The sequence below is a fragment of the Phoxinus phoxinus genome (assembly GCF_949152265.1).
Source record: "Phoxinus phoxinus genome assembly, chromosome: 1".
Lineage (NCBI taxonomy): Eukaryota > Metazoa > Chordata > Actinopteri > Cypriniformes > Leuciscidae > Phoxinus > Phoxinus phoxinus.
In genome coordinates, this window is record NC_136876.1 from 42,807,191 (window position 1) to 43,044,086 (window position 236,896).

General features: G+C 39.1%; 7 protein-coding genes and 1 long non-coding RNA gene across 18 annotated transcripts; 5 read left to right on the top strand and 3 right to left on the bottom strand.

Annotated features, from left to right (window-relative positions):
* Nucleotides 1-19,027: 19,027 nt before the first annotated feature.
* LOC306995375 lies at nucleotides 19,028-28,384 on the bottom strand. 3 transcript variants are annotated; one of them, XR_013796836.1, is made up of 5 exons: nucleotides 28,202-28,384; nucleotides 24,832-24,941; nucleotides 23,595-23,614; nucleotides 22,963-23,090; nucleotides 19,028-19,163 (listed from the first exon to the last, which is right to left on the bottom strand). It is a non-coding gene; the product is annotated as an uncharacterized lncRNA (long non-coding RNA). The 3 variants fall into 3 exon arrangements; XR_013796837.1 differs by lacking the exon at nucleotides 23,595-23,614 and having other exon boundaries at nucleotides 28,202-28,381; XR_013796838.1 differs by lacking the exons at nucleotides 23,595-23,614; nucleotides 28,202-28,384 and adding an exon at nucleotides 26,348-27,052.
* LOC306995357 (uncharacterized protein) lies at nucleotides 22,970-28,189 on the top strand. 3 transcript variants are annotated; one of them, XM_079606909.1, is made up of 9 exons: nucleotides 22,970-23,081; nucleotides 23,201-23,230; nucleotides 23,602-23,652; nucleotides 24,525-24,715; nucleotides 24,843-25,002; nucleotides 27,065-27,174; nucleotides 27,445-27,477; nucleotides 27,753-27,767; nucleotides 27,896-28,189. In XM_079606909.1, the coding sequence occupies exons 1-9, from the start codon at nucleotides 23,003-23,005 to the stop codon at nucleotides 27,938-27,940; spliced, it is 714 nt and encodes a 237-aa protein (XP_079463035.1). In that variant the 5' UTR covers nucleotides 22,970-23,002; the 3' UTR covers nucleotides 27,941-28,189. The 3 variants fall into 3 exon arrangements, with proteins under 3 accessions (XP_079463035.1, XP_079463037.1, XP_079463036.1); XM_079606911.1 differs by having other exon boundaries at nucleotides 24,567-24,715; XM_079606910.1 differs by lacking the exon at nucleotides 23,201-23,230 and having other exon boundaries at nucleotides 22,976-23,081.
* A 4,321-nt stretch (nucleotides 28,385-32,705) lies between the features above and the next one.
* rai1 (retinoic acid induced 1) lies at nucleotides 32,706-91,616 on the top strand. The gene is made up of 5 exons (XM_079620499.1): nucleotides 32,706-32,880; nucleotides 76,836-82,562; nucleotides 83,095-83,188; nucleotides 85,598-85,647; nucleotides 89,985-91,616. The coding sequence occupies exons 2-5, from the start codon at nucleotides 76,854-76,856 to the stop codon at nucleotides 89,991-89,993; spliced, it is 5,862 nt and encodes a 1,953-aa protein (XP_079476625.1). The 5' UTR covers nucleotides 32,706-32,880; nucleotides 76,836-76,853; the 3' UTR covers nucleotides 89,994-91,616.
* Nucleotides 91,617-94,032: 2,416 nt separating this feature from the next.
* Nucleotides 94,033-125,354, bottom strand: srebf1 (sterol regulatory element binding transcription factor 1). Of its 2 annotated transcripts, none has more exons than XM_079620620.1 (19): nucleotides 124,898-125,354; nucleotides 119,495-119,968; nucleotides 113,447-113,628; nucleotides 113,190-113,336; nucleotides 111,082-111,300; nucleotides 110,779-110,896; nucleotides 108,564-108,718; nucleotides 108,211-108,388; nucleotides 105,409-105,593; nucleotides 105,040-105,301; nucleotides 103,331-103,497; nucleotides 101,409-101,577; nucleotides 101,218-101,326; nucleotides 100,255-100,364; nucleotides 99,173-99,305; nucleotides 98,734-98,899; nucleotides 97,191-97,373; nucleotides 96,564-96,672; nucleotides 94,033-95,582 (listed from the first exon to the last, which is right to left on the bottom strand). In XM_079620620.1, exons 1-19 carry the CDS (start codon nucleotides 124,998-125,000, stop codon nucleotides 95,365-95,367), a joined length of 3,387 nt encoding a protein of 1,128 aa, XP_079476746.1. In that variant the 5' UTR covers nucleotides 125,001-125,354; the 3' UTR covers nucleotides 94,033-95,364. The 2 variants fall into 2 exon arrangements, with proteins under 2 accessions (XP_079476746.1, XP_079476747.1); XM_079620621.1 differs by having other exon boundaries at nucleotides 94,039-95,582; nucleotides 110,779-110,893; nucleotides 124,898-125,325.
* Nucleotides 125,355-127,446: 2,092 nt separating this feature from the next.
* tom1l2a (target of myb1 like 2 membrane trafficking protein a) lies at nucleotides 127,447-178,202 on the bottom strand. Of its 2 annotated transcripts, XM_079625669.1 has the most exons (16): nucleotides 178,081-178,188; nucleotides 156,792-156,876; nucleotides 150,958-151,036; nucleotides 150,531-150,680; nucleotides 149,591-149,725; nucleotides 149,343-149,504; nucleotides 147,162-147,278; nucleotides 146,632-146,765; nucleotides 146,407-146,449; nucleotides 145,193-145,367; nucleotides 144,570-144,687; nucleotides 144,103-144,178; nucleotides 142,191-142,256; nucleotides 135,683-135,742; nucleotides 134,254-134,293; nucleotides 127,447-132,981 (listed from the first exon to the last, which is right to left on the bottom strand). In XM_079625669.1, exons 1-16 carry the CDS (start codon nucleotides 178,130-178,132, stop codon nucleotides 132,833-132,835), a joined length of 1,641 nt encoding a protein of 546 aa, XP_079481795.1. In that variant the 5' UTR covers nucleotides 178,133-178,188; the 3' UTR covers nucleotides 127,447-132,832. The 2 variants fall into 2 exon arrangements, with proteins under 2 accessions (XP_079481795.1, XP_079481796.1); XM_079625670.1 differs by lacking the exons at nucleotides 135,683-135,742; nucleotides 142,191-142,256 and having other exon boundaries at nucleotides 178,081-178,202.
* On the top strand, nucleotides 178,141-188,030 carry drc3 (dynein regulatory complex subunit 3). Of its 3 annotated transcripts, XM_079625691.1 has the most exons (14): nucleotides 178,141-178,159; nucleotides 178,547-178,659; nucleotides 178,772-178,999; nucleotides 180,025-180,141; nucleotides 180,212-180,378; nucleotides 180,555-180,701; nucleotides 182,469-182,588; nucleotides 183,302-183,412; nucleotides 184,910-185,086; nucleotides 185,180-185,311; nucleotides 185,398-185,468; nucleotides 185,543-185,666; nucleotides 187,515-187,646; nucleotides 187,814-188,030. In XM_079625691.1, the coding sequence occupies exons 3-14, from the start codon at nucleotides 178,846-178,848 to the stop codon at nucleotides 187,922-187,924; spliced, it is 1,563 nt and encodes a 520-aa protein (XP_079481817.1). In that variant the 5' UTR covers nucleotides 178,141-178,159; nucleotides 178,547-178,659; nucleotides 178,772-178,845; the 3' UTR covers nucleotides 187,925-188,030. The 3 variants fall into 3 exon arrangements, with proteins under 3 accessions (XP_079481817.1, XP_079481819.1, XP_079481818.1); XM_079625692.1 differs by lacking the exon at nucleotides 178,141-178,159 and having other exon boundaries at nucleotides 178,355-178,659; nucleotides 178,810-178,999; XM_079625693.1 differs by lacking the exons at nucleotides 178,141-178,159; nucleotides 187,515-187,646; nucleotides 187,814-188,030 and adding an exon at nucleotides 187,449-187,510 and having other exon boundaries at nucleotides 178,302-178,659; nucleotides 185,543-185,722.
* Nucleotides 188,031-188,777: 747 nt separating this feature from the next.
* Nucleotides 188,778-198,788, top strand: gid4 (GID complex subunit 4 homolog). 2 transcript variants are annotated; one of them, XM_079623549.1, is made up of 6 exons: nucleotides 188,778-189,249; nucleotides 191,319-191,378; nucleotides 193,112-193,219; nucleotides 193,332-193,433; nucleotides 194,810-194,940; nucleotides 197,122-198,788. In XM_079623549.1, the coding sequence occupies exons 1-6, from the start codon at nucleotides 189,061-189,063 to the stop codon at nucleotides 197,183-197,185; spliced, it is 654 nt and encodes a 217-aa protein (XP_079479675.1). In that variant the 5' UTR covers nucleotides 188,778-189,060; the 3' UTR covers nucleotides 197,186-198,788. The 2 variants fall into 2 exon arrangements, with proteins under 2 accessions (XP_079479675.1, XP_079479676.1); XM_079623550.1 differs by lacking the exon at nucleotides 191,319-191,378 and having other exon boundaries at nucleotides 188,912-189,249; nucleotides 197,122-198,456.
* Nucleotides 198,789-222,181: 23,393 nt separating this feature from the next.
* LOC307003134 (tripartite motif-containing protein 16-like) lies at nucleotides 222,182-229,038 on the top strand. 2 transcript variants are annotated; one of them, XM_079621258.1, is made up of 6 exons: nucleotides 222,182-222,867; nucleotides 223,882-223,977; nucleotides 224,063-224,296; nucleotides 226,675-226,834; nucleotides 228,032-228,079; nucleotides 228,307-229,038. In XM_079621258.1, exons 1-6 carry the CDS (start codon nucleotides 222,295-222,297, stop codon nucleotides 228,876-228,878), a joined length of 1,683 nt encoding a protein of 560 aa, XP_079477384.1. In that variant the 5' UTR covers nucleotides 222,182-222,294; the 3' UTR covers nucleotides 228,879-229,038. The 2 variants fall into 2 exon arrangements, with proteins under 2 accessions (XP_079477384.1, XP_079477385.1); XM_079621259.1 differs by lacking the exon at nucleotides 228,032-228,079.
* The last annotated feature ends 7,858 nt before the right edge of the window (nucleotides 229,039-236,896 follow it).

A 236,896-nucleotide genomic window follows, 5' to 3' on the forward strand; every position in this document is an offset into this window, starting at 1 on the left:
CCGTCAAGTGAACTGCAGCAACTTATTGCTCATGCTCGCACTCGTGCACAAGTAACGTACAAGAGACTGAATGTGATTAAAGGCCCCGATATTCTCTCGGCAAAATAATTTTTAAAAAACATTTCATGTTGAAACGGTCATTGAACGGTAGAGGCTCTCGGGCGCATGCAAACATCACATCCTTTGGATTTTCCCGGGAAAATCTACCCAAGTCCGAAGGCTTTCATACACAGGGAAGGTCTCTTTTTTACATTTCGTTACAAGCTGTTCACACAGTGGCAATAAGAAAGAGATTAAAACATGAAAATGCTTACATATAGCCCCTTTAAGAAGTTTTTATAGGAGCACAAAATTGTCTTAACTTTTATTCTGAAGAATGTTTTGTGAATCTGGCCCCTGAATAGCAAATTACTTGCTGCTGGAAAGTGGTTAGGACATGGTGTAATGGTGATAGATCATTTTATTTTTCAGCATTAGTCACATGTTTTCAGCAGAAAAGCTACTATTGCATTGCTCTGTATAAAACAAGTTTTCAGTGCTCACTTCATTTTGTATCGTGTAAACTACAGCCAAAAAGGCAATAGAGTGCCTTTTAATGTTTCTAGCAGTGGTAATCGCCACTTCCAGTCTCATTCATTCACTCATATTCATGCCATAACATTGTAAAGACATTTTTAGTTAGTCTCCAAATGAAACCTTTTTAGTCAGTCATGTGTGTTGTGTGTTAAAAGCTCACATTGCTATTTATTAAGAGAGAGTGCATTTGTGAGGAAATCTTGTGGGGTTTTAGGTCATATTTTGCATTTGAGATTATTTTCGTGCTTTAAATGAAGTCCCTGTTCTCCTGACAGACATTATAAAGATGATTTGATAATCTGACTGCTGACAATACGGCTGAATCTTTTAAGAGGGGCCACGTGTGTTTTGTGTTTAACCCCAGTGCCTGTGCAATGCTCAAGAAACTTGAATGTTTTGGGATTATTCACAAACTGACCTTTTAGTGGCCCATGGCCTGGTCTCAGAGTTTTTTTTTGTTTTGTTTTTTTGTGGGCAGTGAGGAATTATGGGATGGTCAAGGCTTCTATTAGCCAAACAGAATCAAAAGCGTTCCCAATACTCTCAGTGTTTCTGTAAATATCTGTACGATAAATACGATACGTTGATCCAAGAGGCTGTTTTTTGGAGCAAAAAAAAAAAAATGCTTCAGTTTTCTTTTCATCTCTTAAGCATTGTTACTGTGAAGATCTGTTTGCAAAATGATAAAAGTGTGCAATAAATCAAGCTATGTTGTTGAACTCTTTTATGTGTGAAACGCAAAGCAAATACAGATTGTGAAAGATCAAAAAGTTTAATAAATGTTTCGGGTTCAATACAGGTTAAGCTAGGTCACATGCTGCGACTTATCAATATTCTATTGGTCACACACCGTCTCGTGATGCGAATTCACAGGTCATAGTTCACCTAATTCATTCGTATGCGTGTGAATAGATGTCAATGGAACGAAAAGTGTAGTGTGACTGTCCCTTTAAAGGGCAAGACAGGTATTAAAAGCAGACGTGAAGTATGAATATTTTTGTTGAAGTGCATCTAATAATCTGTAATTATGTCTTAAAAGTATATTTTTTTAAAGTTTTTTTTTGTTTCTTAACACACTTAAGTATACTTTTAAAAAGTGCACTTAATAATGTCAAATTAAAAGTTTTACTTCAAAGTACATTTTGAATCATTATGTTTTAATCTTTTGCCATATGCTTTTAAAGAAGCGCACTTATTTTGATGTGTTGACTAACATACTTGTAAAGTACTTGAGTATAATTGTGTTATACATTTCAAGTTAATATACTGTAAATGTATTAAAGTGCAACTTCATCATTGCAAATGTGTAATTACAAATGGATTTAAATACATGTTTCAGTAGAAATTACATTAAAATTGAATTTACTATAAATGTGTACATTCAGCGGTAACTTTAACCATATTTCATTCCAAGACAATAGAAGTAATTCAATTACATATAAAGATGTATACTTAAGTCGGTCAAAAAGCACTCAACTCATTGCATTTAATATAAATGTAACCTAAAGTGCATTTACATTTCATTCTAAACAACAATATGCAGTTAAGTGTCTAAAAAAAAAATAATAATAATTTAATTCAGGTCACACTTATATTATTTTGAAAGTATATTATTTTAGTACTCTTTTTGAAAGTATGCTAAAGTGTACTTCTTTTTCACAAAAGGTTGAATACAAAACTGTTATATTTAATATTTTCTCTGTTTCTCTTTCTCTAGAGCTTAACCTGTATCCAGCCTGTACACTCAAAAAAATAAATTGTTGAATGAACATGATTTAATCGTATCACCCATTATGCATCTAAGCAAGATTTGAATATTTTATTTGAACACAATATTGGTTTGTAAATTGAACATGATTGTAATATGTCAATGCAACTTCTTTGCAACTAATTGAATCAACATGTTTGTATTGTGTTAGACTAATCAAATGTATTCTCATTCACTCAAAGCACAGGAAAGCAGAATCACCAAAGGAGAAAATCTAATTTGTAAGTCACCATTATGGAGATCAGTGTGTGTTTTAGTTGGGCTCTTCACCCTTAAATTATTAACTTTAAGTTTTGTTTGGCTGCTGTACATAAGTTACAACAGCCAGATGAACAAATAGGAACGGTGATCTGATGGTGTTGGTTGTGTATTAACATAACCATTATTTCACAATCATATAACCTGAATCACTGAACTCATATAGAATCCAATTTATGATTTAGGTTTATTTTATTAATTTTAGCTGCATAACATGTTTAGCCTTATCAATAAAATTAAACGATCATATCAATAAAAAAAAATAATATATATATATACATATTTATATACACATTTATTTTTTAGGCACACACAGACATCAATATTTAACATATGAATCTCAGCAATGGTGAGAAACAGATCATCTCTGATCATAAGCTCATTATTTATTCATGCAGCAATGCATGATGGGAGCTATGAATGAGTTTTGATTGGTGCAACACAGAATGCACTGCAACATGCTTTATAAATGTCACCATTGCTGAGATTCATACGTTAAATATTGATGTCTGTGTGTGCCTAAAAAATAAATGTGTATATAAATATGTATATATATATATTTTTTTTTTATTGATATGATAGTTTAATTTTATTGATAAGGCTAAACATGTTATGCAGCTAAAATTTATAAAATAAACCTAAATCATAAATTGGATTATATATGAGTTCAGTGATTCAGGTTATATGATTGTGAAATAATGATTATGTTAATACACAACCAACACCATCAGATCACCGTTCCTATTTGTTCATCTGGCTGTTATAACTTATGTACAGCAGCCAAACAAAACTTAAAGTTAATAATTTAAGGGTGAAGAGCCCAACTAAAACACACACTGATCTCCATAATGGTGACTTAAAAATGTGATTTTCTCCTTTGGTGATTCTGCTTTCCTGTGCTTTGAGTGAATGAGAATACATTTGATTAGTCTAACACAATACAAACATGTTGATTCAATTAGTTGCAAAGAAGTTGCATTGACATATTACAATCATGTTCAATTTACAAACCAATATTGTGTTCAAATAAAATATTCAAATCTTGCTTAGATGCATAATGGGTGATACGATTAAATCATGTTCATTCAACAATTTATTTTTTTGAGTGTATGATTTCATATACATATAATATCTCAAGTGAAGTCTATGAAGAAGATATTGTGGCTGCATTTGAACGTCTTAAACTCACAAGCACTGGACTATCTGTAGAAGAGCCCTGAAAGCAGGCAGATACATATATCAGCTCTGCGCTTCTTCAGATATGTGCGGCTGCTCTCTTTCTCTGACATTCTGCCAGGTCATTTACAGACATACATTTAGAGCCAATACATAATACCCCTCTAATCCGTAAACCCTCTATCTCTCGCACCCATATCCTGCGCTTTTCACTTCTATTACGTTATAATCGTTCACATGCTGAGGCAGATACAGGACACGCAGGAATGTCACTGTGACCTTAAAGTTAAAACCTTCCTGACGGCACCAGGGATGAAGTTCAAGTCTGCAATTACATCAGTTGGAGTCTGTCACCATTTGATAAAGAGCGAAATGTACTTTTTTTTAAATGTCACCAAAAAAAAAGCGTTAAATATCTCCAGCACATTACATATATGCTACCCCATTGACTTCCAAAGTATTTATTATTATTTTTTCAACTGTTTGGTTACCGGCATTCTTAAAAAATATCTTCTTTTGTGTTCAGCAGAAGAAAGAAATTCATACAGGTTTGAAACAACTTCAGGGTGAGTAAATGATGCCAGAATTGTAAATTTTAGGTGAACTATCCCTTTAAATGTTACGTTTACACAACAGCGATGCACCAAAAAAAAAGAGGTGTTTTTCGCGTGCAGACGACAACGTTGTCAAAGCGATCCCTGTTCCCACGGATCCGCGAAAACAAGTAAAAACACTGTATTATCAGAGAATGTCTAATATGGGGAGAACTGCCACTCTCGCTACACTTCCGGCTTCTGAACTGGTTGCAGTTCCACTCTGGTTCCATATGAGGGCGCTCACAGGACGAGTGCAGAATGAATGGAGGTCTATGGAGCTATACCCCTCAAAACCCACTTTTCTCAGGATATCATTTTTTGTTTAGTAATTTGAATGTTGTTTTCGAAAGGAGATTACACATTGCTGGGTGTTAGTGTTAACTTTTTTAGAGTCACTTATTTGCTTTAAAAAGTATTTTAAAATGTCAATGACGTCATACACCTCGTACGACCAGAGATACTGCTTTACGGCAATCCTTCAGTCACTGTGGTGCTTTTGCGCTCTGCAATTTATTTTCTCTCGAGGCATCGACAACACAGCTGACACAGGTAAACACACAACACAGCTGACACAGGTAAACACACAACACAGCTGACACAGGTAAACACACAACACAGCTGACACAGGTAAACACACAACACAGCGGACACAGGTAAACACACAACACAGCGGACACAGGTAAACACACAACACAGCGGACACAGGTAAACACACAACACAGCTGACACAGGTAAACACACAACACAGTGGACACAGGTAAATACACAACACAGCTGACACAGGTAAACACACAACACAGCGGACACAGGTAAACACACAACACAGCTGACACAGGTAAACACACAACACAGCGGACACAGGTAAACACACAACACAGCTGACACAGGTAAACACACAACACAGCTGACACAGGTAAACACACAACACAGCTGACACAGGTAAATACACAACACAGCTGACACAGGTAAACACACAACACAGCGGACACAGGTAAACACACAACACAGCTGACACAGGTAAATACACAACACAGCTGACACAGGTAAACACACAACACAGCTGACACAGGTAAACACACAACACAGCTGACACAGGTAAACACACAACACAGCTGACACAGGTAAACACACAACACAGCTGACACAGGTAAACACACAACACAGCGGACACAGGTAAACACACAACACAGCGGACACAGGTAAACACACAACACAGCGGACACAGGTAAACACACAACACAGCTGACACAGGTAAACACACAACACAGTGGACACAGGTAAATACACAACACAGCTGACACAGGTAAACACACAACACAGCGGACACAGGTAAACACACAACACAGCTGACACAGGTAAACACACAACACAGCTGACACAGGTAAATACACAACACAGCTGACACAGGTAAACACACAACACAGCGGACACAGGTAAACACACAACACAGCTGACACAGGTAAATACACAACACAGCTGACACAGGTAAACACACAACACAGCTGACACAGGTAAATACACAACACAGCTGACACAGGTAAACACACAACACAGCTGACACAGGTAAACACACAACACAGCGGACACAGGTAAACACACAACACAGCGGACACAGGTAAACACACAACACAGCGGACACAGGTAAACACACGACACAGCTGACACAGGTAAATACACAACACAGCTGACACAGGTAAACACACAACACAGCTGACACAGGTAAACACACAACACATCGGACACAGGTAAACACACAACACAGCGGACACAGGTAAACACACAACACAGCGGACACAGGTAAACACACAACACAGCGGACACAGGTAAACACACAACACAGCGGACACAGGTAAACACACAACACAGCTGACACAGGTAAACACACAACACAGTGGACACAGGTAAATACACAACACAGCTGACACAGGTAAACACACAACACAGCGGACACAGGTAAATACACAACACAGCTGACACAGGTAAATACACAACACAGCTGACACAGGTAAACACACAACACAGCGGACACAGGTAAACACACAACACAGCTGACACAGGTAAATACACAACACAGCTGACACAGGTAAACACACAACACAGCTGACACAGGTAAATACACAACACAGCTGACACAGGTAAACACACAACACAGCTGACACAGGTAAACACACAACACAGCTGACACAGGTAAACACACAACACAGCGGACACAGGTAAACACACAACACAGCTGACACAGGTAAATACACAACACAGCTGACACAGGTAAACACACAACACAGCTGACACAGGTAAATACACAACACAGCTGACACAGGTAAACACACAACACAGCTGACACAGGTAAATACACAACACAGCTGACACAGGTAAACACACAACACAGCTGACACAGGTAAACACACAACACATCGGACACAGGTAAACACACAACACAGCGGACACAGGTAAACACACAACACAGCGGACACAGGTAAACACACAACACAGCGGACACAGGTAAACACACAACACAGCGGACACAGGTAAACACACAACACAGCGGACACAGGTAAACACACAACACAGCTGACACAGGTAAACACACAACACAGTGGACACAGGTAAATACACAACACAGCTGACACAGGTAAACACACAACACAGCGGACACAGGTAAATACACAACACAGCTGACACAGGTAAATACACAACACAGCTGACACAGGTAAACACACAACACAGCGGACACAGGTAAACACACAACACAGCTGACACAGGTAAATACACAACACAGCTGACACAGGTAAACACACAACACAGCTGACACAGGTAAATACACAACACAGCTGACACAGGTAAACACACAACACAGCTGACACAGGTAAACACACAACACAGCTGACACAGGTAAACACACAACACAGCGGACACAGGTAAACACACAACACAGCTGACACAGGTAAATACACAACACAGCTGACACAGGTAAACACACAACACAGCTGACACAGGTAAATACACAACACAGCTGACACAGGTAAACACACAACACAGCTGACACAGGTAAATACACAACACAGCTGACACAGGTAAACACACAACACAGCTGACACAGGTAAACACACAACACATCGGACACAGGTAAACACACAACACAGCGGACACAGGTAAACACACAACACAGCGGACACAGGTAAACACACAACACAGCGGACACAGGTAAACACACAACACAGCGGACACAGGTAAACTCACAACACATCGGACACAGGTAAACACACAACACAGCGGACACAGGTAAACACACAACACAGCGGACACAGGTAAACACACAACACAGCGGACACAGGTAAACACACAACACAGCGGACACAGGTAAACACACAACACAGCGGACACAGGTAAACACACAACACAGCTGACACAGGTAAACACACAACACAGTGGACACAGGTAAATACACAACACAGCTGACACAGGTAAACACACAACACAGCGGACACAGGTAAATACACAACACAGCTGACACAGGTAAATACACAACACAGCTGACACAGGTAAACACACAACACAGCGGACACAGGTAAACACACAACACAGCTGACACAGGTAAATACACAACACAGCTGACACAGGTAAACACACAACACAGCTGACACAGGTAAACACACAACACAGCTGACACAGGTAAACACACAACACAGCTGACACAGGTAAACACACAACACAGCTGACACAGGTAAACACACAACACAGCTGACACAGGTAAACACACAACACATCGGACACAGGTAAACACACAACACAGCGGACACAGGTAAACACACAACACAGCGGACACAGGTAAACACACAACACAGCGGACACAGGTAAACACACAACACAGCGGACACAGGTAAACACACAACACAGCTGACACAGGTAAACACACAACACAGTGGACACAGGTAAATACACAACACAGCTGACACAGGTAAACACACAACACAGCTGACACAGGTAAACACACAACACAGCGGACACAGGTAAACACACAACACAGCTGACACAGGTAAATACACAACACAGCTGACACAGGTAAACACACAACACAGCGGACACAGGTAAACACACAACACAGCTGACACAGGTAAATACACAACACAGCTGACACAGGTAAACACACAACACAGCTGACACAGGTAAATACACAACACAGCTGACACAGGTAAACACACAACACAGCTGACACAGGTAAATACACAACACAGCTGACACAGGTAAACACACAACACAGCTGACACAGGTAAACACACAACACAGCGGACACAGGTAAACACACAACACAGCTGACACAGGTAAACACACGTGCTAGAAGAGTTTCTGCTAGAAGACATTCTGTTCCCGCTTCGGATGCCACGATGCCATCAAGCGGTATCTCTGGTCATAATCAGTCCTTCACTGACCAATCAGCATTTATTAGCAGAACGCTAGCGTGTTATGGGCAACAACAACTCAACCTGTAAGAAATCGAAAGGACATAAGTACTCGTTCATTCAACTTTTGACCTATAACCCATGTTGAACTTGCAAAACCTACAATCAAATCTGAGATTTCTCAACGGCAATCGGGTGAAAGACACAAATTTAGCTGTCTAGCTCCATAGACTTAATTTTGCACTCATGGGCGATCGCCCCCAGTGGAACTCTGGTGGAACTACAACCAAAATGCGGTACAATAGGACTTAATAGGGAGTGGCCAGGCTCTCCGTAGACGGGCTCTGGTATTATTCATGCCAGGGCACTAGATGGCGATGTCACTTTGTTTATATGGAGACAATAACAGTATCATTTTCAAAAACTGCAAACTTTGAAACCCGTTTGCATTTTCAGGTCCCCCAAAACACCATTGTCGTGTAATTGAACGACATACGATAATATATTAGAATTGTATTGAATTTCCATCTATTTAGATAGTTTTAACACAAACTAATTGCATAGTGTATTTGTCAGTCATACATAAATGAATAGTGTTGGGGAAAGATACTTTTTTAATGCATTTAATATTGCGTTACTCTTAAATACTTAAGTTACTTAATACTTAGTTACTCTTACTTAAATATCCTGTCTGTAAAACCCAAAACCAGGCCTATATGTAAGTGTATCAGAAGCAGCAGGACATGCAGTTTACTACTTGACCACTGGATGGCAGCAACTACCAAGTAATGTCCCTGAAATGCCGTAGTATCGTAGGCCTACTTGACGCACAAATTCCAGGCTTTCCTCTCACTGCTTTACATGTTCAAAGTTTAGTTATTCCTTCACAAAGCCAAATCATCCTCAGCCTTTCGTGTGGGGAGAACAAGTAGGAGGTGTTTGATGTCCTGAAACGGACCCCTGTAAACCCGCGTCCCGCCGAACGGATTAGACGACAAGATGACGGAAGAGAAAACGGCTGTCTCCAGGCAACAGCTTGTGGCGCACACCGAGGCAATATATCTCATGTAAACAAAACTGAGATGTCGATGTCGCATTCATCCCCTATTGCCTCACAGCAGGTTGCGTTTCAAAGGGGAAAAGCCTTTTTCACCTTTGGATAAATGCAATATCCAAACTCTCAAAGCTGATATTTCGCACAATGGCGTAGGCTACTGAAAGAGGCTTGCATTAAATTTCGACTTAGCCATTTAGGATTGAAATTGAAATGTCTCAATCTATAGGCTACGTCATTCATAAAAGGTCATTAGCAATATGCGGCCCTACTCACCCTATAATTGCATTTTCCAATATAAGATCTAAATTACTTTTGCAGAGCAGCGAAATGTCCCTGTCTAGTAGCCTACAGATTAAATTTCACAAGGAGTGTTATTTTGAAGAGTTTAGTGAATTTAGTATGAATGGGATTTGAGGAATTGTCTGATTTGGAGCGCGCGTGACAGTGAGAGATTAATACACATTATGTAAACAGGTCATGCATATTCATCTGACAGACAGGTGGCTTGATTCTGTAGTGTTTGATTAATATTACTTATGAGCTACATTTATGTGTCATCAGCCCCGAGGGTGAATTTGCAAGCAATTGAAAAATTATAGGCTAGTTCTATTTATTCAAATATAAGAACTGCATTTATTCTTTCTTTGGTAAAATTCACACTTTTAGTCAAGGATTTACAGTGTAATGCCTAAATGAGTCATTAAGTCACCATGAAATCAAAATTGACAATTATTTTCTTTTTTTTACGGAATATTGCAGTTTTTATAAACGATTTATCCGTGCACAACATTATTTTTTTATATTAATTAATGTGCCCTCACAATCTTTAATCAAAATAAATCCCCGTCCATCTTTCAGATCTCTCTTCTCTGGCATGACGGCGGGGCAACCTGTCACACATGAGATCAACCAATAGCAAACCACAACCAATTCCACAATACTGACAGCAAGTCTGGTCTGATGTGAAGTGTGATTTTTAGAGCATGAGTGAGTAAATGTGTTTTCATCTGACCTCCTAATGATGCGAACAAGACACTCACTGGGTCAGAGATTACCAAGGAATTATATTCAATAACGTAGCAGCCTAACATAAAAAAAAGTGATATCATCAATACGTTATGGCAACTTGTGTTTTTTCCATTGCTTTAACTCATCAAAATAAGTTAAGCAATTTTCAGCTGTTATACAAGATGCAGCTTTTTTTTTAAGTCTTGTGACTCTGACTGGTATGTGGATTCAACGCGTATGTGAGCCGGATCTGGGCGGACACTATGTTGCTGTCCTGATACCTTAAAAATGTAAGGCAGCAACTCTCTTTTAGTAGCCTATTCTCTTTATACCCATCATCAGTAGCCTATACCCATTTTCTCACTGCACAGTGCATAGCCTACTGAATGTTTTTTCTTGACATTCGGAGAAGGTAATAATACATCATGATAAATAATTAAAAAGCAGATCCGTGTTGACAAGAAAAAGTTCAATGTGAGGTGATTGACACTGCAAAGAGCCCTTCAGACACTATTTTTAATTTGTTGTAAATAGGAAACATATAATGTAAACAGACTGCTGTGATAATGAATATGAGCCGTAACATTTTTACTTTTATTTATTTGTTTTAGTTTCACATCTTTACAGAACCTGGAGTAAACAGAGATGAAAATGAAAAATCATAGCAGAGGTGTTTGTGTTACTTTTGCTCAAGTAACACAATTGCTTTTATTTGGCTAAAAGTAATAATAATTATAAAATACAGTAGCCTATCCATACTCTAACGTACGTGTTGTGTAGGCTACTATCTGTGTCACTAAAGAACCCAATATAGCCTCGGTGGTTCTCTTGTGATTTGAAGCACTTGCCGTGTATCTCCACTAGATGGCGACAGAAATCAATAAAAGACAACTGAAGTCAACAGGCTTCGTCTGACGTGCAACGCAGCTATTTTCTGTGATTGTGCATCACTTCCGATTCATTATAGCCGCTACGGTAAATACCCAGCAAACACAAAACGTTTTTACAACGTTTCACAACGTTGTTTTTTGGTTGCAATTAGGTAATGTTGCAGTGCAACGTTTTAAAAACGTTTAAGAAACCACATCTAAAAAAAAAAAAAAATGTAACCAAAATAAAACGTTTTAGAAACGTTGTGAAAATACCAACCAGGTATGTTTTCTTTAGGTGGTCAAAAAAACGTAAATATCACGTTTGTCTACTACGAAAACAAAACCAGACCAAAATGCAACTTTGGCGAGACGTTTTATTTAGGTGTTAAAATAACGTTATCTGCACGTTTGAATATGACGTTGTAAAAACGTCATTACAGTACCAAAATACAACCAAATCTTTTGACACGTTTGTTTGTTTACCCTTTCATGCATGAATTATAACCTCATTCATTGTTTTTTTTTAACTTTTAATTTTCAAATGTGCACTTTAGTGGACAGCATGCATTTATAGTTTAAACTGAAGAGATACTGTATTAGATATAATACAGCAATAAAAGGAATATTGTGTGTATTTAACAAACCAATCAATATAATTATATAAAATCATGTGAAATACACAAAAAATATAAATGCACAATATTGCAAAAGGTAGGCTAATTTAACTTCATACTCCCTCCAGTGTACCAAAAGTATGGCAATTTACCCTTATTATATGATGATTCTGATCACATTTCTAACATAGCTCGAAAAGCGATCAGGTGTTTTCAATATCATCTGAAATGAGCAGTGTTTGGGTGATAATTCTTTCTGATTATGTTCAAGATGGAATGTTTGGGACCAATCTGAACCAATCTCCATCTCGTTAAATTGGATAACTTTTCTAAATAAGTTTTATGATTTAGTTTATGCATTTTCTTATCTTCTCTTAGAATCTTAAACTTTCTTCCTCTTTTCTTTTTTTTTCCTTTCCCCACAGATATTAATAAAATAACTGTTATATATATTCACAAGTGTTAGTCTCTTTTTTTTTCATGCTCCTTACGTCAACAGAATCTCCTAAGTGACCTGGGTTACACTATTAATCGCTAGGGGTGGGTAGATCGAGGCTTTCGTGAAAAGCAAATGTGCCGTATTGTGTCGAGGCTTCGAAACACTCTGACACCGTCTTCATGATGATCTCTAGCGGTCAGAACAGTGTAATGCAACAAAAACTCGGGCCAAACATGCATAACATGAAAACCAAAACACCTTTTAAAAAAATAAATCGCATTTTTTTTATTGAAAGTAAAAACTTCAATTGGAATTATATAATCATCTAATAAGATTATCAAGTGTGTATATGGCCTATGTTATTTTATCAATTGTCAGGATTTGTTTTGTTTGTTCTCAGCTAAACAGGCCAATAGGCCTACTCTAATTACCATTCATTTTAATTATACTAATGTCTAATTAAAACGTCTACAAATGTATACAACTGATCAGAGATCAGGTAAAACCCACAGACACTTGTTCATTGGTTCTCAGTGACTCCTCATGATTCATGGGTTGACAGCATGGTTGACAGAGATCATCACCCCAGTGGTGAATCGTTGAAATATCGAAGTGTTTTTGAAACAGTTATGACGTAATGAAGCCACGACACGTCTCCCAAATCCTTCCCCGGCCCTCGATTTGAGGCCGCTACAGACTGATTCACGCAGTTAACACCCACCGACACACTAATACACGTTCATTCAGGGGCGCCGCTAGAAATTTTAGGCCCTATGAAAGAATATGAGGTTGGGCCCCCCACCACACCCATTCCATTAATAAAATCAATCTCTGGGGGCCCCAAAAGTGCCTGGGCCCTTAGAATCGTCCTAACTTTTCCCCCCTTAGCGGCGCCCCTGCGTTCATTACACAAGCACACACCAAGCGCTTGTTTGAGTATTTTTTTTTTTACATTTCTTTCTTTTGGTTGAAATCGAACACGAACTAAACTTTTGAGTTTGAGAAGAAAAAACGAAGACATTTGGGAATCAAGGACTCTAATACTTTTGTTGTTGTTGGGTGTAGCCTATACTGAACTGAACTTGAACAGCATCCTAACTGTTTGTTCATATTTCATTATTTTGTAATTTGTCATGTAAGGCAAAAAAAAAAAAACTGTCTGAAAAGTGACCTTTGTGTTACTGTTTTTTTTTTTGCAAAATGTTTTCTTAAAATATATATATATTGCCCTGAAACCCTTTAATCTCTGAATGTGTCATTTGAGCCTGATTCTATATTGTGGGTATTGAAAGGAATTTATTTTGTGTAGCCTAACAGTGGTTTGAGTTATTTTCTGGGAAACTGAATTTCAATCTATATTTTTTTACTTGACAAGTTTGGCCCATAGACAGTATATAAGAGGTTTTGCCTTGAGGCAGCCACCGTTACAAGTGGACAGACAGTGCCGTCGCAGGTGGGGTGCGAGGCCCTGTGCGAACTTGAAATGCGAGGCCCTGCTCTTTGATGTGGAACAGTCACGCATAACTGTTCTAGTTCTATTGCACGCATAATCTCGCTCGACTCGCTGCAATACGTTTTTATCAAGTAGAATAATACTACATAATCATGAACATAGTCTGAGGCGCCGCAATAGGGCAGGCAAGACGGGCTATTGCCTGGGGCCCCGCATTTTAAGGGGGCTACCGAGGGCTGATAATTTAAACAATCAGAAATGTTAATATAAAGACGCAGCAACATCTCTCCATCCCCCTCAGTTGGGCCCCTCTCTCGCTACGCTCGTTATGCTTTTACCTTTTTCAAACTGGTGCAGCGCTTACTCGCTGTAGGTAGAAAATGCATGATTTTATTTGTTAAACATGAAAAGGAATTATCCGTCTGGCATGGCAGCTCGCTCTAACTTTAACCTAGATAGGCCTTAATGTTCGCTAGTATAGGTGCATATCCAAGTGATTGTGCGGAGACGTGGAGCGCGCACTGCGGCAGGCGTCGGCGCGAACACTTTCATTTTCCTATCAACAGTGGAAACAACTTTAAATAGGCTACTCAATCTTTTGGTCATACAGAAAAGAATAATGCATCAGTCAAATAAGTACAACAATGCAAATAAGTACTTTTATTTGTGTAAACTCTCAACAACAAGAAAACGTTGTGCTTTTGTAAAATAAAATAAAACAAACAGGGCGGAGCGCGTCTCAAAAATGCGCAAACTGGAGCGCGTCTCAAAAATGAACTGAAACACAGTGTAGCCTCAAAAACATGATGAATATTTCTATATAAAGCTTGAAATGTCCGCTTATAAACGAAAAAATTCGAATCGAAAGCAAATACCGGCTGATTAGGCTGTAATCCATAAGGTGCATTTCTCTCTAAAGGCATATCCACTTTACAGCGGAGATGTATATAGATATGTTTGCAGCCGACACTGATTTAAAAATATATATTTTTTATTAATAAACAATAAAAATGCCTCGTTATTTTTTCAGACATATTATCATTAGCCTGCTTTGGGGCAAGATTTATGCATGCGCTTGAGCGCGGAATAGGCTATTCCTCCATGCACTCAGTATTTAAGCAGAAATTAATATAAACGTGAGATTAGTTGACTAATTGCTTAAATGAATGACTACTAGTCGACTATAAAAATCTTTATTCTATGGAAATTCTAATCAATGCATTTAGGCTAGTTGACATTTATTTAATTAGTATCCAGCTCTTTACGTTAAATTAGTTGAGTTAACAATTAGTTAATGAACTAATAAAATAATAAAACAAAGATAAAACAAAGATTAAATTAAGATGCAAACTATATATTTCTATATAGCATTACATTGCGTGTTCCACCACAAAAGACAAAATGAAAAATAATAATAGTAATAATAAAAAACGCAAGATTGCGAGGCCCCCTAGTGGCGCGAGGCCCTGTGCGGTTGCACAGTTCGCACAGCCTATGCGACGGCTCTGTGGACAGATGATAAATCCGAATTTTCTCCCAATCCATACTCAATACTTGGAAAATGTAACTGTGATATATGACTCATTAGATATTGCTTGATGCTACAATATTTTTTTTGTAACTACAAGAGTCTCGAGAGTAGCCTAAGCAAAAAACAAAAAAACAACAAAAAAAAGTATACGAGACATCGTAATTCACACAAGGAAAACCACAAAGAACACCGGACCAGAGGTTGTTTGATCACACAACAGAGAATTGAATAAAGGCCTGGTAGAGCACTAATGCAATGTGGAATGAACACACACACACAGTGGTATTTAACATTGTGCTTGTAGTGTGTTCGTTGTAACAATTTCTGTGATTTTCATGAAGTTATCGGTTTTATGGTCTAGTGGGGCATTATGGATCCTATATGTGGTAAAAAAAATAAAAAAATCCTGAGTGTGACTTTAACAACATACAGTCAGATATTGTATTTACTTATTTATTCATTCATTTTCATTTCCTTGATTGGAATAATAGCGGGGTAGCCTAAACTTACTGGCATGGGAGGCCAGAGCAAATTAATTTACCATTTTATCTAATAGTGAAAGAAATCCACTACTGAATTCCCACGATTTTTCAATATAAAATAAAAATAGAGAAATGGATTAAGGCAGCCAGAATAGAGAAACGTCACATTTACTGTCACTCCATCAGCAGCTCTATTCGAAACACCCGTTACTTTATTTATTTATTTAGTCATTTTATGTCAGGGCAGAATAACGCAAGGTATATTAAATGTATACATTACATTTTTCAAAAAATAAGAAAATATATAAACTTCATAAAGTTTTATAGTTTTTAAATTATCACTCACGTGCAAAGCCCGCGAACGAACCTGGCAGAGGGCATATAAGCTGTGGTCAGTGCCCAGAACGCGCATAGCGGACGTCTCCGGGATCGCCACAGAGGACTGCGATTAAAGGTAAGTAGCCTTCCTAGTATACTTACTTACTTATAAGTTTATTTTATTTACATTTAGAACAACTAACATCAAACTATAAATATGACATTTCAAAATATGACCAAAGTAAATAATTTATATTACTAGGAGGACATGTAGTATGAAAAGTTTGTTTTCCTTGGCAATTATAACGAAATGAATAAAATAATCTCATATAAAACTAATTAGGCCTAAATGGTGAAAAAGTCTCAGTTGTTGGAAAAGACTGCCTTTTCCACACACAAACAATGACTTTCCGTCTCGCCAGTAACTGTTAGGTCTAAGTTACCATAGACTGTAAATAAATACCGTTAAATACCGTTACATATGTGTGACGTAATTTGGCCCAGCAAATGCGCTCAGACTAAGAGACGCTCTTTTGTTTCAGTCACCTTTGCCAACATTACCTATAAAGAAATGTATTATTATTATTATTCTTAATAATAATAATAATAATCTTCACTTTGTAATAAAAGTATCGCGTAAGCAACGTTGTCTCGCTTGGCCGCAATCGCCTCACACTAAACAAACCCCAACCCTCCTCTCCCTCTCTCTCATCCAGAGTGACGTTAGAAGGAGAAAGAAAACACTAATAAGGATACCGATGAGAACTCTAATGAAATCCACCACCCGTACTACACATAACAACACGTGTTATTTTAATAATAATGATAATTCATGATGAAATAAATAATGAAATTAAAACATTTAGAGTAGGTTAACTGGCTATTCATCATGAAATGTCGTTTAAGTTACTGTCACTGACTGGTATTTCACAATACTGCATGCCTAACTTATTGCTTACTTAAAATAACTTGGCTTCTTATTTGTTAGGGTTGAAAAGTCTCATCAAATGCATTTCTCTATATTGGTCATGAAAATAATTATTCTCTTCTCTTTTTTCAGCTTCATTTACCATCTGTTTGTTGGCAAGTCATCCTGCATTTGTAATTTTAATCTTTTAAAGGTAAGTACTATTCTGCATTTCACTTAAAGGTGTTCTTAGTAATGTTGATTTTATTATTTAATATTCTGCATTTCACTTAAAGGTGCTCTTAGTAATGTTGATTTTATTATTTATGTAGTTATAATCTTATTGAATTATTTTCCACTTATACAAATTAGCTTGTTTGCCTGGAATCTGAATGTTTCCAAGATTGTTTCCTAAAGTAGAGTCTCAATTTTTCCTGTCAGCTTTGTTGTTTGGAGTACTTCAATCATCAGCTCATCTGTTGTTCTCTGATAGTAAGTAAATTTTACACTTAATAAAACACAATAACTCCAGTCAAACCCAATTTAATCTACTTAAAGTAGTCACCCCTCAAACCTAGAATACTCTATTTACACGCCAAATCAGTGTGACTTCTTCAAGAAAATTAGCAGTAGTAAAGCATCCAAAAGTGAAATACATTTAGTCCATGACAATTTCATGTGCGAATGAAATAACCCTTTAAGTTAATTTAATTGCTACCCTTTCCTTCTCTTTAATTTAAGCCATGGACAGGAAGAGTAGGAAGAGAGAGTATGACAGGGAGTGGGTCACTTTGAAAAGACTAAGCAAACTACAAAGAAAAAGGGAACAAACAGAGAATTCAGAACTTCTAATAACAGCCAAATGTGAAACTGCTGACACAAATACGCTGGAAATAATAGAAAACCAAGAGATGCATGACATAAACATGGACAATGATGAAAATGAAACACTGAACTTAGAAACAGAACACATTTCTGAAGATTCAGATGTTTTGATGGATGATGAAAATCAGAATTCTGGAAAAATCCTTTACATGTAAGAGAAAATGTTTTGATTTCAAATTCTGACTGCATACTATGGGTCTGTTAGCTACCTAGCTAAATAGATATTTTTTGGATACTTTAATGCTAAAGTATAAATATACTTTAAATATACAGTACTTAGCTTCATGTTTATGGAGATGTGGGGTGGTACCATGGTGGGCAACTGATTTAACCGGTGTTGCAGCTGAACAACGGTAACCTGTAACAAATATATAGCCCTGCGACAAGCAAAAATTTTAGACCTAACTTTGTATCTGTGTTTTATACATACCGTATTTATACATTTTTAATGTTTAATTAAGATTGTTAGTGTTGTAAAAATAAAGTGGCAACATCATTAGAGCAAGTACACCAACAATATTGGCTTCCATATATTTAATAATTTAATCATAATTTTGTTTTTTAGCAAACTATCAGAAAGCTCTGGTTTACTTGAAGCGTGCTGAGGAGCTTTCCAATGTTGAAACGGATGGAGACTCCCAAATTAAGAAAAGAACACACAGGCGACCAAGTCGTTTCGAAAGTGATACGGAGGATGGTAAATAATTTAAATACACTGTTATTGTATCTACATATCAATCAATCAATCCTCTTTACGCCGTCTGGTGCTTGAGGCGACTGCAAGGGAACTCCATTTTGTTCTGTCGGCTGCTGTTGTGGGAGCAGTCTGTATGAAAGTAAAAGAGTAGTAAAACTCGAGAGCACGTAGATGTGAATTTGAGAACTTGTACAATAAATATTTGTACTTGTATGCTAAAATGTACACTCACAGCTCTGATGTGAAAACGGCACTTCTATTGTACTTGATGATGTCACGAAACCCGCCTCCTCAGGGACGATCTGAAACGCTAACATTAATGCATTAGACTGATTTTCACAAGCAAGTCTTTTTGACTTGGTTTTGGTTTTTAAACATAAATTCTCTCCTCACTCGTTTTTTATTTGGAACTTTATTTTTTTTAGGCATTGGTTTGAGTCTGATATAGCCTACTATTAGTTGGTCAGTTGTTGAATTCTGATGGTGAGTTTTGGGGTATTACTGAACTATGTCTGAAATGTAAGTGTCATATTTCTGTTATTATAATGTAATCAATTCTATTTCTGCCAAAATTGTATCTCTATTCAGCAATCAGGGCACTTGGTGTAAAGCAGTAGGAAGTAAAGTCTCCAAACATTTGTTTTTAGATAAACTTGATTTAATTAAAGGGGTCATATAATTAGAATATAATATAATTAATAACATATAATTAGAGATGTTCCGATACCATTTTTTCCCTCCCGATTCCGATACTCGTTCTGTGGGTATCGGCCGATACCGAGTACCGATACCAGTGTGTAAAAAAAAATAAAAAATCATACTACGCCTGCAGTACACTCCTACACTACTCCTACACTCCTCTGTGACAGTAGCCCTTCATGCACTACCAGCTGGAGAGTGTGGGCGAAGCATCCCAAACTTGGTACATTCATCTCGTCCATGGCTTTCTTCATGTTGCTAGCGTTGTCGCGCAAAACAATATGAACGTTGGACTTGGGGATTTTCCACTTTACTAGCATCCCCTCAATTGCTTCGGCAATTAATGTGCCAGTATGTGACCCTCGGAACTCGTTTGCGTGCAGCACCGCACTTCGAGGGGTAAATGTTGACTCTCTGTCCACTAGTGATGGGTCGTTCGCGAATGAGCCGGATCTAAGAGCCGGCTCTTTTAGGTGAACGACGGGAGCTGGCTCGCATATCTGAAGAGCCGACTCTATTTAAAAATATATAGCCTATAGAAATTAAATCATTATGTAATAAAGAAATAATGAATTATTTTAATTTTATTTAAAATAATTGACTAATTCAAAGAAACACAACAAAATAATTAGGCTATCGGCCTAAAGGCGCACACACATTCGTTTCGACTGTCTGATCAGCCTCACACTCTGTTCCTGTCAATCAAACACGCGATGTCAACCAATTATACTGCATGAGGGAGGGCCGAGCACGCACGCACACACACACACACACACACTATATGCGGATAAACCGCTGATCGGGCGGATGGCGTGACAAAAAATAATATTTTAATTCAATTTGGGCGGGTGGCGGTTAAACCAATCAAATGAAGAAAGTTTGCCACTAAGCAAACTTGCAAGCTATGAGCCGAGCTGTCAGGAGGCCTAAACGTCTCGTAGATGAGACTGACTGGGTTATTTTGTTTCGATATTAGTTATATTTTAAAACAACCAGTCATTGTAGCTTACCACTTGTGGAACATTTAAAAGAGAGGCAGATTATGGATATGACTCAGAAATGACATCGGGCAATGGCAGCGCAAGATGTTCAGAAGAACGTAAGAGATAACTTCTACAAGCTCAAAAACATCCACATAAAAAAAGAAGGTAGGCCTAGGCCTAAGAAAAATTGTCGGAAAACTTTGCACATTAATTAGATGTGCAAGGCAAGCAGGCAATTTTTCGGGTTGTTATGGACAATAAAAAATGTGAATATTCACGTTGCACTGTTGTGCGGTGGACTTTCAGGGAGTTAAAACGTTTATTTTTTAAAGAGCCGTTTGTGAGTCAAAAGAGCCGGCTCATTTCAGTGAGCTGAGTCAAATGAGCCGGCTCACGAAAAAGAGCCGGATTGCCCATCACTACTGTCCACCCAGTGTGACGTTAAACTTAACAAAGACATGGGGCACACGTCGGAGCTCCAAATGTCCGTGGTAAAGCTAATTGCATGCACGTCTTTCAGCATACACGAAACGTGTTCCCTAACAGTCTCGTATAATGTGGGTAGCGCAGTTTCTGATATATATTTTCGACCTGGCAAACAGTACCTTGGCTCCAAATGCTCCATTAAGCGGCGAAATCCTACATTTTCGACGACAGACAGGGGTTGGTCATCCAGGACAATAAACTCCAAAATTTTGTCGGTTATCCGTGTTGCTTTTTGGCTGTCTTTGGGGAATTTATCTCGTCGCTGGAAGGCAGTTTCCAGAGTTTGCTGCTGCAGTTCGTCCTTCTTTTTCCCCTTAGCTTTGGTAAATTCGTCGTGCTCTTTAGCGTGACGCGTCTTCAAATGTTTGATTAAGTTGCTAGTGTTGAAATTTGCAACACTCGTGCCACCCCTCGAAATTGCTTCTTTGCATACGTTGCATGTTGCCGTCTTACTGGTGGGAACATCCACTGTAAAGTACTGCCAAACCGCCGACATGATGCACTAATGTTAGCTTGTTTTACGGAGGCGTCAGGTGATCAATTCTTCTTCGCCCCTCTAACAGCAGCTGCCGATGGCAGCACAGCGCAACTGTTTTAAGAGCGCCGAAGAAGAACTGCGTCAGAGCTAACGGAGCTAACCAGTAAATAGATTCCTATTTCTAGTAAATTACGTGGTATCGGATCGGTGCCTGGACTCCAGTACTCGCCGATACCGATGCCAGCATTTTCGGCAGTATCGGAGGCATTTCCGATACTGGTATCGGAATCGGAACAACTCTACATATAATGCCATTTTTGTACAAGCTAATATGATTATTTAGGGTCTGAATTAAAAGTTTGTAATATACTTTAATTAAAAATTCTCATTAGTATTGTAAGAAAACACTAATTTTACCTGGTCAAAAACAGCTCTGTTTTCAGCACGCCGTTTTAGTGCATTTGTCTTTAAATGATAATAATCTTTGCTCACCCCGCCCCTCTGTTCTGTGGTGCGTTTTTTACACAACACACGTGGAGTGTTGCCTTGACAACAGTTAAGGCTATATTTTGAAGAATGGCAACGGGAGTCTCTGAGGATAACATAATAACTATAACGCATTGTTCAGTATAAACGTGGAATTAGTAATTATATTGAGAACGTCGTAAAAACATGCCGTAATGTAACGTTACCCTGAGTGTAAACATTAAGTTAGCCGCATTCATCATGAAGCGTGCTAGCGATTTGCAAAGATTAATATAAGGATTAATATAAGGTTAATAAAATGTTAAAAATTTGTTTGGGTTAATATGTTTCCCTCATTTTAGTGGGAAAAATATATGTTATCGATTTGATTTTGTTATTAGGATAATTTTATAATCATCAAACTAAATGGAGTAACTCAAACCCCAATTTTGCTAATTTTAAAGCAGCCTTAAAAAATAAAAAACACAATTCATTATTATTAATAAAACAGGCAGCAGGTTTATTTGCACTGAACACAAATTTGCTTTCTTATGTCATATTCTGGGCTCGTCTGCTTTACTGTACATAGTAGGCTATGCTTAACTTGTTTGGTGTTTACTGAGTTTGATAATATCATTTATTTCTTTTAATATCAGTCTAATGCATTAATGTTAGCGTTTCAGATCGTCCACGAGGAGGCAGGTTTCGTGACATCATCACAAAATGAATGTCCAACTGTCTGTCAACTAATTATAATCAGGCATTTAGCAAAATTTGGCATGATATAACCGTTTCAATATATGTGGTTTTCACTCACAGAATTGGCCACACCAGCAAAGCATCCTAGGTCCACATGTATGGCTGGAAACCTCAAGAGACCTCAAGCTCCTGTTTTCATAAATAACAGGCAGCATGATGAGCCATTGCCACAAGACAGTAAGTAACCTGCAAGAACAATTTGTTTAAAGTTGTTTACATCAAACTAACCAATAATATCAGATCAAAAATAAATAAGGAGCTAATACAAAATGTTTATTACCATTTAAAATTAACAGACAGGAATGCTACAACACCTTGCCCATCAAGTAAGTGTTAAAAATATTCTGCATATATATATATACACATACACACACATTAATAATTTTTTTTATTACTTAAAAAACATTTAGAAGGAATGTTTTGGGATCAATATAAGTTAAGCTCTATTACCAACACTTAAGCAGAAACAGGTACAATAGGACCTTCAGTGCTTGGTCTCTAGTACTATGCAAAATGGCAATGAATATATAAGCTATGCACCTCACTCCAAATAAATTTTTTTTTTTTAATTGAATTTTTTTTTTAAAGGTATAATTTCAAAGATATAGCCACAAAATGTAAGCATTTTATGCTCTGTCAATAAACTAAATCTTAACTTTCCTTTGTTAAATGTGTGTTGTTGGTTTTTACCTCATAGCATCAGCAGTGGCCTGTCAAAAAAGATGTCAGAGGACAGATGAAGAGCAAAGTAATTACTTTTATGCTACACTGAGTTGTGTTTACATGTTATATGGTATCTGGAAGGGGTGGAACGGTACATGTATTCGTATTGAACCGAATCGGTACGGGCGTCACGGTTCGGTGCATGAATTTACACTGAGAATACACGGTATAAAAATAAATAAAACTCACGTGCAAATTAATTAATGTAATGCGGAACTACTGTTACTACTGTTTAGTTGTAGGTTATGTTCTCATACTACTGTATGAGAACATAACCTACAACTAAATTAACATTATCTTACATAATTTCTAAACATTTTTATTTAGCTTTGTGAACCTTTTTATAAAACATGGCCATTTATTTTTATTTAAAGGGCTTATGTCTGCTATTGTAGGCTCATTTAGTTAATGTAAGCAACTAATTTAGACGCAAGAACTGGGTGCCGGTGCTGTGAGATGTACATGCTCGGCCAGATTCGGCTTGAAGTCGTGCATCTTCGGATGCGGAGCCGCACGCACTGTCACAAAAAAAAGCCGTGCACTGCACACCGCCACGCGAAATGGGGCGCGCATGACCGCCCACACCGCAATGACATTTTTGCCGAGATGCTGTATTTTCAGTTTTATAGCTGGTTGTCTTATTTTGTTTACATCTTACTTTACACACTTCAGGGCAGGCTGTTGCAGCTAGCTCGGGAGAGACTGTATAGGTGGTACAGCCTGAGACACGCACAATAAAAATAATTGCCTTCTGCATTTTTGTTTTGATTTTCCCTCCATGTACCGAACTCACACCAAACCATGATGTATGAACCGAACAATGACTTCGGTGTACCGTTCCACCCCTAGTATCTGGTATGCAGAATTTTAATGCATGTGTTGTATTTTTATGGTCAGACTACCTAACGCTAAATCGAAAGGTTGATGCAATCATGACAGAGCTGCGTCAGCTGCGAGAATTAATTATGCAGCAGCAGCAAGATGTCACTGAAGAACAGGCAACATCTGTGGAACAGATGCAGACAGAGGAAGAGCTGTCTGCATTCTGTTTAAAGCTTAATCAAGAAAGGCCATTTAGAAAATCCATGGTGATTACCTTTCTGTATAAAAATCTAAGTATACATATTTACATTAAATTATAGATACTATATATATATATTATATATATATATATATATATATTATCGATAAAACTGTTACTTACATGTTTTTTAGATTGCATTCAGTGTGCGACTGTGCTCTGGGACAGTTGGCCAGTCGATACGAAGGATGATGCGGGCATTTGGGACAAACATGCTATGGTCCAAATTCAGCCTAAAGGGAAGAAAAGGAAAAAAAGTTTTTCAGGACCTTCACATCATGAGTCTTATAAAAAGTAAGGTCCAGGACACACTAGACAATTTTCAAATCTTAACCAATTTTAAAACTAACCGAAAAACCAAAACCCGGTACCGATATGGAACCAGGACCTAACCGGTATGTAACCGGACCGAATCAATTCATTCTGACCGTGTTAAGGTGATAAATGTTTATTTAAAGTCTAAAAAAGCAAACTATTTAAAGCACAAATGGAGATATGAGTTCTGCTATGATGACCCTAGTTTGTTTGTGCCGTTTAACTTCTGTCTCTGTGTTGTTTACAGGAACATCATATTGGATGCTGCAGGCTGACGAGTGCTATAATGAAATTACTACATTATATTTAGCATTGACATTAACGCTTGTCCAGGACAAGTACCATTTTTTAAACTGAAACTGTACTGAGGGTACAGAAGCCTAGCTTTTGCAGCCTCCATTTGGGGAGGTGCGCGCGCAGGCAAATGCCAGCTCGCAGTGCGTACATAGCTAAAATAAAAAATAAAATTAAAATTAAAACAATTGCAATATCATCAAAGACAATACATTGATCGCACATCCCTAAGCACATAAAGAATGAACTTACAATTTTACTGACATTTGCCAACTTCTCCTTCTCTCCTCCTGTTTCGCGTGCAGGAAACAGACGTATGCTGCCGTAAATGATGCGGATTGTCACGTGAACAAGCAAATCCACAAAGATATAATAATAATAAAATAATACGTACACTAATTAGATAGTTTTAATTTGAAAAGCATTTAGACACGTCTAATTCAAAGTGTCATCTAAAATGTAAGACCTTTCATGAGTAAAAATAAGACAAGACTTTTTATGGCCTTACATTTTAAGAATCTAACAAGACTTTAAGAATCCACGGGAACCCTGTTTGAGGTGAACGTGTGAAACGTGAATAACAAGAAAATAACAATGGAATCACCAAAAGCCGAGAATTTTTATTTATTTATTTTTTGCACGTTAAATTATTGTAAATAATGATATGTATAATGAATGAAGCACATGAACCTCCTCTCTCACTCGTCAAACACACAGACCCAAAGCGCTGCACCTTCACAAAGCTGTTCAACCATAAATTATGTGCATGGTCAGCCATGCACATAACACTACTGATAATTGATATTTTAAATATCAGTCAATGTCGATTTTTTTACTCGCAGTTGTAGTTGCCAGTATTGGACCCTGTAACGTTATTCCGCTATCAAAGCTAAATCGACCAACCTCCAATTCTAACCTGCCTGTGGCGCCTACAAGATAACAGAAGCGAGCACATTACAAATCTTACCATTAAATAAGTTAATATCTGCATTAAGAATGACGTTATAAAAAAGCAACAACAACAACTTACCAGTATTTTCACGCATAACCTCAAGATTTCACTAGCTCACTGGAAGAACCCGCGAATCGATTCCCGCCTGGTCGACGTTGACGCATGTGCAATTTGCAATTATAGGCCTACAGAAAAACCAATGTGTAGGCCACCTACTGGCAGTTTAGTGTCATGTTTAAAACTAAGTATAATTTTATTAAAAAATGTCCTCAACATTTCTTAATTGTAGTTTCAAAACAAAAACATTCTCATAACATAATTTAATGCCGTTGTTATTAATTAATTTTCCAATTAATTAATGTAAAATGAAAGATGAAGCACACAAGATGGTGTGGGGGTATATCATTTGTATAAAGGTAAAAGAAAATGCCCTATAGGGGTGAATATCACAAATATGAAAATTTTTATATTTCATATAATTTAATAAAAAATATTTTTTCCCCAGATAAGCTACTTTTTACTCCGACAAGTGAATGACTGATTTACTTGTCCAAAGGACAAGCATGACAAGGCTTAATGTCGAGCCCTTGTAGTAATATGAAACATGCACAACTTTTGCATTACTGTAGCTATAATAAAGTAGTTATTTTATATCAAGGATTATAAAATGGCCTGCTTTGACAGAATTTACATAATCAGAGACAATTTCTGACTTAGAAAGTAGCCCCATTCAGATTGAATATTTTTCCTATTTTTTCTTTGGTTTCATGTTTTGTCTGTTAATGTTATTTTCAGGAGCATGCCTTCAAACCTTTAAGGCTGCAAAGATGCCAGAGATAGAGGGAGAAGTGGCAGAGTTTTTAAAGCATGCCCCAAACAAACGCGGAGGACCAAAAAAACTCAGGGTACTTATCTACATGCAATAGCCTATGTCTATAATTACAAGGACAGTAAAACCTGATTTTTTTAAAACCTAGAATATACAGTGTGCAAACAGTGCATACACTTGCGTGTGTGACAGAGATAAAGAGATTTGTCTGATTAAATTGCCTTATATGAGGGTTTTCAAAATTGTATATTTATTTAAGATGAGGCTATTTACATGTTAGCAATGACAAAGCAATTAGAAAGAAACACTTGTTGTGTCTTGTGTCTTATGTGTTTCTTTTTTTAAGACTGATGAGCCCACAGCTGAAGATGATGACGAGGTAATATATTCTTCATCTAATTTTTTTCTATATTCTACTGTTAGGCCAGGGATCGGGGAACATATTGGGCATGAGCCATATAGCCTACTTGTTTCACTGATTACTAAAATAAAGCAAACAATCTCACAATTGTTATTTTTTTATTAATTTTTAAGTAATTAGTCAAACAAGTGTGTTGATAGCTTGTATGGCTCTACCAGTGTAGGGAATGATAATAATCAATAATTGATAATACTCATGAGTTATGACATTATTTTTTCATTCTTCTTTGACAGACCCAAATTGGACAGGTACACTTTCATGTTACTTCACAAATTAATTGTTTCACTGAGGTGATGAACTGATACAAATTTGTATTTTTTAAATAGACCTCTCTAAACACAAACAATTGATTTTATTACAATGATTTGAATTTCAGTCTCCCCCCCTCTTCCACTCTGACAGTGAAGACCTTGGAGTTTAAAGTGTTTCTTTGCCATTTTGTTTTTATTAAATCTATTACTAACTTGTATATAATTCTTTAAAATTTCCATGTGTTTTATTGATGATTTATCTTGTTGTTTTGTTTCTTATAATAATATATTATATATAGATTGTTATTTATTAAAAATGTTGTAATATACAGAAATGTAATCATTAATTAAAATAATTCATTACAATCATTAATCATATCATATCAACCATATTGTGTTATTAATCAATAAATTATAAAGAATTTGCTTACCTTTTATGTTTTGTGTCCAGTGATTTCTCAATGTTTTGAACGGGTCCCAGAAAGAATTGTGTTTAAGATGAGTAGCCCACTGATCGATCACTCTTCACACTGGAATCTTGGAAGACGGACGTGGCAGCAGTTGCAAAACATAGGCTGCTGCTACAAACGCTGCTACATCCAAGGATGGAAACATCTCAGGTTTTAGTGAGAACACGTTCTTTCCGTGAAGTTTTCGGGTGAACGTGGTGAAAACCAATAGGAAAAAAAGTAGCCTACCACATAAGACGTGATATTGACGTTTTTAAAACGTTACAGGATGACGCATGTTTGAAGCAACATTAAAAAACTATTTCTTCAATGTTGTGAAAATACGTATCTATAACGTTAAAAAATGTTTCAACCACGTCGTGAAAATACGTATTTATAACGTTAAAAAATGTTTCAACCACGTTGTGAAAATACGTATTTATAACGTTAAAAAAATGTTTCAGCCACGTTGTGAAAATACGTATTTATAACGTTTAAAAAACCCGACATCTGTCGTATTAAATACGTCGGATAAAAACGTTGTGACAACTTTTTCAGGACGTGAAAAAAACGTTTTCGCAACGTTTTTGTGTTTGCTGGGTAATAACAAAATGCAGTAAATGGACAAATAATTTGCGATATCAACCTTGTGTTTAATAAATTAAATGATATGATATGAACAGTTTGCAATAGCACAACGGACCGTTTTTATACAGCTAAAATAACCGGAAGCCTCACGTGAAGTTACGCTCGCTTTTACATTATTTTGTTTTACAAATTTATATATACGATAACTTCATATAAATTTCGTCCAAAGCAGTCTTTTTGATTTGTTGTTCTGTCTGCTAAAGGAGGGATCCAGAGTTTTGCCCTGGTTAGATAAGAGTTTGACTTTGGGGAGTTGTATCACTGTGTCACCGCTAGATGGCAGCGCTTCTGTTATTGTTGTATCATTTCAGCTGTGTTTACTTGAGCTGGCGGTGTAGTAGGCCTGAACATATTCTCATACATCTGCCGATGAATGACAATATCATGAACGGATAAACATGTCAGAAATTAAATGTTACGTTAATTTAACTCTATGAACATGACATTGAGCCTTTTCGTGTTATAGCCTACTGTAGTACAAGGCAACACAAATTCGGATGTTCTATGTCAAGAGGTTGAATAGTTTAGATTAGCCTACTAGCTATTGCACTAATAGCTCAGATTTAGCTCAGTACAACCGTGTCTTCTGGCTTGTCTGAAGCCCATCTCTTATTTTCATGCACACCAACACCAGCATTTATAACCTTTCCCACCGCTTGTATGAGCATCCCTCCTGCCCAATAGTGATGTTCAAGACCACTGTCCTCTCGTCTCTATGGTAACAGTGAGACACCTTCTCCCCCAACACACACACACACAAACAGATTGATCATGTGCTCATGAGAGCATCTGACCCAAAGATCCTCTCTCTCTCTCTCTCTCTCTCTCTCTCTCTCTCTCTCTCTCTCTCTCTCTCAGCGCTCATTAGCATGATTCCTCTGTCAGGCATCAATTCACTGTTAAAGTAAAGTAAATGGAGGAGAAGAAAGCGACAGACATTCATTAATTGCGGGGTGGGGCTTCATTAGTGCGTCCCAAAAAGAGGCATGTGACACAATCTCCCCTTCAACAAACCATTAATGAACCTGTGTCTACCTGCAACCTTACTATCTATCTATCTATATCTATCTATCTATCTATCTATCTATCTATCTATCTATCTATCTATCTATCTATCTATCTATCTATCTATCTATCTATCTATCTATCTATCTATCTATCTATCTACTGTATCTATCTATCTATCTATCTATCTATCTATCTGTTATATCTATCTGTCTATATGTCTGTCTGTCTATCTTTATATCTATCTGTCTGTCTGTCGATATGTCTATATATCTATCTGTCTATCTACCTACCTGTCTGTCTGTCTGTCTGTCTGTGTGTGTGTGTGTGTGTGTGTGTGTGTGTGTGTGTGTGTGTGTGTGTGTGTGTGTGTGTGTGTGTGTGTGTGTGTGTGTGTGTGTGTGTGTGTGTGTGTGTGTGTGTTTTATGTCTGTCTGTCTGTCTGTCTGTCCATCTGTGTCTGTATCTGTCTGTCCATCTGTGTCTGTATCTGTCTGTCTGTGTTTTATGTCTGTCTGTCTGTCTGTCTGTCTGTCTGTCTGTCTGTCTGTCTGTCTGTCTGTCTGTCTGTCTATTTATCCATCTATCTATCTGTGTCTGTATCTATCTATTTATCTATCTACGGTTTAGAATGCATAGAGAATATAGAATGTAGTGTCGTAATGGAATGTATTGATGTATTTGATTATTTGTTGTAGGAGAGTGATAGCCCCATCACCGTTGAATTTCCCTGTATGTAAAAGAGGAGGCAGGAAATTCTGCTATAAATTGCGAATTTTCTTTTCTGGTGAACTATTCCTTTAATCATTTAAAATGACAACACGGTCAATAACAAACGAGAAGGATTTTGCATTCTAAAATCAGGAATGATTGTCCTCTAAATCAGATTTGTTTATTTTTTTTACTCAAATTAAAAAATATTTTCAGTCCACTATAGAATATTTAAGGCTGCATCCTCATCTAGTATTTACCCCAGTGCCTGAATGGATTTCATTTGTTTACTGTGAATTTTATTTTATTTTATTGTATCTCATTCTTTTTTTTTTTAAGTGTGTCGACAAAAAAAAAAAAATCTAAAGCAAAACAAGAGTAGATTCATTCAAAGAACTGTATGACTTGATATTCGAGACAGGAAATCTGCATGTAAAATATCAGTCTAGTCTTGCGTGTTCAAGGTCGCACAGTGGCGCGTTTCTGGAGAGAAATCAAATCCCAAATCAATCGGAGAGAAATACTGTCAGACTCAGTGTCAGAGCACGGTCAGGAATGCAGCGATCTAGTCCTTTAATATAGACTGGTTGTTGCACTTCCGACTGAGATGAATGAGATATGACGGTTGTTGTGCAGTGATATTGATGACTGCATTCTGGATTCTGATTTGATGGTTGGTAGAGAGAGTATAAAGAAGTGGACTTGCAATTACAGGCAGAAAGGTATTAGTATGCTCGGCTTATTTTTATTCATGACACAATCTGTGAAACACACACACACACACACACTTTCATAGTCACTGGCACTCTGCGTCATAAAAATCTCTCCAGCCTCAGTGTTTCTCCCCGGAGGAAAACACCTCAGGAGATCTCAGTTATGTCTTTTAAGTATTTACTTGATCTCAGATGTTTATCCTTAAATGCCTTATTAGTAAAAAATAGACCCAAATGAGATTGGTTAAGAATATAAAGGGCTTTTAACTATAGCTTTTAACATAACATACCTCTGATAATTTGGTCTTTCATGTTCATTTCTTTTTGAGAATTTTGAAATATTTAACTTCCCTTCTGAAAAATAAGAACACTTTAAGTACACTTTAACTCTTTTAAAACCAAATGCAATGACACTTCATGATAAGTGTCTGATGATAAGTGACATTAAATGAAAATATATTATAGTTTCAATTATGATTAAATGCAATTAGCTTTAGCAATTAGCATTAGCAAAAGTTTAACTTAATAGAGTTTTTCTTGCCCACTTAAGTACATCTTTGTATGTAATTTCATAATTACTTGTATTTTTTGTAGGCCTACAACAATAAAGTTGGGGCAGCTTTCTTGTGTTGGTGTATTTCCTTTTGAAACCGGAAGTTTATCAAGATCCCTTTTTTTGTAAACATGTTTGTTCACATTACAGCCTTGAAACAAGTTTTGCTACTGGCTTTTGCTAATCAGTTGCAGGTGACAAAAGGGGGAGGTACCTTCTCCCCATAGAGATCACCTGATTGGGCAAAAATTTGCATACGCCTGTGAGTGCAGTATGAGTCATCGGCCGAGTACGCTAGACTATAAATGACCTCAAAACTCCCATTTAGATTTCACATGGTCTCCATTTGTCCTCTGTTCAATTCTCAGTGCTGTCGAGGAATAAATAATTGAAATATTAGAGATCTCGTTTGTGATCTTTCTCATCTATGGCTCTCTCCTCATCTAAGCGAACTCTCTCGCATGTTTCAACTCCCGGCTCGTCCACACCACACTCTTGACGCGCACACACACACACGCGCGCGCACGGTGCGTTTCGCCGCTCCGATGAGAGATCGCCAACCTGTGAGACAGCCTTTGAAGCTGACATCTTTCCCCTCCATCTCTGTCCTCTCTATCTCCCCGCTAGAGCAGGTGGTCTCCCCCCTTCACAAATCAGCATTCACACACACATTCGCTGGCTTGCGAGCCCCCCTGAGCTAATTCCATTATACATTCCGTCTGGAAGTAAGAGAGGACTGCCCTCTAATTGCTTTCTTATTCCCCTGAGCCCCCTTTCTCTCCTTTACGCTCGTCTCTTCTCCTCCAAACAGAACCCCCAACCCCGTTCGGTCCACCCCCAGCCCCCGCCCCGCTCCGCTCCGAACATGGCAGCGAAGGGAAGGAGGAAAGTGAAATAGAGCGAGAGAGACTAGGAGAGAGAGAGACAGGGAGAGAGACGAGTCTGCCACTGACAGGGAATATCTGCCATTTTCCGCGTTGCAGGAGGACCTGATCCAGAGGACCGGGATCCAGGCACAGGCACCGCCGCAGGTAGAGACGCATGTTTCACCGCGTTTAACGCGCTTAGTGTCAGAGCGAGCGGGTGGATGGATGAGTGCCTGGGACTGAGCGCTGCTGTGCGTCTCCAGAGCCGCATGCATGGGGACAGGGGGGCGTGTTGGATAACAGGCTGCACATGTGTTTGCCGTCGCGCTCAGAGTCTGATCTGAGTTCAGTTTAGTCCTGCACTAATCGCGTTCAGAATTAGTGCAAGGTAAACTACGGCACTGATCTCAAATCTGGAGACTCGTACTATAGCAACAGATGCTGTACGAGAGGGATACCTTGTAGCTATGTTTGTATGTTGTGTTGGCGTCGAAACTGTATTTGGTGTGTGTTACGAGCTCATACAATCTTGCAAATCAAGGTTCCAAAAGAACGGAATATTTCTAAAGAACCTTTTTCACAATAAAGTGCAATGGAATGATTCCACGGACGTTAGGCTAAAGGTTCTTCGTGGAACCGTCGATGCCAAGAAGAAACCTTTATTTTCAAGAGTATTTAAATATTAAAAACCTCAATTTTAATATTCAATCTAAACGTGAATGAAACACGTGCACTTTGTCCATGGATCCGCTGAAACGTGAGCTATATGTTTGGAGCCGAAATTAAAAGCAACGCAAAACTATATGACGTGCTCTTGTGTTTATATACGAAGACGCATTATGCAAATGAAGAGCGTGTTGCGCTTTACATGAGAATGTGTTTGTGTGATTCTGTGAGGAAGATTTAGTGATGAAAGCATCGTATCACTCATGGATCCGCAGACGAAATGTGTGAGGCAAAAATCCAAAACAACACAAAACTTCAGCGATAATTTCAGTCTTGACATGCTCTTGTGTTTATGTTGAAGAGAGACGCATTGTGCATATGCAGTGTGTGTGTTGCGCTTTATATGAAAACCTGCGTTTATGTGATGATTTTGTGATTGGGGTTTTCCGGAAAGCATCGTATCGCTCGTATTGGTTTGTTTACATGCGTTTCGAGGGAATTCGTCGTGTTTTCTGTGTGTGTTGTTTTGCATGCATCATGCCCTTGATCAGGGAAACTCAGGGGTATAAGACAGCTCTAACCTATTAAACGCTGCACTGAGACTGCAGTGTCACAGCTGACTGATATTGATGCTCTGGACGGCCCCTCTCCGCAAGAATCCATTTAGAGACGCGCGCGCGTGTGTGTGTGCGCGCGCGCAGAGGGAGTGTGACTGACAGGCGGAGAGCTGTGTGTGTGTGTGTGTGTGTGTGTGTGTGTGTGTGTGTGTGTGTGTGTGTGTGTGTGTGTGTGTGTGTGTGTGTGTGTGTGTGTGAGATGGACAGATACGGAGTGGAGAGAGGTGAGATGAATATGAAGGCGGGGAGAAAAATGGAGGGATAGCATGAATATGTGAGTGAATTACAAAAGAGGAAAAATTGATACCAACATCTGCAATAACACGCTAGACGCATCTACTGAAGAAGAAGAAAAGGTCGCAACTGTATTCCCAAGGTTAAGAGCGTCACTCTTGCATGTAAAACAACCCAAGACATCAGCAGACTAGATCATGTGCCAAACGCTTGCTGGGGGAGGCGGTATGATCACAGTCTTCTATCACAGTATGAGTCATATTATATTATAAATTCCAGTAAAAATATGAGATAGAATACCATATCAAATATGTAACATCTAATGTTGTTATTTAATGTTATATTACTATTTAATATTATTACACACCACCATATCATATTATATCACTGACTATTTTTTGGATGATCCAGTAAATTAAATATTTCACAAAAGAAAGGTATCTTATTTGATTATTTTCTTTTTGCATTTAGAACGTGATGAATGCAAACCAAAATATAATTGTAAGCTGCCTTAATCGATTTTTATTTTCCATTAAAATATTTAAACATCATGCCTAAATGTTTGATATCTAAACAATATATATTTAACAATGTTACAAAACTGTACTCTATTACCTTATGAGTTATGCTTAAAATGAAATAAAATCAATAAATATAGTTGAAATAAATAATAAATATATTTTTTAAGGATTAAGTTTTACTAAATTTTTACAAAAGTTTTTTTACTCCAATGACATTCTTATTTTAAACACAAACCTTACCCTATTTTTACCTTATGATCTATGCTTATAATGAAAATAATTAAATAAATATAGTTGAAATAAATTATAAACAAACAAATAAATTAATTAATAAATAAACTTATTGTTTTAATGATTAAGTTTTACTACAATTTTACAACATTTCTTACTCTAATGACATTCTTATTTTAAACACAAACCTTACTCTATTTTTACCTTATGATTTATGCTTAAAATTATATTAAATAAATAAATATAGTCGAAATAAATAAATAAATAAATAAATATAGTCAAAATAAATAAATTGTTTTATGGATTAAGTTTTACTACATTTTTACCAAAAAAAATTTCACTCCAATTACATTCTTATTTTAAACACAAACCTTACTCCATTTTACCTGATGATTTATAGTTTAAATAATAAATGAATAAATTGTTCTAAGGATTAAGTTTTACTACATTTTTTACTGCATTTCCTTACTCCAATGACATTCTTATTTTAAACTCAAACCTTTCTCTATTTTTACTTTCTCATAATTATTTATGCTTATAGTGAAATTAAATAAATATAGTTGAAATAAGTTATAAACAAACAAATAAATAAACACATTGTTTTAATAATTAAGTTTCACTCATATTTTCTTTCTCCGATGACATTCTTATTTTAAACACAAACCTTACTCTATTTTTTCTTTATGATTTATGCTTTAAAAAATAAATAAATACTGGAAAACAAGAAAAAAATAACGATTAAGAAAAAGATTTTGCACTGCAATGCCTATTTTTTTAGAAAATCAAATGAACAATATCCAGCAAATAAAAACTTGATGATGCAAATCAAAAGATCAGATTATCATAAATGAATAATACTTGTGGGTTCAGAGCAAACCCAGCTTCACAAATAAACAGGACACAGAGCTGACATTATAATGACTCTGAATTCTGATTGGATGAGCCACATCAAAGCTGTTCCAAAATAGCTAAACACTTCCAGAGAATTCTATATTAATGCGGCAAGTTGTGACGTTGCCCTGCAACCATAAACAGCTAAACCCTGCTCCACGTTTCTGCCCTTAAAAACAAGTTCTTGGTCATCTTGACTGACTCTGTATTTGTGCAGTTTTCCATATTTTCTCATGTGTAAATAACATAACGCAGTCCTGCCCGTGTAAATACAGCCTCGCCGCTCATGCAAAAATCTAGAAGCTGATAAATGTCTACCAGCGCACTGTAGGCCTATACCATCACATCGCCCAGCCCTACATGGTGCTATATCGTATTTTGTCAGTGACTAAAGCGTGGAGGCTGATGCAATCCACTGAAACTGTCACACACCTGAGGGTCAGTCAGAGAACAACCATGAAAAAGAGAACGAGAGAGAGAGAGAGAGAGAGAGAGAGAGAGAGAGAGGGGGGGGGGGGGTATCGGAGACCGTCGGCTCTTTCAAGAATAGAAGGTGATGGGAAAGAAATTAGATAGAGGCAGTGGGAAAGAGTAGACCGAGAGAGAGACGGATATGAGGTGAAGAGAGGAAAGACAGCACCCCTCCCCCTTCCGCTGTTTTCTAGGTGCGAGAGTCCTGAGCAACAATCATAGACAGTATATAAACTGGACACAGCGACCCCATAGGTTTCAACGGAGAGCAGTGAAGTCAATTAGAAGCACTCACTTCCTGATCGCAAGGCGAACTGCGCAGGCTCAAACTGACCTTGACGACGTAGATGTGACGTGAGCAACCTGTAGGTCTTCTAGTAGCTGTGCCGAGAGAAATCTGAATCATTCCCTTCCGAATCTCGCAGAGACGGAGAGTGTGGGTATTTGCTGTCCATGAGCTAGCAACGGGAGCAACTTTATCACTCTCTATGGGCTTCTCCCTTGACTTTATGCCTCCACGTCCTCCCGATTGCTTGCGAGCTTCTCTGCCTGTCCATACGGTAATTTTTCGACTTGTGCGACAGAGTCGCGCAGGTATGACGCAATCGTTAGCCTATTTTTACAAAAACTGCTTCTACGGGGCCATAACGTAAGATACAAGGTAATGGAGCCTTTTATACATTTTCGTGTTTCTTTAGAAATAAACAATGGACAAACGGTGTCTTTAAACGCCTCAGATGTAAAGTTATTCGCTGTCAAAGTGACGCCAAAATGAATGGGAGTCAATGGAATGCTAACAGCAGGTGGGGGTCCGCTAGCCAATGGCGGCGCCCAGGTCGGCTTCAATGTCTTTCGGAACACTGCCCCCCTGGCAACAATCTGGCACGGCTCAAAACAGATCCATAAGGTCAGGACGGGGCAGGGCGAGCGAGGGAGGAAGAGAGGAGAGGAGCGATGGAGGAATTATTTATCTCCAGATGCCGGTGTCTATGCAGCACTGGGCTCAGCAGTCTTCGCTCCGAATGAGCGGGGAACGGGAAATTAATGGATGGAGAGAAGAAATAAACAACAAACTCGACGGTCATGGGGTCAGATGTGTGTGTGTGTGTGTGTGTGTGACACCGTAATGAATCGACGCCACAGGAACGTTTCACGAATGCGCCAGTCTCAGCGTTCACGTGCAAGCGAGATGTCTTATAACCGCGATGTCATATTTACAGACGAGTGATCTGTTTGAAGTTGAAGTGTGTGATTTCTGCTCTAGTAGTGGCAGTGTAAAAAAATTATAATTGTTTCCTAACACGTTTCCTGGACACTCCCCCCATCTGCCATTGGCCAATCAAACAGACGCCAAACTCCCGCCGGAAACTCAAGGCATTGGTTGCATGGGTCAATGTGCACCACTTAGGCTACATGATTTTATATAATATAATATTATGTAATATACATTTTTCAATTGAAAAAGGCATCTGAAATAATAAACTAAGTGCAATAGTGTTGTCAGAAATACAGATTTTTGTACATCGATTCTGAAATATCTGAAATGCCTCCAATACTCATTTTCCGCAGAATAGATATACGATACCAGCTGCACTCTCTCATCTCTCCGACTCACAAACCCGCCTCTCCTCACTCACTCGCTTCATTTGCTCCGGATGAATATTGCTGCTGTTACAGGGCTTGAATTCCGGCATGGGATTGCGTGTATTGCGCATCATTTTACTCATTCCCACAGATCTTGTGCTCACAGTGTGGCACACAAAGCCGCTTCTCAGTATTAAATTGAGTTCTTTCTCGCTGCTTATTGCGCTTAAACAGTCAAATACACACAAAATAATGTCAAAATGCCGATCTTGGCGAGTATTTATGTAAACACAGTCAGTTGTTTTAAGTGAATGTAAAGAGTTCAGAAAGAATACGTGTAACGGTATAACGGATCTGTGTGTCGGCTCTTAAAGTGACAGCAGCCTAAAATACCTGCTAAAATACCATTAAAAATATCTATGGCAGCTTTTCCCCATGGTATCGATGTCAGAATTGTGGCCAGTAAAAATGCTGAGTGGCTTGTAACTTTGGAAAACAACAGTGACTGGTGACCAATAAAGTTAGTCAAGCCCTATGTTTGTACGGGTAATTAAGTAAAAATGATTCTTTCTCGGCACATATTGTTGGCTAAAGCCTGTTCACACCAAGGACGATAACTATGATAAAGATATAGTTCTAAAAAAACATTCTCAATATAAAAGAACAGCAGAGTTCATGCCACAACTGTAACAACAACGGCACAGAGAAACAATGTTGCTGATATCACTTTCAGAAGAACGCTTTTTTCCAGCGGATTAACGGTAAAAAATATTGACAGCCAATCAGAATCCATGCTGCTTCAAAGACCTCGAGCATTTAATGCGACAGACGACAAAACTGCAGCACGAGCTTATAATAAACAGTACGATGCCATCCACTGCTGTTGACGCTAATATAGTTATCTTTATTGATATCTTTATAGTTTTCGCTCTGAGTGTGAACGGGCCTTAATGTGTGATCTGGCTTGATCTCTCGTTTTCTGGGCCATTAATTTTTGGATGTGCATGTTTGTGCAACTGTCTGTGTGTGGCTGTGCGTTATGGACTCATGCCCTGTTGTTTCTGTTTGTGTGCGTGTTTACGCCCCTCATTTCCACGTGTGTCTGAACATACACATCTGTGTGTGATTGTGAGCGTGTGACGCATGGCGTTGGTGGTATGCTGCACGGTGAAATCGCTTAGATGTCATCCAGCTCAGTGGAAGGTCATCTAGCGTTTCTCCAAATAGATCCAGCCTTCATTTCCACTCCACAGCCGCTGTATTTACCAGTCCACTGGCCCAGAACGCTAGTGCACACACACATGCGCACACAAACACTCCTGCTTCCTGCCACGCCTCACTTCTGACAAACCGATTGCTGAGAAAACGAGGCCTTAATAAATAAATAAAAGAGGCATTCATTTTGAGCTTCGCTTAATTTGTTATGTAGTAAGTAACGTTTGCTTTCCGTGGTTTTAGGGTTTAGCGCAATTGTAACTGCATCACCCACATGGGCAATACGTGTTTGAGTGGTTTCTAGGGTGTTTAGGAAGTGTTATTATCACTGATGAATTGAAAATATTGAATAATACAATAAAATTTTATAATAAAAATAAATAATTGTTTAAAAAAAATGTAAACTAATTGTACTGTGAAAACTGAAACAGAAATAAATTAAATTATGACTTCAGAGCTAAGTAAAATAAAACTAGTATTTTTTACATTTTACAGTTTTTTTTTTTTTTTGAAAATATGAATGTGTATTGTAAAACTTTCCATTAAACATGATAATGCCACTAGATAGCAATAACACAAGACTTTGACGATCAATTTAAATGTTGTAAAACATTTTTAAATGATACCAGTTAACTTTGGCAGCCCTGAATTAATAAAACAATAGTACAATAATATTAACAAATAAACATGACTTAACAAACATGATATTATCATTTGTTTTTTAAATTAAAAAAAGTGTGTGTGGGGGGGGGGGGGATGCAAAAAAAACGTATTAAAACGAAATCTAAACAAAACTGAAAATTAAAAAAAAATCTAAAATCAAGCATAGCGTTAGTTGTGGCAGGTCACGTTAGCTATTGACCCTCAGCTATTGCCTATCACTGTATAGGCCTACATATATAAGCTCCTTCAGTATTATCAGCAGCTATGGTGTTTCTCAGGAGCAAATTACCCTCCTCCTTCCCCAGCTCCTCCTCTCGTCAGTCGGGATTTGGCATTCTGATTCCCCTTTGAATCAGACTAAATTCTCGAATTATGTTGTACATTAAAATCTTAACTGAATAATATCTGCAATACATTCATGTTGGTTCTGTTCTGTTTACCCTACGGGAGGTTATTGCAGCTTTCCCTGCTCTTATCGATGCTAGGCTGCATGGATGCGCAGGGAATTCTAACCCAGAACAGAACCATACCGCCAATCCAAACTGTATGCTAATTGTCAATCGTATTTGATGATAGTGGTCCTGACAGAACTAACTGGATCAATCTGGTTACTAGAGTGTTCTGGTAGCTAACCCCTCCGGTTCTACTCGCACAGCTCAGAGCGAGATTCGAACCGCAGTTTCCATGCTAACAAGGGCGCTAATGACCGCAGTCCAGCAGTAACTAGCTTTTAAAGTGTATTTACTTAATGTAAAGTTAACGAAAGTTATCATGAGGATTGTAATGTTTGAAGCAGAGTAGACCGGGAAGATTTTAAAACGAGCCGTTCATTCATAAATACGCAAGATCGCTGTGAAAATACAGACCCGGAAGTCAAAAGACAACGAGCGCAGCGCTGAAAAGGGGCGGGGCTACATAAGGTCCATATTCCAATACATGATTAAAGTCCTTCCTTCAATGCAAGTCTTAGAGAGTTCAAATAACAGCACACCTTCCTCAACAAGCCACGCGATGTGAGGTTCATTCAAGACAATGGGACAAACAATAAGCCGTTAGGGTTTAATATTTAGGGTTAATGGTTTAGAACAAACCCCTAACCCCAAGTATGAGCAACAATTATAGCCATGCATTACCAAGGACAGTAATAAGTGAAAAAAAAGGGCATAGAAATCTTTGCATATATGGCAAAGCTCAAATCTACTGGTTCAGGTTGAACGCACAGATTCAAGCCTCCGTAGAGACTGAGCGAAAGCATTTGCATGTGATTTATTTGCGTCCCAATTCTGACTGTATGTGATCCATACCACATCCCCTCAGGAGAGACCAGCTGCACAGACCAATTTACCACCTAGCATCAGCACATCCCGGGCCACGAGTGTGCGACACTATCAAGGGCACCTACAGGTAGCTGCTGGTGTGAGATCTCCAGTGGCGTTGTTCGATCTCTTCTGGAGTCCGCAGAGCAACGAGGGGGATTGCGTGGGATTTTTAACGACTCTCATGGGCCGGTGGTAACAGATGAAAGGGGGAGGGGGGTGACTTTAAGCCGTACTGTTGCAGATGATTTTTTTTTCCCATGATCACAGCAGCACAGAAGCATTTGAAAAGTTCTTCGGCCTCAAACAGCCGTTTGAATTATATAACCGTTAGAAGGAGGGTGACGCCGCATAGCCTAACGTTAGCGTCAGGGACCGCACAACAAGGTACTATAGTCAAAACGGGGTCTGCTTTTGAAAAGGAACCAAGAACTAATCCTTTCATAGCACTACAAAAGCTGACAACTGCGTTGGTTTGATTTGAGAAGATCTCATGGCTTGTCTTCACTAGCAGACACGATTAGTTCACTGTCTATAAGGATTGCTGCGTCAATGAGTTACGTGTGTGTGTGGGGGGGGGGGGAAGGACAGAGACGATCTCTTGGGGGACGACGTGTATCGGGACAGTAAAGTGGGCCATGAATACACATCTCTGTCTCTTAGATTTGGAAAATGCTGTTAAGCCTCTTTAATAGCACAACATATATACAGTAATTTCTCTGTCCTCTCCTCATTGTGCATGGCAATAATCTTTTTCTAAATTTAATTAAAAAAAATCATAACATCATACTTGAGAAGCAATATTGTACAAGATATTAAGACCTGTTTTGTAAAATATAGATTGAATTCAGAATACATCTAATACAGTTTAGTGAGGTTTGTGCTTAAAACACACAAAAAACAACGCCGACAGACAAGACACAGATTACTTTTGATATGAAACAAGTCTCGGCTTTCAAACTCTTTTTTGCCGCTCTTAAATGTGTCTTGACAGATCGCTATAGCGGAACGTGTCGTGAGCCGATCATCTCTTCCTCAATATTACCTAGTTAGAGCACCAAATAAACATCAATGAACATCAGAAGGTATGTTGAAAGATACAGTAGAGCTTACTGTATCATATCTCGTTCGATGAGTGTTTCAAACGCGGTAAGACATTAATGAACAATGTCACGTAAAGCCATTCAATGACCTAGTTAGCTAGAAAAACTTTATTGAGGAGCATTTTTCTAAATATATGCACTATATTACATATTTATTAATATTTTTACTCTTATATCATTACAAATATTATTATAATAATAATACCAGCAACTTAGGGTACGTTTACACGACAACGATATGCTTAAAACTGAGAAGTTTTTCCTTTTGAGTTTTCCGCGTGCAGGCATTGAGTACATTGTCAAAATCTATTTTCACATGGATTCGCGAAAACGTCAGGCCATTAGATGTCGATGAAACGCTCTATACTGAACACGTAATACGCATGTGCATGACGTCATTGTCTTCAGAGATTCGCATTTTTGTTGTTTACACGGAGACCGTTTTCAAAAACAGCTCGGCTCGGTTCGGCGCAACACGATTCGGCCCGCTTCGCTTTTCCACTGCATGGTTCGGCTTGGTTCGGTTCGGCGCGGCACGATTCGCTTTTCTACTGCATGGTATGGCTCGGGTCGGTTCGGCGCAACACGATTCGGCTCGCTTCGCTTTTCCACTGCATGGTTCGGCTCAGCTCGGGTTGGTTCGGCTCAGCTCGGCTCGGTTCGGCGCAACACGATTCGGCTCGCTTCGCTTTTCCACTGCATGGTTCGGCTCAGCTCGGGTTGGTTCGGCTCAGCTCGGCTCGGTTCGGCGCAACACGATTCGGCCCGCTTCGCTTTTCCACTGCATGGTTCGGCTCGACTCAGCTCGGGTTGGTTCGGTTCGGCGCGGCACGATTCGGCTCGCTTCGCTTTTCCACTGCGTGGTACGACTCGGCACGGCTCAGTTCGCTAAAGCTCGGTTTGCTTTTCCACTGCAGTTAGTACCGCTTCAAAGATTATAGGATTATAGACTGATCGTTATAGTTTATCCGCTCCTCGGCAACCAACGAGAGGAACGTCGTCTGCACTTCGTCCACTGACCACGATTCAGCCATTTTTTTACGTTTTTTTTCTTCTTCAAGCAAGTAGTTTATAAACCGGTGCTACAGCGGTGGCTGTTACTGGCTATTTAAATCTAGCGGGTTTGGTGTCTTTTGTCGCAAATACAATGACGCTGGTAGTGACGGTTCTGTCTGACCAATCAGTGATCTGCAGTGTTTTCACGTCACATTTTAGTATCGGTACGGTGCGCTTGGAAACTCAACAGAGGTTGTACCATTTAAAGCGAGCCGTACAGTACTGTACCATCCAGTGGAAAAGGGCCATATGTTGCTTTAACATGTAGGCCCTACTGTACTTAATCGATATTGAATCAAAATCAGAATCGAATCACGAGAATTTGCAGCCCATGTATTTGGCTTTCAAAATCCAATTGGCTAAAAAAAAAACTGAGGGAGCACGTCTGAACTGTGCGTGGATACAGGCCAGCACCAGCAGCGGGAAACAATGCCCTCGGCACTTCACCGACGGCAAAGACAATGGGTGCCCTGCGCCGCCGGCGCTGATAGTGGTGCAGGCACGCTGCTGGCACACACACGCCACGTCAAAACAGAGTGAAAGAGAGAACGAATGGGAGAACACTGCAGATGAAGGGACGCAGACAGCAGAGATGCCCAACCCACTGCCTGTCTGTCTGATGTGTGCGTCTGCGGCCGCGTGTGTAATTATGAGTGCGTGTGTAGGCTGTAGTGCTTCCATCGCCTGGGAGGGCCCATCAAAGAGGACACCACGAAAGCTGGAGTGACAGAAACACACCCCTCCTCCACAAAAACACACACACGCACAGGCACGCTAGCCGGCCAGAGAGCACACTGTCACACCGCAGACTGCTCTCGGCCGTGTGACGCTAACTAGCCGCGCTTCCATTATTAATGTCAGTCACACTCCGGACACACTCGCGGTGCAGTTAGCCTGTCTGTACTCGTCCACACACACGCAAGGACATGCAAACATTCTCCTCTGCGTCTCGGCTTGCCTCTAGACTGCTAACACCCGCGTCCTGCTACAGGAGATCAGGGTGTAGAGCGCTGCACACTGCTGTCTGTCTCTGGGCTTTTGTGCGGAGAAGTAGGCTATGCTCCAAAATAGCATCCTGCCATACTACTCGTACTATTTGCAGCATTACAGAGCTTGGGTTTTGAAATACCCAAATAACCTACGTTTGACAAAATCTGCAGTACTATATAATTGTAGGGTACAACGGGGCTAAAGGCACACCGGGGCAAACGGCTCCTTTGATTTTGTTTTCCTCTAAATCACTAGATGGCACAAAAACCTCCCGCCGCACTTTTAAAAACATCTACTTTTTTAAGGTGCGCGTGGAAATTTGTCTGATCCTTGAAGCGATCGCAGGCAGCAACGCAAAGTTAATTCTCTGCTAATTTGATCTAATATTTTATGTTTTTAAAATGTTGTAGATTTAAGTAGCAAATGAGAATCACTTGTTAATGATTGCTTGTAGACTCTTGTGGATGATTTTCAGTTTTGTTCAAGGTAGTTAAAGCAGCAGTTTTTCAATAACGGAAGAATATGTAAAAGTATGGTATTTGGGGTAAAAAGCGCACCTGGGCGAAAAGGGACAATTATAAACATTATAATAATTAATATCTGGCTAACTTTTCCATTTGTTGACATGGCTAGATTCAGATGTTAAATGTCATGTTTTAAGTTGGGTGTCCATCTTAGAGATAATACCCCTATTTATAATGACGCTGTCATATTTAAAAATATGATATTAATCATGTCATATAATAAACTATGATTTAATGTTACTAAATTATTATGGGATCTCATTCAATGCTTTCAGAATCTTTACTTTTGAAAATAATTGTATGTATTTGTAAAATGTATTTTTAAATCAACATAGTTTTATGTCTATAGTATATTAGTATATTTATTGGACAAAAAATATATAATTTTATTTATCAAAATAAACAGAAAATAGTGCACACTTTGCTAAAATGATTGTTTTGATTAAGTATTAAGACATTATTAAAAACATATTATTTTAGCTAAAGTATTGGTATAAATACTATGTGCCTTTTATCCACTTTTAAACCACTTTTATGGTTTATTTTCACACAAAATCTGTTGATCCATAAATGTTCAACACAAATATATATATATATATATATATATATTATATATATTCTTTTTTTCTGCAATCATACACTTTGGGAGTAGTGAAAAGCTCATTTCACTTAATAAGGTGTGCCTTTAGCCCCGTTGTACCCTATAGTGTATAATATACAACAAAACTCATTGTAAATTTGTTCGGAATTTCATACTAACATACTACTATTATCATTTTTGTAGTATGTATATTGTGCACGAAGGGAGGTTGTATGCATGAAACACAAATAACCTTCAACATTTGCTAAAATGTGCAGTATATAACAGAGAACATAGGGCTATTTAAAGAGCACCATACTAACATACTATACTCACACTATTTCTGCAGTATGCATACAGTATGTACTGTATATTGCGCATGGAGAGAGTTTGTATGCATGGAATATCAGAATGACCTATTTGCCAAGTATTTGTAGAGGCCTAATATACAACAAAGCACATTGTAAATATGTTTGGAATTGCATACTAATATACTGCACTTATTTGCAGTATGTAGTATGTATGTTGTGCACGAAGGATGGTTGAATGCATGGATTACCAACATAACACTACATTCGCCGAATGTATAAAATATTAGGGGAGCACAACTATGGTCCTAAAGCTTCTCCAGTATGTATATTGTGAGCAATTTTCTTTATGCAAGAAGTTCCTAGGTGACCTGGCTGCTACATTTGCCATTTATGGCTACGACGCTATGTTTAAAATAGCATAACACACTACTCACATTGTGCATGAAGGGAATACGAGGATGACCTACTACATTAATTTAAATGTGTAGTGCACATTGAGGCCGTGTTTGGTATTGCATACTAACATTTACAATTATTTCTGCAGTATGCAAACAAAAGACCCATTTATTTCCAAGATGCGACACCTTTCACTAAATGAAGCATGTGACAATAATAGCATACTGCTGTTTGAACTGTTTAGTTTATTGATGCATAATGCATACTAGTGTTCCGTTCAAAACAGCCATAGACAAGCAGGAGCAGCAGCAGACATGTATGTTGCAGGTAGTGACTGATTAATCACAGCGTCTCTCTCTCTCACACACACACACACACACACACACACACACACACCTATGTAAAGGACAGATGAGAGTATGCCATAGTGCGTGTGTTTTCATATGCCAATTTGTACACGCACACAGACACACACTCGGAATGATCATATGATCATATATCATGCACACACACACACACACACACACAAAAAATCTTCAGAGTTAAACCGCATACACATACAGAGCAATTTAAAGAGACGCGCATTCATATTCAAACACACACACACACACACCTATGTAAAGGACAGATGAGAGTATGCCATAGTGTGTGTTTTCATATGCCTATTTTCATATGCCAATTTGTACACGCACACAGACACACACTCGGAATGATCATATATCATGCACACACACACAAATGCATCTTCAGAGTTAAACCGCATACATTTATGTAATTTAAAGAGATGCGCATTCATATTCAAACACACACACACACCTATGTAAAGGACAGATGAGAGTATGCCATAGTATTGAGAGTAGAGAGTATTCACACACACACACATTAGCACTACAGACAGCTGTATGGGCGGGGGAGGTAGAGAAAGCGGACGAAAGGATGAGTGTGTGTCTGTGTGTGATTATGTGAAGAGGATGTGCTCTGTGTGTGTGTGTGTGTGTGTGTGTGTGTGTGTGTGTGTGTGTGTGTGTGTGTGTGTGTGTGTGTGTGTGTGTGTGTGTGTGTGTGTGTGTGTGTGTGTGTGTGTGTGTGTGTGTGTGTGTGAGGCAGACACAGCATTACCATGGCTGCTGTGAGTCATACTGAAGCCACATAAATCAATACTATAATAATCAACACAAACATCATGTTCTTCACACTCGTGTGCGCCCACATAAACACAGTTCAAATAAAGGTTCTTAGGTCCTACAAAGAACTTTGACTGTACGGTGCTTTGGAGACATACGTTGTATGTGCTTCAGATCAGTGTATTTGTTTGGAAGTTCTTGAAATGAAAATCTCTTTGTAAAATTATTTTTAGTTCTAAGATGAACCATAAAGCATAGCAACATGCTAGCAACCACAAAGAAATGCCCAGCGACCACCTAATACACACCAACAACTACATAGCGCTTTAGCAACCACATAACAATGCCAACATCATGACATCCAAAACATATATATATATATATATATATATATATATATATATATATATATATGAGGATGAAATATACCTTGTGTATCAGTTACACTTTACAATACGGTCTCATTAGTTAACATATTGAGTAACATGAACAATGAGCAATAATTTGTTACAGTATTTATTCATCTTTGTTAACATTAGTTATTAATAGTCAATAAACATACAGCTGCTGTTCATTGTTTGTTCGTGTTCAAAAGTTTACATACCCCTTGCAAAATCTGCAAAATGTTAATTATTTTAACAAAATGAGAGGATCATACAAACTGTGAGCTATTTTTTTATTTAGTACTGTCCTGAATAAGATATTTTACATAAAAGATGTTTACATATAGTCAAAATAAAGTCAAAATAAAAGGAAACATGCGTGGTGCATTAAGAGCCGTGGGGGTGAAAACTTTTGACCAGGATGAAGATGTGTAAATTTTCCCGTTTTGTTTAAAGATCATTATTTATTTTCATTTAGAACTGCTAAAGAAGATACTTACATGTTTCCCAGAAGACAAAATAAGTACGATTTACCTCCCAGACAGCAACATACAGTAGTGTCGGCCCAGATCCGGTACGCCTTGAATCCACATGTACCAGATGTGGCCCGGACCTGGGCCGACACTACTGTATGTTGCTGTCTGGGCTTGATCTTCAAATTCAAAAAGTTTTCATTGAATGCATCAGTGAATGTTTGAACCTTTTTTAATAGTTGTGTTTGGGTCCCAAAGTGTGAAAAGCTGGATCTCAAAATCATACAGTCACTGCTGAAAAGGGTTCAAATATGCAAAAGATGCTGGAAAACTGAAGAATTTGCTGGACCTGAGGAACACTGGGCAGTTTAACCTCTCAGGACAAACAAGGGACTCAAGAACAACATCACAAAACGAAAAACATTTGTGGATCATCCAGGTAATGACACAGTATTGAGAATCAAGGGTGTGTAAACTTTTGAACAGAGGTCATTTTTATCAGTTCAGCTGTTTATTTATTTTTTGTCTTGTGGACTATATGTAAACATCTTTTAAGTAAAATATCTAATTCAGGATAGTACTAAATAAAAAATAACATGCATTTTGTATGATTCTGAAAGGTATCCTATATAATACATTCATGGTCAAAATGTACATAGGCCGATATATAAAGCCTTCAAAACTTTTTTTTTTTAAAGAAATTAATACTTTTTTTGCAGTAAGGAAGCATTGAATTGATCAAAAGTGACAGTAAAGTAATTTATAATGTTCTTTCCCAGACAGCAGCATGTCGGCCCACATCTGGGCCACATCTGGTACATGTGGAATCAAGGCGTGCCAGATGTGGGCCGGATCCGGTTACAACAAAAATATGAACTTTTTAATAACCAGAAATGTTTCTTGAGCACCAATTCATCATAATAGAATGATTTCTGAAGGATCATGAGACACTGAAGACTGGAGTAATGATGCTGAAAATTCAGCTTTGATCACAGGAATAAATGGCATTTTAACATATATTAACATAGAAAACAGTTATATATTTTTGGATTAAGTAAATGCAGCCGTTGTGAGCGTACGAGACTTCAATGCTCAAAAAACACTGAAATGTGAATTGCATGTTGTGTGTGGATTTTGTTAGCCGTCTTCACACACAAGCTCAGTCTGATTTCTACAGCGCGGTCAACGTGAGCTCGGCAGCCTCGCAGCAATTTACAGAGAAAGAAGAGAATCTTTGAGAAAGTGAATCTGTCAGATGCGAGTGTGTGTGTGTGTGTGTGTGTGTGTGTGTGCTCACTAATACAGCAGAAAACAGCACCTCTGCCTTCCCTCCACGTCTGTCTATTTTAAAACCACACATCTTCCCTTTCACCCTCTCTGTTTGACCCTTTTGTTTCCATCTCCCCCTTTCTCTTCCTTCATCTCATTTCCCCCATTTCTATCTATTTTTGCGGTAACAATTTCTCTCACGTTCCCCGTCTCTCTCTATCTCTCTCTCGTGCTCTCTCTATGACCCTGTCTCACTCTCTCCCGCTCTCGCTCTCTCGTCTAGCTGCCAATTTTAACACTAAGCATCTCTCATGTGCATGCGCCCCACCATCCCTCTCTCTGATTCATTCCTCTCTTCCTCTTGCACTTGTCACTATCTCTCCGTTCTAAATGTGGCTCTGAAACCCTATCACCCCAATACGGCACGATAATTTATTCGGTGTTATGCTGAGAAGTGCGCGCTGGTCTCGGAGCAGAGGTGGCTGATGGGAATAGAGGTTCGACACAAAGCAGCTGATCTCAGCGCAGCTCCAAAACAACAAAAGACTGACACTTTCTCTAGGAAAAACATGGAAACGGTGCGAGTATCAGCAGCTGATCTCAGCTGGTACAAAAATATAGTGAAAAATGTAAATTCTGTCATCATTCAGTCGTTTTCGTTCCAAACCTGTGTGACTAACATTAAAGATAGAAAAATGTCCGCGGGGGTCCAAAATTGTTCCACAGATCAAGAAAGTCATACAGGTTTAGAAGAACATGCGGGTGAAAAGATGACAGATTTTTTTATTTTTATGAAACGACAAGCAGAAATGTTCTTTAAAGGCATATGACTATCATAATTCATAGCATTGCCTATAGGCAGTAAAGGTGTGTGCGTGCCGCGCGTGCGCGCGTGTGTGAGACAGCTCAATCTCATTGCTCTCATTAGGATTTCACGCTTCGTTATACTCTGACTTTGTCTTTAATTCTGTCACTTAAGAGCAGTAGCGTTCAAGCCTTTCTTCCCCTGCGATCTGACATTAACATGCGCCTCCACACACACTCCACTCGCACAAGCAAATCAGCAGCTAAAAGCAGCACAAAACAAAAGGATAATGTCATTTTCTAGGTCTCTCTCTGTCCTTTACGTCTATAGCCAGCTGCGTCTCGCGGCCATTAGCGCTCTGTCCTCCCCCCATTTTCCAAGCCACCAATTCCCAGAGCCGAGACTGAACCCCACCTCCACTCATTCACGCGCTGTTTTTATCTATCCATCCTCCTCCCACCTTCATCAATCCAGTCTCCGTGCCGCTGAGAGACCAATGTCACAGGAACGATCATGCCACACACACACACACACACACACTGTTATTTTCCTCGTGAGATGTCTGAATGGTGGGGTATTGTTGTACATATATAATTTGATGAATTTGTTGTACCTTCCGTTCATGTTTTAGGGGAGCAGAGATGTAGTGTTGTACATGTAAGTGAGCGCAAACACTGTAGGCCTAAGAGTGTGATATGTGAAAGAAATATATTGCTCTATAGCCTATAGGATAAGTCACTTCAGTTTAAGTATCGCTATCTCATGACATTTGTGTGAGGCAGTGTGTGTAGGGTCTGCGAGAGTTGTCGATTCACACTCCAGCAGCCTCAGGTGATGCAGTGTCAGTGTGTGTGTTTAACACAGTCAGAGTATGACGGAAGTATGTCCTTTTCATTAAAAAAATAAATCACATTGCAGATGTGAAATGGGTTGCCAAGGTACCCGTAAAGGTACGTATTGTTAAATGTGAGATTAAGAGATTTCTTGTGATTGTGAAACAAGGACCACTTTGTGCAAGAGTGCAGCTTAAAGTCCCCATGAAATCAAAATGTACGTTTTTTGGCTTTTAATATATGTTAGCCTTACTGTCATATGAGCCTGCTCCAAAACAATGACAAAATTCACATTTAGAAGATATAAGCATTTGAAACAGCTCCCAATATGGATCAGTGATTTTGATGATGTCACTCTGCACTTACGCTTCTCATCAGATTTTCTGTCCAATCAAATGCTCTTTAGAATCTGAAGCCCCGCCCCCTACACTATAAACAGATGCTGAATCTGCAGCTGAAATCAGTCATTTGTTCACACATTTAGTGTGGATGGCACTTAGAGCACTATGTACACTCTAAAAAATGCTGGGTTGTTTCAACCCAATTCTGGGTAAAATATGGACAAACCCAGCCGTTGGGTTACATTTTTACATTACATTTTTAACCCAACGTTTGGGTTTGTCTATATTTTACCCAAAATTGGGTTGAAACAACCCAGCATTTTTTAGAGTGTAGGGGGTAGGGGAACGACATAGACAGATTAGGAGGAAACTGCAGCTTTACCGAGCTCAGCGGCTCTGGCCGAGCTGTGATATAAACGAAACGCTATTGGGAGGGGCTGTTCGATATGTCTGGTCCCGTTTTCCTGTTTCATTGGAAATGACGTCAACACATTGAATAATCCTGCACGTTTCAAGGCACTTCAGTGGGTCCTGTTTTTTATTTGACTCCCTCTCTTCCAGGGACAGTCTAAAGGTGTTGTCGCCTGGACTTCCAGCGGATGATCGCACTCCAAGTGTGAAACGCATGGTTCGCAGCTTCATGCTCATCTTCTCTTTTCTCTTGACCAGTTCCCCTGCTTTCCCTGAATAGAGAGGGCTGTGGAGAAAAGGGACGAGTGGCGCATTTACTGTTGTGCATTACATCACTTACATCTGAATCTCGGTCCGTTTCCACCTCTCTCTCCTCCATCCCATTGATTAAATCACTCGATTTTTCCTGGCAATACACAATGACACTGGCACTTTTAAATATGGAGATGAGGTAAAGAGGTGGACCACTGTGGGGACGAGCCAAGACTGAGAACGAGAGAGAGAGAGAGATGGGGAAAGGTGGGGGGTTTGTTGTTGTGCATGCATGCATCAGACATTAGGAAACGTAGGAAAAGACGCTTCCCTGCCTCCGTGGAACAAGAGCCGCGATGACATCACTTTCCTCGCAGGCGAGAGGTAGAGCGAGACAGATAGAGAGAGGTACGGGAGGGAACAAAACCACTTTAAGTGTGTCTCCTCTCTCCACACATCAGTAATGGAGGTGATATTCGTGACAGGATTCTGGCTTACAGACTCTCAGTTACAGCCTCTGAATCTTTACGCAGTCCTTCCTCAATATCCATCGCTGACAGACCCAAGGTCACGGTCTCTCTCTCTCTCTCACACACACACTTTTCATGTAGAGTTTCTGAGCTAAGTCCATCCTAGTCTTAGCCTCAGATGGCACCCAAGGATTTTTAGATGATAAATAGCAAGAGCTTTCTCAAAAACCGATCAATTACACGCACAGGTTTAGTGAGACTTGTTTACAAGGTACCATTCTGCTAAATGCATCATGTGTGATGTTGATGTCAAATCTTTGACATTTTTGTAATTGCAAGTAGATGTTTTTGAGCACACCTATTCAGCTTTTTTTCCTCATGCCGGACAGATGTGCGTAAAAACCAAACTAACTGTGGTGCCGCCTCTTCCTGTCCAAGTGTGTGATTCTTGGCCAAAATAAATTGCAAAGAGGACCAGACTTTATTCTCATATTCAAACGATTATGCTACGCATTTTTGAAAGGCTTCTTGACCCTTGTGAAAAAAGAAGTGCACTTAATTGACCCTTTGGAGTTTGATTGACAGACGATCTGACCAATCATAATCCGCCAAATACGTCATTTTTGCCGGACAAAGCAGTCAGGCGAGTTAGTAGATGGGAGAACTTGAGAAGCGGAGTGTACTGACGCCTTTCCGCGGTTAAAACAACACCCCTTCTTATGTTCATTCATGTTTATTTGATGCTATAAATGAACTAGAAGAGATGATCGGTTCACGAGCAGCTTTAACTGAGGCTCTACAGCGATCTGTCACGACATATTAAAGAACCACAAAACGGTATTTATTTTTTAAATTTCGTTAAAAAATGACCAAATTTGAAAGTTGAGACTTTGTTTAATATCGAAAGTAAGCTGGTCTGTCCTGTCTGTCGGCGTGTTGTAAGTCTCTTCTCTGCTCCGGAATGTATTTCTCACTGCGTGAGAACATGGTGTGTGTGTGTGAGAGCGGCGTAGCTTGTCGGACATAGCGACAGTAACTAAGGGGGGCGGGTCTTTGCGATCGGTCAATTGTAATTAATGTCTAGTGTTTCATATCTTTAAAAAGTTTTTTTTTAAACCTGTACATGGAAATAATTTAGCATTAATGAAATAAAAGGCCACTTAAGTTTACTTAAAGCTGCAGTCCGGCACTTTTTTGGGTTTAAAAATATCAAAAAAGACATTTTTGAAAAAAACCTTAACCAGCCAGTGTTCAAAACGATCTGCTTGCCTTACCTCGATTCAAAACGGTAAGCTTGTAATAATGATTTTAATTCCAGTGGTACTGGTGGATTTCCGCGGGAATTTCGAGCATGTCTTTGCGTCATTACGTCACTTCTGTACACATAGAGAAGGAGTCCCCGGCTAGCGTGTGTGGATGATGGAGGTGGAGATTTAGCTTAGCACTTGGTATGGCGGATCCCGAAAGTTTAAAGCGACAATCACCAGTGACAACTGGAGATTCACCAGTTGTAAAACCCAAAGACTTCGGACTTCAGAGTGGCTACAGAAAAAATATATTTTTCATGTTTTGACGTGATATAAGCAATCGTTAGATTTAATCAGCATGATATAGCTACTGCAATGCTGCCCCCACCCCCCAAATTTGGTCAGAACAAAAGTGAATGTTACTTACTTGTTCAGATGACATTTTCCGATGAAAATTGTAATGTTGACACTTTCAAAAAGTATACTCTGAGATTGCTGATGACAGTACAGTACCCACAGCGACGCGGCAGCGACAGGTTCTCCTCAATACATTGTGTTCATCCGCGCTGTTTCATGCCGATTTACTACCCACGCAGTTAATAATTACGCGAATAACTGCAATTACAGATTTCAAACAGAGATGGCGACAAAGAGGAAAAACGACGGACTGCAGCTTTAATGAGAGTACTATGGAATTACTAAGGTAATTTTGACTTTTTATCTCACAATTCTGACTTTTTTTCTCAGAATTGCGTGAAATAAACTCGCAATTGTGTGTAATAAAGTCAGAATTGCAAGATAAACACTAGCAATAATCTTTGAAATTGTTTTATTCCGTGGCGGAAACAAGCTTGCACTTAAGTCGACTTTTAAAAAGTGCACTTTGTAATGATGTCAAATTGAAAGTTTTACTGTAAATTATAAATCATTTTGTTTTAAAACTCTTGTCATGTTTTAAAGAAGTAGGCTACATATGCTATATTTTGATTTGTTGGCTAAGATACTAAAGCACGTGTAAAGAACTTGATAGAGACGCACTATTAATCGTTAAAAGATCCCGATCTCGATTCAAACTCCCACGCGATCCTATTCCTAAATGACAACGATTCTTCTGTGTCTATTAAACCTTAGACAAAATCACAGCGAACATTCAAATCTGTGTTTGTGCTGCTGCTGATCCAGAGAAAGTAGTTGCCATGTACAGTACAAGTATGAAACAGTGTCACAAACAGTCTTTTCAACCACACAGTTTCATTATTTCCGTGTTACAAATATTCATATTATCACAGAAATACCGGGATAAAAGTTTATAGTTTGGGGTTAACGCTGATGTCTGTGGTAGCGATCAAAATACAGCAAACCACCTTTTGAAAGTAACTTTCTAAGTAGCGCTTTAAATAAAAATTGTATCGATTACATTGTTACACCAGTAGGTGGCGACAAGTGATTGTTAAAAAATATGTCATTGAATAATTATTTCAGGAGACAATTTCATTTTTGTTCAAAAATGCTGATTCATCCAGTAATAAAACAATGTATTAATGAGTCATTGAATCATTCATTCAAAACGATTTTTAAAAAATAATTCATTCAAATGAATACATTTAAATTGACTGCAGCAATTAATATTTTGTCAACACCTCTAGTAAATTGCATGTTATTTTGTTTACTTGTCTATTTAGAATCGTGAGAGAAACGTGATCTTTGTTTGAAACCAAAAATTCTTTATTAATTTATCCAGAATCGTGCAACTCATACTTAATTATAGTTTAAACTGTAGCGTCTGATTCAATAATACATTTAAAGTTGATTTATTTTTAATGTGCAACTTTGTAACAAATGTGATTACAACTGTGTATTTCAATAGAAAATAAATCATAAATGCTTGTTGTCAGTGCATTCAGCAGGTCATTAACCATATTTCAAAGACAATAGAAGTATTTATGAAATTACATATACAAATCTACTTATCTCAATAAAATATTAAATTTTTTATGTCTAATAACATGTAAAAACATTACATTTTGTACTTAAGAAAGGCCTATATTCTTTTAAAGTGTAATACTTCTATAATAAGTAAACTCTTTTAAAAAGTATTCTAAAGTGTACTTTTTTACAAGCTATATGAACATCTCCTTTGTTGTTTGGTCTTATTTTTGCATTTATATCAGAGTTCTTCCAGTAGAATCTATGTTTATTTAAGCTAACCTTTTCCTCAAGGAGGTCAGCCATTATATTTAGTATTCAGGAGGTGTCGATGGGAGACGACAGTGTGATGGCGGTAATATGAGACTTATTAGTGGGAGTGTTTGTGTTTAAACTTCCTCCTCCTTTGCTGGAGCAAAATGTAATTACTGCAACCCTACTGGAACACACACACACACACACACACACACACACACTACCAGTGCATGTCTATATGTGATTGAGTTTTAGACACACTGTCAACATGACACCAGCCAGCCTGCTTACCCAACATCAATAAACACACCCAATCTGGATCGATTGTCAAAACTGAAAACAGGAAGAAGAAAAAAAACACTGAGAGTGTCCTGCTGAGGAAAGGGGAAAAAATGAATAAGTAAAAGGTGCTTTGCTGGTCTGGTGTAAGCATGTCAAGATGGTCTCTCAGTCATGTTTTCATTGGTAGACCAGCTGGTCAACCAGACTGACCAGCTGACAAGTGCCTAAAAGCAGTCAAGAGCCTCACAACACACCATGCAAATGAGCTTAACCTTGTGAAAAAGAAGTGTGCTTAGTTGTATTGAATGTGCACTTGTAGTGTACTTCAAATGATATATTAAGTACATAAATATTACTAATTATTTTTCACTATCTGAATCTGCATCAAATGCACAAACTTGCACATGCGCTGTGACCTCCATATCGACCTTTTGAGACTCGCACCGCTGGAAATCTGATTGGTGGAAGAATCGCTGGCTAATAATTACAAATATTAATAATATTAACGAGGCAAGCCTTGCCACCGGGCTCGCAGAGGAGGCTGAAAATATATCCTAAGTCATAAGAGAGCAATGTGCGAGCTTATTGACTTATGCCTGATCCAGCCTGCCTCAGAGCTGCGGCTGCTGTCTGCTTTATTGCTGTTCACCCCTCCTTCCCCTCTCTCTGATATTACACGGAGAGAGAGAGAGATCACAGGGGGGATGAGGCTGTGCGGCTTGGATGGATGGACAGATGCATTGATAAGGATTGCAAGCACTACGGCACCAGCGCTGAATGTCCAATCGCTTCTCCCTCCCTCTGTCGAGTTTCCTCTCATCTCAGTGGTCTCACTCCCTTCTCACCTCCTTTGTCCTTGCGCACGGCATAAAAATCATTTTCTCACGCTGTATTTTTGAACGGTTTTAACATCCAATGTTGTCTGTTGTCTGTTGTTTATCAAAGCAAATGCAAAAATCTTTCCAAGCAGCCTGTACAAACCCCTTACTGGGAGAGTCGGTGAACTGAACCAGCTAGCAAACCACCGTGGGCTAGTTTTATTCAGCAGGGTTGTTCACTTGGAATTTGGTCAGGTAAATCCTAAAGATAGATAGGATAGAGGAAGCTGTTGAAAAATAAACTTAATTCAAATATTCTATGAGAACAAGTCATGTTTCAAAAATGTTACTGCACACCTGCAAACTGGTCGCTTTTAAGCGTTTTGAATAAAAAAAAAATGTCAAATATGCACCTTGCTAAAACTAGCCTAAGCTGGTTGGCTGGTTTTAGCTGGTCTTCCAGGTTGGTTTTAGGCGGGTTTGGGACACCTTTTTTTAGCTGTCCAGGCTGGTCTTAGCTGGGAAACCAGCTTAAACCAGCTGAACACCAGTTTGGCCAGGCTGGAAGACCAGCTAAAACCAGCCTAGATTGGTTTTAAAGTCCCCATGTTGTGAAAAGCAAGCTTGTTGTTTATATGTCTATGTGGTGTTTTTAATATGCTTTAAGACAAACCATGTGCAAATTCATAAGTCGACACCATTGCTGAGTATTTTCTCCTTAAAACTGCAGTGAACGAAAGACCGTCTCAAAAACACGGTTTGAAATCGCTGGTGTTTCTGAGGTCACAAACTACCTTGTAACCAATCGGGTCAACGTGTGATCGTCAACCAGTGGATCTCTGAGCTGGTGTGAGTGAGTGGAGGCGGGGCTAGTTTGCATATTCATAGGACCGCGTATGCTATTTTAAGGCATGAAAACCGTTTTGGTGATCAAAGATGAGTTTTAAGGGATAAAATAAGTGACTACAGGGCGACTTTAAAAAAAAATTCAGCAGGGCCCAGACCCCCATAAACACGTCATCTTTTCAACTCTTTTGTGAGTTTGCAGTTCTGTATATGGAAACCGAGCCGGAACTACTGATTAAGACAATGATTTTTGTAGTGTTATACCTCTTTCCCGTCTCTGTTCTCCCCTCTCAGTCTTGAGTGCTCTCTAATGTCTCCATGTCCATTAGAAGGTAGGTTGAGGCATCATACTGACAGCTCTTTCGCTTTTGTGCTCCCGGTCAAAACTGCCTCCATTTTCTAGGCGAGAGCGTGGCAGGAGAGAATTAGAGGCAGTTTGGGATATGGTAGTGATGTTCAGATCTGGACATATTAAGCCATAAAGCACTCAGTATGTGTGTAGGAGTGGGCGGTCATAGCTAGCAGCCATCGTTGAGACTAAAATGTTTACCGTTTTGTTTAGTAAGTTTTGTCTGTGACATCAATTTTATCAATTGGCTACCATTTGTTTGCTTTGCAATATGCTTTCCCTTTGAAAAAAAAAAAAAAAAATCAGTGACATTGGCCTTGAAACCTGTTATTGTCTTGCCTCTAGGACAGGCAGCTCAAAATGAGCTCGCCGGTTGCCATGGTTACCTCCCCAGAGATGCGAGCGCGCTTGTTTATCTCTGGCCAGTGTGCGCGCTCAAGCCGCTCGGCGCGGGGGCAGGCGATCGCGAGCAGATGTGAGCGCTCAGCTAGAGGGAGCGATTAAAGCACACAAAATCAGCGAAACACGTCAATGTGCGGCGCTTTCACCTGCATTCAAGCGCCGCGTTTCCGCGGAAGATCAAAATAGCTCGAATTAAAAGATAACGAGGGCGACGAGCTCCTGTGTGCCAAGACGTGCTCTGTCAACACCGCGTGTGATTCAGCTTCAGTCACCGAGCGTGCGCGTACGCGAGCGCTGACGCACGCAGCCCAAAATAAGCGGCGTATAAAAGGAGGATGTGAAGTGACCGCAGTCTCTGAGCGCGGGCCCGCGCATCTGTCTGGAGGCGATAGATGTCAGATGTCGGAGTGTGTACGGAGTCACAGGGTTGACCAAGCACAAACACACACACTTTTCTGCACGTCTAGATCCTCTGGTGCTTTCAAAAAACGCATCGCAGAGAGATAATCATGATGAGATGAAAGAATTCCATTTTGCCTCGGATGAGAAGGAGAATGCCTTTGATTTAAATATTTTATGTATGAGCTCTCCCGCTGTTTATCCTGGATTTCAGTAAGTAGTACTATGTGCTGCAAAATATTTTTATATAATGGCACGGAAGTACTGGTTCTCTGCCGTGCCGTGCGTATAGGCCTAAAACAGCCGAAAGAAATGCCCTTCTGTTTCCTTCTGTCCCCCCAGTTTTTTTTTTAGACAAGTACCTGTGAGGTTAGCGTCAGAGTCACCCTCCTAAAAATAACCGGCTTGCTGCACGGCAGGTCCTCCCTTAGGAACAACAGAGCTGTCCTGCTGTGGCCCAGCTCTTCACCGCTGCCCTAATTCACACACACACACACACACACACACACACACACACACACACTTCCGTGTTGTAACCTCTCTCACACACACATCATTCCGTACTGTACATACACACAGACTTACACACACACACATCATACCGTACTGTACCCCCTTACAGAGCTGTCCTGCTGTGGCCCAGCTCTTCACCACTACCCTAATTCACACACACACACACACACACACACACACACACACACACACACACACACACACACACACACACACACACACACACACACACACACACACACACACACATCATTCCGTACTTTACCCCCTCTCACTCACTCACTTACACACACACACATTAAATTGGCATCAACACAGCATTTCTGTAGTTCATACAACTAGTCTGAACATTATAACATGCACATTTTATGGAGAACAGCTTGTTTTCTGTTGCTTTTGTAGCTCTTGCTTTTGTAAGACGGTTCACCGCTCCTTAGGAAAATTAACCACTATAGGTTTGTGATTGATTTTTTATTTTATTTTTGCCCAAACCCCCCAAAAGGTCAACTTTATTTTTTTTCATATATAAAAAATATATTTGCAAATAATAAAAGGTGACAAGCCGTAGCATAGAGACAGGGGGGTACACAGACAGACGGTCAGACAAACACACGGCCAGACAGACAGACGGACAGACAGACAGACGGACAGACAGACAGGCAGACAGACAGCGAGGAGTTATAAGTGTCGGATTGGTATGTCTATAAATGTGTGGCTGTTAGGTGTTGTTAAGGCAGATATATTGGGGGGTGGAAATAGAGATGATTGAAGGGGAGGGACGGAGATGGGGGGAATAGGAAAGCACGTGGCTTACATTAACTGTTGAATTTGTAAAAAGGTTATGAAGGGATTCCAGGTTTCTTTAAAGGCAGGTATATTGTTTTTTTTATGAGCTATGGTTTCTTCTGTCAAAACGAATTCTGTGATTAGATTAATCCAATGGGTGAAACGGCAAGATGATTTTGATTTCCAGTTTTGAAAGATTATTTTTTTAGCGATTGTTAGAGAGACAAGAACCGGCGTTTTGTATTTGGAAGGGGAAGTTTTGTGATTGATTACTGTTTGTATCACCTTAGTTTTCCGACAAATATCATGATTCTTCTTGGTAGTCCATCGATGTCGATGATGATTAAATGGTGGATAACAGCGTAGGCCTATCTATAATGTATAATAAAATTACAAAAAACATACCACTAACTTCCTGTGAAGTCCGTGCTTGCAAAGTCCGTGCATGAAATCCGTTCTGCACGATCCTCTTGTTCGTTAACATTGTCAGGGTCTGAATCGGGCTCGAATTGGTTTGAAATTGAAGCCATCATTAATATTTACACTAGAGAAGAACTCACTGTTATGGAGGGGCGGGACATTTCCTGAACACGTGCTAAGAGCTGCCAATCACAACACACTGGGCCAGCTAACCAATCACAGCACATTTCGTATTTCAGAAGGAGGGGCTTCATTGAAATCAGCGTGTTTGAGCCAGACTGGGGAGAGAGGAGCTGTAATAATGTAAAATATGTGAAAAAATATAGTTTTTTGAACAATCAAGCATGAGAACATAGTACACCCCAAAAAAACAAAATCATGACTTCGTAAAAGGGCATAATAGGACCCCTTTAGTCTCGCCCCTTTACGTCACGCCCACGGAACGTTGGATAAACGTCTGATGCATATGGTACACTTAACTGGAAACACTTCAGGAATGTCGAAGTCGTCATCTGATTGGTTGAATTTTATCGGATTTCCGGGGGGCGCGAGTGTCGCGTTTATTTTCGGTCCGCCGGGAAACAAAGCGCAGACGTGTGATTGCGGAAGAAAAACTGTTGTGTTTACATGAGTGACAATGAGCATTTATCAAGATCAGCTAAACGTATGATTCTCAAAAGTATGCGAGGTTCACGGCATAGACTCTTTAAGAGATGTCCAGGAGTTTTGTTTGAGGCACTTAGTGGAGACTTGTTGCACGCCGGTCTGTTGTTGTGGGGACATTTCCTCGCCCCGAAACGTGACGCTGAACGAAACGAACTGTAATTGGTTGTTTGACATGTCGGTCAAACGGCCTTATGGGCGGGCCTTGGCCAAAGAAAGCTGCTATGAATTCCAGACCTTCAGCCGTCAGTCGGAAGGTCTGGCTACGCGAGACTAGGACCCCTTTAACTAGTTGCTTATTAGCATGCCTGTTACTAGGATATTGGCTGTTTATTAGTACTTATAAAGCACATATTAATTACTAAATGACTAATCCCTTAATACTATCCAATACCTAAACTTAGCATCTATCTTACTAACTATTAATAAGCAGTAATTAAGAGTTTATTGGGGAAAAAGTCATAGTTAATAGTTAGTTAATAGTGAGAATTGTACCCTGATCCGAATTTTGGTGAATTGCTTCTTTATCAATGGTACCATTTTCTATACTCGTTCTCCTTACCCTCTGATCTTGGCATCACATACTCTGTTTGATAACCTCTCCAAAACTCTCAAACAAACGTCCATCAGCCTCTCCGAGGTGTAATGCTAGGCCTAGTTGTCAGCCGAGTTACCAGCTCACCTCACAGACCGTTTAAAAGCGCCCGGCACAACGGTCAGCGTGTGGCGTCTTCATGCCAGGTGGGCGATTCACTGGCGATGCCACATGATGTAGCAGCCGAGCTAAAGTGGGCAAGCTTGGCACCAGCTCCAGCCTCTGCGCCCGGGCGGTGTCGTTGTGGAGCCAGAGAGGCATCAGTATTACACGCTTCCTCGGTTCATCCCCACGGACGCGGGCGACTAATTGCACAAACTGTGCCAGCGCAGATGAGGAGTGATTTGGCGCTGATGGGATGGGCTAATACAGGCAGACTGGAGGTAAGGAAGAAAATCAATGAGCTTGAGGGCTCTGAGAGAGAGAGAGAGAGAGAGAGAGAGAGAGAGAGAGAGAGAGAGAGAGAGAGAGAGAGACACTCGCAGACAAAATGTGAGCCCCTGTATGCCTGATGGAGTGAACACACACATGTGAAACTCTCAGAGCTACTGACCTCACAGGCACAAGTGCATGCGTCGCACGTGCCTTCATTTGCATATTGTTTATGAGATAACCTTTCATTCAGTGTATATAGTTTATTATTATGTGTGCTCCTGGATATCAACAGACTTTGCTGTTTCTAGAACCTGCAGCATTGAGGTTTCAAATATTTTTTATACTTTCTTTTTTTATCTTGTGCACCGGTACACATTTAATGATTTTGGGCTGTCCCACATGAAAGATGACCAATCATGGTGACCTCTGTGGTCGTGGCTACTAAACGGTCGTCCTACGTTGTACACTTGCGACCAAAGATTACCTGCAATCATTTTCTGAGAGAAATTCAGTATGATCATCTCACAGTGTGTTTGCTGCTACGACCTACGTCTACTGACTAGCCAATACAAATACAACATGAAACTTAAAACTAGTACTTCAAGCTCCATTTGCAAAATTGGCATGGCAAGTTTGACTCTTTTTCCTAATCATGACCGCATCCATATTCTCCTCTTTCGCGGCTTGCTCTTTTTTTTCAGGACATACATGTACCGTACAATATCCACCATGTTTTGATTGTCGTGTGACCTACGGCGTCAGTTCCATTGTGTTGCTTCGCCGCCATTCACAACTCCAATCCCGTGGCCTCATGGGATAGTAAAGTGACCATCGGATGATGTGCACTTCAGAATCTCAGTGAAAGTAGTATCATCCGGTTACTTTTCATACTGTTTTATGAATACTGTGAATTCGGACATACTACTCCTTTCACAGTCTGTTCATCACCGGGTATAAATTGGGCGTATTTGGATCCAGGCAACATCTGAAGCTAATTATGTTAGCTACCTTCAGCTTCACGTGCGATATCCCTGTTGGGAATTATTATTTGATAATGACCAGGACATGATAGTACATTATCACTCATTTATAAAATGGACAGTTTCAGTCATGGCTTCTGATTGGTCATTTTAGACATGCTAATGATATAGTAACAGTTAATAATGCAAAAGAACCTTTCACTGTTATAGTTTACTAATCTATATATCTTTATTATATAGCACTATACTATATAGAACTTTATTAAATGAGGCGGTAAGGCACTCAAGACTGTACTGTATTGTGCATTCAGTGCTTCATTTGTAAATACTGGAACCAGAACAAGGACTGGTAAACAGATCAAGCAGTTTTGAGTAGGTGATAAATCCAACCTGATCTCACGGTAATTCGTACGAATTTTACGAGGTGGCTAATTCGTACCAGTTCATACGACCTCACTCTGTAAGGTTCGAATTTGTAAGGTTTTTGCTAAATCGTACATATTTCATGTTTTACGAGTTGCCAAATTCGTATGAATTCGTACGAATGACCTACCCCTGACCCCGCCCTTAAACCTACCCATCACGTGGGTTTAGACAAATCGTACGAGTGAGGTCGTACGAATTCGTACGAATTAGCCACCTTTTAATCACTCGTACAAATTCGTACGAATTAGCCACCTTTTAATCACTCGTACAAGCTCGTACGAATTAGCCACCTTTTAATCACTAGTAAAAATTCGTACGAATTGGTCGTGAGATGCTGTAGCGTTGGCAGGTGGGGTTGGGAGATGAGGGAGTGCGTTTATTTCTAATCAACACTACAAGCAAGCATCCTAACATACCCACCTATCCCACTCTAATCAACAGAGCTGATAGAACTGGAGCTGTGCGGTGCGGTGCGGTGCACACAGCTTTGTCAACGCCCGCTTGTTGGTTAGATTGAGTATAGCAGGTGCATTGATTGCATTGCCACAGTAGTAGTGAGTGTCCTAATAACTTGCATTAGCGTAAATGAATATGCAAATAAGATTATTCTGCAAGCAAGGATCATTATTTTCTCCGCTGATGATTTATATACCAAGACATACTCAACAAAAAGCGTTCGTATGCATAAATGCCAAGATGCGAGACAGACAACACATATGATGGCACATTTTACCCAAGTCGCGATGTATAAAATATATTTTTAACAAGTCGCGAAATATATTTTCTACGTACTGTGACGTACATACGATATGCAGTGGATTATCGAAAGGAAAAAAAATGTATGGTAAGGTCTTGGTTCAGTCAAGCCCGGCATACATTCCAACAGAGAAGTCTGCCGTTTTACTGATGATTTTTTTATTTTTAAATGCAATTACAAGATGGAAAAAACAAACAAAAATAAACATGCATGGATGAATCGGTCACAATGAGATCAATATAATGCATTTCGAAAATACTGAAGCTGGGTGAATTTCCATTTCACGCCGACTGCCATTTCGTTGCCTTTTGATTTACATGTTTAAGGAGATATTATATTAACACAGAACAGGTCTTAGCATCAATTTATGAGGTCATATGAGGGTGGGGATCCACTAAAACATGTATCTGACTTGTTCTGGCACAAATTAACGCCTTGGTTGTGCCTTACAGCACTCTTCAGTTGTGACTATTCACAATATCACACTCCCTCTCATGCCTTATGGATTCATTTTCATCTGAATCGAATCAAAACCGTGCACAATATATCAAAGCACATTTACGTGTGATTGTAAGGGTGCTGTGTTTATATCCATGGCTTTTCCTGTAGACCACGTCTATGTCTGAGCTGGGGGAGGGGACACATCCATGCTGTAGGTATTGTGGCCGCGGCCCGTGTCTGTAGGGGGGACTTGAGGCTTCAGAGCGAATCAATGCGTTTGAACTGAGGGATTGCAGCGGATAGGCAGCGCATAGCCAGCTGGAGCACGCACACCCACGCACACATGCATGCTGTCAGCCCGCCGCTCCCTCTCTCCCTTCACTGTCACCACCTTTCTTTCATGCAGACAGGACCGAGAAAGAGAGAATTTTAATGGAGGTCTCATCTGAGCTCTCTGAGGTGTTAGCTATGGTCAGTGAGATAGACAGAGAGAGGAGGGCACCTATGACAATTGATGAAAAGGCTTCTCTCTTTTCCGATCTATTCTCAATGGAGGAATGCATATCTCTCGCACACAAGTCCTTTCTTTCACCTCATATGTATGCAAATCAAGCATCCTATGCAAATGGCACAGGCAGGCGAGGAAAGGGGGCTTTCAAACCTGCTGTGCCTCCAGCTTCCAATCAGTTATTCATGACGCACACGGCGGAGTGCACCTGAATCCACGGGTGAATGGAAACCCTGCTGCAGTTCCGCAGTCTGCGCCGCGCCGCTCACCTCGTCGCACCGGCGATGATCGGCGTAGCTGCTGCCAGTCTTTGCATTAGTTGCTGGCATCTGCATCTGCTCCACGCCCTACAGCGGCACCATTGTCGCACCGCGGCCCTGAACTTCCTGCGTGTGATGTTAAGCTGCTTTCTCAGGCACGGCTGTTTGCGCCTTCTGGTGAGAGACTTAGCAGGCCGACGGCATCATTTGCTTTCACGCTTCAGAGCCACAACTCCCCCCACCCACCACCTCTCTTCTCTCTCTCTCTCTCTCTCTCTCTCTCTCTCTCTCTCTCGCATATGTGAGGATGGGGATCTTGTGAGGGAGAGTGTGTTCTCCTGCCTCAAAGCTCTAAGCTGTCAGAGAATGTGTGTGTAGACATGACTCTTGCGTGGCGCCGCGTCAAAGCGCCCAACACAGGCGAATGCCAATGCCGTTAAGAGACCTTCATCTGAGCTGTATTCACAAGACCAGATTTGCATGGACTACTTGATCTGAATACACATATTTTTGTTGTGAATTAAAAGCTTAGGTCACCACCCCAAAACATTTAAATTCTGTCATCATTTACTCATCCTCATGTCATTTCAAACCTGTAAGACTTTATCACAAAATGAGATCATTCGAAGAATGTTCACGCTGCTCTTTTCCAATGAAAGCATACAATAACGGAACGTGCCATGTTTGAATATGCAGGAAAGCGAATGGTTATCAGTTATAACAAATACATTTTTGGTATTTCCCACAAGTTAAGGTGTTAAATGGCTTCGGAAGAGCTTCATGGTCACTAGTCATACAATGCCTTTGTTTTATGGAGAAGAGCAACGTGAACTTGTATTTGTTCCACGGGCAAAAGTCACACTTGGTCTTGAAAGAACAGAGTAAATGATGACAAAAATGATAATTCCTGTAACCATTCAAGGCACCAAGACATGCATCATGAAAGTCACGCATAAATAATAATGTGAAGACAGTTACTGATTGTTGCTTGGGGTAAAAATACCTTCAGATTGATGGTACCTCTCCAAGGAGACTCAGCTGTGATGATCTACTGGTTAAAACACCCAAACAGCAGTGAGTCAGGAGCCTGAAAGCCATACACTGAGCCGCTGAGTTAATATCCTAAAACAACCTGTCATGCACCACACACACATTTATCACCTAGAACACATGTATGTGCAGAGATAGCCCTAGAACAAACTATTACACACAAGCACACAACCCTCCCCTGGCCTGAACACAAACAAGCATATAAACACACTTCATCTCAGCCACAAACCCTCATAGCCGCTAGTTAACAAAAATTGCAGTGGAATCTCCTAAGCAGCTAGACTAAGGCCTGAAACAAACTTCACGCAAATACGCAAATTTGATTTCACACTTTATTGAATTGCAGAATGCGCCAGAGCACAATTTCTAAAACGCAAGTAGCCATTGCATTCTCACCATTGCCACAAGGGGCACTGTTGTAGGTCTTTATAAAATATCTCAAACAGCAAAGCAAGTTATGCTCACAAACTTTCGATGTGTCTGTTTTCATGTTATATTAATCTGTTTTTCTTTCAAAGCTCAAATCTGAGAAAACACTTCTTTGTAATGATGTAAGGGTGAAAAAACAAGCAAGGCTCACTCTTTGAATGGGTCTTGAAATGCTTGAGGGAGGTTTTACACACCAGGGTAGGGTTGCGCCAGCCGTTCGTAAGTTATTTTTCTTACGATGGAACGTTAAGTCCACACTAGAGGCTTAGTAACTATTCGCCAGTTTGTAACTCTGTACATTATTCCGTTGCACCATTTGTTCTTAAGGCTGAATGTAGCTACTAGGTTGTAAGCTCTCCGTAAAGTAATGCGTAGTCACATAATATGACATTTACCCTCAATTATCCAATAGCAGCCTTCAAATACGTGAGCAGAAGTTGTTGAAATGCTGTGAATTTCAGTTTATCCTTCATTCTAACTTCTTTTGACTCCCGTTACTAATGGTAAAAATACCTTTCCTTTAAATACGATACTTAATCATAGATAACATGAGTGTTTTTATATGTAAATAACATTCAGACACTGTATTTGAAACGAAATTAATAAGGATAAATAAATAAGTACTGATACAAAAAAAAAACATAAGAAATGACATTTATTGATTATGACTGATTTTATTTGGCATGCTTAACACGGACCGATGGGAGTGGGACAGATGCACACAGCGGCGCGCTGTTTAGGACGAATTCATGTTGAAGAGCTGCTAACAAAGCAATCTTTTCACACAATGTTCTGCAAGTGTAAATGTCAGCATTATCATATACAGTATGTCTAAAGAATTGAAGTCTGTCAGGTAAAATAAGAGATTATTGATGCAGTTCAGTCTGTCTGCTATTTTATTCCAACCGTTACTCCTGATCGGAGGCTTCCATAAATATTTAGTTCATACGTAGATTTACGCTTCAACTAAGTTTAATGGTCCAAAGCAAAAATATTTAGTAGTGCGTAAGTTGTAACTTAAAGGACAAGTTCGGTATTTTACACTTAAAGCCCTGTTTTCAGATCGTTTCTGATGAAATAGAACGGTTAAGTTTAAAATTTGGACAGATGCTGCTGTCCCGAGAATTTTCGTTTTCTTTCGCTTTCCCCCCCACCTCCACAATGGCTGCATAGGTGCACAGGAATAATCCTTCCTAAAACGCATGAAACTTTCATTTACATAAAATTTTAAACTTAACCATTCTATTTCATCAGAAACGATCTGAAAACAGGGCTTTAAGTGTAAAATACCGAACTTGTCCTTTAAGCCGCGTAAGGAACTTTGGAACTAGGTCTAAATGAAGTTCCGGGTAAATATTTCCCCCTCCGAAAGTCCCCGCTGAACAAGCTGATTGGTTGTGTTCACGCCGCATTGTGATTGGATGACTCCACGCAACATTCTATTTTAACCGGCATTTAAAAAAAATCTATTGCGGTTCGTGGCTTCATGCAGTAAGAGTTGTCTGTCTGCAAATATGGAATTTAATTGAAAAAAAAAACATACAGCTGGACCGACGACGAGGTTCAGGCTTTATTAAGCGTATTTGTGTAACAGGGAATTTTCTGTGCGTTCGTCCCAGCCATCTCACGGTCAATGTCCGCATCGTCTAATTTTATAGCATTACGAGCTTTCTGAACGCTTTAGTATCAGTGCTCGTCTCTTTTCTGCCGTTTTGTTAATTACCTCGTTAGTAAACCAATACATCACAAACAACTGCAGCACAGTTTGAATCTCCTCCATACTTATTATAAATGTTGCGCTCAAAACTGATTACTGTCCGTCGCAGACTGGGAGGAGCAGTTGCGCGCAGTTTATAATTTTCCCGGTACTTCAGACCGCGGTGTAAACGCAGAAAGCAACCGGTCTGGGGCAAAAAAAAGTTCCTGGGACAAATTGTTCCGGGAAATTTCGGTGGAAACACGGCTTTAGTGTCCATTTACGTCGAAACTAAACTAAGTTGTAACTTACGCACAGCTGGTGCAACCGGCCCCTGCTGTCCTAATGTCAAATCAATGACATCAATTATATTTCTTAATACAGATCACCGCGCATGCACATTTATGCACAGGAAATTTGAAGATGTTTATGAGATCTGTTGGTGAAAGAGAGAGAATACTAGCACAAGGACTGCGTTAAAAGGGTATAGAGGGCGGCAGAATGAGACAGGCAGATGAGAGACAGAGAACTGGAGTGCTATTGTGTAGACTTCACCCAGGTGCAGGGCACATTGAGTCAGACAGGAGCCACAGCTGACTGCTCCATTTTCCAAGCAGCACGGACACCACTGTCCTCCATCCACTCAAAAAAAGGAGAGAGAGAAAGAGACATTTTCCCAGCAGGAGGACATGACCTTCAGTCTATCCGTGCATCCAGGCCCTTTATCTAGCAGTCGAAAAACACAGTCCTCTTTAAACCATGGCGCTTCGCTCAATTACGTTGCAGGTAATTTGTGTGGTATTGGGAATTAAAGTTTAATTAGGGCGACTGGAGTAATTCGGGCCTGGGTTTAATATAATCATGGTGAACTGGCTGCTTGTGAAGTGCCCTGATGTCAGGCTGAGGTAGATGAGATCCAACGCCGCTTTTCATCAACAAAGAACAAAGAATCCCGTCTCCCCCAGCCCTCTGCTGGCTTGGCTGAGATCCACCGGCACATTTTCACTCACCCATCCCTGTCCACACTCCCCCACCACACACCCCTAGCAAACAGCGGCGCAGGAGGTTTGGGCAGACAGAGACGGCAGGAGAAAAGGAAAACAAGAGAATTAAAAAGAGTGTGAAATAAATATGCTAAAGCCAGCACGTCCCTTTGTCTTAGACCTCATTCGCAAAAGCCATGGACTCTCTGAGCATCAGAGAAAGCATTTCTGACAGAGCAATCGAATCTGTGGACACTTTTCAAAGAGCAAATCCTCTCCTCCACCACCCACCCCAGGCTCGGCAGGATAGAACGGCTTGTGCGCTCTGTCAAAGAGCATGTTGTTGCGTGGATGTGTGCATTTGCGTTCAGAAGGAAGTAAACACAGAGGCGTGTGGAGGCGGTCAGCGTTAGGGTCTAAAAGAAGCCAAACAATAGATCCCAAACAGGATTCTATAAGACATTGTGAGCCTCGTTCCAGAGTCAATTTGATTCCACTAGATGAGGATGCCAAAAAGAAAAGAGGGGGGGAGGGAAATCAATGACAAAACTGGCTGGCAATAACAATCTCCATTCCATATTCAACCATCCATCCCTTCCTCCCTTCCTTGTCTTCTATCTCATTCCCACTTTGCCTGCAGTCTATCCCTTCACCCTGCTCTGATTTCATCCATACTGTCAGTGGATTGCTGAATGAGAGGCTTTTAGTGTCAGCCCATCTGGACTTTCAGAGCTAGAAAATTCCCCTGCTCATTCCTCAGGTAACAGGATGGTGGTTGATAAGGCAGAGTTGGGATGACATACATGGAGAATGAATAGACCGGGAACATCAAGGGCACCTTCCAAGAATCGCCCGAGGTTCAGTCGCAAAATAAAAAAGACCCCAGCATGCATACCTCTGCTACCCCCCAAACTTTGTCACGTATACTTCAATTTGTTTTCACCCATTTTTTCTTTTCCCCTTTAATTGTATTATAATGTCCTTTGTTTCACATCCTCGACGTGGCAACCTTGAATTCCAGCCAGTTCTATCACTCATCCTGCATTTACACCAACCTTAGAGCCAGAGCCAAGTGAGAGTCCATGTCAGCTGTCATTGCTGGAGCAGAGCGGCTCTCTCTCTGACGGTTCTCACTCCGAGGGGTGTGAGCCGAAATGAAGATAATGCTACGCAAAATAGATCAAATTGGCAAAATCTTGTGGCCTAACTTCAAAGGAGTTCAGATTTTTTGCTCAGACAGAGTACCATGACTGATATGTCCTTTCACTAAAACCACCTGTCTGACGATTATGGCAGGGAGGTAAACAAGGTGCTGATAGAAATTAAAGAGTAGAAAGCTGCCCCAAGGAAAATGCGATGGAGTAACGCATAATGGGCTGAGGTGTGTGGAGAAACATGGACTCTGGGCCTGTCCCAAATGGCACACTTCATATGCACTTTCGGTCTTGTGGACTTACAATGGCTGCCGCGTGCGCGTGTCTGTTAAATCTGTGAGACCGTAGGGTGTCCCATTTCACATTTTAGCTTTCAGAAGGGTCCCCCTACATTTTCATGTGCCCCCCTAAGTGGTCGATTTGCACCCTCGATGCGCACTGATGCGGGCTCCACAGCAGATTTATTCCCGACAATCAAAGCGGCGTTACGTCACGAAAGTGCGGACTCAGCAAAAGACCGCGAGTGCTTAGGGTGCCATTTGGGACAGGGCCTCAGTCTCAAAATCTAGTGAGTTGCCAACCTGAACAGCATATTTGGGTACCAAATGTAAATTCTGCATTTTGGGACATCATAGGCATGGTCACTGTGATTTTGCCAAGGCATGTTCCCGGATCAACATATTTCATTGATCCGGGAACAACATTCCTGTCTGAAAGTTTAGTCCTAACCTTATCCCAACCCCTAAACCTAACCCTACCCATAACATATCTCTAAAACCAGAGGGAAATGATAAGCCTAAACTTGACAAATGGCAAAATGTGATTGGTTGATTGGAATGTTGTTCCAGGATCGACAAAGATGTTGAAATAGGCACATGTTGTACTTGGTGAAATCATGTTCATCTCATAGTTCCAGAGAAAGCTCTATACCTAAACAGCATAAAATTTGCATATCTGGTCAGCAGTATGCAAACAACGTGTTTGGGCATCATAGCCTCATGCCGAATATTTTGGCATCAAAATGTGCACGTACTGAGCTGAGCTAAGTAGCAGCCTTCGAGACAGCATTTTCAGGAATCATAGAAACACTGAGCCCCAATATGTGTCTAGGTAGGCAGCTTACTTGGTTTTGAACCATGGCCTTTGTCTGTCACCACTCTGCAGCTCCTGAATGCAACAACACACAGCGTCGTCTCAAGGTCACAGCCAGCTTGTCCTCCGCTTCAGGGTAGAAAGGTTAATCTGTAGTTAAAAATTGGACTGAGCAGGGGTGTGGTGCAGAGATATGAAACAGAAAGGAAAGATGTGTGGAAGAGATATCGGTAGCGTGAGTGACACTGCGACCGCTTCGCATCATAAATTAGCCGAGCTGAAGAGGCACAGAACAGGAACAAGCGCAAAGTGGCGTGCCTCACAGGGAGAAATAAATGACTGTGCCCTTATTGAGCGCAGCAAGCCATATAGCATTTCAGGCCAGTAATGTCATTGTGCCTCTGTACCAGCATTATTGATGAAGTCTGTCTCAAAGAAAATAATCCCTCGGCACGCCAGCATTTGAGACTTCTCATTCCGTCTGAAAGATCAATGTAAGCGATCTTCGGGATGGAAAATGCACTGGGAGAACGAAACGCAGCGAGCGTGAGTGCGGGCTGGGGTGTCGAGAGCGCGGCCACAGCGGAGCGCTGCAGCAGAGAGAGGCTGAGATCAAAGCTGAGCGCTGCTTCACTGGAGCGCAGCACTGGGAGACTAGAGTCTCACCTGCCGCAAAACCTCCCTCTCTCTGCATCTGCTGCATCTCACCCCTCTGCTCTGCTAATGCCCTCTCATGCACACGCAGATCTGCCGAAGAATATCAATCAGCCCCGCACCCCAATATAAAGCGGCTCTTTCTTTTCAAATGTAGAGTCGCAATTCCCCAGATACTATGTGCCAGGTTATATGCGCACATGCCGGCAGTAGCTGTATCCGTCGTTCTCTGCATCTGAGAATTGAGAGATGTTGTGCGCCATCAGCAGTCAGCATTTATGTTCCTTTAGTCTGCCACAAAGCAGCTTAACGCCTATCGTGCTGGTGCAAACATGCACTTCAATCTTATTTAGGTTTTATTCGGGCATTAGGGCTCTCGGAGAGGAGCTTTAGACTTGATTTACCTGCACACACACACACACCATGTCTTTCGCTTAGTATCACACACTCTAATGCACGGACTAAAAATCGATCACAGGGAGAGGGCTCTCACTATGCCTTAGCCAGCACCGTCTCTGAACAGCTCTCATTTCAGACCCCTGAGGTGTGATGCCTTGGGCACCGCTGGCACAGATGAAATGGGCACCAGGCACCTCACTGCAGGGAGGGCATGTTTGCTTTTTCACTCCTCTTAGCGTCGTCATGCCAACGGTGGCAGGTTTTAGCATTTAAAGGGCACTCTCTGCAGCCTCGTAATAGAAGCAGCAGCAAAGAGAAAAAGTGTTGAGTGCAATTCTAGGTTAATTGAGGGATTTGTGTCTTCTGCGCAAGTCATCCAAAAGCATCGCCTGCTTCTGCAGCCAGACGCAACATCACATTGTGGATATTTTGACTCGTGATTTTCGAATGATGAGGCTGTCAGTAAAAAAGCGTTTGAATTATGTGGGACAATGCCACATGAGATGATTTTACGTAACCCTAAAAAAGATTTATAAGCAGTCTTATGTTTTTTTTCACTGTCTACTGACACAAATGGAGTACAGAGTAAACTCTTTAAAAAAATGTAACTGCAGTTTAAAACTGATTTGTGAGTTTATGTTATAATTAACATTTGAAAGAAAAAAAACTAAAATGTATTAAAACTATGCCAATGGTTACTAATAATCTTACATACACAAGAATTTGTGTAAAAAATGTGGTGTTTCATACATACATATTTTTAGTCATTAATTAGTGTGTGTGTTTGTGTCTTTTTATCTTTTTAGGCCATAAATCACCATTTTAAAGGGATTCAGACTTTCGATGCCTTTAAAATTTGATATTTTTATCCTGTGTTAATGTAATGATGCTGTCATATTTTTCAAAACAAACAAAAAAGTGATAGAACACCAAAGTGTACCATATGGTGTACCATACCAACAACGTTTGAAATACTGTAAAGAAAAATGTTCTGCACATTGCAGGTGTCCATTGCGGATAATGCCTTTAACCCTTTATTTTCCAGAGACTACTGTTTCTCAGTATGGTTCTGTTCTTTCAAAGGTCAGTAAAAAGCCGCAGTGATGTCAATCAAAATGACATCTCAGAGAGATAGACTTCACGCCTGGCCAAGACAGACAGTCCAGTTGAAAGCCTCCGATCTGATTAGCATCGTTCAGTCCAGTGTAAACCATTCAAAGCAATATGAGCCATCTCTAGAAAACCTGACACTCTTGTATAAGAAATGTTTCACCCTAAATTATCCCTAGAACATAATATTTGCATGTGATGCAGTTTGGATTCAGGTTGTGAATTACGTTTTAACTAAACAAACGCGTTTAACTTGCATATCTGTGAGCGGGTCTTGCAGGAAACAGATCAAATTTGGTCCTCAAGATCAGTTCATGTCCTTAACGGACTGCGCTGAAATTGAATCGACCCCCTTCCCTGACCTTCACTCCCACCTCCTTTCCTTCTTCCTTGGCATCTTCTTTCCTGACTTAATGTTTGCTTTGGTTGAAAGCTCCTTATGTGCAGATTGTCTTTCTTGTGCATTGTGCCCCTCAATCTTAGAACTAAGCTGTTTTGTGAAGGATTCAGAAAATGCCAGAGAGCTTGTTTATTGGTTTATTATTTCTCAAATCCATCAGTGTGAGAGTATTTCTTCACCTTTTTCTAAAACAAAAGGAATTTGTATTAATATAGCTATTGACTGTGCTCCAAACTATACTGCCTCACTGTCTACAGCCTTCATAGAGCCTTCAACATAATAAGTGACTGTAGTTAACATGTAGTTTGGACAAAGTTGCTTTAGATTTAATGCTAAAATTAGCCATTCAATACATCTCACCCAGACATTTGTGTATTTTAGATATTTCCCAGAGACCTTTCCACATTCCCTATAAAATCCATAGTAAATGCATCATTGAGTCAAATGACTGTCCAACGCTCGATCTGAAAGAGAGAGTTAAACAGGCCTCTAGAGAAAGAACGTTTATTGACTGCATTTGAGGTAAATACACATTCAGATAGAAGAGAGAACACTATTTATGCAGTCACTACTGTTAATGAATGATTTTGTAGTGAATTTTGTAGTAAAAGTCTCTTGGGGAATTCTGCCTTAAAGAACGTAGAAGCTCATTGAGCTCACAGCTGGCTTAAACATACCCCTCCAGAGGCTATTTTTCTGCTTCAACAAGCTTCACAAATACAACATGGAGGAGAATGACGACAAACAACACCTACAAATCAAGTAACAGGAATATAATTTTTACCTACGTATCTTTTTTAAGTAGTCATCCATTTGCACCTACTTTGTAGCACTGTGGAAGTAAGTTTGAGACACGTTGCTGTAGATTTTGACTCATTCTGGATATGGGCCAGTCCATGCTGGTACACTCATGGTAAGTTCTACAGTAAGGGTGTCTTTGTCATTATTTGGTACCCCAGGAGACAAATTCTGCCCTCTCAGCAGACCTAGAAAACTTACTGTACCTTTTAGACCACGCTCTCAACAGATCTCTGGCTGTGTCAGCAACATAGCCACACACAAGTCTTTAATCAGCTGCACACAGTGGATCTGTCATGCAATATGTTCAAGCAGAATGATCTGAATGCCAATGATTCTACAAAAAAAACGTATTTGTATTGCAACAAATTTAATGTGGGATAACTTAAACATATTAATGCACTTGTGCAGTTGCAATAATATGTGAAAGGGAAAGCAAGATCCATCATGTCACTTGCTCACTCTAGCCAGTTTGTACATTTCACCACATATTTTATGCATTTTTAAAGGCTTAAAACATAGATCCCGAGTGGTCTTATTTGGGTCACTGTGTAAACAAGCAGAGCAGCAAACAAGCAAAACTGAAGCAGTAGTGGATGGTGGGGCCTCTTGGGAGGGTGCTAAGAGGGGAGCACGTTGCTCTTGGGCCTGATGGCTTCAGACAGTGCGCTAGTGAGATGAATAATGTGTGTGTCTGATGGGACTGGGCGGCCATCCCTCGACAGGCCTACAGCACTGGAGTGGAGAAATAGAACAGCCTCCATCTATGCCCACAAAACACACACTTGCTACTTTGAAGTCATTGCTGAGAAGAGAATATTACCTGCATATCACATTGCCAACTGTATCAAATTACTGAGCAAGATATACGCAAATAGCACATATCGAAAACAAATTCTGAGTAACACCAATAATAGAATCCTCTTATTGCACATGTACAATATTGAATATCATTTATCTTAATAAAACACTGATGATAAAATGCTTGGTTTGTTTGTCTGCATGGTCCTTGTATGCATGTTTTAAAACCATCACGTGTATTTGAGAAAATTCATAATAATCATCATAATAATGTAGCTGCACATATTATCACAGAAGATGAAACCACCAAAATGTGGAATGGATAGGATCAGATTCCTAGATTCAATATAATAATGATTGATTGCAGCTGCAGTAAGGGAGAGTAAAATTTTATAGTGCTCATTGAGAGATATAGGATTTGATTTTATGAATGATGTGTACATTATAATGTGATTTGTTTTAGGACAAATACAGCAATAAATTCAAATTAATTGAATGAGAGAATGATCACTGATAAGAAAACGAAGCCACTAAGCACAGCCTCTCTCTTTCTATATTTTCTCTCTCTTTCCAAAGAGCCCCCTAGCCGGAGACATGCAGTCCTTCAGAGAGCGGAGTGGTTTCCATGGCAACCAGCACTGCTACCAGCAGGAACCCCAAGAATTATCGCGCCTTGAGAGTTATAGACATCATCACAGCCAGTCCAGACAGGGCTATGAGCCACACTCTCTAGCTGCTGCAGGGTTGTCAACAGCGGGAGCAGGTTCTAAGGACTGTTACGGACAGCAGACCTATCCCGTCTACACCAGCAGCAGTGCTACTCAGACTAAAAAAACATTTAGAGGAGCCAAAACTCCAAACCAGCACATGCAGGCTGGCTACAGCAATCACATGGGCCCTGGATACACAGCCCAGTATATTAGTGAAGGTCACTTGCAGCAAAAATGGGATGAGTCAGCTCAGATGACCCAATTTGAACAGGACATGGTGGGACGGCTGGAGTCTGGGGTCAGTGGGTCATCCCAGTACCTAGAGCAGAACATGCTAGCTATCTCTCAAAGTCAGTGCCATCTCCCCTCCCAGTCCTCTGCCACAACCTATACAAGTTCCCATCAGCAGGGCCTCCCACCCAATCCAGCACCATCTCCTTTAATGTATCCGCAGGGCCACCTCCATTTCCCTCAGCACTCGCAGCCCCCTTCTTCATCTCCATCATCTTACATGGAGAAATGTAATACAATCCCACATGGCTACAAAGGCTATGGTATACCAACTAATGCACAGTATGGAAGACAACTCAGCAACCACAGCAGTCTAAAGCAGAGTGGATACAGGCCTCAGAATAATTATGGTTATCAACAAACTCCCTCAAGATCTGGATTTGAACAAGGCTCCCTGCAGGGAATGTCTGGTACACAGGAGAACCTTCAGAAATTCCAGCACTACAACCAGCCCCAGCAAAACTACTGCATTACAGACATTTCTGTAAGGTCACCAGAACAATACTACCAGACCTGCAGTCCAAGTTCCAGTCATTCACCTGCAAGGTCTGTGGGACGATCTCCCTCATATAACTCTACACCATCCCCCTTAATGCCAAATCCTGACTCATTCCAATATGGCCAACCTCCCATTAATCCTGGAGCTTCCTCGTCCACAAGTTTGCAAGACCAAAATATGTTGATGCCTCCTAATACCCATTCATCACCCAGTGTGAACCACCAGTCCCAGAGCTATTCTGGCTCCATGAAAGAACGATTCTCGGAAAAGCTCCTGTCCAACCCCAGTTTGTGGAGCCTCAATGCCCTGACATCTCAGGTTGAAAACATCTCTAACAATGTTCAGCAGCTGCTGCTGTCAGAGGCCCTTATGGCTAACAAAAAGACCAGCAAGCGAAACCATCCAAAAAAGGGAGAAGACTATAGAGGTCAGTTAAAAGGTATGGAAGAGTCATCTTGTCCTGATAACCAACATGGTCCTCCTCCATCTGATGCATATAGCATCCCCAGGTCCATGACATCAGAACTACAGGAGGGAGGATACTCTAGCAGCACTGAGGACCAGATGGACAGGAGCTATTACTATTTTGGTCAGGACAAAGGTCAAGTACACACCCAGACACACCCGCGTCTCAGCCTTGATACAGTGTCCACTTGTTCCTTAAACTCAGCTGATGATGTATCCGTTAGGTCAGGTGACTCAGTTCGAAGTCTCCAGAGTGTAGCCTCTGAGGATAATCTCAACTGTGACCCCAGAGTACAGAGAGTATTGACTGGAGAGGAGCCCAACAGCTCTCTCCGTTGCATTAGAGATGAGAGGTCTCCAATCAGTGTAACAGCTCCAAGTCCTATGAAACAAGAGAGTAATTCACCACCAGACATAAAGCGTTCAGAGAGTACTCTAAAGGAGAACTTTGAGGAGTCAGCATGGACTGAGAGGATGGTTGATGAAGAAGAAATTAGACAAAGAAAGATGTCTGCAGACCATGAGAGCAAAGGAGAAATCACTGAAAAGCAAGAGAAGTGGTTGGAGGATGAGAAAAGTCCTTCTCTATTTCATAAAATAGATAAAGCAGTATTAGAGGAAGGTTATTCATATGAAACAGAAACAAATATCTACCAAGGTCTGCAAAACAAATACAGTTTAGATACAGGAAACTCAGAAGAGATGGACTGTTTTTCTGAAATTAATCACAAATGTAATGAAGGCACAGAAATAAAGTCAGAACATTTCAAATCAGAGCCACAGACCACTGTTGAAATGCTTGTGAAAACATCACCCCGCAATTCAGGCACTAATCTGTATTTGCCAGATAAAGAAGAAAATTCAAAGAGTGAGAATTCAGTAGATAGCCTCACATGCACTGAGGGACCAGTGGACACCCTTGAGGAGCAGCCGTCTGTCCTCTTCCATAATTCCACTGAGGTGAGAGATGAAAAGGAGAATCTGACAACATCAGAGGAGGTCATTAATAATAGAGCAAGTACATCTGAGGAGATGGGAAACATGCCACAAGTCAACACAGAACCTACAGAAAGCTTTAACCAGGATGCACCACATAGAGGCAGTGAAAGGAGGTCAGCCATATGTGACATTGCACCTCAGCCTCACACTGCCAAGAGTGGCTTCTCAGCTCTCAATGAGAAAACAACACCTTTGGCTCAGGCTAGGGATCATCACATCGATCGTAGTGATGCAAAGGTACTGGAGCCTGACTCTCCTCAGTTGCCAGGCAAGTCAATACTGCACTCTGCACCATCTTGGGCTGACACCCCACCCTCTCCCAAGAAAGGGGATGAGGATATGGAACCAGGGATAAGCTGTCCCAGTGCAGTGACTCCCTCAGCCAAACCAGAGCCTCTGGCCCCATCTGCACATACAAGAATGTTTGGTAAGAAACATGCACGGGGCAGAAGGAGACCAATGCATTCAAGTGTAGGAATCAGAAGGCAGCTAAGTTTAGAAGGAGACAGTGCTCCACCTTCTGCTCAAAATCCCAGTATGCCCTCCAGCAAAAGCGCTCTTATTCCTGATCAGATGGAAACTGCCCACCAGAATATTAGTAGTCAAACACAGAAACTTCTGACAGAGAGTTTACCATCACGGATGTGCACTCGGTCCTACGGTTCACAAAGTAGCCCAAAGGTCTCCCCTCAAGAGAGAAGGAAACCAGGTCCAAAGCCTGGTCCAAAACCAGGTTCAAAACTAGGTGTGAAGCCAGGTCCAAAACCAGGCCCAAAGGCTGGTCCAAAATCAAATATAAAACCTGGTCCAAAGCCTAGTCCAAAATCAATTTCAAAACCTGGTCCAAAACCTAAACCTGAAGTTATGCCTAGTGCAAAGCCTGGCCCCAAACTAAGTTTAAAATGTACAGGGTCCACAGAAAATGCAAAGCCTGATCCAAAACCTAGAGTAAAGTCAGGTCCTAAACCGGGTCCAAAATCTGGTTCTAAACAAGGCTCAAAAACCGGGGCTTTACCAGGAGAAATAATTGTTCCAAAGCCAAGTCAAACCACAACAGAGTCAAAGCCAGTTGAGGGGTCAGTAACTAAAGGTCCAGGTAGACCAAGAGGCATCAACTCCAAGATAAAATTAATAAAACTAAATGAAAATATTCAGATCACAAAAGACCATACCAAGGAAACACATGAACTTATTTTGCAAGATGTGAACACAGCATTAACTATGGACACACTTGTTGGTGTGGTGGACACCACTAAGGATGAAACTGTGAGTTCCACTTTGGAGCCTACTCTAGAAAGCAGTTGTGTAAAGTCTTTAGCAAGAGATCAAAAGTCCATGGTGCTGAGATCACGAAAACAAACAAAAGAAAAGTTGACTGAAGATAAGGAGCAAGAGAGTGATAAATCAAATGAGACACCTTCAGCAATGCTCTTACACTCACAAATACGGAATGTTAATGTGGATCAGTCATGTAAGACCGAATCTTCAAATCTTGAATTACCTAAGCAGAAGGATGTCTCTACAGATTCACTTCAACAATCAAATGAAGAGATAATTTCCATCAAAAGAAAATACAGTTTACCATCATCAGACACCAAAAAGAGGAAGAAAGGTCAAGTAAAGACACAGCAGCCCCCATTAGATCCAGTCACAGGAGTCTGTATTGCAAAGGGAAAGCGAAAGAGAGGACAACCTTTGCAAGCAGAATCTGTAAGCACCACTGTAACCGCTGATAACCCTCCCACCGATGACATAAGTGACATGCCTTCTGTACCTCCTCAGTGTCCCACTAAAACCAAATATTTGCCTCCTCGGAAAGGCAGGGGACTTAAATATGAGGCAATGGTTCAGAAAATCACATCCCCAGGGTCCAAAAAGCAACCTTTAAATATTCAACCAGATATTGTACCAGATGAATCAACATCAAAATCAGTGCCACAGGTACCAGAGCCGAAGGAGACAATGAACGCCCCTGAGGGGACTCATGTGGAGGGTGAAAGCACAATAAGTACACAAGAGACCCAAAACACAGGAATTCAAACTCCAAGGAAAAAGAGGAGAACGTGGGCCACCGTAGAGAGCAGCGATGCACCAGATGTAGCCCTGGAGGCCGGGAGCCTAGTTATCAACACACCAAGACTAGCCAAACAGAGAGCCATTAAAAACAACCACGAGATGCATCTGAAGCAACGAAAGAGGAGAAGAAAAGGCACTGAACCACAAGAAAGCATCCCCATTGTTGAGAAACTGGAGCCTAACCAGACTGATATATTACCCCCACATGCACCCTCCTTCTCTTTACCAGAAACATGTGAACAGACACAGTATGAGGAGCTACCAACCGAATTTTGCTTACCACAAATAAAACCCAAACGAGGCAGGCGGCCATCACTCAAAAAGAAACAGGAGGAACTCTCAAGTCAAACAGAAGATGACAAAGTAAAGGAGAAAAAAAAGGCTGGCCCCAAAAAAAAGGTTCTGAATGTCCTCAAAGTTGTAGTGAGGAGACCTAAAATCAAGACAAAATGCAGCAATGATCTCCCCCCAACAGTGAAGGGGACATTATCAGACTTGTATCCAGCACTAGGAGATGGCAAATGTTCTTTCAGACCATATGTACACATTGACAGCCCTTTGGAGCTAGCATCTCTTTGTACCATCATCAACAGGCCTGAGGAAGAGCAGATGCTCAGCCAGGCAAGAAAAAAGAGTGCAGCTAAAACGAAAAATCTAGTCACTGTTACCAAGGCAGTATCAAACTCCTCAGTAATGCTCCAGGGGCCCTTAGTTAACAAAAGTCTAATTGAAAGGTGTCTAACGTGCTGCCTATGTGGAAAGCCAGCAAATTACAGAGAGCTTGGGGACTTGTGTGGCCCCTATTATCCTGAGGACTGCATACCACGAAAAATGCTGTCTTCAACACACAGGAATGATTTCAGGCAAAACAGCAACTGTGCAAATGAGACAGAGGTCAGATGCATCGCAGAGCAGATCAACTCACAGAGTGCATGTGCGAAGGACACCTATCAAGATAGTGCAAATGAAGGACACATCTGGCATCCCAGGAGGGGGAAAAGGGCAATTAGGGAGCCGTTAAGAACCCGCCCCACCTTGCGGATGAGATTCAAAAGACTGCTGCAGTTGCAGAGCAGACTTAGTGGAGCTTCTCCCCCTGCTGGTGAGGAGGGCAGTGGAACGGCTTTGCAGAGATTGCAGATGGAGGCTGAGGCGAAAGAGCACTGGGCTCACGAAGCCTGTGCTGTCTGGACCACAGGCATAATCCTGGTAGCAGGCAAACTCTTTGGGCTGAAGGAGGCTGTTCAGAAATCTGCAAATGCAGTAAGTGTTTCATTTATATTAAACAGCCTACATTAATAACTTTCTGTACTGTTAAAAAAAGAGACGAGAGTACTCAGAAATAGCTATATACACCACATTGTCTCCCACCACAATTCAACTGGAAACAAAATCAACTGTGATATCATCGTGACTTCTTTCTAGACACCAACTAAATACTGTTTTTAGTGTGTGTTTTTTCACATAATTATGTTAAAAATTCTAAATAAATGTATTGTTGAGATGTAGCTCAATACTGTATGAAACGGTATACTATTTTCATAAATAAGTACTCATTAAACAGTAAGCTAAGCAATATATTAAGGTTCCATTCCAAACAGTTCAATAGAACATTGCTATGATTAATACTCAAAAAGCGCCTAATAATGATACTAATAATATACTTTGAGTCTAGTGGGCATAGCATTATATTAGTTATACTATATTATCTGCAACTTGTGGTGGCTCAGGGGGCTTTGAAGGAAAGAGTCGATAATTTAGAGAGAAGCTCCTCAGGCCTTCTGTCTCATCACAGAAATGCTCCAGGTGCCAAGGGGAAGGAGCTTCCATCTGCTGCAGCTGGAAGAGCTGTACACAGAGGTACCATTATGTCTGCGCCAAAGAGATGGGTAAGAGTTCTGACATATTGAAATGTGCTGTTTGTTTGTCTACAATATTTACTGTCCATCCAATGACTCCACCCTCCACTCCACACGAAGCTCTGTAGAAACAAAACAGGGTATGCAAGCAGGTCGCTCCGTGTATCTTCTGGTCATTTGATTTTCTACTAAATAATAATAACATTTAAGCTAGATTTTCATATATTTTTGTTCAAGGGTAAAAAATGAGATACTTAATATTTATTTTGCATTTGTGGGCGACCACTCATTCCGTCTTTTGTATACTGCCTTTCCTATCACGCAGAATAAGAGTTCATCTGATATACTGCTCTGCAAATTAGTTACAATCACGTTTCTTCATACTGTTTGGCTGTTGCATATATTTGTTGCCAATAGCCTACATCTTGTTTAGAGCACAACAACACACTTCTCGGGGAGGCGGAGTAGCCGGCAAGATCCCTTGCATTGTTTCCTGATAACAGCGGAAAAAAGACATCAAATACTCCGTCATTTTTGGTCATACAGAGAAGAGTAAGACCTCATTTGAAACTGTAAAGTAGCCTAATTGTATACACACAATTACGACAAAAAGATTTTGTAAAATAAAGAAAACAATGTGCTCTTTCTGCCATCTCTGTCTCCATGAACAACTTTCTGAAACGCGTCACAAAAATAAACCGAAACTCAGCGAATACTTGCCTCACAGACATGAGACTGTCTATAGAAAGTTTGAAATTACTACATCATTTTCTGATTATGCAATCCGTATGAAACCAATGAGAGGTAAGGTTACTCCTGTCTGAGCTGATTATAATACGCAGCAGACTATTCATATGGTAATCACCCATATGAACATGTAAACTATGGGTGATCGCCATCACCTCGATAAATAAAAGCACCAAGCTTCATCAGGTTATAGTTTACTTTTCATCGTTTTTTGGAATAGTTCGCGCTGTGAGGAATAAGCCTTAAATTTACCTCAGAGGAAGAACGAGATGCGATGCGCGGCTTGATTCAGCGGCGGAGGATATCATTTATGATGAGGTACTTGCATTAATTAAAGTGTTTGTTTTTTTATAAACTTGTACACATACCACTAGTTGGGCTTTTCCCTAACTATATCCTACATGGAACACTGAATCGATGCAGGACTATAAATGATCTGGAAGAGCGACAGCTGTTATTAATATGATCTCGCTTCAGTACATCATTTCAAAGTACAGCCTATATTGGGCCTTAAGACACTGCCGTAGACTAATTATTACAGTGAAAACTTAAGCAAAGTTTTATTATAAATTGTATTAGTTATTTTATGTTGGGTTGTTTTTCTTACTATAAAACACAAATTATGGTGTTAAAAAAAAAATTCTGCTGTTGCTTGTAATAGTTGTTGCATCTGAGGTTTTTCTTAAATAGGTCTTTTGAGAATAAAATGAGTACACTAAAATCAGCAACCGTGAGTATTATTATAGACCTACTTTCCTCCATGTTGTTTTATGTCACATATATATAAAGCCAAATGCTGTTTTATTGGATATAAATAAAGCCATCTCTGATTTGTCAATAACATTCATCAGCCGCTAGTACATGACCACGCCGAAGGATTCTCGTGAACAAGCTTGGGTCGCCTGCCGCGTCTCTCCGATTGAAAATGAATTGAGCTACAGTAGCAGTTGCCACGTGTACCATATAGGACAAAAGACTAGGGAGGGTTGACCAAAGTGGTGTTTCAGGGCCGCCCACACATGCAAAACAAATAATAAAGCATAATCTAATGTTTTTACCCATGAACCAAAAAATACGAAACAAAACCCTCTTAATTCCCTTAAACAAAATGGAAAACTTACCGAAAATCCAAAGACAATGCTGTGTTCTGGGCTAAATGCGCCCGTTGAATGTGTGTACCCTACAAATGATGGTATTTTACATATGATGACCAGTTGAGAACTCGTGAGGAGCTTATAAAATCCCTCCGCTTGTTTGGTGTGCACCACCACGGTTTGGATGGCAGCGTTCACACTAATTCAAATGAACCGCACCAGGGTTAATTTTAATGTAACCAAACATGCCAAGTGTGCGTCGCACAAACCATACTTGATGATATCTACTTTTCCTACTACAATTCTTGTGACTATTTATTCCTTTCAAGCATCAACTGGAAGTGGCAGGTATCGTCAGCTCTAGACAATATGTATTAGTCTAGACACAATAGTCCGTGAATGCTCTGTGGCATGTCATCCGATGCTGGGACTAGATTCCCTCCATCATGCATTGCTTTTTTCCATCAGAAATTGCCATCATAGAAAGTGGTGGCTACACCACTGGAGATGGGTCTAGTCAGAAACAAAAGTGCAAGCTGATCTTATATTGCGTTTTCAATGGGATTTTCTAATTTATGCCTTTGATTCTTCTTCCAAGGCTGCACGTTTCAAGAAGAGACCTTCTCTACTAGATGTCCGGATCACAAGGTAAGCAGGTGAATTGGTTTTGCACACAGCAACGGACATCTGTGATCTAAAAGACATTGTACCATGAACTTCAGTGTCCTTGTAACATTCTACCACCTCCACAACAACAGCCAGGAGTGAAACTAGACAGAGTTCCTCATCAGCACCATCTCTGAGGGCAACAGATGAGCCCTGAGCATATCTCACCCTTATCGGTCTGCTATTGACTGTGCAGCTCACGACTGACAGCAGAAAGGGGTGGTAATTAGACATTCTAGGCTCTCTCAGTCTCCTAGTTCTCCTTTAGGAGCCACAAACATTAAAGGAGACATTTCGAAGTGCTGCCTGATGATTATTACTGGATCGGGAACAGACACATTTTTCACTCAATGTCTTGGCTCTTGCATGAATCAGAAAGCCATCCCAAAAACAAAAACAAATCTCATACTGATTTTGCACATTACTAATCCTAAAAGGGTTCTTAGAATGTAAAGGAGCAGTTCCAGTTGTGTTTCCACTTGAGCCTGGTACGGCACGGCACGATTACAAAACCGTTCTCGGCACGGTTGTCTAAATGGTTGGCTGAACCGTGCTGGTATAATCCGTGAAGTGACGTCACAACTCAAAATTGGTCACTTGTCTGTTGCCTGGCTTCCAGTTTCTCTGTAGCTGGCTAAGCGCTCTATTTGAGCGACCACAAATTAATAATAAAATGAAAAGAAATATCTGACCATCCTCCATAACATGCTCACTACATATCTCATTTATATATCTATTTATAAATGAAACGGTAATTGTACCAGCTGGTCCGGATCGGCACGCAACGTAACGGTTACGCAACCGTTCAGCCCGACAGTGGAAAAGCGTTTTATGTCATTGTCCGGTCAGGCAAAAGAATCTGAATTGATTGGAAAGTAATAACGTTCCTCTCCTCAACAATCCACATCACTATCATTCATATTTGTAAAACAAAAACAATACGGCAAGTTGCACGGCAAAGTTTAATACTTAGGGTTTGTATTAAGAAATGTAGGCCTGGTTTCACAGACAGGGCTTAGATTAAGCCAGGATTAGGCCTTAGTTCAGTTATTACATTTAAGTAGCTTTTATAAATGTGCCTTAGGAAAATAAACATTACTGGTGTGCATCTTGAGACAAAACAACGGCAGTGAGATGTTTTAAAGATATGTGCAAGTAGCTTTCAGTTAAAACAGCTCAAACATGCATTTTTAGTCTAGGACTAGGCTTAAAACTTGTCTGTGAAACCGGGCAAATATTTAGTAATGCTCACCTTAGCTTAGTTTCACATGCGTCTTCGTTCTCATGCTGTTGCATTTGCTTGTGCATTCGCCACCTACAGGCAATCTGTGAACTACAACTGAGGTAGGTCAGGGAGAGAGAAAGGAAAAGCGATAGACTGAACAAGAAAGACTGAGAAAATGGGCATGGCGGAAAGTGAGAGAGAGAAATGATATTCAGCAGCTTCCTGTCTGAGACCGTGAGGCAAAATCTGAATGGAGATCAAAACACCATATCCTTCTCTCTCCAGCTCTACCCCTCCCTTCCTCTTTTCGCCCTCCCACGACAAAGGGAGAGGAGAACAGAATGAGAGAGAAACAGACAGACAAACAGAGCAGAGGAGAAAGTTCAGAACAAGCAGAGCACACATCAGCAGGGGGATCTAAGGGCTTTGGGTCTCTGGGATGCCAATTTGCCGCCTTAATGAAAGCGAGCGGTAGAGATACCACCCCCGTCAAGGTCTCCTAGGAAATCTCCTCCTCCTCCTCCTCTTCATCTTCCTCTTCTCCTCTGTGCTCACACACACTCAGCGGCGAGCTGTCTTTTAGGTTCACGTGGCTTGAGAACATGACAACAGCAAAGCAGAACTTTAAGTCAGGCCGAAGAGGGCAGCACAGCAGGCAGGGCAAGAAAAACGGCTACCGTTCTTTCCCCTGTTCTTGCCATTTTGAGGAAATCCTCAAGGAAATATTCTAGCCAAGCAACAAAAGAATATTGTAAGAGTTTTGAGTGAACTTAGGTTCTGCATCAGAGTCGTTTTGCCATTGTTACTGACACTCGGCAGAGTCGGCACACATCTCGTATTAAATTGGGTGCTCAAAAAAATCAACTGTGCTTGGTGATGAAAAACAGTTAAATATATTTAAAAAAGACAAGGCCAATCACAATTCAGTATCCAAATGGTTGTAAGAAAAAGGACACAAGAGCAAATCTTGCAATGAAAGTCATGGCAAACATTTCATCAATGTCAGTCAAAAGATTCTCTTAAAAAAAAATTAAAATAAAACCTGGAAAAGCCACCATACATGTAACTTCAAAGCAAGCAGTGAGGCAGATCATGTGAGGCACATCCAAAGTTAACTGAGAATGGTGTTAATACCAGATTAGTAAACAGATTCCTATCGAAGTTAAAGGGAAATTCTTTCATTAATTACCCACCCTCATGTAGTTCCAAACCCATACGACTTTCATTCATCTTCAGAATAGAAATGAAGATCTTTTTAATGCAATTTGAGAGATTTCTGTCTCTCCATTGACAGCTATGCAACTACCGTTTTGACGCTTTCAAAAGTTTGATTGTAAGAGATTGTAAAACTAATCCATATGAATTGAGCGGTTTAGTCCACATTTTCTTAAGAGACTTGATCGCTTTAGATGAAAAGATTTAATTTAGGCTTTTATTCACATAAACATTGAATAGCAAACATAAGCTCAACCGAACCTTGACAAACGAGAACAAACCTCTTCAGGAAGCTCAAACATGCTGCGTTACATGAACCTCATCGGTTCTTGCTGAAGCTCAAATGTAAGAATGAACCCCCTTGTTTTCACACATCAAGTTGATGAATGTTTATATGTGAACAAAAGCCTAAATTAAATCTGCTCATCATATAAAGCGATCGAGTCTCTTCAGAAAATTTGGACTAAACGTCTCAAATCATATGGATCAGTTTTACAATCTCTTTATGAACTTTTTGAAGCGTCAAAGTGGTAGTTGTGTAGCTGCTTGTGTAGGAGGGGCAGAAAGTTCTCAGATATCATCAAAAAGAACTTCATTTGTGTTTCAACGATCGAAAGAACGAAGGTCTTGCGGGTTTGGAACGACATGAGGGTGAGTAATTAATGACCGAATTTTCATTTTTGTGTGAACTGTCCCTTTAAGCAGTTCGCGCTCGACGTTTGTTTGCAACACGAGAACGTGATGAATATCAATGCAGTCCTCCTGCCTAACAAACACTGTAACCAGGCTGCGGTTAAATCGCGCTGTGAGAGAGATACTGATTACCAGCGCTGAAAAGCAGAAGGATTAGTTCAGAGATCAGAGAGAAAGCGAGAGATTGGACCCAGAGCAGAGGAGCGAAAGAGAACGAGAGCAACAGCAAGAAAAGCTGCGGAGGAGGAGAGGCATAAAACAACTATAACATCCATGTCAGCGCAATTAGGAAACGGTCCTGCAGTGTTATTTTCGAGAGCGGGCCGGAACATCCCAAATCAATGCAGCTTATATTATAGGCTATTCAATATTTTTGTAATTATTATTATTAGTTAATATTATGTAAACATAAGCTAAGATCATTTAATTTCAGCAAATTTGTGTAGGCCTACATCACATTGATTATCAGCATTATATCAACAATCTTTACGTCAGTCATCCGATTTTTTTTGGTTAATATCTTGTTATGAATAAATGAATCAATAATGACGTGCTTAACATAGCATTTATACATCAAGACAATGGACAGAATGGAAATAACAAGCTAGTTAGCCATTGCTCTGTGGTAAGTAATCAACTTTTCATGAAGGCGGCTCATTTGGACATTTTAAAACATATCTTTTCAAATGTTGATATTATCAGACTGATGTTGAAATGATCAAACAGATGGAATGTTATCAAGTGAAACAAATGAATATCAAAGAATTAATTAAATCCATTACTTATATGCCTACCTTCTGTTATTTGTGCTGTTGTTTTCCCACCAAAATGATGTCACTTCCTGGAGGATGATATCATGTTTGTTAAAGGTATATTACAAGACCCAAAGGAAGGAAAGTAATATTGGGGATGCAGTAAAACATAAAATGACTGCGGATTAAAACAATATTCCTAAGTAAACATGTTTTGTTTGTTCCATTTCCATCGGAGTAAGAAAAAAAGTGAACACCTGGAAAGCTAAACAGTGAAATAACCGTGATATTGTACCTAATATGACTTCCATCTCTAAAAATGGAGAAATCCATACATTAAGATATATAAGGTGGCTTAATAATGTATATGAACGAGGAATATTTCAGCAAGCCTTTCTCCACTCTTACGCATTTCAAACGGATCTGTTTTTCAGGCGTTGTAATATATACCGGCGCATGAAGACTGGTGAATGTCAGCTATGCAGTAGAACAAGGACATGCGTTTGCCTGTGCGCTGCAAGTTGCTGTGGACACAGAGAAAATCTGGGGCTTCAGTCGAAGCACAAAAATACTGTAGCAATACCCACCCAAGATCAGATCACCTCCGAATCCATCCGGCCCGGCCCGAACAGAAGATCCTTCATGACCAAACGCTGAAAAAGGGAAAGACACTTTTGTTATGAATCTGAATGTGCCATTCTTCCATTTTATCCCGTATTCTGGAGCGGATGTTATCAGTCGGGGACACCTGGTGGTGGATTTGGCCTCCTGCCCCAAGCGCTGGTTGGCACGCTGTGGAAGGGGGATTGAAATTTGAAGATGTCATGCAACACTGGATGTATTTCAATGGACACTTACATGTTACAAAATAGAAGAAAAAATTTAATTGTACATGCTGTGCTTTACAGGTCTGAATATTCTGATATCATGAGGGGGAAAAAATGCATTATTTTAATATACTGCTAGGCTAATTTTCATGTGCATTTGAAGACAAAAAAAGCACCACTGAGATGTCCAACAGCGCATCCGGATGGAAAAATATCCTGCGTTCGTATGTGTTGGGGGGTCACGCATTGTAATCAGTTATGTAATCGGATTACTTTTTCAAGTAACTAGTAAAGCAACACATTACTTTAACATATCTGAGCATTTCCTTCAGCCTTGAAGCTTGTCCATTTCACTTTTGGTGCAAAAGGACCTTTAGATTAGCCAAAAATATAACTTTTTTTTGCTATTGAAAAACCCAGAAAAAGTAACACTTTTGAAATGCATTACTTTCCATAAAAAGTAATGCAATTAGTCACTTTTGAAAGTAACTCCCCCCAACACTGCGTCCGTATTATGTGTATCAGCTTCTCAGAATTAGGAGAGTTGAACCAAAAATATAAATTCTGTCATCATTTTCTCAAAACCCTTATGACTTTCTTTCTTCTGTGAAACGGACAAAAATGCCATATTGTAGAGCAACAGCACATTTATAGCAGGGTTTTATGATACTTTTTGTCATTTTGGAGCTTGACAAACCCGAGCCCGCATTCACGTTCACTGAGTGGAAAAGGGCAGCTTGGACATTCTTCTCAATCACTCAAATGAAGAAAGAAAGTCACGTGAGCATTAAAAAAACACATCTAGATGAGGAAATAATGGCAAAATTGTAATTTTGGATGACCTTTAAGCTTACAAAGCCTCAGCACACTGAAGAGATCCATACCACAAACAGATTTTACATTTCCGTTCATGTTATTTGTGAAACGATGCAGAAGACAACGTGAAAAACTGAACACGAGAATCCATAGTCATTTAATCAGATGTATATGTGACTAACATACAGTATTATATGCTTCACTTCACTGCAGTATTACAGGTAAGGCCGCGCATAGAGACGACAGAACCATCACGTAATTATTTGATTCCTACTTCTAAGTAATTGTGTATATAAGTATTTGATGCTGTTTAAATGTAAGATGTGATGTACTATTATAATTGTGTATAGTATTTCTTAGAGATGTTTATTTTCTATAAAACAAATATGTTATTGCTTACAAAAGTTATTAAAACAATGAATTAAAAGGACTGTTTTTCGGAATTGTGTTTGTCCACAGCTCACATTGTGTTCGCTATTTTCTTTTTATGTGACGCTGCAGTGAAATATAATAGATGTGTGAACATGAACAGCTGTCTTTGGATTTGAGATCAAAATCAACGTTTTGTTTTGTTTTCGTGCGTCTTTGTTGGCACTCGACGCAAAGTAATTCAGTGCTATTATCCTTAAATATGTCTCTGTCTCACAGCCAGTGGTCTGAAATTACATCTGGAGGCATGCAGAAACAGATCCGTGCCTTCTTGCTTTCTTAACACCTTTATTTACTCTGCTGGGGCTTCTGCTGGTTTAGCGAGGTAGAAACAAACCCATTCTATTTCAAGTTGAGTTAGTCACATCTCATCACCAGCACACATGACTTTCTGTATTTATTTCTAGAAATTATACTTTTCCTGTATGAAAGGAATATTCAGGTAACTATTTTGCCCTCTAGTGGTTAAAAGTATTCGTGCATGTTGCGGAAGAACCTTGTTTTGGTTGTGCTTCGGCTCTGCGTGACTGTGCGGATGAATATTATTAATCGCACTGCTCAGACACATTCAGTACCAGTACGATATAAACAGTTTAGGCTTTATAGAGAGGATCTCAGGCTGACTAGCTGCTACTTTAGCTTTTCCCATTTTCCCAGACACCGTAGCCTACTTCCTTGAAAATAAATTCAGAGCTACAACAACCGACCTTCACAATATATAATGCTTTACAATGAACTCTGTCAGAGAGCTAATTATGGCACTTTATCTGTTCAATAAAATCGGCTACCTTAAGCCCCATTCACACAGCACTTTGAACCCGGCAAATTGCCGGCAAATTGCCGGAACGCCTTCTGTGTGAACGCAAACACGACCCGGGTTTAATGCCGGGATCGATGCCGGGTTGGGGACCTAGTAACATTGCCGTGTTCAGACCCGGAACGCGCGCTGTGTGAACAAAAGCCAGGACAAATGCCGTAAGGGGTGTGTCGTAGTGATGATGCACGAGCCTTCGCAATGACGTAGTTATCGTGTTACTCTGTTAGAAGAAAGTTTGTGTTCGTCATCGATACAAGAAAGAACGAAAATATGTCTGCAAACTGGACTGAAGCAGAGACCCGAGAGCTCCTTGCAATCCGCGCCGAAGCTGAGATCGTTCGCCACCTTATACGTCACATCATAACGTCACGCGTCTATCCGGGACATACCCGGGTTGTGTGTGAACGCGCTCTCTGATTCCGGCAAATCACTGGCAGTGTGAATGAACCATTTTCAAACGAACCCGGGTCAAATCCCGGGTCACTTTATCCGTGTATTTTCCGGAATCTCTGTGTGAAAGGGGCTTTACTCACCTGTTGAGTAATAAAAACGCCATATCTGCATCGCTTTTATAACATTTCAAACCCCTTCTCTACATCTCTGGAAAGCCGAGCCAATGTTGATTCTGGGTTTTCTCTGTTGCAATAATTACTTTAAAAAAAAAAAAAAAAAATGTGCCAGTAAACTCTCCTCCTGGAATGTAGCCTACGTAATTTCCCGCGAAAAACATCAAGCTATAGGCTAGGTCCTAAAAAAAAAAAAAAAAAAAATTATAATAGGCTTACCATTGTGAAGCAGGGTAATATACCTTTTGAATGAAGGACTGGTAAGACATCTACTCTGTTTTTCTTTTTTTAAATGTAAAAATCAACAGTTAGGCCCCTACATACTGTAGCCTACCTTTACATCGGTCATATAGGCTACTAATTTTCGGTTAATATCTTGTTTATATAAAAAAAAAAAGTAAATTAAGTTAATAAAAAAGCACTTCATTATTTATATATTTTCTAGACTATCAAAAGAATGTTAAAAAGTTGCCATGCATATAAAAACCAACACGGTTTACTCTTAATAAATTTAAAAAAAAAAGAAATATTTAATTTCTGCACACGCATAGCATAAAACATTTTCACCGTTACTTATATATAAATATATATAAAACACCCGTCTTGGGAACACAGTTTAAGCTTTCGGTTAAAATTCACCTTTATTAGGAAACTGGCTCGTCTAAATGTTATTCAACAGAGGTTTTAATTCACAAAATTATCCTAATTTTGGAACTATTTTTATGCAGAACTATAACTGGAATTACACTACTGTTCAAAAGCTTGGGGTCGGCAAGACTTTTTAATTAAAGTCTTGTGTTCACCAAGGCTGCATTTATTTGATCCAAAATACGGTGATATTGTGAAATATTACTACAGTTTAAAATAACTGTTTCCTATTTGGATATACTTTAAAACGTAATTTATTCCTGTGATCAAAGCTGAATTCTCAGCATCATCACTCCAGTCTTCAGAGTCACATGATCCTTCAGAAATCATTTCAATATGATGATTTAATGCTCAAGACATTTCTGATTATTATCAATGTTGGAAACCATGCTTTTTTTAATAGAAAGTTCAAAAGAACTGCATTTATTTGATATTGATATACCATTAAAAATGTCCTCCACAAAAAAAAATATATATATATATATTCTATGGTAATCATGTTTTGCCCATAACATCAGGAGTCCTCAATATTTCATTACAAAAGACTTTTATTTACAATCTTAAGAATAAATCAAATAGAAGACAATATAGGATATACTATATCTGCAAGTTTAAACACATTTCATCTTTGAGACTTGATCACAAGCACTACAGAAAAGTTAGCGTACAAGTAATGAATGTCAATTGCAAATCTCACGGTTACTGCGCATATAAAACGTGTCTAGTAATCATAGCGGTGGCTAGAAATGAAATATAAATATGGTTCTTCTCTCCCTAACAAGAGCTGCAGGCATCACATCTTCTCTTTGGATAAAAGACGTTAACGCTGATGTCTTTTGCTTTATGATCAATTCTTCAACGACATCCGATGCAGATGAAATTATTTGGATACCGACTCCAAATGGAAGACTTGCAACCACACTGGCTGGAAACACAAATTAAACAGTGGATCCGATGGCTCTTTTCGTCTGTATGCGACTGTGCAGCCCACTCACTAAAAAGTGCAAATGGACACAAATCCAGTGAACATACTTTTTCTTCGAATCATTCAAACCGGTTCAGTTTCAGCAGCACGACAAAAATCGAGCTTCAAACACTGCTCACCTACAGCGTCAGACGAATCATAAATACACTCCGTTAAAATATATACAAAGAAAGAACTTTTATAAAGCCTTAATTTTCTCTAATCAATATGCAGAATTCCTCCCAGACGAGAACAGGCAAGTAGGAACTACTTTATTCAACTCGTGGTTGAGAAGCACTTTATTCCCCCCCCCCTCTATCGTAATGCTCGTTTCTCTCAAAAGGTGCTAACGGTAAAGCAAAGCTCTACAATACATGTCCAATTCAAGCACCCACCGGACCGGCGTCCAGCTCACCCCACCAAAACACCATCTAGTGGCCAAAGTCAGCACTCACAGTGCATCGTTTCACGAAGTAAAACGGAATAATAAAAATACCATCCGTTCGATCTTTGCGTGGGGCGTATAAATAAGTTAAATAACTGATTTCATATCAAAAATGTCAAGAACTGGGTCCCGTGCATCTTATGGGATATGCAGTCGTGAACTGTTGGGGGAGAAACAAAAACAAAAAAAAACGTCTTTGCGTTCCCGGATGTCATTGACTGAGGCCTGAAGTGAAGAGCGTGTTGATTCTCAGCGGAGAGATGTTGGGGTAAAAGTGCTCTTGTGTGTCGGTGCGCAGTCGGCTAGGTGGACGTGACGGTCGTCCCGCTGCCGAGTTTGATGATCATCTGTTGGCAGTCGTGGAGGGTGCGCTTGTCGCCCAGTTTCTCCAGTGTGCGGGCGGCGTCGACCAGCATGCCCACCCTCTGGCCCGGGGCGGACAGGAAGGAGGGGGGCAGGTAACGGCACGCCAGCATCACGGCCTCGGCCTGCTCACGCTGGCCTGGATGAGTCTCACACTCTGTGACACACACACACACACACACACTAAACGTAAGCAGGGTGCAAAACTAACACTCAATGGAGTTACTTGCCTAATGGCTGATGACTTTATTAGTAACTGCAATACAATACATGATTTTAAAAAAAAAATTTATTGAATAAAGTGGTTCAAATTAAACCATCAATTAATACTTTTGTGACCCATGCATTTTTTTTACCAATTTTTTTTAAAACTGAAAAAATAAAATATCATAGAAAATATACATGATATGATTATACATTATATAAATTCATAAAAACTGTTGAAAACTGTTTTTACTAATATCTCTCTCTCTCTCTAAATATAAATATATATATATATAACCTTTTCCATTTAAAATGTCTTTGTTAAAAATACAATTGTTTACATCAGAGAAGAATTGTTTGTTTGAAATACTAATATATATATATATATATATGTGTGTGTGTGTGTGTGTGTGTGTGTGTGTGTGACATACATGCCGGTACATACATATATATATATATATATTAGTGTGTGTGTGTGTGTGTGTGTGTGTGTGTGTGTGTGTGTGTGTGTGTGTGTGTGTGTGTGTGTGTGTGTGTGACATACATCCCGGTACAAATATATATATATTTGTGTGTGTGTGTGTGTGTGTGTGTGTGTGTGTGTGTGTGTGTGTGTGTGTGTGTGTGTGTGTGTGTGTGTGTGTGTGTGAGACATACATACCGGTACATATATATATATTAGTGTGTGTGTGTGAGATACATACCGGTACATGCATATATATATATATATTAGTGCTGGGCAACGATTAATCGCATCCAAAATAAAAGTTTGTGTTTACATAATATACGTTTTGTACGGTGTATAATAATTTTTTATATATAAAAACACACACGTATATATATATAATAAATATTTGCATGTATATACTGTATATATATTTATACATAATATATTATACACACAAATTTGTCAGGCTCAGTGAACAGCAATCACCTGTTCTGCTTCCAGGCGTGCGGCGGCGCAGACTGCGGTCCAAGAGCTGGTGTGTGCGCGTTGGACTGGCGCCCGCCATCAGCCGAGCTGTGGCTTCATGCAGGAACAACTGCAGAGAGAGCGAGAGAGAGAGAGAGAGAGAGAGAGAGAGAGAGAGAGAGAGAGAGAGAGAGAGAGAGAGAGAGAGAGAGAGAGAGAGAGAGAGAGAGAGAGAGAGAGAGAGAGAGAGAGAGAGAGAGAGAGAGAGAGAGAGAGAGAGAGAGAGAGAGAGAGAGAGAGAGAGAGAGACATTGAGTTACACAGGGAATCAAATGAACGACAGTTAAACCTAGTATGCAAGATCCAGATCTGTACTTCCTTACTGAACAAGTGTGCACCGTTATTGTGCAAGCTTTTTTTGGAAGCTAATTTAAGCAGGTGAGTCTGTATAAGAAAGATATGTTTTATTATAATAATTAATTATCCGAGCTAGAGGACGGGTGAAAACATGGTATGTAGCGTTTGATGGTCATCTAATATTTTGGTCGTACTGCCTGAAACAGGACAAGAAGAGGATTAGTTAGTTCAATGAACTGGAGACACGAGTATGAGCGTGTGTGCGTGTGTGTGTGGTGGACTCGGGCTCACCCTGCGCATGGCCGGTCTGAAGCTCTGAGCGAGCTTGCGGAGGGAGCTGAGGTCCTGCTGGAAGCCCTGCAGCTCCACAGGTGAGGCGGCCGTCGGACAGCTCTGCTGGGACACCACCTGCTGCTCCCGCCACACGCTAGTGCGCGTCACCAACAGCAGATCGCACAGCAGCAACTGCACCAGCTACAACACACACATGGACAGCACATCACACACGCTGCTTCATTCCAGAGGAAAGCCTAAGGATATGTGTCTTCGAGAGCTCAAATACCATCTGTGTGTGTGTGTGTGTGTGTCTGTGTGTCTGTGTCTGTGTATGTGTGTGTGTGTGTGTGTGTGTGTGTGTGTGTGTGTGTGTGTGACAGCAAAAACAAGCTCAAATAAAGAACATTTTAATGTTGTTAAACTATATTTTAGCATGTTAAAACCATTAAAATTAGGTTAAAACATGCTAGCAATGTGCTAACTAATGCTAGAAACGTTAAATTATACTAACGAAGTGGTATCTGTCTGTCCATCTATCTGTCTGTCTGTCCATCTATTTGTCTGTCTGTCTATCTATCTGTCTGTCTGTCCATCTATCTGTCTGTCTGTCCGTCCATCTATCTGTCTGTCTGTCCATCCATCCATCCATCTATCTATCTATATCCATCTGTCCATCTATCTCTGTCCATCTATCCATCCATCTATCCATTCATAGTGTCTGGTCAGGCTTTATCATGTAAACAAAGTTTGACGTGAAAAAAGTAATCTAGTTATTACTGTTATTAAAATGTAGAAAGACAGCACAAACACACTTTTAAACCAAAACACTTGACAAAAAAAGTTTGTTAAAGGGTTCAAATGACAAAACCACAGATACTGTTCAAAACGAAGACAAAAAGCATTGTGACACATTGTGCTAGTGTTGTTATTGTTCACTAAAACCTTAAGAAATGGTTGTGTTAACTGAAATAAAGCTGGAATTAAAATACAAATATTAGATGGAAAAATTAAAATTGGAAATGGTAGACTAACTGAAATACGTTGAAGTTCTAAAATCATGCAAACAAACTGAAACTTAAAAACAAGCTAAAGCTAAATAGAAAAATAAAAACGAATAAAAAAAAAAGACAAAAAGCACATCAAATTATTAAAACAGAACTAAAATTAAAATTAAAACAAAAAATAATAATAGCTACATTCAAAATCGAAATAAATACTATCAAAACAACACTGGTTTGTGGTTGTCAAGCATCATTTGAACATGTCCGTAGACAATATGAGGAACTCCTACCACAACACCTGTGTGACCTTGAGGAGAACGGACTTCACACATCATCCTGAGACCAGTCGTTTAAACCTGTGCATTTATAAACGTGCTGTGTGTGTGTTCAGGAGAGGCACTGCGGCGCAGCTCTGTATTGCACTGCAGGAACATTGCACAGTTGAGGCACATGCAATGCAACTACAATGCACTACAGCCCTGTCCAAGACAAAACACACACACACCGCAAACCGGCAATGTGAATCTAAACGCCTCGCACCCGAAGTGAGCCATTACCTTGTCTAGAGTGCTGCTGGTGCAGTGTGGGCCGAGGTTCAGGCTGTCTCTGAACAGGCCGCTGGCTTTCTCGCAGTGGCTGAGGCTGAGCTGGTAGCTCCCAGGTTTGGCCAGCAGGGAGCGCACCGCTTTAAAAGTGTTGAGGCAGGCTTTGGGCAGCGGACTCCTGCAACACAAACAGGAAGAGTTTAGCACAGGCCGAGCTATAAAAGAAATAAACCCACACAAAGCGCACATCAAATGAAGCGTTGTTCCCGGACGGCCGGTGGAAAGATAAGCGCGGCTGTATCAACAAAACGCTGATTCGCCAGGAAAACCACTCTGATGGGGAACTGATAACTCTTCTCAACCAATTTCATCTTTGTTTACTTGTGGTAATGATATTTTTGGAAGTAAAAACCTGAGAGTGGCATTAGGTTGTGTGTCAAATGTCACTCACTCAGCGGCCTGAAGGCTGAGGGGCAAGTGTTCCACCGCCGGGTACAATCTCTCCGCCGCCACGTCATCGCCCTGGAGCCAGTTAATCACCACCACGGCCACAGACGACCACCATTTGGAGTGAGGGTCACAGCCTGGAGGTCAAAGACACGACGGTGAGATCACACATACACAAAGTGACTGACTAACATGTGCTTCAATGGAAACATGCTGAGATGAATGCTGGGAGATATGAAATGTGATGACCTTAACATATATTTGCATTACCGCTTTTTGTTCAAGGAACACGCCAACTTTTTGGGACTTTCGCTTATTCACCGTATCCCCCAGAGTTAGATAAGTCCATACATATCCTTTTCATCTCCGCGCGTGCCGTAACTCTGTCTGACGCACCCACCGCTAGCCTAGCTTAGCACAAAGACTGGAGGTAAATGGCTCCAGCTAGCATACTGCTCCCAATAAGTGTCAAAATAACGCCAACATTTTCCTATTAACATGTTGAGATTTTTATAGTCACAGTGTGTAAATACAAATCACAACATGTAAATAGGAAAATGTTAGTGTTATTTTGTCACTTATTGGGAGCAGTATGCTAGCTGTCCCTCTTTGGCTAATGTATTTTCAAGATGGAGGCGCAACATGGCTTCCACCATTCGAGCAGCTCACCCGTGTGTATTATAAATGGCAGATTCTACGCTTACGATAATACTTGATTAGTTGGTAGAAGTAATTATACATTAATAAGCACATATCATTTTGAAAGAACAAAGTGGTTTTTGCTAAGAATCAACTTAAAATACATTGTTGTTAAAGCTACAATGTGTCATTTTTTGTAACATGTGCAATCACAGAAATTACTGGTATTTTGGTGCCGATGTGTAAAGGGTCTCTAAAAAGCCAGAGCGCCGTTGCTTGTGTGAACAGCATATGTGTGTATTTACCGGTTAAGTCAATCTGGTCATTTTACGGTAATTTACTGGGATTGCTGTGTGAAAGGGGCTATTGAGAACATGATCCAGGAGTCCTCAAAACAGCAGCTCGGGGGGGCAGAGCAGAAGTGAATGCAATCTAAGGTGATGGTACCTGTGACGGTGGCCATGTTTGATCCGATGGCGAAGGACTGTGTTGTGGCTCCTGCTGCGTCTGACGCGCTGGTGAGTAACTGCAGGTATTCCAGAGCGTCCGCGTATTCCCTGTCCAGACAAACACACACACAACTCAAATTCACACTCAAACCACAAGATAAAGTGATAACACGGATTTAAAAGTGTAACCAAATCCTCAACTTTGTTATATTTAGCAACCAATGCTGCCAGTTAAACAAACATTTTGAAAAAAAAAAATTGCAAGAAAATCTTGTTTTCCATAAATTAACCAAAGTCTACATTATGATTTAACATTTCAATTGAAGATTTAGCTATTTTCCATAATAATTATAGAATATAGTGTAAAATATAGTGTAATTTTGGACAAGCTCTAAACGTTTTAGACCCCGTTTACGATATAACGTCATCCACTTGTGATCCGATCGACCAAAATCCGTCATTGCGCTGTGCGTCGGGTCAGGGGTTCGTCTTCCACCGTAAACCGATGCGGAAAGCTAGTGATTATAGTTTATAAAGTTTTAAATATGGATATTTTTCTTACACAAATGCATGGCTTCACTTCAGAAGGCCTTTATTAACCGCCTGGGGCCATATGGGTATTTCTTATAATGGATGGATGCACTTTTTTGGGCTTCAAATTTTCTCCAGCCATAAACTTGGATATATAAAGCTTGGAGGAGAGGAGACAGGACATTTTTTTTTAATAATAACTCCGATTGTATTCGTCTGAAAGAAGAATGTCATATACACCTAGGATGGCTTCAGGGTGGGTAAATCATGGGCTAATTTTCATTTTTAGGTGAACTGTCCCTTTAAGTGAAAGCAGACATCATCAGTATTATAACGGCACAATAGAAAAGATAGACATCTCTTCTAGAAACCAGTGTAGCTCTGTTTCCTATAGAGATTCGAGCAAACTAGCGCTGAGAATGACACCCACCCGTCCCCATCAGCGAGGGTCTTGTCGCCTTGAGGCTGTGCCACACAGTAGAGGGCCTTTTCCAACAGATGCTCCCGAAACGCCTGGGTCACCTGAGCCAGCGGGTCGACTGCAGACAAAACGCAAGGGTGAGACTGGGGAATCATTATCACGAGCACATTAAAGCCTGGTTTTCTGGGTTCAGTGCTGACCTGAGTTTCCTGCCTGGCTGTAGATGCTCTCTTTAGGGGTGCTGCGAATGGACCAGTCCTCGTCCACAAAGAAACGATGACCCAGAGGATGACACAACCACTGCATGGCAGGAGGGACGCTGCCGCTGGGCGAGAGACAGGCCTGCCGAGCGCTGCTTAAGAACACTCGCTGCAGAACATGAAAAGAAACATCATATCTCCGCTTACCATATGCAGCACAGAAACGAAATATGGACACATCATCAAAACAAGAGGAAACGAACAAAACGGCACTGGATGAAAAGAGACTGACGCCGTTCCAAAACCTAGTGAGCTTTCTATGAAGGCAGCATTTTAAGCGCCACACGGACACTGACGTTGCCAAGTCTGGTAGCATTGCTAGCATCTTGGCATCAAATTCAAGCTCAAATAAATCCGAAGTCTGAATATAATTAATTAAATCCTGGAAACTACTGATAAAATTACAACAATCAAGTTTCAAATGGACCATTTTACCCAGTGCATATTGGGTAAGTGTATGCGTGATGTGCAGTTTTATGCTTGTTTAGAGCATCACACTGTTAGCTTAGCAACATGCTAATGGCAAGCTGCTCTGGGGCTGTATAACAGAAACATCCCAACGCAAAATCCATTTAGTAGCCATGCTAATTTCACTTAGGACATTAAAGAATTCAGACATTTCTGTAATACAGCTTAACGTATTCTATTGAAGCCAATTTCAGACACATCATTTCAAGTCATATGAGACAAAAAGTTTATTAGAAGAAATTATGATATACCAAGTCATAATTACGACATCAATTCAAAATTGACATGCATATGAAAAGTCAAAATAATAACAATTCCTAGTGAAAAATAAACCTAGGGGTTAATAACACATGGTTACCGAGTCGATCGTTCACTGGGATGCGTTTTCATGATAATCGAATGTAAAGAGTTTTTTTTTCTAAAAACTGATTGGCTAATAACGCTAGTATATGGGGCATAGAATAGGTAAAAGTAAATCGCTAGTTAATACCACTAACAAGGCTCAAAATAGCCTCACACTAACACGGTAGCATAATGAGGGTCCCTACATGCAAACCGAAGCATTGAGATCTTTGCAAGTCGTTCGTGGCTCGACTAGTCGAGACTGTTTTCCAAGATGGCTCCTGCCTGTATACGCGTAATGTACTGTCTTTATAAAGTATCTTCTAATTAAACTGTCTGTACACTTACACAGTTCTCAATGCTTCGGTTTGCATGTAGGGACCCTCATTATTCTACCGTGTTAGTGTGAGGATATTTTGAGCCTTGTTAGTGTATTAACTAGCGATTTCTTTTTACTCATATTCGATGCCCCATATACTAGCGTTATTAGCTAATCAGTTTTTAGAGATAAATCTCTTTACATTCAATTATCATGGAAACGCATCCCAGAGAACGATCGACTCGGTAACCATGTGTTATTAACCCTTAGGTTCATCTTTCACCGGAATTGTCCTTTAAGTAAATTATGAATTAGAATGTCATAGTTTTGAGTTTTTATCTCACTATCATGACTTGATATTTCACAATTATGACCTAGCATGTCATAATTTTCAAAATTTTGTGTCATAATTTTGACTTTTTATATCATAATTATGTTGTTTTTTTCTCGACACATGCATACTAGAAAGTTTCAATCTTGTCCACTGTCTGCGCAATTTCTATCCAGAAGTTACGAAGGCTAAAAAATGCCTTTGTACTCATTTAAGTTGCGAATATACAGAGTATGTGCGCGTCTAGAAAAGTCATGTTGCACGTCTAGGGTATGCGCATGCTATGCTAGCGTACACACACACAAAAACAAAAAACTTTTGAGGTTCTGTCTTGGTCAAGATTCGCAGCTCACTAGATATTGGAGCAGGGCCTGTGAGTGTGACGAATGTGTGTGTACTAACAGTAGTGAAGTGAATCAGGCGGGGTAGACTGCTTTTAATCCGTAGGGCTGCAGACACACAGATTTCTGCCAGTGTGGCGACAGGGAGACAGTCTCCTGCACACTCGGCCAGGTTAAGAGCGCTCAGAGCCATGTGGATGGCAGAGAGGTGGCTTCCTCCGAGCTTGCCTGCACACACAGATCAACATCAGGAGCAAATATGATTAATGGCTAGAAGACTGTCAACACACGCTTGACAAACAACAAACGACAGAACAGAAGTCATTGATTTACAGTGGAGAGTAGTTACGGATTTGCGATCAAATGCGTATGTGGAATTTTAAATCGAATTAAAACGATGGTCCGATTTAGACACTACAAGTAATTTTGCAACTACATGTCAACTTATTCTATAAACCCTAACCTAACAACCTACTACAGGCTCGAATAATAGTTACTTATAGTTAGTAGAATGTCTAAAGTGGACCATCAAAATAAAGTGTACATAAAAATGTATTCAAAATATCAATAAAAACTCTAACAGCATCTCAATGATAATAAAACAACACTGTTCGGTCGTGTTAAAACATTTGAACTGTATAAGACTAGACCATGACCACAATTCAACCATTAAAACGAGGGAATGAAACCGCACAACTTGGCCATGATTTAACTAAAACAAGCGAACAAAATAAGTCTTGGGATTTAATTCTTAATTGGTTTTCACAGTATCTTTTATCTTTCCACCCGCATGTCATGCATGGGCTTTGTCTTCGTTAAAACCAATTTCTGTCAAATTGGCAATAAAGAATAATTATGTCAGAAAAGATTTTCATAATTGTTAAAGGGATAGTTCACTTTAAAATGAAAATTCTGTCATCATATACTCACCCTCAAGTTGTTTCAAACCTGTATGAGTTTCTTTCTTCTGATGAACACAAAGGAAGATATTTTGAAAAATGTCAGTAACAAAACAGTTACCAGGTCCCGTTGACTTCCATAGCAGGAAAAAAAAAAACTATGGAAGTCAATGGGACCAGTTAACTGTCTGGTGACTGACATTCTTCAAAATATCTTCCTTTGTGTTCAGCAGAAGAAAGAAATGCATACAGGTTTGAAACAACTTGAGGGTGAGTATATGATGACAGAATTTGCATTTTAAAGTGAACTATCCCTTTAAATTATCATTGGCATTGATTAGCCCCCCAAAAAACCTAATATGCTTTCCTTTCAAACGTATTGGCAGTCGCTCGTTTTGTGTGGATATATTCATTATTCGGACATTTTACCATGGTGAATTAGCGGAGGGTGACGGCTGCTTTATGAACAATTTAAAAGTCCTGTGCGACGACCACTAAGAGGCCAAATGCGACAACCGTGCGCAAATGTCAGAGATAATAAAACGGCGGCTCAAGGGCACACAGAACTTGTTTTTGTGGTTAAAAACGTGAGATGCAGGTCAGTGAAGCGAAAAAAGCAAGGTCTAGAGATGCGTTTTTTAAAAAGTTGACCTTATTTTAACTCGAGCACCACGTTTTTAGAATGATACAAGATGCTGCAAAAGACACGACAAGCAAACACAACAGTCAAACACGTTCCTCTAGCGAGTTTACATTGAAAAACAATGGAAAAGTAGCACAGTGGAATGGAAAAATGCGTTCTGTGTGAAATTGCCCTAACAGTTGCTCTCCACAAGGTTACCCGATTCCTCTATGTGCTAAAGCGACTCACCGGTCATGTGGAGTTGGTGTAGACGGTGGTAGACCAAGGCGGCATCACGGCAGCTCTTGCGGGCGTCTTCCTGAAGGGGGCGGTTGGAGCGAAGGGCTCCGGCGCGGCTGGCTAGCCAGCGGCCCACCCACAGTCTCTGCAGACACAGACGCAGGGCGGACCACAGCACAGCACAGGTCAGGTCCAGCTGAGACGTGGGCAGAGGTCGACCAAGAGCTTTGAGGCACGTCCAGAGGTTCTGAGAGGCCTGAGCAAAGTCTCCCTGCAGAAATACGTAAAGAGCATTATAGAAACAGAGGCGTAGAAAGGGATCTGGTGAACTTGGACTCCCGGATCAAACATGGATACGTGCGAGAGAGTGTTTTATACCCTGGCTAGATCCAGATCGGCCTGCTTGCGGTGTCTCCAGAAGAGGACGGATGATTCGGAGTGAGGTCTGGTCACAGGTTCTCCGTACACGAGCAGTCGGATCAAAACTCCAGCGACCAGAACACCGTTAAGCAGCCACACCATAAGAGTGGGCAACATCCAATCCATCCAGCCCCAAGAATCGGCTACACATATCAAAACAAGATCGGTGTATTAAAGGCTCATTCAGTAGGGACTTTTATTATGAAACCGTAGTCATGGTGATATGCCGTTAGTAGGGCTGTAACGATTAATCGCGATTAATCGCGATTAATCAAAATTCAAAATAAAAGTTTGTGTTTACATAATATATGTGTGTGTATTGTGTATAATTATTTTGTATATATAAATACATACACATGCATGTATATATTTGAGAAATATTTGCATTTATATACTGCATATATATTTTTATATGATTTATATTATATATAAATATAACTATTTTATATATAAATAACACATTTTTATTAAATATATACATGCATGTGTGTGTATTTATATATACAAAATAATTATACACAATACACACACATTTATTATGTAAACACAAACTTTTATTTTGAATTTTGATTAATCGCGATTAATCGTTACAGCCCTAGCCGTTAGTGAGCAGTGTGTGCAGTTGAACTGCCGCTATCTGCTGTGTCTGAGTGATCTGTGCGAGCTGTCAGCTGTAAAGTTGTTGATTCATGTTTGTTCTCGTGAATGCTGCAGATGTCATGTTGTTAGTCACTGACCTCCAAAGTAAGCCAATTTGATTATAGTTGTGTTAAATATGATCTGAACAGAGTTATGCGTCTGTGACATATACGTGCATGCCCGGACATGTCCCGTAGAGATCGTTCTGTGTTATTCAGATCGGTAATATTATTTAAAGCGTGATTATTCATTCTTTATTAAGCTGCAGATCAGTGTTATGGGTTATTAATGATGTGATGTTGGTCTGTTAAGATGTTATAATACCAGACGAGTGATTATCGTCATGTTTGTTCGAATGCTCTTCATATGAGCCATGAGGTTATCCATATATGGGCACTGTATGTTATTGATGACAAATGGTCACTTACAGCGTGTATTTTCCTGTGGAATACCTCATTTCTGTTTATTTAACTGGATGTTGAGTAGAGAAATGTCAATGATGGGAATTAAGAATAGTTATTTTTCATTATTAACCCTGCATGCTTATTATATACATACATTATATATATATATATATATATATATATATATATATATATAGTTTATTCATTATCTTTATTGTACTTATTTTCCAGACTATGTACATCATTGAATATACTTCTGTGGTCCATCCATCTACCTCCAATACACAGTTAGGCTTATGTTTACACGGAAACGTTCTGAAGAGAAAACGCAAAAGTGGCGTTGCGTTATCACTTTTTATTCTGTGTTTAGACGAGCGTTATGGGGGGGAAATCTGCGTGCATATGGTGAAGCAAAAGTGTGTGAAGTTCAATGTAGTGTGCACTCCAGGCGGCTAGGTGGCAATGTGGAGCACTGAAAGTGAAAGAGACGCTGACACAGTTTTTCATGTTTAATACGGTAAAGCTGCTGCTTTCAACCCTCGGTGCTCTTCGCGTGTCGCTCAAAAATGACAGATTTTTTTTTTGTCAATGAAATTAATACTATATTTTAGTTTGATAATGTTTTGTTATTTTCCTCTACTGGCGCATGCCTGTGACGTAAACGCGTACGCGACGAGAGCCACCGTGAGCAGATCGGTGCCTTCACTGTCTAGCAGACTTTTTGCGTTTTTACCCTTTAGACGGGAACGCGACGGTGGAGCGTTTTTAATATTTCCACTCTGGAGGGTGGTTTCACTTTTTTGCGTTTTTAAGCCCCAAAAACGTTGTCGCCGTCTAAACGAAAGGCACATCCGATAAAATAGTTTTACGTTTTCACCCGCGAGCGTTCTCGTGTAAACAGGGCCTTAATCTGATGACCTGTGTCTGCTCATTATTTGTGCTCTGCCCGGCACCCAGAAGGGTTTACTCATTCATTACCTAATCAGAACCTAACAGCCTCTCCAACAATCGGATTGTCCACATGTCAGAGAGACAGCAACACAGTGTCGGCCCACATCCGGGCCGTGTGGAATCCACGTGTACCAGATGTGAGCCATATCTGGGCCGACACCATGTTGCTGTCTGGGGTAGATTGTATATCAGGGCCTTTAGCTCATGAGAGACACACAATGTTCAGAATACCCAAAGAACAACAACAAAATCAGGCCAAAACGAAGTTCATTTGGAGTTCGAAACAGCTTGCCAAACGCATTCAAACTCTGTGGCGATCGCATAATAGTGTGACTCTGAGGCCCCGCCTTCTTTAACGAGGACATTTTCTCCAGTTAATTTCTTCCGTTCAGTCCATCGAGGTCAGATGCGAGTAAAAAACAAACACTGGACAGCAGCTTTATAGTAGAAATTGAAGCTAACTCTAGCTGAAAGTGACACGGTATTTAATGTTTAATAATGTAAAGCTGCTTGGTTGAAAGCAATCTATTGTATAACGTGCTGTATAAATAAACGTGATGTGTCAGATGTTTTTTCACCGCTGTCATTTTTGTTGTGTTCATTTTGTTATTGAGAAGAAAGCGTGAAGCGCATATTTACATATTCATCTCAACAGCATTGGGATGTTCGCTAACAGTATATCGGTATTTCAACTACTTTTATCCCCAAGCGAAGACTGAAAAAGCACTCTGTGAGTATATCGGGATCTTAAAGGTTTTGAGTATACCTGCTTCCTGCATTGCCAGCATACTCCTTCCCGTGTGTCCTGAGACAGACGCCCCAGAGCTACTCCAGCCGCCACACAGCAGAGATGCCAACGGGTTGAAGGACAGGAAGAGCATGGTGAAGGCGCACAGAGCCATACGAGAGCGATCCAGCATCCCTCCAGCCCTCTCCACCACAGGCTACACGAGAGAGTAGGACATGATGGTGTTAAACCGTGATACGCTTATTCTTCCCGGTTCTTGACCACAAGCAAATTAATTAGCCACTACACGCTAACACATTCAATTGCTTCGTGACCAAAGCCAATTCATTAAAGGCATGACAGGAGAAGAGGATCATCAGAGTTTCTGCTACCTTGCTGTCTTCCACCATTGGGCTGTCCGGCTCAGAGTCGCTGCCGTGGTGCGAGTAGGTGCCGCTGGACTGAGGCGAGCCGATATCTGACGCTGGAGGGGTGGGGATTTCTGGTTTCACGTCCACCTCCATGGTCACAAGGTCCTTTAGAGACTCTGAGGAGGCAAAGAGACAGGTCAATGCAAAGACACCCACACCCCCCCTTGTGAAAAAGAAGTGCACTTTAAGGGTACTTCAAATCTTAAAGTATATGATTTTTTTTTTAAACGAGTAAAAGTACACTTTTATGACAGTTTCTTAACACACTTAAAGGGATAGTTCACCCAAAAAGTTAAACTTAGCCCATGATTTATTCACCCTCAAGTCCACCCTGTATATGACATTCTTCTTTCAGAGGAATACAATCAGAGTTATATTAAAACATGTCCTGGCTCTTCCCAGCTTTATAATGGCAGTGAATGATCGTTTCTGTTTTGAAGTCCATAAAAGTGCATCTATTCATGATAAAAGTGCTCCTCACGGCTCCGGGGGGTTAATAAAGCCCTTCTGAAGCGAAGCGATGCGTTTGTGAAAGAAAAATATCCATATTTAAAACTTTGTAAAGTCAAATTACTAGCTTCCGGCCAAACGAACATACAGATTTGACTTAAAGGGGTGGTAAAATGCCCTTTTCACAAGATGTAAAATAAATCTCTGATGTCCCCAGAGTGTGTGTGTGTGAAGTTTTAGCTCAAAATACACCACAGATATGTTTATATAGCATGTTAAAGTTGTCACTTTTTGAGGGTTTGCAAAAACGCACCATTTTGTGCCTGGCCCTTTAAATTCAAATGAGCTGCTGCAGAGGGCGGGGTTTCAAGAGCTAGTGTGTGTGTGTTAGCAGCTGCTATTACCTCACGCAGACACACTAAAATAACAGAAACTGTTCTGCCTTTAATGTTAAAACGGAGTCAGACAAAGATGGAGAGACTCAAGAAGAAGTGACAACATGTAGAATGCAACAGGACGTCTCTGAATGGTTAGTTGATGAATTTATGTTGCTGATGTGGAGTTAACTATCTTCAAATTACGATATTCTGTCATGATAATCTATAAATCGCTCGTATAGGAACTGTTGTGAGATGCACACAGAGTGATTTTCTACTGCATGTGAAAAGATGGATGCTAAAGTTTGAGCTGACTTACAAATGTACTCTTATACAACAACTTTTCCTCTCCTCAACATGGACTGTGTGTTCTGGGGGCGGGGCTTATGCACATTTTAGGGTTGCTGATGTCACTAAACCGGGAGGAATGTCGTGTAGTCTCTACCAGCCGTTTGTTGTAGTCCTTTTCTTTAAAAGCAAATATCTTCCTTTGCTTTGAACTTTGAGCGTTGTAACTTTGCAGATGTTGTTTATGCTCAAACAGCAACATTACACACTAACTAAAGTTAGAAAATTTGAAATCATAATCAACCATCCCTTTAACTGTAAAGCGCAACTTATGCGAGTAACGCAACGTCCTGCTGATATTTGATACATGACACACTACACTACTTCCGACTTCACAAGTTGCGTAAGTTGCACTTTAGGCGCAAGAAGACTGCGTATGTTTGTTTGGCCGGAAGCTCGAATTTTTATTTATAACGTATTAATATGGATATTTTTCTTACACAAACGCATCGCTTCAGAAGGCCTTTATTAACCCCCCAGAGCCGTGTGGAGCACTTTAAACATGGATAGATGCACTTTTATGGACTTCAAAACAGAAACGATCATTCACTGCCATTATAAAGCTTGGAAGAGCCAGGACATTTTTTAATATAACTCTGATTGTATTCCTCTGAAAGAAGAATGTCATATACACCTAGGATGACTTGAGGGCGAGTAAATCATGGGCGAATTAAAATTTTTGGGTGAACTATCCTTTTAAGTGCACTTTAATGACGTCAAATTATAGGTTTTAAACTAATACTTTTTCATTTAACAGCAATTAACATGCGTGTGTATGCACTTTTACCGTACATTATTTCCGTAAAGTGTACTTGTTTTTAAGGTCTTAACATTAATATTCTTAATTTAAATCCTTAACATTCTGGATATGTTAACATTAGCTAATAGTGCCGTTTCAGAGTTGGAGCAAGTACATGTATTAGGAATGTAAAAAGGGTCCATTTTAATTTCATGTTGACTTTAAAATGATGTTTGATGTTGATGTTTGAAGGTGAGCTTACTGTTCTTCTGGATGGACATCTTGAGTGCCATGTTCTCCTGCTTTAGTTTTTGGTTGGACTGCTGAAGGTAGCGAATGTGGTCGATGGCTTTTCTCAACACTGCCGACTTATTGAGCTGCTTAAGAGAGAATATTAATTTTAGAATGATAGCAAAGACATCTCAAGACTATCTTCCAGGTCAAATAAGAGCTAGAAACTCTGGTTGAGTTAGATCATCCCATCTGGTTAGTTTTCAGATGAATTTCAAGGGTCACTACCACCTTGGCGACTAAACAACCAGACTTTCTCAGGCAATGAGACTACCTTAGCTTCCGTCCCAGCCACCAGGTCTTTGAGCTCAATGATCTTGTCGTTGATTGAGGAGCGGTAGCGTTTTTCAATGGCGTTATGGGCGGTGCGTTTCTCGCCCTTATATGGCAGGCCGCCCGGTTTCCCGCTGATGGCGATGCGATTGATGGGCAGTTTCTCAGTGTCCACCATCAGTGGAACGGTGGTCAGGATGGTGCCTCCGCTCATCAGCGCCTGAGATGAGAGATGTACAGGTCGACAAAATAAAAACTGAGGTCTTCAGAAATGTGACATTTAAGATCAAATGTCTTGAACATTGATGTATAGCACTACAATTCGATCGACGGCCAGTTTACACAAAGAACAAAGCAATAATTTGAAGCGAATCCGAGCCATTTTTTAAACTTTTCTATGGAGAAATTTCAATGGGCTTCTAATGTGCTCCCAAGTTTAACAATTTAGAAGTGCATAAAATAAAATAAAAATTTGGTTGCAATGAATATTTATCAAATAATGTGTTTTTCCTTGATAAAGGAAAGACATTTACAAGCAAAATTATTTAGAAATCAAAATGTACATTAGGTATTTCAATACTTCTCTGCTACCAATTGTATTTAATACTTATGTAATTAAACTTTATGTAAATTTTTCTGATATTAGTAAAATCTACACTGCCCAGCCAAAAATATTGCCGTTTGGATTTAAATAGGCAAATGCTTTGCTTAAGAGTCAATGATTGGATCATTATTGCAGCGATTCATATGTTTCTAGCATGTCATATGTTTGCCAACAGTTCTTCTAACACTAACTGGAGTGTGTAGCTTTTCGTTTCCAATGTAGGAAGACACATCATGGTCATATCTCAGGATGACAGGGTCAAGATTCATCAGGCTCAAATTGTGAGATAATGGTTGGGAGGGAGCATGAAGAATCATTTTCACACATGAATCGCCTCCTCCGAGTCCAGAGCTTGACTTCATTGAAAGTCTTTGGGATGTGCTGGAGGAGACTTTACAGAGTGCTGGACTCTTGCATTGTCAATACAAGATCCTGACCAAAAATGTATGCACCTCTTGATGGAAATCTTTTTCCATCACCCATTCTTTCACAATTTGAGCCTGACGAATCTTGACATTGTAAACATCCAAACGGGGAGTTTTTTTTGGGCCGGGACAGTGTATAAATTGTATAGGCTAATATTGGTTCAAAAATGTTCTTATTCTTTCCTTCCTGTTTACATTGCACAATAAACTATGCGTGTCATTTAATTCAACCAAAACACCAATAAAAAACCTTTGCATAACGCAGTACTTTTAATTATACTAATTATATTAATTTGAAATGTTTATGATTTACTAGCCTATTTGACCCTGGACCACAAAACCAGTCACATGGGTCAATTTTTCGAAATTGATATTTATACATCACCTGAAAGCTGAATAAATAAGCTTTCCATTGATGTGTGGTTTGTTAGGATATGACAATATTTGGCCGAGATACAACTATTTGAAAATCTGGAATCTGAGGGTGCAAAAAAATAGAAACATTGAGAAAATCCCCTTTAAAGCTGAACATTTATGTTCACGATTGTCCTGCATTCACTCACAAAAATAAATGTTTTATACATATATGACATTTCTGGAAAATTCATGGAACATGATCTTTACTTAATATCCTAATGCTTTTTGGCATAAAAGAAAAATCGATAATTTTAACCCATACAATGTATTGTCGGCTATTGCCACAAATATACCCGTGCGACATGTGACTGGTTTTGTGATCCAGGGTCACATATTATGCACTCTTACAACCATCGATAACATTACAATATGAACACCATAAAGTCAATAATGCCATAATTCATCAACAATAGCTCATACGCAATTTCTGCAGAACACACGACAGCGCCACATTTTTACTTTGAAGTTTAATAATCACGTTAGGCCATATCTCGATTCCCATTTTTCCATCCCCTCTTGAAATGATCATTATTTTTCATACACATGCTCCTAAGTACATTTGGCATTACATCTATAAATGGCGTTCGCACACATCTATCTATTTTTAGTGAAACGCTGGCACTGTTGCGAACAGGCCGTGTGGGACTGTGTGTGTGTGTGTACCTGTAGTGAGGTGCTCTGGACTGGGGCAGTGGATGTAGCCAGCGTTGTGATGCAGGGTGACGCTACTGTTGTTACCATTGTCACATCAGGCTTCAGAGTTGTGAGCAAGAGAGAGTCTGCCTTAATGAACTGCGGCTGCAGCAAAACCTGCGAAACACACACGAAGAACGCTCAGCACACACAATACAAGGTTGCTTGGCTGTGATATGTAAATGATTGGGCATGTGGGCAATTAGTGGGTCAATAAAAGCACTTACAGGAACCTGCTGAACCTGCTGAACCTGAGGGGAGATTGTCTGTGGGGGTGGGCTGGAGGCGGTGGCCAGGATTGGTGAAGCCGAGAGGCTCTGCATCTGTGCTTGGATGGTCATTGGTTGAACATTCTGTGGGGAGGCGGGGAGATTCGGGATTGGCTGAGGAGAGCTCTGCTGAGTGACAGCTGCAAGAGCCAATGAGATCATGAGAGGAAAGAAAATGGCAAGAAATCGCACTAAGGGGCCGTTTACATGACACAGTTTTCAACTAAAAACGGAAAACTTTTCATGCGTTTTGGCCGTTCGTTTACACGACAGCGGCGTTTTGGAGGGACTGAATACGGAAACTTTTGAAAACGGGTTTCAAAGCACAAGTTTTTGAAATCAAAACCGTTATCGTCTCAGTATAAACTACCAAAAAAAACGTGAATTTGTGAACATCATGAACATGCGTAAGGCACGCAGTGTTTCTTTACAAAGTGACGTCGCCAACTACTGGCCTGGCACGAATAATACAACGTTTTTAGTCGTTTTCACAGATCCGTGAGAACGAGGATGGTTTTGGCGACGTTGTCGTCGCCTGTGCGCGGGTAATGCAAAGGGAAAACTTGTCCGCTTTTAGAACATCGTTGTCGTGTAAACGTACCCTAAAACTCAAAAACTACAAAGATCATTAAAGCAGAAATCATAACCACCCTTTGCCACTTGAGGCAATATTACCACTGTTTGAAATCTGTTGAAATGTGAACAAGCTGTCATTCAAGAAGAGATTTAGATTCATACCAGTCTTCACCAAACGCCATCACTGACCAGTCCTGTCTTAGCAATTCTTGTTGTTTGCCAGTTTTTCTTTTATCATGCATGTATGGAGCCAGATCAGCCTCAAAAAAATAATACATTTACAAAACAAAATTCATAAATGCACATTTACAAAATGTAACACCATTCATAAATGTGTGATGGAAATTAATTCAAGAACTTGAAATATACGATATTTATGTGAGCATTTGGGGAAATATTTATGCTTTTACTTGTGAATTTATGAATCGTGTTCTGAATTTTACGAATCGGATTTTGTAAATGTGAATTGTGCTGCGCATTTATGAATTTTGTTTTGTAAATGGATTATTTTGTAGGCTGATCTGGCTCCATATGTACGTCTAGGGCCTAAAACTAACTTTTTGCCACATCTGCCAATGGAGGGTGACTTAAATTTTAGCGGCCATGAAACAATTTTCACAAAAACAAACAAAATTTTAGATACCAGAGAAAATTCCCTTTTCATATACAGACACTTAAAGGGACAATAAGTATCTTTTTAGGTATTTTATTATCTAAAATCAATATTTTTATTCATAAATATGTCCTCAATGGTGTACAAATACCTCGGTCAATTATCTGACTTATCCTCATAAATGTAGAATTTATTAACTTTATATACATGGGACGGGTAGGTCCACGAAGGCTTCCATGTAGTTCCGCCATCTTGCAAAACTATAATAGCAGAGAGGGACAAAAAGTACTAAGCCAACGCATTTCCACAACGCGTTTTCGTTCAGAGCCAGCCAGTCACGTGACGTGACTGAAACCAGCAGAAACGCAGGTGCAGAGCAGTGAGAGGCGCTTGAAACTGCACCCCTCAAAGTGATCATAGTGCTACTACATAGTGGCGAGACGGATCACAAAACTTATCACGGATCCGTGGTTTGATTAAAGTCAATTTTATTTTAAAATGATTACTCACTCACTCTTGAGCGTCTGGCGCGAGTGATTTTAATGTAAAGACGCGTTTATGTGCGTCTAGAGGTCCTGGGTTTAGCGCGGCGCGGTAGACGCGAGCCTCATTCTACTCCAGTTTGCGCGAATGAGGCGAATTGCTATCACAGATAATGTCTTTTCTATCATTTCACTGTAGCTCAGCATCACGATGTAAAGTTAACGTTATTGCATGATCACAGTTCATATGTGTGGGGAAAGATAAGCTATTAGAGTAAAAATATTGCGTTAGGCTACTTCAGTTAATAAGAAAAAAGATTTTACAATTCCTGCAAATGCAGTGATGAAGTTCATGTTCTCATGATTTATTTTTATGAATAAAAATGTTTCAAAACACCCCCCCCCCCCTTTCCCCTCTGTTTTTTTCACAAATCGCACCCTGGGCATAACTACAATATTTCATGTTTTTCACAGTCAGTAATTCATACTGTAACATTCGTTTGTTTGTTGTCATGTTGCAGTTTGTTTGAAATAACACACCTGCTCACCTGAAGGAAAACTCGACGAAGTGCTATTAGAAGACATCCTGTCAAAGCTTTTTGGTACATATCGCCTACCGTAGATGCAAGGCGCATTTGAAAAAGCGAGGCGCTGGAGAGCAAAATTAGTTTGAGTGCAAAATACAAATTCACCACTAGATGGGAGTAATTCCTACATAATGTCCCTTTAAAGTAATCAAATGTAAAGATAAAACTGCATAGTCTTCACAGATGAATCCTTATTAAAGTTACAAAAGTTATTCAGTCAAGAGCAGTGAGTGATATTACATTTTTCCTTTATTGTTTGATTAACATTAAAAACCGATGGCAGCAGGATTATTAGGCTGCTGTCTCTTTAAGACCGAATGCACGGATCTAATATAATGTTACACATGCGTTTTCCTTCTAAACTGTTTACGTTCCTTTAAGACATAACGGATTATGTTTACCAGCAAGGAGCATTGTTTTTAACATAATTTTGTATGAATATGTTTGTTCACGCGCAAGACGACATTAAATTGAGCTTAATTTAGAAATTGTATTGGTATGTACACATATATACCGTATTTTTGTATATCTTTAATTGTTACATTCTGTATCATGTATGTTAAGTACTGGAATTCCTTGTGTCCTTCCTGATTCTAGCTAATCACTTTTTTACACTTTATGAGTGAGTGAGCGTGCACACACACACACACACACACACCTCCAGTGTCTCCCGATCGGACGCTCTGTAAAGCTTGCTTCTGTAATATTAACAGTAAGGGGGCAGGGCAGACGGTCACTTACTGTAACAACAGAAATTCATAACTCAATTCACCCGGACTGAACTTTGATCTACGCTAGTGTGATGTTGTCTTCTCTCTTTGACCTGGTGGACCTCGCAACGATAAGCAGAACGAAACGCAATGATTAAAAGCATATGCAAGGTAAGAACGTGGGCCGGGCTTCTTTTTACTCATGAACACAAAGTAGGATAAAAGGTCACTAGGTTTCCAGGACTGACAACAGTGACTTCCGTCTGCACCTTGAACTCAAATCGCCTTTTCCTACCGAATCACAGCTACTGGTTCCTGCAGGGATCTGCTGACATCATGCGACTGGTCAAAGGGGAGGCATTTTAATAGTGGCTGTTGTCATGTGCGTTACTCATGAATGACATGTGAGTAATCATTTACATAATCTCAAAACACTTTTAGAAAGTTTTCATGAGTCAAGACACACACTTTCATAAAAGCACATATCTGATCAGTCCAATATGTCATGACTGAACGGATTAAACACTATGAAATCACTGTGAGTAACAGTGGAATAAATGCTTAGCTCAAGCTGATTTAACCGCGATTGCCAAGCCCACACGTTTTCTTTTACACCGTTTATCAACTTTATTTGAAAGTGTCAGTATAACTTTGTTCATCAATATTTCATTAGATAGGAATCTGCCAGTATTAAACTGGTGTAGTTCAACTGAAGACTGAAAAACTACATTTCAGTTTGAAAAGCCATTTTTTTTTTTTCATTCATCAATATATTAATATACATTTTTATTTTTCAACTAGAGAGTGACCAACTATGAAAAGAGGAAGTGACCCCTAACATACTATCATTCAAAGGTTTGGGGTGAGAAATGAAATTATTTTTTAAAAGTCATTTTTATTTGGTGCCAGTGTTGATGTTTAGTTATTTGTAAACAAGGCCAGTGAACCAAAAGAGACATTTTTATAAAATGTGAAGTATATAAAATAGAAAAAATAAAAAAGTGTAGTAGACATTTGACCCTTCGCAGGGAGTTTGATTGACAGGTGATCTGACCAATCATACTTCGCCATCCGCCATTTTGTCCGACAAAGCAGTCAGGAGAGTCAGTAGATTAATATTGGAGGATTTGAACTTGATAAACTGACGCCTTTCCGCGGTTAAAACAACATTCCTCCTTATGTTCATTCATGTTTATTTGATGCTATAAATGAACTAGAAGGAAGAGATGATCGGTTCACGAGCAGCTTTAACTGATGCTCTACAGCGATCTGTCACGACACATTAAAGAGCCACAAAACGGTATTTATTGTTTAAATTTATTTAAAAAAATGACCAAATTTGAAAGGTGAGACTTTGTTTAATATGTTTAATATCAAAAGTAACTGAAAAGTAAGCTGGTCTGTCCTGTCTGTCAGTGTGTTGTCAGTGTCCTCTCTGCTCTGCGATGTATTTTTCACTGCGTGAGAACATGGTGTGGCGTGAGAGCGGCATAGCTTGTCGGACATAGCGACAGTAACTAAGGGGGGCGGGTCTTTGCGAACGGTCAATTGAAAACCCACTTTATTGGAAGACTATTCAGAGACCTACTGGTTGAAGAAAACACGTAAAACATCTTGATGGTCTTATTAGAGTCACTTTCCCCACATTCTATCAGATGCTTTAGTTACATATTAAAGACACGTAACAGAAAGTGTGACCAATTAGCTTATCAGTTAACGGTGATTTACACCCTTTGAGATGAAATGCCAATAGATAACTGACACACTTATTGCACGAGAGATAAGCTTTATGTTCACTGGTAGCTCAGGCGCCTCTCTTGCACATGAATGACAGATTTTTCACATTTTTAAGAACTATGATTTTCACAATGTAGAAAACTGATGTAATCCAGTCATAAGCATGGCATTTACAGTATGACGCGGAATATCACAGAATTAGGCAATTTTTGGACGAATAAATCCAAAGCTTGTGTCTGTGAACATTAAAACTGCAAAAAGACTGTCATTAAAATCTGAGGTCTGCATGTTTTGTCAACGACACATCATGAAGCACATGCATCTGCCGTCTCACTATATAATAGGGCTATGAAACGATTAATCGCATCCAAAATAAAAGTGTGTTTACATAATAAATGTGTGTGTACTGTATAATTATTTTGTATATATATATTTTGGATGCGATTAATCACGATTAATCGTTTCACAGCCATACTATATAAGCACATGAACACATGACCTTCATCTCCAGAGCAAAGTCACTTCACCAGCATTTCATGACACTTCATTAAAACTATCGTCAGATACACACAGAAACTCAAGTCTTCACGACAACCCGTCAAAATAAAAGTTTGGTTTAACTTGATGATGTACAGTGGAATGTACTTCTCAAAGTAATAATATTAAAAATAAATAAATAAATCTTTATTTAAGGAATTGCACACTTTTGTCAACAAAAAAAAGAACGAATTCTTACATTTGGTTACATTTGAACAGATTAATGTTTTTGTTATTACCGCCGTTACCACCATTTTTGATAATAAATTGGTATTAAAATTATAAATCCAGAAAATGTAGTAAAACATTTATGGGGCCTTATTGTTGTAAGAAAATGTTAATAAATGATTACAAGTTTTAATAATTCAATTTATTTGATTAACAAATGATTTAGAAAATTGAGTAAACCCTTAAAATGGAATTTAGGAAAAAATAAAACGGGTTTCATGGGGCCCCAAAAAATTATATATATTTGTTTTATACGATTTAACAATTTATTAAAAGTTTAAGATTCATTATTAAACATGCTTTCTGATTACTAAAGATTTAATTAAGGTATTTTATTTAACCATTGAAACAGTATCCAGAAAAATATAAACCGGAAAAGGAAAAATTTAACTAGAAAAAAAAAGAAAGACAAAAATATTATTTAACATTACAATTGAATTTGAATTAAAAAATGATGTTTTTCCTTTTTTTTTTTTTTGCATTTCTCGGCACATATTCCAGAAACACTGAAGAAGCATGTAGTGAATAAAACTCACCAGTATAAGCGGTCTGCATGGGGAAAGTGACCACAGGCTGCTGTTGCGCCGAGCTGAAGAGGAGCTGCTGGGTGACGCCGAACACCGGGCTCTTCCCGGCCGGGGGCGACGGGCGGAGGCTGGGAGACGGGGCGGGCTGAGCTTTGGGCTGCGTGGTCTGCAGTGTCCTGGGGTTGGCAGGGGTGGAGCTCACCTGTGCTAGAGGAGACTGCTGGAAAGTGGGAGGGAGGAACACCTTGTCCGGGATGGAGGAGCTGCGGGTGATGGGGGGGCCCAGCAGGGCGTCCAGGTGCGGGCTGCTGCTGAGGATGGAGGAGGTGGGGGTGGGCGTAGAAGAGGCGGGTGGAGGAGAGGAAGGGCTGGGCAGAGGCAGGGCTGACAGATCCTGCGGGGGGGCGGCGGGACCAGGAAAGGAAGTGTGATCGAACAGACCCGCAAACTCCATGTCCTGGTTGTTGATAAGCTGGAGCATATCTGTTGAAACATGGAAACGGAGACGGATACAGTGAGCAACAGGGGCGTCCTCAGGGGGCTTTAGAGGGCCGTGTGGTGAACGGACCAAGGGGAACAACAACACCCCCACCCCCATCCCATCCCATCAAACCGATCGACCTAGGGCGTGAGCATCGAGTTCCTCCTAGAACATGAATAAAAGCTTAAATTCAACCAGTTCATCAAATAAAACGATCGCGTTTCTTCAGAGAATTTGGACTAAACCACTCAATTCATATGGATTAGTTTCACAATATCTTTATGAACTCAAGTCAAAGTGGTAGTTGCGTAGACTGTCAATGGAGGGACAGAAATCTCTCAGATTTCATCAAAAATATCTTCATTTGTGTTCCCGAAGATGAACGAAAGTCTTACGGGTTTGGAACGACATGAGGGCGAGTAATTAATGACATACTGTTCATTTTCGGGTGAACTGCCCCTTTAAGGGGGCAAATTTTGTCCCTTAAAGGAGTCATAACCTAGTATTACCTTAGATACCCACGCTCTATTATAGTCTTTCAGGCCCTTCTAAAAAAGAAAAGTGGAAAAAATAAACACAGAGCTCCTCTGACCCTTATTTCTGAAGGCATTATTGTCTCGCGAGATCTGATGCGATATTTTGGCTGTCGTGGACGGTCATTTTAATAATGCAAATGAGGGGCGCGTTGATTGGTGGCAGGAAGGAGGGGGGTTGACACTGCAGGTAACTTTCCAAAATGACATCATGGCGCAAATTGTGAATGAACCCGACCTGTCCGCGACCTACGGGATTCAACCGTATATATATGCACGAGCCGGACTCTGAACCTGAGCTGGAAAGGGAAGATGTAGAGTCGATGGAAGGACGTCTACATCAAGATGTCTCTGAATGGTTAAGACAATAATTTTGACTGAGACATACATTATACCTTTTATTTAATGTAGATTACATTAACGGAGATGCAGTCTACTTTTTTTTTCAGCTTACAGTGGTTATTGAGATCAACGTTTGCTATCATGTGGTGTTTTTGCCTTGTTTCACGTTGTGTTTTTTTAGACATTCAAATTTGTGAACGATTCCAGCGTAAAATGATTAGCACAGACACCTAACGTTAAGCCAGTGGGAAGGGTTGTAGAAAACCGCGTCATTAAAAATGAATTTAATCCACTGGTCCCTGACAGCTTGGTCCGTTCTTGGGAGAGAAAACACATTTAAGTTGCATGTTGATTCTGGCAGTCAACAACAGAGCAACTCACGTGTGCACTACGTTTCTGCATCTTTCGCGACTGAATATGAGGAGGAGAGGGGCAGGGCGGGCTTCCTGCAGCATAGGTCTGCGGTGTCCATATATGGTATATCCGGCCCCGTCTTGACGTCAAGACGGGGCAGAAATTAAAATTTCACACACGTGCATGTATATAGAGCTGGTAAGTCCCGCCCCCTCCATAAAACCCCGCTGGACCTCAAAGTTGAAAAACCGTCAATGCAAGTGAATGGGAGAAAATAATTATTTTCTGGTCCCGTTTGAATTGTGCCATGAATGTGAACATATGTTGTCTGTGAATTTTTTATATAATCTTTCATGTTACAAGTTTGACAGTATATGGTATGATTCGTCGGCTAGCAGTTGTGGAAAAGACATAACGAGAAAGACTACATGTCGCCTATGTGACGTCACCCCATAAAGTTGACTTACCCGTGGTTTTCGCCAACCTCAACGATTTTGTCCTCTCCCTGAAAGAAGGCGGTGAAGTGCACCAAAGACACAGCCATGTCTAGCGGGATCCGTGAGCTAGAGCCGTGTGCTAGTGGTGTTGACGTTTCAAACGCGTCGAAAGCAGCGAAGAGTTGTAGTCCACAAAGTGCTCTCACACAAAGTCTACCCGTATCAAACTTCTACCCGCTAAATTGTAGCATTTTTTACACGAAAGATTATATAAAAAATTCACAGTCAACATATGTTCACATTCATGGTACAATTCGAACGGGACCAGAAAATAATTATTTTCTCCCATTCACTTGCATTGACGCTTTTTCAACTTTGAGGTCCAGCGGGGTTTTATGGAGGGGGCGGGACTTACCAGCTCTATATTTAAGAGATATTTGCATGTATATATACTGTATATAGATTGATATATAATTTATATTATATATAAATAGTAGGGCTGCGAAATGATTAATCGCGATTAATCACATCCAAAATAAAAGTGTGTGTTTACAAAATAAATATGTGTGTACTGTGTAGAATTATTTTGTATATATTGTATAGATTGTTTTTTATATTTATATAAAATATACATTAAATATAAGTATATATACAGTATATACATGCAAATATGTCTTAAATATATACAAGCATGAGTGTGCATTTATATATATATAAAATAATTATACACAGTACACACACATTTATTATGTAAACACAAACTTTTATTTTGGATGTGATTAATCGCGATTAATCGTTTCACAGCCCTACTTTGCATACAGTTGATTAGTTATGCTCGATCAGATGTGTGACAAAGATCGGATGTGTGTTTTCAATATCTGTATACTTTGCTTGTTATTTTGAGTTTGATCTCAAAGCGACTGAGATCTGTGGATCCACAAGTTCATCGGCACACACAGTGACTCTTCCACACACACACACACACACACACACACACACACACACACACACACACACACACACACACACACACACACACACACACACACACACACACACACACACACACACACACACACACACACACACACACACACACACACACACACACACACACACACACACACACACACACACACACACACACACACACACACACACACACACACACACACACACACACACACACACACACACACACACACGGTGAGGGAATCATGTTTAAACTTCATTATGAAGCTCAAAAACCTGTAGGCTACGAAAACAGCCTTTAATATAAAATAAATATCCATAATTAATGATAACAGTATGTGACCATTTATCGGGATCGTTTTATCACATTATGTCAGCATAATGACACTTAATGATCCTCAATTATCTTGATTTTAAATAGGCGATTTACTTTAGACACACCCTAAGGCACAAACTAATGCAACATCTTGAAATTAAAGTAAAAGGGTTTTGTACATTATATTTTGTTATTATCAGAACAAAGCATTATTATTATCATCATCACATTTTAATTAAATAACACATTATACTTATCTGAGATAAAGAAATAAAAAGCATTTTATGCACAAATATATAATTAAATATTATTATTCATGTTATAATTTTCTTAAATCCAAAAATATATGTTTTAATAACTAATTCATTGATAATATTGGGATATGGGATAAAGAAATAAAAAGAAAGAATGAGAGGAAAAGCAGTATAATAATTATTATTATTAGATGATAAAATAATACATTATTATTGGGATCTGAAATAAGGAAATAAAAATTATTTTATGCACAAATATAATATACATTTTCATATATTATTCGTGTTATTATTTGTTATTAATCAGAGTAGAATTATGTTTTAAATAAATAATACATTACAAATATTGGGATCAGATATAGAAATAAAAATAATCCGATTATAATCAGTATAATAATTATTATTATTAGATTATAAAATAACACATAATATTATTCTTAGTTATTATAACATAATAATAATGTTATTATTACAATGAAATTAATTCATATTATTGGGATATGAAATAAGGAAATAAAAATATATTGTATGCACAAATGTTATATAATTTAAAAATAATTTAATATACAATTCTTTTTTATCAGAGTATAATAATTTTATTTAATAAATAATACATTCATAATATTGGGAACTGGGATAAAGAAAACATAATCAGAGTAATAATATAATAGTAATAATCATAATAAATAATAATAAAATAATACATTAATATAATTGGGATCTGAAATAAGGAAATAAAAAGTATTTTATGCTCAAATATCACATATCATTTACTATTTTATGAATTATATTTTCTTAAATCAGAGTATAACCAGTATAATAACAATATGACTAATTATAATAATATAACCATAATAAAGTGAGTGATGTTACTCTGATGGAGAGTCACCTCAATTCCCAACAGTGTAAAAAAACCGAAGTGGTCAAAAGTGGTGTTTTCCGTGCACGTGACCCCATATAACACCAGACTCCATCAGTGAGCACAGGCATGGCGGTGTGTGTGTGTATGAGGTGATCGCGCTCGACCAATCAGAGGCCGAGAAAGCGCCTCGCGCTAGAGGTTACTATCGGGCACTGTCCGCTTCAGCAGCAGGGTGTACTTTCGGTCAGACTACTTCACCGTGCGTGGACCATTTAACCATTACAAAGGTGAATTACTAAAGGGTCTAATAACGCAAATGATATATATGTCACTTTCTCACTTATATATATATTTTAAAAAATTATATTTTATTTTAAATATCTAGTTCTCAGAGAAGTGTGTTGGTAGGGAATGGCCGATTGTAACCTCGCGCGACGTCGGCTGGAGGGGGCGGGGCTTCTCACAATGCAACTTCTAACGAAACGCCCACCATATAATGACACACTGTATTTTAAGTCTCATTTTAATCAGATTTAACATACAAAGCACCATTACAATGCGTGCAAATAAAAGACCCGTAGCTGAGACTAGTTCTCCAAGCAGAAAACTAACGTTAACACACGCCCAGCTTCACCGACAGACACCACCTGATCAGATCTGCACACAATATCAGTGTGTTTAAAAGACGACACAGTGAACAAAACAAGCATCATATATGACGACAAAGTGCATGGATGTAATCGCTCATTTATTACAGATGATAGTTTCCCGACTTGTATCATTTTAAACACGTGTATGCGTCTGACAGCACCGTCAACCAATGTAAATATGCGATGAGAGTGTCAACAAACGATCTCTTACCATCAATGTCGCTGAGCAGAGCCGAGTCGATATCACTCGGGTCGTGTAAAGACATACTGGAGTCCAGGGTTTCCAGGGACGGGTCGTCAAAAGACAGATTCATTGTCCTCGAGTGCTCTTTCAAGCCGACTTCACAAGTATTAAATCACTCACTCACACAGCAAGCGGTATCCCATGGACACTATGAACTTCTCGCACTCATCGGGCAGGCAAATGTGTTGCAAACAAGCATTTGTTGGCGTAGTTCTCGTTGGATTTTCGACTAACTCAACTTTCTAGCTGATTCTGTCCACTAACGTTACCTGCTCGCGTTCGTTTCCATACTGCCGCACAAGGGAAAGTTGACTTAAGAGTTTGCTTTGCACATTAGCATGCTAGCAGCGAGAGCCAGGCAAACCCCAGACGGCGGTGGGTGATTGACACGCCCCTCGGCCAATCAGAACTCGCTCCTTTAGTTGACGAGTCTCCTTCACATCAGAGCCTGGCTCTGCTTCACATGGTCTACATTGAAATAAAACTGATAAACTCACTTATTTGAGATTTACTTTTTATTGTATTTTTTTTTTAACTTAAGATAGAGTAGCGTTTGGATTATTATTATATATTATTATAGTATGTTATTTATATAAATGTGTAAAAGCTATTTAAACACGTTAAGTATTATTTTCGACCTGTTTAATTATTACGCTGAGAGTCAATATGTGTTAAAAAAAAAGAATAGTAAATCGATATATTTTTACTATAAAGTGCTGAATATACACCCCCGTCGTTTTTGTTTACAAAATCTCACTCGGCAACTGCATGGTCTGAGAATCAGTGGGCTTGTCTCTGTCAGCCAATCAGAGTTGAGCAGAGGTGGGCCCTAGGACATCACGTTAGTCTGAGCCGCAGCGATGACTCCGCCTGTAGAACCAGAGAAACCAACCAATCGGGAGTCAGAAAGCGAGTGGGGTGATGTGACGTCACACATGTGGCTCCTTGGTTACATCATGTATTTCTCGTAGAATAAGGATAATGTATCTATCTGAACGGGGATTAATAATGAAAAGCTGGAGAAAAAAGAAAAAAAAAAAAGCTTTTTATTGAAACAAAAATATTTTAAACAAATTAAATGCATGCAATATAACCACAATTGATGCAATCCACTCGAAAAATGTATTTAAATACATTCATTGGTCAGGGTATGAGGCAGGATGGATTGATCTGACTTAAATAAATAGTGTTTACAATGTTAAGTCATTCTATATATGTCAGTGAACTCACACACACATAGATAACAACAAACAGACGTGAAGCGGGTCAATGACCGAGAGTAACACCACCGACTGACTGCAGGAAAACTGATGAAACCAAGGAGCTTCAATATACGTGTAGTTATTATGGCAGTGAGTGAGTCTTTAATTCACTTTAAAGTCCTTTAAGTAAGACACAAGAAAAGAGTCCCGAGGCGTCAGTCATTCATCCATGTAGGTCTTCAGCAGCTGTCCGATATGGCCTGACCACAATTACTGGTCAGGAAATTAGCAAAAATGAAGCAAACGCACTTTGCGGTCTCAGAAACACATCAAAGACAGAAGGAAGATTTTGGAATAATATGGGCAGTTGTGTGTGGAGTTATGAATCACAATGTGCATGCATGGTGATGCTCCAGAGCGAGGGCTCATTATAACTGCTGATTTGGTGCTAAAGAAACATTTCTGATTATTATTAATGTTAAACACGTTCATGTTGCTTAATATTTTTGTGGAAACTGTGATTTATTAATTTTTTTCAGGATTCTTTGATGAATGGAAAGGTCAAAAGAACAGCGTTTATTATAAATATAGTCTTTTTTATCAATTTAATGTGGATTTGTTAAATAAAAGTATTAATTATGTTTTTCTTTGTTCTTCTTTAAAAAAATAATAATAATCTTACTTGACCCAAACTTTTGAATGGCACTGTATCATGAATTTCTCACACACACACACACACACACACACACACACACACACACACACACACACACACACACACACACACACACACACACACACACACACACACACACACACACACACACACACACACACACACACACACACACACACACACACACACACACACACACACACACACACACACACGATTTCTGAAGGATCATGTGACACTGAAGACTGGAGTATTGATGCTGAAAATTCAGTTTTGATCACAGGAATAAATTACATTTTAACAATTATTCACATAGGAAACAGTTCATTTGAATTGTAATAATATTTAACAGAATTAATTTTTACTGTATTTTTGATCAAATAAATGCAGCTTTGGTGACAGTGAGACTTCTTTCAAAAGCATAAAAAAACCTTAATGTTTTCAAACGTTTGACCCGTAGTGTGTGTGTATGTGTGTATATATATATATATATATATATATATATATATATATATATACATATATATATATATATATATATATATATATATAGAGAGAGAGAGAGAGAGGAGAGAGATTGTCATCTTAACCCAATATAACCACTGACAATGTGTCATTTTTACTTGTGATTTAATTATCATGTCATATTTTATGGAAGACCATAAAAGCCACTTAAAATAAAATTAGAACGATGGAAGACTTAGTAGATACGCTCGTTAAAATGAATCACGTAGGCAGATGTGTGCATTAAGCAATTGAAATCACTTTAATAAAATAGTTTGGATTAAACAATAAATCTGACAATAGGAAACTTCATTACATGTTATTATCCTAAAATACATTTAAGACATTATGAGGTAAATAATCAAAATAGTTAGGATGTTTAATGTCACACTGATGGCAACGTTCATTGAAGCGGTTAATCCAAATAGCAGATATTACACTTTCCCTCTTGCAAGTAATCAGACGGCTGAAATCAAAAATACATACTGCAGATTAACGTTCATTGATGCTGTTCATATTTTCGAAGGCCTTAGTTAAGAAACTCATCTGGCCATTATTGATTTTGCTCTGAACATGCCGCAATTTCCTTTCAACCAAAGCCAGTGTCTTACACCTCCAGTTCAAGTAAAGCACATACACACTCCTCCAGTGTTTCACACATTCAACTGCTGATTTGACCGATTTAGGGGTTTGCAACGGGTTCGAGTAACAAAGTTCAAGCTCTCGCCTTCCCATCATTAGTCGTTAAACATTTGAGGTCTTTGACTGTAAAATGCATAAACATATAAGACTGAAGTGAACATCTTCCTTCATTATAACCACACTTGGCTGGGAAGATAGCAGTGCAACATTTAGCATGAATAAAACTGTACGGTATGTTAGCGATTGGAATGAAGAGCAACGGCGATCCTGCAAATCACGCGGAAAATCTTTCGTGACGAATCACACACAAAAAAAGAGGGATGCAATTAAAGGCGCACTATGTAACTTTTAGGCCCTCTAGTGGTTAGAAAACAAAACTGCACGCATTTTGTGGAAGAACATTGTTTCGGTTGTGCTTTGGCTTTGCGTGACTGTGTGGATGAAATGAACCTTCACAACAGATGACGCTTTATAATAAACTCTGTTAGAGAGCTACATATGCAAATAAAATACCTTACTCACCTGTTGAGCAGTGTTGGGGAAAGTTACTTTTAAAAGTAATGCATTACAATATTGCGTTACTCCCTTAAAAAGTAACTAAGAAAGTAGTTCTCCATTAGAAAAGTAATGCGTTACGTTACTTTTGCGTTACTTTTTTCCCCCACCTGGGCTGGGCTTGTTTTTTTATAACACAAAAGTTCTATTTTTGGGCAAATGTAAAGACCCATTCACACCAAAAGTGAAATAATCATCTTCCGGCTGAAGGAAATGTGTACAGTAGAGGAAAGCAAACAAGCAAACCTTTCTATCTATCTATAATCATTGTTGCTTATTTAACTGAATTATCGAAGGTCAGAAGCAAGTACATTGGTCAATAAAGTGAGATTAAATGCATAAAAAATTATGTTTTATTTAACATATTTAGTTATTGGAGGTTTGCATGGTATTCTGATTCTGCATTTCACTGATTTTATTAATTTTGAGTAATATTTTTTTGTGCAAGTGAGATGAGTACCGTATATACCCGAATATAAGACGAGGTTTTTGTCCTAAAAATAGACTGAAAAATGGGGGGGTCGTCTTATATTCGCGATATAGACAAAATCATGGAGGGGAAGGGAGAAAGAACGAATTGATATGAAATAGTGACTGAAACGCGACCCATTAAAGCGCGACAAAACCAGCTTTCCCTTCCAAGATGTTAATCTGCACAAAAATTCTGATAATAGAGCCGTCGTCTGATGAAATCAAATACACATAAGATAAAAACAATATCTGTGCTGTGATTTCGGCAATACTTGCATGTAAAGTTAGAGAAGCAACATAATATCTGTGCTTAACTGAATTAAAACGCTGCTCCTCTCTGCCTCGCGAAAGACGCAGAGCGAGCGAGCGAGAGAGAGAGAGAGAAAGGTGTGCGCGTGCGGGAAGAGAGAGAATGAATTATCAGTGCAATTTTTAAATAAAATTATTTTCTGTTGAAAACCAAATTTTTTCCACAAAAATAAGTCTGGAAATGGGCGGTCGTCTTATATTCAGGGTCGTCTTATATTCGGGTATATACGGTACATTTACATTCACATTTAGTCTAGAACTACAATAAACATAATGTATACACACACGCGCGCACACACACACACACACACAGCCTCTGCACTTTGATTCGTCTCAACAAGAGGACAGGAGAGCTGTCAGTCAATAAATGGGAAAACAAAGTAACTTGCGTTACTTATTTGAAAAAGTAACTCAGATATGTTGTTGTAAATTTTAAAAGTAATGCGTTACTTTACTAGTTACTTGAAAAAGTAATCTGATTACGTAACTCAAGTTACTTGTAATGCATTTCCTCCAACACTGCTGTTGAGTGATAACAGCGAAATCTCTGCATCGCTTCAGTTCTCGCCGTCTCTGAAAGCGACGCTGATGTTGCTGATGTTGATTCTTGTTTTGTTACGCGCTGTCGCGGTGTTTTTGCAAGCATGTACGCAATATCACACGAAATCCATCGCACTAGGTCTAAAATATAAACGCTTATAATAGGCGCACAATAGTGAATCAGGGTAATACAAGAAGGATTGATGACGTGTTGTCAATTTTGCTAATGTCGAACAAAACAAAGTTACATAGTGTACCTTTAAACATATACACCGAGTTAACACAAACCTTTAGTACTATACACACACTTCCCTACTGTATATACACATATATGTATGGATACATATTTTACAAAAGCCATTAGGCGAGTATAATTCTTGGTTAGGTCTAGCAAAGCCGAAAGCAAAACTCCCATTCATCTTCACTGGCAAACGTGCGGATTTTTCCTCATTGAAATCAATCGGGAATCTGACAAAGAAAGATGCGGTAAGTGGGTGGATCTTATGAAGAAATGCGTGTCATATTTCACCCCCAAAACAAAAGAGAACTGTGTAAAGCAAACGAAGCCTAGGTTGACATGTACTGAGAGGTAAAGGTGAAGACTCTTATTTCGTTGCTAAAATACTTTCTCCGGTCACAGTTTTAAAATGTTCGCTAGAAGTGAATTAACAATACATTTATTTTAGTCGGTCGATTGCTCTGAAAAGTGTAAACACTGCTGGTGTAAAACACATTTTACAGTTCAAAGGGTTTGGGGGTAGGGAAGTTTCTTATGCTAATCAAGGGGATCAAAAATACAGTCAAATATTATTACAATTTAAAATAAGTTTCTATGTGAATAATTATGTTAAAATGTAATTTATTCCAGTGATCAAAGCTGAATTTTCAGCATCATAACTCCAGTCTTCAGTGTCACATGATCCTTCAGAAATCATTCTGATGATTTGATGCTTAAGAAATATGTATTATTATTATCAATGTTAAAACAGGTTATATTTTCTTTTGATTTTGGGATGAAATGTGACCCACACCTTTCTTGATTTTGTTTTGTTTTAGTTTTTTAATGAGCCTGTGCCAGGAAATCATATATCATAATCAAAATGAAGATGCATATGTTTTTGTATCACTGTAGACACCTGGGGCCTCATGTATAAAACTTTCTGTAGATTTCATCCTAAAAGTGTGCGCACCTGCGCAGAATTCCCTTTATAAAACCCAATAAGCGGAAGATTGTGCGTACATGCGTCTCCACCCCGAAATAACCATATATAAGGAGCTTACAGCGCATAGATTTACTATACATATCCTCATCTGCATATCCTCATCTGCATATGAATATTCCCATCCACCTGATACCATGTTTAACAGTAAGACATAAGGGAAATATTAGACACGGACTATAAATGCAGTCACGTTATAGAATCATTCAATCAAATTAGCATAAAATACTTTTTGTTTAGATTTAAATGAATATAAAAATATTGTAACTTCTGGATAATTATTTCACGACTGAGTAACTCCATTAATGAGAGTGGCATATTTAGTCAATATCGAAATAAAAACTTTTTCAAAAAAACATTATTAATTCACTCGCACACTTGCGGCTAGTTTATTTTTTATAAATCCCGTGTGCGGGGAAAATTGCGTACGCGCATTTCAATGCCTTTTTTTGTGCGTACGCAACGTTTATACATCAGGCCCCAGATCTATACAGAGCCCCGCACATGACATGCAGACACAAATATATATATATATATATATATATATATATATATATATATATATATATATATATATCGTGACCATGAATAAAGAATTCATTCCCACGATTTATTAAATTGTGGCCAACTAATTCGTTCCCTCGTTTTCTTTATTTAACAACAAGTAAATGTAAAAACAACGCAGCCACAATTTAGTAAATCGAGGGAACAAATTGTTATATCTTGCGCACAATTTACTTAAAACGAGATTTATAAAACATGTAATGGTTAATGCCCGACGAGGTGTCCATTGTCAGGTATTAATGGACGACAGCGAGGCGTGAACCGAAGTGCCTGACAACGGACACCTCGAAGGGCATTAACCCGCTTATACCATGTTCACTTGCCAAATAACACATTTTTAAAACATTAGTTTATATTTTAATTAGTTTTACAATCGAAATCTAACGGTTTTAGATCTCCTTTACTAGGTGTCCTACATCACTTTTTAAAGGACACCCTGCAGCCAATCAGAATCCAGTATTCACCCAGACCATGGTATAATCTGACATAATAGTAAGTCATGCGAACGAATTGTTAATAAATGTCCACTTTTTGTTTTCTTAATCATGTGCGGGGCTCTGCAGATCTACCCTTTAAAATGCCCTCAAATGGTGCCTTTAAACCAGCCTATAACGGCGTAGACATCCTCAACTGGAGTCAACATACTTGAAAAAAAACCTCAATCGATGGAAATCAAGCTTATTTATGTCTTTGGTAATTCGCACGTGATGATTACGAGAATGCAGCCATTATCGGTCACCAGACCCTCATAAGCACGAGACAGCCAATCACGAGTTGGCACGGTTGTCTCCTGATTAACATCTAATGTTTTCCTGCTCTATTTACCACAGGGACAGCAGATTGAGTCACAATCCATAGTGGACTCAGCCCCACAAAAAGAACGAAACCTCAACCTCAACCTCATGGAATGGCGATCTTTAAGACCATTAGTTCATTACTGAACAATAAATACGAAACCAAACGGCTCTATTTGACTGCATATCTGTTATTGGAAATGAATGAGCTCTCTATAGAGTCTCATTTGGGCTACATGTTGGCTTAAGCCATCGCTTGATCACGCCGTTCAGCTTAAAGCAGGATTCTCACAGTGCCCTATCAGAAGGGGGTGTTAGACAGAAGTCTGGCTGCCGTATAACATCAGTAGGTGTGTGTTAAAGAACAGCAAGCGTTTGGGAGTTGGAGGGAATATGGTTGCGGTCGCTGGGCTGAAGCGTCAGTTCTACAAGGCAAAGAGATTGTCCTCGGTCTGTTCGGTCTTCTTGCGGCTGCTGCTAGATGCGCTGACGGGAGGCCTGGTCTCTCCACCAGCGGGCGGCGGTGAAGCCTTGTCCGCGGCTTTCGCCCGCTCCGCTAAGAACTTGTCGAACTCTGAAGAGACACCAGGAGAACAATGGATGCATTTCAAAGGGATCGATCACCCAAAACGGGCAATTCGTGTCATCAATTACTCGCCCTCACGTTGTTTCGAACCCATAAAACTTTCGTTTCTGTCCCTCCATTGACAGTCTACGCAACTACCACTTTGACGCTTCAAAAAGTTCATAAAGGTTTTGTCCACATTTTCTGAAGAGACGTGATCGTTTTATAGGATGAACAGATTGAATTTAGTCTTTTATTCACATTTAAACCTTGATCAAAGTGGCGTCAAAGTGGCAGTTGCGTAGGCTGTCAATGGAGGGACAGAAATATCTCCGATTTCATTTAAAAAATATTTGTTTTGAAGATGAACGAAAGTTTTATGGGTTTGAAACAACATGAGGGCGAGTAATTAATGACATGAATTTTCATTTTAAATGGAACTGTTTATTATCATCTTTTGATCCATCAGGTATAGTTTGAGCTCATAGTCGTTTTATTCAGACACCCAAACTGAGCAACTATTCAATTTGGAGCAGTTTCTGATTCTTCAATGACCAAAAAGTAAGATGAAATCACGATTGATTGTAATGTAAATCAATGAGACCTTTGGCCTGCTCAGATTATGTGATTTTGCCTCCTAAATTCTTGTTGCGTCGCGGACAAGAAACGCGTCAAATTGCACGTTGCTTCCCTACCAATCATCGGTTGCCATCTTTCGGTTGCGGCGAGAAGGCAAGCCTGATGGATCATATTTGATAATCACATTTTAACAAGATTTTTCAAATCTATATATATATATATATATGGATAATCAAGTAAACTTAATTCCTATTGGCCTTGAGTCGGCACACCATGGCTCCAAAAATGTAAAAAATGTATCATTAAATTTGACCACCTGTGTGTGAGTCCATTGCATTTTTCACATTTTTGGAGCCATGGTGTGCCGACTTTTTTTTCCCCTCTTTACGCTTACATTATAAAAATCAGTAAAGATTTCACATAAAAAAGACAAGTGAACCACGACCTGAACCTCACATTTTTACTATGATACTAAAAGGTCTTTTACTTGCTTAACAATTATAACATATCGAATGGCACGACAGAAGGTGTGTAGCAGATCGTGTACAACAGGTTTTTCTACAACTGGTCAATTTGAAACGGCATTTCCAACACAATTTATGTTTCCGTAATCGAACAAATAGATTTCGGAACCATGCACATGAAAAATACAAAATGTAAAATTTACAGTTAAAATCCAAACATTTAGCTTTTGTATTGTACCTTCGCTCGTGACTCCTTCTTCTGCCTCTTCTTCACCTTTCTGTTCCAGAAAATAAACAGAACAACATTATTTACATGTCAGACCACAGTCATTAATTATTATTTATACACCACATTGTGCCACAAACACAGAATGAACAAGTTGAACAACTACTTACCATTCAGCAATAAAACCAGTTCACAACATGACATTATTATAAACAAAGTACATACGTATGCATTTTCCACATTATCTATGACGACAGATCAGTGTTGGGGAGAAACTGACAGAAAGTAATGACGCCAACTTAACATTCATTCAAATTCAGTGTGATAGTAGCTCGGCTATTTTTGAAATAATCGAGCTTTTTCATTTACACGCTAATATTTATAACAAATCAGTACAGTAGTGTAATATGACCAAAAAAAAATCTGGCCATTAGAGTGTTAATGAAAAAAATAGATGCCACTTTTTCTATGTAATGTGTTACTTTGTTGTCCGTTTTTTATAATGAAGACCCAGGAAATCCTGAAAAACCCAGCTTTTTATTTTTTAATCTTATGTATATTTTATAGTTATATAGTCTAAAGTTATATACTCTTATCTAACATTTACACAAAGCCAAATGTCCGCTTAAATATCTTCATAGGATTTACTTTTTTCACTTGTAGTATTGCTAACTACTCTTCACTAACTAACTAGGCCAATTAAATCAATTGTTTGGCCATTTTAAAACTAACGGTATCAGTGTTGTCAGTAAATGCGATGGTAAATTTAGCTGTTTTTGACCATTTCGAAAATGCGTATGAATTTTGAGTTCATATTGTTTACATTTGGATTTCATTTCTGCAATTCTTTTTGTATAATTCTGTCGGTTATATTCAGAATTCTGTAGGTTATCAATAATTTGGTATTGGCTATTTTAAAAACAAACATTGCTCAGTTGTATCTCAGAACTAATTCTGAATACCTGTAGTTTTCGTCAAAGTATCTTTCCCAACACTGTTCAATGGACATATACCACATGACATTTATTGACTTCAACAAACCACACAATTATTTGAATATCAGTACAAACACAACAACCAACAGATGAACGAAGGCATCCGTCACCAGTGAACTGCAACATTCAACAGCGTCACTCTTATCTGCATCTGAAGACGCTCCAACGCCACCAACAAACGTTCTGGAGCTTTAACTGACATCTTAAATTGGTAATAATTCATCCCTAGTTAATGTTCATTAGTATCATGTGCATGGGTGGCATATGGTAGACTGACAACATGATTGGTGGGAATGAATGATTAGTACTACTGAGGTAGGGAGGAAGAAAAAAAATCCAAAAATAGAACAAAAAGGACTTATGAATAAACGAAAGTGAGTAAGATGACATGGTGTTACCATGGAAACAAAAACAGAGAGAATGAAATCAAGGTAAAGAAGTCTCACCACATCGGCACAGAGCCACTCCTCAATGTCATCCATGACAGAGGACTGCGGTACGGGGATCTATGGAGCAAAGCCACGGACAAACCAAAGACCCCGAAAGCCACGAAAAAAAACAAAAAAACATCCCGAACAAACAAAAACACAAACAATAAAATCACCAGAAGGTCTGAGAGGAAAACAACAACAACAGAAAAATGCAATCAATGCCAAAGAGAGCCACGCGTCACACACACTTGCGTGCACACACACACACACACACACACACACACACGGCTTGCACATAGAGCTGGAGCAACACTGTTTCACATGCTGTGAGAGTGACAAATGAAAGGACACTGAAGGGAAGATGCAGTGATGTGTGTGTCAGAACGAATATGAGACTAGCCTTTTATTCATAGAAATGTAGGATTATGATGAAAGAGAGGGTTGCTTGAGCAGCGGCACAAGGGCTCCCCCTACTGGGCTCTATTTGTTGGACGTTTCGCACATTACATACTTTATTGCGCAATCAAATATTACAGCCACAAGAAGTTTGCAGTGACATTTCTTCCACTGTATTTGTTGAGATCATGAATCAGAAAAGGATGGTCTTTATTGAAGAGCATTTAAATGGCCCCTATTATGCTATTTTAAAATTTTCCTAATTTTGTTTTGAAGGTCTCCTACAATAGGTGCATCCAACCAACAACAAAAAAACTTTCATTTTCAAATTATATACATTGCAGCATCATCTCTTTTCTCTCAGTGTCTGAAATGGTTCGATAAAGGATTCAGTCTCTCTAAACCTTTCCTTTCTGAGAGCCCACTCTGTTGTGATTGGTCTACTCTGCTCTAATTGGTCAGATGACCAAGTCTGGTGTGATTGGTCTACTCTGCTCTGATTGGTCAGGTGACCCAGTCTGGTGTGATTGGTCTACTCTGCTCTGATTGGTCAGATGACCCAGTCTGGTGTGATTGGTCTACTCTGCTCTGATTGGTCAGGTGACCCAGTCTGATGTGATTGGTCTACTCTGCTCTGATTGGTCAGATGGCCCACTCTGTTGTGATTGGTCTACTCTGCTCTGCTCAGTCAGGTGACCCAGTCTTTTGTGATTGGTCTACTCTGCTCTGATTGGTCAGATGGTTCAGTCTGGTGTGATCGGTCTACTCTGCTCTGATTGGTCAGGTGACCCAGTCTGGTGTGATCGGTCTACTCTGCTCTGATTGGTCAGGTGACCCACTCTGTTGTGATTGGTCTACTCTGCACTGATTGGTCTGATGACCCAGTCTGGTGTGATCGGTCTACTCTGCTCTGATTGGTCTGATGACCCAGTCTGGTGTGATTGGTCTACTCTGCTCTGCTCAGTCAGGTGACCCAGTCTTTTGTGATTGGTCTACTCTGCTCTGATTGGTCTGATGACCCAGACTGGTGTGATTGGTCTACTCTGCTCTGATTGGTCTGATGACCCAGTCTGGTGTGATTGGTCTACTCTGCTCTGATTGGTCTGATGACCCAGACTGGTGTGATTGGTCTACTCTGCTCGGATTGGTCAGATGACCCAGTCTGGTGTGATTGGCCTACTCTGCTCTGATTGGTCTGATGACCCAGTCTGGTGTGATTGGTCTACTCTGCTCTGCTCAGTCAGGTGACCCAGTCTTTTGTGATTGGTCTACTCTGCTCTGATTGGTCTGATGACCCAGACTGGTGTGATTGGTCTACTCTGCTCGGATTGGTCAGATGACCCAGACTGGTGTGATTGGTCTACTCTGCTCGGATTGGTCAGATGACCCAGTCTGGTGTGATTGGCCTACTCTGCTCTGCTCAGTCAGGTGACCCAGTCTTTTGTGATTGGTCTACTCTGCTCTGATTGGTCTGATGACCCAGTCTGGTGTGATTGGTCTACTCTGCTCTGCTCAGTCAGGTGACCCAGTCTTTTGTGATTGGTCTACTCTGCTCTGATTGGTCTGATGACCCAGACTGGTGTGATTGGTCTACTCTGCTCGGATTGGTCAGATGACCCAGTCTGGTGTGATTGGTCTACTCTGCTCGGATTGGTCAGATGACCCAGTCTGGTGTGATTGGTCTACTCTGCTCTGCTCAGTCAGGTGACCCCGTCTTTTGTGATTGGTCTACTCTGCTCTGATTGGTCTGATGACCCAGACTGGTGTGATTGGTCTACTCTGCTCTGATTGGTCAGGTGACCCAGTCTTTTGTGATTGGTCTACTCTGCTCTGATTGGTCAGATGGTTCAGTCTGGTGTGATTGGTCTACTCTGCTCTGATTGGTCAGATGGTTCAGTCTGGTGTGATTGGTCTACTCTGCTCTGATTGGTCAGGTGACCCAACTTTATTTGTCGTGCACTTTGATCTTTGAAACTTTGCAATCTTTTACACTCACAAACAGTTATTTTACACACTACATGAAAGACGATATCTAAAATAAAAATAAAAAGCATAATATGGGCACTTTAAATACTACCAGTCCAAAGTTTGGACATAAATAATAAATTAGTTTTGTGGACAAATTTTAATTGTCCCAATGAATTAATTTCTTTACAAAACTAAAGTGTAGTTTGTTTTTTTTGGAATAGGTAGAGAAAGAGAAGAAGCCAGTATACATGTGAACTTCTTCAATAATGTTTAACATTCATCTTATGGTGTTCCTCATGAAGTTGTTCGAGAGAATAAAGTGTGTGCAAAATCTGGAATCTAGACAAAGAATAAAAATAAATAAAACATTTTTGTCACTACATAATTCCCATTCATCCATTAGTGTATTTCAAAGTGTTGGTGATTAAACTAGAATCATAACATGTGGAAATAATAGAGAAAGAGGAGGTGATATATAATATTACAATATTTGGTTATTTTATTATTTTGGTTGAGATCAATCTGTTAGAACAGAACAGCGTAGAATGATGTAAATGAATAGGTGAAGTGGGGAGTTTTAATAGTAGTGTGATGATGAAGATTATGAAGGAAAGGCTCTGACCGCACAGCCGTCCAGTTTAAGGATCTTCTATAAGCGAGGACCGTGGACAGTTTAAAGCCCATTCACACTGACAGTGATTTTATGAGTCGATATTCAGTACTGTTCAGAAGTTTAGGGTCTGTACGGTTTTCTTTTAATACTTTAAATTTTAAAGATTAATACTTTTTATTCAGCAAGGATGCATAAAATTGATCAAAAGTGACAGAAAACATACATCTCTTTACCATTTCAAATAAACGCTGTAATTTTGAACTTTCTATTAATCAAAGAATCCAGAAAAAAATGATTGCTGTTTTTATTATTGATAATAATGAATAATAATAAATGTTGAGCATCCAATCATCATCATCGTATAAGAAGAATCATGTGACACTGTAGACTGGAGTAAAATGTTGAAAATTCAGCTTTGATCACAGGAATAGATTACATTTTAAAGAATATTGCAATAGAAAACAGTTATTTTAAATTGTAATATTTCACAACATTACTGTTTTTACCTAGTAAAAATCTTACTAATGTATTTTTGGATACCCTAAAGTTATTGATGGGCTTCACAATTGGCAAATCTGATCACAAATGGGGTGATTGCCACTAAAAACTAACATTCTTGAGCGGAAAGAGTGTACGATCTCCTTAATTCCTACTAGTAGTCATCAGATCGTGCTGCAGCTCATTTGCATAATGTTAAACTTTGCTGCTTTACTTGATACACCCACAATGCATCTCCAACAGTCACGCAGCTCCTGTTACCGCGGACCAGCAGCTCTCATTGACTACTTTTTCATGCACCCTCATAATGTGATTAAAGTGAGATTTAGGCATTATTGCGATTAAACTTTACCTAATGTGAACGCAATAATTAATACTTAACTAAGCTCATAATTGGGGGCAGTTGTGTTCTACAGGTAAAACTCGAAAAATGTGAATATCGTGCTAAAGTTAATTTATTTCAGTAATTCAACCTAGAAGGTGAAACGAATCTATTATATAGACTCATTACATGCAAAGTGAGATATTTCAAGCCTTTATTTGTTATAATTTTGATGATTATGGCTTACAGCTTATGAAAACGTTTCACAATATTCTAATTTTGAAGCTGTAAGCCATAATCTTCAAAATTATAACAAATAAAGGCTTGAAATATCTCAAGTCTATATAATATATTAGTTTCACCTTTTAAGTTGAATTTCTGAAATAAATGAACTTTAGCACGATATTAAACATTTTCGAGTTCCACCTGTAACTTGGATGGGTTAAAAGCACAGGACAAATTTAGAGTATGGGTTGCCATACTTGGCCATCACGTGACTTCAGTAATATATGTGGCGTATGGCATTTTTATTCGTAATAAACAGGCATGTAAACACTTTAATTGCAACACTTCCACTTTGATCAAAATGCGCATGCATGTGCGAATTACATTTTCATGTGCAGATTTGTAAATATGAACGACATCACATTCTTGAGTTCATGTTGACAATGTTGCGCGACGAATATAATGTAGTATATTGATGATCGGAAAAATTTAAATTAAGACATTTTAGGCGCGTCACTGCAAAAATCCAATACGTCCATAGAAATGTGTTTCGCATTTGACGCAAGTAGATTAAAACAGTGGCCAGTCGCACACCTGTATGTGAGTTCATCATTTCTGCTGTGCATTGGGGTATGTAAATAAAAATAACCACAATTCTTGGTGAATAATCAGAATAATGAAAATTGCATGTGTTTGCTTTATTGTGATACATTCCTTACTCTGATTATTGGAAATAATCACATTATTGGTGCACGTGTAAACGTAGTCAATATAAAAAAGAATGACTTCTGGGGACTTTCTACCTGCAAATCTCTATCAGGTGTGAACGTTTCTTGAATGTCCAGCCCTAAGTTTGGAGTCGTGCAGAATACAAGATCCAGAAGCTTCCATGAGCCGAGGGATGATTATGATCGTGTTAATTCATGTTAGAGTCCAGGTCTAGCTAGTGTATGACGATGAACTCTACTGCTTTTTTCCCCTGAAAAAAGTAGTGCTGCGTCCGAAATCACATACTTTCTGAATAAGTACTACATTTGATTTTGAATATACTGCGACTGTTAAAAAAAGTACGCTCTAGTATGAATATGGGTACCGTATTTTCCGGACTATAAGTCGCACTTTTTTTCATAGTTTGGCTGGTCCTGCGACTTATAGTCAGGTGCGACTTATATATCAAAATAAATTCATACTGACTGAGATGAACCAAGAGAAAACATTACCGTCTACAGCCGCGAGAGGGCGCTCTAGTTAGCGGAGTTATTCAGAAGCGACACCGAGGAAGAATTCATTGAATTCAGTGTTGAGGAGTGAGATCGAGGGAGCTTGGTGAACTTGCTTACCGGTAACTTGTTGGACTCGCTGGCTTATGTTAATTTAGCCTATTCAGCCTCCCAGGTATATGTTCTTTATGCTATTGTGCAGCTGAATAACTGTTAATGTGTTACGTTAAGATACCGGACACCTGTTCAGCTGTTGTTATGTGTGCTATTGTGGAGCTGAATAACTTGCCTTTCCAGATTAAATGTCCGTTCTTGGTCTTGGATTTTGTGAAATAAACTTCTAAATAAATGTGACCTATAGTCCAGTGCGACTTATATATGTTTTTTTCCTCTTCATGACGCATTTTTTGACTGATGCGCTTTATAGTCCGGAAAATACGGTAGTATGGATGAAATTCGGACGTACTATATCCGAAATGTTGTTACTGTCGTCTCACTTTTATGAATAGAAGTGAGGCGACAGTAACAACAATTCGGACGTACTATATCCGAAATGTTGTTACTGTCGCCTCACTTCTATTCATAAATCCTCTCTTGTAGCCTCATGGAATAGTGAAGTGTCCATTGAATACACACTTCAGGAAGTAGTAGCTCATCAGGGTACTTTTCGCCTACTACGGTCTATTCAGACATACCACTATTTTGCCGTGCACTTTTTTTTCACATACAATATAGTTGGGAGGTATTCGATTTCGGACGTAGCATAGGTGTTTCCTATTTGTGATGGAAATGAGGTGATTCACAGTAAAAGGGACAGAGCAAAGAGAAGAGCCTAGAAACGGCCCTGGTACCATAGAAGAGTTATTAGAGATCAGAGATGTCGAGGAAAAAAAAAAAGATGCTGACCATTAAGGCTCTTTCTATACAATGAAAAGAAAAAAGCACCACCATAAAAGTGATCTATTCAATACCTTCATGGTGCTTTTGATGTCACTATGAACTTTAGTTGTATAGAAAGAGCTGCTTCAATGGGAAAAACAGCATAGAAGTTTGGAATGACATGAGGGAGAAAATAAAGACAGGTTTTTTTTGTTTTTTGAGGGTTGATCTCTTAACACATTCAAGTCGGCTCCTCCGCAAAATGAAATCAGGCTTTCTAGAGAGCGGCTCTCCCTTTTACTGTGGGTGTGTTTTAGTGGAGGTGGGAGGTGTAAGGGATGAGACTGAGGTCAGGGCTGAGTGGACATCATGAGGGGACAGTGGTTCTGGTGAAATCCTCACCATTCCTTGGGTAATGAGCCAGCTGTCTATGGGCTCCAACTCAGCGTTAGGACCTTTTACATTCGGCTAAATCAACAACAGAAAACACCGTACACATGTGAAGAAGAGCAAAGCAGCACCCACCCCAAAAACAAGCACAGAGACATGAGGCCACCTCCATCTTCAGGAGAACTGAAGCGGGTGTCGTTTAAGGCAAAGAGAAATGTAACTCTGAGGCAATGAACTGAGGTAGATGGAGTGGGAAAACAAACAGAAAGAGAAGGGAGAGAGAAGAGTAAACTTTGACCCATGGGCTGATCGCCATGCATTGCACCTCTAAATCCACGACCGTTACGTAACCTTGGCCGATTTCAACACAAAGCATGTCTGGTTCAAGAGATCCAATCCGTCTAAAGTTGATTTCCTAACAGCACTCTTGACGATTTCATAATACTTCTTTATATTAGGTTCAAAAACATGTATGAGCAATAATAACAGTGATTCTTGCCTTGACAAATATCACCTATAATATAATATAACACCGTTACTGTGAGTTTCTGTTTTGATATTATCATCTTTCTGTGAGATGAGATTGTCCTGGCTCTGAGTGCGAGCTGGTTAGGCACTAAAACGGTGCGTTTTTCTCAGGCCCCAACAAATTACAATTTAAACATGCTGTAAAAAATGATCTGTGGGGTATTTTGAGCTAAAACTTCACATACACACTCTGGGGACATCAGAGACTTATTTGACATCTTGTGAGAAGGGGCATAATAGGTGCCCTTTAAAGCTTTTGTGTGTCTTGTGAAAGGCAGTTGCTAACAAGCGTCTATAAGGGAGACAGAGGTTGAAATACAAGTCATCAGGCGAACAGGTAAACTCGTCTCCTTGCTAGTCGCTTTCACAGCCTCATTGTGTTCATAATCGTGATCGTGCAAACGCTTCGTATATTCATAAAAGTTGTCGTGAAAATTATCAAGGCGAACAAAACTTGTTCGAGTCATAAGCTTTTGTTAGTCACAGAGCCTATTTTCTGCAGTAATCCCAAAAGCCTATGGGAAAATCCTATTTGGATTTTGTCGTGGGAACCAGTGTGATGCTAACAACTGGGTCGGACTACAAAAATACGTCATCCCTGCACAACTTGAGTTTGCCATTCAAAAGACGAGTGCGATTTCCCATCTTCTGAGAAACAGTGAGGTCTTCAGCACACTAAAGCCCTGTTTATTAAGATGCGCTTTGGTCGATCGGATCACAAGACGACTAGGGAGACACGTTCCCGCTTACACCTGGTGTTTTAATCAGTCTCTTTTGTCCACTTTCAAACACTTCTATCCTGATTTCATTTTAGAGGAGAGTCTATGGGTCGGTAAATCTATGGGCTTTTTCAGATCTTTTAATCTAATGGACAAAATAAGCTTGCGAAATTAACACACGAACACACACGGAAACGACAGAAAAACAGCTTTCGTTTCTGCTATGACAGACGCAAGATCACGCTGTGAGTGTGTGTTAGAAATCAGGAATGGTGAGAGAAACATACGTTTTTCATCTTCAAACCAAACTTGGGTCTTCGGTCGTCAAAGTTTAAATCCCGTCTGGCTGGTGCACTTCCCATAATGTTTGCGCATTAGGTCAGTAGACGGTCTTTAGTGGCGGAGTACACATTCGACCACATGAGCGTTTACACTACAGAAGCAATCCGGTCTAATGCGTTTACAACTACCTCTGGAAGTGGTTAAAAGTGGACAAGCTCAAAGACTCCATTTACACATGTATTTAGCCTCGTCCACTTGTGATCCGATCGACCAAAACGCATCTTAATACCAGTAAAAGTAATAATATGTAAGAACTGAGTGATCAGAAACACACAAAACCCAAACCCTTCATCACTATGAAAGCACAGAGAAACAACATGCTTTAGGAAACTCACCCCAGTGGCATTTTGCTGTCTGATGTCTAAAGCAGACGCCAGGCTAACCAGAGTCTGAGGTTCCTCGTATATAACACTGGAAAACAAGCGAAGACAATAGTTTAGAGTTAATTTTTTAATGTGGTATAGACGTTATGTAGCCCTGCTCTTTTTCAGTGCGGGCCTCATTGTGTTCTGTCTTCCGGTTCGAATTTCCCCAGATCTTACGGATTTATGAATGAAGCACTCGATTTTAAAATCTTCCTGGTCTACTGACATTCGTTATGACATCCGCTTCAAACATTACAATGCACTTGATGACTTTTGTCAACTCTGCAATAAGCAAATCCACTTTATGAGCTAATCACTTTGACAGCGATGCAACTGAAATATACAGAAATACAGCAAAAGCTGAAGTTCAAAAACAAAATTGTAAAGATTTTTCCCTGGCGCATAAGCTCTATATAGTCATAGTAGTGGAAACTCACTTTTTGCGCTGGTCAGCCAGAGAGCTGGACCTGGTGTGGGCGAACATGTCAAAGTCATCCTGAGGGTTGTGAGCGGTCAGAGAGCTGAGAGTGCCGCTGACGCTGTCTGCGCTCACATCTACCAGGAGGAAATCATCTTAGTCAAGGTTTTATAGACCTTACAGTGTACTTACAGTGTACTTACCTAAGAAAGTACTGGGTAATATAAGGAAACTACATGGGTTACGGTTAAGTTTAGGGGTAAGTTCAGGGTTAGTACCATACCTAGTTATTGTAATTACTATATAGTATGTACATGTGGAACAACACTTTAAAATTAAGGGTTACACTTTATTTTAAGGTGTCATTGTTACAGTGTAATTATATATTTAAGTGATATTAAGCAACTACATGTACTTACTCTAGGGTTAGGATATGATTAGGATTTGGTTGAGGGTTAGTTGCATGTAATTATGCAGAATTTACTTTTATTACTATGGTAAGTACCGGTACATGTAGCATATGTAACAAGGACACTGTAAAATAAAGTGCTAGCATACTTTTATCAATATGATAAAAAAAAAAGAAGTGTGTTCTCCAGTCTGAAGTTGCCATCCTAATCCAGATGTGTTTGAGATGCTCACCAAGTCCTGCCAGCTGTGTGGAGAGGGAGGCTGTGTTTGCAGCAGCGGGAGGAGGCGGCTGCAGGGTGGACGCGGGTGTATGAGAGGGTGTAGCGCTGACCCGAGGACTGACCACTGCTGGAGAACCAGGACCCAGATCTATTAAATTGTCCTCCTCTGAAGCCTCATTCAGGACCTGTACACACACACACACACACCCTTATCTAGGTTAACAATCAGCATATACCTATTGTATCTAGCATAATAAATTAATTAGCATCATAATGATAGTTCAATTTGGCTCAAATAAAAAAAAAGCAGCAAATTTTAAGCAATTGTATTTCAGGGACACTGTTGATAGAAAATATTAATAAACATTAAAATTATGATTAAATAATAACTTAAATTATATTATTGTTACCTTACGCATTATATATATATATATATATATATATATATATATATATATATATATATATATATACATATATATATAATACTTAAATTATATTGGTTATGCAAGTATTATAATATAACTTAAGCATGTATGTTTTTTAATTATAATGAAACCATTTATAATTAATATTATGTATTATTACATACTATTTTACTATTGTATATTTTATATGCATGCTTAAGTTTTATTATCATATTTACATAACCTATTAATATAATTAGTAAATAATTAATTAAAAGTAATCATATTAATATTAATAATAACAACAATAGTAATAATGTTTAAAGAATTCAAGTCTAAAACATTTAGAATAATTTAAATATTTACTTATTTAACATTTTTAAACAAATTCATTGATTACTTTAAATGCATAATAATAAACAGCCACATTTACAAACACAGGTGAGGATTACACTTTTATTGAAAAGTCTGATATCTTTTTTTAATGGAAAAGCTGAAGCTGCAACAGAACTAAGGCCTATAATGTATGTGGGAAAGATAGGAAAAGGAAGACATAATATTTTTATCTCTAGGGTCTAGAGCTCTGGAGAAGTGACGATGACTGCAGGACACTTTCTACATGACAGCCATGCATCATACTTGCCTCTCTCAGCTAAGCATCATGCAAACGATAAAATAAACAACAACAAAAAACATGAGCAGGCACTTAACAGACAAATATTACCACAAGGCATACATGTACCCTACGAGAAACAATATTCAAAAACCGATGCTGAAAGTATGAGTGAATAAAGCAGGACTGCGGTGTCGAACTCACCCCGTTGTTTTGTGCTGCTCTGCCCAGCCTGTATCTCTCGTACCTGTTGGAACACAGAGCTCTGGTGAAATATCACAAACACTCGTCAAGATGGAGATGAAAGAAATGCTGATGTGTTTTCAGACCCTAAAGCACAGCGAGTGAAATCAAAGGCAAGCCTGAGCTGACTGCAGAGGTGCGCGTCAGCCTCGAGCTGTCAGATAAAGGGAAACTCGTGTGACGGACCTCTCGTAGCGCAGGAAGATGTTGTTTAGATCATCGTTGGCGTGCAGCAGCTCTTCGGTGACCTCTTCGTTAGACACGCGAGAGATGAGCTCCACTACCCTGTGCTGCATGGCTCGACATGTCCGGTTCAGCTCCTGAGAATGCATTATATGGATACATGAAATGCATTATGGAACATTAAACTAGACGAGTACAGAAAGGACCAAAAAATAAATAAATAACGCACTAAATGAGGTATATTGTGCTGTTACACCCCCTTGTGGTGACGTGTAGATTCTTGAGGAAGCAATAAAGTGTAGTTCAGCCAAAAGTGAAATTTCTCTCATCATTTACGTGATAAAGTTCTTGCTTTTAGAAACGACATGAATAAATGTCAAATTAAATTGGATAATCAATGCTCTTGATTCATTTTCGTTCATTTCCATTGTTCGTTTTTGAACCAGTTCAGAGCCCTGGTAAAATGTACTACACCATCACCAAAGCATCAGTTCTCTGTAAAGGAGTGAGCGTAGCGGTAAAAACTCGCAAACCTGGAGAAGTTCGAGATCAGAGGCTTCTTCTTGGCCCGGCACCATCTCCGTCAGCATCTCTGACATCACTTTAATATTCCCACGCACGACGTCCAGCTCACTTCTCAGTCTTGCGATCTGTGCGTGCACAAACAAAGCATAACCAAATCAAATATAGATCTGAACAGACAAATATAGCGGTGTGAAACATCTGGAACTAAACATAATCGGTGCCCAGTTTAGCCATAATCACATTAAATGATCTATATTTTACACATGTTTTTTTTATGTAGAACTGCAAATGGACAATACTGGTCAAAAGTTCGTTAGTAAGATTGTGTTTTTGAAAGAAGTCTCTTATGCTCACCAAAGCTCAAAGAGTTCTTTTCTTTTTTTTTGCCACTTGTGAAGACGTATGGTAAAAGCTTAACAAAAAAATTAACTGTTGATTAAAATGCTAAATTTGGTTTTACATAGTGGGTGTAAATGAACAGGCTTGGACTTGGTGCTGGAAACACAATGCACAGGACAATGGTGACCAAAAACATTCATGATTCTGAAGCTGAAAATACAGTTATTTTAGACGAATATGCTTGCACTGTCACTGACTACATATTTTAAATAATGTAGGCCACTTTTTACTGGTAACACAATATATTTGGCATTATCAGGACCCATAAATATTCCCCCATTGCATTATCATACATTATATTCTACATTATATTCTACATTATATATAGTAGTTTAATGTAGCACTGACACTAAACCTTGAATTTTTCACAAACAGTGATTTTTATTTTGGGTAACTATTTTTTACCGCGATATATTGGCTCGATACCACAATTTTGGCTTCGGTACGATACCAGAACCTAATACCTCGGTATCGATACTAAATCGATACCACAGGCGGAAAAAAAAAAAGTCTCAAAATGTAAGTGAATTGAAACAATTTTATTAAAAAACACTGCTTGAAGCTCTCCACTACCAAAAAAAAAGAAAAACAAAACTGAAATTATACAATTAAAATAAGTTAATATCTATAATAATAGATTAGCATATAATAATAATGTAATCTACTAGCTGATGTCATGCACCAACAGAGAATTATCAATATTTATAGCATTTATTCATCTTGGTTTGGTTACTGTTCGGTTTGTGTTTGGGTTCATATTAGTTTAATGCATTGTATAAAGCAGGGGTTCCCAATCCTGCTCCTGGCGATCGACTGTCCTGCACAGTTCATCTCCAACCCTAATCAAACACACCTGCCTTTCATTTTCAAGTGATCCTGATGTGCTCTGAAGACCTTAATTGGTTGCTTCAGGTGTGTTTGATTAGGGTTGGAGATGAACTGTGCAGGACAGTCGATCGCCAGGAGCAGGATTGGGCACCCCTGGTATAAAGTAATGTTAACAAGCTAAACATGTATTAGTATATTTCATTTTTTTCAGGTAATTTAATTACTGATTGATCTAGATTAATAAATGCTATAATACTGTTAGGTCAGGTTACCTAATGAATGTTGACAAATGTAGCTTAATTGTAATATGAGTAATATTCATAATTCTCTCTCTCTCTTTAATATTAATTAATATTATTCACATTTTTATTCTTTATTCATTCAAATTAAACTAATATATGTTTGTTTGAAAGTGCAAAAATGATGAGACCTAAACTTAATTGGTTCTAGCGTGTCATGCAAGCAGATTTGAGCTTTCATGTTTATCATATTTAATTGATAAGCTCTTATGTATGTGCGCTGTTCAGTGTTCAATAAAAGCCTGTCGATCTCTGAACTCTTTGAACAAGTCAGGATGAGCAACTGACAAGTGCTCAGATTTGATGTGTTGCTTCCCATGGCAACACATTATTTAAAGCAACGTTTGCAGAGTGGTGCATGGAGGTCTGTTTCTTTACTTTTCTCATTACTTTTGTAGGCAAAGTCATGCCTTATTTCACTCACACTGCCCTCTCTATTTATTCATTTCGGGCGTGTAGAAATTCGAATGAGCTTCGTTAGATCCATCGTGTTCCTCTGTTGTCACCGTTTGCCGGTTTCATGTGATCCGCGTTAGTTTAGGTAGCGCACTGTCGCCGTACCGGTATTTTTGCAGTACCGGTATACCACACATCCCTATGTGACACGATATATTGTTACACCCCTAACACTGAATAGAGCAAAGGTGAGTTGTGAGTTGTGACCTGCTCTGGGTTTGCTGTGATTGGTCCCGATACGGCTGGGATCAGGGCTGGGTTTAAGTCGGGTGTCGCAGCAGCTGCAGGTTTTGGGATCGCCTGAGATGCTGTGTTGGGCTGCGCGAGTGCCTTGTACTTGTGAATGCCTGGATCCACCTCTGGGACTCCCTAAGAATGAGACACAAGAGGAGGTTAAGCGAAATGAATGTAAAAACAGATATGCAAGAGCCCTGAGAGCGGCGCGTGTCTCTCACCCGCTGAGGTGTGTGGATGGGTGACAAGGCGTCCAGGTCCGCCATGGGAAACTCGATTCCTTTCCTCTTCAGCTCCTCGTACATGTACACGACTCCGGTGAGGTCTGGGCTACTCCTGAACGCATCTGCCCAGGACTGGGGAGAAACACAAACAGAGAGATGACAAGATGAGAGCTGAAAGAGCTGTCCCGCAGGAAGTGGCTCTAAATGTACACCTAACCGGGTATTATCAGGGAAAAGTCAGACTATTTTTCAGCAATTAGTAATACATGGTTCTTCAGCAGGTCACCGGAACCATGTATTTGCTGAAGGGGTTGATTCTGGAATCCACTGCTGCTTCAATGCAGATCGAAGGCAGAATTATCTTATTATTAAAATACAAGATCAGGATTTTACCACCTCCGCCTCGTTTTGAGCCAGGAAAAAAAACTGATTGCATAATGAATTTTGTTAATCACTGTTGCTGATGGCCGTTCTTGATAAATATACAGTAGCCACAAGTGGAAATCATTTGGATCAAAGCAGATGGAAAAGGATAAAGTAGTGATTCTCATCCCTTTTGACTGCAGTACCCAGTCAAAATGTGGTTCCGACTCCATTGTTGAGAACCACTGGGTTAGAAAATGGCTGTAATTACCACATTTGTAAGAATAGATTCTCAAAATTTTAGAGATATGCTTGCTGTCTAAATGGTTGGACATTTTACAGGCTGAAAAACAATGTGACTATTGGATCTGGGAGGACGCAAGAATAGACAATGGTTCACCAGACCTAGTTTCCAGCCCCAGTGAAAGTGTCCATCATCACAGGCAGTCTCTCTAGCCCCACCGCACACCCCATGCCATTCTGAACGGTAATCAACGGTGGTTTCTGAAAGCCATTATTGCTAAACAAAGGAAGAGCTCAGGGGGAACCGAGTCATTCGCCTCACTCAGTTTACCTGAATCAGTGCCAGAACTTTTTCCTGCACTATAGCAGGAGGGTTGTTCTTCGGAATGATGATTTTCACCATGACACCTTCGATGAAGTCTCTGTTGGCGATGTGGACGTGAAAACGGTGGCCACAGTTTTTCACGCAAGTCTCCAGCACCTAGAAAAAGACAATTACATAAGAAGCTGAGATTATCAATCCTTTTGACATGCCAAAACTCACAGATGACAGCATAAAACAGCACTTCCAGCTAGCATAATGCATCCAAATAGTCACAAAAGACCTTATTTAAATGTCAAATTAGCCTCTGGCAGGCCTGGAGGAGAAGTGCTCAGCCGCCATTAACTATTAAAGGTGCACAGCGTCAGACTGTGAAACAGATTTTGTTCCTAGACAGCATGAGCACAAGGGTTTATGTGAAAGTGAGGGAACTCACAGTTAGAGCCAGCATCACTTCACGGAAGTTCCTGTTGCCGTTGAGTCTCTTTCTCACCGCGCGCATGGCATCTTTGGGCCTGTTGGGGCAAACAGTGTAGATGACTTGACGACAGCTTAAAAGGCCCGTTCTCCCCAAAAACACCAATGATACCAATATTACCATCCACACCAATGGACGATAACGTTATGTTTATTGTAAGTGCGTGCTTAGGTTATGTTCTGCCATAATTGCAGTGCGCACTTTGAAGAAAGAAGAAGGATTTGATTGGCTTTCAATGTTGTTAACTTTCATTAGTTTTTTTTTTTTAAATAAATCCTCTGAGGCCCTGTCCACACTAATACCTTTTCGTTTGAAAACGCATCTTTTTTCTCTCTGTTTTGGCCTTTCGTCCACACTGAGACAGTGTTTTTAGCATCGAAGACTGAGCTTTTTGAAAATGCTCTCCAAAGTGGATACATTTGAAAACGCAGTTTTTGCGTTTTGGTGTGGACTGTGAAAACGGATGACGTAAGTTTAAGGCCCTTTCACACTGGACGCGATTTTGACGCACAAATAATTTGCGGGATGGTTTTATTGTTTGATCAGCTGTTTGTGTAATGAGTGCTTCCACACCGAACGCGAATGTGCTGCGGCGAAAAAGCGACTTTTATTTTTTTCGCTTCGATGTCGATTTTTTTTTTGCTTTGGCGGTGACAGAAAAGGCTTCAGCCAATCACATAGTAGATTGTTTAATTGATTACATGTAAACGTAGCCCCTGATGGTTTTAAGAGGACAGCTCACCTTAATCAGACTGCCAGACGCTGCTCTGGACCGATTGGTTCCCTGAAGTTATGAGGTTTTACGCATGCGCTTTAAGGTGAATTTGGCGTTTTCCGACGTTTGAATGAGAATTGTTTGGAAAATGCTTGAAAACGCTAGTGTGTACAGAGAGCGTTTTGAAACAAAAACAAACTTTGGCGAAATGTCACAAACAAGAAAGGTCCATTGTCTGTAGTGTAGTGATGTATGAAGCACAGCTCACACGATTAAGCAGCTTTCTATTGGTCAACGCAGCGAATCGGTGTAACCAACCTGAACATGTTGCGAAATCGGTGAGGGAAATTTTTGTCCTCAAGCGAATTTCACAATTGCATGGATTCCTAATTGAAATGACTTGATTTCGCCTGCAAAAATTGGTCGAATGTCAGTAAATGTGACTGCTCCTTTGGTGTTAGAGCATAACTTTATGTTTATAGTTATCTTTCTTGGTGTGAACGGGCCTTAAAGGGTTTTGATGCGAGTATATTCTACTGAAGAAGCTGTTGATGTATACCTACTTTAGCCTAAATCACAAAATAACCAATTATCGGTGGCATTGCTCCCACTTAGGGTTAGGGATTTTAACAAACCCCTAACTGTAGCTACTGTGGTTGAACTGATGTTTTGCGTCATAGACTTTTAGTGTCTGTGTCATGCATTTCAGCACGATTAACAACTAATTTTATAACATTCAGCAGCCCTCTTACAAACACACTCTAATTCAGGGCCAGGAAGTTCATTATCTCTAAGCTTACACGAGAAGCCGCAATTGACCGTTTCCAAAGACCCGCCCCCCTTAGTTACTGTCGCTATGTCCGAAAAGCTACGCCGCTCTCACGTCACACCATGCTCCTCTCACGCAGTGAAAAATACATCGGGGAGCAGAGAGGACACTGACAACACGCCGACAGACAGGACAGACCAGGTTACTTTTCGGTTACTTCTGATATTAAACATATTAAACAAAGTCTCACCTTTAAAATTTGGTCATTTTTTAAAATTAATTTAAACAGTAAATACCGTTTTGTGGCTCTTTAATGTGTCGTGAGAGATCTCTGTAGAGCCTCAGTTAAAGCTGCTCGTGAACCGATCATCTCTTCCTTCTAGTTCATTTATAGCATCAAATAAACATGAATGAACATAAGAAGGAATGTTGTTTTAACCGCGGAAAGGCGTCAATACACTCCGCTTCTCAAGTTCAAATCCTCCCATGTTAATCTACTAACTCTCCTGACGGCTTTGTCGGACAAAATGGCGGATGGCGAAGTATGATTGGTCAGATCACCGGTCAATCAAGCTCCCTGTGAAGGGTCAATTGGGTTTGTTTTTCCTGTGGTGTGATCAAAGCTCCCTTTTCTTTCAAGTCAGTTCTAAGGAGCTTTTTATAAGCAAAAACAACGTCATCAGCTACTATAAGTTGAACTCAATGTAAAGACATTTTAACTTGTGTACAAATGAATGGGATAAATTATTCTCAACACTGCGCCATAGTTAAAAGAACCAACCATTATTTTTGTAACAGGATGTTACATAGATGGCCAACAAATGACTTTTCTTAAGAGGGACTTTGCTCAGACTCAAACTTTAGACCGGAGAAATGGAGGACAGCAATATTAGCCGCATCCCATCCAAAATCGCATTACCTGCCTAATCTGCCTAACTACTCTACTTAGTATGAATGTAATCTGGACGTACTACATTCATAATGTCATTCACAAATTCTCTACCGTAAAGTAAAGAGTCCATTTGATTTAGCCTTCTGTTTTAGGCTATACTATGAATTCAGACATACTAATTTCACATTGTGCTTATCACCAAGTATATAGTAGGGAAGTATGCGATTTCAGATGCAGCCATCATGTGCCGTAAGGTCAAATAGAGAAGAGGAACTATAGTATAATAATCTCTTGCATTACAGGAAGTACAAAATGGCAGAACTGAAAAACAAAACTGAAGGGGGGAAATATAAAACTGGGAAATTGAATACTAAATACTTGATGGTCACTTTCTATCAATCAAAGTCCAACTCTAGGCTACTCTTTAGCATTATCTGCTTAAAAGGGCGTTCATGTAAATAATTGAATGCATAATTAACAACAGGAAAGATTGTTTCAATTCTTGAAAACACCCACAACTTCTAATACAACAGGAAACAACCAGCTCAAACAGAGAAGAACACAACAGAGTCCTGTGTTCCCTCACACAGAACAGAGACAAGCCTGTAGTGCCAGTTTGACGACAGTGTGAGAGAAAACGAGAAAGTGAAGAATCATATGGAGCAGGAAAAGCACCGTGACTCTGTGTGAAGAACCTGTTTACACCTGGTATGAACATTCGTCTCGCGCGATCCAGTCACACTAGTATTCACTGAGCTGATTTCATGAGTATATACACTCCCGTTCAAAAGTTTGGGGTCAGTAAGATTATTTGTTTTACTTTAAATTTAGCAAGAACACATTAAATGAATCAAAAGTGACAAAAAATATTTAGCAGCACTGATTTCAACATTGATAATAATCAGAAATGTTACTTGAGCAGCAAATCAGCATATCAGAATGAATTCTGAAGGATCATGTGACACTGAAGACTGGAGTAATGATGCTGAAAATTCAGCTTTACACCACAGGAATAAATTACATCTTACCGACCCCAAACTTTTGAATGGTTGTGTACATTATTAAATATATCCAATTAGGAATGCACCGATATGAACATTTTGCCCGATACCGATAACCGATAATTCTTCATATTTGAAAGCCGATAACCGATTAATTGGTCGATGAATCTAAATCCGATTTTTTTTTTGAGAGCCTGATCACAAAATCAAAAGTCTCACCATTAAAAGCCACGTCCTAAGCACACAATTATAATGTTCTCATTATAATTGTATGTGGCCGATATGACAGACTTGGACTGCACATTGCACTTAACTGTATTTTCCTTTTTTGAAGTGATTCAAATCATATTTCAAGACATTCAAAACCATCACAACAGTGCACAGCTGAAGGAAATAATCTATTATTTATCGGCTTTAATATATTGTGCAAATTTTCTTATTGGGCCGATATCGATAACTTTAAAAATGAACATACAGTCATGGCCAAAATTGTTGGCACCCCTGGTAAATATGATCAAAACTGGCTGTAAAAAATAAATCTGCATTGTTTATCCTTTTGATCTTTCATTCAAAAAATTGCCAAAATTCTAACCTTTCATTGAAGCAAGAGAATTGAAAGTGGGGCTAAATCACATTATGAAATAAATGTTTTTCTCCAAAACACGTTGGCCACAATTATTGGCACCCTTTTATTAAATACTTTTTGCAACCTCCTTTTGCCAAGATAACAGCTCTGAGTTTTCTCCTATAATGCCTGATGAGTTTGGAGAACACCTGACAAGAGATCAGAGACCATTCCTCCATACAGAATCTCTCCAGATCCTGCAGATTCCCAGATCCATGTTGGTGCTTCTTCTCTTCAGTTCAGCCCACTCATTTTCTATAGGGTTCAGGCCAGGGACTGGGATGGCCATTGCAGATCTTGGTTTTGTGCTCAGTGACCCATTTTTGTTTTGATTTTGATATTTGTTTTTGGATCACTGTCCTGTTGAAAGATCCAAACATGGCCCGTTATAAGATTTCTAGCACAGTCTGTTAGGTTTCTATTTTTTATCTGTTGGTATTTGATCCAATCCATGATGCCATGTATCTGAACAAGATGTCCAGGACCTCTGGCAGAAAATTAGGCCCACAGCAGTAAAGATACAGCAGAGTATTTCATTTTACACATGGGGTACTTTTTTATCCCTGTGTGCACCAAACCCATCTTAAGTGTTTGCTGCCAAAAAAGCTATTTTTTTGGTTCCTCTGTCCATAGAACGTTTGAAAAGTACCTGACACTACTGGCACTTCAAACGGGACGGGTTCTATGGTCAGATGAAACAAAAAAATAGCTTTTTTGGCAGCAAACACTTAAGATGGGTTTGGTGCACACAGGGATAAAAAAGTACCCCATGTGTAAAATGAAATACTCTGCTGTATCTTTACTGCTGTGGGCCTAATTTTCTGCCAGAGGTCCTGGACATCTTGTTCAGATACATGGCATCATGGATTGGATCAAATACCAACAGATAAAAAATAGAAACCTAACAGACTGTGCTAGAAATCTTATAACGGGCCATGTTTGGATCTTCCAACAGGACAGTGATCCAAAAACAAATATCAAAATCAAAACAAAAATGGGTCACTGAGCACAAAACCAAGATCTGCAATGGCCATCCCAGTCCCTGGCCTGAACCCTATAGAAAATGAGTGGGCTGAACTGAAGAGAAGAAGCACCAATATGGATCTGGGAATCTGCAGGATCTGGATAGATTCTGTATGGAGGAATGGTCTCTGATCTCTTGTCAGGTGTTCTCCAAACTCATCAGGCATTATAGGAGAAAACTCAGAGCTGTTATCTTGGCAAAAGGAGGTTGCAAAAAGTATTTTAAAAGGGTGCCAATAATTGTGGCCAACGTGTTTTGGAGAAAAACATTTATTTCATAATGTGATTTAGCCCCACTTTCAATTCTCTTGATTCAATGAAAGGTTAGAATTTTGGCAATTTTTTGAATGAAAGATCAAAAGGATAAACAATGCAGATTTATTTTTTACAGCCAGTTTTGATCATATTTACCAGGGGTGCCAACAATTTTGGCCATGACTGTATATCGGCTGATACCGATATGTGGCAGATGTATCGTGGTGCATCCCTACATCAAATGAAAGACAATTGTTTTGGACCCCACTGAATTTCATTGTGCAGACAAACTAGTTGTAAACATTCATCTTTCGAAAGAAAGTCAGACGTTTTATGCTTTTCAACGTCAGCTGTAAACAGGCCAAGAGGAACTGTGAGAACCCATTACTGCTGGAGCACAACGCTACGACAGCACATTCCCAGTCAGCCGGCTCTGAATGAGTCTGTGAGAGTCGCTGTGAGTCATCAGCAAGATCTGTGCGCACGTGTTTATGTGTGTGTTGGTCTCTCACCCTTCTTCGGTCTCATTAATGATGTCACAGATCTCCATGTTGAGTGTCCAGTCTTCATTCTGCAGGGAGCCATCTGTGGCTTTTTCTGTGAGAAACAAAAACACACACGGATCAGCAGGCCGTCTCAATTGCTGACGCAAACTCAATTAGGAGTTCCAGACACAGGACCACGTCTAGAGCTCAAGCTGCGTTCAAATCGACAGGGTCCACTCAAGCTGCGTCCCTACATAGTGTTCACTGTTCCCTGACTGAGCACGGGATATCTGTTAAGAGTTCACTTCACTTGACAAAATGCGTTCATCGGAACAACACCCTGCATGATCAAAATCAAACATAGAGATAATGTACTTCTATGAATGAATATAGTATAATATCATATTTTTATGCATAAATGTATGGGTATTTAGTTATTGGGCTTGCTACGATAGTCGGTGTTAACACTGTGTTCAGTCGCAACACCGGTTTCATCACTTGCCCACCGCGGCACTGCAAAAAAAAAAAAAAAGAAGTTTAAAGCGTTAAAAATATTTAACGCAATTACGCAGTATCCGTTTTTTTCTGTCACCCGTTTACTAGAGTTGTATGATCACGCTCTTATTAATGTGAATGCTTTTAAGCCATTCAAGCACGACAAGACTAAAGAGCCCGTTTTAAATCCTGCCTATTACACACACACAAACTGTTACGAACTGCTCCGGACCGAGACACGAAGGTTGAGATCCAAATGCAGCTTTAATTAATCCAGACACGTAATCCAATATACGGGCAATATGTCAAAACACAGGTAGGCAGTCCAAACAAACAAACAAACAAACAAAACAGGCAAGGGTCAGAGGCAAAAGAGTAGGCTAATCCTCAGGACAGGCAAGAAAATCCAAGAAATCCAAAAACCAAGAGACATGAAACCAGGGAAAACGCTCGGAAATGCAGTGCAACGACATACAAAACTTTGCAGTGAATGAATGAGTGAACATGGTAGCCGCTGAGACTAACAGGGTAATGGGACACAGGTGAATGCAATAAGTGATGATGATGAGTCCGGGCAGTGAGTTATGGGAAATGTAGTTTGTGAGGGAGTGATAATAGTCTGATGTGGAGTGAGATTTGTGAGAAAATGGGACACGTGTCAGATCGCGTCTGTCAGCAGCGGCTGGTCTTAAAGGAGAACTCCAGCGCAAAATGAACCTTTGGTCTAATTACACATTGTTACCTAGTCAATCGTTATCTGAGATTTGTTTTCATGATTATCGAATGTAAATAGTTTTATCTCTAAAAACAGTTTAGCCTATAAGGCTAGTATAACGCTAGTATATGGGGCATAAAGTAATGACAAATAAAAATCGCTTGTTAATACCACTAACAAGGCTCAAAATAGCCCCACACTAACACGGCAGCATAATGAGGGTCCCTACCTTCAAACCGAAGCATTGAGAACTTTGTCAGTGTCCAGACAGTTTAATAAGAAGGTATTTTATACATAGTCAACTTCGCATATACAGGCAGAAGCCATCTTTGAAAAACAGTCAAAGGCAATCGATCTGTGAACGCCGATCCAACTGGTGAGATGTGAACGAGACCATATGAGATTCTATATGCGTTCGTAGATCGACTGATAGAGACTGTTTTTCAAAGATGGCTTCTGCCTGTATACGCGAAGTTGACTGTATGTATGAAATATCTTCTTATTAAACTGTCTGGACACTGTCAAAGTTCTCAATGCTTCGGTTTGAAGGTAGGGACCCTCATTATGCTACCGTGTTAGTGTGGGGCTATTTTGAGCCTTGTTAGTGGTATTAACAAGCGATTTTTATTTGTCATTACTTTATGCCCAATATACTAGCGTTATACTAGCCTTATAGGCTAAACTGTTTTTAGAGATAAAACTATTTACATTCGATAATCATGAAAACAAATCTCAGATAACGATTGACTAGGTAACAATGTGTAATTAGACCAAAGGTTCATTTTGCGCCGGAGTTCTCCTTTAAAGTGTCATTACTGTTAATCAAAGAACAAAGGTAAGAGAGTAAATTACTCACTCAGACCCGGCGCCAGGAGGATTATTATACCGGTAGCCTAATAATCATGAATGCACTCCGCTATCTTTTAACACATCTCCGGCGAACGGCTTCTTTTTTTTGTGTGTGATAAAATATTGTCAATTCTCTGTGCTTTAGTTGTCCGGTTAAACCAGAGTTTCCCTATAAACTGTAAAAAACTAGCACGCTCAAGTTCACATGCGCATTCGCGTCCTTTTGTGCAGATGCAAGTTTACTGGATATAATTTACTCTTCAGCTTTACCTCAGGCAGCTATTCCTCTACTGTAGCAGTGAGATTTTTTCTAGACATTCGTTCATGTTTTCATAGACATGTTTTATAATGCCACATTTTTATTAGTCAACATTAATTTCGTAACAGTTTTTAAATATTTAAATTTTCATGACTGACACGCAGCACGCCTCACCCCGCACATGCCCCCCCCCCCCCCCCCCCCCGGAGTACTCGAATACTCGTTGTTTGAGACCCGTCATAAAAAAAAAAAAAAGCGTTGAAAAGCTTTTCTAATATTCCTCCTCCATCATGAGTGGACAGTGACACGCCCTCTACTGCTGATTGGCTCACTCTCTCTCCTCCCACATCACGAGTGGACACGCCCTCTACTGCTGATTGGCTCACTCTCTCCCCTACCCCATCACGAGTGGACACGCCCTCTACTGCTGATTGGGTCACTCTCTCTCCTCACCCATCATGAGTGGACACGCCCTCTACTGCTGATTGGCTCACTCTCTCTCTCCTCCTCCATCATGAGTGGACACGCCCTCTACTGCTGATTGGCTCACTCTCTCTCTCCTCCCCCATCATGAGTGGACACGCCCTCTACTGCTGATTGGCTCACTCTCTCTCTCCTCCCACATCATGAGTGGACACGCCCTCTACTGCTGATTGGCTCACTCTCTCTCTCCTCCCCCATCATGAGTGGACACGCCCTCTACTGCTGATTGGGTCACTCTCTCTCCTCCCCCATCATGAGTGGACACGCCCTCTACTGCTAATTGGGTCACTCTCTCTCCTCCTCCATCATGAGTGGACACGCCCTCTACTGCTGATTAGAGATGTTCCGATTCCGATACTAGTATCGGAAATGCCACCGATACCAATACAAATTCTGGCATCGGTATCGGCGAGTACTTGTACCCATCTACCGATCCAATACCATTTTCATAAACAATACATAGTTATTGCACGCTAGCTTTGCTTAACGCTGCAAATCGGAGATCTAGTCTTCTTCGCTGCTCTAAACAGTGGTTGCCCGCGGCAACACAGGAAGTTGTGTCGCCACAAGCAACCACCGTTTAGAGCAGTGAAGAAGAAATTAAAATGCACGCGCTAGCAGTATGTCCGCTGTTTGGCAATATAACCGACAAAATTATCGAGTTTATTGTTCTGGATGACCAGCTGTCAGTCGTCAAAAACGTTGGATTTTGTCGCTTAGTTGATCATTTGGAGCCCTGGTACAGTTTGCCTGGTCGCAAATACATCTTTGAAACAGCGCTCCCTAAGCTATTCGAGACAACGCGTGAACACATTTCATGTAACGTTAAACTAAAAGATGTGCAAACAATCAGCTTTACTATCGACATCTGGAGCTGCGACCCCGCTGTCTTTACTGAGTTTGACAAGCACACTGGGTACAGTGACGCCGTCATCTTTAAGTTTTAAAGAGATTATTTTCTTAAATTATTCATTCATTTTTTTTTTTATTCCTAGATTTATTTGTTGTACTGTTTTTATACAGTTATATTGTAAAACTAAAATACCTTTTTCCGTTTACAGTATTAGATTTGTGGCTGCATTTTAAGTTATTTTTCACTTAAAAATAAATAATATACTACTGTGAAATGTATGTCAGATAATAAAAACTATTCTAGTTCACTGTGTGTATTTGTTCATGTTTTATTAAGGGATAAGTCTGAAGCACACCATAAAATAATTCTATAAATTCATACAGGGCTAGTATGAATTGCAGCTATATAGATACACACCCAGGTATCGGATCACTACTCGGTATCGGCCGATTGAGTCCAGGTATCGGAATCGCTATCGGAAAGGGAAAAAGGGTATCGGAACATCTCTACTGCGGATTTGGTCACTCTCTCTCCTCCCCCATCATGAGTGGACACGCCCCCTACTGCTGATTGGGTCACTCTCTCTCTCCTCCATCATGAGTGGACAGTGACACGCCCTCTACTGCTGATTGGCTACAAGTGTTGTGCTGCTCGGTCTGACCCCCTTTCAACAGCATTACTGCTTACTGCACCTTTAAAGTAGCTTAGATGAAACTTTCAGTTACTCCCCATCACTGCTAACATGAAACACTCGATGAGTGGATCAGCATCTAGCAGAAGAGATTTCAGCTTGTCATATTTTTATTAGTCAACATTAATTTCGTAACAGTTTTTAAATATTTTAATTAATATATTCACCCCGCACATGCCCCGCCCCACGGAGTACTCGAATACTCGTTGTATGAGACCCGTCAATGATCGAAATGAGAAATTGACAAAAATGTCCATCCTTACTAAATACTGTCCTGTTACTAAAGCTAACATTACAACAGCAGCATTTATTGGTTCCGTGAAACAAAGCAAAACCAATCTGACTCGCGTAAGGAGCAGAAACAACGCAACCTCAATGTCTGTTTTCAGGCCTTCCTGCTTCAGTCTCTCCAGCGCTGAAAAGCTTTTCTAATATTAACGCTGGTCCTAAAGCTCTTGCCTGATCTTTTTCTAGTGATATTCTTTTGAAATGTTTTCTTTTGTAATGTCTCTCAGCCCTCTCTCTTTCTACAGTCTTTCTTCAAATCTATCTCTCCTCCCACATCATGATTGGACACACCCCTACTGCTGATTGGCCCACTCTCTCTCCTCCCAAATCATGAGTAACGCCCCCAACTGCTGATTGGCTCACTCTCTCTCCTCCCACATCATGAGGGGACACGCCCTCTACTGCTGATTGGCTTACTCTCTCTCCTCCCCCATCACGAGTGGACACGCCCTCTACTGCTGATTGGGTCACTCTCTCTCCTCCCCCATCATGAGTGGACACGCCCTCTACTGCTGATTGGCTCACTCTCTCTCCTCCCCCATCATGAGTGGACACGCCCTCTACTGCTGATTGGCTTACTCTCTCTCCTCCCCCATCACGAGTGGACACGCCCTCTACTGCTGATTGGGTCACTCTCTCTCCTCCCCCATCATGAGTGGACACGCCCTCTACTGCTGATTGGCTCACTCTCTCTCTCCTCCTCCATCATGAGTGGACACGCCCTCTACTGCTGATTGGCTCACTCTCCTCCCCCATCTTGAGTGGACACACCCTCTACTGCTGATTGGGTCACTCTCTCCTCCATCATGAGTGGACAGTGACACGCCCTCTACTGCTGATTGGCTACAAGTGTTGTGCTGCTCGGTCTGACCCCCTTTCAACAGCATTTCTCAGAAATAACTTACTGCACCTTTAAAGTAGCTTAGATGAAACTTTCAGTTACTCCCCATCACTGCTAACATGAAACACTCGATGAGTGGATCAGCATCTAGCAGAAGAGATTTCAGCTTTACTGCCACCCATCTGTGAGGGAGGCTTGACCTCAATTTACCTAGCCTGGATTATTACTCAATTGTCAGATGTAATTTTCCTCATTGCTTACACAAAAGTAGTACAAGATAAGGTTTAAATCTTATTCAACTACCGGTGCTCTTCAGGTCAAAGGGGGTCGGTTTTCACAGTAATGGGACCGTGAGGAGTTACAGTTGTACTTTTAGCAAATAGAAATCCCCATTATGTGTTTCATAATACAACGGAAGAGTGTGATGATGAAATAATATATAGTGTCACGATCTTTTGAAATCAGGTGTGAGGTAACTCGGGTGTGATTCTCGTACATGAGTTTACAGCTAAAATGAGCTTTCACAGGTCTGACTGGCTTGTTTGTAAAGGGGACCAATTGTGCAAAATTCACTTTTACATGGTGTGTCAGTGTGTGTAAACAACCTCCCTATACTGGTAAAAAAAATCCACCCACTCTTCTTTTTTTTTTTATAATCCCCATGAAACATAAAAAGTGTCTCAAAACGAGCTGTCCCAGTTTTCTCCCTAGGGCAAGCCCCGCCCACAATGGGTGGCGATCTCTGCCCTATTAGCATAGATCCCACCCTGAGTGAGCCACACACAATCTGCCCCACTAGAGCAGCTAGTGACATGTCTCAGCCTCATAAACATTATAACTGTTCTGTTGTTGGCTGTAGTAATAATAATGGTCTCCATAAACTCCTGGCATCTGAGCACTGAGGACGCAGTGGATTCATTTTATTTATGGAAGTAATGTGACAAAAAAAAACACGGTAAAATCATGTGTTAAACATTTTACACCGAACTGCTTTGCAAACGAGGGTCAGTAGTACAACGCAAGATTGTGTTCAATTTACAATTTTGTGGATCTTTGCGAATTGTATAGCTAATGTGGCTAAAGTAACCATTATCTCTGAACAGACCAAAGCTATGCTGTCATTTTTAAATGCGTTCAACGTCTGTATAATTCATTAACGCACGCAACTTTTTGTTTTGTTGACCCGAGTATCCGAAGCATGTGCGGTGAAGGCACAGCCCTCTACTGGAAATGGGGGCGGAGAGCAGCAACTCATTGCATTTAAAGCAGGGCTATGCAGGTTCGGGAATTTCGTCTCTGTATTCTCGCTTTTTGCTCGCAGGTTTCTCTATAGAGCTCCCCCTACAGCTCCGGAATAGATATTTGACAACACTGTCGAAAAACTTGTTGGCGACTCTCAGATACCAGAGGCTAGTAGATCAACGACATCAAAGCAGACGGGATATTCTTTAAAACGTCGTCTTCATTCGGGTTCGAACAGCGTGAGCGTGAGGGAGCGCAATAATGATAGAATTTTAGCAGATTTCTTTTTGCCGTAAAGCAATTCTTTACATCGCGACACCTGATATCACGCGATACTTCCTGACGCCGCGTCCGGCGGCCCGCCAGCTCAAAGTTGCAAGTGTGTTTTTTCCGCTCACAGGCGATAGTGGGGTGCGAAACGACCACCGTTCAACCCGAAAAAAGTAATACAACCATTCCAATGACTCCGAAGCTGTTCGGTTAAGGTAAAAAACCTGCATAGTTCACCTTTAAAGATACACACTCCAAAACAGTGTGTTTTTGCTCTAACCCAAATAGGGGCATTTAGGGCATGCTATAATAAAGAACATGTGGGGTATTTTGAGCTGAAACTTCACAGACACATTCTGTGGACACCTTAGGCTTATTACATCTTGTAAAAAGGGGCATAATAGGTCCCCTTTAAGCCTAGCAGCTTTAGAACGAACCGTTAATGGCACATTATTGAGGACGCACACGAGTGAGATTTCACTGTGGCACAACATGAAGCTGGCTTTGTTTCCTGGAGAGTGACTCAGGATAAGGGTGGGGACCGATGACAAAATATAGCCAAGTAGAAATGATCGAGCAGGTGAAATGTTCACAATTTGGCCATCGGCACATTCCACATTTAAAATGACTTCTGTTTCCTGTAGACATTTGGAAACCGTGCTGTTAGTTTCACCATCAGACACAAGTAGAGTCTGGATTTTGTTTTTGGCACTCTCTGTGCTGACTTTGAGGGAAAATCTGTACAATCCTGTGGAATGGTTTTAAAAGCTGTAAAAATGTGTGAAATGAAATTAAATAGAGACTATGATAAACAAGCAGAAAATACTTTCTAAGTGTTATAAAATAAATAAACGTATAAATGTATTTTTGCAACCACAAAAGTTCCTGGCCTTTAAAATCTAGAAACAAAGTTGACCTCTGGTAATTTCCCATTCAAACTATGTAATGTATGCATGCATGTATGTATGTTTTGTTTGTATATTTGTTAGTTTGTTTGTTCTTATTTGTAATTTAGTTTTGGATGACCCTAAATTAACAATGCATATTGGTTACAATGTTTGGATAACGTGGTTGAAATAAAATTGCTCTGTAAAGCTCTGTGTTATAGATAATGTTCATTGAGGGCACAAAAAAAAGTAGACTACTGTATACAATATACAGTAGATGAAGCAATGTGTTTATTAAAGTCACCATCAAATCAAAATGGACCATTCTTATTTTTCTTTTATTGAATATTGCAGTGTTTATTATAAATTATTTATCCGTGCACATCATCATTTTTTAATTCATGTGCCTCGTAATCTTTAATCAAAATCTTGCAGTGACATCTCTTATCTTCTCTGATGATGTGTTTACTGACAACATGTCACTCACATGAGATCCACCAATAGCAAACCCCAACAATTCAATCAATTAACTATAGACAAATCAAGCCCCGCCCTACATTTGTTCTTGTTCGAGAAGCCGTTTCACTCACACGTCACAATAGGGAAGAAAGACTAAAACTTCCATTTCATGCAAATTTAAGGGATTGACAAAATTCTTGACAATTGCACAGAGATTTGCACTTGACAATTGACCGTTCGCAAAGACCCGCCCCCCTTAGTTACTGTTGCTATGTCAGACAAGCTACGCCTCTCTCACGCCACACCATGTTCTCACGCAGTGAAAATACATTGCGGAGCAGAGAGGACACTGACAACACGCCGACAGACCAGCTTACTTTTCGGTTACTTTTGTAATTAAACATATTAAACAAAGTCTCACCTTTCAAATTTGGTAAGATAAATTTAAACAATAAATACTGTTTTGTGGCTCTTTAATGTGTCGTGACAGATCGCTGTAGAGCATCAGTTAAAGCTGCTCGTGAACCGATCGTCTCTTCCTTCTAGTTCATTTATAGCATCAAATAAACAGTAATGAACATAAGGAGGAATGTTGTTTTAACCGCGGAAAGGCGTCAGTACACTCCGCTTTTCAAGTTCAAATCCTCCCATGTTAATCTACTAACTCTCCTGACTGCTTTGTCCGACAAAATGGCGGATGGCGAAGTATGATTGGTCAAATCACCTGTCAATCAAGCTCCCTGCGAAGGGTCAATTGACACCAAAATAACGTGAAAAGTCCTCACTGAAAAAAATAAAAGTTCTGGTAATTTTCTGTCACGACAAAAAAAAGAACAATGCAATGAATAATTCAAAATATGGATAAAAGCCATGAAAAATCAATATGGGAAATTGCTTTATATAAACAGTACATTTGGATCCTATTTTTAGGGACTGCTCTTAAGAGTGCTCACATGTGTTTATTACACGAAAAGCTCTCGCGCTGCGTGCATGAGCAGCAAAGCGCCAACGAACATCCGTACAAACAACAGAAATACACATTGAAACTTCTGTTCATCTAGATAGTTTGTGTTATTGCTTGCAAGTATGTGTTTAGGCAACATGCATTTCCAAAAAGCTACTTCAGTTTCAGTTCCAATTGTGACTACATTAGAGTCACTAGGGTGCCTGACCACAGATCTGTGCTTTGGCCACAGTGAAAGACCAAGACCAGACGTGGAAGGTGCAGATCAGTTACATCTCTCCACAGATTATGTAGAATTCATCCCCATATCTAGGGCGCCACGTCTAATTTCCATAACATTTCAACAGAAATATTTGCTAACAACAAATCGACTAGTTTAAAGGTGACATTTCATGAAAGTCCGATTTTTCCATGTTTAAGTGCTTTAATCGGGTCCCCGGTGCATCTACCAACCCAGAGAACGTGAAAAGTGACAACCCAGTAACTTTGTTTTTATAAGCCTTTCTCTGCAAGCGTGTCAAAAAATAAACCGATCAGATTTCACTCCCCTTCTGACGTAGGAAGGAAATGATTGGAAAGAATCATTGAATTATACAGTGAAGACTATGCAGTGCTATTTTACATTTGATTATTCATTTTCTCTACCTGAAAAATTGTGTTTATTTTATTGGTATGTTTGTTTGTTCTATTGTATTTGTGCCATTGCTCATAATTTGATTATTGGTTTTTATGTTATTACTGACAGTTTACTTGTCTTTAACAATATTTGAAATTTATATGAGTAAGGCTAGAAGTATTAATTAAAAAACAACAGCTATGCCTTTTTTATTTGTTTATTGCTTTTTTAGTGGTGGGCCAGTGAAAATTTTGGAAGGGCAAGTATAAATTTGAACAACTGGGTCGAAAAAAATCTTTAGCGTTGAGCTCCCTTTGCAGGGTTGTAATTCAAGAATGCTTTGGAATATAGATGTAGGATTGGTCTTGTTTTAAAGACATTTGGCAGATGTTTGTAGAATAAATAAATTAAGAAAGTTAAACAGAAAAAAAGTTGTAGAAGTTTGAGTTTATGAAAATGTACAATGTAAAAAAATTAATTATTCATATTTTATATAAAATATATATTGAAAAAACCTGGAGGACTCTAAAAAAAAAAAAAAAAATCAAAGCGAAAGATCTGAACAAGTTGCGTTTCAAATTTTAGGTTGATATCTCAAAAAATGAGCTTTCAGTGAGATTTTGTTTGGGAAACTTTTCCACTAGTTGACATTACTGCCCATATAAGGGTGCCTCCATTTCCATATGTTGTTTGAGTGATCTGAACCACTCATTTTTACAATTTTCATAAAATTTATGAAGTAGACATCCTATTCAGAAGTAGTATTGGAAGTTTGGCAGATTTTTATGAATTCAACCTCTAAGAAACACAAGAAGATCCCGTATGTGCATTATAGCTCGCTGCCACATCACAAATGCTGAATCTATTATAATTTTTCTTTATATTTAAAACATTTTCAGACCTTTTTTCTAAAAGAATTGAATGTAAGCTATCTTTTGAACTCTTGGCATGAAAACAAACTGAGGTTTCTACCATTCTTTCATGATTTTTCATGTTCGTCACTATTTCAAAATAAAGGTCTGAACACGCCTTAGGAGTATGAACATATTCGTGTTGCAAATTGATAAATTACGGCTCCTCTGTCATTTATTTTGAAAATCAGTCACAGAATATGTAAACTAGAGATTGTAAGCTTTCAAATGATGTCAAGATTAGTTTAGGTTTAGTATAGGATATTACGGTTTTAAATATGTAATGGCTGTGCCAATATAAGGGATCAGTTTTTAATGCGCGCTCACTTTTCCCTGTCGAATTCACGATCCCGAGTACTCTGTGTAGAGAGCGGCAGTACTGTACACACATTTTACAAGATGGGATATTTGTCATTGAGGCTCAGGATCTATTGTGCACCAAATCCACCGACGTTGTCCTTTCAATCAACTCTCCATACTAGTGTCGTCACGTGACAAGTGAAATCTTAACTCCTGTTGCACTGTGCTGTGACTCTGCAGCTTGTGCTTTATGGAGCAAAGCAGACGCTATCAGTTTATAGTCGTAGCGTCTGTTGTCCAAATTAACTAAATGGGTTTTATGTCTATAAGAAAAAAAGCTAAATGACCGTGGGGGTGGTGCCGCTGTGGCCAAGTAATATAATTGGTGTATGGCTGAACACCGTGTAACACCGGTAACACACGGCACTGGCACAGCAAGCCTAATCCACAGCACTGGACATTAGCTTGCCAGTGCCAGTGAACTTTCCCTCAACTAACTGGGAAGTGTCTGGAGCATAACTCCACTTTCACGGATGGGTGAGGCCGCTTCCTTTAGTCTGCCGAGCCGCAGGAAATACTTCATGCCTAATTCATACCCCCGAGCTGCTCTTCTATCAAACTGACAGACGTGTCGAGGCGGAGAGAAGACTACAGATACTGTCAGACACCAGAGCAGAGTTCACACCAGCCCTCTTCTTCCACTGCGGTCCTACATGTTCCTGTAGACTGGCTGTGGCTGCGAGTCGTTTTGTTAAGACGACACTGTGTCCGAAATCGCATACTCGCTGTCTGAGTAGGTACTTATTTTGAAACCCCACCAATGTATTAGCTTTACTAGACTTCCAGCTAGAGTTGTCAAACAGTACAGACTTCGGTAGGTACTGAAATGTTTAAAATGTGACGCTCATCAGCGGGCCGGTCCGCCGAGAGATGCCCGTTTGTGCTTTCAAACGCTCCTGCTCCCGTTTTTTTAAAAACACTTTCAAACACTTCTGTATGCTCTTAAAAGCTCCGCGCGTTCATCATTGTAGCCAATCACAGACATATCTGATGAGTGCGTGAACACAATGGCCAATCAGAGGCGTTTACGATTCCGCTCAACAGCGCGCAAAGTGTCACATGTTTAAAATTTCAGTACCGACTTGGTACCAAAGTCTGTACTTTTTGACAACTATACTTCCAGCATCAATATTTGACAAATTTTTATTTATTTTTTTACAGTGACAGTAATTTATTATTTTTTTGTCAGGAGTGCACATCCATCATGCTAAATCAAACTGGTATTTAACATTATTTTATTGTCATTTTAAGACCATTTTATGCCACTGAATATATAATCATAATATAATAGGATAATAATATAATGTATATAATAATCATATTAGAGTTATGTCTGAAGGATCATGTGACACTGAAGACTGGAGTAATGATGCTGAATATTCAGATTTGATCACAGGAAACAATTACATTTTACAACATATTAAAATAGAAAACACTTATTTTAAATTGTAATAATATTTCACAATATTAATGATTTTACTGTATTTTTAATTGAAATGCAGTGTATATTTTACAACTTAAAAACTGTAAAATGACTGTAAAAAAATATTTAAACAGCTCAAATAAGTTTATAATAAGTTGAAGAATGAGTGTATGTGCTTTTTTTAAATTATAAGCATCACACTTCTTTTAAATTATCCAAAACCAGCCTCATTCACTTCAAGTAACTCATCATTAAAAAAAATGTAGGCTATAAGAAAAAGAGGGAGGAGATTAAATAATTTTTTGCATTAGTGTCACGCATGCTGTCAAGTTAACTGAGCTTAACTTCTCCAGAATATTCCTTTATCCGTCGACTTCTAATGGAAAATCCTCCAGTAATCTCTTCAAGAAGATTTGTGGGGAGGACGAAAGGAGGCAATAAGTAAACAAACAAGAGCAAGAAAACATAAAACTTGGGGAATATTGTATGCTAGAAAATGGTAGACAGGTAGAGAAAGCAAGTGGAAAACAGGCAAGACAGACACACAGCGAGAGCTCGGTCCAGCTGGCCCAACAGTGCTAGTCTGGGTCACGTGGACTCAGCCGTACCAACCTCAGCCAAACACCACACGGCCATACAGTCACACACATTGGAGACCTTAACACCACAGTGCTCATAGAGAGCCTAAGTCCCTCCCCTTCCGGTGGACCACCATGGGACCTTATTTCGGAAAAATATTGTATGGTTGTCAATGGCGAGAGACAACAAATATTTTGATCTCGTTTGAATTGTGCCCTGAATTACACATATGATGTTTGTCAATTTAAAAGATACATTTGAAAGTCAAGAAAGTCGCAGTTTGATGTAAAACTGTTGAGGTATAAGACTGTGAAAATATGTAATTACAAAGACTACAAACCGAAAAGGCGGACATGTGACGTCATACCTTCTCTCTTAATGAATGAAGCCGACTTTACTGAAGCCGACTTTACCGAAGCCGACTTTACCGAAGCCGACTTTACCGAAGCCGACTTTACCGAAGCCGACTTTACTGAAGCCGACTTTACCGAAGCCGACTTTACCGAAGCCGACTTTACCGAAGCCGACTTTACCGAAGCCGACTTTACCGAAGCCGACTTTACTGAAGCCGACTTTACTGAAGCCGACTTTACTGAAGCCGACTTTCCTGAAGCCGACTTTACTGAAGCCGACTTTACTGAAGCCGACTTTCCTGAAGCCGACTTTCCTGAAGCCGACTTTACTGAAGCCGACTTTACTGAAGCCGACTTTACTGAAGCCGACTTTACCGAAGCCGACTTTACCGAAGCCGACTTTCCTGAAGCCGACTTTCCTGAAGCCGACTTTCCTGAAGCCGACTTTCCTGAAGCCGACTTTCCTGAAGCCGACTTTCCTGAAGCCGACTTTCCTGAAGCCGACTTTCCCGAAGCCGACTTTCCCGAAGCCGACTTTACCGAAGCCGACTTTACCGAAGCCGACTTTACCGAAGCCGACTTTACCGAAGCCGACTTTACCGAAGCCGACTTTACCGAAGCCGACTTTACCGAAGCCGACTTTACCGAAGCCGACTTTACCGAAGCCGACTTTCCTGAAGCCGACTTTACTGAAGCCGACTTTACTGAAGCCGACTTTCCTGAAGCCGACTTTACTGAAGCCGACTTTACTGAAGCCGACTTTACTGAAGCCGACTTTACCGAAGCCGACTTTACCGAAGCCGACTTTACCGAAGCCGACTTTACCGAAGCCGACTTTCCTGAAGCCGACTTTACTGAAGCCGACTTTCCTGAAGCCGACTTTCCTGAAGCCGACTTTCCTGAAGCCGACTTTCCTGAAGCCGACTTTCCTGAAGCCGACTTTCCTGAAGCCGACTTTCCTGAAGCCGACTTTCCTGAAGCCGACTTTCCTGAAGCCGACTTTACTGAAGCCGACTTTACTGAAGCCGACTTTCCTGTATCGACTCAAATGAAATGTGTTCGGTGTCATCGGATTTTATCTTGATCGATATACGGCTTATGCGATAAACGCTGACAGAAACGCTATTTGCCGAATAAATAATGAATTGCATTTTGTCTAGCAAAACTTTGTTCGCAAATGTTGTGCGATTCAGTGCGAAAATGAATGGAAACACCTTAAAATGTCTCAAATCAATTCGATATACCAATTTGATCGCAAAACAGCATGTGACACTGACGTCATTACGCACAGGTTTTTATTCGCTTTAAAGCCGTTGGCTGGAAACACACTTTCACCAGCTTTATTCGCATGCGTTTCTTTTACCGAACTTCAGATAATTCGATTGACAAGTGGATGGAAACTTAGCTAGTGTCTTTGGTTCACTGCGGTTTTTAAAGAGAAAATACTCAGCAATGGTGTCGACTTATGAATTTGCACATGGTTTGTCTTAAAGCATATTAAAAACACCACATAGACATATAAACAACAATAAAAGCTGGACTTTCACCACAGGGGGACTTTAAAAGAGCATGCCTCAGTGGGCCAGTATCAATCCTGAATATAGTTCACTCTGGTCTGAGAGGAGAGGATGAAACACTTTTACCATCATCCTTTAATCTCTCGGAGGAGTCGGACAAACACTATAATCTTGTTGTCACTTCAGCAGGTAGCTAAAATTAAATTGACAGGCAGAAATGTGTGAGGTAACTATCAAAGGTCCTGGTACATCAGTACTATATCTAAAACTAAAATTACAAAAAAAGCAGTAATACAGACTCAATTTGGTACCCACATTCAGGACACGTGACAAAACTGCAAGGATACTGTACATATCATACATATGCATAAGAAAAATGAATATTTAAAATAATTAAAGCATAGTTTGTTCATTGAAAAACACTATTGATGCCATTGATTTAATTGAATCTCGTAATGTTTATATTAATAGAGTTATTGTTGTGGTTACTGGTATTGACTGTTGTTATTGTCAACCATGTCTATTTCAGAGCGGAGGTGCTACTTTTGTATGGCACAGGAAATGAATCAGTAACTGTGAACTTGTGTTGCCCATACTGGTACCAGACGATCACTAGCTTGTTGTTTTCCTCACTCATACTAAAGCCCTATTCGGATGGGACTAGCGCTGTCAAAAATATTGATATTTCGATACTGAAATAGGCCTATCTGAAACGGTTCCAATACTACTTTTATGATACACCGATCATTCTCTCTGACGGCGAAGTGACACACACACACACACACACACACACACCTCCTCACACTCACTCGTCTCATTCGCTCTGGTTGCATAGTGCTTGTATTGCGCATGATTTTAGTCATTTCCTCAGGTTTCACACTCCAAAAGCATGGGGGCTTTCACACTGGGCTCGTTTGCTGCGATTGTTCAGTGTGTGAACAAAATCTGATTGTTCAGATTGTGACAGTGTCCTTAATTTGACTATATTTATTAATATTGTACTAAAAAAAATTTGTCAGATGACATATTGAAATGAACTGAAAGCATGAATGCTTGTTGCGCAAACAGACAATTTGCATTCCGAGTGGCTTTTTCAGAGGACCGTTGAGTTGCCTGAAAAATAGTAGGTAATTTGCCCAGGAAATATTACGGAGGTTGTGTGAGAAAAAAAAAAAAACAGATTCGAACAGGATTAAAATAACAAAGTTAGCCTGTAGCCCCTTTCACACAGCGCGTTGATCCCGGGAAATTGCCGCGAAATTGCCAGAGTGCCTTCTGTGTGAACGCAAACACGTGTTCTTTTAAAGATACTTTTAAACGCAAAACAAATCTCTGCAAACTGGAACGAAGCAGAGACCAGGAGCTCCTCACTATCCGCGCTGAAGCGGAGATCGTTCACCAGATTTGTGGAACGGTACGCGATGCGTTACGGTACATTCACACGGGGCATCAGCGTCAACGCTTGACGGAAGACGTGGCTGAAGTTTGGCACTGACGCCATGGTCATAGCAGCGTCAGCCAATGAAATTAGACAGGAACTCAACAACAACGTGATTGGCTGCCGCCTGGCTACTGTATTTGCATAGAGCGATCCTGATTGGCTGACGCTTCCGTCTGCGGTGATTCACTGGCGTTGCTCGCGGGCCAGTGAAGCGCCGCCGACGGATCCACAATTCTTTTCGGCAACGCTTGACGTCACCCATTCAAAGTCAATGGGAAGCGTTGACGCTGACGCCCCGTGTGAACGTACCGTTAGTTTACATGTTTTCGACGCGTGCGTTACACGCCTCATCCTGACGTCACGTGTCATTACGGGATCTTCCCGGGATGTGTGTGAACGCACTCACAGATCCAGGAAAATCACTGGCAGTGTGAATGAACCAAAATCAAACGATCCCGGGACACATTATCCCTGTATTTTCCAGAATCTCTGTGTGAAAGGAGCTTGTGAAACACACATTTCTCCATGAAAAATCGATCTGAATAGGGCTTTAAAATAACTTTTTGGGGTCCCAAACTATTGAACGGCAGTGTACGCATGATCTGCCTCATAATGAAACGCGCATCTGTTGAGATATTGTCCTGTGGTCAGCAGAATGGATCAACTTATGACCTACAGGCCCGAGGCCAGAGAAGTGTGCTGCTGAAAAGTAGTGAGCCATTGTTCGGCAAAATACCAAATCAAATCAGAGTAGCGATAATGCAGTTTGCCCACTTAAGATGCTGCGAAGGCTGAGAGCGTTTCTTTCACGTGCATAACCAGGGGTGCACATAACTGGTACGCAGGTACGCATGCGCGACAAAAATCAGGAATGCGTAATGCCACTTGTGTTACTACGCGCCTTTGCGTACTGTCGCCAAAATGCAACCTAGGCAGTGTTAATTAAATTTTTTCACAGATGAAAACGAGACGATAACTAAATAAAAACCTTGTTTTAAATGACGACCACTATGACGAATAAAAACTAGACGGAAATGTAAGGGAGGGACGATTGGGGAAGTGATCCAGTCAGAACTGATTTGCGTTTGTGGAAGATGCGCACATTTGAATTGTAACTTGCTGATCTACCGAGTCGGCATGCGCTTCATGCATGTCTCAAATCGTTAAAAAATGTAAATGTCTGGGAGAAAGAGAAGAGCAGACAAATGGATAGATCTGAATAAGAGTGACGACGCGAAAGACAGCTTTATTCGGTATGTTTTTCTGTGCGAACACACACACACACACACGACCCGAAGCGTGCAGCCCCGCACATAGACGCTGCGCGCAAGGACTGAATCGAGCTCTCTTTCACGTCTGAATGGACAAATACACACAACATTATGTCTAAATGTCCGTTTTGGAGAGTATTCACGTAAACACAGTCGGTTATGTCTTTACAGAACGTACCGTGCATCAGTGCAATTGGATCTGCACACTCTTAAAGTGACAGTGCGTAATAAACCTAATGCCTTCTGTACACTTAATATTGATCAAACAACAAAATAAAAAGAGAAAATTCACTGCTCTTTAATACCTTTAATAAGGATTAATTATATTTAATTTATACAAATACATATATCTGAACAATCAAATAACACTTCAAATAAATTCGTTTTAGGTCGTTCTTTTCACGCTGATGTAAATTTAAGTGTTCGTTTATTTTTATTTTATAAGTTTGGTTTTAGTTAGTTATTTTATGCTATAAAAATGGAAATGTGACGTCATGATTGACAGCTGTGGCCACGCTACATATGGGGTGAGTACCAAACACCATCTCCTGGTCCTCACCTGAGTAACTCACTGAAAAAGTTATGTGCACCCCTGTGCATAACAGTCTTTTCATAAACCTGTCATTTTCTCACATTTTACAGGGTGATAATTAACAACCAATTTACGTGAACCTGGTGTAAGGCCGCAGGAGGGATACTTATTTCAATATGTAGATTGAACACAATATACAGTTGGAAGTCACTAGGGCCCATCGGCTGTCCGATTTCCAAACATCTTCAAAATATCTTCTTTTGAGTTCAGCAAAAGGATGAAATTTATGTTTGGAACAACTTGAGGGTGAGTAAATGATGGAAGAATTGTCATTTTTGGGGTGAACTATCCCTTTAAGGGGTATATTAAATTAATTTATAACCCTAACCCCTAAACCCTAACCCTAATGTCATGACACCTTTGAAACTGCAGTGCTAAAGGCAGGCCACATGCATAATGCCACTGTATCAGTTACACAAATACAATATATTGTGGTCTCAGAGATTTTACTATATGATGCCTAACTCTACCTAGGAAAACGCAGTGTGACCACAAGCAAATTTAAAATGCAAATAAACTGCCATACATAGATTTCCTCGCAGAACCGCTCATGTGAAAAAGGGAAAGCAAAATCAGAGTGGTTAAAGATGCCACATGTGCACTAGTTTGCGCAACCTGCACTGGCAACAAATGGAAAGTCACGTGACCGGAAAACGGTTGCTTTATGATGGTTGTAGCCAAGTTTAGGACCAGACATGCCAACACAATTTGGTTTTAAGAGTTAGGGCTGCACGATTTTGGCCGAAATGATAATCACGATTATTTTGATCAATATTAAGATCACGATTAATTATCACGATTATTTGTTGATACATAATTATAACTGCTTTTTACATCCATATTGTGCTACATTTCCTGCTAATGTACAAAAATGTGCATCAAAATAAAATGGGCCCTCTTATTCACCAAAATTCAGTGCATCTCCAGAATAAATAAAAATAAATAATTTATTAATATTTTAAATTGTATTTATATTTTATATACATTGTATTTATAATAATTATTAGGATAGACTAGAGATATTGTCTTCTGTTATAATTATTATTACCTATTATACTACAGGGCCGTTGAATGCTTGAATCTGATTGGTTGACGAACGTTCTGAGGTCAGGTGTGCAATTATATTCAGGGAACCGCACGGCTAAAGTAGTTCCGGCAGGTCTTAACCGTATTACAGTTCCATATCACTGCGCGTACTTAACTGTAATAACGGAAAATAGGATACAATTCATAACAAGAAAACTGCAGCCGCATGCCCTCGATCTGCAATTTTCAACTTCTAACTTCACAATCAATGGAAATATGCAGTTTAATTTTAATAAATAAAGTATATATAGTCCTATATATAATCAATAGAAAATTAAAAAGAATATTTCAATAAATTGATAGTCCTGCTGCAGATAATATAACAAATAAAAAATTATTGATTGGCCTATACTTGTTAAAAGGGCTTTGTGTTTCATTTATTAGGCTAGTCTGTCACTAATAGAAAAAAAAGAATGAACGAATTCCGCTTCGCGTCGTGACCGCATTACCACCTCGGGTGTGCATTATTTTTCTAATAATTCAACGGCCTGTCGTCAATTATTCCTTACTTATTACATGGCTTGTTTAAATTCTAATGTAGAATGCAGTCTGTTATTTCTTGATAACACACCGTTGCCATGAAAAACAGAGCGCTGTCATGGACACGGAAGCAATACACTCCTTTTTAAATCAATATTTTGTGTCAAATTATTGCTCTATTTGGTAGGTAGCCATGTAAGCGGGATCCCGATGTCAGTGAATACAATTCTGTCATTGTTATTTGGGTTGTTATTTGGGTTGTTTCAACCCAATTTTGGGTAAAATATGGACAAACCCAGCCATTGGGTTACATTTTTAACCCAATGTTTGGGTTTGTCCATATTTTACCCAAAATTGGGTTGAAACAACCCAGCATTTTTTAGAGTGTAGAACTAGGCTTGCTGCGATAGTTCAGCCGCTCATCGCTTTCTTCTGTACGACACACATAAATAGTTATGAAAGCCAAAATATTAAATATCACAGATGTAGCCTATATTTACGTAGTAATCCACTGTTTTGTAGAGGGGGTCAAAATTACAAAAACGGGTAAAATTCAACAATTTGAACATGGAGCTGCTTTGAGATCCCACTGAACTATATAGGGCATTAAAAATGAAGATTAAAAAATTAAGAATGAAAATCTAGAAGGATATTAACAATATATCTTGAATACTTTTAGTTACAGCCATGACAACTTTAGAAAAATAATATTTATGGCACTCAGACAAGTATGCAATTGAGCTGAAAACTATATATATATATATATATATATATATATATATATATATATATATATATATCAGTTGTGTGCAAATATTGATATATAAATATTGATATATAAACTGATATATAAATATTGTTTGTTTACAGTCATTTTTGCGTTTTGCATATTCATGAACACGAATGTGACAGATTTTTGAGCTATATAGTGATGTACTGAGCAAAGTATTACATGATTGAGAGAAATCGATATGAAATATATAAGCAGAGATAAGTGATATCTCCATGTAGACTGAGTTTGTAACTCCTAAATTGTAAATGTTTAGACAGATGCTGCTCTAATTGAAGACAGTGAGACTTCAGCAGCTTCACACTCAGTCACAGTGAAGATTTGCTGACGAAACACTTACTCTATCTCACTTATGAATTTTCAAATAGAAACAAATGATTAGAGTTTCCCAGTAACATTTATGTGTTTCTACCGAATTAAAAATGCTGGCTAGCACATCATCTAATGTAACGTTAGCTAACATTGCTGATTGTTCACGCTCCTGTAGGATGCTACACACATTTCGAGCATTTTTAACACGAATAATGGACGAACATGGTCCATTAACTGTTACTAAAACATATTTCATTGAAGAACAGGCTACAATAAGACGCTAACTCACCAATACACTGGCCAACGGGAGTGCTGTACGGATTCCCTAACAAGAACTCCATCTTGATGACAACAACAATCCTCCGTTGGTGAGAGGCTGACGGACAGCGCGCATAAGCCCCGCCCAGAGAGCTGTCTGATTGGTTTAAACAAGCGGAACTTTTAATTTATTGATCGAGGAAGCTGTCAATCATGGGCAAAGTTTTAAGACGGCAGAGTTCCTTTAAAAACGGAAACTACGTTATAAAAACATGAATTTATGGACACGTTTGACTTGCGAAATTTAGTTTAGAAATAGTGGAGTCATCTTAGTACATATAGAATATTTGTGAATATTTCGCTCTTTCAAAATTGCCAAAATGTTCTTTCATTTTCCATTTCATGAAGAATCTTACAAATTAAATAACTTACTCGAGGAAAATCACTAACGTTATATGGCTGAGTATTATTACTAAAATATATGTTAATTTCTTTAGAGCGCCTCAAAGCTACTGAAAACTCCGGAAGTTGATGGCGGTAGTCTGCGGTTGCTGAGCAACAGTGTTGGCGTCCAGCAGACGACGTGTACTTCAGTGATATTTCCAGGCAGGTCTGTTGTCTGTTTAGTCATAACATTTGAAATACGTGACTGATACAGTGTTGTAACTGATTTTATGGTGACATGTCGGCAAAAAAAGATATTGTTGTTTTCTATGCACTAGATGCTGCGTTATTGCACTGCTAATCACCGTTACTGCAGGTAATAAACGGGTCCAGTCGTCAAAAGCGCTTGAAAATGAGCTGGAAACAGGATGAACCCAAAGTAATGGATGAGGGGATGCTACAACAAGCAATTGTTGAACAGGGGCCTCAAGGGCAAGCTGGAAAAATAGCCAAGAAAGAGGGCATCCAGTACGAGGAGGTGCTTCAGCTGCGGTTGGACTTCAGGAGTAAGAACTTTAATTAAATTATTTTGATGTAAAATTAAACATTTTTGATTGAACATTTTTTTGTTCAGGGTGAATGTCATGAAACCTTTCCTGGGTCATATTTCACGACAAAATAAAGAGAAAAACAAGAACATTTTGAATTATTAAAAAAGTGAAACCCACTTTACATATTGTACAAGTAAAATACATCCCCCCTCTCACACAGATAATGTTTTTTAATCAGTGTTAAATGGAAAGTTCACGCAAAAATGAAAATTCTGTCGTCATTTACTCACCCTCATGTCGTTCCAAACCCGTAAGAGTTTTGTTCATGTTTGAAACACAAATGAAGATATTTTGATGAAATCTGATAGATTTATGTCCCTCCATTGACAGCTACGCAACTAGGCCTACCACTTTGACACTTTACAAAGTTCATAAAGAGATTGTAAAACTAATCCATATGAATTGAGCGGTTTAGTCCACATTTTCTGAGGAGACACGGTCGATCGCATTATATGATGAATAGATTTAATTTAGCCTTTTATTCACATATAAACGCTTGACGTGCGAAAACCAATGAGGTTCATTCTCGTGTTACGCAGCACGTTTGAGCTTCTTCTAGCATCAAGCAGGTTCGGTTGAGCTTATGTTGACTAATCAATGTTTATATTATGTGAATAAAAGCCTAAATTAAATCTGCTCATCATATAAAGCGATTGAGTCTCTTCCGAAAATTTGGACAAAACCGCTCAATTCATATGGATTAGTTTTACGATCCTTTTATGAACTTTTTGATGCGTCAAAGTGTCAGCTGCGTAGCTGTCAATGAGGGGACAGAAAGCTCTCATATTTCATCAAAAAGGTCTTCATTTGTGTTTCAAACATGAATGGTTTGGAACGACATTAAGGTGAGTAATTAATGACAGAATTTTTATTTAATTTCATTAATTTTCATGATCATGATTGTTATAATTGCAATAAAAGTTCATTGTACAAAAAATAGCGTATATTTAATTTTTTTGTGTTTTTTATGTTTTTTGTAGACATCCTAAAGATGTACCACCTGTGGCATTTCACCTCTCTAACAAAACTCCAGCTGGATAATAATGTTATTGAGAGGATTGAAGGGTTAGAAAACCTCACTAATCTGATCTGGCTGGGTGAGTTCTGATATCAAAAACATATACGGAGTATCTCCAAACACTAAGCCAGAATTCTTATACTCCTCAGATCTGTCATTCAATAATATTGAAGTGATTGAAGGACTGGACTCTCTCGTGAAACTTCAGGACTTGAGTTTGTTCAACAACCGCATTTCTGTCATTGAAAAACTGGATACGCTGCAGAACCTGCACATCCTCTCTATTGGAAACAATAGCATTGCTCAACTGGATAATGTAAGCCAACTATATTTTAGATGATACATTTTTAGAAAATGTGGAATCCCAGAAGGATGAAAATGAGTCTGATTCCAAAAATATGCAGCTATCCACTAATTAATTAATTTCCAATATTCCAATTCATGAGTGTCACTCAAACATAAAGCTGAAGGGAATCACATCCAACCCCGCAGGTGCTGTACCTCAGAAAGTTTAAGGACTTACGCACTCTCAACCTTGCGGGAAATCCCATCTGTGATGAAGAGAACTTTAAGATATTTGTGACGGCATATCTTCCAGACTTGGTCTATCTGGACTACAGACTGCTGGACGAACAGACGGTTAGTGAGACATTAATAAGTAATTTCTCATATATCCACAGCTGCAAATAATTGCAGTTGCTTGGCTTCGTTTTTCAGCTGACCACTTGTGACAGAAGAAGCACACTTTTAGAATGAGTGCCTATTATGGAAATAATATACCTTTAGAAGACAATATTTAAGTAATGTTTTATGACACTTAATTGCAATTAAATGAAAATGTCTATAATAAATGAAATTAGCTGAACTTTTCTGACTTATTGCCCATTTTCATAGACAGGGCTTAAACTAGTCCCAGACTAAGTTTGAGCTGTTTTAACTGAAAGCAACTTGCACTTTTTCACCCTGCACAAGATTCATACCAGTAATGTGTGTATATATATATAAGGAACGTTTATAAAAGCTACTTAAATGTCCTAATGGAACTAAGGCCTTATCCTGGCTTAATCTAAACCCTGTCTGTGAAACCAGGCATAGATCTATGCAATTTCATAATTACTTATATTTTCTTTTAAATATGGTTAAGGTTTACTGCCGAAATAAATTGACAAGCATTAACACTCCTAAAAATAAAGTTTTTGGTTTTTGCAGTGAGAACCTTTAAGTGATCAGTTCTTAAAGGGGTAATGAACTGGCTTTTTTTATTTTATTATATTGTTGTCTGAGGTCAATTTATGACGTTCGCTTGGTTTTTACATTCAAAAACATCAAAATGAATAAGTAATAGACTATTTTCTACCCTGGTTTTGAGCCTAGCTCCTGAAACGCTCGGTTTTTATGGGCGTGCCACATTGAAGACTTAGAAGTAAACGCCCACTGCTATGATTGGATAACAGTTTTGCATATTATAATGAGTTTCATGTAATGCACGAATCTGTGGGCGGGGCTAAACAGGCGGTGTTGAAGTGGGCGTCGATCTTCTTCTGCGGAGGCGGGGTTTGATGCCCTTTGATGTCATAGATCCCCACTTTGAAAAACCTGTCGTTCGCTGGGCCTGGTGTCGATAAAAGCTTTTATTGGACTAACAAGGAAGTTTTCAGTTCTGAAACTTACAGGATATTCTTATAGTATGATGACCTCTTATATGTCAAAAGCTCAAGGAAAATTAGATTTTTCGGTTCATCACCGCTTTAAAATAACCATTATTTTCTTCTTATACTATAAAAAACATTTTAAAATCTAACATTTTTCCACTATAACGAACCTTTTGTGGAATGGAAAGGTTCCATAGATGTTAAAGTTTCTTCATGGAACCATCAATGCCAGTAAAAAAAAAGTTTATTTTTTAAACTAAAATATACTTTAATGTCATTTCTATTGAAAAACGCATTTGTAATTACACACTTGTAATGATGAAGTTGCAATTTAGTACATTTAAAATATATTAACTTTAAAATGTCATATTGAATAACACACAGTTTATATTATAATCAAGTACTTTACATGAGCTTTAAAATGCTAGTCAACACATTAAAATAAGTGTACTTATTTAAAGCATGACCAATAAAATGTTTTAAAATGTACTTTAAAGCAAAGTTTTCATTTTACATTATTGCAAAGTGCACTTTTTAAAAGTTTACTTAAGAAACATTTGTGAAAGTGAACTCTCACTAAGTGCATTCATGTTATGTTATCTGCAAGTACAATTTTGTAAAATATATGAGATTCGAATTACACATACAAGTGCACATTCAATACATTTAAACACGCATCTTTTTCACAAGTGAGGGATTGGCAACATTTGTCCTAATGTTCTGTTCATAATTCATATTTTTTGTGCCTATAAAGCGTGAATCTGCCTTTGCAAAGTATCAGTATGCTGTAGAAGAAATGCAACACAATGAGCTCCAGGAGCATGAGGCAATTGAGGCTCAGAAGATCAGCAACGAGGAGCTTCAACTACACAAGGTGACCAACATTACCATGCCATCCATCTCATTCAAGTACAAGAACACTCATCTTAAACGTTCGAGGTTTAATAAGTCAGGTTTACACTATAGTGTTTGAAACGCAGCACTGTATTAAAAACTGGACATTAAAAACTTAAAGGAACACTCCACTTTTTTTGAGTTAAACAGTTTTACTGTTTTCGAATCCATTCAGCCGATCTCCGGGTCTGGCGGTAGCACTTTTAGCATAGCTTAGCATAGATCATTGAATCTGATTAGACCGTTAGCATCTCTCTCAAAAAAATGACCAAAGAGTTTCGATATTTTTTTTCAATATCCTATTTAAAACTTGACTCTTCTGTTGTTACATCGTGTATTAAGACCGACAGAAAATGAAAAGTTGCGATTTTCGCAGGAATGAGAGTATCATATTGGCCTAGAAAATCGCAACTTTTAATTTTCCGTCGGTCTTAGTACACGATGTAACTACAGAAGATTCAAGCTTTAAATAAGAAAAATATCAAAACTCTTTGGTCATTTTTTTGAGAGAGATGCTAACGGTCTAATCAGATTCAATGATCTATGCTAAGCTATGCTAAAAGTGCTACCGCCAGACCCGGAGATCGGCTGAATGGATTCGAAAACGGTCAATTTTCGAATCCAAAAAGTGGAGTGTTCCTTTAATATATACTCTTGACAGTAGTGAATAAATATCGCTTCTTTCTTTCACAGGACGCATTCGTGGAGTTCTTAAATGGACCTCAACTTTACGACAGCATGTTTGCTGAGGATCCTGATGCAGAGAAACTGGCTCTCCTCCCCGGAATGGAAGCATTGCTGGAGACATATCCTTGTTATGAATGGCAAAATATACAAATCAAACCACAAATGAAAACAATACTTTGTAATACAGTCTTAAAAATAGGGTTATTTTTTGGCATTGGAGAACCTGAAGAACCTGATTCCTTGAAGAACCTCAAACATTCATGGAGCTTTTCTTTAGATTAGATGTTCTTTAGATTATTAAAATGTTCTTCAAACTAAGAAAAAAATGGGTTCTTTTAAGAACTGTTTTCTGAAAGGTTCTTTGGGGAATGAAAAATGGTTCTGATGGCATCACTGCACAAAAAAAAAAAAACTTTTGGAACCTTTATTTTTAAAGAGGACCTATTTTGAGCACCTCGTAATAATACCTTTTAGGAAAAATATCACACATATCATTTACGTATTGTAGTTTTTTTTTTTTAAAGCGCCATTTGGAGTGTGCGCATGTGCGAACGTGCTCTAGAAGCCCACGTAAGAAGGAGCCTATGACTGAATCTGTAAATACAGCAAAATAACTGAGAAAAATTAGTCCTCAGATGCCATGTCCGTATTTTATAGAACAAACCCAGCATTGATTCGATCTCAAATGGATTAATTAAAAAAAATATATATTATTCCACCATGTGCGTGAAATCATTAAAAACGTGGTTGAACGACAAATTTGTGACTGTAACAAGGTTAGATGTTATGGGAAGAAGGAGGCGGGAACCGGCGAACATTCAACGCTTTAATAAATAAATAAACAAATACAAAAATGAAAGTATAAGCCAGCAGCCCCCCGCGGACGACTGCTGGCAACACAAAACAGAAACAAAACACAACATAAACTCAGGCCTGTTCCTCTCTCGATCTCCACTGTCGTCGCTCCTCCTTTATGCGTCCGCTCCTCCGTGAGAGATAGAGGGTTTTCACCAACGTCACGTTCTGGACGGTAACCCAGATGCGCGGCCATTATGGAGGTACTCGGATGTAAACAACAGCATGGATTGCACTGTTTATGTACTACTGAACATATTGTTACACTAATAAACCACGGAAAAAACACGTGATAGGTGCTAAATCATATAGAGAAGGACTTAGTAAGCAGGAGAGAGCGCACAATTTTGACAAACTAAAGTTAATATGTGGTAAACGAGCTAACGTTAGCTTCTCTAGCTCTTACTGCAATTCTTCCTTCTATTTGTTATCCCGACATAGGCTACGTTCAGATTGTCAGTCCAAAAAAGCACATGAAATCCGTTTCAAGCTACATCCATATGTGGTTTGAAATCCTATTCAAATCACATATCAGGACATCGGCTTCAGGCTGAACGATGGGATTTCGCATGGTATGTGACTCTAATAAACCTAAAATTCTCGGGACAGGAGCATGTGTCCAAATTTTAATCTTAACCGTTCTATTTCATCAGATACGATCTGTAAACAGGGCTTTAAGTGTAAAATACCGAACTATCCCTTTAAGAGTGTAGATGAGGGAACAGCTCAAAATAATCCATTTACCTTGACAATCCATTCACATTTAAGAGCAAAATGGAAGCTCTCTGCGTGCAGATATTTGATGCGGGTTTGGCTCAGCTCGCTCGGAGAACGGCCGAGGTGGAATCCTTTTTTACCTGTTCCCATGAGGCAGTGGCTGACAATCAGCGCAAAGCAGCACAAACTGCAGCTGACTTCGAAAACGCCAGGAGGCAGGTCGGTTTCTTCTCTCTCGGTCAAACGAGGACAACGAGACACATGTTTCTCACACATCAAAATGCTCACAAATTCAATTCTGTTCCATTGCAGAGGACTGTGGAAATGCAACAGATCGCAGACACCGAGCTTCTTGAAGCTCACATCACCTCCTGCCATGAACAGGCCGACCAGTTCTCTGAAACCCTCATGAGTCTTGAACTGCAACTCGTGGACCAACTGGAGGTCAGAATAAAAAGACCCATGTTATTAATGTAAAAAAATCACCTAAACGAATGGAAGTGTCACAAATATGCTTCTTTTTTTTAAAGGACATCTTCAAAGACTTTGAGAGGAACATCTCGGACATGGTTGGAGGGTTCATTGAATATGTGCAAGGGATATATCCTTTATCCAGCGAAGCAAAACAAAAATACCTGTATTTTAAGGGTAAGGCTTCTTTAACTCATGACACACATTCGCGCTGTGTCGAGACCTGGAGAACCAGCACCATGAGCAACAGCTTGAGATTGCCTTGGCTACACTGGAGAAGGTGGTCAAAAGCGAGCTGGAGGAGGAAATACCGGATGATGTGGCAATGGTCAGTGGAGAGTCTTCAATGATCACTTAATTTGTGTATAATTATGAATAATTACAGTTTTTTTCAGTCGCTAACAAGCGTTTGTCCAGCCAGTTGTCACATTTTCAAAACTCTAAACACAATTAGCACAGCATCGGTCTTTTGTGGCCATACCATTCACACATTTCATGTCGTTTTCAAACAATATGCAGTCAGTGAACACATTTCCATAATGCTTACATTTTCTTAACAGACAAGCTATACCTCCCAACAAAACTATGGATTGTTTTTGTAGTATTTACGAATGTTAACACACAACATCCCACAATAGCAAAAACAATATTCCAAACCTTAGATACAGTATAAAAACCTCTGCTTCTGCAATGATCAGTTCAAAAACAATATATCTCAGCTGATAACAAACAAACAATTGAATAATTGACACAGAGCTTATTTATGTTGGGTAAATTGGGCCAACCACAGCTGATTCCAGTCTGGCTTAGACTGGCTTAGAGTGGCAGGGGTTATTTTTTTTCTATTACATTGACACTTATACAGTAAAAGAAGGACTGTGAGGAGTGATGTTTTTGGAAACAGAAACAGAAAAAGACAAACACTGTAATGTCTGGAAGAGGAAGAGTAAGAGCAAGGGGCCCAGTGAGAAGAGCAGGCCCAGTGAGAGATGTAGTGAGAGGTGCAGTGAGCCAGTGGGGCCCTATACCGAGCGCATCCTTGCCTTTCTCAATGATCTCCACCAGCGCCTGGGTCCAGAGCAGGATCAGGAGGGTGAAAACATAAGGACCTTTGTAATTACCTGGGACAATGTGGCTTTCCATCATTCGCAAGCAATAACAACATGGTTTGAAGTCCACCCAAGACTGGTAAGTCTCTTCCTTCCACCCTATTCACCTTTCCTCAACCCCAGAGAGGAGTTATTTTCTGCATGGAGGTGGACGGTTTATGACCATCAACCACATGACCAGATGTCCCTCCTTGAAGCCATGGATGCTGGTGCAGGGACATCACAGTTCATGATTGCCAAGGGTGGATCCAACATACCAAGTGGTTTTATCCCAGGTGCATCGCCTTGGATAATATCAGATGTGATGTTGATGAAAACATGTGGCCTAACCCTGAAGATCGCAGAGATTAGATACAGTAATTTTGTGCTTTTTGCTGTTTTTTTTTTTTTTGTTCAGAATGCTCTTATGTGTTTCATGGATATTTTGTTCACTGTAAGCAATACTGTAAAACTTTTTCTGTTCTATCATACCGTGTTTCTACTGTACCTCCTGTAGTAAAGAGTAAAAGGAAAAAAACTGATTTGCTTTTTACTGGAATGCTTTTGAATGAGAACATTATTGTACATGTGGACATACAGTTCCCAACCAAGACATTTGGTGTAAAAACGATGGATTGCATGGTTTGCATGCAAATACCTGTAAAACTGAAACATAAAAGTCTATGCAGTTTTTGTAATGTCAAGAATAGCCAGTATTCTGAAACCTGGTGTACTTTGATTGACTGCATGTACCTTGTGAAAAGAAATCAAGTGTTATTCTTTGACAGAATAATTTCATTTTGAGTCAGATTTCCAGTGTTTTGGTAAAGTTAGTGTGTGCAGAGAAATATGTGTTCTATTTTGAAATGAAGAGTTAGTATATATTTAACAAAATGTGTTTTTGAGAAGAAAATTAACCATTTGGCCAATTGTGTTTTGTAGGTGTGAGTCTGTGTTAAGAGTTTAGAAAAAATATCTGAAGTATGGGTAAGCGCTTGTTAGCGATTGAAAAAAACTGTAAGAAGTCAAAAGCCATCGTAACTACATGCCAGACACTTATTTTCCTCATTTCCCATGCTGCCCTGTAGCTCTTGGTAGATAAAGACACAGTGACCAATGCAGTCAGTGCTTCTCATGACACCCACCTGCAGAAGATTGATAACAGGGAGGATGAGCTTCTGACACGGGTCAACAGCTGGATGGCCGGTCTGCTGAAATCGGTACTTGATTATGAACACACTTCCTGTTTAGACTCCTTAACAATATTAGTATTATATTAATATTATATCATGTTGTAGCCTACTATGCATCCAGCTGTCCAGGATCAGAACGACATTTTATTATTAAATAAAATGTACCGGTAAATCTTTTGTCTTTGTGTTAATAGATACACAATGATGAGGTGAAGAGGAATCGCAAGCGTATCTCAGAGATCCAAAACTACATTAGTTTTGTGAAGGATGAGCTGGAGGACATGGCATCATCTGAGGACAATTAAAATGTTTCTCTTGTCAGATCCAGGATATATATATATATATATATAGTTTGTATGTATATATAATAAAAATGTTTTTGCTAATTTCGTTGTTAGATGTTGATAAGTATGCAGCTGTATTATCTTTGTTGTGTTTATTAAATTTTGAGATCATCAGTTTTACAAGAATGTTGTAAGGTTTGTTTTTGTACTTTATGCAATGCTTCCATCTACAGACGAGTAAAGGTGCTGCAGCAATTCCATTTGTTGGTAGAGAGAGAGAGAGAGAGAGAGAGAGAGAGAGAGAGAGAGAGAGAGAGAGAGAGAGAGAGAGAGAGAGCTGTACATTACATAAAAGGGCATTTCTCAAATGGGGTGTGGGCAGTTATATATAATTTAGAAATAAAGTTATATCAATATTATATATATATATATATATATATATAAACTATATAAATATATATTTATATAAACTATATAAATATATATTTATATATACATAAATATATATATTTGTATATACATAAATATATATATATATATATATATATATATACATACATACATAATATTATTACAATATTTATGTAATATATATTCAAATGTAATATATATTACAAGTCTTGTAATATATATTACATTTTAAATATTTATTACATTATAATATTATTACAAATTATCATAGCTAACACAATCCTTTCTGCCAAATATGTTTTATCATTTCAAATGTTAAATTTGTTTTAAATTTTGTGTGTGTGTGTGTGTGTATATATATAGGCCACGTTAAAAAGGTTTTATTGGCCAATTCATTGTTTAGAAACAGCTGTCACAACATTAACGATTCTCTACATTTCTACAGTTCTGCTTTCTTGTAATAGAACTGCAAATCCCATCATGCCTTTTCCAGAGTAGCCAATGAACATCCAGCGTCATAGTTCCCCGATGTTCGTCATCCAATCAGAGAACAGCATGCTGGATCACGTGACTCGCTGTCGAGCGCCTTCATTCTGCTCTGAGCGACTCATCCGCGCGTCCTGCGGGAGAAACTCCGAAACTCACGCACTGCGCTGTCAGTGTCGCGTTTTCTTCTCTTCCCGGGTCTCGGATAAGCGACGCTCAGCTGGTTGTGTTCGGGGACTTCCCCGCAGAAGCGATCAAACATGCCGGTCCGTACCGACTGCTGTCAGGGCTCGTCGTTGGCCTGCATGGCCTCGGCCTCTCTCGTTCCGCCCCCGCCGATCAATACCCATCAGCCCGGCGTCAACACCTCTCTGCTCTACAGCGGCTCCCAGTTCCGCGGGCACCAGAAGAGCAAAGGAAACTCCTATGATGTCGAGGTGGTTCTGCAGGTAAACACTTTGCTCTCTGTGGACATGCTCAGTAAGGAGAAGTGAGCTGCCTAGTGCTACCTAGGCATTCAAATGACTGCTGTCTAGGTAACGTTAGGCAGCTCACTAGCTTGTGGAACTATGAAGCCCAAAAATGCTGTTTGTTTGTTTGTTTGTTTGTTGGTAGGCAGCCTACTAGGTAGGGTTTGAGTCCAAAAATGCTGTCTAGATAGGGCGCACCGCTCACTCACTTGCTTGTGAAACTTAGAAACCCAAACACACTGTTTGTTTGTAGGTAACTTATGAGCCTACTATGTAGCTTTTGAGTCAACAAAACGCTTTCTAGATGTTGTGAGAATATGAAGCTCCAAAAATAATATGCTGGCTACCAGATTGTCAGCTATGACAACTTAAAACCTACATTGTAGGCTGCCTACATGCAGTCTAGGTAGGCAGCTCACTAGCCTATATTGTGGGAGTATGAATATGAGCCCATTTGCTGTTAGTTTGTAGGTAGCCAGCCTACTATGTAAAAATGTCCAGCATACTATGTCCAAAAAGGTTGTCTAGGTAGTTTACTTGTGTGATTACAGTGCTCAATGTGTCTAATATTGCATGTCAGTGAATCTGGATATTTAATCAGTATGGATCCGTTACCCATCTTTAAGTAGGGCATCTAGAGAGAGTCGTATCTTCATGTTTGGGTCCAGATTAGTACGGTATTTTGTAGGGGTGTGCCAAAAAAATCGATTCACAGAAGAATCTAGATTCTCATTTGCAACGATTCAGAATCGATCTGAAATGTCCAAGAATCGATTTAATAAATAAATAAAATCAGCTGGCTGTTCGCCTCCATTTTTGTAACTAGCCTATACGGGACGTGAGCGGCAAATCACTAAAACAAAAAGGAAGCAAATGGATGAGAGGGAGATCTTTCGTTCCTACCATTTGCATGTGTTAAAAGTCCTGTCAGTTTAACAGGCGCTTGACAGGGCATAAGAACGAGCAGAGAGAGAGAGCCGGCCGCGCGCGCGCACTCACCCGAGCGCTGTCTGCTCTCTCTCTCTCCCTCGCGCATATGAATCAAAATCATTTAATACGATGGTGTCGGGAAAAAAAACTCTCCAGTGATGAAATGGTTTCTGTGTTGACAAATCTTTTGCGATATCCTAAACTGCCGAATGCATTGCTTGTTTTTTCTGTTTACATTTCATCGTGAATGCTGCTACGTCAGAGCGGCCAAAGCGTCAACAAGATTCCCCGTACTTTTTGACAAGCGTCCTTGACAGGGCGGCTATAGCTTTTTTGCAGCTCAAGTCGGCGGCGGAGTGAAATCAGCCGCCAGCTGCAGACCAACACACACTGCAGTGCTTCACGAAACTCCCTGCCAACTCCGAGAGGGCAAAAAAAAAAAAAAAAAAACTCGGTCTATCGCTGCTTCATCGCCAGGTAGCTTAGGGGTAGGACTATTATTCATTTTGAAAGAAGCACTTTATTTTCATAACTTGTTATTCTTTAAGTTACTGAGTCTGACTGAGAAATATAGATGTTTTTTTGTCTTCACCGGTTGTGTTCTACATGATATTTGTGGTAAACTGCATCTATTTTCAACCATTTTGTATTATGAAGAAGCACTTTTGTTTTGTTCCAACTTATTTTATAGCTAGATACTAATGAGTAGCAATTGAGAACATGTTTTTGATAAAAGGCACTTCCCTGAGAATTGAACTTAATAAATGTGAAAAAGACACTTTAAAGTCTCCGTTTGTCATTCTGTATAGCAAAGCAGATGAGAGTAGATCATGATCAGAAACCCGATTAGAAATCATTATGGATAAAATCGAATCGAATCGTTTTGAATCGAAAATCTTTTTGAATCGAAAATCGATTTTGAATCGAATCGTGGCCTCAAGAATCGGAATCGAATCGAATCGTGAGATGGTAAAAGATTCCCACCCCTAGTATTTTGAGAGGTTTTTGTCGAATGTTACTAACTGACCCACATTAGCAGATCTGTTCTTGTGGTCTGGAGTTGTGCCAAGTACATCATTCTAGCGATTTTATTAAAACCCTTTGCTTGTGACCCACAGCATGTGACCATGGAGGACTCGTACCTGTGTGGATACCTCAAGATCAAAGGTCTGACAGAGGTGAGACGGGCTTGTGGTCAAGGTGACTTCTGTAATGCAATATGTTTCTTCAGTAGCTGTTGTTTATGGCAGACAAACATAAGCACTCTTGTCGTTTGTCTGAATGGAGATTCTGCTGTCGTGGTCTTGTTTTCTGGTTGCAATACTGGAGCACAATAGATTTGGACTCTGACACTGACTGACACACACACACTGAAAAGTTAGTCTTTGATTTTAACAAGATACAGAAGCTCAAGTCCACTTTAAGAAGCCTAACGCATTTAATTGGGCAACTGCATATCAGTTGCTGTGTGTCAAAAGAAATATGAAGCAGATATGACACTGTCCGGTATTTATCTTGATATTTATGTAATTTCTTAAAAGCGTGATTAAAATAAAACATTTGTTTCCAGTCAATCTTTAAACAAGTAGATTAAAAAATGTTAATGCTGAAAAAAGAATGATAATTTTCCATTATATGCACCAATATAACAGTACAGAGTAATAAACATCATAATACTGTTCAAAAGTTTGGGGTCAGTAAGATTTTTTAAAATGTTTTTGAAAGAAGTCTCTCATGTTCACTAAGGCCTCATTTATTTGATTAAAAATACAGTAAAATAGTAATATTGCAAAATATTATTACAATAACTGTTTTCTATTTTAATATATTGTCAAATGTGATTTGATCCAAGCTGAATTTTCAGCATCATTATTACTCCAGTCTTCAGTGTCACATGATCCTTCAGAAATCATTATAATAATGAAACATTTCTGATTATTATCAATGTTGAAAACAGTTGTGATGCGCATAATTTTTTGTGGAAACCGTGAAACATTTTTTCGGGATTCGTTGATGAATAGAAAGTTGAAAAGAACAGCATTTATTATAAATAGAAATATTTTGTAACACAATAAAATAAATGCTTTAGAATAATTTAATGCAGCCTTGCTGAATAAAACTATTAATTTCTTCTTCTTTTTTTCTTTTTTAAATTTTTTTTCCTGATGGGTAATATATTTTTTTATTAAAACATTCTAATATGTGACCCTGGATCACAAAACCTTTCATAAGTCGCACGGGTATATGTGTGGAAAATAGCCAACAATACATTGTATGGGTCAAAATTATAGATTTTTATTTTATGCCAAAAATCATTAGGATATTAAGTAAAGATCATGTTCCATAAAGATATTTTGTAAATTTCCTACCGTAAATATATAAAACATTTATTTTTGTGAGTGAATGCAGGACAATCGTGAACATAAATGTTCAACTTTAAAGGTGATTTTATCAATATTTAGATTTTTTATATATTTTTTCATATAGTTGTATCTCGGCCAAATATGTATACAGATGTATAAATCTCAATTTTAAAAAAAATTACCCATGTGACTGGTTTTGTGGTACAGGGTCACATGTATGAAAAATACTACATGCTTCAGTCAACATTTTTGGGTTAGTATGCGAGTGAATAAGTGAATCAATTATTTTAAATGGACACTTTGAACTGATTCATGGAAATGAATGGGACTTGCCAACTTTAATGACATAAGTTTAAATAATAGACAATATTAAAACATCACGTGACAAGGAAGTATATCACACACAGTCTAATCAATGACACACTCTTTAGAAAACCTATTGGCCAAATAAAAAGTGCATTGACATCATTGTGATATTCACGATTTTATATTTCCAGACAAATGTGTGTAACTATAAACCTATCAACCTGCTCTATTGCTCTCTGTAGGAATATCCCACTCTCACTACATTCTTTGCCGGGGAGATCATAAGCAAGAAACGGCCTTTTTTAACCAGGAAATGGGATGCGGATGAGGATGTCGACCGAAAACACTGGGTAATAAATATAGATTCATTGTGTTTATAATGCATGATAATTATTATGAATCATTATGCATCATGACTCAAGTGGAAACGGATCTGCTAAACATGTTTTTCTCTTTTCTCAGGGGAAGTTTCAAGCATTTTATCAGTACGCAAAAAGCTTTAATTCAGATGATTTTGACTATGAAGAACTAAAGAACAGTGATTACGTCTTCATGCGGTGGAAGGTACGGTGTACATTATTATGAGTGAAACCATACACACTACTGTTCAAAATTTCAGCGTCTTTGGTTTGGTTTTGAAAGAAATTAATACTTTTATTCAGCAATAATGTTTACATTGTTACAAAAAAATCTGTTTCATATATAAATGTTGTTCTTTTGAACTTTCTAGTCATCAAAGAATCCTGAAAAACAAAAAGTATCACAGTTTCCACAAAAATATAAAACTGTTTAGCATTGATAATTAATAATAAGAAATGTTTCAGCTAATCATCATATTAGAATGATTTCTGAAGGATCATGTGACACTGAAGACTGGAGTAGTAATGCTGAAAAATCACAGGAATAAATTACATTTTAACATATATTAACCTAGAATAAAAGATTATAAATTGTAATGATATTTCACAATATTACTGTTTGTACTGTATTTTTTGATCACATAAATGCAGCCTTGGTGAGATTAAGAGACTCTTTCAAAAACATAAATAAAATCTTACTGACCCCAAATATTTGAATGGTAGTGTATGTATACAAATCCATAAAAGCTGCTTTGTATAAATATTAGGGATGGGCGCGGCGTGTCCGTCATGAAAATGACAATTAATGTTGACAAATAAAAATCTGCCATGAAAACATGAACGTTATGAAAAGAAAAAATAACTGATAGATTATGATGCATCAATCCTGTCGAAAAAGAAACATCTAAAAGGAATAGCCGCTTGACAAAAAGACGTGAATGCGCACATGACCTTGACCATGCTAGTCTGATGTGTAGCTAACTCGTGAACGCGCTGAAAAACTGTGTGTGCGTTTCCAAATCCTTTTTCACTTTATTGGGCCGGTCTGGAAGGCGAGCTGTCTAACGCTAACAAATCAGAACTCAGGAACAAATGCGCAATAACCAAACAGAAAAAAATAAAAACAAATGTTTAAAGGTACACAGTGTAGTTTAAGTATTTTATTTGCTAAAATCAATGTCTTTATTCATAAATATGTCCTCATCGGTGTAAAATGACCTCTGCCAATGATCCGACTTATCCTCGTAAGCGAATAATTTCTTATCTTTATATACATGAGACGGGTAAGTCCACGGAGGCTTCCATGTCGTTCAGCCATCTTGAAAAACTATAATAGCAGAGAGGGACAAAAAGCACTAGCCTACCTCAGCGCGTTTCTAACGCTAACAAAATCAGAACTCATAACCAAACAGAAAAAAAAAAGAGAAATATATCTATTTTTTTAAGTCAGGCCGATCATCGTTTTCATGATCGATCGTCGCCATCACGTGCGAGGACTCGTGCCCATCCCTAATAAAATATATGAATCTGGTGAAATAAATGTAAATGATCCTACTGTAAAATGTTGTTTGTTTGGTTCAGGAGCAGTTCCTAGTCCCAGATCACACGATCAAAGACATCAGCGGTGCTTCCTTCGCTGGCTTCTACTACATCTGTTTCCAGAAGTCCACAGCCACCATAGAGGGGTACTACTACCACAGAAGCTCTGAATGGTATACATAAATATATATATCAAATAAAGATGAGTGTGTGAGTGTATGTACAGTAGTCAACATGCATTTTGAACAATACCCGTTCTTGTCTTAGGACAATTCATTTTTTTTTTTTATCGTTAATGAAATTAGTCGTTCCGCACATCGCTTGTATATATACATATATATATATATTGGGACCCAGGAATAGACTTTTGTCCTCATTATATTTTATATTTTAAATTATATTTTGACAAAATGAAGATTAATATATTATATTTTAGTGAATTTCTCTGACACCATACATGTCACATGTCCTGTAAAGAGCACATTCAGGGTTTGTCAGAGATAACACATTTTTGTAGGTTCCACCATGAAAACAACTTCTCCTGGGTCTTTAAAAAGGTCTGACATTAATTTAGTGATCAAATCTAGCACTCTCATGGAAATATGATAATATATTGTAATTATAATTTAAATCGGACTCCTTTTCAAATCGTATTTAATAAAACAACATCTCAGGAAACCGTAATGGGGTTTCAAAAAAAAAAAAGACTTTCTATTACAGAACAGGGCATTGATTTCATACATGTCCACTGTAGAGGACATCCGGACTTAAATCATGTTTATCAGGCATTTTGGGAGACACAACAAGAGAATATGGAAATAAATTATACATCAATATTCCTATGAAATATTAGATTTAAATGTTGCTAATTATTACTACTCAAATTATTACACTTCTTTTTTTCATTAAATGTTGCTCCAAGAGCACATTAATGTGCAAATTAGATATAGTGTAGATGCATTAGATTGAATGGGAATATTAATTTATAGCCATTTTACCCACATATTGCATAAAGTAAAATGGTGTATCAATTAATTCAGTTATATCTTTCATAACATAGCTGAGAATCATCTTTATACAAATTTTGGTTAAAAAAAATAATCCTAAAACCCCAAAATGTATTGGTGATTGAGAAAAAAAAATCCAGTTGTTTTTGGCTATACATATAATTTCATGTTATTTATTTGTTTAAACAACCGAGTCCTGGTGTCCACTACAGAGGACACGGCATAACATATGAATAAAATAGTATTTTTCCCAAAAAAAATTTTTTTAACATTTGTTTCTTATGCTCTAGTCTAAACAACGTGATGACATGAAAAAAAAAAACGAAATTGAGTGTGAAGACACTAAAAAAAAAAACTTTTTTCTGGGTCTCAGGAGGATATATACACACACACTGAACAAAACGCAACACTTGTTTTTTTCCTCATTTTTCATGAGCTGTGCACAAAAGGCCTATTTCTCTCAAATATTGTTCACAAATCTGTCTAAATCTGTGTTAGTGAGCACTTCTCCTTTGCCGAGGTAATCCATCGACCTCACATCCACCTGATTAGACAGCATGATTATTGCACAGGTGTGCCTTAGGCTGGCCACAATAAAAGGCCTATATATATATGTATGTGTGTGTGTGTATATATGTACGATATTTTCCGGACTATAAGTCGCTCCAGAGTATAAGTCGCATCAGTCAAAAAATGCATCATGAAGAGGAAAAAAACATATAAGTCGCACCCGGACTATAAGTCGCATTTATTTAGAAATTTATTTCACAAAATCCAAGACCAAGAACAGACATTTAATCTGGAAAGGTTATTCAGCTCCACAATAGCACACAGAACAACAGCTGAATAGGTGTCCGGCATGTTAACGTAACACATTAACAGTTATTCAGCTGCACAATATCATAAAGAACATATACCTGGGGCTGAATAGGCTAAATTAACATAAGCCAGCGAGTCCAACAAGTTACCGGTAAGCAAGTTCACCAAGCTCCCGCGATCTCACTCCACACTGAATTCAATGAATTCTTCCTCGGTGTCACTTCTGAACAACTCCGCTAACTAGAGCGCCCCCTCGCGGCTGTAGACGGTAATGTCAGTATGAATTCATTTTGATATATAAGTCGCATCTGACTATAAGTCGCAGTCAAACAATGAAAAAAAGAGTGACTTATAGTCCAGAAAATACGGTATATACAGTATGTGTATATATATATATATATATATATATATGTATATACAGTGTGTGTGTGTGTTAAATCAATGTATATAAAGATTAAACGTAAATATTCTGAATATATCGCCTAGTCCCAAGAACCCAATTTTTCTTTGTCCTATTCTTCTGATCAGGTATCAGTCTCTGAACCTCACACACGTCCCTGAACACAGCGCACCCATCTATGAGTTCCGGTGACACTGAAGTCCTCCCGTCACGGCAAGAGGGTGAATCTACAGCGGACAGGGGAAATGGACATGAGAGAAAGAGAGGAACTGTCTAATGAACACGCCAAGGACTCGGCTGTCCTCTCCCCTCAATGAAAGAATAACACGGAGGTACAGATGATGGAGAACTCTTTCAGGAGACCGTACGCAGAGCCGATCAAGTCAGAGGGATTCGGGGATTCGCAGCAGTGTTAGCGTTTTGGTTGTTCTTTTTATGTTTTTGAGTTTTTAGTGCTTCTGTCCTCCGATCATCTTAGAAAACCATTTTTATCCGTAAGGTTTGGGGATTAAGATCACAGTTTTTCAGGATGGAAGAGCCAATTGTGATATTTTAATTTTTTCTGTTTTGTTTTGTTTGTTTTTGCCTTGTTATTTCATAAAACAGCATGGTCAATCTAGAAATTTTGAAATTTCTTTTAATTTATTTTTAATCATTCTGTATGAAAAGACTGTGGAAGTGACTGTGATCAGGACAGTGTATACAGACACCGGGGACGTCTTTTACAGACGTATCACAGATTCCGTGTGCGATATGATGATGGGTACAGAGAGTTGCTATTGTCTGTGGCTTGCTTGGCCCTCAGACGTTTTTTTATTAACGTAAGGTGTATCATCAAAAGTCACATATATAGCAGCTGGGTCTTTCGCTTCTACGTGTGATATATTTTTTATTATGAAATGAAATGGAGTTGGGTGTTATGGAAAGAGGCATATATTATCCCATGGTGGTAAAGCTATTTGTAGAGCTGCTTTGGATGAAACATTTCTGTCTGATTTTGAAGAAAGAAAAAAAAATCTGTTGGTAGTTTTACGCTCCTTGTTTTGCTATGCAACCTGAAAAATCTCAGCTTGTAAGAATCTCAAGTATATGGAGGCTTGTTTTTGCCACAGAATAAAAAAAATTAAATGGGTAATTGTTTAGGTAATTACATTTTAATCACACAATTCTGACTTATTTTCTCGCAGTTTTGAGTATATGTCTTGCAATTTTTATTTAACACCTTGTAGTTCTGACATTGTTTTCTCAGAATTGCAAAATATTTATTGTTCTGGAAAAAATCTGAATTCTGATTATATCTCGCAATTCTCACTTTTTCCTTGCAATTCTAAGTTTACATCTCATGATTGACCTTTTTCTCACTTTTGTGAGTGTATATCTCACAACTCAATTAACAACTTGTTAACTCTGAATTCTGAGGGGAAAAGTCAGAATTGAGATGTAAACACAGAATTCTGGTATTTAAAAAAAAAAAAAAAAAAAGTCAGAATTACAAGATTTAAACTTAGAATTCCAATTTTTTAAAAAGTAAAAATTGTGAGATGTAAACTCAGAATTCCAATTTTTAAAAAAGTAAAAATTGTGAAATGTAAACTCAGAATTCCAATTTTTAAAAAAGTAAAAATTGTGAGATGTAAACTCAGAATTCCAATTTTTTAAAAAGTAAAAATTGTGAGATGTAAACTCAGAATTCCAATTTTTTAAAAAGTAAAAATTGTGAGATGTAAACTCAGAATTCCAATTTTTTAAAAAGTAAAAATTGTGAGATGTAAACTCAGAATTCCAATTTTTTTTTTAAAACTCAGAATTGCAAGATGTAAACTCAGAATTCCAATTTATATTTATAAACAAAAATTGTGAGATCTAAACAGAATTTAGATGTTAAAAAGTCAACATTGTGAGATGTAAACTCAGAATTCTAATTTTTTTAAATTGCAAGATGTAAACTCAGAATTCCAATTTAAAAAAGTTAAAATTGTGAGATGTAAACTCAGAATTCCAATTAAAAATAATTTAATTTCAAGATGTAAACTCAGAATTCCGATTTTAAAAAACTCAGAATTGCAAGATGTAAACTCAGAATTGCAAGATGTAAACTCAGAATTGCGAGATATAAACTCAGAATTCCGATTTTAAAAAACTCAGAATTGCAAGATGTAAACTCAGAATTGCGAGATATAAACTCAGAATTGCGAGATGTAAACTCAGAATTGCAAGATGTAAACTCAGAATTCCGATTTTAAAAAAACTCAGAATTGCGAGATGTAAACTCAGAATTGCAAGATGTAAACTCAGAATTGCGAGATGTAAACTCAGAATTGCGAGATGTAAACTCAGAATCGCAAGATGTAAACTCAGAATTGCGAGATGTAAACTCAGAATTGCAAGATGTAAACTCAGAATTCTAATTTTTTTAAATTGCAAGATGTAAACTCAGAATTCCAATTTAAAAAAGTTAAAATTGTGAGATGTAAACTCAGAATTCCAATTAAAAATAATTTAATTGCAAGACGTAAACTCAGAATCGCAAGATGTAAACTCAGAATCGCAAGATGTAAACTCAGAATTGCGAGATGTAAACTCAGAATCGCAAGATGTAAACTCAGAATCGCAAGATGTAAACTCAGAATTGTGAGATGTAAACTCAGAATTCTAATTTTTTTAAATTGCAAGATGTAAACTCAGAATTCCAATTTAAAAAAGTTAAAATTGTGAGATGTAAACTCAGAATTCCAATTAAAAATAATTTAATTGCAAGATGTAAACTCAGAATTGCGAGATATAAACTCAGAATTGCGAGATATAAACTCAGAATTGCGAGATGTAAACTCAGAATTGCAAGATGTAAACTCAGAATTCCGATTTTAAAAAAACTCAGAATTGCGAGATGTAAACTCAGAATTGCGAGATGTAAACTCAGAATTGCGAGATGTAAACTCAGAATTGCGAGATGTAAACTCAGAATTGCGAGATGTAAACTCAGAATTGCGAGATGTAAACTCAGAATTGCGAGATGTAAACTCAGAATTGCGAGATGTAAACTCAGAATTGCAAGATGTAAACTCAGAATTCTAATTTTTTTAAATTGCAAGATGTAAACTCAGAATTCCAATTTAAAAAAGTTAAAATTGCAAGATGTAAACTCAGAATTCCAATTTAAAAAAGTTAAAATTGTGAGATGTAAACTCAGATTTCCAATTAAAAATAATTTAATTGCAAGATGTAAACTCAGAATTCCGATTTAAAAAAAACTCAGAATTGCAAGATGTAAACTCAGAATTGCGAGATGTAAACTCAGAATTGCAAGATGTAAACTCAGAATTGCAAGATGTAAACTCAGAATCGCAAGATGTAAACTCAGAATTGCGAGATGTAAACTCAGAATCGCAAGATGTAAACTCAGAATCGCAAGATGTAAACTCAGAATTGTGAGATGTAAACTCAGAATTCTAATTTTTTTAAATTGCAAGATGTAAACTCAGAATTCCAATTTAAAAAAGTTAAAATTGTGAGATGTAAACTCAGAATTCCAATTAAAAATAATTTAATTGCAAGATGTAAACTCAGAATTGCGAGATATAAACTCAGAATTGCGAGATATAAACTCAGAATTGCGAGATGTAAACTCAGAATTGCAAGATGTAAACTCAGAATTCCGATTTTAAAAAAACTCAGAATTGCGAGATGTAAACTCAGAATTGCGAGATGTAAACTCAGAATTGCGAGATGTAAACTCAGAATTGCGAGATGTAAACTCAGAATTGCAAGATGTAAACTCAGAATTGCGAGATGTAAACTCAGAATTGCAAGATGTAAACTCAGAATTCTAATTTTTTTAAATTGCAAGATGTAAACTCAGAATTCCAATTTAAAAAAGTTAAAATTGCAAGATGTAAACTCAGAATTCCAATTTAAAAAAGTTAAAATTGTGAGATGTAAACTCAGATTTCCAATTAAAAATAATTTAATTGCAAGATGTAAACTCAGAATTCCGATTAAAAAAAAACTCAGAATTGCAAGATGTAAACTCAGAATTGCGAGATGTAAACTCAGAATTGCAAGATGTAAACTCAGAATTGCGAGATGTAAACTCAGAATTGCGAGATGTAAACTCAGAATTGCGAGATGTAAACTTAGAATTGCGAGATGTAAACTCAGAATTCCGATTTTTTTTAAAAACTCAGAATTGCGAGATGTAAACTCAGAATTCCAATAAAAAACAGCAACTCAGAATTGCGAGATGTAAACTCAGAATTGCAAGATGTAAACTCAGAATCGCAAGATGTAAACTCAGAATTGCGATTTAAAAAAAACTCAGAATTGCGAGATGTAAACTCAGCATTCCAATAAAATAAAAAAAGTCAGAATTGCGAGATGTAAACTCAGAATTCCGGTTATAAAAAAAAGTCAGAGATGTAAACTCAGAATTCTCTTATATAAACTCGGAATTGAGAAATCAAGTCAGAATTGTGTGATTCATAAAGTCGCAACTTCCTTTTTACGCATTTTATTTAATGGCAGAAACAGGCTTCCATGCAAGTATCTTATCACTTTGTTCACTTTAATATTCACAGCTCAGCGAGTGTTGATTGATATTCGCACCAGTGTCAGGTGGCGTGTCAGAACGCAAGGCGTTGCTTTCACGATATCGTGATGGATAAGCAAGTGTTTTTATTGGAGGGCTCAGGAAAGGCTTTTAAAAGCAAACAGTCCAGGCGATGGACAACACTGTTCTTTTAAACCACCCATCAGCCTCGAGTCCTTTTGGTGGCCGTGGTCTGCATCCTTTAACAGTCTAGCAACGCACAAAATATAACGGCTGAGGCTTTAAGGAACCTCTCGTGAGGTGTTGGAAGTCTGGGAGAAACATTTATGATATATCCATTTAAGCTTTAGTCCGACCCTTTGCCTTAAAAGTCCGAGATTCGTCTCTGAAACCACTTTTATAAGCATCAGTTGAAGCTCTGTACAGACAGAAAGACATATACGAATGCAAGTGTTCAGGTTATGAAAGTGTTTGAGGCTGTACCTCATCCGCCAAAACCTCCTTTTTAATTGTAGACTAGTGAGAGTTTAACAACAGGTTCACACATTTCAACCTAGCTATGTTGAGACGTCTAAATGACATTCTGTACATACAAAGCGAGACGACACAGAAGAGTCGATTTCCTTCCTTATCGTGGCTGTTCAACTATTAATGCACATTATTTCCCATGCAAAATACCTAAAACACACACAATAATTGGCATGGTTTGCAAATATGTGTAAATTTGACTTTTTTTTTTTTTTGTCCTATTTGATTTTTGTAAACATGGTTTCAGAAAGATGTGTATGAATATGTGGGATGTTGCACCTAATAATCTGCAGCCTGGAGGTCAAGAATTATTGAAATAAATGAACTGAAAGGCCGCCGCTGTTACAGTACAGATGTACATAATAGTGCTGTGGTGTACACTAAAGATTTCATTCTCTACAATTACGAGTCATCTTTTTATTGCCACAAAAAGAATAAGAAAATAAAGACTATTGAACACAGATGTGAGTTGGTCTTTATGGGAGCACTGGATACAAAAAAATCAATCTCTTAAGGTCCCGAAAACATTTTTAATTTGAATGTTGTTGTTGTTGTTTTTGCAGTGATGCTATAGAAGAACCCTTTTTGGTTCCCAAAGAACCTTTCAGTGAACAGAACCATTTTTGTTTCTTGGTGTGAAGAACATTTTTTTACAGTATAAAGAACCTTTAGTGGAGCCAGGGATGCTGGAGGTTCCTAATGGAACCATCAATCACAATAAAGAACTTTTACATCTACATTTAGTCATTAAAACTGAGGACTACAGCAAGTGAGCCATCGTGAGGAGGCAAAAATAACACAAGAAGTGCTCAAAATACAAAGTTCAGGCATTGCGCAGATTAGCATAAGCCAAACAAGGGAGGATTAAAGGAAAATATTTTTATGTCAAGTGCTCACGGAAGAGATGAGTTTTCAGTTGTCTTTTGAATGTAGTCAGGGATTCTGCATTCTGGACGAGGGTAGGGAGATCGTTGAATGAAACCGTGAATGAGAATGTTCTGGAGAGTGATTTTGTAGCTCTTTGTGATGGTACCACGAGCCGTCGCTCATTGACCGATCTCAGGCTTCTGGTAGGGATGTAGACTCGTAGGAGCGAGTGAAAGTAGGAGGGAGCTGAGCCTGTGGTCGATCTGTAAGCGAGTGTCAATGCCTTGAACTTGATGCGAGCAGCGAGTGGCAGCCAGTGCAGAGAGATGAACAGAGGAGTGACGTGGGCTCGTTGAAGACTGCAGCATTCTGGATCATTTGTAGAGGTTTAGTTGCACATGATGGAAGACCGGCCAGAAGAGCATTGCAGTAATCAAGCCTAGAGATAACCAAGGCCTGGGCGAGAAGTTGTGTTGCATGCTCAGTTAGGAAGGGCCTGATCTTCCTGATGTTGAAATGAGAGGTAGAGCTGGGTGTCATCAGCATAGCAGTGGTAAGAGAAGCCATGTGCCTGTATGATGGGTCCCAGTGATGTGGTGTAACTTTTATTTTTAAGAGTGTATGGATAGAAATTCTCAAATGTTTGATGCAAACTGCAGACAGAACATGAGATGAAGGATGGGTTTAACAGGGTGCGATTTCCCGGGGGGGGATGCGTGGGATTTCCCCCTTTCTGGTCAATGCATCCCTGCCTCTGCTTAATTATTTGTATCCCCGGTGGGGATAAATTTATCCCCCCCTCAAAGTGATCATAGTGCTACATAGTGGCGAGACGGATCACAAAACTTATCACGGATCCGTGGTTTGATTAAAGTCAATTTTATTTTAAAATGATTACTCACTCACTCTTGAGCGTCTGGCGCGAGTGATTTCAATGTTAAGTCAACGCGCGTCTAGAGGCGTCGAATGAGGCGAATTGCTAACACAGATAATGTCTTTTCTATCATTTCACTGTAGCTCAGCATCGCGATCAGTGTTGGCTTGTGCCAGTTCATAGCTAGGCTACTTAAAAAGAACTAGCTCAAAGTTCAGTTCACACAGATGATAATGAACTAGCTAGTTCATGTTCATAGTTCTTTTTTTTTTAAATGAACTAAGTTCACATATCTAAAAATGAACTAGTTCACGTTCATTTGTTAAATTCTTTTAACAAAGATGTAGGCTATTATTATTAATAGTGTTATTTCAACACAATATCTCGTTATTTCGAAATAATATGTGTGCGTGTATTGATTTTTATTAATAAACAAGTGTTTTCTCTAAAAGTGTCGACTCGGCTGCAAAGATGAAGTTGACGATCGCCATCTCCGTGTGAACGCGCTTATAGAGAGAAATGCACATAAATAAGCCTAATAATGGATTACATAATCAGAGAGTAGCCTTTTTCTTTTTTCGTTTTGAATTATTTCGTTTAAAGACATTTCAAGCTTTGTGTATTTGGTGTATTTGTCATGTCTGTGTAAGGCATACACTGAGTTTCGTTAAGTTAGGATGTGCTCTAGTTCACGTGCAATGCAAGTGAGCGCGCGGGCGCCTCAGTTAGGCTATATTTGTTTCGTCGGCCTATTCATTAAATACATACAGGCAATTGGTTGATGAAAAATTGATTAAAATTAAGATACAATTTATACAAAACGAAATTCACTTTAAAGAAAGGCTTTCTATAACAACTTCAACTTCAACGGTCAAAATCATGTCTGACCCGCTCCATGTCTCATATTCCGCATCCTATCTTTACTCGGTCGTGCTGTTCACTTTTCATAAATCAAATGGAAAACAATGAAAAAAAAAAAAAACATTATAATATTTTAACAAATATGAAACGCGCTTTTTTTAATGGCTACAACAGTAGGCTATAGTAGACCTACATAGCCTACTCTCTATTTGTACAAATTTCTGCACATTAATTTAATTCTGAATTTTGCACACACAAGTTGAAAGGCATTTGTTCAAATCAAGTTCACGGATAATTGTGCGTGCATTTATTAGCCTAATCATTATGATACTAAAATCCTAACAAATAGGCTATGCTATAGGCTACAAAAAAAATCAGATGAGCCCATAATATGAACGGTTAAGCATTTTCCTCCCATAGAAAACCATTAGGCTATAAGAACGCTTAATGAACGCTCAATGCAGATTTATATGAATTTAGCTATTTTGTCCATTTTTTGTCTGTAATTTTCAGCATTTACATTGTAAAATAGAAATGTCTTCTGTCAGCCGTTTGTAAGTTTTAAATTGAAACTTAATGTCCACACTAGAGGACTTTTGTGGTAACTAACTCTGTTCTTAATTTAGTTGCACAATTTGTTCTTATTGCAAAAAATAGCTAGTAGGTTGTACGGGGTTTTTTTTAAGTTTTTTTATTTTTTTAAAGCTGCAGTCCGTCGTTTTTCCTCTTTGTCGCCATCTCTGTTAGAAATCTGCAATTGCAGTTATTCGCGGAATTATTAACTGTGCGTGGGTAGTAAATCGGCATGAAACAGCGCGGATGAACACAATGTATTGAGGCTGCCGCGTCGCTGTGGATACTGTAACGTTACTGTCATCAGCAATGTCAGAGTATACTTTTTGAAAGTGTCAACATTAGAATTCTCATCGGAAAATGTCATCTGAACAAGTAAGTAACATTCACTTTTGTTCTGACCAAATTCGGGGGGTGGGGGGAAGCATTGCAGTAGCTATATCATGCTGATTAAATCTAACGATTGCTTATATCACGTCAAAACGTGAAAAATATATATTTTTTAAGTCTTTGGGTTTTACAACTGGTGAATCTCCAGTTGTCACTGGTGATTGTCGCTTTAAACTTTCGGGATCCGCCATACCAAGTGCTAAGCTAAATCTCCACCTCCATCATCCACACACGCTAGCCGGGGACTCCTTCTCTATGTGTACAGAAGTGACGTAATGACGCAAAGACATGCTCGAAATTCCCGCGGAAATCCACCAGTACCACTGGAATTAAAATCATTATTACAAGCTTACCGTTTTGAATCGAGGTAAGGCAAGCAGATCGTTTTGAACACTGGCTGGTTACGTTTTTTTTTCAAAAATGTCTTTTTTGATATTTTTAAACCCCAAAAAGTGGCGGACTGCAGCTTTAAGTAACCCATAATTGCATAATACAACATTTACCTTCAATTATGCATTTTCTCAATAGGGGAAATTATTTTGAATGGCAACTTTTTAAGTCTGTGATGTTAATCGATGGTATATGCTTTTGTTGTTGTCATTGGAAAACTTGAGTATCTTTAATTAGATTGTTTTACATTTTATTGTTGCAGAGATTAATGTATTTTTTTGTAAAACATTTGAAAATGAAGCACTACAATCACTCAGCGATTGACTGAGTGTGTCCCATTGATTAAATACACATCTTAAAACACTTGCAACTCAGCATTACGAAACAAGCTATGCAAATATATATGTTGGCAGGCAGGACATCCTATCATTGTATTCAGAACGAATGCAATGATTGGATGAACATTTGTTGGCCCTGAGACTTCCACATAATATATATATATATATATAAACATTGCCTTTAAGCTACATGTTGAAATGTCTAAATAGCACTACATTTGATAGCATAGACAAGATAAGAGAGCACAATCACACTTTAGTTTGTTAAATTGAATGAGTTCGCCTGCCCATTCAGTTGTGATGGCTAATGGTAAATAAACTTACCCATCTAGATAATGTGGCCTCAATGGTATCATGCTTCACACAAAAGTCTGATCATGCAAATGAGTGAGTCAGCTTCATTACACCCTCTTCATTGGTCAAGCCAAACTCGAGAGGTGTGACCTCTGCAGAAGTTAAAAGGGGCATCTGTGATCCTCTCTCTTCTTCTTGCTGCTGTCCGGTGGAAAACACTGGAGACATCCATCCGGGCCGTTGATGGTTACCTGGCTCTTACCTTGTTAGCCTATGCTTTATCCCCCTGTTTCGGTTTCATTTATTCACTTTCACTTTCCCCAAACTATACATGTATGCTTGAGTGTATGTCTTTGTTTTAGGCAATTAGTGTTTGTGATTTATTTTAAACATTTGTGCACATTCAAATGAGTGTTGATTCTGTGGTCACTGCTTGCAAATCAAATCAAAATGATCCTAGCATGTAAATGCCCAGCAATAAAGAGTAATTTTTCTGTGGCCACGAAGATGACCTTTCCGGGAGTTGATAAATGATTAGCCTAAAGCAGTGTTCGCTGGACGAACAGGTGAATTGCTGAATTAGGCCTATACCATATTATAATTAATTATTGATAGCCTATTCCCTTGAGCCAATTTGCCGCAATAGTTATGTGGTGAAAAGTCAGATTAAATGTCAATAATGTATCGTGAAAAAGATGAAATGTAGCCTACATTTTTGTCAATAGAGAACATTTATGACAAAAAAAAAAAATAGATCAGACATAAAATGTCTTAAATTTGTCTTTCATGTTCAGAAGTAGCGCTTTCGAAACACTGCTTTATGAAGCTTCTCAAACCTTTACGAACCTTTTGTTTTGAATCAGCGTTTCGGAGCATCAAACTGCCGAAGTCACATGATTTCTGTAAACGAGGCACGTTTCAAGTGTCTGGGTCTCTTACCTTATTTTTTTACAGTCTGGTCTTACCTGATCTCTGGTCGATTTTATAGCCTACATTTGTATACATTTTAATGATACATTAGCATAATTAAAATGAATAGTAGGCCTATAGTCTCTTATTGGTCTGTTTAGCTAAGCCATCCACAGAACAAACAAAACAAGCACTGGGAATTTATAAAAGAACACATAGGCTACTACAGACACGTGATATTTAATCTTATTAGATGATTAGTTCAGACCTTATTAGATTTTACTTTCAATAAAACAGTTGCAGTGGGTTAGTTAGAGGTGTTTTATGCATGTTTGGCCTGAGTTTTTTTTGTATTTACACTGTTTTGACCAGCAGGAGTCACCAGAGTGTGCAGTTTCGAATGCTTCGAAACAGTGAATCATTTGTGACGCAATTGGTTCAATTGATTCGAAGCTTTGAAAAGCTCTCCGCGTCCTGATTATGTCTGCTATATTTGCTTCTTATTTTTCAATTCCAGGCAACTGATTGATGAAACATTGATTAAAATTAAGATACAATTTATACAAAACGAAATACGGTTTAAAGAAAGGCTTTTTACAAAAACAAATCTTAATAAAGTGGTCAAAATAATATCTGACCCATCTTATGATCCTACTCATGCTGTTCACTTTTCATATACCGGTAATCAACATAGATTAAATTAAAATAATAAAATAACATTATATTATGTAATCATAAATATGGAATATAATTTCATTACTGCCTGATGAAAATTTGACTATTTCAACAGCTATTTAAAGCAGTTTATTTATATACCGGGGAATTTCTTGCTTTTCAGTCAGTTTGGAATCATTTTGATATATAAGTCGCACCTGACTATAAGTCGCAGGACCAGCATGAAAAAAAGTGTGACTTATAGTCCGGAAAATACGGTAAGTGTTTTGTTCATTTTTGTATTATTAACACTGTATTTTGTGGGTTACATCTTATTTTGAGTCATTTCATGTGATTATGTTTGGTGTTAATGCTAGCCTGTATGTTTCTAGTAGAAGGACTTCTCATACATCCCTCAGCCACAAGTTTCATGTCTTATTCTACTTGGTTGAGACATCTTCTATCCTATGCTGTACTGTTTCGTATGGGATGTTACTGAGTTATACCGATGTCATCATTGATAAATTAAATCTCCTGATAACAGGGATGTTTGACTGCTACAAGGACACCATTTTTGCACGTACCCTAAACTGAAGCCTGAGATGATTGAAACCAGGATTTGAAATCATCTACCGGACAGTTTGCTCCTTTCTTGGTTAACAAACCCCTATCTTCACTTGCACCATTCTCAAAGACCTCTAAAGGAAAGCCAATTCTTGGACAATGACCAGATAAGCTTGGTTTCTTTAAATCTTTATTCACCAAAACGTGAAAGAAAACATACATGTGACTATCTTCATGTTGACTCTCTGTGTGTATGGTTTTGTGTGCATTATTTATTTAATATAAACACTTCAGCAACTACTTATGTGTTTGGACTTATGGTTTGAGTGTTTCTGAATCTGGAAAGTCATTGTAGTCTATAGAGTCCTCCCTTATAAAATGATGTGTGATGTGCCCTTCTGGGAGTTCTCAGTTGGACTGTTACAAATGATGTTCGACTTCGCCAGTCGGAGATCACTAAAATTAACATTTAAAGAGGTGTGTGAACTTGCAAGTACGATGTCAGGCACTGTAATTTGCTCTGGCCCCCTTCCTGTTCGCAGGAGTGATGAGATACTTAGTAGACTGTGCTCACGCAATGGCTGGCTGGCTGTCTAAGTGGTGTCCGCAATATAATATAGAATTCATAGACAATTGGAAAAGTTTTTGGGGCAGACCTGACCAAAAAGGCGAAATTCCTGGTACACAAATGGTTAATAGATCTCGTTCTCTATTATAAGTCCCGACTCGCGAACCTACATCGCTAATCCGATTGGCTTTGCTTTTTCTTTCTAACTTGTGAGAGGCTGTAGCTTAATCTGGTTGTGAGAAGCGGCAAAGTTCCTCCGAAACCTAGAAGAACCGGTAAGTGAGGGAGAAATCAACAGCTCTGTGAACAAAAATTCTGAGACAGTGCAGTTTTTTTCAATGTATGACAATGGCTGGATAATTAGGAAACCTTAACTGTGTGCGTGTGTGTGTGTGTGTGTGAGTGTGTGTGTGTCTTTCTGTTTCTGTATGTCCTGGTAAACCCTTATGGGGGCAAAATGCCCCTCAATGGCAATATCCGAAATCCTTGTCCTTAGAGGAAAACAGCCTATAAATTATCTAAGTGATGTTTTTTGTAAATGTAAAAATGCACAAAGTTTTCTGTTATGGGTAGGGTTCATGTAGAATATTTTTACAGTTTTTACAGTATAAAAAATGTGTGTGTGTACACTTTGTGATGGGCACTTACAGTGAAAGATCATGACAACAGGCTATTTTATATGTTCTTGCTATTTGAAAAGGTGTATCTGACTAATGTTTCTTGTTTCTAGTGTGTAGTGTTTTGCACAAGTTTCTGTAAGGGTTGTGTTTGGGGTTAACAATGTTTTGTTCAAAACTGATGGTGCCACAATCTTTTGAACAAAGCTTTAATTGAACTGATTAGTGCCAAAAACATTGATTGTCTCAGGAAAGAAACAAGTTGCTGAAACCAATCTTTAATACTAATATAAATTGCTCATGATTTGCCTCTGGACACAAAAAGATTGCACTGGTGTTTGATTGAAATGTAACATCTATGCAAAATAATCTTTGAAAGATTTCTCATTTGAGGCCATTCCTGTTAGGAATATGTGATTGTGTATTGTCAACAATAAGCAGAAACATTCTGCATTTTCCATTTTGTAGTGTGGATCATTCATTGCAACATTTGCAGTGGGTTAGTTGCTTTTTACAAAAACAAATCTTAATAAAGTGGTCAAAATAATAGGCTATCTGACCCATCTTATGATCCTACTCATGCTGTTCACTTTTCATATACCGGTAATCAACATAGATTAAATTAAAATAATAAAATAACATTATATTATGTAAACATAAATATGGAATATAATTTCATTACTGCCTGATGAAAATTTGACTATTTCAACAGCTATTTAAAGCAGTTTATTTATATACCGGGGGAATTTCTTGCTTTTCAGTCAGTTTGGAATCATTTTGATATATAAGTCGCACCTGACTATAAGTCGCAGGACCAGCATGAAAAAAAGTGTGACTTATAGTCCGGAAAATACGGTAAGTGTTTTGTTCATTTTTGTATTATTAACACTATATTTTGTGGGTTACATCTTATTTTGAGTCATTTCATGTGATTATGTTTGGTGTTAATGCTAGCCTGTATGTTTCTAGTAGAAGGACTTCTCATACATCCCTCAGCCACAAGTTTCATGTCTTATTCTACTTGGTTGAGACATCTTCTATCCTATGCTGTACTGTTTCGTATGGGATGTTACTGAGTTATACCGATGTCATCATTGATAAATTAAATCTCCTGATAACAGGGATGTTTGACTGCTAACGTACAGTCCATTGCACGTACCCTAAACTGAAGCCTGAGATGATTGAAACCAGGATTTGAAATGATCTACCGGACAGTTTGCTCCTTTCTTGATTAACAAACCCCTATCTTCACTTGCACCATTCTCAAAGACCTCTAAAGGACAGCCAATTCTTGGACAATGACCAGATAAGCTTGGTTTCTTTATATCTTTATTCACCAAAACGTGAAAGAAAACATACATGTGACTTAAAAACATTTATCCTTATTCTCAAGAATCTGTTATCTGCTTGACGAATAATTTATGCTACGGCACTGACATGCTTTTAAAGTTATTGTTATCCAAATTTTTGGCCTTCAAAAACCTTATAATGCACAACTGTAGGTCCGAGAAATCCAAAATTTCTAGAACCCCACTAACTACCTAGCATTGAGTGTAGTAATGTAGGCTGGTGTGGCTCAGTGCTGCCAAGCCTGAATTTTTGACCCAGTCTGCCCCTGCGTATAAGCCTACAATATACATTCTCTTTATCAAATAAATGTTATCTTATTACCCTCCCCAGGCCCTGATGATTCAGGCTCAGCCCCTAATGTTTTACAACCTAACGCCCCTGCAACTGCATATACAATATTTGTAACTTAAATAAGTAATAATCAAATAAAGAGAGTCATTTAACAATATGTTAAGGAGTAGTACAATTTTTATAGTCTTACACAAAATCATTTCCTGAATCCTCAGCTTCCGGGGATGTCCCCACCAATCTCAAAATCAAACCTACGCCTATGCGTCACTGAGGTCAGATAAATCCCATCACATAGAGACTCTTTGGCCTAGATATCATCATATAGAGACTCTTTCGCCTAGATATCATCATATAGAGATTGTGTTTGTTCCCCGAATTAGGACATAAAAAAAAATCCTTTCTTATTGGTGTGAACAAATAAAAAGCAGATATAATACGGATGAACAAATGATAAGGCTCGGGTTGCTGAATATTCAATCCCTTACTTCAAAAGCACTTATTGTTAATGATATGATTACAGACCATAACCTAGATGTGCTGTGTTTGACAGAAACCTGGCTAAAACCAAACAATTACATTACTTTAAATGAGTCCACCCCACAAGATTACTGTTATAAACATGGGCCTCGTCTGAAAGGCAAAGGGGGAGGTGCTGCTGTAATTTATAGTAATATCTTCAGAATTACTGAGTCTAGTTTTAAATATAATTATTTTGAAGTGTTGATGCTTAATGTAAGACTATCTAGTGTAAATGATAAATAACATTTGAGATTTGTGCTGGCTACTGTATACAGGCCACCAGGGCACCATACAGACTTTATCAAAGAATTTGCTGATTTTCTATCAGAGTTAGTACTGGCTGCAGATAAATTCATAATTGTTAGTGATTTTAATATACATGTAGATAACAAAAAAAAAAAAGATGCATTGGGATTGGCATTTAGACATTCTGAACTCTATTGGAGTTAGACAACATCTGTCAGGACCGACTCATTGTCGTAATCATACTCTAGATCTAATACTATCACATGGAATCAGTGTTGATGCCGTTGAAATACTGCAGCAGAGCGATGACATCTCAGATCATTATCTAGTCTTGTGTATATTTAATTTATCCAAGGCTGGAAAGTAGACTCCGTGTTACAAATATGCCACTAAAGATGGCTTTATTAATAATATTCCTGATCAGTTTCATCATCTCAGCATCCCAGATAGCTTAGAAGAACTCTGTCACACTACTGCAAGGATGAGGACACAGAGAATGATGTTAACAGGTTTTATTTAGACACTTAGACAAACTCCTGAATACAGGAAGGGCTTCAAGATCCACACAGGGAACGCAGGTTGAATACTGGAACTGATGTAGCTTGGAATGGGAGCTGAGAATGGAACCGGGGAGTCACTGGCGTCAAACGACGAGACCTGACAATGAGCTGTAGGCTGACTGGGGTTTATATGCAGAGCTGGTGTGGTGAATGAAGTGATGAGGTGCAGGTGTAGTCACTCAGAACTCCGGTGATTGCGATCGGGACCAGGTGTGTTGGGTTGAAGCTGGTTGGGGTGTGTCGTTGGGTGAATCCGTGACAGTACCCCCCCCTCCACGGCCAGCTTCTGAGGGCCGTAGAACCCGACGACGAGGGCGAACCCCGTGGACGGGGGGCTGGACGATCCGGGTGGTCACGGTGGAAGTCCTGGAGGAGCGTGGGGTCCAAGATGTCGTCACGATGGACCCAACAGCGTTCCTCAGGTCCGAACCCCTCCCAATCCACGAGATACTGCAGCTGACCCCCCCCGTCGTCGGGAATCCAAGATGGTGCGGACCTGGTATACTGCTTCGTCTGCGGGGTCCACCGGAGGAGGAGGGGGAACTTCACCAGCTTCAGCTTCTGTGGAAGGTGCAGAGAGAGGTGCAGTGTAAGGTTTTAACAGGGAAACATGGAAGGTGGGTGCAATCCGGTAGTGACGGGGTAGGGCGAGTCGATACGTGACTTCATTGACCTGCCTCAGCACCGCAAATGGATCTATGAACCTGGGACTGAGCTTACGGGAGGGCAGTCGGAGGCGGATATCCCTGGTGGAGAGCCACACCAGCTGGCCTGGAGTGTAATGGGGTGTAGCTCTTCGACGTACGTCAGCCTGTTGTTGAAACCTCCGTACTAGAGTGCGGATCGGGCCGACTTTTTCAGTCCGAGCCCGGCCCGCGTCCGACAGAGCAGTAACCGAACCCGACCCGAGCCCGACAGGCATAAAGATATTTATGTTCGAGCCCGACCCGAGCCCGACAGTTAAAATCCCATTTTTTTCTCATACTAATGACAATTGTACGTTTGTTTGTGTGGAAAGCACGCTTTTATTAAGCAACTGTAGGAAGGCAATCGGAAATGTCAACAGGACAAGCGCATCAGCGCGCGGAGCAACAAGCGCTCTTAACACAGGCGCGCGCACATTATGCACGCGTTTCGTTGTCACGGCTACATAAACAAATGTCCGCACACAGAAAGACGGATGTTATGGTAATATTTTACATGTATTTTAATCACAAAAACGAACGTTTGCATCAAGTGAAAGCATCAGGCACATCGGCTGCCTACATAAGCTGTTTTAAATTTAAAATGTTCAATGCCTTATCGCGCTGATGTGACCGAGCCCGACCCGAACCCGAACATAATTTCTAAATATCTGTCCGAACCCGGCCCGGCCCGTCGGGTACCGGCGGGTCCCGTCGGGCTCGGGTCGGGTATCCATCCTCTACTCCGTACTGCCCCCTGAAGATGAACATGGGCTGAGTCCCAGACCCTCTCACTCTCGGTGAACCAGTGCTGGACCGCTGGAACGTCCGATGGTTCGCCTGTCCAAGGGAACAGAGGTGGTTGGTATCCCAGAACGCACTGGAACGGCGTCAAGTCTGTGGATGTTTGGCGTAGAGAGTTCTGGGCATACTCTGCCCATGGGAGATACTGGTTCCAGCACATTTACATTTACATTTACATTTATTCATTTAGCTGACGCTTTTATCCAAAGCGACTTACAATTGCTATATATGTCAGAGGTCGCACGCCTCTGGAGCAACTAGGGGTTAAGTGTCTTGCTCAGGGACACATGGGTGTCTCACAGTGGATTCGAACCCGGGTCTCTCACACCAAAGGCATGTGTCTTATCCATTGCGCCATCACCACCAGCAGTCCTGTGCTTCATGGCAATAGGTTCTCAGGTACCTCCCGATATCCTGGATCTTACACTCCGCTTGGCCGTTAGATTGAGGATGGTACCCCGACGTCAGACTGACCGATACTCCCAGAAGCTTGAAGAATGATTTCCAGACTCTTGATATGAACTGCGGTCCTCGATCTGATACTATATCCTCTGGGATTCCGAAGTGGCGGAAAATCTCGGTGAATAACATCTCTGCTGTCTTGAAGGCTGTGGGAAGTCCGGAGAGGGATATCAATTTACAGGACTTGGAAAATCTGTCAACAACCACTAGAATGCAGGTCTTGGAGTTGGATGATGGCAGATCGGTAATGAAATCCACGGCCAGATGGGACCAGGGTCTGTTCGGAATTGGTAGAGGCATTAGCTTCCCTTCTGGGAGACGTCGAGGTACCTTGGCCATAGCACAAGCTGTGCATCCTTGCACGTATCGGGAGGTATCCTGGACCATGCCGGGCCACTAGTAACGCTGTTGGAGAAGTGAGAGGGTTTGTTGACTACCTGGGTGTCCAGAGCCCGGAGAGGTGTGCAGTGAGTCCATGAGGGGAATGCGGAGAGTGGTAGGTACGAAAACCTTCCCCACAGGACCTCCCGGCGGAGCAGGTTCGGCAATGGTGGCGTCGGCTATGAGTTCGTCGATGTTCCACTGGATGGGACTGACAATTATGGCTGGAGGAAGTATAGTTTCGTTGATCTCAGTGGAGGTTTCAGATTGAAAGAGGCGTGATAGCGCGTCTGCTTTGAGATTTTTGGAGCCCGGTCGGTGTGTAACAGTGAAGTTAAAGCGTGTGAAAAAGAGAGCCCACCGAGCCTGGCGAGGATTTAATCTTTTGGCCTCCCGGAGATACTCAAGGTTGCGGTGGTCTGTGATCACTTGAAATGGATGGTTGGCTCCCTCCAACCAGTGTCTCCATTCCTCTAAAGCTAATTTAATGGCCAGAAGTTCTCGATTACCGACATCATAATTCTGCTCCGCCGGGGACATCTTACGAGAGAAGAAGGCGCATGGATGGAGTCGTGGAGGGGTCCCCTGCCGCTGCGATAGAACAGCTCCAACTCCGTTGGTGGATGCGTCCACTTCCACTAAGAACGGGAGATCAGTGTAGGAGCAGAACAGAAGCCTTTCTTCAGACCCTCAAAGGCCTCGGAAGCTTCAGTAGACCAGGTTAACTGTTTGGTACCCTTCTTCACCATGGATGTTACTGGAGCGCAGATCTTACTGTAGTCATGGATGAACCGGCGATAAAAGTTGGCAAAGCCAAGAAAACGTTGTAGCTCTTTCAGGGTCTGGGGTTTAGGCCAGTTGATCACTGCTTCCACTTTATTTTGATCCATAGAGATGCCATCTGGACGAATCACGTACCCCAAGAAGTGCATGGATTCTTGATGGAACTCACATTTTTCTAACTTCAGGTACAGTTGGTACTCACGGAGACGTTTAAGGACTTGCTTCACCTGTAGAACATGTTCATCGAGATTGGAGGAGTAGATTAGGATGTCATCGATGTAGATGACCACAAACCGATGGAGCATATCTCGGAAGATCTCGTTCATGAAGCCCTGGAAGACTGCTGGACTATTCGACAGACCGAACGGCATGACCCGATATTCATAGTGGCCAGCAGGAGTGATAAAGGCAGTCTTCCACTCATCGCCCTCACGTACACGAACCAGGTTGTACGCACTTCTCAAGTCGAGTTTGGTGAAGATCCGGGCTGAACGTAGCTGTTCCAGAGCCGAAGGTACCAAGGGCAATGTGTATCTGAACTTGACGGTAGAAGCATTAAGGATGCGGTAATCAATACATGGCCGAAGTCCTCCGTCCTTTTTCCCGACGAAGAAGAAGCTTGAGGCGGCAGGGGACATAGATGGTCGAATGTATCCTTGGCGTAAGGCTTCATCCACGTACTCCTCCATGGCCTTCTGCTCCGGGATGGACAACGGGTAAATTTTCCCATGCGGTAGAGTGGCCCCAGGCAGTAGGTCAATTGCGCAGTCCCATGGCCGGTGAGGTGGAAGAGTGGTGGCGAGTTGCTTACTAAACACGTCCTGGAACGCCCGGTATTCAGGAGGGATCTGGTGAGAAGAATCTGTGACAGGACTCTCGACGGAGGTTGAACCCAGGACTGCAGAGATAGCTGATATGGAAGCAGAGGATTGTTTCTTGACAGGACGTAGACAATGCGTTTTACAGTGATCACTCCAACGACGTACTTCTCCAGATGTCCAGCAGATGTCAGGCGAGTGTTGATTAAGCCACGGACGTCCGAGGACGATATCTGCTGTAGAGCCCTCCAGTACCAGTAAAGAGCATTTCTCTTGATGTAGACAACCGATGGAAAGTTGTAATTCGGGACTGCAGTGCTGAATACTTCTCTTACAGAAGGGTTTTCCTAAGATGGAGTGTATACTCAGTGGTTGATTTAATCGTCGTCGGTGGGTTTGTAAACGGTTGAGTAGTGAAGCTGAGATGAAGTTCCCTGCCGCACCGGAGTCAATCAGAGCTTTCGCTGGAATAGAGTGTTTCAGATATGTTAGAATCACCGGAGTTTGCTTTAAGTTAAGCACTGGAAATGGTAGATTTACTGCACTCACCGCCGAACGTTTGGGACGGACGGGACATTCGACACGATAATGTCCAGAAGCTCCACAGTAGAGACATAGGTTATTGGTATGACGTCGGTTACGTTCAGATGTAGTTAGACGTCCTGTATCGACTTCCATAGGCTCAGGTACTGAGGAGACGTGAGGAGGGCGTGCAGGGGAATTAAATAAACATGCAGTGCGATGTTGGGCTATGAGAATCGAACGTTGGATGAGTTTTTCAATCCCGATGGAGTCATCATAGATAGCCAATTGTAAACCGACATCTGAATTGAGTCTTTGACAATAAGCGGTCATCAAAGCGATTTCGTTCCATCCGCTGCTTGCCGCGATCGTCCGAAACTTCAAAGCGTAATCTGGAACAGAGGAGGTGCCTTGTCGTAGGCGAAACAGCTAATCATGAACTGAGATGGCACTAGAAGTTTGAGCGAAAACAGTGTGAAAATGTTCAAAGAATCCATTCACAGACTGTATTGCGGGTGCATTGGATTCCCAGAGAGCTTGAGCCCAGTTCAACGCTCGACCCGAGAGCAGAGAAATTATAAAAGCAATTTTGGCTTTTTCAGAAATAAACTGAACAGCGTTTACCTCCAAGTAGAGTTTGCACTGTAGAAGAAATCCATTGCACTCCTCCTCGCCCGAATATGAAGCTGGTTTGGCCATGGGACTTACTGAGGCAGGTCGGTAGTTTTGAAGAGCGTGACTGAATTCCGTGAGGGTTTCTTGAAGTGGTTGTTGCGGTGCGACGGCTGCATTAGCAGCGGCGTATGCTGTGGCATCCATAATTGGCTGGTGTGCGGCGGCAGCGTGTGCGGCGTCGTCCCGAGAGACTTCGGTGGATGCAGCGGAGATCTCAGAAGCCGAGGAAGCTTGCATGGTGTGTGGTCAGGTCTTCTGTCAAACTACTGCAAGGATGAGGACACAGAGAATGATGTTAACAGGTTTTATTTAGACACTGTATGCAACTCCTGAATACAGGAAGGGCTTCAAGATCCACACAGGGAACGCAGGTTGAATACTGGAACTGATGTAGCTTGGAATGGGAGCTGAGAATGGATACTGTCTCTGAGATATGGAATATCAGACTACTGGAGTCCTGGTTAGAGATCCGAGAAGAATACTGGAATACACGGAGAGGCGGTATTGGAGAATCCCGGTGAACCACCGCACACAGAGGCTGCTTGGAATACACACACAGAGAGGTTAGTGTAGAAGTATAATACTTGCGAAGGGTATCCTGGAACCAGACAGAAGTGTTAGGAACCGGGGAGTCACTGGCGTCAAACGACGAGACCTGACAATGAGCTGTAGGCTGACTGGGGTTTATATGCAGAGCTGGTGTGATGAATGAAGTGATGAGGTGCAGGTGTAGTCACTCAGAACTCCGGTGATTGCGATCGGGACCAGGTGTGTTGGGTTGAAGCTGGTTGGGGTGTGTCGTTGGGTGAATCCATGACAAACTCGATATTGCGACAGAAACTTTTGACTCTCTTTTCCAGCACTTTAGACACAGTTGCTCCTTTGCGCGTAAAGAAGATTACAGAAAATAGTACAACGCCGTGGTACACCGAGCACACTCGGGCCCTTAAGAGAGCAGACAGAAAAATGGAGCGCAACTGGAAGAAAACAAAACTGGAGGTATTTCGTATTTCGTGGAAAGAGAGCACGATTGCGTACAGGGAGGCTTTAAAAGCTGCTAGATCTGCTTATATTTCAACCCTATTAGAAGAAAATAAACAAAGGTATTTATTTGAAACAGTGGCTAAATTAACAAAAATTAAAGCTTCAACCCCAGACGTTTCCAAGCAGCACAGCAGTAGTGACTTTATGAACTACTTTACTTACAAGATGGATAATATCAGGGAGAAAATTATAACTATGGAACCGTCTACTACAGTATTGTATCAGGCAGTGCATTGTAGTCTCCCTGAGGAAAATTTTGATTTATTCATTGCTATAGGAGAGGAAGATTTTTATAAACTCGTTAAATCATCTAAACCGATGTTGTAAAGTTTTTCTTTCATCGAAGCAAGGACCAGTGAGACAGTTGGGATCGCGTTCAGAAGTTGTTATTTATTGAGCACGGCTGCGGGTTCCAAAATCAGTCTAACTGTAAAGCAGTTTACATTGAAATGTATACATTCCAAGGGGGAGGGATTACATGGAGGTGGAGACTTCTGGGGGTGGAGCGACAGCAGGGAGGAGTTGATTCTTTCTAGTGAACAACCTGTATTGCATCTGGATTGCTCCAGAACCAATCAGCTAATCCAATCATCTTGATGCTTCAACGTCTGAGCTAGGAATCAGCATAACTATTCATATGCTGATTCTGGCCAGGAACTCCGGTTCCAAGGGCCATCCCAGAGCCATTAAAGACAAAAGGTGAGAGATCTCAATGATTTGACTCATTTACAAGTCTTGCCGGAATCTACTGCTGGAAACTCAATAATCATCAGTTAAACCTAAAATGAAATAGATTCTTAAAATTTGTTATCCTTCACCGACAACATGTATGTTAGACCCTATTAGACTAAGCTAATAAAAAGAGATGCTTCCAGAGGTCATAGATCCTCTTCTTAATGTCATTAATTCATCTTTGCAATTAAGATACGTACCAAAAATGTTTAAGCAGGCTATGATTATACCGCTTGTTAAAAAAATGGAATTTAATCCTACAGAACTAGTCAATTACAGGCTGATTTTCTGTCAAAGATACTAGAAAAGGCAGTATCCTGACAGCTATGGGCCTTTTTTTTTTGAAAGAACTGGTATCTGCGAGGATACCTTCCCCCACAGGTGTCAGTCACTTTTGGACTACAATCCCCACCACCCTTGTCAGACTCATTATTCATTATCACACTCAGCTGTTCCCACTCACCTTGTTAGTGTCTGTCTATTTATACCCTGTCTGTTTAATCACTTGTTCTGGAATCCTTGTATGTTGTCACCCGCTTCCCAGAGTCAGTCTTGGTTTGGTTAAATGTTTATTTCTTGTTTTACATGGTACAGAGATATGTTGACTGCTTACATGGACCTTGACCTTTTTCCTGTTCCTGGATTTATGATTACGGATTACCCAATACAACTGCACTTGGACTATCACCCTTTTTGTATGCGTGTCGTGACAGAATCATAGTACTGAGACAGCTCTCATCAGAGTCCCAAATGATTTGCTCTTATCATCCGATTGTGGTTTTATCTCTCTATTAGTGTTACTTGATCTTAGTGCTGCCTTTGATACCATTGACCACAACATTCTTTTAAATAGACTTGAAAATTATGTTAGCCTTGGAATTGCATTAGCATGGTTTAAATCATACTTATCTGACCGTTATCAGTTTGTAGCAGTAAATGAAGAGATTTCATATCAATCAAAAGTTCAGTATGGCGTACCACAAGGCTCAGTGCTAAGACCGTTGCTGTTCACTCTGTACATGCTACCCTTGGGAGATATCATTAGCAAGCATGGCATTCACTGTTTTCACTGTTATGCCGATGATACTAAGCTCTATATTTCTTCACGCCCTGGCGAAACTTACCAATTCACAAAATGAACGGAATGCATAGCTGATATAAAAAACTGGATTCTGAATACTTTATTCTGAAAAAACAGATATTCTAAGTATTGGACAAAAAACTTCCTCACATACTAACCTAGAATACTGTCTAACACTTGATGGCTTCTCTGTTAAGTCTTCGTCGTCGGTTAGGAACCTGGGTGTGCTCTTTGATACTAATCTTTCATTTGAAAGTCACGTGTCTAGTATCTGTAAAACTGCATTTTCCATCTTAAAAATATATCTAAATAATGTCATATGCTCTCAATGACAAATGCGGAACAGTTAGTTCATGCGTTCATGACATCAAGGCTAGATTATTGTAATGTTCTACTGGGTGGTTGCCCTGCACGCTTAATAAACCAACTACAGATGGTCCAAAACGCAGCAGCTCGAGTTCTTACCAGAACCAGGAAGTATGACCATATTAGCCCGGTTCTGTCAACACTGCATTGGCTGCCTATTAAACATTGTATAAATTTTTAAATATTTCTGATTACTTACAAAGCAATAAATGGTTTAGCTTCGCAGTACTTGAGCGAGCTCTTAACGCATTAAAGTCTGTCACCTAAAAACACATCTCTTTGACCTAGCATTCACATAATGCATTATAGACTTCTATAATTCAATGTTAGGCTGCATAGATTAGGTCAGCCAGAACCGGGAACACTTCCAATAAATCCTGATGTACTTGTTGTCGGGATGATTCCAGTTAACGTAGCTACGCGGAAGTGATAAAAAAAATTCTGTATTATACATTTTTCAAGGCTTGTACCTTAGAACCTATTTCATGGTTTGCGTTCTCGAGTCAACAGGCACTGTTTTGTGCAAATGAGCGGCCGGATCGCATTAAGGGTTTTCTGTTAGAACAGTGTCGTGTTAGCGGCCCCTAAGTTAATAACTAAAGATCGTTGTGACAGAAGTGAATCAATCAAAACTAACTTTAGTTGGACAATAACTTTACTCTAGAGCTGCTGTAAAGCCAAAACAATCTCTGTTACTTTTCCTATGATCACTGTAAAGGTGCTTTGAAACAATCTATATTGTTAAAAGTGCTATATAAATGAAGGTGACGACTTGACTATGAACTCGTAATTACAATGTCTTCGACTCCACTTGAAGAGCACATAAACACAGCAGTAAAGTGGCTCTCCTTGACCAGGAATGAGGAAGCTGCTTTACAGGCACTCCTGTTTTACACACGTCACTCAAACACAGAAGCAGGAACTATTTCAACTCCTCAGTTCAGGGAAACAGAAACTAAAGTGTCGTTGAGCTGTTGTGTGTTTTGTGTCTCGCTGTATTCATGCAGTAAAATGGCAGAAGCCAGATTTTCTCCGGATGAGTTCATGTGTCCAGTGTGTCTGGATCTCCTGAAGGAACCAGTGACTCTCCACTGTGGACACAGTTACTGTAAGATCTGCATTACAGACTGCTGGGATCAGGAGGATGAGAAGAGAGTCTACAGCTGCCCTCAGTGCAGACAGACCTTCAGTCCAAGACCTGCTTTAGCTAAAAACACCATGCTGGCTGAAGTGGTGGAGAAACTGAAGAAGACTAAACTTCCTGATGACTGTTACGCTGGAGCTGGAGACGTGGAGTGTGACGTCTGTACTGGAAGAAAACACAAAGCCGTCAAGTCCTGTCTGGTGTGTCAGGAGTCTTACTGTCAAACTCATTTTGACCGTCATGAGGAGTTTCACTCTCGTAAACCACACAAAGTGATCGATGCCACTGGACGACTGCAGGACATGATCTGCCGTAAACATGATAAAGAGCTAGAAATGTTCTGTATCACTGATCAACAGTGCATCTGTGTGTTGTGTAAAGAGTATGAACATAAAAACCACAAAACTGTATCAACTGCAGCACAGAGGACAGAGACACAGGTATGAACTGAGAGCGATTGATCACAGAAATGAAAGTGTCTTTCTTTACTTCCTGATTTACTCATGCTGGTCCAAACCGGTTTGACTCAGATTCTTCTGTGGAATATAAAAGATGATATTTTGAAGAATGTCTCATATATTTTAGTTTATACATTGAAAGTCAATGGAATAAAAACGTTTCAAGCTCAAAAAAAGAGAAAAAGCATAAAAGTAATCTAAACAACTAGTGGTTAAAGAAAGAAGTACGCTTAAGTGTATTGACATGCACTTGTAGAGTACTTCAAATTAAAAGTATATTTTAAAAAAGTGTACTTGCAGATAATATAATATTAAATGAAATGAAAGGCCACTTAAGTGCACTTAAGTACACTTTATAAAGTACACCTTTTTATAATGTAAAATTAAAAGTTTTACTTAAGTTTGATTTTAAAGTAGATTTTAATAATATTTAATATTTAAATTTAACTCAATAGAATTATGAAATTACATTGTATACATAAATACTATATTTAAGTGGGTCAAAATGTCACTCTTAAGTTTACTTATTTACTTTAAATTTAAACTATAATAATTTTTTTTTATTTAATAGCAATTAACATGCAATTATGTGTCTGAAAACATTACGTTCAGTTCACAATTATATTAGTATATTATTTCCAAAATATGCTACTTTTAAAAGAGCCAAGTTGTGATTCACAAATAGTCTCCATATTGTATCTGGTGTCTGTAAACAGTGAGACATTCTTCTAAATATCTTCTGTTGTGTCTCACAATAGACAGAAAGTCATACAGGTTTGGAGAGACTTGAGGAGTAAATGATGATACTAATGATATAAAACTACTGATGAAATAATGCTGACATTTCAGGAAACCATGAATCTGTGGTTTGAACCAGACGTGAAAACTTACCATGCAAGATCTTTAACCACTTCACCAACTCTGGATTCATGTAACTTTAATGTTTGTGTGACAGTAGTTTTATGTGTGATTCCCGGTCACTGGTTTGTCCTCCAGAAACAGCTGAAGGAGACGCAGATGAAGATCCGGCAGAGGATCCAGCAGAGACAGAAAGATCTTCATCAGCTGAGAGAGGAGGTGGAGGCTCATAAGGTGAGTCTGGAGAAGAAGAGAAGTGTGAGACGTCTCAGTTTGGACTCACTGAACTCACTGTGTGATTGTGATGTGTGTGTAACAGCGCTCTGCACACACAGCAGTGGAGGACAGTGAGAAGATCTTCACTGAGATCATCCGCTCCATTGAGAGAAGCCGCTCTGAGGCGACACAGCGGATCAGAGATCAGGAAAAGACTGCAGTGAGTCGAGCTGAAGGACGACTGGAGCGACTGGAGCAGGAGATCAATGATCTGAGGAGGAGAGACGCTGAGCTGGAGCAGCTTTCACACACACACCATCACATCCAGTTCCTGCAGGTAACAGAGATCTAGGAGAACAGGATCATATATCATATGTTGTTTTTGGCTGGTTAGTGACACTGAAACTTCACAAGGACTTTTAAGGATCCCAAGGTCAGCTTTTGTTGGGTTTTTATAGGCATTGTTTACACCTCACTTCCTGTCTGGAGTCTTTGCCCCCTGCACAAAGTTACCTCCAGATGACGTAGTTTCAACGGTGTGCTTGTCCGTCCTATGTCGGTATCAGGAGGGTGCAGACTGTGACGCCAGACAACGTATTTTTTCGACGTCTACCGCACATCTAATGTTGACATCCGTGGGACGTCCGTGTAAGGGTTATTTATAGTCCAAATGTGGTCGTTTGTGGACGTCTTTTCAACATCAAATTTAGACAATGTTTACGTTGTTTTTATACAACTTCTATAACTGTAGTCCCATGTTTCAAAAGGGTGGAGAACGTGTTTTCTGTACCATTGTATTTACATTTATGCATTTGGCAGATGCTTTTTATCCAAAGTGACATACATTGCATTACACATTTATATTCCTATCAGTTCTTGCTTTCCCTGGGAATCGAACCCATGATCTTGCGTTGCAAGCACCAACGCTCTACTGGTTGAGCGACAGGAAAACTATATTAAACTGCGTCTCCAGTTATCAGCTGGTGCTGAGACAATCAAATGGAGTTTTTGGAAAACGATCTTAAATAATTATTAATAATCTGTATTCATATGTATTAATCATGTTGATAACAACAATGTTGATATTTGTAAATAAAAAAATATTATATATTAATCATGTAAATTTCCTGCACCTGTCATAGACGTCAATAGATTTCAAAGGTCAAATGTTGAATGTCAATATGACGTCCAAGTTGGGTCATGGTCGGACGTCCAAATTGTGGACCTAGTTTGGACGTTGAATAGATGTCCAGAATTGGTCATGGACCGACGGACCCAATATGACATGATCTGCACGTCTATCCGACATCCAATGTTTAGTGGGCTAGATCATGTCAATTTCCTGCACCTGTCTCAGACGTCTACATGGCATCACAGTCTGCACCTTCAGGGAACCAAAATCTGACTTCCAAACATGACGTAGAAAAGACCTCATTTGGAGGTAACTTTGCAAACCTAGATCATGTCAATTTCCTGCACCTGTCTTAGACGTCCACATAACATCCAGAAAATTACCTATTCCGGCGTTCAAATATTGAACATTATATTGACGTCCAGGTGGGGTCATGGTTAGATGTCCAAATAGCAGACCTAGATGGCACGTTGCATAAAGGTCAAAAATTGGTCTTGGACCGACTGACGCAATATAGACATGATCTGCCTGTCCAATAGACGTCTGATGTTTAGTGGGTGTGGGCAAATTCATACAGGTAAACAGGTTATCAACATAAAAATCAATCTTATCAGCTTTAAAGATCACCTGACCCAAAATTGGAGACAATTACTTAAAATATTTTTGTAGAAATAAAAGATTTAATTAAAAAGAGCATGAAAAATCTGGATATTGATACCATCAAGTTCACTGATTTCATGAAGACAGAAGAAACCAGAAGGAACATTGAGTCAATATTTAATGTTAAATTCCCCAGGGATTTAACATTAAATTCCCCATGAACACTTTTTATTGACATTCAGTTCTCCCGATCTAAACCAATGAAATTGCAGCAATGATAGTCAGGTGATTCAGACAGAGATAATACGTATATTCTAAAGTGCAACAAATTAAATGTCCAGCAGAGGGCACCAACCTCATTAAAGCTTAGCCTTAAATGTGCACTTAACCACAAGACGAAGAAGATTGATACAAAAGACTTTATTAACAAAGGAATAATCCTAACCGAGCACAAAACGTCAACCAGAACTAATTCATGTTCAACAGGCTAATTGATATACCAAGTATATAGTATCAACGAGTTTTTGTGTGAGTTTTCTGTTTATGTGTGTCAGTTCATCCAGAAAACTAACCATATTTCAAAGACAATAGAAGTAATTCTGAAATTACGTTTAAATATACTTAAAACCTAGTTAAGTGGGTTAAAAAGTTCTCTAAATATTAGCTAATTGCATTTAATATAAATTTTGACTAAATTGTAATACATTTATTTAATTAAAATAATTATTTTAATTACAATTTTAAAATAATTGTATTATTTCTTATATTATATTATATATTATTATATTATATATCAGTGTGAAATACTAGAGTGTGTAGCATTAAATGCTGAATATGAGAAGAATGATCTGAGTGTGTGAAAGTGCTGGACTGAAGCGAGTCACTGAAGAGAAGTCGAGTCCACAAGAGCCGCTCAGATCTGATATAGTGCAGTTATTGGCTGAAGTGTGGAGATGATGAGTTATGATTTCTGTTTTCTGTAGAGTTTCCAGTCTCTCTCAGCACCTCCTGAATCTACAGACGAACCCGACGTTTCCTTCAGTTCTCTCTCCTCTTTTGATGGCGTGAGAGAATCTGTCCGTCAGCTAAGAGACAAACTGGAGGATTTCTGCAAAGAGGAGATCAAGAAGATCTCAGACGGAGGTAAAGTCCTGCGCCTCGTTTATACAGACATGTGTAGAAACATCCCAAATATGAACGTACAACAGTTTATGAAATGTTCCTTCAATTTATAAAACGTCTATTTTCACAAAAATGTCCTTAACCCTCATTTTTGCTTTGGGGTCAGTATGATCCCGATCGACTTTTCTTTAATTAAAAAAACATGGTTCCCTTCATCTCAGTGGATTCAAATTTTGTGACTTTTTCTAAATTATCTATCTATACTGGTGAGACCTAATACACACACACACACACACACACACACACACACACACACACACACACACACACAAATGTTTTTTTTTTTTTTACATTTGGTTCATTAAAATAAATAATATGCAACTACAATCTGACTCTAAAGTCTTGTCCTTCTGTGTTTATTATGTGGCATTGTTCTGTACAATTTTGTACATTTTGTATTTTGTAGAGAGAAAAAAGACACTTCAAAACGCATCGAAAACTTTAAAAATTATACTATTTGAAAGAATATTTATTTTTAATGTCTTTTATAATTTTTATACATATATAAATTCACAAAATGTATTACACAAATGATGATATGAGCGGTCGGCCACATCCAGTAAATGAACGGATCTCTATCGCCCTCTGCTGAGTGTTTATGCACAAAACTATTTCTTTATTAAATTATAATTCCTTTAGGATTTTCTTTAACCGACAGACGGCAGAATTATACACCCAACACCCAGATCCATATCCAGACACAACTTTAGATCATCATTTAAGTATTTTTTTGTCATAAAAATTTATATTTTACATGCAAGCTAATGGTATAGTTGAGGAATTGTGTGGTAAATAGGTACAAAAGTACTTTATTACTAAACACAGCATTACTGTATAGATGAGAAGTAAACAAAAAATATATATATTATGTGTATTATTAAAATGTATTTATTTATAAAAAATATTTTTTATATATTTGCAATCACTCTATAAATGTTGGGGTCACACTGAGTGTAAACAGGAAACTAAGAGCATATGAAGGTTAAATGCGTCTCAGTTTATTAATAACTGGTCGTCTTTTATATAAACATGATGGAGGAGATTATTCAGAAATGAGTCCATCATCTAATATCATTGAGCATCATATTATAAATATCTCAGAAATGAATGTATTGTATCTTGTCATTTCTCTTCACATGTTCATGTTTATTTCCACAGTCACATTCACCAACATGAATCCCAAGACCAGGAACGACTTCCTACAATGTGAGTCTCTAGAAAACCAGCAGAAAAACTCCTGAGTGTGTTCATGTTCTTCCTGTAGAAGGAGAAATAAATCCTGATAGAAGAGTTTTATAATTAATAATGTAAATGATGATTTGCACAGGATATCTGATCAGCTGGACTGAGACACTGATGATACATTGTTCAGATACATTAAAAGATCAGACAGATTCATAATTCCTGTTTCTGATGTGTTTTCTCTCCATCAGATTCTCATCAGCTGACTCTGGATCTGAACACAGTGCATAAACTCCTCCGTCTGTCTGAGAGGAACAGAGTTATTACTAACACTCACACACACCAGCCGTATCCTGATCATCCAGACAGATTTGATCATTATCAGGTGTTGTGTAGAGAGAGTGTGTGTGGACGCTGTTACTGGGAGATTGAGTGCAGTGGTGAATATGTGTTTATATCAGTGTCATATAAGAGCATCAGCAGGAAGGGATGGGGTGATGAGTGTGTGTTTGGACGTAATGATCAATCCTGGAGTTTGCTCTGCTCTTCCTCCAGTTACACATTCAGACACAATAACAAACACACTGATCTCCCTGTAAAGCCCACCAGCAGAAGAATAGGAGTGTGTGTGGATGACAGAAGAATAGGAGTGTGTGTGGATGACAGAAGAATAGGAGTGTGTGTGGATCACAGTGCAGGAACTCTGTCCTTCTACAGCGTCTCTGACACAATGAGCCTCATCCACACAGTCCAGACCACATTCACTCAGCCGCTCTATCCTGGGTTTCTGGTTTATCCTGGATCATCAGTGAAACTGTGTTGATGAACAGATTGTAGAGATTTTACCCAGAATACTTTGAGCTGCTCGATAAACCAGTAACAGTGAGATATTACAGAGACTCTTATTACATTTCTTTAATATAGCGTAACTTCTGCCACAGAAATAACAGAATAAATGTGTGTATTAAATCCTTCAGTAAGAATGGCGTGTGTGTGTGTGTTTATTAAGCTATAATTGTATTGATGGAAATCATATTCATTTAGTTTTTATTGTAGTGACACATAATAATTGTAATATTACTATTAAAAGCACCTTTCATTTGAAATTATTAAACAAACAAAATAACAGATTGAGGATAGTGTGGTTTTGAATATTGAAAAAAGTAACAGTGAGATTTCAGAGACTCTTATTTAAAATGTAGTGTGTGTGTGTGTGTGTGTCTGTCTATACTTGTGTGTGTGTGTCTATAATTGTGTGTGTGTGTGTGTCTATAATTGTGTGTGTGTGTGTGTGTGTGTCTATAATTGTGTGTGTGATGAGGGATGAAGAAGCACTTTCTGAGATCTCAGATATTGGGTCTCAAGGGAAATCATGAACTCTTTAGGAGAAATTAAAGACTTTCACAACGTTTGATAAAGTTGTTGATGTAAAATAGTTCTGTCCAGATATGGAGAAGTGTGTCCGTGCTGTTGTTGTAAAAGCGGTGATCTCTAGTTCTGGATAAAAAGAAAAAATTCCAGATGAAAAAGATGCGAATGAAATTAAGGAAAATAAAAGTGCAGCTTCACGAAAATATTTACTCTTTTTCTGTTCTGTCTTCTTCGTGTGTGTGTGTGTGTGTGTGTGTGTGTGTGTGTGTGTGTGTGTGTGTGTGTGTGTGTGTGTGTGTGTGTGTGTGTGTGTGTGTGTGTGTGGCGAGGGCAGGGAGAGACACATGATTCTAATTGCTGTTTGGTCGTCATAATTCTCATCTCCTGAATGTATAAAACTAAGAATAACAACAACAACTAAAGAATAAAATGAACATATGTTAAAAAAAAAAAAAACATAATAATAATACATTAAAAAAAATAATACTAATAAAATACAGAAATTAAAGTGCTTTATAATATCAGGGCAGTTATATGAATTTGAAAATCTTTACATTTTGTATTGTTTTTTTTATAAGCTTTTTGTTTTGTGATCTCATGTTTGAAAGAGTTGCAAAGTATATTGTGAGATCGGGTTATAAAAGGAAATATTCCAGGGTTTCCTTTGAGTTATTTTTGTCTTATGAATATAAAACTTTGCCAAAATAATTAAAAGATTAATAATATAATTTAGTTTTTCAGAAAAATATGGGTTTTGAAAACAAAGTAAAATGTCATGAGGTTTTAAATTAAGAGTTCTGTTTAATAATTTTGTCATGTCTATTTTAAAAAGAAATAGAAAAAGGGAAATACAAAAATAAATGTTCAATATCTTCAAGTGTTGTGTTACAAAAAGTATATTTATCACAAACAGTGAATATATCCACTAATGGCTGCATTTACAGGATAACATCAATGAATAATGTTGTACATTACTTATTTACTTTATTATATATAACATATTTACAGGGTAATGTCCAAATGCTGTGCCATAATATACAATAAAGTTTAAGCAATGTTGATTTACATGGAGGACTGGATCCGACATTAAAGGAATTTCTTATAAAATTGTTATTAAAACCTTTTTTAAATAAGGAGAGACCATTTACAAAAAGTTGAGGATTTTGTAAGGTTGTATTATTAATATCTAAATCTGAGAATTTGGTTCAGATTATTAGTGATAGCCTTAATTACTTTGTTAAATTATTTTTTATTTACAAATAAACCATATTTTGAAATAAAATTAGGGTACGTGTAAAATTCCCCATTCTTGTCAAAAATCTGGTTTACAATTAAAATGTTGTGACAAACCCAATTCTCCATGTACAATAACTTCTTATTATGAATTATATTAGCATTGTTCCACATAAAACACCGGCTAGGAGAAACATTGTGTCTGTACAAAAGTGACCAGAACAGAAATGCTTGTTTGTGATAATTGACCAAAGCAATTGGAAGTTGACCAGTTATATAAGGACACTGCCACAAATAATGTAATCCTCCAAGTCTTTCAAATAAAAAATATGGGACTATATTGAATTTACTTGTTTGATTTTTAACCCTTAAACAGGCAAGAGTAGAAAATGATAAGCTATTGAGACTAAACATAAATTAATTTGTTACAAATAACACCCAGTGGCTATTTTTGGTACAGCTCCTAAAGCATTCTTGAATTTCAACCATTTAAATTTGGATAGTGCAATATTACATATATTCTCAAAAAGGGGGATGACAGGTTTGTAATATATATATATTTTTTGCAGCAAATAATTGTTCATTGGTCCATATTTCTTGCATTTTTAACCTGTAAATTTTATAATTTGTAAAAAAAAAAAAAAAAAATCCTCAGAATACAAAGATGGTCAAAAGTAGTGTTAATCCCTTTCTTATACCCAAAAGTGGCGATGTGACTCAGGTGTAACATATATTTCAAAACGTGCTAAATAACAACATGAACAACATTTTTATACATTTTCTTTTTCAGCACCTTAAAACAATGTTCATAATTAATGCAGTGTTAGTATTATTTTTTCAAAAGAAAAGTAAGTTTAATATACACGTACTCCAAATCTGAATGTCCTGCACCACTGGCAGCCATGTTGGATTTAGATCAGGCTGACTAATCAATCACAAAATATTTTAAACAACCAACATACTCAAGACAGACCAGGCTGTGATAAATGATAAAAGGATTTGATGAAAAAATAATTCTTACGCCCCAAAAAAGACGACACAAACTATTACACCCAGATCACATTGCCCGTTTTAGGGTTAAACAAGTTTTTAAGCCTAATATTAACTTTTAGAATCTGGTTGAAAATAATCAAATCAAGAACATTTAACCCACCATCAGATCATTTATTAACAAGGAATTTATTAACAGATAATTAATTAACAAAATAAATGTACATTGTATGAGGTTTGTTTCTCCAGATGAAATGAAAGAGCATATATCCTTCGGGGCAATAAGTGAAGAGAAAAGGTATACGCTGCTCTCGAAAGATCTTCTGCCTTACTCAAAATAATTCTCCCTTGAATAGAAAGATCTTGTTAATCATGAGTTATATTTCTTTTGTATTTTTCAATAACAGTCCTGAAATTAGAGTTGACCATTACATCAGTGGTTTTAGAGATGTTAATTCCGACATAGGTTACCGTACTTTTAACAGGAATATTACACACAGTGGATAGGTTGTTGTTTAGACAAATTTAAATTCAATCCAGAGAATTTTGAGAAGCTATTAATCATATTCAGAGCCAAAGGTACCAGAACTTTCACCAAGAAAGATTGTCGAGTCATCAGCAAGTTGTGATATTTTATTTTGTCTTTCATGAGTTTCAATTCCTTTAAAGGGGAGTTGGTTTATCATATTACTTAACTTAACACTTGAGCTACAAAATAAATAAATAAAAAAGGAATGCAGAAAGTGGGAAGCTTGTCGGATGCCTCGGTTTATTTCAAATCTGGGAGATGTTCCGTTAGCAAGTTTAATACCATAGTACTGTCACATTTTGGGTGTTTGTTTCTTGTTCCTGTCTTTTGTCTGTCATGTGATCCCCTGGTTTTAGTCTTGTGGTCCTGCCATGTGTTCCCTTGTCTGTGTCATACAGGCTGCGTTCGAAACCGCATACTCAATGAGTAACGTTACGTTAGGTACTTAATTTCCATAAGCACTTAGCCTACTTAACGAGCGCTAAAAGAGTAGGTACTTTATAACCTGATCTTGTTAATGTGAACCGGACAGCTGCCATGTTGACGTTATCATGTGACCTACGACGCGTTATCACAAGTTGAACGACACATTTAATTAATCTATCTGTAAAAATCTTGATATTGATTAAACTTGCTAATTTTATTGTCTTAAAACTGCTGCCCATTTATTTTGTGAATACATTTAGGGTTGATTTAAGTTCTTAAATTTAACCATAATAATGTGAGCCACCGTTTTATCCTTAACGATATTATTTATTTGTATTACGAAATCCCGTCTTTGCATTGACTTAACATTGAAATCACTCGCGCCTGACGCGCTATTCGCGTCCGGTGTGAACGCACCATTAATGTGGCTTAATGCAGATTAGGATGTCCCCTTATTTATGTCGAAATAACGAGATATCGAGCTACTCTGTCCACGGTTGTCTCCTTTTTGATCAGCGGAAACGATTTTTGCTTGTTTGGGATCTGACTGTCCAGCGTATTTGAAAAAGTTAAGCAAACTTTCCTGTCTTTTTGTCATTTTTCCCCTGAGTGAAACGATCGAGGCTAACAGCAATCTCAACTCGTACAACAAGCGCGCAAGTCATGTGTCACAAACATTGAACACTAGGCTACACAAACAGTAATTTTTATTTTTTTTAAATTTAATTTAGGCAATTAATTTTAGTGACACAGGAGGTGCCGGTGTTGTGCCGAATTTTGACCCCCGCCAAATTATTACCCCCCTAGCATTGGTAGGTTTAGGATTGGTTGTGGGGGAGGGGTTGGGATTAGGGGTGGGGTTAGGATTAGGCAATCAGGTACTGACTTCAAGAGGTTCCGGATCCAATGTCGGATTAAGCCCTGGTAAAACCTGCCTTTTCAAATGAGCGTGAACGTGAACTGCGCGTGCTGCTCATTCCTGCCAGAGTGAGCGCCGCTCTCGTTCACGTTCATTGTATGAAAAGTGATTCGTTCAGTTCAGCGTTCGGCGAAATATGAACGTCGTTCATTGAACGCGTTCATGCACAACACTGATCGCGATGTAAAGTTAACGCTATTGCATGATCACAGTTCATATGTGTGGGGAAAGATAAGCTATTAGAGTAAAAATATTGCGTTAGGCTACTTCAGTTAATAAGAAAAAAGATTTTACGATTCCTCCAAATGCAGTGATGAAGTTCATGTTCTCATGAATAAAAATGTTTCAAAACATCCCCCCCCCTCTATTTTTTTCACAAATCGCACCCTGGGTTTATAACGTCCTAATACACAAATATATGTAGGCTAGGCTGCATTTTGGAAATGTAAGCAGCTCTTTCAACCACTAGATGGCGTGGTATCATCTCTTTAGTGCATGGGCTGTGAAACTCGAAAAATTACGGTAATATGGTGCAAAAGTTCATTTGTTTCAGTAATTCGACTTAAAAGGTGAAACTAATATATTATAGACTCATTACATGCAACGTGAGATATTTCAAGCCTTTATTTGTTATAATTTTGATGATTATTGCTTACAGCTTATGAAAACCCCAAATTCAAAATAAGAATATTGTGAAAATGTTTCAAACTGTAAGCCATAATCATCAAAATTATAACAAATAAAGGCTTGAAATATCTCACGTTGCATGTAATGAGTCTATATAATATATTAGTTTCACCTTTTAAGTTGAATTACTGAAATAAATGAACTTTTGCACCATATTTTAATGTTTTGTGTTTCACCTGCCGTGCACATTATGCAGCACTGCACTTTTAAACAGTAGCCTACACTTTTGCCACATTATTAAACAATCTCATTATGCCTAGTTGATTTCAGAAAATGGTGCTCGGTTATGAATAAATACAATTTTGTTAATAAATATTACCTCCCAGCTGGCATTTGACTGACCTTAAACGTTGAAATGTGGTTGAAATAATGTCAGTTTTTGAAAAAACATTAATTCAACGTCAAAACAACGTTGAACACCAAATGGTTGAAATGGTGTCACTATGGCAACACTGACACCTGACGTTGATTCAACGCTGACTCTACGTTAAAATGCCAGCTGGGCTTGAGTTCAGTCAAATGAGTCAAAACAGAATAGACCGAATTTTCATCGTCGTTGCTCCAGTCTTCAGTGTCACGTGATCTTTCAGTAATCATGATTTGATGCTCAAGAAAAAAAAAAATATATATATTATTATCATTATTATCAATGTTGAAAACAGTTGTGATGCGCAATATTTTTGTGGAAATATATAGATAAAATCTTTGTTCTACTTTGTGGAAAGTAGAAAGATAAAAAGAACTACGGAAGCTTGTTTCCGCCACAGAATAAAACATTTTTTAAAATAATTGCGAGTTTATCTCATAATTCTGACTTTATAACACCCAATTGCGACTTTACATCACGCGATTCTGACTTTATAACCGCAATTATAAGTCGCAATTACCTTTTTTATTTTTCACTCTGTGGTGGAAAAAAAGCTTCCACAAAAAATAATGTAGCATCTCACAGGAGGCCAGAGTTCAGTTAACTGGTTTATTGAACAGAAGCACAACGTGCAGGCATTCAAACACAGGGCTGTGTCTCGCCCAGAACAGCAAAGAGACAGAACTTCCTCAACTCAAACACTATATCCCCCGGGGGTCCGCCCCCTTTCCCCAGACCACCAACCAACAGCACCCCCGGGGTTACACATAGCAGATAACAGCCTTTGACAGTCGCTACAATAAAGTAATACAAATCTTTGTAACATTATCAATGTATTTACTGTCATCTTTGCAGAATACTCTTAATACTTTGCAGAATACTCTTTAAGGCGAGACACTACAGGTGAATAGGGTACAATTTTAAAATAATAGATATCACCATGAAACTTCCTCAGTTGATTACTTACACAAGTTCATAAAAAAATGTATTGCAAGTTTTTAAAATGTGTATGTTTAATTATGCAAATTAGGCATTATCTCATTAAATATGCGCAATTTTGCATATATTTTCACGGGATAGATCTGAACATATGAATAAGCTAGGTGCAAAATTCTTTTTTAATTTTGATTACACACAAGATGCAAAAAGATGTTCAGAGGGATTTCAGGATATATGCTTTTATTACCTAGGAAATCAAAATATACTGTCCATAGCCTTAAAAAATCAATTTTCGACATATTTTTTTAATTAAAATGTCACATAAATCAGGCCAGGAATGATTTATTAACAAATCCCTCTGAACATATCTTCAGAATACTGCTAAGTGTATAACTGGAAAGTTTGGTGTACATCGGTGCTACATAGCCTGAGATGTTTATACTGGAGAATGACAAAAAAACTAATTTTGAGAAAAAGGCATTTAAAGATTTGTAATGTAAAAAATCATACTATTTTAGTTGAAACAACTATTTACTGACACAATATCTTATCAAATCATTAGTAACAACAATACAAACTACCTAAATCACATCGCAACTTATAACACAGCATTTATGGCCTTTAACTGAGCAGAAAAACAGTCAAAAACACACATCTGAGTGTCAGAGGGCGTCACGTGATGCAGAATCACGTTGGCAGAAATTGACATCAGCCAATGAGATTTCGCTTTTACGGTTAAATGCCCATTGTACTTTCACGATTGGTTGCTGATTAAAAGGAAATGACCATATTTGGATCCGACAGCATTGTACAGGAGAGAGAGAGCTTCCCAGTGGTGTGTGTGATGACAGGGAGCAGACAGAGATCGCGGAGCAGCGGGATGATTTAGGACGCCAACTTTTGTTGAATTTAGGAGAAATCTACAGACGCAAATAGACTAAGTGTAGTAAAATAAAGACCTAAATGTGTATTTTCGACTTTTTTTCACCACAAGTCTGAAAGAAGACATGTTATTGAAGACAAATAGCCCAAAATCTCAAAACTGACCACTGAAAAAAACCCGATGTTTTTGCCTGCCTTGTCTCGCCTTAAAAAAAAAAAATCTTACTGGCTTTTACTTGACTAGTAACATTTGAATATATTCAGACTATACATCAGGCACGGCGTTATGGGTGGGCCTGACGGGCCTAGGCCCACCCACTTTTCAACAGGCCCACCCAGACTAGTAGTTGTTCATTTGAGCCATTAGTGGACAAATCGCCCCTTTATATTAATTTAAGGGAACCAGGGCGAATAGACGTCATTACATTACTTTCGTGAGTGACCAACTGACGGGGTCGTAACATGATCAGTCTTAAGTTCAAAGTGAAATTTTACTGA

Excerpts from the sequence above, each read along its gene's own strand:
- LOC306995357 (XM_079606909.1), top strand. The coding sequence starts at position 23,003 with ATGGCTGGAAACCTCAAGAGACCTCAAGCTCCTGTTTTCATAAATAAC. Across the intron at positions 23,082-23,200 it reads TGAGCCATTGCCACAAGACA|ACAGGAATGCTACAACACCT; the intron begins GTAAGTAACCTG and ends TAAAATTAACAG. Across the intron at positions 23,653-24,524 it reads GAGGACAGATGAAGAGCAAA|ACTACCTAACGCTAAATCGA; the intron begins GTAATTACTTTT and ends TTTTATGGTCAG.
- rai1 (XM_079620499.1), top strand. The coding sequence starts at position 76,854 with ATGCAGTCCTTCAGAGAGCGGAGTGGTTTCCATGGCAACCAGCACTGC. Across the intron at positions 82,563-83,094 it reads TTCAGAAATCTGCAAATGCA|AAATGCTCCAGGTGCCAAGG; the intron begins GTAAGTGTTTCA and ends GTCTCATCACAG. Across the intron at positions 83,189-85,597 it reads TGTCTGCGCCAAAGAGATGG|GCTGCACGTTTCAAGAAGAG; the intron begins GTAAGAGTTCTG and ends TCTTCTTCCAAG.
- srebf1 (XM_079620620.1), bottom strand. The coding sequence starts at position 125,000 with ATGAATCTGTCTTTTGACGACCCGTCCCTGGAAACCCTGGACTCCAGT. Across the intron at positions 119,969-124,897 it reads TCTGCTCAGCGACATTGATG|ATATGCTCCAGCTTATCAAC; the intron begins GTAAGAGATCGT and ends ATGTTTCAACAG. Across the intron at positions 96,673-97,190 it reads TCAGACCGGCCATGCGCAGG|TTGTTCCTGCATGAAGCCAC; the intron begins GTGAGCCCGAGT and ends CTCTCTCTGCAG.
- tom1l2a (XM_079625669.1), bottom strand. The coding sequence starts at position 178,132 with ATGGAGTTCTTGTTAGGGAATCCGTACAGCACTCCCGTTGGCCAGTGT. Across the intron at positions 145,368-146,406 it reads GAGCAGCACAAAACAACGGG|GTCCTGAATGAGGCTTCAGA; the intron begins GTGAGTTCGACA and ends GTGTGTGTACAG. Across the intron at positions 132,982-134,253 it reads AGAAGGAGTCACGAGCGAAG|AGTTCGACAAGTTCTTAGCG; the intron begins GTACAATACAAA and ends GTGTCTCTTCAG.
- drc3 (XM_079625691.1), top strand. The coding sequence starts at position 178,846 with ATGAGCTGGAAACAGGATGAACCCAAAGTAATGGATGAGGGGATGCTA. Across the intron at positions 182,589-183,301 it reads AGGAGCTTCAACTACACAAG|GACGCATTCGTGGAGTTCTT; the intron begins GTGACCAACATT and ends TTTCTTTCACAG. Across the intron at positions 185,667-187,514 it reads TACCGGATGATGTGGCAATG|CTCTTGGTAGATAAAGACAC; the intron begins GTCAGTGGAGAG and ends GCTGCCCTGTAG.
- gid4 (XM_079623549.1), top strand. The coding sequence starts at position 189,061 with ATGCCGGTCCGTACCGACTGCTGTCAGGGCTCGTCGTTGGCCTGCATG. Across the intron at positions 189,250-191,318 it reads ATGTCGAGGTGGTTCTGCAG|CATGTGACCATGGAGGACTC; the intron begins GTAAACACTTTG and ends TGTGACCCACAG. Across the intron at positions 193,220-193,331 it reads ATGTCGACCGAAAACACTGG|GGGAAGTTTCAAGCATTTTA; the intron begins GTAATAAATATA and ends CTCTTTTCTCAG.
- LOC307003134 (XM_079621258.1), top strand. The coding sequence starts at position 222,295 with ATGGCAGAAGCCAGATTTTCTCCGGATGAGTTCATGTGTCCAGTGTGT. Across the intron at positions 222,868-223,881 it reads CACAGAGGACAGAGACACAG|AAACAGCTGAAGGAGACGCA; the intron begins GTATGAACTGAG and ends TTTGTCCTCCAG. Across the intron at positions 226,835-228,031 it reads CAAGAAGATCTCAGACGGAG|TCACATTCACCAACATGAAT; the intron begins GTAAAGTCCTGC and ends TTATTTCCACAG.